At 42.6% G+C, this 244,822-nt stretch overlaps 1 protein-coding gene and 2 long non-coding RNA genes across 3 annotated transcripts; 2 read left to right on the forward strand and 1 right to left on the reverse strand.

Moving 5' to 3' along the window:
- Positions 1-100,032: 100,032 nt before the first annotated feature.
- LOC117047032 lies at positions 100,033-110,156 on the forward strand. Its single transcript, XR_004426650.1, has 3 exons — positions 100,033-100,044; positions 108,145-108,148; positions 109,742-110,156. It is a non-coding gene; the product is annotated as an uncharacterized LOC117047032 (long non-coding RNA).
- Positions 110,157-122,447: 12,291 nt separating this feature from the next.
- On the reverse strand, positions 122,448-143,219 carry LOC117047031. Its single transcript, XR_004426649.1, has 3 exons — positions 143,094-143,219; positions 131,191-131,267; positions 122,448-122,752 (listed from the first exon to the last, which is right to left on the reverse strand). It is a non-coding gene; the product is annotated as an uncharacterized LOC117047031 (long non-coding RNA).
- Positions 143,220-145,875: 2,656 nt separating this feature from the next.
- On the forward strand, positions 145,876-241,553 carry SH3PXD2A (SH3 and PX domains 2A). Its single transcript, XM_033149740.1, is given in 12 exon segments — positions 145,876-146,044; positions 174,589-174,720; positions 217,803-217,916; positions 219,499-219,582; positions 228,799-228,813; positions 228,816-228,942; positions 234,611-234,645; positions 234,648-234,875; positions 234,878-234,934; positions 236,542-236,591; positions 238,608-238,727; positions 238,876-241,553. Coding segments are annotated over 12 exon segments (3,012 nt in total). The 5' UTR covers positions 145,876-145,881; the 3' UTR covers positions 240,763-241,553.
- Positions 241,554-244,822: the final 3,269 nt, after the last annotated feature.

Raw genomic sequence — 244,822 nt, forward strand, 5'->3', positions numbered from 1 at the left:
ACAGATCTCAAATCCTCCCATTCACAGAAGGGGTCCTTCTGTGAATGGAACATGTATCCAGCCTGATGATGGCATTGAATGAAAACAATAATATACCTTGAAAAATAAAGTTAACACAGAATAGATGTTAACCTAAATACAAACACACGCAAGATTTATGCACGCATGCTGCTTTCATTTTTGCTGTGCATGTGTGAAAGGCTTGTATAAATATTGAGTTGTATCCAGGCATGCTTAGAAATATTGAGCTGTATCCAGTACTATTCCAGCAAGGTTCCTCTGGTGCAGCAGGATTTTCATTTTCTCACCTCCCTACACCAGTATGGGCCCCCCAACTGCTCTGGAGGGTCCAAAGAAAAAGAATAGGAAGTTCCATTGTACCCATGTAAGTTCCTTCTGCCAGTGGAGCTACAGTGTTGGATATGGCCCATTGAAATCAATGGGACTTAAATTAGTCATGACCTACTTGGGTCCCATTGGCTATCATAAGTCCCACTTGTTTCAGTGGGTCTCCTCTAATTATGACTTAGTCCGGATTCAGCTCACTGCCAGTAAATATGAAGCCTGTCTGAAGAAGATGTTGACGCATAGAGAGAACACAAGCTGCGTTCCCCAGCTCAGAACTGCTTCTTCATGTGAATATTATCATCCCTCCCAAGGCTACCTCTGCCTATTACAGAAAGAAATAAAACTTCTTTTTCTACAAACAAAATTTGAAGAAAATTTGGGGACACTCCTTCCCCCCACACTTTGTTTGGTAATGACATTAAATGTGTGTGCATAGTTCTTAATTAAGGCAAATTTAAATAACCCCTACAATGGTGCCCAACCTTTCTGTCTTTTGCTTGTATGAACGCATGTTAGTTGCAGATATATTGATTGGCCAGGACATGGGGTTTTTTGCCCTGGTGTTTTTAAACCTTCATTGTTTTGCGGCAACTGAAAACTAAAACCAACAATTTTATCTTTATTTTTCTTCCCTAGCTTAATGACTAAAAGAAATGATACATTTCAGTCTCATGTCACAACTCTTGAGTGATATCATTTGCAATCTAAAATTGTATTTCCTATTAGGTAATGATGAAACCGGCTTCAATAATGGCATTTGGTGCTCAGATGTATAGGCTGTCTTGGGAGGAAACAGCTGGCTTTTACACATTGCATAGGCTGTTTCTTTGTCAACAACCATTTTTATGTCGCTTCCTCTTCACGACCCAGTGTCCATTCAAAAGGAAACAGTTCACAGTTGGAAAGCAGGATTGCTGGAAAGCAGTTAGCAATGCTGTGTTGAATGTGTGTGTAATCAAGTGCTTTGATGTGTCTCCGCAGAGCTGACATCTTGTTTTTAGCCTCAGGCATCAATTATGTGTGAACATAGGAAGCTGCTTTATAGTGAGTCAGACCTTGTGTCCATCTAGCTCAATACTGTCAATTGTCAGCAGCATTTTTTCCATGGTAACAGAAACAGGTCTTTCCCAGCTCAACTGTTCATAGAATTATAGAGTTGGAAGGAACCCCAAGGGTAATCTAGCCCAACCCCCTGCAATACAGGAATCTCAACTGTAGCATCCATGACAGATGACCATCCAACCTCTGTATAAAAACCTCCAGGAAAGGAGAGTCCACCACCTTCTGAGAGAGTCCATTCCACTGTTGAACAGCTCTTACCATCAAAAAGTTCTTCCTGATGTTTAGTCAGAATCTCCTTTCTTAAACTTGAAGCCATTGGTTAAGTTCCTAGTCTCTGGAGCTAGAGAAAACTTCCCTTGATCTGGTCACTGTACTTCTGTTGATGCAGACTAGAATAGCATTAGCTTTTTTTGCTGCTGCATCACACTATTGATTCATGTTAAGCTTGTGGTCTACTAACACCTCTATATCCTTTTCACGTGTACAACTAGCAAGCCAGGTGTCCCCATTTTATATTTGTGCAGTTGGTCTTCCTGCCTAAGTGTAGAATCTGACATTTGTCCCTATTGAAATTCATTTTGTTTGCGCCTAGTTCTCCAATTCATTAAGGTCATTTTGAATCCTGATTATGTAAGCAGGGATGGAGATCTAAAGCAGAGATGAAGAACCTCTTGTTGTCCAAGCATTGTTGGACTACATCTCCCTTCATCTCCCCCACCCCTGGCCATGCTGGCTGGAGCTGTTGGGAAATGGAGTCCCAGCAACATCTTGAAAGCTATAGTAGGTTCTCCACCTCTGAACAAGAGGAGTAGAACAGAGTGCAGTAGGCTTATCAAGACAAGTGTAAGTTGTTACAAGACTGGAGCTAGGCTGTTCCCCAAAGGATAACAGTTCCTATTAAATGGAAAAAGGATCCTGAAAAAGACCTCGGAGAGTGACACTCACAGTTTCTACAGTCATAAGGCACAATACAGTGATAAAGGGAAAGTATGTTTAAATTTCATTTATTTGATTTCAGTTAAAGAGAATGAAGCCTTAAGGCTGCAGTTCTAACCCTACTTACCTGGGAGCAGGGGCGTCGCTAGGGAGGGGCGGTAGGGGCGGTACGCCCCCAGTGACAGGGTGAGCAGCGGCGGGTGGGGGTGTCAAGCGGCGGCCCCTCCCGTCACTCCCACGCGCCGCCGCTCCCTTCGTCACCCCGGGAGCAGCAGCGCTGCACGGACGGGGTGCTCGCTCGGCCGAGCGAGCACCCCGTCCGTGCAGCGCTGCTCCTCCCGGGGTGACCGGTGGTGCGTGGGGAGTGGTGGGAGGGGCCGCCGCTTGACACCCCCACCCGCCGCTGCTCACCCTGCTCACCGCCGCTCGCTCCGTCGCCGTGGGAGCAGCAGCGCACAGTGTGTGCGGTGCTGCTGCTCCTGGGGCGACGGAACGAACGGCGGCAAAAGGGAAAGGGGGGAGCAAACGGGCGCTTTTCTCCCCTTTCGGCTGCTTAAACGCGCCAGCTTTGCTTCTCCCCCCCCCTTTCGGCCGCCCCTTTCAGCGCTGGCTGGGCTGCGGAGCCGAAAGGGGCGGCCGAAAGGGGGGGGGGAGAAGCAAACAGGCGCGTTTAAGCAGCCGAAAGGGGAGAAAAGCACCCGTTTGCTTCCCCCCCCCCTTTTCATTTTCGGACGCTTCTTTCGGCGCTGGCTGGGCTGCGCCTCTGCAGCCCAGCCGGCACCGAAAGAAGCGTCCGAAAGGGGAGAAAAGCGCCCGTTTGCTTTCCCCCCCTTTTCACTTTCGGACGAAAGAAGCGTCCGAAAATGAAAAGGGGGGGGGGAAGCAAACGGGCGCTTTTCTCCCCTTTCGGACGCTTCTTTCAATGCTGGCTGGGCTGCAGAGGCGCAGCCCAGCCAGCGCCGAAAGAAGCGTCCAAAAGGGAAAGGGGGGGGGAGCAAACGGCCGCTTAAACGCGCCTGTTTGCTTCTCTCCCCCCCCTTTCGGCCGCCCCTTTGGGCACCAAAAGGGAGAGAAAAGGAAGCAAAGCTGGCGCGTTCAAGCGCCCGCTTTGCTTTCCTTTTTTTCCCCTGCGGGGGCATCCCCAGGGGCGTGGCATCGCGCTGTGCACGTGCGTCATGACGTCATGACGCATGCACATGCCGCAATGCCCCGCCCCCAGGGGTGCCTCTTGGCTTGCCGCCCCTGGCAGCCAGGGGGCTAGAAACGCCCCTGCCTGGGAGGAAGTCCAACTGAATTCAGAATGACTTACCAGGGTGGAAACAATTACACACCATTGCCCCCCAAAGCAGGTTGTGGAGGCGATATGTAGTAAACATTGTCACATAGTTGGATGAGTCAGGTTGGCCAGATGCAAAGGAAGAATGGGCTGCTGCGTCTTTAATGGTTTTGCAAAAGAGGGAGTTTCACCAAGCAGAGCTTGCATGACAACCCACACTTGATTAAATTCCCTCTTCTATGCACCTATTAAAGGTATAGGGCTCCTGTCCTCATCTGGTCACCCTAATATAAGATGACAAATTTGTTAAAATAACTTATTCTTTATTTCTAATGCAATGATGGCCCCCCAAAAAACCTCAACTAAAGTTCTGTTCAGATCTGAACTGTAGTTACCATGGTTTCCTGATCATCCATATTTTATAGAGCACACTTCCTTAGGCTTAAAATGGTGATCAGTTAGATAACCTATTTTTTAAATCATGAACACAGGAATACATCTGAGAGCAAAGATAGTGAAATAAAATCCTTTGTTTAGCTTGTGTCAAATGTTTTGTTCAGTGCTTCAGCTCTCGCTCTAGAAATCCGATACTTCAGAGAATGAATTTTTAAAGAAAAAGCCAAGAATACCCTAGAGGGATATTTCTTTTAAAAATTGGACCTTGAGTGTGTTTGACATGATACATCTCCATGCTTCTACCTGGAAAATGTATAAGGTGACTGTAGATTTTGAACTTGGAGATAAACTTTTTAAAATCATCTTTGCTGTATACAGAGTTAGAAAGTGGAATTGGTTACGATTACATTGTCTTTCTCTTGGTACATGGGAATCTTTTTTTTTTTTTGGAATGGCAATAATAAAAGAATGCATTTGTAGTTGCACTCTGCTTAGTGTAAATGTTTAGCTTTAATGTTAAACAAAGTTATAATAAGCCAGAACATTTTTTCCTAAGTGAGTGCTTCCTTCTAGACTGGCATGGAGAAATATTATGGTGAGGCACAAACAGCTTGGGAGTAGAGAATGAAACCACTTTTACATTACACACTTGTCTCCTGTCCCCCTTAAAAAAAAAAAAGTTCTGTTATCGAATTAATAATCAATGAAACAATTTCCCTGTTTGCCATTCTTCCACTTCGTGTTTATTCGTGAGTTGCAAACCTTACAATGTTAAAATTGTAGTTTTGATACCAGGTTCAGTTGTTCAGCTTTTCAAATGATAGTGTCACTTAAAGGCAATCTAAAAATCTCACAAATAAACAAATAGCAAGAGGAATATTATTATACCCATAATTTTGGAACTTTCACCACTAAGCCTAGGTTTACTGCCTGTGCAACTCTTTCTGAATGCTGTATGGAAAAGCACATGAATCTGACCTTTGGAGACTTCATAAGTAAACAGTTTTTAACTTGCCAAATGTGTGATCTTTTTCTATGCTAGGGGAAGTGGGAAACTTTGGAAGGAATGTGGAAGGGCATATTTTAAAGGTATAGTGTTTTACTTGCTGTATATTTTGTGATTTTAAATCTTTGCTGGGGGTTTTCTACCAAAGAGTACTTGCCCCAAAACTGGATCTTGGCATCCAGAGAATTCTCCCTTTTTATACCGTTATTTTTTCTTGCACCACACCAATTTTTCATAATAAATCCAAATCACCTCCAAGTTCCATTTACATCAGGATCACTATAAAACAGTTGAGCACCCTCTAGCCTGAACACAGTTCTGTTCAAGGTGCCTCAATACAGCATTTAGTTTTGGTTTGGCAAACTTTTCCCAGTAGGCTTTTGTTAAGCTTTCCCGTTGCTATAAATAAAGAAAACAGCCTTTAGTGCAAAATGTGGGCAATGTTTAGCACAAGAGGCCTGGGAACACAAAATGGATGACGTCACGCGAGTCTTCCTCTGACAATGACTACGAGCTGAGCTGTCTTCTAAGCCAGGCTTCTGGTAAAAGTAAGACATGCTGCTTTCGTACAAGCAAGGGAGTCTGAACATCTGGAAATGTGGCTGTGAAAATGTCGCATAACGTTTTCTGGCAAGCCAAAAGATTACGAGTTGTTATCACTGGGGTAGGGCCAGACCCTGCTGGAGACCATCCAGGAGTCTGATGTCACTATCAAAGACGTCAGCTACAGTACTTTCCCATGTCATCTCTGTCACTCTTGCCTTCATGCTACTCCTCAGAAGATCTTGAAATGTGTTGGTGACCGCCAGGCAAAAATAATTCATCAGGACCAGGCCTTTTTCACATTCTGTGCTCGAACCAAACCTCTGGATCTGCTTTTTAACCAAGCTCTAAAACTGCTGGTGTATCAGCACGTGCACACACATAAGTTTAACAAGTGATTGTATCTCTGCTTTCTTCTGCCCCTTTGCTAAGTTAGCTAAGAATTTCAGTATTGGCGATTTCAGCTACTATGCATAAAACAAATTTCTAGACGGGGATGGCGACTAAGTCATAGTCAACTTATTTATATACTGTACTGTGTTTCACACAAATGCTGCATTTTCTAAAAAAAACCCCAAAAAACCCACATCTGTGTTCAAAGTGGTTCATGAACAAAACAAAATAGTCTAAATAAAGTAGTACAATATGGATGCATGTTAAAAGCATATCACTGCAACACAATAGAACAAAACCCAGCAATTTAACAGTTCATTTACCATACAGCAAAATTTAGCAGAGCATAAAGCTCATTTATCTTCAAACATCCAAAAATAGCACCAAACCTGGTGACGTTAGCAACCGTCCCCCCTACCCAAACTCAGTCTTCAAGGCCAGAAACACTCCTATAAGGAAAGGTTGCATCCTTTGGGACTTTTTAGAGAGTAAGGAGAGTAAGAGGTGACATCATATAAGTTTATAAACTTATGCATGGCATAGAGAGAATGGATAGAGAAGAGTTTCCTTCCTCTCCCAGAGCAGCAAAGCTGAGTGTTGGAAGATTCGGAACAGATAAAAAGAAGTACTTCTTCATGCAGTGCATGGTATGCTTCTGATTACCAATTGCTAGGAACCACAGGAGGAGAGAAGGCTGTTGTGCTTAGGCCCTGCTTCAGGGGTTTCCTACAGGCATTTGGCTGGCCTCTGTGAGAACAGGATGCTGGACTAGATGACCTGATCCAGCAGGCGCTTTTTGTGCTCTTATGAATACCAAGCAGTTGCCCCAAGCCAGCAGCAGGGGCAAACACACTTATCTCCCTACTTAATTGTTGTAGCAAATATCTAGGTTATTCATTTATTTTAAATTGTATATCCCAGCTTATAGCCCAAGAGCAGCTTAGCTCTTTCTTTCTTTCTTTTTCTTTCTTTCTCTTTCTTTCTTTCTTTCTTTCTTTCATTACTCACCTTGTTAACATGCTTTATCCTCCCCTTTTCATCAATTACATTCATATTTTTGCATAATGAACACAGATTTTTAAATGTATCATGTGCACATCATTTTCTCGGACTACTATCCATCTGTTAAAGAAGGCCCTTGCTTACAGAATCAAGCTCAATGCAATAAATAATGCAGGTAGTCCAGGGAATGCGGCAGTACTTCTGTGCACCAGAGACGCATCCATAGTCACGTACATGTTTCTTTCTCTTAAAAGAAAGTGTCTTCCATATGAGATCTTGACGCAAAGAAGCAAGGCTGTGACTTACGGATGAATATGCTTTTATTTGTGCCTAGCAAGTGACGTACATACTGTCGCGGGCCTTCACCCTGTGCAGCCCACCCCCGGACGTTTTACGGTCTATGAGTGCTGCACCAACGACAAACGGTCTCCAGCTGCAGCCCTTCAGACTACTAGCTGGATCCTGCTTACTTCATTCACCACAGACGAGGATATTGTGAACTAAAAAGATGTTTATTGCGTACAAAGTTTGTGGTTGCTGATAAAATAAAGGTTGTTCAATAAGCTTATAACAGTTGTCCTATACCGGCCTAATACCTCTAAATGTTACCGGCCTAATACCTCTAATAGTTAACTAAATATCAATAACAACGCGTTTCACAATCTCTTTATCCTCTCTGCTAACATCCACCTAAGACTCTATACTCCCAGCTCTATCTCTTGACTCACACTTCAACTTCAACTCTCCTCAACTCACTGCCCACTGGGAGGGGTGTTTTATACCCAGGCTAAGCCCGCCCCTGAGGGTTCTAACTGTCAGAACACTTAACCCCTACCTGGCATGAGGCTAGTTCTCCACACATACAACCAGACTTTTCTCAGGATACCTGACCACTAGAGCCCCTTAGTATGTGGGAGTTTTGGGGGCAGGTGCCAGGGGTGTTAGAAAATATGAATGTGTCGATTTCCTAGGGTAAAATAAGAGGAGGGGTGGGGAGGGTAGGAAGTTAATGTAACACTAAATCATGGTTTGGCATTACAAGTCAACTGACAGTGTGAAATTTTGCAGTATGAATGCTGTATTAAACTTAAATGTGAATTTTGCTCCAGTTCTTCTAATGGCAAAGAACTGAAATAGACTGACAGAGCAAGCTTCTGTATATCACTGTAGAAATCATATGTTTGTGATTGTGAAGGTTTTCTGCAACTTTTGAATTTAATCCTGCACAGTTTACTTGTTTGCACAGGCTGTTTAATTGTACAACTTGTTAATTCATATTGATATGGCTGCCAATGATACTGAATCAGAGAGTCAGTGCTTATAGCTTTGTCCTTTTTGTGTCTGTGTTATACTGAGGCAGGCTATGAGTTCATCGAGTCTAGTGTACCGTTGCATACTCCTATCAGCAGCTCTCTAAGGTATCAAGCGGAGATTTTACCTCTTTCAGGGCTTGCATTTGTCCCATGCCTAGAAAGCAGAGGTTCAAGTAGTTTTCTGCTTGAGCCACTCTTTTCCCAGGGAAAATCTACTCTTTAATGCTAAATCAGAGCAAACCCAGATTGCTGTTTTCTCCAATTGAGCACTAAAGCACTGGGAAAAGAGGAAGTGTGGTAAGCCCTTACTTGATGCTCTTTATTAAATGTACCAGTAAATGCCAGATCTGGGAGATATATGCAGATCCAGATTCCAAAATCTGTACCTAGTCATCACAAAACAAATGTTTGACGGTATGAAAGCAACACAAAGTAACACCAGCAGAAGTTAACTTAGACCCAAATAAAATCGCAACATAAATTTCAAAAGCCAGATTTTCCTGGCAGATCACAACACACCTCTTAAAAAAGAATTTCCCCACTTTTAACTACCTTGAGTCCCTGTTGGGGGGAAAGGTGGAGTATAAATAAATATATAACAACAACAGCAACTAGTATTAAATATGTGTAAATATATATGTAATGTGCTTGGCCACTGGGCTATGGACTTCTTTGTTCTTCAACACTTTTGTTCCATCTCCCAGAAGCACCTAAGGAGTATCAGATTCTGGCTATTGCCTGGCTTCTAGTTAGCTGCAGCACCTTATCAGGTTTGGGATTACCCATCCAGCCCCTGGAAAGAACAATATAAACAATAACTCAGTGAAGTTCCTCTTGCCATTTCTTGAGACAACAGATGGGAATTAGCAGGAGGGGCAGAGGTGATTGCCAGGAGCTACTGTTTACTTTAGCAATTATGATTGCCAAGTTTCCCCAGGACCGTATAACTCCAAATGTAATAGTCTATTATGCCGGTTACTCTTCAAGTGCCTACATGGTACCACAGGGAGCATTAAAACATATGAGCAAGCAGTTGTTGTTAGAATATCCTGCATTTTGAAAGGCAGCCAGAGCCATCTTAACCAGGATCTCAATGTATTCCCACTTATCATTGTTTGTATAGCACTTTCAATATGCAAAATGTTTCATAATCTTGCTTGTGTTTGAACTACAATAGCTTTGTAAGGGAGGTGATGATGGGCAGAGCAATTCTATCCTCTTGTTGCCCTGAGACTGGAGATATGCTGCTGCTATGCTAACAGAACAGCTGCTGTATCCAATGTGTGCTCAGCTTGGGAGGTGAAAAACAAACAAGCAGTCAATCAGGAGGACCTCTGTCTGAATGATTAGTCTGGCTCCTCTATGGATCATCTAGACTCTGGCAACCCATTTGACTCATCCCACCACCTTCTGTTTTGCCTGCTAGGCCAGCATCCCAGCAGGACACATTGCTCCTCCTCCTCATTTATCCTCATCCCAGACAATTGCTTCATACACCAGGAGCAGCCACCACCACCACCCTGCTTTCACATCCCAAGAGGACTGTTCTTTGGCAGTGCAGCAGGGGTGCTAACCTGTGGCCCTCCAGATGGATAGGATAGCATAAAAGCTTTATTCGCATAGCCAACAGCCATAGCAACAACAGACATGCAATATACAAATAAAAACAACAGCCCTCCAGATTCTGCTGGACTAGAACTCCCATCAGCCCCAGCCAGCATAGCTAATAGTCAGGGGTGCTGGGAATTGTAGTTGAGCAACTGGTTCCCCACCACTGCAGTACACAGTGTCAGAGTGAGCAGAGAGAGGATGGGCCAACTCTAAACAGCACAGCAAGCTCCCTGCCTGTCCCCATCAAGAATCCTTTCCTGAGAAGTCAGATCCTGCTTGGGTGAAAGAGGACAGGGATCCCTATCTCCCAATCCCTAACAAGAAAGGAATAACACATACCAATCTTTAGTGGAGAGAAACTGGAGCTGGAGGAAATCCCGAAAGAGAAAGCCACATGTGTGGAGTTGCCAATCACTTTCACCAACGGGCCTCCTATGCCTTGAATTCACCAAGTAGCCGAGTGGCATGTGTAGTGTCCTTCATTATACCAGCTCCATGCTAGAAACACTTCATGTGTTGCATAGCTGTCCGTCATGAAGCTTGCAAGAGCACAGGGGCCTGCCTGGAACAAGTAGGTTAACAACCCTGTAGAGAAACAGCCAGAAAGCAACGTGGTTACTGAACTTGTTCTGCATGGAACAATATATGGAGCAGCTCCTGCAACTCTTGCAGCCAATGGAGAGCAAGAATCAGTATGCACACTAGGTGTTTGCAAGGAAGGGAGAAGTGTGAGTGATACTGCCTGGGTGTTTGTGCCTGGGGAGACTTCAGTGACGGCTTTCCTCTTTGAAGTTGCAATGGAACGCTGTGTGTACAGTTGCTGCATCCAGAATGTGATGCAAAGCAATAGAGAAAGTGAAAAGGTGTAAATGCTTTACAGCTTAATCAGACAATCAGGAATTTAGATAAATTGAATTGCTAGTTATATATATGGCTGCAGTCGCTTAGAGAGGTATGTGCTAGAATGGAAATACTCTGGCCCTGGGAGATTTTTGAAGAACAAATCCACTGTACTATTTGACCCTCATGTTTTCTGAGCCAATTTTCAACCAAGAGGACTGACTTTTTCATGTTTAATTTTAAGAGAGTCCAATGTTCCCAAGAGCCCCTAACACACTTATCTTTTCCATCTGTGAGTTTTATCTACTTCTCAGTAAAATTCTACTCCTAGGGTTTCAATTTTAAGAGCCAACCCAAAGCAATGCTCATAAAGCATCATAACTCTCCTGGCCCATGTTTCCTGTTGGTAGAGATGACAGGAGCCAAGTGCAGGGAAAGTAACTAAAACCGTTTTGTTTTGATTGAGCTTTTGTGGAGCAGAGAAGTTATTGTTCCAACTGTACTTTTGGATGACATCAATGGCGAGAATGCTGTTTCTAAAAGGCTGCAATTCCCTTAGTGGTTCTGTCGCCTTCAGAGGTGCGGGGGGGGGGGGGGACTTCATTTGCTTGTGTTTTCTAGGAGAGGGCATGGGGTTGTTGCAAAGTGCTAAGAAGACTGGGGCGGAGGGGGGGACATGGACCAACCTATGGGCACAAATATGCATAAAATTTCCATATACTAATTCATGTGTACAGATACAGATACAGAATTTAAATGTCCAATAAAGCAAGGCAACTAAATTGATATCCAAATCACAAACACCAATAAATTATTCAGTAAATTGGCACCTTGCCCCAGATTGCTTCCTCTTTGAGTCAATTAATTTCCTAAGAGATCCTGCTGTAAGTCAATTCAGTTCCTTTCAATTACCCCATCCTCCCCCCGCATTATATCTAGATAAATTCATATTTATCTTGTATGTAAATGGCCTTGAGATGGTGGTTTAGAAGGTGAGTAATAAATTGATGATGATAATATTAAATCAATTTATTTATTTAGCTCAATGGGATTTCCTTCTGGTTAGACATGCATAGGATTATTTCCCCAAATTATTGTCCTACCCAATAATCCATATCATTACCCCAGTTCTGTTTCCCCTGAATTCTTCACCTACACAGCAGCATGTGAGGCACTTAGAAAAAGATTCAGGATGCCTATGAGCATATCCCTGGCAATGACCCACCTAAGTGACTAACAGTGCAATTCTATATATGTCTACTCTAATATAAGCACCATTGAACTTGGAGGGAATTAGCCCCAGATAAATGCATACTGTATAGTACTGCATCTTAAACCAGCATTTTGGGGAGTAAGACCCACTAAATAAAGCAGGATTTCCTTCTGAGATAACATGTAACAGTGATAGCCAACGTGGCGCCCTTCAGAAGTTGTGAACTACAACTCCCATTATCCCTGGCTATGCATTGGCCATGCTGGAAAGGACTGGCAGGGGTTGTAGTTTACAACATCTGGAGGGCATGGCATTAGATACCCTTGATGTATAGGGTTGTGCTACAAGGATGCAAGCCAGAGCACACTTACCTGGGATTGAGCTCAATGGGATTTCCTTCTGAGTAGACATGCATAGGATTGCACTGCAAGTAATAAGGCCGCATCATTTTGGAAGGACCTGTTTCTCATGCACTTGGTTCTTGGACCTTGGAAGAGGATGACTGTAGAGCCAGGGGCTTAGATTCTGTTATTTGTTTCTGCAGTCTCTTGTGTTTTTGCAGCTCATGGGAAAGAAAATAGCTGGGGCACTAAAACGCTGGCTGAGTGCCTCAGCAAGCAAGGCTCATCTTTCACGCTCTGTGACAGGCACTTTTGCACCATGTTCCAGGGAACCAGGGGTTCCTCAGAAGCTTATCGGCGTTCCTCGGAGAGAATCCAAGGAATGGCAGACAAGCTTCGCTCAACGCTTCATGTGCAATTGTGTGAAAATGTTTGGTGTGATCTATGCCACGCTGTCAGTTCAAGCAGGACAGCAGTGAGGCCGATACCCTCCCCCCCCAATGAACTTGACTGTGTGCTCTAGGCCCCTAGAATATTGCCCAGAATGCTTTGCAGCAGAATGGGATTTCTCATCAAGTCACTTTCCCAAGGGCTGCCTGAAAAGTACAAAGTCCACAAAACTTTGGACAATGCTTTTTTGGGGGGAGGGGGAATTGCTTTCAGCAAGAACAACAGGTGCTTGGATATTCTGAGAACCATGGATTGGACATATCTGCAAGAGAGCTCACATTATGAGCCATAATGTGTCCACATTGGGTCTTTTTGTGAAGAATATGGTCCAAACTGGTTCCTCCTTTGCGCTGGGCAAATGGTTTGCAATATCTGCTCTGCAGAGGGTTATAATGGACTACTGTACAGTCAGCTGAGGAGGACTTGTGCAGATCAGATGAGTAGGGCAAACTAATCCATGACACAAGCCCTTTGAAGGTAGCTAGTGCAAATGCACCTGTTCCCAACACAGAGCCAAATGAGATATGACAGCATTAAATTCATGTTTCTACTTGGGCTTGTGTCACATACTGTTGAAAGAAGGGGTGGTGCCTGATTTCAAAAGCAAAAAGGGGCTTCCAGGTGAGGAGACAGAGCCCATCTGCTAGTAATGCACTTCTCTGCAGCCCCTCTCCCCAAACGCTTTTTCTCACAGCTGAGAGCCAACTCTGTAGTATAACGCCCAGTAATGAGCTCCAATCTTGCAGGTAGCCCTCTAGTGGATTTACTTAGTGGTAGTTCTCCTCCAGTTAGAGCCTAGTAGTTTGCCATTTTAGGTTTCCCACAGTGTTCCAGAGCAACTTTTACAAATCTGATGCTCTCCAGATGTTTTCTACTACAACTCCCATCAGCCCCAGCTGCCATGGTCAATGGTAAGGGATTATGGAAGTTGTAGTGTGAAACATCTAGAGGGCACCAGGCTGTGGACACTTTGTCAGGTACTCCAAGGCATTGTGGGAAATTGTAGGCCTATAAGCATCATTGAACACAGTGGAACATATATGCACAAGCAAATGGGATTGCACTGCGAGTTTGTTTCATCTAATGTTCTGCTGCTGCTGGGATGTTTATTGCTGATTGGTTTGCAGGGAGGTCCATGAATTGGAGAGGAAAGAGAGCCAGAGGGAAGTAACAAGATCCTCTGGCATGATTGAGCTGATTTCTCTACATGCCATGTAGGTCAACTGCCTTTTTATATCACTAAGTATTCAAGTGAACTACAAACTGGTTTGTACACGTTGAAGTGCTCTTTTAGAAACCTGATTTTGGCAAACTGCTCATTTGATAAGTTTTCACTTCTACCAGGTTTCAAAAAGGAATCTCACTGATGCATTTAAAGCATGTTTGTTGACTTTGGTTGAATGTACACAAGTCTATTATTAGTTATTTATATTTATTTAATTTGTATACAGCCCTTCATCTGAAAATCATGGGGCTGTTCACAACATAAAATTAAACATGAGAACACAAAATACATAAAACAAAACAAAACCAATAACACACACCCCCATATTTTTTTAAAGGCCATAGAATGTTAACCTGTCAAAGGCCTGGTTATAGAGGGGGGAAATGGCCTGGCACCTAAATATATGTATTGAAGGTGCCACGCGAGTCTCCCTGGGGAGAACATTGCAGAAACAGGTAGCCACCACGCCAACCCCGACCTCTCTCACCACTAAAGGAACACAAGCGAACAACAGAGAACCTGTACAGACAACGCTGACACCAAACCCTACACATATTAAGTAAAACAGAAACATTGTCACCCTACCCTACCCTGCCCATCCCACCCACCTCTCTCCCCCTTCTCTCCCTAATGTCTCAACAAAAACAACTGATTTGTAAAAATGTTATATGGAAAAATACAAGAGAGACATTGCATTACCGTTGTAAATCAAGAAAATCTTTAATAAAAATATTTTTTGAAAAGAAAAGAAAAGGCCCATTCTTGTGTCGCCACCTTCTGGACCTCTTGGAGGGGGCACACAAAGAAGGACCTTAGATGATGATTGCAGGGTCTGGGTCAGTTCATATGGTGAGAGGCGGTCCTTGAGATATTGCTCCCATGAACCATTTAAGGCTTTATCGGTCAAAACTAGCACTTTGAATTGGGCCCATAAACAAATTGGCAGCCAATGCAGTTGAGCCAGGATAGGTGTAATATGCTCAAACCCATCTTTCCCCGGTGCGCAACCTGGCTGTCGAATTCTGCACAAACCAGTTTCTGAACCATCTTCAGAGGCAGCCCTACCTATAGCACATTGCAGTAGTCTAACCTAGAGCTATTATTCTGCATTGGGAAGGCCTTGGTTTTGCTCCTAACCCCAGGTTTAGAATTGCAGCCTAAATTTTGCATGTTCAGCAGGCTGCGATTCTGAACCAAGTAGTAAGGCATTCCTTGAAAATATCATCAACCAGCCCTCCTTCAGGAGCACCAGGACTGTAGTTTAAAAAAAGAAAAGCATGGTTGAGGCAGAAATGCTGCAAACCTTCCCCCTTATGCACATAGACACTGGAACTGCAGATGGATTTCCCCTTTGCTCTGCATCCAAAGTCACACAGCAACAATTTTCTGAAACATTTGATTTTCATCTCTGTCAAAAAGATTAAAGGACACGTCCTTTCATTTCCAGATAAATAGTCTGCTGCTGCTCAGCCTCAAGTGAGCCATTAGAATGCAGCCTGCAATCTACAAGTTTTGTTGGAGTGCTTCAGTTGTTTTATGCAAGCGAGAGAACAGAGATCACAGACTTGATAGTCCATAACTGAGGAAGCCTGTTGTGACAGACACCAACTGAACAGACCTGTGATACTGTTTTTCAAAATATAACAAAACAGTGGTGAAGCTATGCATGGAAATGTCTCATACCTCATATCTGTCTTTTTAGTTATGCTTCTGTGTCTGACCTGTATTTGGAAATATGATATAAATGAATGCACTTACTTCATTCTCTGCATGGCTTAGAGAGGCTGCGTATTCTGGAGCAGGCATCCCCAACCTGTGGCCCTCCAGATGTTTTGGCCTACAACTCCCATGATCCCTAGCTAACAGGACCAGTGGTCAGGGATGATGGGAATTGTAGTCCAAAACATCTGGAGGGCCGAAGGTTGGGGATGCCTGTTCTGGAGCATACCATTTGAGAATTTGTTGATATTATATATAGGGGAAATTGCACATTCTTTTTCTCCTCCCTGCACAGAAGCCCTCAAGGTGGCCAACAGCCCCCCCCCAAACCTGCCTAATGACATTTGAACAGTTGTCACACAATCACTGAAGGACTATGAAGTTATTTTTCAGTCCTTGCACAAAACAGACAGGCACAGTGAACGCTTTCTTTCTTTTCCCTGCGTCCCTTGTGTATGCACATTTATGTAGCAGAACTATGCATTAAAATATGATAAATATGCACAACTCTGACTTAGTTGGAAACTGGACACTAACTGGAAATTCTGAAGATGTGTCCTAAGGTTGTCTGAGTCAATGTGATAAACATGTGAAGCTGCCTTGCACTGAGGAATGCCATTGTTCCAGCTAGCCCAGTGTCTACTACTGAGATTTCTAACCTTTTTAGACCCAGGCCCCCCATTCAGCAGAAACATGCATTTGAGGACTCATTCCTTAATTTTAATGTTTGTGTGGTTATAACCTATCTTAGGTTAGACTGTGGTTGCAATCAGGTCTGGGAAATACTGTGTTAGTTTCACTGGTTATAATGCTAGCTCTTCTGTCCCATTTTCTAACCTTACTTTCACACTCCAGTGCCTATTGTGTTTTGACTTGATAACACCAGCCTGTCTCTGTAAATTTCATTTACACCAGTGGGTGAGTTGTGACTTAGCAGCAAACACTGTCTCTACTCCTCCACCCTTCCACACATGCATGCTTCTGTTTCCCGTGACTTCCCCATAAAAACAGCAGGAAAGAATTGAATGCTGATATAATTCCCCAAAATTCATCTCTGTACTCTCATTATTTTCTGGGTTAAGGAGGTTGCAAATAGATTTTTTCCTGGAAGCAATTAATGTGGAAAGGTGTGCTATATATTCCGCTAGATTTCCAGAAGTGGCTTTTGCACCATGTGAAAGCTCAAATATAATGTGGAAATTAACAGTTAATGGAAACATCAGGCAAATGGAGTACGTCTCTGTGTGAATGCAGCCTGTAACTCACCCAGTAGTGGGTCTCAAGGCATCAGTTGAAGACCACTGGTCTGTTTTTTTGCTACTGCATGTCCTTTTGGCTGAGGATGCCAGGGGTTGATCCTTCTGCATGCAAGACATGTGCTCTAGCAGTTATGCCATTTACCCTGTACCTTAGTGATGGAGGACTACACTTTGCCAAGTTGAACAGAGTGATCCCAGGTTTTGATTACCACTTGACATATTTGTGTGTGGTGGTGGAACTATGATAGTATTAAATTGTGGTTGGTTGCATTTAAATGCTACACCTCATTTAAGTCTCTTTAAGTTGACAAACTGGGAAATTGATGCCCTTGGCTTCATTCCTGAGTTTCAGAACCCACTTCTAAATTGTGCTAGGCCCATGTTCTCAGTCAGATGAGAAGATTTGCAAGTCAATGATGTGTTTGAATAGGCATTCAAGTAAGAAAATAAAAGGAATTATGTTGGCTAAAGGATACACAGAGGAACTATACCAGAAAGATATAGAGGTCTCATACACCCCAGGTAGTGTGGTTGCTGACCTTGAGCCAGACATCCTGGAGAGTGAAGTCAAATGGGCCTTAGAAAGCCTTGCTAACAACAAGGCCAGTGGAAGTGATGATATTCCAGCTGAACTATTTAAAATCCTAAAAGATGATGCTGTTAAGGTGCTACACTCAATATGCCAACAAGTTTGGAAAACTCAGCAGTGGCCAGAGGATTGGAGAAGATCAGTTTACATCCCAATCCCAAAGAAGGGCAGTGCCAAAGAATGCTCTAACTACCGCACAATTGCACTCATTTCACACGCTAGCAAGGTTATGCTTAAAATTCTACAAGGCAGGCTTAAGCAGTACGTGGACCGAGAACTCCCAGAAGTGCAAGCTGGATTTCGAAGGGGCAGAGGAACCAGAGACCAAATTGCAAACATGCGCTGGATTATGGAGAAAGCTAGAGAGTTCCAGAAAAACATCTACTTCTGCTTCATTGACTACGCAAAAGCATTTGACTGTGTCGACCACAGCAAACTATGGCAAGTTCTTAAAGAAATGGGAGTGCCTGATCACCTCATCCGTCTCCTGAGAAATCTGTATGTGGGACAAGAAGCTACAGTTAGAACTGGATATGGAATAACTGATTGGTTCAAAATTGGGAAAGGAGTACGACAAGGCTGTATATTGTCCCCCTGCTTATTTAACTTATATGCAGAATTCATCATGCGAAAGGCTGGGCTGGATGAATCCCAAACCGGAATTAAGATTGCCGGAAAAAATATCAACAACCTCAGATATGCTGATGATACAACCTTGATGGCAGAAAGTGAGGAGGAATTGAAGAACCTTTTAATGAGGGTGAAAGAGGAAAGCGCAAAATATGGTCTGAAGCTCAACATCAAAAAAACTAAGATCATGGCCACTGGTCCCATCACCTCCTGGCAAATAGAAGGGGAAGAAATGGAGGCAGTGAGAGATTTCACTTTCTTGGGTTCCATGATCACTGCAGATGGTGACAGCAGTCACGAAATTAGAAGACGCCTGCTTCTTGGGAGAAAAGCAATGACAAACCTAGACAGCATCTTAAAAAGCAGAGACATCACCTTGCCGACAAAGGTCCGTATAGTTAAAGCTATGGTTTTTCCAGTAGTAATGTACGGAAGTGAGAGCTGGACCATCAAGAAGGCTGATCGCCGAAGAATTGATGCTTTTGAATTATGGTGCTGGAGGAGACTCTTGAGAGTCCCATGGACTGCAAGAAGATCAAACCTATCCATTCTCAAGGAAATCGGCCCTGAGTGCTCACTAGAAGGACAGATCCTGAAGTTGAGGCTCCAGTACTTTGGCCACCTCATGAGAAGAGAAGACTCCCTGGAAAAGACCCTGATGTTGGGAAAGATGGAGGGCACAAGGAGAAGGGGACGACAGAGGATGAGATGGTTGGACAGTATTCTCGAAGCTACTAACATGAGTTTGGCCAAACTGCGGGAGGCAGTGAAGGATAGGCGTGCCTGGCGTGCTCTGGTCCATGGGGTCACGAAGAGTCGGACACGACTGAACGACTGAACAACAACAAAGGATACAAAGGGCTCTGACAGGTATACCAGATGTTGCTTTATCAGAGAAAAAGTGTTTGTTTTGGTGTGCTCAGATAATAAGTAGCATTTGGTTTTATAGCTTGGAAACTGGTTTTCTGTAGTTAGTCAGTCATAGAAAATTTAGGATGGAGATTGCACCATTCACTGGCAGCTCATAATGTAGTGTGAAACGAACATAAATGTTTTAGATTCCTAACCCACCTCCTCCGAATGGCTTGGTGTTGGTGGCAATAACATTCCCACTAATGGATACTCTTTCAAATTACAGTTCTGGGCCAGAGTTTGCTTGCACTGGCTGGCTTAACATTAGCCACCGAAAGTCAAACAAAGCTTTGTAGCGCTTTTGGCAGACATGCTCCAATTTGGACTTTGTCAAGATGACACAACATTTCTGTAGCTGTCTGACAGTATATATTGGTTTTTTTGTGGGTTTTTTGTAAAGTGAATTGAACAGGGCCATTACAAGTTAAGATCATAAGAGCATTCCTGCTATAATCCAGGATTATTGTAAAAACTTGCAGTTTCTAAAATGTATAGGAAATAGATAAGAAAATAAATAAATAGAGTTAATTGGGATATGCAGGGAAAAAGAAAGAGAACAAATTTATGGAAACACAGAAAGAGGGGGAGGGAAGTTGAAGAAGACTGATATATAAGATTTCTTTCTTTCTTTCAGGTTTATTTGTTATAAATGAAAATAATCAATCAATCAAAAGAGCATTGACCTTAGAGAGCTCCAGGCAAGGGCCACATGTCTCTAAATCCACCTGGAATGTCAACACTTGATTTTTGTCCTTCCAAGTCCAGTTCTAGTCGCAAGACTCATCCTTCAGCAAGGCTATAAAAGGGCTTTTCCAAGGTGACGTGCCACCTCCTGTGTAAAAACATTTTGTTTCCCACAAAGTACTAATTGCAGCACCTATTCAAAACAAACCATGCAAACATGTCACCTACAGATCATCACTCTTTAGTCTCTTTGTTTACTATCAGCTTGATAGCAAATCTGTTGAAATTCTATGACTGGGGGGGAAAGAAATGCTCTTTCAGCTTGAGTAATCAGAACTTCTAGCTAATGTTTGCTCAAGTGATGGCTACCATATCTCCTATGGCTGCTATGTGACTACATTCAGCCCCCTACACCAAGGCCATTTATTTCCCCATCTCTATCTTCCTCTCTGAACTGCGTCTTCTTTCATTAGAAATCTCTTCTCCTGTATCTACCATTTAATGGAGGGGAGGTTAATGGAGTTTGCCCATTGCTGACCTTTCTGCCTACATGCAGTTCCCAGCAAATGACATTTCGCAGTGGAGGTAGAACATAACCATCATGACTCATAGCCAGTTAACCTCCATTAATTTGTCGTATCCTCTTATAAATCCATCCAAGTTGGTTGGCATCACTTCCTCCTGTGAGAGCGAGTTCCATAGTTTAACTGCACTGCACAAAGAAGTAGTTTTTATCTGTCCTGAAACTTCCAATGTTCTATTTGGCTGGATGTCCAAAAGTTCTATTGTTACCCACTTTCTCCGTTCTGCACCTAAGTTTATAAACTTATATCATGCCACCTCTTACTTGCCTTTTCTCTAAAAAGCCCGGAACATACACTTTCATTGTAACTTGTGCCTTTCTCTACTGGAAAGAGAAAGCTTGGGTAGGATGCAAAAGCTTGTTCAAAGAAACTTCCTTAAGAGAGAGAGGTGACCACAGAGGTTCTGGTACATAGGTGAGGGCCTTCTCCACCTATGTTACGAAGCTCCCTCCTGTGGAAGTTCCAGTCAGCCTCTTCTCTCTTAGCTTTTCAGCACCCAGCTAAGACATGTTTATTCCAATGGGCATTTAACCTATTGGGTTGAATTGTTGTAATAATTATCTCATTACTTGTACATTATTGTTTTACCTGCAAACCATTTCCTGTTTGCAGCATTTTGTTAGATTTTTTCTTTTTAAACACATGCTTTTGTATATTTTGTAAATGGTAAAAAGCCACCCTTAATATTGGCATATACATCTTCCAAACATATGGAGGTATGTTTAAAGCGCTCTGTGTGGCAGCTGTTCTCAGGTGGTAAGCTGTTCATGTAGAATGTCACACCATACAGATCTGGGAGGTGTCTATGTGCTCACTATATGAATGCCTGAAAGGAGAAGTTTGTGGTAAACAGTGACAGAAGCAGATATGATGACAAATCATCACAAATCATCTTCTGTTTTTATGTTTATGATCTGTGAGCAAGTCCCAAGAGTGATTCAACCTTTGGGTTTCAGTTTCAGAAGTAGATCTATGGATACTGGTTTGCATCCAGTACTATAGTTCCACTTGTGTGAGACTTCTGCTTGTGTAACAAAACATCTCCTTCCTCATTTCTGAAGTCCACTGTGTACCCTCAAAAGCTACACCAGAGGGTTGGGGTTCTTTGGATTAGATACTGGGAGAACATGGATAAGCCCTCTTTTTTAACCCTTTGCTTAGAGGTCCTCCAGAAGTTATTAGTGGACACCCAACTAAGCCACTTGCTTAGTTTCAGCAAGGCTGTGATCTCATGTGCCATAAGACCACAACCCAGGAATGAATATTTTCCTTCAACCTTGTATTATGTCATGCAGGATGTACATAGTATAGCAAATTCTAGCCTCCTTGTGCTGGAGGGAGCTGACAGCAAATCTCTGCTAATGGGATTTCAGTCTATATACTTTGAAATGAACTTTTCTAGTCAAGGGGCAATTTCAGTAAGTGATTGCCATACCTGGACAGCTATAGACATGTAAGGTGTGAATATATTTATATGTGTGAATTCCTGCTCTACTAATACTGTATGCCTCTAGATCCATAGTCTGTGAGTTGTTGATATTTGAGTTAAAAGTCTAACAGTTTAGCACTTGTTAGTCATCTAGATTTATGACCTGCATGGCAGATGATCAAAGACACACATAGTGATTTGCTGCTTGATTGAAGCTTTGTCTCTTTTATGGCCATGACAGATTTAAATCATTATAGTGAGAGCAAGAACAATCGGGTGCACTGCTATATTTTCCCTTTGCTATAAGCCAAAATTAGAAGTGTCACAGCCAACAGTTTTGAGTTTTGTGAAGCTTGGGGTCTTGGAGCTTACACGAACTTTCTTTTCCTTTCTGCTCAGAAAGGGGGGAAACAGTCCCTCACTCACCAAGGCACCCCTTGAAGAATTCTCACTCTTCTGAAGCAAGGAAGGCCCCAGAGATTTAGCATTGTTTGACAGAGGCCTGAGGGACTTTGGAGACTATACTGTTATTTTTTTCTTTCCCAGGCCCTGGGTCCACTTATAGGGCACTGCATCTGGAGGTCAGCTCCAAGGTTAAGAGTCAATGCTGCAAGATTTTCATGTTCATATAAACTACATTAAGTGTGTTGGTTTTAGGATGAGGCCGTACAATTTGGCTGGCTAGAGAACCAAGAAAAGCTTGTGAACACATCTTGATTTTTCAAAGATAAGAGCACACACTAAAAGTATTTAATGTGTGAGCATGAAATACAAACTGTACATTTGATAGCTATAACTAAGATTGATACAGTATATTCACCCTTCATATTTGCCCTGAGACCATTATTACTGAAATGAATTTCTGATACTACCTGACAAGCTACTGAGGACCCAAGGTTCAATGCTGTTCGAAAGAATCACACCTTTGTGAAATATAACAGTTCTGGGCTTATTTATAAGTAGGGTTAGCCACTGATGGAGTTGTTGAGCCAACAAATTGCTTATATGTGCTTATATATTGACTATTATTTTAGAGTCTCCCAATGGAGGAAGGAGGATTTGATGTTCTCTTGCCAGGGGAACAGATAACCCCTCCTAATGCAGTGCTTCCTTTTTAATGCAGAAAACAAGGTATCTTCTTCAAAAGAGCAGAAGTTGACATTAGGACATGATGTCACGTTACTCTCTGGATCTGTGTCAAAGAAAGCTGGATACTTTCCAGAGAAAACAATGCTTTTTATAATGAACTCCCACCCAATGGCCCTTTAAATGGATTCTTTATGATTTCGTATAGGATAATTTATTCATCTTGTTGCCCTCTGTAGACAGCAAAGAGGGGGACGCAGCATTATGTGGTGGTAGTAAAATCTTTTACAGTGTTTGATACATCACTCAGGGATTAGCAGAGCCGCTGTTAAACAAATACTTAGCAACTGACATCCTGGTTCCTAATATATTTCAACACTATCTTTCAGAATCCTTCTAAGGGCCTTTCTGCACAACCATTTTTTTAAAAAAGTCAATGAGTATTTGATTCCCAGTTGCAGTGCACAAGCTGCAAGCATTTTGCCAAGACAATACCTTTTCTGCATGGTAAAATGCAATAATCTTGCAGGCAGTGGGTTGTATTAGCCATACTCATTTAAATTAATGATCATGACCAATTTTGGTACATTAATGGTCATTAATGGCCATGACTAACTTTGGTACAGTCATTTCAATGGCTCTACTTCGGCCATGTTTACCTCATGGCTTCCCTCCCCTCTATCACCAGTTCTGAGAGTTGACAGGAGGCCTCTATTCCCCTCCTAGACCTGCAGTTCTCAGAGTTCCGTGTAAAGAGGGGTTGATTTTCTTTTTTTAAAATTAAATTTCATTAAATATATAGTTCGGTTACAAAAGTATCTGTTTTCTTTCTTTTTTGGGGGGTCGTAGCATCTTTTATTCAGATCAGTTACATTCAGTGTGAGACATTAGTGTTGAAGAGGGATTGATGGTTAAACCACAAGGACCATTTTAACTCTATGAAGTGAGCAGAGGTCGCCTCACAACTCTCAGCAACTCCCTTAACAGACTACAGTTCCCAGAATCCTTTGGGCGAAGCCATGACCGTTTAAAGTGGTCTCATGGTGATTTAAATGGTATGATGTGAATGTGGCCTCTGAGTAGAACGGAGTTGGATACAACCCAGTGAATATGAAGTCTTTGCAGTTACAGTTTGCACTGAAGTAGCAGGTTGTGAGGGGGTAAACTACAAGCCTATACTTATTAAGGATTAAGGACAATTTAACACAGTAGGACTTCATTCTCATCTTGGCTTTATTTATTGATGCAAGGGATTTTTACCCCACCCTTCAGTAAAATTCCTGAGGCAATTTCAGAGCCTGAGGTATTGCTGTGCAGTTTTGGTGTTTTGACAATGCTAGTGGCTTTCTAATCTTGGATTCTGCTTCTAATAATGGTGTATTCCTGATTGCTAGGGAGGGGGGGAGCGGATGTAGATCTGCATAAACTGAGCATACACTAATGTATAGATGCCCATTTAGAAATAACAATAATTCAAACAGAAGTACAGTTCATCTCACCGCAGTAGGGAAGACTGTGGCCAGGTGATATGCTTAGTCTGCTCTCCTGGTGCTAACTACTGATGGGAAACTTCAAGACTCCTGCTTTTATGGCTTCTTAGGACTAGACTGTCTCCTCCAAAGGTGGCCGCATGGTCACCCTATTACCGGTAACTCGGTGAGTCTGGTAAATGACAACTAGGCCCATGGCCTTCTGCTGTTGCCTTGAGACAAGAGCGATGTCTTGCAATTTGCACTTCAGGCATCTGCTTCTGCTACTTCATAGCCTAGTTCAGTTACAGGAATCTGTGGAAAAATAGGCACTGGGACATGGTAAGCTGTCTTATACCAAGTCATATCATTAGTCGATCTAGCTTGGCGTTGTCTATACTGACTGGCACTGGCATTTGCTGTGCTACTGAGCTCCACGAAGTGGCTTGTTTACAAATTGTTTCATATGAAATAGGCTGGAACAGTTAACAATAAAATCATTATTTTTAAAAAAAAAAACCACAGTAAAATATTGTGAGGTAAATGCTGGAGATATTGTGCACCAATGGCAGATTTCAAGTACTTGCGGTCTTGCAAGCACGTTTGGGACAGGAGAGGTGATAGTAATTGTGTGTGTGTGTGTGTGTGTGTGAGAGAGAGAGAGAGACAGAGAGAGAGAGAGAGAGAGAGACTATTACATAATGTACAGACGAGTTCTACACTCACTGTATTTTTCTACTCACCAGGCAAGCTGGTTAAAAGGCTTCCAGAAGGGATGTTTATGAACAGCAACTGTAGTTTTTTTATGATAGAAACACAGACTATTGGTTAAGGCAGTGCTGGGAAATATAGACTACCCAAATCACAGCAGGTTAAGGGAGACAAAGCCATAATGATTCTGCTGGGGAGATGTCATCCTTCCCCCTTGCTATTGGAACAGTATGTGGTTTTATTTATATAGAAACCAGAAGATGGTTATCACATACTGAATTAGAAAGTTCTTCATTTTTCCGCTTAACAGTTTAAGTGCAATGAAAAGCGATAAAGAAAAGAAGTGTGTTCTTGGTGTTTTCCCCTCCCTTAAGCTGCAGAGATTGAATGTACTGCCTTTTATCTTTCAAAGCCTGTAAGCAATTGCTTTGCCCAAGAGCTCAGAGAGACCAACTGGCGTGCAGGACAGGGAGGATAGGGAACCTCAGCCTATTTATCCAGAAAGACAATCTCATAAAAGCAGCCTGACATTTACATAGCCTGCAGAGGAGTGTGACTCTGCAGCTAAGCAGCACTTGAAGCTGAGAGATGAAGTTTGCCCCCTGCACTCCAGCCTTTTTGATTTCCTCCTTCCAGATCCTTATCTTTTGTTATCTCTGGGAAAGCCCAACAAGTCATTCTGAGGACACAGCAGTCAGTCAGTTTTCAGTAGCTCTGGCCTTAATCTGGAAGCACTCAAGTGACCTTTAACAGTGTGTAGAAAACTCATTAAATATCAACAACAACTAGAGTTGCATTGTTTAGTCAACTGATTGTTGATCTTAGATTAACTGATTGATTAATTTTGCTCTCCTTTTAATTGATGATAAGATTTCAATCAGGGTTTTTCACCTTTAAAATGTTTGTTGTTGTTGTTGTTGTTGTTTTACACAGAACATGTAGGTGGTATCTTAAAAGAGACTTGCTCTGCTTTCTGGCACAGAAGGTTATGGTAGCTATGTCTGCTTGTTTGTGACAGGTTTCCACACAGAGGCTGTAATGTCTGATATGATTAACTGTTTGATTATCAGTCTTTAGGTCCAACGGCGCTGCCTTGGGCCCCACACTCTGGGTGCCCAGCATGCTCCACCCACACCGTGACGGTACACACGCCGTGAAGTCATGACACACGCTGTGGCTTCATGACGTCATAGAAGGGTTGGGTGCAAGCTCCAGTGGCACAGAAGTGACTGGACCCCTCCTGCCCAAACTCTGGACTCTCTCCTCCCTCAACTCCACACTGTCTTCCACCCCCACTTGAACTCCACAATCTCTCCCCCCCCCCCGAACTCCGCACTCTTTCCACGGAGCGTGGTGCCTGTGCACCTGCTCCCATATTTTGTGGGAGGAGAGAGTGCCCAGCCCCCTATATGGGAAATTTTGTGGGTGCTGAGGTACCCAGGGCTCCATAGAGATGGCACCTATGATTAGATCACACATTTCTGGCGTATGTTGGCCTGGAGATCCCATGTGATCAAAGTTATATTTCAGAAATTGCAGTCACATGACTGGTGGTTTTTGTGTAGGGTTTAGAATGTGTGGATTGGTCTTAAGTCAGAGGGCCTGTCTGGTAGTGGTGCCCACCCTGTGGAACGCCATCCGATCAGATGTCAAGGAGATAAATAACTATCTGACTTTTAGAAGACATCTGAAGGCAGTAATGTTGGATGTTTTACTGTGTTCCAATTGGTTGGAAGCCACCCTGAGTGGCTGGGGAAACCCAGTCAGATGGGTGGCATATAAATAATAATCATCACCATCACCATCATTATGTTTTCAGGAGTCTTTTCACAGCACTGGTATGTACCTCCATTCCTTTCCCATCTAGCAAGTGAGTGGCTCTGCCTGATTACTCAGGAACTCTGTTTCTCCTTAATAAGCAAGTCATTTACAAGTGAGCAAGTAGTTACCAGGAAAATTATGAATTTGTCTTATGAAGAATTTCAGAACTTGAAATAATCCTTGCGTATACAAACACAATCATCATCCAATTAGCCTCTGAATCACATTGCCTTTAAAGCCACTGTTTTGCATACTAGAATGATGATTTGAATAACAGATTGTTTCCTTTCTCCCCTGCAGGTATATATCATAAATGTAACATGGTCTGACTCAAGTTGCCAGACAATCTACCGCAGATACAGCAAGTTCTTTGACCTACAGGTAATGGAATAATTTTCCTCATGGCTATAGAGATGGTATGCATGATATTGATTTCCTATGTTGTCTAATGGTGCCACCCAATAAAACAAGCCATATATACATTTATTGCCTTCTGAGGGTGTGGCAGATTTTACATTATGAGAGAAATCACAGTCAAAAATATTTAGAAGATGAAGTGGTTCTGGGCTTAAGAATAGATAAGTTGTGCTGGTGTTCATTGAAGAAGATCTTGGTTTATTGTGCTGCTCCATTGGTCTTCCCTGGTGGTCAGTACACGTAGGCCCCCCCTTGCAAACACAATGCATTCCCAAAAAATCGTTTGTTAGGTGAGTGTTTGCATAATGAGTTGTCAATTACCATTATTTCCTATGAAAACATATCTAATCCTTGCTCCCCTGCCTCCTGCCTTGAGTTCCTCCTAAAATGGTTGCATCCAACCAGCAAAAGAGAGACAAAGGAAATATGGTACTGATTTGCCCAATCTCTCTCACTCTCTGATTTGTCCAGTCACTCTCCCCCTTCCAACTCTCCATGGTTTCTGCCTGAAAATAGGTTCTGTTGACCAGCAAAGCACAAGTAAGGAAGTTGGCAAACTTTGGCTGTTCAGATATCAGAATCAGTTGCGCGTCTAGTGAGGCTTGGGCATAATTATTTGTGTTCAGATAAATGAATTGCGGATAACGAGTGGGTGGATAGCAGGAGCTAGCTGCCTGTATTTAGTTTCTTTCTGTACATTTGGACAAGCTGTCCAGAGTGTGCCTTCAGCTAATTTCTAGAAGTCGTTTCTCTTAGACTTTGCCTTCCTAGTTGTGATTCTGCTGACATTTTATCATTGTCTTGTTCTGCCTCTTCTCATTAACTTCCCCGCAGTTTCTCTTCCTTGAACAATGTGCACTGAAGTAATTTCTTAGTTATCTCCAACACACTCAAGGTCCTTGGCATTCATCAGCTTTAGGCCATTAGCTTATGCACTTTATATCTCCTAAACCAGAACCTTTTCATTTTGAGGGTCATCATTCCCTTCAAGGGTCATGTGCCAGTGGTGGGCAGGGCCAGAGGCAAAAGTGGGGGGGGGGCAAATTTTTACCTCTGTACAGTAGGCTACATTCTGCGCACATTCACACACACTTCTCTATCCTTCATTCAGATAAGCAAGAAGCACAATCAAATTTCAATAGTATATTCAGCCTGGCAAAATGCTTAGGTGCAAAGCAGGGTCAGTGAGGGGCATAGCCTGGGGAGAGTTCTGAGGGCCAAGCAGAGATGCCTGGAGGGCCACATCCAGCCCTGAGAGTCCCACCCCTGTCCTGACTATGCTAGCCAGAAACTGAAAGGCAACTCTGGAGAACTGAGCAGCCGCAACATGAGTCCCCAATTCCTTGTATTCTAATTTTTCAAAGATGATTGGAGTAATGCTGCTGTTTGTTCAGTGTTGTTGTTGTTTCTTACAACCCATTCCTTAAATTGTAGTTATATCAGGAAACAATTTCCTGCCATGAAGCAGAAATATTCAGTGGTCCCATTTCATATAGCTGAGAGAACAACCAGCCTGGGAAGGCCCTTAATAGATACAGGCACAGCATTCATGTGAAAGGGAACAATTGCCACTGGTGAAATCTGTAGCGATATGTCCTAATCAGGTCACGTGGCTATTTCTTTCTGTGGAAACAGGAAATAACTAAGATGTGACTCATGAGAAAGAAGTGATGGAGTACTGGTAGTATACAGTTGGTAAGATTACAGTTTGGAGGAAGCTTTGATCTGTGTCAAAAGCCTGTGGTAAAGGGATGTGCCTGTTCAGAATTCAGACTGCTGTAGTTTGCAAGTGTTTCTATAGTTAGATGAGCGCATCAAAGGCGTATCAAGATAGACAGTGTCAGATCTGTTCATCATACTGTGCTTGCAAGGAGTGAATTAATATGGGCTCAGATTTTGAAAACTGAGAGGGCTCTGTTCTTTCAAAGCCCATCTAGGGATGTCCATTTGGAAGCAGATGTCCAACATTGGGAACCAAGGAACTCCCAAGAACGTCTGAGCAGGAACAGCTCCATCCAGTATCTTCTCCCATAAATGTGTGCTGCCTTTCCCCTGGCCAGTTTTATGACCCCAGAATTATATCTTGTATGCCTTCTGTGAATTATAGAAGGGCTGAGAGGGCAAGTCCATCTCTGCATTTCTTCCTGTTGGCACTCATTGGCTGAAGTTGTCAGTTGAATATGGAGAATAAAAATCAAGGCTACAGATTGGGAATCCTTCTCAGTCTAAGTGCTGCATTCTCACCTGAGCAACTTTCCAGGGGCCACATGTCAGTGGTAGTTGGGGCCAGAGGCCTCCCCTCCACCTGCAGCCCAAGCGGGAAGGAACGAAGCAAAGCGCCGCTTGGCGCTTTGCTGCTTGGGCTGCGGGTGGAGGCGAGCTGCGGGCCAAGCCCCTCCCCTCCCCTCCGCCCGCAGCCCGAGCGGGAAGGAACGAAGCAAAGCGCCAAGTGGCGCTTTGCTTTGTTCCTTCCCGCTCGGGCTGCGGGGGAGGGGAGGGGAGGGGCGGGCTTCTCTTGGGCCGCGGAAGCCCCTCCCTGGCTCGCCTCCGCTTGGTAGTGCACATGTGCAGCGTCGCTACACAAGCGTCGAACGTAGCGACATTGCGCATGCGCGCTACGGAGTGACTCCACCCCCGGGTTTGCTGCCTCAGGTGGCGAAGCGGCTTCCTCCGCCCCTGGCCAGGGATGGGAGAGGGGCTGTAAGTGGGGAGGGGTGTCACCTGAGGAGAGTCCTGAGGATCAGATACAGAGGGCTAGTGGGCCACATGTTCCTCCCACCTGACCTGAGGCCATTGGATTCCTCTGCATCTTGTTGGTAGTACTTCTAAACTGATGACAGCAACGTTTAGAAAATAATTTGCCTCTGCAGTTCAATGCTTAGTTCCAAGCACTTTCTTTCCGTTTAAACAAAAACAAAAAACTTGTCTGTATTCTTGTAAGTCTCCCGGACTTTCCTGTTAGGTTTGAAAAGTTCCCATCAAGCTAAAGTTATCAATGGGGTTAGTGTGTTGGACAGGAAATGATGTCTCCAATCAGGGGAGAAGGAGTCTTGAAAGGTCCCATTGATAAGTGGGAGAGGAGGGGGACCCAACCACCAGTGGAAAGTGTCTGCCAAACAACATGCATCCTTCTCCCCATTTGGAAACAGCAGCCCACCAGCCCTTGCTTCATATTCACCCTTTTATTTTTATCCTTTTGTCCATGGGCACTTTTGTCCTCTAGGTTAATGAAAAAGACACTGGCACCCAGAGACCTGCAACATTCCCAAAAGAGCTTAGCGGGAGCTATCCACGTTTGACAACTATTAGAGACGCTTTCATTTAAAAGTGTCTATTTAAAGCATTTTTATACCAGCTTTCCACAATGGTTCAAGGCGGCTCACAACATTACTGAAAACGTATGTGCAAAAAGTACAATAGATTTAAGACCACTCCAAAAACTCAATGAACAGGCAAAATGTCTTCTTGGTGTTCAGGTAGTATCCAAAGGACATTGCATGGTCTGTAGTTTTCTTTACTACGTGGTGGGTATTGAGGGATAGGGTTAATGCCCAGGAGGAGTGTCGGCGGAAGGAGCACCATCTGGCTGCATCTTTTGAAATAAATTCTGTAGGGCCTTTTAAATTCAAGTCCCTGTAAAGCAATATTCCCAGAGGTACAAACATTAGTGTATATACTTACCTTTCCAATGTCTGCAGAATGATGGTATTACAAAGATAGGATTCTTTCTGCTCTGTGCTTCCCTTCTGCGGAGGAAAAAGGCAGGATCTGTGGCTTTCTGTTTATGGCTAGACTGTCTGCTTTCTTCTGCTTTCTTCTCCCCATCTGCTCCCTTAAAACTCTTTGTGACAGATGTGGTAGAATGGGCTTTCTCTGTTCATCCTGTATTTTGTTGAACTCATGTACCTGTAGAGTCTGCAGATACCCCAAACAGGTACTCTTTAGAAAAACTAGCTATCCAGACCCATTTCAGAGAGGTCTGGATGCTGGGATCCCTAATGTGATGCTCATGCCTGCCGAGACTCCCTGCGCTACTCAGTGTCTTTCTTTCTTTTCTTTTCTTTAAATGATTTTCGGGGGTGCCTGTTCTTTTGTGGGTAAGTGTGGTCTCCTTTTTTGTCTGTGTTTTATTTCCTTGGGGGTGTGTAGGTGTTTTGCCTGTTGCTTTGGGGGACGTTCGGAGTATTACTCCATTTTCACCTGTGAAATTGGTATTTGGGTGGTGCCCAAAGCAGTTTCTTAAATTTCCAGATGTTTAGCTGCTTCTGTTCTTATGACTGATTTTTAGATGAATGTTTATCAGTGTATTTTGTTGTAGCCTGCTATGTTTCTTATATGAAATATACTAAATAAATAGAATAATAGGTTGGACCCAAATGAGAAGACTGGGTCCAAATGTGTCTTTCTACTGCAGAGTCTTTGACAGTTAGAAGAACTACTGTCATTAGTGAAGGGGCAACCTTGGCTCCAACCCACTAAAGTAAGTGTACTTACGGCAATGTTATTTCTTCTTCACAGCCCCGTTGGCTTCTTCACTCAGCAAAATACAGAGTGAAATATTTAGGGAAGGGACCAGTGTGAAGAGGAGTTCTCTAGTTTTCAGGAGTATGGAAGTCACTTCTTGCACTTGTTAGTGGCGTTTCCATACTAGTGGTTCTGCTTGCATGGAAATTTAGCATGTAATGGGTTAATATGCATACTGGGCCTCTGCTGAATTTGACTCTCCCATGCAGTGTCTTTCTACTCCAGGCAGTGCAGGGTGTGGCCTTCTAAATAAGTTTTAGATGGACATTATACTCTGGATATTCAATCACTGCAAGACACTGAGACACGTGTGTTTGTTTTACTGTCAGTAGATTGCATCATTATTTCCCATGCTAGATTTGGCTGTGTCCCATTTCCGTGGGAGCTGCATCCGTTATGTTGGGTAGATTTCAAATGGCCTGGAGAGAGGGGTGGTTGGGAAAGCTAGCAGAAGAGATCAAATAGCAGTGTGAGAGGAAAAGCCTGGAAAGACAGCGTGTGTATTTGGATGCTTTGCTAGAGCTTTTCCACCAGTGCTTTGGTCCTTTGGACTTCGATTCTCATGGCTTCCTCTTGGGTGTACCTGTGTAGGTCAGGGGAATGGCACTGGAGTAGTTCCTGTAATCAACATTGGGGTGAAAGGGAGGCAACAGGAAGGGAGCCCCCTCTTCACTGGAGAAATGAATGCAGCAGCACTCCATTGGGGAAGCCCCACTGTGCATAGACAGCCTGTGGTTTGGCTGAGAGGCAGCACATGCCCGCCAATGACTATTGTGTGTGTGTGCTGTGTGGCATAGTGGTTAGAGAGTTGGGCTAGGGCTGGGGAAACATGGCTCAAATCCCCATTCAGCCATGAATCTCACCAGGTCAGCCCAGTCACTCTCTCAGCCTCATCTACCCCAAAGGGACTTCATGAGGCTAAGGATGTTGGGGGGAGAAAGAACTCTGTATGCCTCTTGGGCTTTTTGGAGAGAGAACAGGATGCACATGTCACAAATAAACTAGATGTGACAATAAATGCATATATGCCTCCAGTTTGTCAAACAGCAACTGCCAGGAAGGGAAAGGGTCAGGATTGGGAAAATGCCATGTGGGGAGTGGGGTTAAGCCTTTGCCCTTTTTTACAGTCCCAATTTGGGCGAGGGATGCCCTTGAAGCTGCATTTAGCCTTGGGAGGGAAGTTTTAGTCTGGGTATTGAAACAAAACATAGTAGAAGTATTCTACTACAATGCTATCTGTAGTAGGTAGTATATTTGGCACCTTGAGTTCCTCATAAGAGTTGTTCCAGCCCCATGGTCATTTTGTCTGCCCCTTTCGGAACACTTTAAAGTTCTACACCTTATCCTTTTTCAGATGTGGCAACCAGAATGGAACACAATCCTCCAAGTGTGACTGTACCATATATTTTGATATTAGTAGTTTGGTTTCAATCCCTTTCTTAATTATCTCTAACATGTAATTCAGCTCTCTCAGAAGTGCCACGCAGTATGTCAACATTTTTATTGAGCTATCCACCATGATTCCAGGATCTCTTTCCTGATCAGTCACTGCCACTTTAAACCCCATAAGCTTATGTTATGAAGCTAGGATTTATTTATTTTTTGCACCACTTCACATTTGCTTGCATTGAATCCCATGTGCTGTTTTACTGCCTGTTCATTGAGCTTTGATACAGCAGATTGAAGAATCATTTTAGGGGCATTTTAGTCAAAGGTTTCCGTCAGCCAGTAGGCAGCTGCTCTGTGTATGGAATGAAGTTGCCTCCTCTGCCAGCCTGACTTTCTAGAAGAATGTTATGTAGGCAGAAAATTGAAATGTAACCATGTAACACATTATCCCATATTGACATTTTGACCACAAAGAGCCATCTGAAGTATCAGAATATTGCAAAGGCAAATAAATGAACAGCTTTCTGTTGCACATTTTGTCTGTGTATCAGTTTGCGGAGAGCGGCCTTTTCGATTCCGCCTGCTGTTCCAAGTGGGTTTTCTTTAAAGTGGCAAAGAGAGTCATTCACTTACAGCCTCTTAGAATGTTTGGAAAATAAAGAATTTTACAGGGTGTCAGGAGGGGTTAAAGTGCTGCAGGGACTTTTGGAGGGTGAATATGAAACTTTGCAAACTTTGCATGTTGCTCCTAAAATTGTCTTGATTATTTATAGAGCTCCGATGAACAGCTGAGTGCTGAACGACATATTAAACAAAAAAATGTTACCATAAAACCTATAATTGCTTGCTATAATGCTGTACTTCCTTCCAAGTCAGCTTGAAGCATCGCTGTCATGGCACCAGACGCTTGGAGATCGTTGTTATGCAGTGCCCTCGTTATAAACATCCACATTCTAGTTACAGAACAACTTAACATTGCAATTAAAAGTTTACATAGCACTTTCAAAAGTGTTTTGCAGTGTTGATCTTCATTGATGTGGCAACCTTGCAAGACAGGGCAGTACAGTGGTACCTCTACTTACGTTCACCTCTGGTTATGTATCCTTCGGGATACGTACGCAGCAAACCCAGAAGTATTTTTCCGGATTTCGCCGTGTGCGGATGCGCAGAAGCCGTCCCTCCAGTTGCGGAAACCTCAGGATCCGACCAGAGCTCCGGAACAGATCCCATCCACAGGTGGAGGTACCACTGTATTCTCGTTTTACATAAGGGGGCCTGCCACTAAAAGATCCTGCAAAGTTGTTGATGTGGTGAGATTTGAGCCCAGGTGTCCTCTGTCCTCCCATTCTTCTGCCCTTTGACCACATTAGCTGCCTGGTATCCTACTCTTGACTCAAAGCCAGGGGTTGGGAACCTGTGGCCTTCCATATGTTATTATTATTTATTAAATTTGCATACTGCCCCTCATTCAAAGATTCCAGGGCGGTTTACAACAGAAAAATACAAAACGAGAATACAAAATACATCATCAAACAAAACAACCTGGCAAATCTTGTCACATAGATTTTGTTCTCAGGCTTTGCTTCCTTCCATCTTTTTCTTTAGAAGAGTTGGTGTCAGTTTTAATGTTCGTGTGCTAACCTCTTGACCCCATGTTGGCGACACCGTAAGCTTTTTCTCAGAATGTCTTCACTGGCCATGAGTAATAACCTTTTAAGTGTCTTTCTTTAAACCAGCAGTCCTAACATACTATTTATTTCTGCACTCCACTGCTATATACAGTTTCAAACTGTGTTCCAGAACACCCTGGGGCTTTTTGGAGATTTTAGTGCAGGTCTCCCAAGATTTGTCATGGAGAACAATCAACTCTGCAAGATAGCTTGCCTGCCACTTGCTACTCAGCTTCCACTGCAGGAGAATACTAGGGATGTTATTGAGAAGGGAGCATATGCCTACATTTGCAATCAATTCTGAGGATTGATTTAGACTGGCAAAGGTCTGAAATGGTACTATATGGTTGGCAGTATGTTTTTTTCCAGGAGGGAAAGGATTCACATTTCTGACACCCCAGCCCCACTCCCATTTGGGTCCTTCCACCATCCCTGAGTGGAAGGCAGATGATAAATGAATTGCATGGTATGAGATCCATTGCGGGGATGGGGGTGAATCTGGTTCAGTCAGGAAAGAACCACAGGCTTGTGGAACATCGCCTGCAGCTAGGACTGGTCCTGATATTAGGCAGAATGAGGCGGCTGCCTCAGGCAGCTTTGGGGCATATTAAAGAGCAGCAAATGGTTTATTTATTTATTATTATTGCATTTCCTGCCTCAGTTGCAAAAAATAACTTCACCGGCCTTGGGGACTGTGTCTATTGCCTTGGAGATTGGGGATGCTGTTTGCCACACTGCCTCTGATGGCAAAGTGCCTGGGGCCAGCCCTGCACACAACATTTGACTCTTCTTGTGGGCCTATGGCCTGATACTCCGAGGACCTGCGAAGACGCTGGGACCAGAAGTTGAACCACAGCATGCCTGGGGGTGCACACAGAGCCAGCTAATAGAAAAAAGCTGAGGGCCTGCCCTACTGCAATTCTCCTATCCTCCACAGGGAAAGATTGCTACATGCAGGCCAATAAGGGTTGCTTAAGCATATACATGGGACGCGGGTGGTACTGTGGTCTAAACCACTGAGCCTAGGGCTTGTCGATTGGAAGGTTGGCAGTCCGAATCCCCTTGACGGGGTGAGCTCCCGTTGCTCGGTCCCAGCTCCTGCCAACCTAGCATTTCGAAAGCACGTCAAAGTGCAAATAGAGAAATAGGTACCGCTCCAGCAGGAAGGTAAACGGCGTTTCCGTGCGCTGCTCTGGTTTCACCAGAAGCGGCTTGGTCATGCTGGCCACATGACCCAGAAAAACTGTCTGCGGACAAATGTTGGCTCCCTCAGCCAGTAAAGCGAGATGAGCGCTGCAACCCCAGAGTTGTTTGCGACTGGACTGTCAGGGGTCCTTTACCTTTACCTTTTTAAGCATACACATAGAACAGGGATGCCAGATGTCAAAGGACCTTTTAATATGTGTGTAGAAGAAGGAATTTTGCATGACAAACTATACCTTTTGAAACTGCTTAGAGGATGTAGTGGTCACTGGGATAGTTTGAGTAAGCAGTGTATAAATTTTGTTAGATAAATAAGTATTTTCTTTTGCACAGCTATTAAAGGTGCAGGAGCCCCGTCCTGATCTGCATCTGACCATTCTAACACAGAAGCAGGAGTAGGAACAAGCTTTGCTTTCACACACTTTCTACATTCACTCCTTAACTAATACATATACGTGGTTCCAGAGTGAAAGGTGATTGCCACTCCCCGCACCATTCTCTGGATGGACTGTTTGCTTTATTTTATGTTGGTTCTGCAAGTTTTTCTGCTTTAAAAATGGGTGCTTTATTTTTAAAGTTTAAAATTGGCTCTGAGAAGGGGGAGGCGACTTTGTGAGTGGCACAAAGGCCGATCAATCGCTGTGCACAGCCCTACTTTAAAATAATTCCTTCTGACTGATGCAAAGGCCAGCCAATCAGTTTCTGTGCATGTGGTCATGAGCCAATCCAGGCAAGATCATATATGTGGTGCAACTATGATGAATGTGCTTCTGCAGTGGCTTTAGCACTGAACTTTCCCAAGTGTATCATACTTGGGCTAAAGAAACTCCCTTTACTGCTAGGTCTATAGAAAGGGAGGACTAAGCATTTAATGGCAGAGGGGAAGAATGAGACAATTAATGCCAGAAGCAAAAAGGGGCTTATTTTAACTGGTTTAATTGTTTGTTTTAAATACTGGTTTTCCTTGAGATATTCTAGCAGTACCTTAGATCAGTGTTTCCCAACCTTGTGCCTCCAGATGTTTTCTGACTACAATTCCCACCATCCCTGACCACTGGTCTTGCTAGCTAGGGATGATGGGAATTGTAGTCCAAAAACAGCTGGAGGCACAAGGTTGGGAAACACTGCCTTAGATTACCACCCCACCCTGGGAACACATCATTATCTCCGATGCATAAAGCCCAACTGTTTATCATTCCTGTTTCCACCATTGTTTTAAACATTCTGCTTTGGAAAACAGTCTGTCTTGTTTCCAGTTTTTGTTTTTTTGAGCAAACTTACCAAACAAAAGCAAGGTCTGTAGGAGGAAATTGCCTACCATGCTACCACAGAACAGCAAAGATAACAGCAAAGATATTTGCCGGGAGTCTCACTGGTAGCTGTGGTTCTTGGTCTTTGTCAAAGGCTTCAGTGCAATACATAAGTCAGGTGCAATACATAAGTCAGGTTCTAAGGTTTGTCCCAACATTTGATATGACACCAAAGCTCCCTTTTTGAAGAGCGGGGTGGGTGTAATGCGTGTTTGGTGTCCTGAGCATCAGGACTGAGAAAGCAAGTGGGCACTCCTCTAGGTGAGCTGAGCTTGTTGAGTCTGTTTGTGCCAGTGCAGCGAATGAAGCAGTGTCAAAGGAGGAGCTGACTTACTGTCTGATCCAGTCCCAGGCTCCTCCTTGGGCAGGGGTGGCTCTTCTGTGGCCAGAGTTGTGCTGGAGTCTGCTGTGACATGACATTTGGGGTATTGGGTAGCATTGTGATAAGTTGTTCTGCTGAGCCCCTCCCCTGAATTTTGGTTGGCACTTCCCAACCTCTTGAGTTCCTCCCAATTCAACCCACCAAGACGCTTCCACAGAACTCCTGGCATAATGGAGAAAACCCTTGATTTTCCCCACTGGCCACTAATGAAATTCTCTCTGGCCTAGCAAGTTGCAAGCACTTCTGTTCTCTGCATTTATCTGTTACTCAAAACAGATGCTGAGTCCCACTAGTGGCTGAGCATCTGAGGAGGAATCCCCGGGCTTTGTACGTAGCATACATTCAAAACACATGATTTCCCCCAAAGAATCCTGGGAGTTGTAGTTTATACCTCATAGAGCTTAGTTCTTAGTACACTTAATAAACTACATTATTCTTGTTGGGGGGGGAGTCATGGTATGTATGCACCCTGGTTCCAACCTCCTTTCAGTCTTCCGTGTGCTACTCTGGTTCGCCAGAAGCGGCTTTGTCATGCTGGCCACATGACCCGGAAGCTGTACACCGGCTCCCTCGGCCAGTAACATGAGATGAGTGCCACAACCCCAGTGTCAGACACGACTGGACCTAATGGTCAGGGGTCCCTTTACCTTTACCTTTACCTTTACCTTTACCTTTACCTTACATTGTTGCAATAATGTATATGTATTGCTTTGAATATTAGATAAAAGCTAAGTATTTATATATTCATGGATGACCTGAAGCCCCAGTTGGATCCAGTGGGAACTTCTCTCCCAGGTCAAATAGCAGCTGGGAGAGAATCTTAAGCAGGACTGTGCGGGGAGAAATTGTTATCCACCACCACCCCATGCTTGACAGTTTGAAGCCTCATCAGGATAGCACAGAGAGAGGTGTTCCTTCAAATGTCTGGGTCCTAGCCAACATGGAGTTTGTAAATCAAATTCCAATTTTATTATGGGGCCAATCATATTGGTCTCTTTTTCTTCTGCTGTCAGACTCCTCTCTTGAATGGATAATCCTAGGCATGTTTACCTGGGATCAAGTCCCAGTGATGCTTGTTTCTGGGTATAAAATTACAACCTAAACACAGTTACCCCCATAACAAGAAGAAGGAAAGAACAATCGTAGCTATATTGGTATTGCAGAACAACTGGAAACATTATCAGATCCTAGAAGGTACCATTCCCCTTTTAGAAGGAGAGGATTTAAATCTTACCTTCTAGCAATTGTCAAGGGTTTTGAAATGTGTTTCACTCATCTGTTGCAAAAACAGCTACCCTTGTGACTTGTTATGCTGGAGAAGATGATTAGCAGGTTTCAAGGAATTCTATACTCTCCTCCACCTCCCGAAATTCTAGCTACTTGACAAGCCCATTAATAAAGCACTCTTAGGCTACCTGATGGCTATCCATTAAGCTTCAAGGTTAAGGTTGGTAGCAAAGGTGGCAATTGCCCTCGAGAGAGTGCCAAGGATGTAAAGATCAAGCACAAAAAGAGGTGTAGCAGAGAGATGAAACTGGAATTCACACCCACCTTGCTGCTACATACCAGGACTGGGAAGAGAGGCAGTAGCAAGGGCCGTGCAAACACAGTGAGAGAAGTGCCAGGTTGTGAGTTTGCATTGTGCTGTTGCTGCTGCTTGGTCCCTTCCCTTCTCCATGCAGCGACAACAACATGGGCATCTGGAGATCAAGTGAGCACTGCTGCCCCAGCCTACTATCTACTATGGCCAACCAGGCATACCTCCCCATGTCTAGTGAAAGAGTGCAACATGCTTACTTTTGCAAAACTTAAGAGTGCCTCCAGACTATCACTGTTTTAAGGGAAGGATTCAAGCACACACTGGAATTTTAGGTTTACGCAATGAAAGTGGGACAAAAGGCCCTGCTGCCCTAGCGCAACAAATCATCTTTTTAAAACCTGAATTTTTGCAATTTAGAAAGTGACAGGAAAATGCATTGAAAAATGTAGGCTGTAACCTAACTGCTGCATTAGCTTGTGCAAGCGTATGAGGATGAGTAAATGTGTGGTCTGGAGGGGGCTTTCATTCACCCTCCCTGCTTGTCTCATGACCATTGGGAGAACAGTGGGTAGCTGTCCCAAACAGTTATACATGATGCTGCTTCATTGTAAGGCTGACCCTAAATAAAATGTTGCCACTCCTCACTGACACCTGCAGATTTCTGGAGACAGATGAGCACTGGATATGTCTATTCCATCGAAACTTTAAAAGCTGAAATTCTCATGAGTTTTTGTAATGGTTTACTAGTCCTGGAAAAATTAAATTTGCAGGCCAGATGCTGCTTTCTATACATTGAAAAGAGAGGCCAAGACCCATCAACGGAGCAGTCTCCCAACAGCCCAGTAAAAAGTCTAAACCGTTGGCATTGGCTTTTGTCTAGTTCTTGGAGATACACAATCATGCTGAAGCTCAGGGGTGCAAATTATGCTTGATTGCTTGATTGCACTCTTGGGGTCTCTGGATTTACACTTTAGAATGTTGGTCTGGAAAACCCATCTTCTAGAGTGGTAGACTGTGTAGGGAAGCCAAGATCTGGTCCCGTAGGAAATGCAGGGGAGCTCTAGGAGGGGCTGAAATACAAACTGTAAATTGGTTCAGATTTCAAGCAAGAAAGCAGCACGTAAAGAACAAATCTGTCTGGGACGTGCAGTTTCTGCATAGGGGAGGGTGTAGCAAGTTCCATTATTAGATACTGCTATCTAAGGTTTTGAGATAAGGCAGCTTAATTTGGGTCCCTTGGCAGATAGAAGTTTGGGTAATCTTGTAGATAAGAGAATCAGGAAACATTCAAGCAGGATGTTGAAGTGATGCCCCCAATGCACAAGAGACCCTACACCTACAGAGATCCCTGGTTGTGCCCTGAAAGTTCACAGCTGTGCTCAGTATGACTCATTTCACGTTAAATGTTTCCACAGTTGCAATGGCCACCTGAAGATGGTTTCTTCAAAACTTAATGCCACACTGTGTGCACCATACAGAATCTCTTCCCAGCTCAGCAAACCCTCTTTATGATTTGAAAGTTATCACCAGCATATGGATGATAATGAAAGAGAGTTAAACAATGAGTACAATGACCGCTCCCCACATCAAATGCCTTTGGCATGGTCACGCGCAGCCCCCCAGATCCCAGTGCGGCTCCTGGTAGTTCAGGCTGGCTTCATCCTCCTCAGGCTGGATTCCTGGAGGTCTCTGCCTACCTCAGCCAATTGCCCAATCCTGCATGCGGAGGCGTTGTCAGGAGATTGGCCAGGTAATGGGAGGGACTGCCCTGCCCACACAACAGAAGGTGAATCTTAACTGCAAAATGGCAGTTGGCTCCAGAGCTTCTCCCACCCTGCCCTCCCTCAGTTAAGTCGTCTTTTGCAGGTTAACCTCTTCTCCACAGGTACACAGGCGCTGCTATGTCAGGGTTGCTGTTGAAGGGCCGGAAAGGAATTTTCCTGCATTGGCAGGTTTTGCCTTTCCCGTAGCAAAACGTCACAACTTTGGCGGTTTCAGGCCTTGGGCGGAATCCTTTATCTTCCTAAATGGGGGGGCATGAAGTAGTGACCCACAGCCCCCTTGCGGCGGTGATTGCTGGTTGTCCAGAGCCAGCCCAATCCCCACACATTCTGGAGAACCCTGAAGTCTCCCAGATCTCTGGCTAGGGACTGGGAAGGATAAATGTCCAATGCCTGATCCAAGGTCTCCCTACATCTGAAACTTAATAAAGTTGTGGCCAATTTTAATCCCATAGCACATTGTCTTGAGTCATCTTTCTGCTCAGGGGTTGCCTGGGGTTGGGGGGACTCTGCCTGTCCATGCAACATTTAAAATCCAATGCGTTAGTGAACATGAGTTCATCCTCTCCACACCGGCCCTGCACATTATTCTGGTGATGGAGATGCTGCTAGGTCAATGCACAGGCCACAACTCTATACCCCTCTACTCAGCAATACGTTTCATTGAGTTCAGTGGGGCTTCCAGGTAAATGGGTATAGGATCGATAATTTAAGGTTATGCTTGCTTTGATTAGATGTATTAGACTTGTATATCGCTTCATCCTGAAAGAGTCTCAAAGCAATTCCATATATGTGGAATGAGTAAATAAAACAAGCATAATAAAATACAAGAAACACAATAAAACATAACAAAAATATATTAAGCAATGCACAACATCAGTACAGCAACAATTATATGAGCACACACACTGGATTGAATAGTAAAAACAACAATATAATTAAAGCTATCCATATGCCTGGCAGAAGAAACAAGTTCTACCACACACTGAAATGAAAGTAAAGTTGGCTGCAGGCATACCTCCATAGAGAGAGCATTCCAAAGGCAAAGGGGGCCAATGCAGAGAAGGAGCACTCTGCCCTGTGGAGCACTCTTGAAGAGTACTGCTTTTTGGCAGCCTCTGTACAGGAGATGCAACATTCAAATCAGCACATTCCCCACCTCACATTTGAAAGATGGAAATCGCATGGGCGCAGCCAGGATTTATGTTGGGGGTGGGAGGTGTCATTTTAGGGGGAGCAGGTTTCATGTTATGGGGGCAGAACCTCAGTTGGTTAAGTATTTTTATTTACTTGATTTAGGGGGGCAGCTGCCCCCTGCTCTCCCCTTCGCTACGCCCATGGAAAATAGAGTGGTTTTGAACAGTAGTGCAACTTAGCCAGCCAAGAGAGAAGAGCTGGCAGCAACAACCAATGACTCAGTTACGAGGCTGGATGAGACGGAAAGGCAAGTAGATTATGCAATAGGAAGTGATGGGTGACTTTCAGCATTAGGCTGTTGGTTCCTTTAGACTTCGGAATGACGGAAAAACCAGTGCCACAATGTTTTCCTTCTACTTGAAGGTTATGGATTGATTATGCTGCCTTATACTGAGCCAACTCGTTGGTACATTTAGTTTATCACTGTCTACTCTCTGAGCGGTTGACTTCTGGGGCTTGGGCAGATGTTTTTTCAGCCCTGGTGCCTGTTATCCTTTAACTCCAGATGTTGTTGGACTACATTTCCTGCCATTGCCACGTTGGCTGGTGTTGATGGGAGTTGGAATCCAGTAAACAACATCTGGAGGGCCACAGATTCTCCACCCCTGCTTTAATTGGAGAATGAACCCAATGCTGTCTGCATGGATAGCATGTGCTTTACTACTGTAGCTCCCTGGACAGTGTTGGGTAGGGCACCACTGCACTCCCAGCTTCCAAACACAACTGGTCACCATTGCTTACTGGAGGGTGAGGAGTGAGGCACAGGGAACTCCTGGCTGTGCAGGTACATAATGGCAAGAGCTTGGAATTGGCTCTGCCACACTGCACAGCCCTAAGCTCCCTGTACCTCACTCTCTGCCTCCAGTAAATGCTAGTGGCGCACTGTGTTTGGAAGCCAGGAGATCAGTGGTACGCCACCCACATCACCACACGAGCCACTACTGCTCTACAGCTGAGCTGTAGCCCCATGCCTCAAGAATGTAGAAACTGTTTAGGGCTGTGTATACAGCATACATTTAAAGCAAACTTAAAGCACATGACTTGCCCCAAAGAATCCTGGGAACTGTAGTGCACCCCTAACAGCGCTATAGTTCCCAGCAACCTTGAGCACAAAGTTACAGTTCCCAGGATTCTTTGCAGTAAGTCATGTGTTTTAAATGTATGGTGTGTACACCACCCTAGTCATGATAAGTCAATCTAGTATTACCTTTCTTGTTTTTAAGATGGAAATTCAAGTGAATAACTTTTCTCTGCATGAAGATACATGGATGGAGAAAGCTTCATCAGTTAAATTTCTGCTTGTCAGGCAGGTGTCAAAGGCAGGTACAACAATAGTACCGTACTTTGTCAGTTCTCACTGGGCACAATGACATTACAATTACATTCAAGGTCAGAAAAATATCACAATTCAGGGTGTGTGTGTGTGTGTGTGTTTTAAAGATGACAACACAAATTGTCTTGGAATGCAAAAGTTTTGCAGTAACAAAGTTTTGCAGTCTGGATTCTCGTATATAAATGAGTGAAAGAATGATGTCAAATCCTGGATATAGCTATTAAGGGAACAGCCTTGGAGACAAGTGTTTTGCAGCATGAGACCTTGAAGAAGGATCCACATAAAAATAACTGCATATGAAGGTTGCTGGAAAGTGTAGCTTTTGGCTCATGCTCCATCTTCAGATCAGAGCAAGATGCTGTCACGGTAGGCTTCATTAGCAAATCTTTACATATTGATGAGGAAGTATTTTTAGCACTGGGCAAAAGCTCCATAGAATCTTCAGACTTTAAAATGTGATTGTGTTTACTGCTATGATTTTGAGGACTGTTCTGACTTCCAGTGTAATCACTGGCAGATGAGTTTTACCTAAACACCAAGTTTTGAGTAAGAATTAAAGGTTGTGCCTGGACTATTGCATTTTAAAATCTGGGTTGCTCTAGAGGCTTGTTGGTAGTCAAATAATAAACTCATTTCTATGTGGAGAACATTTGGTTCACTACACTAAAATATTCCACATTTTGCAACTAGATAAAGCAAAAGTGCTAAAGTTTTGAAGGTATATTCCTCTGTCTTGCATGATACAGTAACAGGTGGCTGTAATTTTAGTGATGTACCCTTAAATAGATCCTAAATCAGGGGTAGCCAATGTGGTAATCTCCAAGATGCTGCTTGGCTACAATTTCCATCAACCCTGACCATTAGACAGGGTGTCTGGGACTAGAGTCCAGCAACTTCTGGAGAGCACCACTTTGGCTTATTCCTGCTCTAAATACTGTGCATTGTATCAGACATATACTTCTAGAATGAACAGGACAAACTCCAGTATGGGGCTTAAACATAATGCAGGGGTGTGGAACCTGTGGTCCTCTGGAAGTTGCTGCATTTCAACTCCCATCACCTCTAGGGCTGATGAAGTTGAACAACATCTGGAGAGCCACAGGTTCCATCATCGCTGATATCTTGAGAATGGATTTGTCACTTTGTACTCAAAAGTTCTGCTTTCTGAAGTGATACTGTGAGGACCTACATGTGGAAATATTAGGTGGAAGCCAAAAATTTCCCCTAGTTGATATGTCAGTGCGGTCCTAGGTCTACACAATCCAAATTGTATAGACAACCGATTCCCATGAAACATTTGCACTTGTAGACTCTCATGCAGTCGCTTTTCAAAATCCAATCAGTGAACAACGCACAGGGTTATTTTGGAAGAGGCCCAAAGGCTAATTACATCAGATGGGAAATGAATGTATGTAGTTAGTGACCACAGGATGATGGTGCCAGCCAGGGAATTACGATGATGTATTAACTCCTTCACGTAGTAAAAGAGCAAAACACACACCCCAAGCCTCAATCGCAAGCCCCTCTGCTCAGCTAACTACTGTGTGCGCTCAGTTATTTATGGTACTAGAAAATGGCATGGTGCTCTCGCCCACTGCCCTAAAACACAATTCTGCTTTTGTACCGTGAATGCAGTCATTCACTTTTATGAAGGGTGCAGAGAACGAGATGAGAAGTGCCTGTTGTGCTCACATCCCTTGGCTTGCGATGAGAGACGCTCTTTGCTTTCAGAAATACCCAGCATAAGGTTATGGGGAGTTTATTTACATTTTTGTATATAAGTGCCGCTAGGAAATTGCCCCAATAAGACTGGAAAAGTTACAGATGGACCTGTCAGTTGCAGTTTGTCCCCACCTCTTTTAATTTTAAGGTCACATTTGCCAACAAGGCTTGCATGTGCCATGTTTCTTCAAGCTGCCGGGTAGCAACGTCTCGTCTTGAAGCCTTTTCCAGGGTTTTGTGAGTGCCTGCATGACTTGATGTAACTGTGGGTGGGGAATAAACATGCAGATGGGTGTGGGGTGTAAAAGGTTCTCAACTTCCAAACATTCCCAATTGAAAACATTTTCATCCATCGTAGGAACATATGAAACTGCCATAGACTGAGTCACACCATTGGTCCATCTAGCTCAGTATTGTCTACGCCAGCCTTGGGTCGTAGAATCATAGAACTGTAGTCCAACCCCCTGCCATTCAGGAATCTCAACTAAAGTATCCATGACAGAAAGCCATCCAACAACCTCTGGCTATGTTGGCTTAGTCATGAATACAGAATGGAAGATGACAGGATCCCCAAGGATGTGCTCTACGGGGAGCTGGCTTCAGGTATATGGCCCATTGGCAGACCAACTCTGTGTTACAAAGATGTCTGCAAACGTGACACGAAGACTGGCAACATCAACCCCACTGTGCTGGAATCCCTTGCAGACAATCACAGTGCCTGTAGATAGTCAGGTTGTGCATCCACAGCAGTGACCAGAGAAGGGATGACTGCTGGGAGGAGCACAGAGATAGGAACGCCATGGTGCACCTGTAGCAGCAAAACAGGACCCCTTCACCTGCCCCATCTACAATAAAACATGTCTCTCCTGTATCAGTCTCTACAGCCACAGCAGGCTCTACAGCCACTCTTCAGTGGTTTGACTTTACCCCTAAAGATGCACTCTTCCACTGTCTCCCAAGACAGACAGATGCCAACAAACAACAACAAAAACAACAGATAGGCCACTAGCTCAGTGACTCTTGGCTGTGCAAAGGTCATTTACAAAAATCTGAACTCTCTCTTGCACCCTAAATCTGTTCTGAGTTCCTCCTCAACTCTCCAAAACAGTAGGAGAGGAGAGGGTGGGGAAGTTAGGTTGCACAAGTGGAATCATTGCACTATTGGATCTACTTCATTGGATATTGTCTTTGTTGTCAGGATGGAATATTGGACTAACTGCAGTTTTTGTGCATGTGAGACATCAGGCAGTGTTTTTGTTGCAAGAAGAGGGTGACACTCCTCCTCTTAGCTCATTGTCCTCCAGGAGCTGGAGAAGGGAGAACTAATAGTGAAATAGCAGATGGCTACTCAACAGTGACAGTGTGGCTGGTAGGGCTGTACAGCATCCTGCCTGAAACAGAGCCTCCCCAACTCAGCAGATTTGCCTTGGCACTTAATCAGGAGCTGAATGTCAGGCTAGGTATGGAGCATTCTTCTTTATGCTGGAGCCTGGAGCCAACGAAAGATTAAATAATGCTAGTTTGAGGTGGGCAGGTGGCCTTGTCTCTCTCTTGCTTTTCTGCCAACTTTCTGACAAAAGTTCAGTGATACAGCATCTGCTTTGCATCTAGAACCAGGGGTCAGCAAACTTTTTCAGCAGGGGGCCAGTCCACTATCCCTCAGACCTTGTGGTGGGCCGCACTATATTTTGAAAAAAAATATGAACGAATTCCTATGCCCACAAATAACCCAGAGATGCATTTTAAATAAAAGCACACATTCTACTCATGTAAAAACACCAGGCAGGCCCCACAAATAACCCAGAGATGCATTTTAAATAAAAGGACACATTCTACTCATGTAAAAACACGCTGATTCCCGGACCGTTCATGGGTCAGATTTAGAAGGCGATTGGGCCGCATCCGGCCCCCGGGCCTTAGTTTGGGGACCCCTGATATAGAAGATCCCAGGTTCAAAACCTGGTTTCTCCAGGTAAGAGTTGGGAGGGACCCTCATCTGAAATCCTGGAGAACCATTCCCAGTCAGTGCAGACAACACTGAGCTAGATAGACCAATGGTCTGATTCAGAATAAGGCAGTTTTGAAAGCAAAAGAAAACTAATATTCAAATAATCCAGGATGGACTTCCACCCCCAACCCAGCTACCACCAGTCAGTAGATCCACCTGATATATAGTAGAAAAAAAATCCTCAGCTCTTTGGTCCCAGAGCTATACTTTTGAAAGTTTTCAAGGGCTGGCTAGTTTATTTGACATTTTATCTTTGCTATATTAAACTTTATTTTATTCGGTTTATCTGTCACTTAAATGAGGCTCTCCAAATGTCTGAGGCGATGAGCTATTGTATACTTTTGTGCCCCCTCCTTCCAGTGCCTGCAGATTTGTAGATCAGGCTGACACCCAATTCCTGTTTTCATTCTTGATGAGGGTGTGTAGGGAAAACCAGTGTGACCTGCACAGCTACTGTCTTTGAGCTTTCCTTCAGTATATGAAGCAGAAAGTTACATCAGGGTAAACAATGTGATGAGAAGTTTTTTTGCACGTGCAAAATAAATGAAGACAGGGAGAGATACCCTAGAAGCATCTTTATCTACTGGAAAAGGCTTCTAAATCATCCTCCATCTACTAAGAAAAAGAAAATGATGAAGGGAAAGAGATTGTTTCGCAGGGCAAAGGTGAGTCTAATAATGCCCATTCTCTCTCTGCAGTCTGTTTTTGTCTTATCCACTTGCTGAGACAGACAAGCTCATTTCTTTCTTTTCTCTAGAACCAAGAAGGGGTCTTAGCTACTGCTTGTTTAACTTAACATCTCAAGACAAATTGCTCTTCCTCCATACTCTTGTGGCTATTTAGCTTCTGTGGAGCTCCACTGTTTACATCCACCTTTGCCTCTCCAAAGAGTTGTGAGCAGCTGGGTAGAAATATCCACCCTGCTTGGATTCAGAACCAAACATTTCTTTTTTTTGGTTGGGATTATGAATGTTTCACATCCTTGACCAATGCAAACCTCGTTAGGCTGTGTCTAGTTTACAGCAATTTAATGATACCTGCTGTTGGTGCCCGACACTTCTGCGGTCTTTCTATCTGGCTGTTTATTCCTTTGCTGCCAAGTCCCAAAGTGAATGCCATGTTTTCTCCACAGGAAGTTGCTCCATGTCAAATGTGTGATTTTACAGCACAATCCTATATGTATCTGCTCAGAAGTAAGTCCCATTAAGTTCGATGGGGCTTCTCAGGAAAGTGGGTGTATGATTGCTGCCTTAGGGAGCTTGGATATGTTGTGATGCTGTCCTAGAAGTGCATAAAAAAGAGGGTTAGGTCTGTCTGCCACCAATATAGGTCAGTATAACAAAATTAACCTTATGAAGAAATGTGCAACACAGCACAATTGCATCTACCTCTTGAGCTTCCAGTGACAAGCTCTCTAGCCATTTCTACTTCTGAGATCCACCTATATCCAGGACATCTGGCTTGTCAGGATTCAGGTTCATTTTTGTTTGCTCTCATTCAACCCATTCTCCCCATGGGCATTAGTCCAGTATCTGTATAGCCTCACCTGATTCAGATAATACAGAATGATACAGCTGAGTTTCATTAGCCTCCTGATGACTTAACTCAGCAGTTTCATGTTATTACCCATTACCCTAATCTCTGCACAGCAGTAGCAAGATTCCAAGATCTTGACACTTAGAATCATACAATTGTAGAGTTGGAAGGGACCCTGAGGATCATGCAGTCCAACCCTCTGCAATGCAGGAATATACAGCTGTCCCAGAGGGGAATTGAACCTGCAACCTTGGCATTATCAGCACCATGCTCTAACCAACTGAGTTAACCAGGTTTGTGTTCCTTTGGAATGAGGCACGGTGTAGACTGTAGACTGTAGTGTATTTAATAAATAGGGTTTATTTATACATATTTGCACCAGAGTTTAGGTGGATGGTGTGCAAACCCCTAAAAATGTGCTTTTTTGCTCCCTCATAGCTTCAGCAAACTTGGGTCCAGAGCAGAAGCCGGCCATGCTCAATGGTCTCTGTGTGCTGTCTTTCCCAGCCAGTGTACATGGAGTTCTCCCTGCTTTCTCCAGATATTTATTTTAAAAGGACACTTTTTTCCTGTGGTGACATCATGCCCCCTGATATCCTAGCAACCTTCCCCTCACAGCTTACATCATTTGAACAATGACATCCTAAACCTGACCTTTGTCTCTGCTCACCATCCCCTCCTTGGAGGATCACATCCCATTTGTGTCGATCACCTATTTATTACCTTCCTTTGTAGTACATGATAGTTCTTTTCCCCAAGTGATTCCTGGCAAAGAAGCTGATTCAACCTGCATTTTTACATTGCTAAGCTGTCTCACACCTGGGTAAAGACTTCAAGCATTTAGTGATCTCCTACATTTACTAGCTCTAAAAATTATGGGAGGGAACCTGGAACCCAGGACTTTTAGAGGAATGCCTCCACCCCACAAATTCATAACAATATCAGTATTAAAAATTATGGGAGTCAACACGTTGTAGGCCCCCAAAACAAAATTGTCATAGGGCTGAACAGAAAATTGTAGTGTTTCACTTTGTATTTTTGTAAGCAGCTTAGAAGTTTTCTAACAATCACTAATGGTATATAAAATCTGATAAATAAAGACATGGCGTAACAACAACAACAGAAACAACAACACTAGTTCTGGGATCAAGTGGCTAATAAAACTAAGAACCACATGCTCAGCCCCCCTTGAATGTGTGAATTTTAGGTCAACAGATCATTCACTCAATTTCCTCAGCATAATTGGATACTGTAGTGAGTGTGAGGCACAGATGAGAAAATATAAGAAGGGGGACAGATGGGGGAGTGCCCCCCAGGGATCTTGTATGACACAGCCTATTTGTAAAGATGCAGCATGAGCTTTCTGCACTTGGTATCTTTTTCTGCTCTAAACAGTGGCAAGTTTCTTTGAAGTCAAGCTCTTTGAAATTCACTCTCCCTTGTCTCAGCTCTGATTAAAAAACAACACAAAGTGTAAGGCTGATCAGGTAAGCAAGGAGAGAGGATACATTGGGGTGGGATCCAGGTAAACAAAAAGTCCAGGTAAACAATTATCAAGTGCCTAAATTTGTAGTTTATTGGGCAGGAAGGGAGTGTCTTAGTGCAATTAGCACGCTCAACAGAGATACTGATGCAGGTGTCTTGCAGGAAAGAAAGGAGTTGGTTGTGGATGAAAGGAGAAACATAATAATAAGTGAAATTTTTCTTTAACATACATTGTGGGACCAAAGGGCAACTTAGTTTAGAGAGCCTAAATTTTTGATCTGCTGCAAGTTTGACATACTAAGATGGTGATTTGTAGCATATATTTATCATATCCTAGCCTTCCTTCAAGGAGTTAAGGACAGTGTACATAGCCTGATTTGTCCTTATAGCAAACCTGTAAAGGAGCGTAGGCTAAGGTTAGATAGAAAGCCACATTGGTCTCAGCAGTCAAAATCCAACACTCCGTCCATTGTTTTATAGTCAAGATGATTATAAAATAATTATACAGCACCAGCATATTTCAGCATTTGGCTCCACATGTCAACAGTATGACTGTGATGGTGACACAGTTGGAAGCCTCTCCCTGTTCTGGGCAAGTGTGAGCAATGCAAACACTGAGCTAATGATTAAAAGCGGCCAAGGTGAGGCAGGATGACACAGGCCTAACCTGAGAAGAGGACAGAGATGGAGGATGGATGCAGAAACAGCCCCAGCAGGAGAACCAGCAACTCAAGGAACTTAGTTTTAACAGGAGGCTTGTGGGAACATGCTGAGTTACTAATCTCAGCTGCCAAATGAGACAAAAGCAACATACCAGGAAGGTTTATGGGAAACACTTGTTTTCTAGCCAAAAGTGTATCGCTTAGATGGCTAACCTGTAGAATGGGCCTTCCAAATGGTGCAGAAACTGGAAGTTTGTGGTGCACCTGGAGTGGGGCAGGAGGGCCTTCTGACCTAAACGTAGAACAGATTGAGGTGAAGCTTCTGCCTGCATCTCCAGTGCTTGCTGCTTCCTGGCAATTAGCACATTAGAGCCAAAACCACACCATGGCATGGGCAGCTAATTATACATGTGCCAGGCTAATGCATGCGGTCTCATCCTGTGCAGTGAAAGGGTGGAGAACTGGAGGCTTGTCATGCTTCTCTGCCTGGCCCCTCCCCCCTAGGCCGCAGCCTCCCCATCTCTATGTGTAAACCCCTGACCTTTGCATGGCTAGAATGGAGCCTGTTGCACAATGGTAAGAGTTATACCTGTTGCTCAACTGGCTTCTGTTTCTGGTCCTGCCTGCTGCTGACATCCTCCCTCCAGGAGGTTGCTTGTGAAGGAATGCAGAGCTTGTGCCAAAAAAAGATTTTCCTGCTATTGGTATTAGTGTGCATGACTTGAATTGGATCCTTCTGCTTTAGAAGGTGCTGGTGGTGATTATGATGATGATGATAATCTGTTAGTGTTCCTTCTAGAACACGTGTTTTGAAAGGAGCATGACAAGAAAGTTGTGTTTGGAATCTCTAAAACAGGGGTCAGCAGCCTTTTTCAGCCATGGGCCGGTCAGTGGGCCAAACCATATTTTGAAAAAAATGAACAAAGGTTGCCTACCCCTTCTCTAAAAACACCAGCAGGGCTGGGTGGAATGGTGCAGTAGTATCACTTTTGATTGCCCTTTCCTGGAAGTCATAACATTCCAAGGCTTATCTGTTGCAATTTCTGTGCCTGTGTTGTGTTCTGAAGTTGTTGCAGCTCTTTTGACACCATGCTGTCCTGATTGAATTTTCAGAAAGGGATAGCCTGCAATTACTTTGTTCCTATGGCAGTTTAATTACTAGATCAATGAGTTTTCCCTGTTCTCATAGGGCTAAATGATAGACCAGGTACAAAAGCACTTTGAATTAGGGCGGAGCCTCTCTCTCTGTGAGATAGCAGTCCAGTAGGAGAGATGGCAGCTGGGCCTTACAGAGAAAGGTGTTTCCCTCACACACACATACCTTGTTGTTTTTATACTGCCCTGGACAAATTAGCACTGTCAACTTTTTATTTCTGGCAGGGGGCTGTAAATGAACCACTGTCCAACATGCATAAATTTAGCAGGTGAAGCTGCTAAATTGTGCTAAAGGTTTCAGCTTGTTACATTTTAGTTGTTTCAGTTGATTCCATCCTTCCACTAAGGCAGGAAAGGGAGGATGGTGGCAATGGTGCTGGGTGGGTAACTCCCATCATCCCTTGTTATTGCCCAGGCTGGCTGGGGTGGGAGTGGAAGTTCAGCAACTTCTGGAGGGCACAAGGTTCACCACATCTGCTCTTGAAGAGTTCATGACAACATGCATGAGTTGCTGATGATGAAAAGTGAGGTCCAAGGGACATAAAATGCAGAAAAGTACAGGCAGTGAAATTACTTACTTAACAGTGGTTGTTATTCACAAAACAGCTGCTGATGACACAGACATTAGGGCATTGGTAAGCCAATTAACACACATAAGATGTGCTAAAAACCTGTGTTGAGTCACTCCCCAACTGATAGTGCTGAAACTCTTGGTGTAATTCAGTGAATTACCAAACATCAACCATTTCATATCCTATGTTTATTTGCATTGTAAAGTAAAAGGTAAAGGACCCCTGGACAGTTAAGTCTAGTCAAAGGCAACTATGGGGTATGGCGCTTGTCTCATTTCAGGCAGAGGGAGCTGGCGTTTGTCCACAGCTATCTTTCCGGGTCATGCAGCCAGCATGTCTAAACAGTTTCTGGTGCAATGCAACACTGTGACAGAAGCCAGAGCGCATGGAAACCCTGTTTACCTTCCTGCTGCAGCAGTACCTATTTATCTACTTGCACTGGTGTGCTTTCGAAATGTTAGGCTGGCAGAAGCTGAGACAGAGCAATGGGAGCTCGCCCTGTCACGTGGATTCAAACTGCCCACCTTCTGATCAGCAGGCTCAGTGGTTTAGACCACAGTGCCACCCGCTCCCTACCCATTTGCATTGTAGCATTGGTTGGCAAGGGGTCACACCCACATCAGCACTTCCATGTTGCCTTCAAGAGAAGTACTCTTCTGTAATGTTTTATTCTGGATTGTTTTATTTGATATTTTGATGTAGATTGTGAACTGCTTTGAGATTTTTCCTTTAAAATATAAAGCAGTATAGATATTACTACTACTACTACTACTTCTACTGTTGTGGCCCCTCCCCCCAAGAATCCTGCGAACTGTTGTTTGTTAAAGGTGATGAGAGTCATTAGAAGACTCCCTTGCAGAGCTACAGTTATTAGCACCCTTAACAAACTATGGATCCTGGGATTCTTTTGGGGAAGCCATGACTATTCAAATGGTATAAGAATGCTTTAAATGTATGGTGTGGGTGTGGCCTTAGCAGCACTAGAAACCTGGGCCCAGTGCCATGGCAGCATAATCTGATACAGCCAATTCTCCTGATAAGAAGCTAGTTACTTTTTTCTATGAACAAAATCAGTAACATTTTTGGGCCAAAAATTAAGGTGAGCCAAGGTTTTGCTCTCTATAAATCTTATATTCATGCTTCCCGCCAGGGAAAATTTATTTGATATGTATTCTTGAATTCCCCTCGCCTATCAAAGTTTGCAATCAAAACTTTTCCAGCACCCACCACTTCACATCTGAGCTTCCTTTTCTGTTTGAGTTAGATCCCTGGAAAGCCACAATGCTCTAGGAAGGCACACTGGGTGTGTTAATCATTCCATTTGATCCCGGATGGCAGAGCTGGTTTTACTTTTCAGAGGAGAGCAGCTGCTCTTTTCTTTAATTAGCACAAATGATGGCTTGGACAGGAGAGGCACCTGGGCTTCAAATATACTGAATACATGATTCCTATCCTGAGTTTCCATCTGTTGCATATTGTTTGATAAAATCAGCTACACATTCTTCATTTACACTTTGTTGCTTCATACAATATTAGTTTCTATAAGCTTTCCATCACACTTCCCCCTTCATTTTTTTTAAAAATCAACAAATAACATTACTAAATTAGTCAACTTCACAGTGTTATTTCCTTCTGCTCTAATGAAATTCCACATTGATGTAACCTGATGCAAATAGCCCTTTCAAGTATACAAGTCCAATTTCCACAATTCTTCTGATTGCCTCATGTTTAAGGGATTGCATTCTAGTTTTGTCATGCTTTGAAGGCAACATGGGAGTGCTGTCATTATAGCCTGGTGATGTGGTCACATTATTTATTCATTTGCAGTATTTATTCTCTATCTACTAGGTGAACTTTTCAAGACAGCTTTTATACACGGGCTCCACTGTATGTGGAGATGGTGAAGCTCACACATTTCCTCTTATGTGCTATGTTAATGAAACTGTGATGCAGGTTTTAAAATGTTTGTTGATGGACCAGTGACGTTGAACTAACAAAGACTTTTAAAAATTAAGTGGCAGTAGCAGTGCAAAACATAGTTTGATTATCCATTGTTAGAGGGGGACATAATATATGCTTTGCATGCAGAAGGTGCCAAGTTGAATCCCCAGTATTTCTAGTGAAGCTGCTGACCTTTGTCCTGGACTCTGAAGGGTCACTGCCACCCGGTGGAGACAATGTTGAACTAGTTTTTGTTTTATCTTTTTGTGAACCGCTTTGAGGGTTGTTGTTTTTTTACAATCCAGCGGTGTATAAATTTTATGAAGAAAATAAAAATAACTTGCTAAATAGGCAGACCTAGTATAAGGCAGCTTCCTATGTTCCATTAATCCTGGTATGCTGCCAAATATCAACGGAGAAGTGACAAGCTTATCCTCTTCCTGCAAAATTGCAGCTAACCCATTTCCCTGTTGATCAGCAAAACTGTGTAGTTTGTGTTCTGTTGATCAGTAGTTCTAGTGTCCAATACAGGGACTTTCCACTTGTGTAAGATTTTTTGTTTCCCAAGTATGCGCCAATAATAGTCTTAGCCTTAGAGGGACCTGCTTCCCTGTCTGAAACCCTGGAGAGTTGCTGCCAGTCAGTGTAGACAGTACTGAGCTAAATGGACCAAGGAGTCTGATTCGGTATAAGGCAGCTTCCTATGTTTCTTCCAGTGCAGGACAGGCAAAGTACAAAGCTTGCCATATACTGAAGGAAGCATTGCTTACCTTAGTTGAACTACTAGAGCATGATTTGGTGGAATGGAAATGAGCCATTGGCTCCTCAGCTACCTCCATCTGTACATTTTGCACATGACTTCCTGATCGGTTTGCAGTTTAGTGCTAACCATAGTTTGCTGTGATATCTATATCTGCAAACTATGGTTAGAGCTTGCTCTCCAATTGCAGCTGGAAATAAAGTTTTTTTTTTAAAGCATTTTATTAAATTTTCCAATAATAAAAATAAAAATAGAAAAAATAACACTGCTCAATAACATTACAATACACATTATACATCACTATAAAAATAAAAATAAAAAGACAAAACGATGAGAATAAAAAAGAAGGAAAAAGAAAAAGAAAAAGAACAAAAAAAGAACAAAAAAGAAAAAATATCTCATCTATATCTTATCTTATTTTATATCTTATAAAGGACCTCCTCCCCCCTTTCTTCAGCGTTCCATTCTAATATACTGTAGCAACTTTGTAACTATTTCCTTACAATCACCTTAAATCTTCCTAATCTAAATGTTAACATCTCTTCATAAGCTTATCATAATAAACATAATAGACATAATTTCAAAACTCATTACCATTACTAATCAATCACCATTATGCCACGACAAATCTTCTTTATCTTATCTCTCTAAGCTTAATTCCATAATCTATCTTCTTACTTTAATACAATATCTTAATTTCTTCTTTACTATTTTACTCTAACAATTCAATGCTATCGCCTCTTATAATGTCTGATTTCACTTAAATATCTAACTTTTCACGTTGTTTCAGATAGTCTTTAAATTTCTTCCAGTCCTCTTGCACCTTCTCCTCCCTCTGGTCACGGAGCTTCGCGGTCAGTTCAGCAAGTTCCATAAAGTCTATCAGTTTCATTTGCCAGTCTTCGACTGTAGGTAGCTCTTCACCTTTCCACATTTTTGCAATCAGAATTCTAGCTGCTGTTGTGGCATACATAAAGAAAACTTTATCTTTCCTGGGTATCTCATGGTTGGTTATGCCCAAAAGGAAGGCCTCTGGTTTCTTAGAAAAGGTGTATTTAAACACTCTTTTAAGCTCATTATAAATTTTCTCCCAGAAGTCCTTTACTCTCGGGCACGTCCACCACATGTGATAGAAGGTACCTTCTACTTTCTTGCATTTCCAACATTCATTACTCATACCATGATACATTTTAGCAAGTTTTACTGGAGTTGGAAATAAAGTTTTGAAGTGTTAACAATAATTTGCCAGTTTAGACACTGCTCCAACCTACCGGTAATACTAAACTGAGGCCGAAAGTGAAGCGGTACATGAGAACAGAGCATTTGAACTTAACATTTCTTGTCTGACCTCACCCAGAGAATGTTGTCCCTGGGATAATCTGCACATAGACACAAATATATGAAGGCTGCTTAAACTGGCTATGACCAGATTGGCAGGTGTGTTTGCAGAGACTTGAGTGAGTTTCGTTACCAGGTCAAAGCTTTCTGACTATGTATTTGTATGGTTATCCAGCAAACCACTACCCACAAATGGGTTACCTTGTGAAAACAGCTGCTGTGTTGAATGATTTAAAGTGGTCTCAATCTGGTGGCTGTAATGTGCGTACTTGCCCTTGGTCACTCATGAGAGGAATCAAGCAATTTTTCCAATTTAAAGAGGCTTACTAAGAGATAGTATAAGAACCTTGCCTCAAGTCACACAGAAACCAAATCTGCCCAGCCTAGTATTTTGCCTCCATATGGAATGGAATGGAATGGCAATATCACTCTCATCTTCGGTTCCCTGGCTTGTCTGTCATGTTATTGATTTGTGTGTGTATTTAATAAGCAATCCCACAGGGAGATGTGGATTCTTCTTGCCTGAGAGTCAGGAGTGCCTCTGGGAAATCAATAGTTCCGCATGAAAAAAGTAGAGAGAACCACCTCTTCCCATACCCCAGTGCACACACTTTCTACCCTTCTGCTGCTTCTTCTCTTTCATGTTCTGTTTTCATACACCAGTGCTAATCCCCAAGGCTCCAAGCCAGGGTGAAATTTCAAAGACTCTCTCTCTCTTGGCCTGCTATCTTCGGCTTGCCACTCAACTTTGCAGAAAGCTCTAAGTGTAGAAATAAATGACGCTGTATTTCAGCACCTGTCAGAAAGGAGATTTGCTTTGAGCTTGGTGTGTGTGGGGGTCCCCCCTTCCTCCTCCTTCCACAAAGTTACACTCACAAGCCAGTGCTTCCCCCCCCCCCTAAAAAAACGTTTAGAGGTACTCACATTTTTCTACTCATGTTGAAATACTGCCCCTCAATGAGGCCAAACTTAGATTCACAAAATGTTTAGGGGTATGCGTACCCCTGCATCCCCCCAGAAAAAAGCACTGCTCACAGCTATAGTGAATACGAGTCCAGGGTTCATGTTTGTGCCTACTTAATAAAGTGTTATTTTCTTTCACCAGATATGGTCCTTGGCATTGTCCCCTAAACTCACCCTCACAAGCAACCCTGACAGCAACCATGTCTTTGTTACCTCCCCATATACAGGTCTCAGTGCATTCCCGTCCCATTGGTTTTCCCTATTTACATTTCTGAGTCTTTTATTTCTGATCTCTTCTTGTCCACTGCCCTCTCCACTCCCCTGGCAGCCTTTCTTTAGTCATCCTTATCACTCCTCGCTGAGTTTGGCAGTAGCAACATGCAATGCTTTCAACAGCGCACACATGACTTTCACTCCCCCAGCAACCCACATCAGTGAAAGAGTCGCAAGCACAGGTGGGCCATGGCCAGTGCCAGTTCAGCCACGTGCCTCTGAAACCAGGGAGGAGATCCTTTTCAAATGCCTGCTGGCTATATGTGGCTTTTTAATAGGGATAGCTATTGTGCTTAGCTTAGTTTGATGTACTTATGTGGAGTGTCTGTTTTAAGGCAGTAAAAGACTTGGGGGGGGGGACTGCCCTCTCAACGGCCAGATGGTGTACATGGTTCTCCGCATCTCCATTTTATTTTCACAGTGACCCTGCAAGGTAGGTTAGGCAGAGAGACTTGGGCTGGCGAGCAACACTGAGCTTCATGGTTGAGTGGGGATTCGAACCCTGGTCTCCCAAGTCCTAGTCCCAACACTCTTAACCATTACACCTCACTGACTCGATATTTATAACTAAAATAATATAAATCAAATACTGGTAGAATTGACTTCAGCAAGGCAACCTGATGATGAATTAATTAATTAGTAATTGAACACTAAAGTTAATTGTGTGATTTAAAAATGTGTGTAAGCTTCAGGAAAACGACTTCTTAGCTGCTTGTGTAGCACCAGTTGCACGTGGCTGTGTTCGTAGGTCCTTTTTAGGACCCTGAAGGTTGATTGCAAGGCTGTCCCCTGAAACTGGCTGAAAATAGGTTGGTTGGTTTTAGGTTTGTGCACCTTGTGTTTGTTTATCTTGTTCCCTAAGCCAAATCTTCCCACTCCCCTCTAATAAAACAAGATAGCTTTGCAGCAGCTGAGCTCTCAGCCCAACCCATGAAGTACAGTATATTTTTTTCTGTAGTGACACACCCAGCCACTGTCATGCTTTCCTAACAACTTGCTTTGTTTGGGTGGAAGGCAGCTGGCGTCCTGTTTCCAATTTCCTCCTTATTTCCAGGACCCACCTTTGCTTTGGGTGCAAAGTTTAAGATTGCATCAATATGCACCCTTGCTTGGGAGTACGCTCAGCTGGACATACTTCTGAGGGTTGCACTCTTCTGATCCTGCAGAGTGCTAGAGTTTTCTGTTGTGTATGTGTGTTTAAATCCCCTTTATTATGTGTAATAAAAAACAAGGAAATGCTGAATAATATATATTTTGGGGAATATTGTAAACATATTCAAAAAAGAGAGAGACTCATTTCTAGCAGATCTATAAAAGCTTTAGCCTGTTCTGTAAATGGAAAATGCAGCACCTGTATTGTAAATGGATATTTTGTGTGCACTATTACAAGTAAAATATATGTTTCTTTGAAACAGAACTAAGGGCAGGTCCTCTGAGCGTGGGGAGGTGGAAGAATGCATAGCTGTCAACCTTCCCTTTTTTGCGGGAAATTCCCCTATCAGTACTATGGTCTATATAGTATAGTACTGATAGGGGAATTTCCCGCAAAAAAAGGGAAGGTTGACAGCTATGAGAATGCCACTTTGCTTCACACATTAATTTTGTTCATATGCTGCTTTTCCCTCAAGGAGCTAAAGGCAGCATACCTGTTTTCTCTTCTCTCCCATTTATGATACAATTGTCGGCTGCCTCATGAAAGCAATGTTCAGTAAAAGTATAAAACAAATTTTAAAAAACCCCAATCCCAATTTAGTACATTTTTAAAAGCATTCACAATTCAGCGCAGCAGTAAAACAGCTGCAGCAAGTCAACTTTAGCCCTGGCACAGCCATACAAAGCCAACTGTGCAAGCAAAATCATAATTGCCTCACAGTTCGTCCCCACAGCCACCTTGTATGACAGTTAGGTTGAGAGATGGTGACTAATCCAGGATCACCAAGTGAACCTTGTTGCTGAGCAAGCATTTGAAACTAACTCCAGCCTGACCATTTGACAAATACACAGCCTTGGAGGGGTGTGTATGTGCGCAGTCAACACTGACAAACGGTGCCCTTCAGCTGAGAAAAATGATACTCACAGAAGGCAGCATTCTCACACAACCATGCACAGCAGATTGTTACTGGGGGCAGGCGCGGGGGGGGGAAATGTGGCATTTGGGACGCTGCTTTAAGGATAGTCTTACTCCTTGTTCTACACATTACACGCTTATGCTCTATAGTGAGCAACACATCAATAGGGCTAAGAGGTCTCTCCTGCATTAGAAAACGTATGTGTGCGTGTTTTACCAAAAAGTGGTGTTTTCTATGTGAATAGGCATGCCTATGTGAATAGGCATAGGAGAATACTTTGCAGGTTTACATCAGGGCTATACGTACTGAACTGGAACTTAAAGAAGTTCCGATACTTCTCCCTAATCCGCTAAACTAGTTTTAAGAAGCAGACCAAGTCAGAACATAAAACTGCAAAGATAAAAACTGGCCGCCAAGGCTTAAAAGGTCTGTTCTGTGAATCTTTCACCCTGTTGGCTGCAGTACTTGTGAAACTCCCACAAGGCAGGAGATCTGTTCGGCTTGCTGCTGCCCATCTCTCCACACGAAAGATAAGAGTCCTTATCTGGACTCCTACTTAATTTCCTTGACTTTGGGGGGAGTTTTGTGTGTTTGGAAGATTGAGGGGGATATGGGCAAAGCAGTTTAGGTTTTTATTAGGTTTAAAAAATGTGAGGCGGGGTGGGGGTGGGGAAGAGTGACTGACCAAGCTTGTTCCACCTTGTAAACAAAATTGGTAATTGTTTACTTTGGCAAGTTCTTTTTAGTTATACTTTGCCCAGCTAGTATAATCCTTTATAATCCTGGATCCTGTTTCAGTTGACAATGTCAAGCTCATGCGCCGTTGTGTTCGAAGCTATTGTTTTCTGTTTTTGATGGCCATTGTGTCCTTAGTGGGGAACAGATCAAACAAAAGTCTGCTTTGTTTGACACACATGACAGTGTGGATTGCACAAACCTACCAGGACATTGCTCTCTACTATTGATTTGTATCTGTATGGAAATACTGTTCAGCAATGCAGTTTGGAAAAGGCACTTTTCTGGAGAGATGTAAGAAGCCATTGATTTTTGTTCTGATCCATGGTCATCACATGCAGCACTGTTTTCCTTCCACTGCAGTCCGCCCTCACTGTCAGCTGCTGCTACATTACATGATGTAATTACTTATGTTGTCATTATGTTCTTCTACATCAGGCATGTCCAACAGGTCGAATGTGATCAACAGGTAGATTGCCTGAAGTTCGTGGTCGATCATGGTTGATCGCAGGGTAGTAGCTATTTCCTTTGGCGGCGCAGCAGCAGCATTCGTTTTATGACGCGGCAAGTGGAAGCAATGCTGTCTGTAGCACTGCGTTAAATTGAAAGCGCTGCATGTTTTAGCGATGGAAACACCTCCCCCCCAAAAAAAGGATCAAGAACATCGGCTTCTCTTGGCAATATGAGAAGTGCTGTTTTCGCTTAGTGGAGTTGCGCCTTGTAAGCTCTAAAGATACACAACATACTGTAAGGCCAGAAATGTATAGCCACAAGCACTATCGCCTTACTTAATGGTCTTCCTGTGTGGAGTTTATATATAGGCAGCAACCATTTTGCAGGGGGGTTCTGTTCCTGGCCCCTGTGTGTGGGTTGGTGGAGTGTGCATAAGTCCGTTCTGCCCCCATTACTCCATTTTCCCGGTCCACAAGGACCTGTGTGTTGGCAGTCACCCATCAGTTGGACATGCCTAAAATGGTTGCCACCTGTTCTGTTGGTAGTGGTGTGCTATGAACTGGTGGGGCTGTCGTGGGAGGGTGGAAAATGGTGATGCATATTTAATTCCCCCCTCCCATTGATTTGAATAGTCTGGATCCTATGTAAAGTTGCACTGTTGATGATGGTGTGGCTGTGGATTGAAAAAAGATGTCCCACTCAAATGTCCACCCCATTTTGGCCACTTCTCTCGTGTATTTTCACTAGTGGAATAGCTCCGTCAGTATTGCGAGAGTTCCAGCAATGAACACAATGTGCTATATCACAAGTTGTGCCACTGTTGCAGGGTTTCCACTGCATCCTAGGGACCTGTACGACCTCAGCCTGTAGTTCTCCAGCACAGAATTTCATACCTTTGATTTCATGGGAGAACAGGTCAATAATTTTTAATTGGAAAGTTGTGGCTTACTTGAACAAGTCTGCATTTTTTAATGCTCTGGGTGGTAGTGAAGTGTTTGCATATCCTAATTTAATAGGCAACCATGGCTACATGATTAAACACACAAACACACACTGTGCAAATAGCATGGTAAAGAAAAAAGTCTGATCACTCACTCAGATGACATCTTATTCCATAAAACAATTTGTTCCTAAGATGCTTTGAGGAGTAGTTTAAACTGGAACATCATATTGCAACTATCTGGTTTGAAGCACTCAATCTAAAGTTGGGTGTAGTTCATGTTTTGCAAATTTTATTTTGCTTACATAAATTTGAAGTCTTTAAAGACTATGGGTTGGATCAAATGCTGCTGTTCTGCTTGCACAGCGGAACTTTCTCCTCTTTTCCTCTCCTATGCATCCCCACAAGACTCTCAGAATCTGCTCCTGAGTGTCGAGGGACCCTCCAGAAGAGATTTTGAGGTTGCAATGGCAGAGAAGAGGAAGAAGTCCCATTGCACAAGCAGAACATTGCACTTGTGCAGCACTGAATACAACACTTCTAATGAATTAACATGTACAAGCTTTTGCAGTCATCTTTGTCAGGCTAAATTAAGAGTTTAGTGCACAGAGGGAAAGCTCTTGGACTCTTTAAAGCAGGATCTTTCTATGACTAATTAGCAGATTCAGCTGATAATTACATTTCCTCTGCAATAGCTATCTCGGTTGAGGCCATATGCTTCTAAATACCAGTTGCTGGAAACTGCAGGAGGGAAGAGTGCTCTTGTACTCAGGTCCTGCTTGCAGGTTTCCCCCAGGCATCTGGGTGGCCAATCTGAGAACAGGATGCTGGACAAGATGGGCCTACCTGATTCAGTAGGTTACTATTATGTTCATATGCATATGGAAACATAGGAGTGCTAAATTACCTCTTTTGCACTGATTTTCGCTTGGACAGCACAATTATTCTGTTATTTCATGAATGGTTCTTGAATGGTAGATCAGTACTTTATAACTATCAGTTGATCCTATTAAATAAGGGATGGGGAGCCTGTGACCTTCCAGGCTTTGTTAGAACTGAAGTTCCCATCATCCCTGACCTCTGGGCATGCTGGCTGCAGCTGATGGGAGTTGGAATCCAACAGCATCTGGAAGGCCAGAGACATCCCATCTCTGCATTAAAAGTACTAATACTATTGCTACTAATTATAATTTCTCCAACCCCCAGCAAATGGACCGTAACAGCTATTTGCAGTTGTTTCCTTTTTTATGAGACCCCGTTTGTTACTTAAAAAGGAAGAACAGACTGTCCCCCCTGATGTTCAGCAGAAAGTTCATCCATTCTTACGCGGTTGCTTGATACAAAGTTTGATGTTGCTACCATCTTCCATTTCCTTTCGGTAAAGTTTAAGGTAAAAAATAATTAGGCTGAAAAAGCCTTTTGACTAAGAGAATAAGGCAGCAGCCTTAGCTGATACCTGTTGTGGACTTGCAAACTTTCTGCATCCTTTAACTGAGCAAAGGTGTTTAGGCTCCATGTATTTGATTGGATATTTAGCTAACAGCACTGGTTAACCTTTTGGTGACTCCCTTCTCCCACACAGTTACTGCAGCAAATGTGATATCTCTTGTTAGTGAAGCTCACTATCCGCCACTCATACAATCACTTTAAAAGGTTAGATCAGCCTTCCCTAACCTGTTGCCTTTCACATGCTTTTGACTTCAAACCCCAATCACCCTTAGGTTGTGGAAGACTGGCTTACATCCTGCAGTCAGGTCGCTGTGGACTGCTGACATTTATGGCCAACCTCTTTTACTTGTATCTCTATTATCTGGTGATGGAAGATCTTGGAATTCTGCAGTTGCAGCTTGCTGCATCTGTTCCACTGATATCAACCCTGTGGATAAACAGTACTTAGTTATATACCACACAACCATCTTGATGTGGTTAGGAAAGGCCCGCATCAGCCAAACAAGATTACCTCCAAGAATAACCCTAGGAATGTGCCTGCCTCAGCTGTAGGCTCACTGAGTCAGTCACTCTTAAGAGTAAAATGAGACACTTCTCTTCCTGGATAAAAATGTCATGACAGCAAACTCTGGAGTTGAACTATACCTTCATTCTCCTTTGAACAAAAGTAATCTTACCCCTGACTGACCCCAGACAGCCTGAACTCTGTCTACAGGAAAACAAAACATCCTTTAACTCCCACCCTCCTCAAAAAGTCACCTTCAATTGGCAGAGAAACAATTTGTCTAAGAAGCATTAAAGCCACAATCTGTTTCTTCATCAGGGTGACTTGCAAATGAGGAAGCCTGATGGTTCCTTCCTCCTCCTTAACTCTCCATGCAGGTAGTTCTTTTTCCTTCCAGCCTGATGCTAGCAGATAGTGTCCAGTGTTCCATGATAGTTAGACTGCCGAGAGAGAACATTAGGCGTCTTTCTTTGAAGGGAAGTTTGCTCTCAAAATCTCTGTAGGTATTTTCCCCACATATCTATTAGGAGAAGCAAAATATAAGGTTCTCAACTGATGGAGATGGCTTAGGGTGTTTGCATACTTTATTTTAACCCCACTTTTGTGTTGACAGCCACCCACCCATTTGTTCTGGGAATTCAGTTGGAAGAAATGGTTATCCTGATGTTTTGTAGTTGGTTTGTAGTGGTTTGTAGTTGGTTTGTAGTTGGTTTGTAGTGATTTTTTTTAGAAGCCATTGTAATCACAGGGCAATTCTTTTACATGTGAACCTGCTTGGCAGGGGGTTGGACTGGATGGCCCTTGTGGTCTCTTCCAACTCTATGATTCTATGATTCTATGAACCGATGTAATGCTATTGTGCCTAATTTGAAGTGTGGCTTATGTTATGCTTGGTGGTGGGCATGCCCTCCATCCTTCCTTGTTCTGAAATGCTATCCCTTTACTATGGAGTTCCTGGAGTTGAAAATGTAGTGTTTGCCATTTTCAACATAGACTGCGTACACACCAGAGTATTAAGGTGCACAGATCTGATTTTCCTGTGTGCGCTTTATGCACATTTGTCCACTGTAAGCACTTTCAGCTGAATTCCATCTCAACGTTTCCTATCCACATTGGGATGTATTAGCACTGTGTGTTGCCCCCTTTGTGTTGTGCTGAGTTGATCACTGCAGATGGTGACAGCAGTCACAAAATTTAAAGACACCTGCTTCTTGGGAGAAAAGCAATGAGAAACCTAGACAGCATCTTAAAAAGCAGAGACATCTCCTTGCCAACAAAGGTCCGTATAGTTAAAGCTATGGTTTTCCCAGTAGTGATGTATGGAAGTGAGAGCTGGACCATAAAGAAGGCTGATTGCCGAAGAATTGATGTTTTTGAATTATGGTGCTGGAGGAGACTCTTGAGAGTCCCATGGACTGCAAGAAGATCAAACCTATCCATTCTGAAGGAAATCAGCCCTGAGTGCTCACTGGAAGGACAGATCCTGAAGCTGAGGCTCCAATACTTTGGCCACCTCATGAGAAGAGAAGACTCCCTGGAAAAGACCCTGATGCTGGGAAAGATTGAGGGCACTAGGAGAAGGGGATGGCAGAGGACAAGATGGTTGGACAGTGTTCTTGAAGCTACCAACATGAGTTTGACCAAACTGTGGGAGGCAGTGGAAGACAGGAGTGCCTGGCATACTCTGGTCCATGGGGTCACGAAGAGTTGGACATGACTAAACGACTAGACAACAACAACAACAACAACAACCTCAGTGTGCCAGCTTCTGAATGTTGAGTAAAAATTGTCCAGGTCTACGTATGCAATAAAGGCTAAAAATAGGGTTGCCATATGCCCTCTTTCTCTAGGACACGTCCTCTATTTCATGGGTATTTAAAATGAGAGTTGTTATAGCGAAGTCAGAAAATGTGTCCTATAGCGAAGTCAGAAAATGTGTCCTCTGTTTTGCTCTTCAAATGGCAAACCTAGAACCCAGATTTAAAGGATTCTGCATCGTTGCACATCATTCATTATCCATAGTACCATGCAGCCTTTCCAGTTTCAAGATGTCTGCCAATCAGGTGGTCCCATCATGTCTGCACATCCTTCAGGAACCTGTCCTCTGTTCCTACAGTGCTGGAGGAACATGGCCCCATATGTGAATGCACACACATGAGCATGGGAATATTCCTGTCAAAGAACCTGGCAGCAACCCAACTTTTTTTTTCAAAGCAAACTAACTAACTTCTGTGTTCATTATACTGTGATAGTTGAAACTGAAAGCAGACATTTAAAAAATCTCAAATTTAATATTTTTACAGATTAAATCTTTATCTGCCTTATTATTAAATCACTTTGCCAAATTTTCTATATATTATGAATGTAATCGATGCTATTTGCAATGACCGCACACTGAGTTAAACGTGCAGAAAGTGTGTGGTCAAGAGAGAAGGGAGGGTCTTTCCAGAAAGGTTGATACAACCTTCCACTTTGTGAGAACTCATTTTGTTCCAACAAAGTCCCAGGGATCACAATAAGAGAGTATTTCCAGATCCCCAGGAAACTCCTCTGCTCTATGTGTGCCTGTCCATCAAGATGCATGGAGAAGCGCAGCAATGTGTGGGAGATAGGTGCGGTCTGCCAACAACCACATTGGATGCTTCATTGAAATAACCTCTCTGGCGGTTCTGAGGCAGCAGTTCTCGTCAGGTGGGTGGTCTGTCTTAGAGAATAGGTGGACCCTGCAGGATTGCTACCCAGAACATGGATGAGGGTCAAACTGTGTGTTCATTTATTATGAAAGTACAAAATAGTTAATTTGGGAATTGCTGGAACTCCAGGCTTTGGTCCTGTCCCAACTCTGATGTAATTCTCCCTGCCCTCTCGGGAACCATGCCGCTCTTCAACCGAGTTCACTGAACTGTATTTGTAAAACAATAAAAAAAACCTGCCCTTGATCACAGCTGCTCCTGCAGCTTTCAAGATCTGTTACAGCCAAGAAAAAAGGCCATGTTGTTGTTGAGGTGGGAGTGGGTAAAGGGGGTGATGGACTTTTGTTCACACTAAATATTTCTTTTGCAGATGCAGCTTCTGGATAAATTCCCTATCGAAGGAGGCCAGAAAGATCCCAAGAAGAGAATCATCCCATTTCTTCCAGGTAACAAACCTTTTGATAAATTAGGACACCTTGTCTTTGAAGGGCCTCTGAGGGAATTAGTAGGCTCATCCACGGGTGTCCAGACCAATTTTTTTCAGGCAGAATCTTTGAAGAAATGCTAATGCCTTGGTTGTTTGCTGAAGCTACACGATTTGAGGACTCATCCACACATAACTTTTTCCCCACGCTTTTTAGGCACAGGTTCACACTTTCCTGGTCCATCTCCAAACACTTTACATTTTCTCTTTTTGCCCTGCTGTTTCCTCCAGGAAAACCCACTCTTGAATGCTGAAGTGGAACAAATGGCAATTCAGGTTTTCTGCATAATTGTTTTTAGCAGTACAGGGCGCATCTTTAGGGGGAAGTGTTGGGGCGGCGGCGGTGAGGAGCATGGAATGCAGACTTGTGCCTAGAAACATGCCACAAAAGCCTGGATGAGCCCTAAGAAATGGGTTGGGGGAAATGTGTTGTTTGTTTTGCTCAAATAGCAAAATTTATATTTTGGTTGGTTGTAGTAAAAAGTCTAAACAGTTAGCAAGAGATATTAAAATTATCAGTAAGGTAAAGGTAAATGTAAAGGACCCCTGACAGTTAAGTCCAGTCGCGAACGACTCTGGGGTTGCATCGCTTATCTCGCTTTACTGGCCAAGGGAGCCGACATTTGTCCGCAGACAGTTTTTCCAGGTCATGTGGCCAGCATGATTAAGCTGCTTCTGGCTAAACCAGAGCAGCGCACGAAACCGCAATTGACTTTGACGTGCTTTTGAACTGGGCTTTTGAGCTGGGACCGAGCAATGGGAGCTCACCCCGTCGTGGGGATTCGAACTGCCGACCTTCTGATTGGCAAGCCCTAGGCTCAGTGGTTTAGACCATAGTGCCATGCGCGTCCCTAAAATTATCAGTAAAAACAATTAAAATGTTTAGAATGTAAAGCTAGAGCCAGATCCAATGGCACTTATATGTAGAACCATGATATGGACCGGCATCAATTGGGCCAAAAATCCTAACTTCATTATACACTGATAGGGTCCAAAGTGGCAGTGACTAACTAGGAAAGATGTATTAAGGTTATAATGGGTAGCCCAATGAAAATCTCCACTTGGTGGTGAAAATGACAAATTCCACACCAAGGACTGTTAGAGAAGGGATTTTTAATAGGTCATTGTCATAATGCTTTTTAAAAATAAAACAGAGGGCAGTCAGGCGCTGACTGGGAATTTTTAGAAATCAGCTAACTATTGTGATTTTTAAGAGCAGCTTTGCACACCGTTTAGCACTTAATAAATATGCTAAAAGGCAGTACAACATGTTTCATGTGTGTTCTGCACATGACGTAAAATTTAAAAGGTTTTTTTTTTTAATGATGATGTAAAACTTGGAATTTGGGGTTGTATCCAAGTAAATTAGATTAGACCTGCTGAAATTAATGAGCCTAATAGTCATGCCCATTAACTTCACTGGGTCTACTCTCAGTAGCACTAGCACTGGAGACAACCCAATGTCTTTATGGGGGTGGGGGTGGTATATAGAGGCCTCTCATGATCTGAAGCCCTAATCCATGGCTCACTTAGCTTGTGCATAAATCCCACACTGGTAGAATCTGTCCAGAGAGTTCAGCTGCTTTTAGGTATGTTTCAAAGATATTTGAAAATGTATTCCAGGGGCTGAAATAACAATATCAATAAATTAAAACCGAAAGGCAAAGGTTTAGCTCCCTCTGGTCTGCCTTTCTTTTCTGCTTGCTTGTGCACTTCTGGGTCTTAGCAAATAATACCACTCTAATTGTTTAGGTACGAGGAAAAATTATGCGTGCAAGAGAGTTTTAGGGAGCCAGGCCAAAAAAATAAAAACAGCCTTTCAACTCCGACATGATTTGTGCAGCAGAGAGGTATATAAATATTGCCACGATTTCCTTTGCAGAGAGTATTTTCATCTGTCTCCACAAAACTGCTCCCAGCTGAACTCACAGAGGAAGAGTTTTGATGACGCTGGGAACTCCAGCTCATTGTTAATTACTGGTGCACATGATCGAGACCATCTTTCTCTTGTTTTATTAGTTGCTAGATGCTTTATGGCAGCTGCCTTGTAGGTTGGCTTATTGAACTTCTGCTCCAGAATAAATGGTGTGGTTCGAGGTGGAGGAGGCTTGAAGCCCATTATTAAAAGATTGCCCTTTGTCTTCAGGTGCAGAGTAAGAATAAGCCTTTTCTCCAAGAATAGACCACGAAGGCAAATTTACAGGGAGTGGGATAAGACTTGGGCCAATATGTTTCTTGAGCACTTTCTCTGATTGGTTTGCACACAGTTTGCAGGGAGGTTATGTGGCAGAATAATAGAATTGTAGAGTTGGAAGGGGACCCAAGGGTCATCTAGTGCAACCCCATGCAATGCAGGAATCCTGGCCACAGCTATCCCTGGGTGTGCTTGAACCACCAACCTTCTGGTTAACAGCCAGATGCACTGACCCACTGCGCCACTAGAGGTGCACATATGCCAATTTTCTGTGTAAGCAAATACTGATGATAAAGTTGTGATACTTGCTGGCAAAAGGCTGCCATTGTGTTTACCAGATTCTCTCCAGCCCTGCCGTGATGGTAGATGTCTACTGTATATTGAACAATAATTCTACTTTCTTTGTGGGAAAACTGTAAAAGGTTGTTTTACATTAGCCCACCTTTTCTAGCACATTTTCCTGTTGCTTTCTTTTCCACAAAACGTCCGTTTTCAGTTTATTTGGGGGTTTGTTGCACAAGAGCACCAAATCCACTCTAAATGTGTAACCTGAATTTGCCAGTATGTGATTGAATCCTGCCCACAAAACAGCGACAGTCTGGAAGTGGCCTTGTAAAAATAAATTCTTGCCCTTAGCCATCTTTTCTTTTAGAAAAGCAGTTACTGCACTTACACAGTGAGAATAGCTACTGTACGTATCATCCAGGATACATGGGGCTATGTAAAACAGTCAAGCCACCATGTGGTACCTGTCACATAAAAAGCTACAATATGTTCACTCCCTCTACACCCCGCCCCCCAAAAAACTTCTAAAGTGTTAGCTAGGAAATAATGCATTTTCAACTGGTTAGTATGCTGCCTTTGTATACCTGTGTGTGAAGGAGGGACAGGATCCTGTATTCAAATGCTCAGTTTGTTCAACACATAAATTTAAGCAGATTATAGAGACAAGCAGCTAGTAAAGTCTCCTGCAAAAGCTCTGTTGAAATACCAGCCTGCTCTTTTGGAACTTCACAGAGGGCAGCCCTGTCCATCTGTGTAACTGTTTCATTCTTTCTCACTTCTGGTAGATACAGGTACTTTTGAGAAGTGACCCTTGGTGCTTGTTTTGGCAAAACTTGTATCCAGTTTCTCATCTGCTTGAGCCCTGAATCATTTTCCCAATTTCCTCTTACTGAAAGCAAATTTTCATCTAAAAACGGGAAGGTTTCTAGACCTTATGGGTGATCAAATTTAGACACACGTGCCACAATGTGTGCCATGTCAATCACTGTCCCATCCTCCCTTCATCACCAGAGTTTTATTTTGCTTTTTAAAAAAGCAGGCTTTGAATCTGCCTACCCATTCACTCTAAACAACTTCAGACCACGAGTGTTGGGTTTATGAGCTGATGAAATTATCTCAGTGAGAATACATTTCAAAGTTCATATTTCATTTCCAGTCCCCTTAGTATCAGTCTGTTCTCTCCTTTCCCAACTGTTTAAGGTTTCTTTTCTAGCTGCAGAAGACAAAATTCTGCAGTGTAAAGCTTTGAAAAGGAACAGGCCACTCTGCGTGGGGTGGGGATATTACTTGGCTGAACGTCAGACATCACCAAACAATATTGAATTAACCTGCTCCTTTAATTAGAAAACACCCTGTAGTTTTTACAGTGAAAGCCTTTCTTTTGTTGAAACAAATGCTTGGCGATAAACCTTAATTGAAAATTGAGCAACAAGAAGCTTGTAATGAAATCCTCCTGCTAGGAGAGGCATCAGACTCCTGTGAAGGGATGTTGTTGACTGAGGGAAGCTTCATACTTGACTCTGCAATCTTCCTCATGGTAGCCTCACAGTTTACATGATAGCTATGTGTATACTGTATATTGTACTTTGTTTCCCGCAGGAATACATTACTCTGGGGCAATTGGGGTTGTCAGGCATTTGTTTGTTTGTTTGTTTTGGAACATTTTATTACTCTGCCTGTTAGCTCCCCAAGGCAGCTCCCAGATTAAAAACATAAAAACACAATAGAAATAATTCATGTAGATATGATATTGCCAGGAGATTCTGTCTGTACAGAGTAGGAATTGGGCTTTTAGTATGGTGGCTCCTACCCTTTGGAATTCACCCTCTCTTAAAATATCATATATTCTCTGACTCTGTTGTCTCTTTGGCACCTATTGAATACCTTAAAGAACATCACTTTTAAGTGGATATTTTAATTCTAATTATATCTGTATTGGATTTGAATTATTGTTTTATATGTGACATTTTATATATGTTTTGATTGCTGATGTCTTTAATTGCTTTGAGATGTTTCATAAATTGAACAATTCACAAATCGAACAAAATAAATAAGCAATGAGATAAAAACATTCAGAAAGCTGCACAAGAGGGAGGGAGATATAAAACCACTGGGGCTGTTTTTTTAAAGTGCATTTCCATAGCAGGATGTTAGAACAGAATTAATGGCATGGTGAAATAAAAAAATGTATTTTTAAATTAGTTAATTAATTTATCAAAAATTATATGCTGCTTGGTTGTAACAAAACCTTTAAGCAGTTTACAAGAAATATTAAAATTCTGAATTAAAACAGTTAAAAACAAATAATTAAAAATGTTTTTAAAAGCATTAAAATCAGCAGTAAACTAACAAACAGTAAACTAGCTTTTCACACTTCTGTGTGTCTGGATTGGCTTGCCTAAATAAAAATGTTTTAAGCTGGTGCCAAAAATAATACAGTGAAGATGCTTTCCTGATATTGATAGGCAATACAGTCTTACTTTGCCACCCAAATAAAACTCAGAGAGATAAGAGACCAACCAACCAAACCTGTTGGAATGTAGTTCCACTATCCGGATGCCACCACTGAGAAGACCTGCCCTCATGTCCCTAGCAGGCATACCTCTGAAGGTGGTAGAACATGAAGCAGGGCCTCAGGTGCTGAATGCTGTATGTGAGCAGCTTAATCATGGAACAGGTGATCCCATGCTGGAGGTGGTCATCCCAAGCCATTTAGGGCTTTGTATGGAATAAACTTTACTTTCAATTGTGCTCAGAAATGGATCAGAAGGCAGCTCCAAATAAAGAAGTTCTGGTGTGATAGCTTCTCAGAGACCATACTAGCAATTGCATCTGTCATTCTGGCATGTGTACAGGGGTGTTTAAACAACGGTGAATACATGTGGTGGTTATGCTTGCCAAAAAAAGTGTAGGACAACTCTAACAAAACCTTTCAGGATGCAGGTGATAATTGACTCTGGAGTCTGGCTGCAGCACAAACACCATATTTATTCAAATAAACATTCCAGTGTTTGTTTTTTTTCAACTTCGGCTGCCTGGAGCAATATTAATTTGGAATAAGACTCTAAACTGAAAGCCACACTAATTTCGTTCTGCTCTACTTATTGTGGTCCTTCCACAGGTTCCTTAGTCAGTGGTTAATTTGAATATTTCTTTTTAGGCTATTAGCTTTATGCTTTAAAGTTTAAGCAGTGCTCTTCCCATCTATGCAATTTAACGAGTTCTTCTGAAACTGTGTTTCAAAAAGAGCACAGGTTTTTTCTGGGTTTAAATTAGGTGAAGCCATTATTCCATCCCAGTAGAAAGGTATAATTACATGCCTTACTTAGTGTCCAATAAATGCAAAGATCAATATAATGTTTACATTTCAACAAATAGGATGTTTTCCAAGCAACCATACCGGCATGAATAAGAGGTGTAATGAACTAAAAATCATCATTGTTCTTTTCAAAAGCTGGTTTACCCGCACTATAAGAATGTTGGTATACACATCAGTTCCATTGTAAGAAGTTGGTTTGGTTTTCCTTAGACTAACAACAACAACAACAACGAATGTAATTACAACAGCAACAATGACAGTAGTATCAGGACTTGGCCTTAGTATGTGCTTGAAAACAAAAGAAAATACTTCCTCCTAGATGTTCCTGCCAGTTCACCTTTTCCTGTCCACCAAAGCATATGCTTAAAACCAAAATGGATGTGTTAAAATGTGCAAACAAAAATGTTTAATCTTAGCCTCCAAATGTTTTACTTACCGGAGGCTGCTCCGTTAGGGTTAATAGGCACTGTTGCATCATCCTCAGCCTGCCCTTGGCTAGCCTGCCCCTCTCCTAGCCCTCACCTGTCTACCTTCCCTCTGACAGGCCCAGTCTCTCATCTTCCTCCTCCTTAGGCTTAGTGTTGTCCTTCTGGAACTTGGCAGGGAGGAGAATGGGGACAAAACTAGAATTCACTGCCTCTGTCTCTCATTGGCTTTGGCTCCACTTACAGTTGAGGCTTGAGGTTTCCCTCTGATGATTCATAGAGTGGTTTAATGATCAATCTCTCCTCCCAGGGTACTCTGGAAATTGCAGTTCAGTGGGAGGAATAGGGGATCTCTTAACAATTCTTGGTGAGGGCCAGTGCAACAAGTCCTGCTAGCACAACAGAACTTCGCATCTCCTCCTCCCTCCACACACTCCTGTGTCTCCCCCCCCCCTCTCAAGAAAAGGCTCTGGAGGAGCTCTGGAGCAGCAGAAGGGATATTGTTCCATTTGACAAGCTGAAATGCTTGTGCTGACAGAACAGTTGTCATAGTGTGATGTTGAATCCCATCCAATGATGCAGGTGCCCTAACACACATACTTTGGGAACAACTGCTTTAAAGACAGGCAAAAAATTCAAAATGTTGAATTATTAGTGGTGGTTAATACGGAAAGTGTGTGAGAGAAGGTTGCCACAGAAAATCTCATCATTGAGCCTTCCTGTGTTTGGTCATGAGACAAGAAGCTCACTCCCTGTTTCAGTTCCCAGTCTAAAAGAGGAGGGTGTTAAGGAACTGCCTCAAAAGACTTGATCCTACGTGGAGTTACACACACCTACGACGACTGAAATGGCTGGAGTTAGGTATGCCTAGCATTGCATGGGACTGGGCTGATGATGAATTAAGAATCATAATGTGCTTTGGATGCTGAAAGCACTGCTGAAATTAATAATAGAAACAATAATATGGTATGCCTAAAGGTAGACAGCCAGTCTCATAAAGAATAGCCAGCCTTTCCCAAAATAATTATAAACTGGATAGTCAACATGAGTTGTCTTTAAAACAGAAGAATGCTGAGTCATGATAGATCACACCACACAATTATTCATGCAGTTGCTGCTTACGGTTGAAGTGAAATGCTAGGTATCATTTATGTAAATATGCTAGAGCCGCAGGCAAAAAGCTGGCTGTGGATTTAGAATAAATATGTGAAAATTAGTCCCACTTTCTGCCTCTGCTCTTCCACCAATAGTACACAACTCCTCTTGTGTCTAAGCGATGTGTAAACTGTTTTCACAGCTTTACCACCTCCCCTCTCCCTGATTTCTTAACTAGAAATTCCCTCAGCTGTCCTGAAGCATCTAGTTCTTTGCATCACAAAGGCCCTATGCATGGGCATAGCTAGGATTTATGTCAGGGGAAAGGCTTTATGTTGGGGGGGGGCAGAATCTCAGTTAGTTAAGAATTTTTATTGATTTACTTGATGGGGGGACAGCAGCCCCCCTGCCCATGGTCCCATGGAAGATTTAACCTTCCCCTAAAGGGCAAAGCTGCCCACAAGCTTCCATCACAACAGCTGCATTGAATTTCAGCTTTCACTGGGCTTACCATTCCATTTTATCTTCCCAAAGGCATGCAATGGGCAGTGGAGGATGATCTGTTAGGCCAAATGGGACATGACCTCACCAGCCTCAATTTGTCCTCAGCCAGCCCCCATCTGCCTGCCATCTTACTTCCAACCAGTTCAGAGGTGGCGCTGCCTCTCAGCTTCCTCCTCCTTAGCCTCAGTGTTGCCCTTGAAGAATTTAGTAGGGAGGAGGATGGGAACAAAAGGTCTTCCTGCCATCCACTCTACCGGTCCCAATGGATACCAGCCATCACTGGCCAGTGGCAATCTAAACCATGTGCTCTCCACTACACTCATCTCAAACGTCAAATAGTGAAAAATATTCATGGGGGGGGGGTAGAGCTTTGGTTAACATCTTTTAAAGAGAAAAGAAAAGTCCAGCTTAAGCTGTGTGATGTCACTGTGAGATAGAGAGGACTGGGGTGCTGTATATGGAAGGAGTTTTTCATGAGCAGCAGCTCCAAAGAGATTTCTCAAATGGGCAATGAAAGCGTAGAGAGAGTAACAGTGAAGGAAATGAGAGTAACAAGGTAGAATTGTGGTAGAGAAATGAAGGAGTGGTTTGTGACTGATACAGGTTGAATTAGTTTCTCTGTCTTGCATTCCAGCTTTCTTCTTACCGTCTCATTTTCCTGGTTCTGGTATGAATAGTAATCTTGGAAGCTCCCCATTCCCATGGAAACGAGGAAACACCTCTGTTCACTCCCCTCACAAACTAATTTTTTCCCCTGTGTGTTTGCCTCAGCTTTTGTCTAGGGCTCCACCCAGATTCTTCCATCTGGTGAGAGCAATAGGCGGGGAATGTTTAGTGACGCTGGGAACTGCCTTCTTTTCAGCAAGTTTGTAATAGCCTGAATCAGCACTATGTGCATTTCCCCCTAAGTTGTGCCTGGGCTTTGCTTCCATTTGCGTCTCCCCTGTGAGAAAAACAGACCTCCTGCCAATGAATTGCATCTCAGGTGGATATATATCATATATTTATTTATTTATTTGTTTATTTAAAGCAAGAGGGGTGGGGAGAGCTGTTCAGGTGAATAATGTGGGCTGGTCTGCAGCTACGTAACCGGCTCAGGGACCAAACAGACAAACACAGCTTTATCTTTTTCATATAGCTGAATTGAAGAGTTGTTAGAATTATTATCTAGAATTGAGACTTTGCTCTCTCTGTGTGCTGAAGCACTGAAGTGTGGTGGTTTGAGATTTGTGTGTTTGTGAGTTCAGTGTGTGCTTAAGCCGCAGAGATAGAATTGGGGAGAAAATCTGTTGCTGTGTGTTTTGAGGAACTCAGCCTACAAATTATCCTTTCTCCACTCCCTTGTCTGTACCTTAAAGAGGCAAAATGTCCAGTTGCGAGGAATCATAACTGCCAAAATCTGCAAAGAACCCTGATTTGGCTTCTGATAGGAAGCTTTCCAAAGTTCCTAAAATGGACTGGTTTTCAGGTTAACATATCAGATATCTAACATGATTTCTGTATTTCCATGGGCAGTGGAAAGAGTTTCACAGCACAAACCTCCTGCTCTACTTCTAAAGGAGTGTTCTCATAAATCCCTTTACATACAGTGGGGCTTGCTCCCAGCTAAGTGAGTATAGGAATGCAGCTGAAATTAGTTCAGTGTGCACTTTTTAGGTTTTCAGTTTTCACTTCCCAGCACCTGGCTTGGAGACTGGAGCCAGAGTAGAAACACAGTGAAGAAGGGCTGGAGACTAATGAACTCAAAAGTTAACCCAGCAAATGATTCAGAGGAGGCTGAGAGGCTTGTATAATCACTGCTGCCCCCTGCTCTATCTGGTCCACTGCTCTATCTGGTCCACTGCTGGTCATTGCTTCCATCTGGATCTACTTCCCCCTTCCAAGTAGACCACTGACAAGAAAGCCACCTAGAGTTCAGATGAGTGGTGCTCTGGCCACTCTGGGCTTCCCACTGTCTACTGCCACCTTTGTTCCTGACTGATGATGGTGGACAATTGGGGAACAAGCCAGGACTCAGGATGGGGTCCAAGGGATTCTGGAGGGAGGAGGTAAAGCCTCCTGAGTGTCTTAGTCCCCACCTTCAGACAAAAGACTTTGCATCAGCTCAGGATACAGGTTACAAAGCTTAACAGGCACCAGCAAATGCTAGATTTCATGGCTAGGCATTAGCACAGACGTTGACCCTACACTTGACACTCCCCTCCTGTTTGCTTTTAAAGGAGTAGGGCAGAGCCCGTTACTTATGTGGTTCACACCCTAAGCTAGAAGACTGAACCTGCAGTCCAGCGTTGCCCCTGCTGAAATGTTTTCATCTATGCAACTATTGAAGGTAGTGAAGCCCTGTTCTATTTTTTGGCATCTGGCCCTCCTACTCAGAGGGCAATTCTATACATGCCTGCCCCAAAGTAAGACCTACTGAGTTCATTGGGTAAAGGTAAAGGGACCCCTGACCATTAGGTCCAGTTGCAGATGACTCTGGGGTTGCGGTGCTCATCTCGCTTCATTGGCCGAGGGAGCCAGCATACAGCTTCTGGGTCATGTGGCCAGCATGACTAAGATGCTTCTGGCGAACCAGAGCAGCGCACTGAAACGCCGTTTACCTTCCCGCCGGAGCGGTACCTACCGGTATTTATCTACTTGCACTTTGATGTGCTTTCAAACTGCTAGGTTGGCAGGAGCTGGGACTGAGCAACGGGAGTTCACCCCATCGTGGTGATTCGAATTGCCAACCTACTAATCGGCAAGCCCTAGGCTCAGTGGTTTAGAAGCGCCACCTGCATCCCCTGAGTTCATTGGGACCTTTTCCCAAATAAGACTATATAGGATTTTAGTATCATTTACTTATTGACAGAGAGTGTAGAAGAGAGATTTTTTCTGCTATTGATACTAAATTTCACATAGTCTTGGATTCTGTTCTTGGAAGTACACTGTGCTGTCAGTAGCACAGCAATTATGCTTTTAAAAGAAAGAAAAATTATATACCAATTTAAGTGAATGATGACATTCAGCTGCAGCACACATCTTGTGTTTGCAATTGCATATATTAATACTTGTTCCCACATATTTTATATATATAATTCTTCCCCCTGCCCACAAAAAGAATTATAACTTGAGCTTAAAGGGTAAAGGGACCCCTGACCATTAGGTCCAGTCGCGGACGACTCTGGGCTTGCGGCGCTCATCTCGCTTTATTGGTTCACTTCTGGTGAACCAGAGCAGTGCACGAAAACACCATTTACCTTCCTGCTGGAGCAGTACCTATTTACCTACTTGCACTTTGACGTGCTTTTGAACTGCTAGGTGGTCAGGAGCAGGGACCGAGCAACGGGAGCTCACCCCATTGCGTGGATTTGAACCGCCAACCTTCTGATCGGCAAGCCCTAGGCTCTGTGGTTTAACCCACAGCGCCACCCACATCCCTTAAGCATAGTTTGCTTAAATACACGGTATTTCATATATTTTTGTGCAAAATGAGTATCACGTCCTAACTCTGTTATCAGAAGTTGGTTGAGATGCCCATTGGTGCATTCTTTGAATAAAATATCTGAAAATTGCCATCTTAGAAGATTCATGGTTTGTGTGTAGTGAGAAGTTAAGACTGAAGATGTCAGAGCTGGAAAATGTGCAGCTTTCAAATGATCCTCTTCAAAGAAATGTCCTCTTGTTTAATTTTAGTTAAGAAGTGTTTGTTGTGAGATAAAGTAGAGCTCTTGAGGAAGATGAAATCTCTTGCCCTGTATACTGTAACAGTAATGGGATTCCCTGGCTGCTCTAAGCATGAAGAGAATGCCTAGTATGCTGATGGGGTGGGGTGGGTGAGAATGGCTATTCTTTAGTGTTGACAAAATGTCTGAATGCAAAACCAAAAGAATGGCTAGGTAGAACAGTTCTCTGCAAAAGGCATTTTTAGATCCTGGACCTTTTATGTTTCAAAGACCAGATTATTGTTTGATGTGTCACATGACAAACTTATGGTTGGTATTGTCACGTGCAGCCTCCAGGCTACTTAAATGTGGAAGGAGATAGCTTTGGAACTTGTGGAACTGGAAGACATTTAAGATGCTTGATTCGTTCTACCTTGGAGAGTGGAATAAGCAAGGGAAGCAATTTTGCTCCCCTTTTAAGAGTTAAGCTTCCCCAAGGTGTTAATATTGCAAAGATGTGCCCTAGGCAGTGAAACCTAATGGAGAGACTGGATGGACTTTCCCCAAGAACTATATTTAAACATAGATTAGCTGAAGTGTTTTGTTGTCTTCCAGAAGCATTATGTTTCTCTCAGCACTCTATGTCAGTTCACCAACAGCTAGCATTCCTGAAAACCTTTATAAATCAATAAATCAATTTCCTTGGAGTTTGTTCCTTTTGGACTTATTTTTAGACTTGGCTTGCCTAGGACTGATTACCGCTGTGCCTTTCACTTCTTTCTCTCTTATCAAACATTGCATTAAAATGGATTGCAATATGATTTCTTTTTAATTTCAAGGCACTCTTGACAGTGGGCTGCATCAAATAGATTTGTGAAATGTCATAACAGCAATTAAAATAATAGCAAAAATACCAATGGTAGGATTCAACATTGCACTAATATGATCATTCTGCTAGCACAAGCATTTATGTTTACCAACCTTCCCCAGAACAAATGGGAGGGGGCAGGATTTGGGGTTGGAGGGGGGGGAGAAAGCCCCCTTGTGCTAAAGGGACTTGTTGCGCTAGCTCCCAATAGTGCAGTGATTTAGTTGAATATGACCCTAAGGGATCAATCCAACCCAAGTTCCATTGTGACAAGCAGAGTTTGGAACAGGGGGATTTCAGAGGTGAGTGGCTAAAAATAATGCTGAAATAAGCTAGGATCTTTAATAGAGGTTAGGTATTCTGATGATTTATTAATACTTCAGTTTATGAGAGATGAAGCAGGTTTTCTGATGGATTTCAGTGTGAAAGCTGCTTTTTTTTTTTTTTAAAGACTTGGTTGACAAACTTAAATCATTGGTGGTTTGGCCCATAAAGCTGATAAGAGTCAGTAGGTTTTCCCACCTCTGCCTTTGGCATACACATTAACTGTAGTTACAAGATTATATTCTTGAAAATGCAGCATGAATTGTAGAGGATCCTAATGTAGAGGTGCCCTTGTCCAGTGAATATGCCCTTCTGTTATAACTTCTGTTTAAAAATAAATCCAATCTAGGCCTGTAATCAAGACTGGGCTGTGCCTTTGCAAATTTGTAGGTGAATAGATGGGTATGTAAATGTTTCGCATTTTGTCCTTTCTGTGTGCCGTTTTCCACTCCAAAGTGCAGTCATTCAAATTTCAGTGTTTGGATCTTTAATAACAATGAGATCAGAGCTAAAATATATCCTCAGCCTTTTGCAAATTGGCAACATAGCAAAGCAAGTAGTGAAACTTGAATTATATATTACTTTGTGACTCCTCCCTTTTGCCAAGGATCAAAGGGCACATACCCTGTGCAGTTTCTTAAGAGTCTAAACCTTAGAAGGAGAAATAGTGTCTGCCCCAAGGTTGCCTAGTAAATCTAATGGCTGAGACTGGTTTAACAGCATCTGGTGTAAGTACATTTTTGAAGCTAAGCAAGTCTGAATCTGGTTAGTGCCTGGATGGGAGAGTGCTGGGGACCCCAGTGTATGCTGTCTAGAGCTGAATTACTGAGGAAGGGGTGGAAACATAATAACAACTTGAAAATGCTTCTTAAAGTGTTTTCCCAACTCTCTCATAGCCTAGTGCTGAGCAAAATGCATTTTTGCTGCCATATATATCCCAAATGCTAGCTTTTGCAAACTTTAGTTTGCAATTCAAGTTAGACCTTTCTTTTTCCTGCCTCCCCAGTTCGGATATCGCTGAGCTACCATCCTTCCGCTGTCCTAGAATGTGGGCTGTCCTGTACACCCATTCAGGATCTCCTGGGATCTGCGTATAGTATATCAGTGTTTTTCAACCTTTTTTGGGCAAAGGCACACTTGTTTCATGAAAAAAATCACGAGGCACACCACCATTAGAAAATGTTAAAAAATTTAACTCTGTGCCTATATTGACTATATATAAAGTAATTTTTCAATTTTTCCCACGGCACACCAGGCAACATCTCGCGGCACACTAGTGTGCCGCGGAACAGTGGTTGAAAAACACTAGTATATCACTGCCACTTCCATAGGCATGCTCTCAATCGGCATTAATGCTGGTGCTGTTCTGTTCAGAGGTGGAGCCAGCAGGGTACTCACTGTGTGATGCTAAATTGTGTGATGAGCCATTTCATATTTTTGCCCTTAATAACCTGCTAAGCCCTCCTCCCCTTTAAGAGGACAATAGGTGTGAGCACGAGAAAGGATGAATGCTCAGAGTGCAAGGCAGAACAAACTGGTGTTAAGCTGCCAACCATCAGCGGAACATTTGCTTCCTGTCCAATTATCAAAACAGCTGATCTGTGACATTTTAAGAAAGGGAAAGAGGCAGGGCAGAGAAAAGGGGGAAAGGAAGGAAAGCCCTGACTACATAAATATTTACTTTCCAACAGTGTCACCTCCTCCAGCTTTCCTGGGTTTTAACTCTAGAGCTGTCAGAGTTTGCTGGGAATAACCAGTCTCCAGTCTTCTCTGTGCTGTAAAAACTACTGAATCCTTCCCTGGTGTGGGGCCTCTGTTCAAAGAGAGAGAGAACTCTTACATGCAATACTCTGTGTTAACCAAATGCTTTTTTAAGTTTGGGAAGTGTTCTTAAAAATTAATAATATTTCTACACAGTCTGGGGGTATAGACTCCCTTGATAACTAGTGTGATACATGGGATAGGTTTACCTGCACAGGACCCCAATTATTGACCGCGATCACACATACAATAGATCACACAGCCTTAAGTGAGTCACATGGCTTGAGCCGATGTGTGTTTACTCTCAAGCACAACTCACTCCCAAGTCTAGTGTGTGTAAGGTAGCAGCTTACAGTGCTGAGTGCAGCTTTCTGGGTTGTTGGGATGAAAAATGGCACCATTGTGAAACGTTATGTACCCTGAGAAGTGTGGTGGAGATTAGAGATTTCTTATAGTTCTGCTATCTTTGGTGAGAGAAGGACATGTTGTTGTTTTTTTAATAAGGTTTTATTGGTTTTCCATATAAACAAAAGCACAAAAACAATACACAGATACAACATACAACTTTTTTCAAACAAACCTAAACATAAATACATCTATAACAAAACACCTACATCCCTTTACTTTTTACTTTTTACAGATAAGTAATCTGAGAGAAGGACATGTTAGTTAGCCTCAGGTTGGGAAACATATAGGATACAACAAATATTCCTCCCTTTAGTGCCTCTGACTCTTTTGTGGCTGACAGAAAATCTAGCCAATAGAATTATCAAAAATACAATGTGGTGATCACAAAAATGGGTTATAAGAGCAGGATGGCCACAGTGGTTGAACTGAACTTATTTAACCTCATTTGCATGTTTTATGATATTGAGATTTGCATAACATCAAGAAGAGGCAGAGTTTTTTTTTGGAATTGCTGAAATGCTTCTAGCCCCAGCCCCGACATTGCCATGCCTCATTGGCTCCACTCCAAACTTCTCTGTGGAGAGATGAAGATCTGATCATGGGCACCTATGCACATAGCAGTCACACAGCGCAGGTGCTTAGGAATCTCAATCATATATGTGTGGAGCATCTATGCACCTACAGTTATATACACTTATGGATCGCTCTTTAGATTTTTAGCTCCCTGTGGGGACAGGGGTCATTGGAGTTCAACAACATCCAGGGTGGAACTAGTGGGCACAGTCCTGCTCCCTCTTACATGTTTGCTGTACATTTTGGAAATGGGGCTCTAGCCAAAGTGAACACTGTACCATGTAACATTGATTATGTGAATATGCATGGTTGCCTAGCTGTGTGCTTGTTGAACTTCACATACAAGTTACAGAATTGATTCATCTGAAGTCAATCACAGTTTGACCTGATCAGCCTTCATTTAAAATCTCCAAATAACACCTCTTTCCATATCCACGCATCCTAGTTCATCTGAATGCATTACTTTCCCAGTAGGGATATAGGTGCTGGAAAAGAGTCTGCATTTCTGGTGGCAGGGTAGCCCAGCCTCCTGTTTCTGCTAGTCAGTAGTGATGCCAAGACCCTGGGTTTTCTCTCTGACACTGCAGAGGGAAGCTCTATACCCTTTCTTCTGTGCTCCTCCCTTGAAAGGTTTAAGCATGGATAAAAATCATACATGTTGTTTGCCCTCATCAGCCCAAAGAACTGGCATAATGCAGTGCAGATGGTTTGTAAATTTGGCAGTGCTCATTACAAAGTGGAGAGCAGGCTTTGGTAATTTAGGTTAGTCCTGCAATTTACTGTTTTGTACACACTCTTAAAACAGCATGTTCAAGACAATGTGTGTGTCAACATCTGGGTAGACCATATTCTTTCATATCATCTTTTTTATAAACAGTAGCAATGATGCCTAAATACAGGGCTTGTACAAACATGCATAAACCAAGAAAATTTATCATCATCTTTGGAAGCAGCTGGGAGGAGGGAAGAAGCACACATCTCCTTGTGACTTGGGCAAGTTTTTTTTTGCTGAGCTTAGAGAACCTGTAAGACTGCAGTTCTGTAACACTTACCCAGGAGCAGAAATGCATAGGACTGCTCTGCCAGTCAGCCTAGTTTTGCCTGCATCTAAAATAACAAAAAGTTGGGGGTGAAGTTAGGAAACACTTGTAACACCAGGTGTTGAATGTTTTGGTGTGCTGCTGCCATTTAGTCTCAACTTCATTAAAGTGGTTCTCTTAAGTTGTAGTTTTTTTATTCTCTGTCTGCCGGACATTGCATTGTATGGGCTAACTTAAAACCTTAAGCTGTTGTTACATAAGTCATGTGTTAGGTCCAAAATGATTCAGACAGTGGTATTATATAGTATTCTGGGACACTTCAGGAATATAGAACCAGGTAAAGAACTACACCAAATTTTCATGCTCTGTTGAAACAAGAGGTGCTTGATTTTCCAAGAATTTGTGCATACTTGGGACATATCTGACATGTTAAAAGTCATTTGCTCAGCATCACAAATGTTGTTTTTGATGCAAGTCCTGATTAGAATGCTTTAGAAATTTGTTCATTTGTTTAAAAAATAAGTGATTGATGCCTACCTAGCAGTTCAAAAGCACCTCAAAGTGCAAGTAGATAAATAGGTACCGCTCCGGTGGGAAGGTAAACGGCGTTTCCATGCGCTGCTCTGGTTCACCAGAAGCGGCTTAGTCATGCTGGCCACATGACCCAGAAGCTGTACGCTGGCTCCCTCAGCCAGTAATGCGAGATGAGCGCTGCAACCCAAGAGTCGGCCACAACTGGACCTAATGGTCAGGGGTCCCTTTTGTTGTTCAGTTGTTCAGTCGTGTCCGACTCTTCGTGACCCCATGGACCAGAGCACGCCAGGCACGCCTATCCTTCACTGCCTCTCGCAGTTTGGCCAAACTCATGTTAGTAGCTTCGAGAACACTGTCCAACCATCTCATCCTCTGTTGTCCCCTTCTCCTTGTGCCCTCCATCTTTCCCAACATCAGGGTCTTTTCTAGGGAGTCTTCTCTTCTCATGAGGTGGCCAAAGTACTGGAGCCTCAACTTCAGGATCTGTCCTTCTAGTGAGCACTCAGGGCTGATTTCTTTGAGAATGGATAGGTTTGATCTTCTTGCAGTCCATGGGACTCTCAAGAGTCTCCTCCAGCACCATAATTCAAAAGCATCAATTCTTCGGCCATCAGCCTTCTTTATGGTCCAGCTCTCACTTCCGTACATTACTACTGGGAAAACCATAGCTTTAACTATACGGACCTTTGTCGGCAAGGTGATGTCTTTGCTTTTTAAGATGCTGTCTAGGTTTGTCATTGCTTTTCTCCCAAGAAGCAGGCGTCTTCTAATTTTGTGACTGCTGTCACCATCTGCAGTGATCATGGAACCCAAGAAAGTGAAATCTCTCACTGCCTCCATTTCTTCCCCTTCTATTTGCCAGGAGGTGATGGGACCAGTGGCCATGATCTTAGTTTTTCTGATGTTGAGCTTCAGACCATATTTTGTGCTCTCCTCTTTCACCCTCATTAAAAGGTTCTTTACCTTTACCTTTATCTTTAACACGAAACCTTAGTCAGAGATTGCCACAGAAATGTGGAGCTTTAACATCAGTGTAACTTTGCTTCTGTTTTCTGGTCCTTCATAAAACACCACTTCATGGGAATTTCAGACTTTGTTGCTAGGTATGTAGAAGGAAGCCATGAATTTGCCTCAACTCCTGGTAATTTGAAACAGTGTTGGGCTTAATTACTTCTTCTGTTTCTGGTCTACCTCTTCTGCTTTATTATTAGATGTCTAAAATGCCATTCAGATAACAGGAGAAGAAATATTACATGCTATTCCTGGAGTTACTGGAATGCTACAGACACATACTTTCTGAGGCACTAAACTATTCCACGGAAGTTGAGAAGATGCTTTTGCTTTATGTGGTGAAATGTGAAATGAAGGCTGTGTTTGATAAATTGGACCCTAGTCCACAAATGTTTATACCATAATGCACGTGTTAGTCTTTAAGGTGTCATAAGACAATTTGTTTTTGACATACAGTAAATGGTTGCCTTTCCTTGGCATATGAAGAGATGTGGTGGGAGGGAGGTGTACTGCAACTGATCATCCCATTTTTGGCCATTGCAGCTATTAATCTCTGAGAGTTCCCCAAGTGTCACACGTGCTGGTGGCCACACCAGTAATGAGAAGCAATACACTCCAGCTAAGGAGAGGGAGAGGGAAATACATTGCCACTGGATGCAGTGAGGAGTAGGAGGGGCTCAAATGAATGAGTTTCTCAGAAGCTTGATCTACATGTAATGGAAAACAATGGTTTTCTTTTACAATAATGAGCCACACCAAGCCTGAGGCTCATGTACGGCCTTCTTTTTTTGCATCCACTAGAAGAGATGCTTTATTTGGAAGGTCTGTAGCTCTGTGGTGGAACATCTGCTTTCTTTGCAAAACATCCCAGGTTCCGTCCCCAACACATCCAGGTAGAATTTGAAGAGACCCTATATGAAATCCTGGAGAGCTGTAGCCAGCCAATGTAGACAATACTGAACTAGATGGACTAATGGCCTGATTTAGTAAACAGCAACTTCTTTTGTTTCTATGTTATGCTATGGTTCCTCATGACATCCAAATTCAGGGAACTGTGGTTTGTTTAATCCTATGTTGCTGGACTACAAGTTCCATCCTCCTGACCATTGATCATTCTGGCTGGGGTTCATGGGAATTGTTTAATCAGGAGAACAAACCAAGATTGAACTATGATTTCAAATCTTGCTTTCAATAAGCATAGTTTAAAACAAATTTCCCAAGTCTGGGCATCATAGAGAACTGCTGTTAGTTTATCTGAAAATGCAAGTTTTTATCTCCTACTTACAGATGTGAAAGTGAAGGAGAAAGTGGTGTGTGTGCAAGCCTAAGATTCACCACAGCTCATTCTTGCATCTGGAAACCATGTTTTTAACTAAGCTAGAGGCTTAAAAATGCTCTGGCCATTGATATTCTCCATGAATTTTAATCTTTTAAAAATGAATCTATACCAGTGACCCATTACAACATCCTATGACATTGAATTCCATAGGCCAGTTATTATATATTACTTGGTATGCAGCCCAACCCTATCCATATTTATCCAGAAGACCTGCTGAGTTCAATGTGGCTTACTGCAAATTAAGATTGCATAGAACTGCAGACATAATGCGACTTTTTGGCACTGGCTTTCTTTGGATAACTGACCTGAGTTTTAGCATCATGAAATAGAATGTTTTGTTTCTTTCCCCTCTGTCCAAGCTATTCACGACTCTATAAACCTTCATCCTCCTTGGTCATCATTCCACAAATAAAAGGTTCCCTAGCCACATAACAATGATCCATCTTCCTGATCTTTTTAGCCACTATTTTATGTACCATCAGCTCTAACAAGATTTTAAATTTTAAAGATTTAAGGATTACAATCTTGAGGAGCAGGTATAATTTACACTACCATAAATCCATCAAGGGCACTTCATTCCCTGGACAGTTGCAGCAGTTCATTTCCTGGAGAGTTGTTGTAGTGTCGGAAAGCAAGATTTAGCTGTAAATTAAAGGGTGCTCTTAGCAAATATTATATCTGCATTTTAGATCGAAACACTGTGGTATGCAAAGCACATATGCACGTAGAAAACTGCAGGACTGCTGTGATGCCCACAGCTCCCTTGCCATGTGAACTGGAAACACAGAAATGTTGGGGGATCTTGCAAGGAAAAAAAAGTTGTGGTTATTAGAAATAAAACTTAAAATGTACGTATGTGTGTTTTCCTCTCATTAAATAATTGAGAGAGTTTGATGCTTTTAAATGCAGAAGTGTAAATCCTTTGTCTGTTTATAGAAGAACTGCCTTTCCTTTCTGGTAAATGACTGTTGTTGCTCAATTTTATAAGCTTATGATTTATTTAATGTTTCTACATGTTCATGGATGCCCTTGTGGGAATCTTTTGCTTATAATGTACTTCCAGGTCATTCAGCTGACTCAGGAATGAATCCGATAGTCATTCTAGTTATCTGAATAATTCTTGTCTTATGTGAGCTTTTAAAAATATCATTAATATTCATATTTTTCAGCCTGCAGCACCCTGCTGTGTATTTAAAATGACTGTTTCCCCAGCTCCACCTTAAGGTGGAAGAGGAATGAAGGTACAAAATGCAAACAAGCAAACAAACAAACAAACCACCAAGAAAAGCCCAAAACCCACCACCACCACCAGGTAGCAGCTGTCCACTCAGTTGCCTTCCTCACCCATGATCCTCCATGGAAGAGCAGCCCAAATGCCAGTGCGGTACCCAGGCTTTATCTTTAGGGGCATAGAAATAGCAACCTATAGAGTAATGGGGTTGGAAGGATTCTCAAAGGTCATCTAGTCCAATCCCCTACCTACGAAGGAAACACACTATTACATTTCCCCATACTTTTCCATTCAGTCTTTGCATCTTAAAAAAAGAAACACTATTTATTTTTAGCATTTATAATCCAGTCTTCAACCAAAAAGGCACCTAGAATAGCTTCTAAAACAAAACAGTCCCATTCTGCAGGGTTGCAATGTAAAATAAATAAAAAAAAGACGCTGAAAGGAAAAGGGATGGGTAGGGAAGAGGAATAAAGGAAACACAATAAACAATTCTTAAATAGTAGGTCTGATGATGGCCAGGTGGCATAGAAACAGGTCATGGGAAGGAGGCTCCTGAGCTGGTCCTTTGGCAAAGCTGATGAAATGCGCCCTGCTTCCCAACTCTCCCACTGAGGCAGCCTGGTGGAATGGCTGCTGCCAGTTGAGGGAGAGGAGGCCTGATGGAACTGGTCATTTAGATCACATGCACACAAATGGACATGAATTTTCTTTTAACTTTCTATGCTCTATTTTGATAAATGACATTTTTGAGCATGAGGCACTCCGCATGAGACCATGCCAGTGATAGAACTATTCAAAAGTAACTCATAACAGTGGTAACAGCTGTTGTTCTTGCTTGGCATGCCAAACGTCCTGCTTCCATTCCTTGCCATTGCCAAGTGGGACTGGGCAAGGCCGAACATCAGGAGAGTCCTTGCCAGTCAGCACTGACCCAATTTTGCCAAATGAGGCAAGGCTCTGACTTGGTATAATGCAGTTTTCTGTGTTGCTAAGATCTATGTTGACAGTGAGGCAACCCTGAGAAAGGGGTGACTATATGGGCAACCAAAAGATTTTCACGACTCTAATTCTAATCACATTTACTACTAAGTAAGTCCCATTTCATTTAACAAGTAAGAAGTAAATATGCTTAGGATTGTGCTGCACGAAGCTTAGCATTAGAAATAGCATTCCTCTGGTTTCCAGCAGGCTCCCTTGTCACCATTCCCAGAAACATAAACATCCTTCTTTCCATGTCCGTATAAAATCACTACGGTGAGGGGAAGGGGATCAGGGCTGGGTTGGGGAAATGAACACAAATCCAGCCAGTGAATGACTCCAGAGTTCAGGAGGGCCTAGAACTGTGCCCAGCCCTGGGACCTTTATGCAGGTTGTTTGGTGGAGTTCTTTTCCACACAGACACACTGCCAAACTGACAGGGTGGCCATCAGTAAGCCCTTTGTGCCTGCAAAAGATCCCAGACGAGTTGACTCCAGTAATACACTGATTCTTGTTAAGATACCTGGCCAAAGGAGCAATTCTGAGCAACTCCCATTCTGTGAGACATTCCAGGGACAACATCAGCTTTGTAAGCAAAAGGAGGGGTGGGATTCAGACCCCCTAGAGCTTGACTGCATCAGGGGATTTTAGTGACACTGACACAGCTGAAAAGGAATACTCAAAACATACCTTATGTGCAAAGGTCCATGAGGAGGTCCAGTGAAATATTTTAGGAGCAAAAAATACCACAACTGTTATGAACCGCCCTAATGTTTGCAGCACATCAGGAGTCATAGAAAGGCTTTTAAAAGTGATTTAGGAGCGCTGTCCTCTATCTGCAAGCTGAAAACAAGGCTTTTAAAGTATTTTTTTTTTAAAAAGAACTTCTGCATATTTTATATCTAAAAGTAATTTAACTCCTCCAGATTCAGGTAGGTAGTCGTGTTGGTCTGACACAGTCAAAATAATAAAAAAAATTGAATTGTCCAGTAGCACCTTAGAGACCAACTAAGTTTTTTCTTGGTATAAGCATGCACACTTCTTCAGATACACTGAAACAGCAGTCACCAGACCCTTATACAGTGGTACCTCTGGTTACGTACTTAATTTGTTCCGGAAGTCCGTTCTTAACCTGAAACTGTTCTTAACCTGAAGCACCACTTTAGCTAATGGGACCTCCCAGTGCCAGAGCACGATTTCTGTTCTTATCCTGTAGCAAAGTTCTTAACCTGAAGCGTTATTTCTGGGTTAGCGGAGTCTGTAACCTGAAGCGTATGTAACCCGAGGTACCACTGTGTATAGTTGGAGGATGGGGTGGGTTTTTTTTTTTTTTTTTTACTACCCTTCTGAGAAAAACCCAGAACAAACTTAGTTGGTCTCTAAGGTGCTACTGGACAAATATTTATTTATTTTTGTTTATTTTAACTCCCCCAGTTTGCTTTGAAACCCTTGTATGAGGTTTTTAAAGTACTTGTTTTATAAAATATTTGTGCCTACCACCTGACTTATAGGGTACTTTTAGAGAACCATTTAGTACACCCATCCACACCCACAATGACATTCTTAAAAGTGTAAAGAGGAGTGTGAATATATATTTAAACTAAAGAACAACAGCTGTTTTGGCATTGTGTGTGTGTGTGTGTGTGTAAGTAATAATGGCATTCCCATCTCCCTACAATTTTAAAGACACTTGCAGCAGAAGTTCTAAATATTTCAGAGATAACAAAATTATTGAAAAGACTTTGTAGGGGGGAAATGAGAATGTGTGTCTATTTTGGCTTCAATACTACGTAGTAAGAATAGGATTTTCTTCTGAGGAAACATTCATAGGATTACTCCACATGACTTGCAAAATCCCTTTGCAACTGGCCACAAGGCTTTTCTCCAGTTGTCATAGGACTTGAGTGCATGATTCCCGCAAAGTCAGGCACAAAAGTATTGTTCCTGTGTCAGGTTTGGCTGTCAACTGCTGTTCGCTATTTAGTCTGGACCCAGGTGGCGCTGTGGGTTAAACCACAGAGTCTAGGGCTTGCTGATCAGAAGGTCGGCGGTTCGAATCCCTGCCACGGGGTGAGCTCCCGTTGCTCGGTCCCAGCTCCTGCCTACCTAGCAGTTCGAAAGCACATCAAAGTGCAAGTAGATAAATAGGGACCGCTCCAGCGGGAAGGTAAACGGCGTTTCCGTGCGCTGCTCTGGTTCACCAGAAGCGGCTTTGTCATGCTGGCCACATGACCCGGAAGCTGTCTGCGGACAAACGCTGGCTCCCTCGGCCTATAGAGTGAGATGAGCGCCACAACCCCAGAGTCGGACACGACTGGACCTGATGGTCAGGGGCCCCTTTACCTTTACCTATTTAGTCTGCACCGCTATTCTCAGACCTGCTACTTAGGGGCCATACGTTGCTTCTATTTATGATTGTGGAATTCAGTATATCCCAACCTAACTTTTCCATGGTGATCACTATACCATTCCACCCCACCCCTTTTTTGTGATTGCCATTTTTCTCCCATTGAGCCCAGGCAGGATGGAGAATGGGGCAGCTTCTTTGTTTTCATAAAGAGCCCCATACAACTAGGCATCAGAAAGGGGAACACACCAAGCACTGAAAGGCTGATTCATGATGACAACTATGCCAATCCCTGTTCTGATAGCTGCTGTTCCAAATGCTGTCAGGATGGGGCTCCCCGCAACCATGTGCAAAACAACTTCAAACCTTTGTGATAACTGATACCCCTTCAAAGAAGCAGTCTCTGTTTTGCTTCTGGGTTTCCAACTACTATTGCTGGAGAAGCCAAGAATTGGAAGCACTGAACAGGCTGATCTTATGCTTGTTGCATGAGGGTGGCAAGTTATGCAGTACCCCCCCCCCCCAAAAAAAAGAGGTGCAAAAAGTTTGCATGGGTTCAATTATATGTATGGATGCCGACTTAGAAATAATTACTGTATTTTTGAAATGTAGAAGTGCATTGCCTTCCAGTTGGTTTTAGCCTACAGTGGGTTTCTCACGATTGTGAATGCAGAATTACAGACACCAAAAGAAGCCAAGGTACATGACCAAAAGAAGCCAGGCTGAATATAATTTGTGTACATGACCATCTATATGATATTATTTAAAACAAGTTTTTAAAACATAAAATAGTACGCTAAATGTTAAAACGTTTGTGAATGAAAAACCCACCTAAATATGTGGGAAGGGACTTTGGGGGGATAGATTGCTTACTATTAGACAGGCTATATGGTGGCAGTCTTTGTTCTCCCCCACTCAATTTACAAAATCTAACTGCAGCACATATATTTTTCTGTGCAGTACACCTGGACACAATGATAAGACATCACTTAGTGTAGTTTCCAGGAGCATTTCAAGCTCCACAGTTTCAAAGCTGCAGGGCTGCCAAATTGGAACTTGGCTTTGTAATTTAAGTAACACATTTATAAATAAAAGCACTCTTGTCTAATAATAAGCCCAGGCAACTCTCAACTTACGCAGGAATTACGTTCCAGGGATAGTGCATAAAGCCAATATCACATAAAGTTAAAACACATTGGGTTCCATGGCAGGAGGGATTGCCGTAGTCTGAATGTGTGTACATTAAATCTGTATATGTTGAGAGTTTCCTGTACCTCAAAAGCGCTGCAATATTGCCTGTATGACTATTAAAATCAGATGTTGTTAAATGCTCAGTATTTCCCAGTGTCTGATTTTACCAGACGTATGTAGTAATAAGACTTGACCCCAGACAGTTCTTCTAATAGAGGACTCATTGGTGTAAAGCAGGATACAAATGTCCCTATGAGCTTATGCAGGTTTGAAAGTAAGTCCCATCCAGTTCAATGGGACTTGCTCCCAAATACACATATACAATTTCTGTCAAATGTTTTAAAGAAAGAAAATAGATGGAGGATAGGAATTTCAACTGGGTTACTTCTACACTTAGGATTCCAGTGAAGGATTCAAGACGAATACCATGTCTTATTTGCCATGCTAGTTCCAAATAAAGCCATGAGGGGATTTTCTTCAAAATGGACAGGATGCGATTGATATCCCTAGTGGAAAATTGTTCAAGACACATGTACTCATAAATTATGGAATAAGAGATCCTGTTACCAGCCCATCTGTGTCTCCTAAAATAGCAATAAGAAGATAATTGTATTAACAGCCTTTCTTGGTTGTGTTTTTTGTGCTGTATTATTGACAGAGGCTATAAGCTGGTTTTGTTCCAATTAAGGAGTGCAACATACGCCTTTTGATTATTTTTTACTGTGACATTTTTGGGTAGCAATCCCGTAAAAGGTTTTGTTTGAAATGAAAATGACAACATTGTTTCCTAGTATAGCCATTTTCTCCAAATAATGTATCCTCTGTATTTTAAAGCATGCATATCCTTTTTTAAACAAAAAAACAAAAAACACCTGCCCATATCTATGGGAAACCATATATTATTTTTTCTCCCAACTATATGAAATAATTGCTCCAATAGAGGGGTAAGGATGGTGACAGGTTCTTATGGGTGATCTGCAGATAGGGTTGCAAATGTGATTTTCGAAATATGTGGTCTGTTTAGGGGTCAGGGATGGTCAACATGCAGAGACAGGACAGGTTTTGACTTGGGTGATGCCTGTTTGGTTTCTCCATCCCTGCCACCTCCCCAACTGTTATTCAAGAGGCTAATATCTGTCATACATGTGTACTCAGTGGTTGTTTCAAATGTACACACTTAAGCTTAACTGCAAAGTGAATGTGGCTTAAGTTTGCCTTTCAGATTGAAGCTGGTTTGAGGGGAAACACACCAGACAGCAGTATTTCTCAGGTAACTACAAGATAGCTCTGCGTTGTGGGTAATGTTGTGCATACATGGATTCAAAAGCCAGAGTAAATGGTAGTGCGTACACAGCCTAAAATAGCTCCAACAATCTCAATGTGGAGTAAAGCATAGCTAATTATTAGAGGAAAGGATGACATGGGGGTGATTGTTGAATTTTAAGATTGGGAATAAGGTTTTTTCTTCATTCTTATGTGAAGAACAAGAGCAAATTGGTTTAAAAATCTAGGAAGAAAACTTAAGTTAATCATTGGGACTTTCAAGTAGAAAATCTGTTTGGGCAGTGAAACAATTGGCATTGGAGTCCTATGGACAGCCTATCTCTTGCTGTCTGCACCCTTCCTCTTTCAAATGGAAGAAACACCGGTGCAGGCCTATCCACATTGTTTGATGCTAAAATCTGAGCTGCTGGAACCTTAGACACACAGACAGATTTGTGCTGGACTTAAAGGATAGTTTTATCTAAAAAGATTTGCACTGACTTTGCATGGAAGCCACTTGAAAATCCTGCCTCTAAATTCAAAGGGCAAGCCTGCCTTTATTTGTGGGTTTAAAATGCTTTCATACAGCACATCCGGTCCATACAATCCACACACCCTTCAGATGTGGAAAGGTAGGAGAGTGCTCAGCTGAGCTCTCAGTGTGCTTTGTTCATAGGCCTGTGAAGAGGATGGCATCTATCCATCATCAGGATGGAAATGGAGACCTCAAGTCTACAAACCTGACCACCCTTTGAGGGTTATGTGAGGTTCTTGGTGTCAGGATTCTGTAAACGATGGCCAGCCTGCATAGCACAGCAGCACAAGGGAACAAAGGCAGGCAGTATTTGGGGAGTTGTTGCTTCTCTTTGGCTGTGCTTGGAAAGAAGGCTCAGCTTGTTTTGGCTAGTGTTTTTCTAGCAGCCTGTCCAGTGTGACTGGCTTATGCTCTGAAATTCAGATGCAATTATTCAAGATCCAAAAGAACATTTGTCAGTTCACAATCCTCCTTCTAAGTTTTACTAGTATTCATTTGTATTTATATATAAAAAAGCTGTCATATACCCTGTGCTTTCTTATATAGTGAAAAATTCCGTAACTGTGGAGTAAGCAGGAGGCAGATCCTGCTGTCATTTTTGCTTAGGACACTTTTCCTTTCAAGGGGGGAAGTAATTGGCTAGAACAACAATCCCTGAGTGAGCTTCTTAATGCTTTTGCTTTCATTGGGGGAAAGGCTGTTGAAATGTGACGGCTCTGTGTGGCCTGAATGGGTTCATTCTGACACAGGCACTTTGGTTAATAACAGCAGATTCTCTTACGTGAGCTGAAGTGTAGTTATTTTGCAGTTAAGCTTTTATTTTGATTTTTTTCCTCTTTTGGAGGCTGAAGTAAGAATAGCTTGCATAGCAATCTGTTAACAGGTTTCAGAAGGTGATAAGTTGCCTTATACCAAACCAGACCATTGCTCCACAGTGACTGGCAGCAGCACTGCAGAGACTCCAGCAGGGGTCTGTCACAGCCCCGGTTGGAAATGCTGACAATTGAACCTGGGACTTTTGGCATTCAAAGTATCCTTGGGTTCTATGGTAATGAATAATGCGGCAAGAATTCCATGCTAGTTGTGTTTAGGAAGATGTTTTCTCAGCAAAGGATTAGGGTCCTCTGGAGCCTCGAAAAGGCTATCAGCATAGCTGTCAACCTTTTGCGGGAAATTCCCCTATCAGTACTATACTATAGACTATAGTACTGATAGGGGAATTTCCCACAAAAAAGGGAAGGTTGACAGCTATGGCTATCAGGGTTTGACCTTCCAGTGGTTCTGCACCTCCCCAAGTATTAGTTGCCATACTTAAAGGGCCTGTAACCTATTTTGCAGTGTGGGAGAGAATCCAAGGGAAACATCTTCAGACTGCAAGGATGATGGAAGAGCCACATCAGGGGCGTTCTTAGCCCCTTGGCTGCCGGGGGCGGGAAGCCAAGAGGCACCCCTGGGGGCAGGGCATTGCGTGCGTGCGTGCGTCATGACGTCCCGCCCCCGGGGGTGCCGGGCGGCGGATTCGGGAGATTCCCGAAGCCTCTGCCCGGCGGCGACACCCCTTTGTGCCGCGGCTGCTCGTGCCTGCGTGAGCAGCCGCTGCACGAAGGGGTGCTGGGAGGCGGATTCGGGAGTCTTTGTGGGCTGCAAAGACTCCCGAATCCGCCGCCTGGGCTCCCTTGGCGGAGCGCAAGTCGGGGCAGGGAGAGGGACGGCCCCTCTCCATGCCCCGGCTCCGCAAGCCAGCCAGCAGCAGAGCTCGGCAAAGAGGCAAGGGGCGGGCCAGCCAGGAGGGGGTGGCACCCCACCTTGCTGCCCGCCCCTTGCCTCCATGCCGAGCTGCGCTGCTGGAAGGGGGGGCTATTTTAGGCGCTGCTGGGGCGGAGCCACAGGGGCGGCCAGCGAGGGGGGGTGACACCCCTCCTCGCTGGCCGCCCCTGCAGCTCCACCCTGGCAGTGCCGAAAATAGCCTAAAAAGAATTTTAAAAAAAAGTTTAAAAAGGTTTAAAAAAGACCAGTGGGCGGGGGCGCCCCCGGTGTGTCACCCCCAGCAGGGGCGCTGCCCGGGGCCCCCCACCCCCACCGCCCCTCCCCTGCGACGCCCCTGAGCCACATCCTCAGGCTGGGAATGCTGAAGTCTCCCCCTTGAACAGGGCAACTAGGGCAGCATCTGAAGCAGACTTCTCTACAGGCCAGCTCTACCACATGCTGCATACACACCATACATTTATGGTTCATCCCTCATGGAGCTACAATTACCATCACCATTAACAGTTCCCAGAATTGTTTTGGGAGGGTGTATGGTGCGATCATAGTCATGGACACTGTTCCTTCTTTCCTTCCTATTCTTAAAGAAAGAAGTATCAAGAAGGCATAGCAGGAGGCATGGGAGAGCAGCAGGTTCAGTGAGTGTCATTTAAGATACTACAATTGTGTATGTCACTAACATACTGTAAAAAAACATGTTGTGTGACTGCAAAAGTTATGATTCCCACCTGATTATAAGGCTTCATGTCAGGTTTCTGGTGAAGGCCTGTTGAGTAGCATCTCTTGACTTGCGTAACAGCAGCCCTCGGGGGGGGGGGGGTTGTTTTTTGTTTTTTACTTCAATGAGTTATCAGAGAGCTGATGCAATAAGTCTTTATTTTATCCTGCAAAACTATAAGAAGGGAATTTTTTGGATGCAATTTCAGTTGGTATATTTGTGCAGCTCCTTGGCCATTGGTTACACTGTGATGAGAAGGATGAAGTTGACATTCTGTCAACAAAATACTCTCTTGTGTCTCCCCACCCCTGCTTTTCTTTTGTTGATGTCCAAGTGGCTTCAGACAGCTTGCCTATAATGGCCATTTATGAATTTTATTGTATGTAACAGAGGCTTGAGTGTTTGTTCTCCTGAAGAGTGATGGAAAGAATTTCATGTGAGAAGCATAAAGAAAGTTTGTTTCCCAGTACCAATTGTATATCTTTGCTCCTCCAGTGCCTAAAAATGACAACTACAGATAAGAGGAGAAATATATTTCTTTAAAGCAGGGTGTTGTTAGTGGTTTTATAGCTTCCCTCCACCCATTCATCCAGCCCTATACAGACATGGTGCAACAATGTTAGGAGCAATTCTCCATTTAAAAAATCAGAGTAAATAATATAGCTCTAAGGAAGGGTTAAAGATGCATTCAACCAGCAAGTCAGTTAGAGTTGTGCCAGATGAACTCCCTTCCTGATGATGGACCAATACAGATCATCATAAATCTCTTGGCAATAAATGGGGATATTTGATCTTCCCAAGTCTTCAAGAAATCTTTAAACAGTAGCTTGAATTTCCCTGTGACGGAAATGATTGTACACAAGAGGCTAACATAAAAATGTATGCACTAAAAACTCAGAGCAGTTTCTTTGCTGGAATAAATCATTCGAATTAGGCACATTAAAAAAAAATTAAATTGGGATTTTGCAAGATGTGTGTGCATGTTTGTGGAAAGGAAGGGGTAGTACATGGGGAAAATTCTATAGCTGAAAATGCAATGCCTGGACCAAAATTACTTATTTCTCTCTCTCGGTGGTTTCTGGTTCCATTGGGGCTGATAGGGCAGAAGGCAGGGAGACCAACAGTAAGTGGAGACCAAGCCAATGAGAGGTAGAGCCAGTGCTATTTTTCTAGAAAAAGAGGTGCCGGAACTCACCCTTTTCTCTTATAATGGCAATGGCACATACCTGAGAGGTGCCAGAACTGAGTTCTGATGAGTTCTGGCTGAAAAAGCCCAGGGTAGAGCCAAATAGTTCTGGTTTTGTCCCCATCCCTCTCCTCCTCCTGCCTGCTGAGTTCTCCAGGGGCAATAGTGGTTAAATCATCATTATTATTAATCCCTGCCTTTCTCCCGGACTGGGTATGGTGTGGGGTCCTTTTGCCAACCTAGATGGTCTACAGCTGACTTCCCAATCTCTCTTCCATTAGAGAGCAGCAGCAGCAGCAGCAGCAGCAGCAGCAGCATTTAAGGAATGAATGCAGATATGGCATATCCTAGGACCTCACCCCATCCTTTTTTTATTCTATTTTGTTTTATTACTCTGTTCCACGCATAACATTACACTTGCCTTGTTTCTCATGTCCAAAACTTGTATCTATTATGGTACTTTGGAGCTGTTGGCAGGAATGAGCCTCCTTGTAAGCTGTCTGCTTAGCGAAGTTGAATTACAATTTCAGGAGGCCTTTCATGTGTTCCACATCTATGGCTGCTTTATATTTTGTGAAATATGGCTGCCACCAGTCTGGTTTTCACTTTGTGGCTTGGATTAGAAATTGAGGAATGGGAGTTGTTCACAATCCACACTATCTCCACATGATGCATTATTAAAACTTCTGCTTAGCTTGCCTAGATGAAAAGGTGGGTGCTGTTGTATTGTAAAAACAGTAATGACCACCACTTATGAGAAAACTTAATAAAAATTATGTAGAAGGGGAAAAAATGACCACCACAACCCCGCAAAATTAGGATGTTTTTATAGTGTCCTTCTGTGCAGCAGTTTGAAAGGAGGATGTTTGCTCTAAACTAAGCTTCACATTCCTGGTCCCACTTTGTGAGAAAAACCAAGGCATGTATCCCATGTTGCCTTGTGTTGGTGTAGTGGAATGAGAAGTGAAGCAAAACTTACACATGATTTATGCAGTTTAATCCCCCAGATTAATCCTCCCTTCATTTAGCCTGAAAGGTCTTCTTAATCACACCCAGACCCACTAAATTGATATTTTGCCAACTACTGAGGTGCTGGAATTCATTCTCTTATCTTTCAAAGAGACAGCAAGTATTGTTAGAGCAGACAGCACCAGCCAGCTGTTGATGAGAACCTGGTCCTGATCCTGCAAACATGTGCAACCCTTGAAATAGATTCAGGGTTACAGTATCCAAGCTGGATGTTACCAGCTCATGAACAACCGTGGTCAGGCTCTTTCCTGCTCCATTTCTCGGGCCCTACTAAGCTGTCTTTGTAGGATCTAGTCAGAATGGGTGGTTCTGTATGTATTATTCTCCAGCCATCTGGTGCAGCTGCTTCCAGACTGGGTGGTTCAGACAGTAGGGCACCAGGGTCCTGCATTCAGACTTCACTGTTCTGAGCCCTGATTCCTTACACCTTTGACTGGGTACCAATGCCTGCAGTACTAAAAATCTGACAGCCAGCCTCATTTCACACATTTTCTAGAGTGTGAAAAAGTGTAACAATTCATGAAGAGATCCTACTTTCTAACTTTTTTCTTCACACCTGGGCTTGAATAGTCAAAGTGTTGTCTGGGAGGCACCTGCTCAATCTCTACATCCTCTCCCCCCACCCTAGGTAAAATCCTATTCCGGAGAAGTCACATTCGAGATGTCGCTGTGAAGAGGCTACGGCCCATTGATGACTATTGCAGGGTAAGAATTCTTATCTTCTTAGGAGAGTGATAACTGACAGAACACAATGAGAGATGGTCACCCAAGCATATTTAGAGGGGAACAGGACTGTTTTAGCTTACTGGTATGTCTACAGAGTTTCTCTATCACACAAACAAAAGATGCATAGTTGAATGAACTGTAATCTGAATCTGAAAAATAAAGGAAGATGAAAATGGTGCTTACCCTTCAGAATGCGCCCTTTGAGTTCCAGAGGTGTGTAGTGGAAATGGCCATATATAATATAGTCCTCTCTCTTAAGTGATGTCAACATCCCTATGATATTCAATTATTTCTTAAATAGCTCCTGTGGCAATATGTCCCCAGCCCATCAATAATCTAGAACGTCCAATGTTACACAGTTCTACAGAGGACTCCCATGGTATTTTTCAAAGTATTTCCTTTCTTCTTAAAAGTAACTGTTTACATGATTGATCACCTTGACCCAGTGCCTGCAGGAGGGCATGTTCATTCAGTATTATTTCTAATGGACGAAGGAAAGGAGGACGCTTAATAGAGCTTTATAGGTCAAAGATCAGAGAGGAAGCCGCTGTAGATCCTGGAGCTGGAATCCTTGGAGGTTCACTCCTGTGAGGTTGCCAGCTGCTACATCTAGAAGCTGTGGTATTTCAAAGTACAGTGGTACCTCGGGTTAAGAACTTAATTTGTTCTTGAGGTCCGTTCTTAAACTGAAACTGTTCTTAACCTGAAGCACCATTTTAGCTAATGGGACCTCCCGCTCCCGCTGCACCGCCAGAGCACAATTTCTGTTCTTATCCTGAAGCAAAATTCTTAACCTGAAGCGTTATTTCTGGGTTAGCAGAGTATGTAACCTGAAGCGTATGTAACCTGAAGTACCACTGTAAGTTACAAAGGCCTGCTGCTCCTTAAAATCAAACTGTCTCTTGCTTTACACTGGCTGCAAATCCTATGTAGATTTATTTTTGAGTAAACACCGTAAAATTCAGTGGGGCTTACTTCTCAGTCACCATACACATAATTGGGCCCCTTTCACAATCAACGTGTTGTGTTTTCAAAATAATATTTATTTATTTATTTGATTTGATTTGATTTTTTTACTCCACTGTTGAGCCAAATATGCACACAATTAATATAAATGCTGTTTGTATTAGAATGGTGTGTGTGCGTGTATCCTCATTCTTTTGGATCCTGATCATATGAACAAAGACTCAGTTAAAGAGTTCCAGGAAGTAACCAGTCTACATTAATTGTTCTTATAAATGCACTCACTGAGCATGGTTAAACAGAGGTAAAGATATGATGCCCATGGTGTTAGCACTTGCTGACTAATAGAGGGTCAAATAGGGTCTCTAAAATTAGTTCAGCTTCTGCTCCCCTCCCCTGGTATAGTTTTAGGCAAAATAATGTGGTAGAAGCATATTGATAGCAACATGCATCAAAGTTCTAAGAGCTCGAGACCCAAAGAAAAGAGCATTAATTCTCAACCCTCTGGCTAGGGAAAACGGAACTAAAACCTTATCTTATGAGATCAAGCCTTTTGTGCAACAATTGATGCAGTGTCTGGCAAATGAAGGCATAATGGCTGTAACCACGTGTACTCACAATGTATTTTTCACATTAATCGTTCAGACAGGAACTGTGCAAAACATGTGCATATGAAATAATGTCATGGGTTCACTGAACAGACGTGCTGCTCAGAAAGCAGGAATTCACTCCAAGATTGTAGAGGTGGCCTTTGACCCCACCCAGAAAGCAGACATTGGTTACTTATCTAAGATGCATTGTTTGAGAAGCAGACAGTCCCTTACTGGCGCAAAGGACATGTCTGAGAAATACATGCTTGAGAAATTGTTATACTGTATCATTTATGGCTGTGATAACGAAGGCTACCTAACTGCTAGTCAGTATTCATCTTGGCCTTGTTTACTATCTGTGTCAGTGGAATCTACCAAAGCAGTCCCCTTGCAGCAAATTCAGGCTCCTTTTGTTCTTAAAAATTCTAATCAATACTGAACAAAGTACAAGCTGCAGCTTGAGATGAAGATTGTGTGTGCCTATATTGATTGAGTGTTAGTAGGGCTGTTCCATCAACAACACTGTAGTTATTAAATAGCAGCAGTCCCTTGTCTACTGAGATTCACAGTTGATTCTTTGAACTCACATGATATGGAACGTGATCATGCAAATGCCCACTAATTGGAGACATCATATTATGCCCAATGTCCAAGTCAGCTAGGGTGGCATGGTGAAAAAGAGAGAGGCCCTTGCACCTCTGATAGTTGTGGATTTCAGCAGGTGTAGCTTGCATGGCAATGTGGCTTATCACGACGTACAAACGCAGCCCTTTTTTCTATCACACACGATGCTGCTCCAGTTACAGTGGTGCTCTGTGGGCTGTAGTGCAACTAACATGCACTGGGACTTGTATGATTGGACCCAAAGTTAGGGAATAATAATGCCAGGAAATATTTGTGCCTCTTACAAAATAAATAAAAACAAACCAACCGGAACATAGACAGTGAAAAACAGAATTTGAAGGGGTGGCCGAAAGGTTTGCAGTGTAACTCCACTCTGGTTAGCCTCAGAACTCTTCAGCTGCCCCTTGGCTTGTACCAATGTGTGAGGGTATCTCTGTGAAAGTTTCCATCCAGCTAAAACCTGCCAAAATACGAGCAACATGCAGATAAGAAAAATAAAATTTAAAAAACACAAAAAACTTCACACTGGACAGTTTTGTGGTTACTCTCACAACAATCCTATGAAATACCGGTAGGTGCAAGATGATGATTGGACTTCGTGGCAGAGAAGGGATTTAACTGGTTTCTTTCTGGCCCTAGTTTAACACATAATGACTTGGTATAGTTGTTAGGACCTAACTTCTGTACTGTGTTATAGATGTGAATGGTCTAGAGCCAATTTCATGCCATGTGCATTTGGCAAATACATAGCAAACTTGTCTTAAGATGATGATTGGACAATTCCATAAAAGTCTAGTGCAATCCTTGATTGCTGCTGCCACAATGGTATCAGTCTGTCAGTAGATCACTACCTCACACAGTGTATATATACCGTATATGTAGCATGAAATTGGTACCAGGCCATATTTGGCCACATCAAATCATTTTTCCAAATTATGCCCTAGAAAAAGCAGATATGGAATTTATTATATTCAGCAGAAAGAAGCAATGCAAATCAAAGTGCACCAATCTCTGCATATAGAGAAACTCATGGCAAATACTACTTTCAAAATCAGATCTGCTGTATAGCTGACTGGAATATTTTAAAGTGAAGAACAGGAGATGCCCAAGCTACCTCTGCTCAGCAGACCTCCCAAGAACCCGTGTGATGTGCTTCATAGCCCCCATACAGCTGCTAAAGTAAATAACTCAACTTTGATAATTAGGCTCTTTCTGGCACTGTAATGGAAGTCTTTCCAGAGGCAAGTTTAGGATCAGGCACAGTAAGGGATCTATCTTTTCATGTATATAAACACAAACAACAGAACTCTGAATGTTTTGCCTGGTAATCAGCAAGACTGTGTGAGCTGTGCTTGTAAATATTTCTTGCCCACTGGAATTTATCTCCCTGGATCATTTTCCTGTTAGCAAACTTGGCATTATTTTTGTGTGAATTGAACTCTTCCAGGGCCCATCTGAAGCAGCTTTCTTCTTTCATCTTTGCAGTTTCCCCCAATCTGAAAATAATGAGCTACTTCATAGGCTTTCTGTACCAGACACATTTCATTCTGTAGTAGGGGTTCTCAATTGTTGTGGTCACATACAGCCTCTCTAAATGCATGTGCAATGTATCTTGCACTGTTAATGCATATAATGCATTTTCCATTCTTATTTGCCAAAACATTTAATTCCATTCGTTAACCCAGTGGCGTCTTTTCCTGCCTTGTCCATTCCCCTTCTCCATGCCCCCGTCCTCTGCTACTTAATTCCTTCTGGTGTCCTGCTGGATCATTCAGACCAAAGTCTCTTCAGCCCAGTATCCTGATCCAACAAAATAAATAAATAAGCATTAAAAAGCCTTTGCCCCCTAATAGAATTACACTTCCCAAGGGAACGACTCCAAAACCACTTGAGCCCAGAATGTAGAGGCACTTGCAGAATGTGGTTCCGTGAGTATCATTGACACCTTTCGATAGTGCCTATTAAATCAGTACTTGATGAGTGACAATTTTCCCACTCTGATGTTCCTGCTGTTTTGTGAGCTTTTAAAAAACATTTGAGATTTCAAAACAACAATATTCCCCAAACTCTTTAGAGTCTGTTTGGTTTCTCTCCCTCCACTCAAGTGCTACAGGGATCTTTTAGCCTTTTGAAAAATTGGCAAACGTGAGCAGGGCTACGTAGCCTTTACTCTCAGAGCAATGTCTTGACATTTCATTAACCTTTTCCTTAGGGAGAAAAAACCTCCTTTGTAATGGTGTGTTCATCTCCTCCAGTCGCAAAATACATGCATCTTCTGTTTTGAAGTAAAAGAAGCAAATTGATATAGCTGTCGCTTACAACACAGCTATTGCTTGCAGCCCAACCCCACTGGATTGTGTAAGGACAATTTGCACTACTGGTGCTGTGTGAGGCTAGCTCAATTGCAGAAACAATCTACACAGGTTCTATTCAGATGTCATGCTGTTCAGTCGTCCAACAAAGGAGTATGAACTCACTCTTCCCTCACCTTTTGTCCTATAAGCAAGCCCAGATTAATGGAACACTTGAATTTCCAAACCAAAATTGCAAAATCAAGTTTAAACTTTAGCTTGCTATCCTTATTTGGCTCATAAAATCAGGATGTGCTTCATTAAACCAAGCACTGAAGGGGATTATGCATGTACAGTGTCTGATCCTGCAAACCATGGATTGGATTAACACAGGCACGTGAATGCAAACACAGGGATCTCAGGGTGCCCTTGCATGGTTGTGGGCCATACCAGCTTTTATAATTTCAGCAATTCCTTCCTATCGGTTGCGTGGAAACAATACGAGTATTTCATACAATTAATGAAAAGTATTTACCTCTAATCACCATGCACAGAAGTAAAACAGCATAAAAGGTTCTGGGATTTTTCGACTCCCAGTGCAGACAGGAAGCCATGAAAAAGAAGGAAATATGGGGGTCTTCTAACAGTCGGGATGGACTTTCTTAACTCCTGTGCCAAGAAAATCATATCATAAATTGTGGATATAATCACAGTCAAGCCCACATTTTCAAATCACATCATGGCAATATAATTGTGGTCAAACTGATCTTCTGTTTTTATGATTAATTTTAATTGATCCTATCCACTGCATGGTTCCCCCTGTAATATGTATATGTACCAGTTAGACACTTGGGTGATTAAGCAGTATATAAACAGGTGACGTAAATAAACAAACCTTATCAAATTGCATTAAATAATGGAAAGGATTTTTTTCCAACATGAAAGGCAACCAACAAGATCAACAAACATAAAGAAACCACGAAATTGCTTTAAAAAAATGCACCATCACAGAACAAGGTATCAGAGCACTATAAATCAGGCACATAGTAAATGAGTTAAATATAAGTTCACTAGTCCTGATTGGTATGACATTCAATTGCCAAGACCAATCTAGAGAAAAAAAACCACTTTAAAAAATCTGCTTTTACATCCAGATAAGCTGGGCAACCTCATTCTGGTGAATGGGTTTATAACAAATCTAAGAAGATTTGGTTATACTGAACTCTTTGGTGACAACCTGTCTCAGGGCTTACACATACTTTCCCCCAGGGAAAACCACTCTTTATCGCTCAGTAGGAGCAAACAGCAATTGTGTTTTCAATGGATTTCCATTTGTTTCTATTTAGAGCTAAAGAGCAGGTTTTCCTTGGGAAAGGAGCAGGGTAAGGGGAAAACTTCTCAGACCCATACTTAGAAAGCATGGGTCAAACAGAAAACCTCTCAGATATGCGCTTTACAGGCATGTGAGAAACAGTAGTGTGGACGAGCCCTTAGAAAAAATAGTAAAAAAAAAAAAATCCTACCCATTATCCTTGCTGATTTGCAATCTGGGAAGTCATAATTGTTGTGTCTGATCCTGTGCATAAACACCAGCCATTGGAAATTGGAAGGCAGTATTCCTAGTACCTTTTTTGAAAAAAAGTAAAATAATAGAAGTGGATCGTCATGGCATCATTTTGCACAGAATAATGATCAAAGGATATCTGAACCTTTCATCAAGGCTCAGAACCATGATGCACAACAGTGCTCTTGGAACAGGATATAAATCTCAAGTAAATTGATTGGTTGGAGGCATTGGGAAGTATAAAATGGCACCTTGCCCATCTACAATAGGTCAAATGTTCAAAGTTGTAGTAAAGCATATTTAAGTGAATTATGGAAAGAGTGAGATTATAATGCCAAGAACTCTGTTTCTTTTAACAAAAAATGGAACAGGTATAGTATAGGTGTGTTTTGCCCCAGAACAGCTAGCTTTTGTGCTTATTTAAATATAGAGCATAAGATTGTTTCTTCCTTTTGTACCAACTAATGATACCATTACAAGAGATGGTGCCTTTCTCTTTAAAAATCTCCCATCACTAAGGGCTAGTCTACATTTCTGCTTGTCCCGTGCCTAGAAAGGGAAGACCGGCTAAAGCAGGCTTTTTCAATCTTTGGTCTCAAGGTGTTGCTGGACTACATCTACCATCACCCCTGACCTGTGGCCATGCTGCCTGGGGATGATGGGGATTGTAGTGTAACAACATCTGGGGCCCAAGGATGGGGAATATTGAACAAGGATCGGCAGCTGTGAATCTGCTTGAAGACCAAGTTTATAAGTCCAATTTGTGTTTTTATGTCATCCTGTTTTTATTCACTAACATTTCTGGGTTGATATGATCCAAAACTTTTTTTAAAAAATTATTGTTACTTGGCATATTTTTAAAAACTGACTTTCCCTTATATATATTTAAAAACAGGCATTGGTGAAGCTTCCCCCTCACATTTCACAGTGTGATGAAGTCTTTCAGTTCTTTGAGACCAGACCAGAGGACCTAAACCCTCCCAAAGAGTAAGTTCCATTGTTGCTTTTTGCTGCTGCACTTCTCCAATTTTGTTAGTGAGGAAGGAAGCTAAAGGTCATTGCATTTTATCGCATCCAGAGGATGGAAGAACACTTGGTTTTATTTTAAGCTTTTAATTCCCAGGGAAATGAGACTATAATTTGGCACATGTAAGCCTGTGTGTGTGTGTGTGTGTGCTTATGCAAGGGGAAAATTGAAACAAACTTGGCATCTGTTTAATCATAGGTCAGAGGACAGAACCTTTTTCGCTTTGTTAGTTTGCCTAATTGTGTTCTTCCAAGGAATCATTAAAGTCATAAAAGTATTGGCTTTATCAGCTGAAGGAAATCCTGCCAGTTAAAATATCAAGTTTTAATCACCGTCTACCTTACCAGATATACTCATGCTCAAAGATGATTTGCAAGGCTTTGATTATGATCCGTGACGGATACAATATCCGGAGAGCCTATTTTTTGGAAGCCGAAAGCAAAATCAATCACACCAAGAGAGCAGATTCTGCTGGATGCAAAAGAGAAATATACCTGCCATTCTGCTGAATTACCAATAACTATATTATTTGTGTTATATATCTCCTCCCAGCAGACTGTAATTAGCAGGGTTTTTGTTTTTGTTTTGCCCAATGTGGGGCTCAAACTCACAACTCTCAGATCAAGTGTCTCATGCTCCACCAAATGAGCTATCCTCTCTGGCCTCCTAGTACTCTGTCAACCCAGCAAAAGGGCATCAAGTGTACCTAGGAAGGAGTTGTGAATGTTCCTCTGTCTCATCTGTATTGCAGCTGCTTACTAGTGGGATGCAGATACCAGGTGATGTAAAGCCAAATTAGATATTATGTATGTCCAAATATTTTCATTTTAAAGCAGCAGTAAGTGGGGGTGGATGGATTGGAGCAGTAGTGCTGGAGTAAATTTGAACTATTTTCTTCATGCTGTTTTCCTAACCTAATTTCACCCACAAAGCTGTGGTTAACCCTACAGGATTTTTTCTCTCCTCATATATTTCCTGCAACTTTGGGAGTATTTCAGTTGGGAACAGGTATGTGGGCCCTGTTCTGATCAGATTTTAAATGATGAACCCTAAATCCTTGGAAGTGGTTGAGCACCTATGAAGCTAGCTAGCTAGCTAGCTAGCTAGCTAAACAAACAAACAAGGTAATCAAAATGTTATGCATCTAAAGGGATACCTAATTCAAAATATTGTGATTGGACAGGAAGCCAGTTGTGCATGAAATCTGACATTTCACCAGCAGATGCAATGAAATTGCCTTCCCTCCCCTTTTCCCTGCAGTCGCCGTGCCTCGCAATCTACTCCAGAGGGGTCCCCCAAGCCTTCAGAGTATATTTTAGGGGCACATGGGCTGATTCTTGGAGTAAGAGAGGAAGAATGAGCTCTGTTTACACAGATTGAAATCCATTGTGCAAATAGATCGCTACAGTTGGTTATCACACTGCATCATTAATTCCATAATGTTCTGCATAAGAAAGGTAGTTCTATTCATCTATCCACTCTGCTTTCAAGAAAAAGAAATATGCTGTTTCTGAAAATTGCTTTTGCACTTATTGATCTGCTCTCTGGTTTCCAGCAAAGTAATTGATATCTTTGGAGATCTGAACTGTTTTACCATGGTATATAATTGAATTTATATTGGCAGTCCAGCCAGATGTTCTCATCCTGACCTAGAGGTAGAAGGAGGTTATCAGACACCAACATTCCTCTTACATGCAAAGATTTATTTATGTGTTTAAAAATGGGAGGAAGTGGAGCCCTTTCTGCCCCAAGTGCATGCATGATCACACACCTTTTGAGTGACTAAATAAAAACTGATTTTCCAGGCAACACACATACAAACACACACAATATATTGTTTATAAAGACTGCAGGTGACTAGTGCCATCTCATGAGAAGCATTTCCCCTTTTGTCTGACGTGAGTTGGAGATGCCACTTCTGAGAAGGTGACTTCTGTGATACATAAACATACATAATCGTCAGTGGAAAAAAAAGATTGGGCTGTATCTGACTCACACTCAGAGCAAACCCACTGAAATCAATGCACTTGTTAGTTTTGAGTGATTTTAAGCCCACTAGATCAACTCCCAAGTGTGACCTACTTTGACATAACCCTATCCTTCAAAAAAGCTTTTTTATTATTCATATGTAAAGCTACACAGTTTTAATTGATTAATACGATTCATGATTAACTGATAACATTTATTGAATAGAAAAGATGCCCCTATTTTGTATCTGAGTTTATCTTTTAAACTCCTCGTATATTCTGTACATACTATTTGTAAGAAAAGCACTCAGTGGCCTGGTTCAGATGTAATATCAAACCATGATTAGTGCAATGTGTACAAGCTTTTAAAGACTCTTTAGCTCATGCTTTCTCTCTTCGCTGTACAGGCTGAAATTTCTTCCCTCCCTTCCTTGTTTGTGGCAAACCTATCTGCAAAACTTAACCCCACAAACTAGGATTTCAAATCATGTTTGATCCTAGTTTTCATACTGGTTTGTAGAACATGGCAAACCATGGTTTGCTGGTTTAGATGAAATCGCGAACAATGCCTGAAGCTGGGAGGGGATCCTGTCATGAAAGGAAGGGGAAGGGGGAAAGAGCCTGTGAGCCCGAGGTCTCATCCACACTTTGGCTTGACCTGTATTTTGATCATATTGTGTATTAATTCCTCTGGGTCCAAGAGCTTCTCTTGTTGTTCCATAGCTGTGCATTGGAAAAATCTGATCTTACCCACTCAGTTGAAGTTTGGTTAAGCAAAATTCCTCTTCAGATTTTCCACACATCTGAAAAGATCCAACTCAGTGAGTAAGATCGTATTTTTGTGAGGGACAGTCACATAACAATGCAAAAAGCTCTCAGACTAGGGTGAATTAATTGGTACACAATACAATCAAAATATGGGTAAAGCAAAACTGTGGATGAGCCCTGTGTGAGGCTCAGGTCTCTCTCATGTGACACTAAGCTGTGGTTTGGCATTATGTCTCAAACATCCCAGTATCTCTAAATTATTTAATCTTCAAAGAAAATATCCGAACAAGGCCACATTCTTTTTTTTTTTTTTAGTTTTAATTTCTTTTAAGATAAGTAGGTAGCTTTTAGGTGCTTTAAGGATACCGTATCCAAGAGATAAATGTCAAAAACTGCTTGGTAAAGTCACCACCACATCATCAGTCTCTCTGCCTGTCTGCACTGATGGTCTTTGATGCACTCTGGCCCCCAGAAACACAAACAGCAGATCAAATAACCCCATGTTTTGACTCAAAACGACAGGCAGCTTATCAAACTATCAGAGCTTCTGATTTAATTGAAATTTCACAGATAACCCTAGACCTGATTTTCAGAACGGGGCCTCAGCTACCAGAGGAAATGCCATTATGACTGTGATCATGTTAGAGAAAAGATTGTTCTAGCAGAACACAAGATTGAGATAATGGCCATGGCAGTGAGTGAGGAAGCTGGCCTAAAAGCATGGGGCAAAGGAGGAAGCTAGGGAGAGGAAAGCAAGAGGCAATGGGGTGAACAGGATGAGTGCTCAAGTTATCAAGGAGGGAAGGGAGAGACAAACAAACATGACTAGGATTCTATTAAACATCTTGAACACACCCAAAGCACCAAATAAATACTTCATGTTGCAATATAGGTCAGTTGGTGTACCCATGTTGAATTCATGTCATCTATTAAGCATGGGCAGCTGTGGAAGGGCTGATTAAGAAAGTTTACTTTGCAGAGGCACCTTCTTGGAATGTGAAAACCAGGGCTCAAGCCATTCAGTTTGTGACTCTCATATCCTTGGAAGTGGCACTAAGTATTCTAGCCTAAGCCAATGAAGGGCAACTGCAAGAGTCAACTGTGGTATATATCCCATATTCAAGAGATTTCAACACCCTGCTCAGAAGGCAGACATCAAAGCATTGTGGTGAACCTCAGGATATTTTATCTGTCCAATTGCATTTGCTTTTAATTAGAGTCTTGTGGGTTCTCTGAAAAATCGTCAGGAAACCACTGGAAACTACTTGCTGGTAATCCAACCTCCCTATTACTTTAAAAAAAGATTGTAGGCTCAAAGTTAGAACCAAAAGCAATTGCTTTGTTGAATTATGATGGGGAATCCAATGACTTGGAGTAGAGAAAGGCACATTGGGAAGCAGAATAACTTAACAGTTCTTAAAAGACAGCATGGTTATATTGACAATATGGTCCATCTGTTTCAAGAACGTTAAGTGAAAAGTGGGCACCTTTCATCATGAGAATTCTCATTACCAAGTTGGGGTATGTAAAGTTGGGGTCATTGTAAAATATGTTAATTAACCATGTGTGTGGGAAGTTGCCCCAGTTTAAGTAATATTAAACTCTATGACATCCTAATTATATGCTCCTAAGACAACAATACACCAAATGAATAAACATCATAATATGAGTACCGTCAGGGGAAAAAAGCATGGTAAGTTTCTCACTTCCACTTTTAAGATTCTTCAACTACTTGCGGTGGTGAGTGCGGGGATTCTTTGCTGGAGCTTCCCGCGTGTAGGTCTAGGCCACCTACACACAGGATTCCAGTTGCTGGGGATCTGCGGCCAGCACCTCGCATGCGTTTCCGCACGGGCGCCGGCCAAGCCTGCAAACGGAGCGGCCGATAATTCTGGAGCATAAACTCGCACCATGCCGCTGTCCGCCAGGCTAAATCTGAAGGTGCGTGAGTGGTTTGGATGAAAATGCCTCGTGAAAGTATCTACAAACACTTGCGACCTCCTGAGTTACTCTAAAGTTACATACCCAAGCATAAAGGCTAAATAGACCCCCAAAAAGTTTAAATTAAAATGAAATAAAGACAGACAACGTTACTTCTTTGAATGGCTTTGGCTGACCCGCATAGGCTTTTACACTTCCCTATACCTATCACTATTCTAGGCTTTTCCTAAGCTAACAGACCCTGCACCGCCAAATCTTCCTCAATGCTAAGGCTAACTAAATCTATACCGCCAAATCTTCCGCGATCTAAGCCTATGCTAAAACTAAAGCTATCTAAACCTTTACCGCCAAATCTTCCGCAAGCTAAGACCTAACTACCTCCTGCATGCGCTTCCAACCCATCCAACCCGCTCCCCAAAAACCCAGCTACCTAAGCGACGGATAAATCCTGACTATCTACATTTCTGAAACTGAACGCCCAAAGCGGGGAGCCGCAGCCTTTTATTGACAACCAAGTGCAACATCATGATCGATATATTTACCAATAGGAACGCTGTTGCTGCCCCCAAAAAAGGCGGGAAGCAGAATAAACGATCATTGACAAATTTAAACCTCTGGAACTAGAAATTTAGGCGGAGGGATCTCAGTGGCAAGATGCCTACTGAGCCCTGCTTTTGCTTTCGCTTTTGCATGGAAGGATACATAAAATAGTGCTTAAATAACATTAACGTAAACAAATAATCGCGGGTTCAAAGGAACCCACGAAGTGTATTCCCACAGGTGAGATCAAAAGAAGTGGAAGAGGGTTATTAATCTTCTTCAAATGATCCTGAGTTTGCAGTAGACCCTTAGATATGGTGCCTGAATATGTCTACACATGCACTTGTCTTGTTGGGTAAGGCCTTTAATCTGTTAATCTTTTTCCATCACTGAGTGGTGGAGGAAATATCACAGCCCAGCTGAGCTCCATTCTTGCAAACTTCCTTTAGGCTGCCCAGAAACATAATAGAAAAGCTTCCATTGTTCTCTTATTCCATCTCAATACACAGATCAAGCCCCTGTTGTTCAGATAGGGATGAGGCTAAAGTCATTAAAATGCATGTCTTCACAACAGGCTGTAAAAGGCTAGAGATGGATCATGAAATCTGGACATACAAGTGGCTCCATCTAAAGAGTTTTATTTCTCCCAGTCCTTCTTAAACAAAAAAAATCACTTGCATAGACTAGTGACTGGTCCTATTTGAAGGAATGGAATCACTTGAATTAAATTTGAGAGCCCCTTCTGAGAAAAGTTAGTGTTTTAAGGAGCACCAGAAACTAGACAGATGAGTGATCCTTGAATTCATTGGGGAGGTAGAACAAGTGGTGGTGGTGGGGAAGTAGATCAAGGAGAATAGGAGATTAAAAGGTAGTTTTCAGACTTCAGGGAGGCAGTGCTTGCCTCTTCCAGATGGAAATAACAAAGAGGCCCTGATAGTAAAGTGTGTGTTATGATGTTTGCAGCAGATGAGGAACAGACATTCTGCAAGTTTGTGTGTTGGTGTTTCTAGATGTAGGGGGAAATAAATATTTTTCAAACTTCAGCTTTAATTTTTATGAGTTGAATTCCCCCAGTCTATTACACCTAAAAGTGTTTTTCCCCATTTCATTGATGGATTTGCCACTTTCATTACTCTTCCTGCAACCTCGGTACTGTAGTTTGTTGAGGGTGCTAGGAATTGTAGCTCTGTGGGGGGGAAACTACAGTTCCCAAGATTCTTTGAGGAAGTCATGTGCTTTAAATGTGTATTAACTGTACTTTAAATGCATGGTGTGGTGTAACTGTTCGGAGACAGAGGGAAATGGATGGATATCCCAATGCATTCTGATCGTGAGAATATATAAATTGTTCCAATGGGATATTTAAGCAGAATTTGGGTTCATGATCCATCTTCTATGGGGAAATAACTACGAATGTATTTTAGTGCGTTTCTTTGTTCTCTTCACTATTGTACATATTGATCTTTTAGAAACTTTTACTGTGGGCCAACCCCACCAAAAGTGTCATTGAACACCACCAGGGCTTCAACTGTAAGCTTCCCATGTGCATTTAGATGTAGTTAGTACATAAAAAGGGAAAGGGAAAGGGACCCCTGACCGTTAAGTCCAGTCGCGGATGACTGGGGTTGCGGCACTCACTTCGCTTTATTGGCTGAGGGAGCCAGCATTTGCCCGCAGACAGCTTCTGGGTCATGTGGCCAGCATGACAAAGTCGCTTCTGGCGAAACAGAGCAGTGCACGGAAACATTGTTTACCTTCCCGCCAGAGCGGTACTTATGTATCTACTTGCACTTTGACGTCCTTTCGAACTGCTAGGTTGGCAGGAGCAGGGACCGAGCAACTGGAGCTCACACCGTCGTGGGGAGGATTCAAACCGCTGGCCTTCTGATTGGCAAGCCCTAGGCTCTGTGGTTTAGACCACAGCACCACCCGTGTCCACTTAGTACATAACCTGACCCATTTCCACATGCCCAGGCCAACAGCACCTGGTGTGCTAATACTGTACAGGAACTGGACATTGAATATGGCAAATATGTCTGGGTGCACATGCAAAGCTTATATGGGTAACTCTGCCAAGTTTATTAACACAGCCTCACTTTTATTTATTTGGCTCAGGTATTAGTCACCCTTCCAAAAAGAGCTCAGGGCAACTGGCAACCTGTTGTGCACAAAAAAACTTACTAAAGTTATGCGTAGTAAAATGTAACGCTAAAATCACCCTGCTTGCCTGTTTCTCTTTCCCACGACCTTAGCTGGGGGTTGGGCTTTTTTTGGGAGGGGGGTGGAACAGAGTTTTAATGCTGTGCTATATATGTTTAATGATGTCCATATGGATTTGTGGGCTCAGGAATTAAATACATAATAGCTCCCGATGACATAACATGGAAATACAACTCCTACAGTGCCAGTGTGTAGACATTAAAGGGTTATTAATAAAAATGAACACTTTAAATAGAAAAACAAGCTTACCGGCACAGACTTGGCTTCTAGCCCATCTCTGAGTGGCAGTGGGGGAAAGGAGGATTGAAAAATGTGCTCTTTACCTAGCCCAGTGTATGAAAATGAACATCTTTTGTACCATTTGGTGCTTAATTTTTCATAGGGGATGCCTGAGGCTTTTAAAGTTTTCAACCAGAGTACAAACAGAAGGATGATAAAGGGGGCTGAGGAATGATATTCAGCCAAGCACTGAACATTTCAGTTGCATGTTACAGGGGAGATTTTGACATTTCAATATTAAGCATTCATGTTTGGTTTGGCAGAACTGTCCAGAAGGTTAGATCTTAACTTGTCAGAAAGCAAAATGCACTTTGTTTCTAGGCGAGCCAGGAAAATAACAGTGTGCACCATTTGAACATGACCTATAAGAAAGTTGCAAGAAAACTAGTGCTTTTGTATCTGTCAGCCAAACAAAACCAAATTACAAAAACCCAACTGAAAATACAATATTTACCTTGATAATATAGGCTGACATAAACGCCTTTCAATTCAAGGTCAAACTTGAAAGTTAAGGGGTGAAATCCAACATTAGTCATACTCAGAGTAAAGGTAAAAGGTAAAGGGACCCCTGACCATCAGGTCCAGTCGTGTCCGACTCTGGGGTTGCGGTGCTCATCTCGCTCTATAGGCCAAGGGAGCCGGCGTTTGTCTGCAGACAGCTTCCGGGTCATGTGGCCAGCATGACAAAGCCGCTTCTGGCAAACCAGAGCAGCGCACGGAAACGCCGTTTACCTTCCCGCCGGAGCGGTCCCTATTTATCTACTTGCACTTTGACGTGCTTTCGAACTGCTAGGTGGGCAGGAGCTGGGACCGAGCAACGGGAGCTCACCCCGTGACAGGGATTCGAACCGCCGACCTTCTGATCAGCAAGCTCTGGACTCTGTGGTTTAACCCACAGCGCCACCTGAGTACACACCTTTAAATTAATAGACTTGAGTCCATTGCTTTCAGTGGGCGTACTCAAGAGTGTGGCTAATGTTGGCTTTCACTCTTTAACTTTCAAGCTTCACTTTGGATTGAAGATGCTTTTCATTTCCATCAGGACTGAATTCTGGACTAACATTCTTCCTTTTATGCAACAGAGCATTTGGTCGTATGCAGTGTTATTTATAAGTACCGGTAACATGATTAATATAGGCATATTCATTGTAATGAATTTTATCTGAGTAGAATTTAGTTGGATGCAGGCAAAGGCATATTAAGTTGATTTAAGACAAGAACAAATGCTTGTACTCTTCTCCAACCTCTGCTTCTTTGTGTCTACTTTTGGGTCTGGGAGTGTGAGTTTCTGGCCATGTTGCCCAGTCTGGAAAGAGTCATACTTCAGTGGGAGAAAATATATGAAGTACCCCATTGCACTGATGCATGTAACAGTCTTCCTCATCCTGGCATTGTGGATACAATGCCAACTAAACATGCCTCCTCTGCTTCGTTCCCCTTCCCTAGCCATGCACAGCTTTGCAGCACACAGCTATGCCTTTTCCATTCCTTCACAGGTGCAGCATGCATCTGTAGAGCTGATCCAGTACTGAGTGGAGACTTAATGAGGTTGCAGCAGCACAATCTCTCTCTCTCTCTCTCTCTCTCTCTACACACACACACACACACACACACACACACACACCACTCCCCCACACAGTATTTTCCAGGAAATAGGATAAGGCTGTAAAGTTGCTCTTTCATAGGTCCCCACATTTAACCGGTGGTGAAGGCCATTGCTGGCAGATTAAATGTTGAACAAGTTCATGCATCAGGGTGAAATGTCTCGCCTCAGGCAGCACCTGTGTGGGGCCCAAAGGCAGGAACAGTGTGTTAATGGTGCAGCAAGGCTTTTAAAAAGTGTTGGCCTTGGGGGTGGCGTAGCAGTTGGACTCCACTTCACCCAGCTATCGCTGAGTATTGCTATGATTGTGGTATGTTCACTTTTAAATAACTTATAGGTCCCTGTTATATTTACTTCTGGACTTCTGCTCTGTGGTAATGGCTGGGCAATGTGGACTTTGCACAGGTGTGCAGTCACTTTACTGGAATCCCCCTTTCGAGGACACAAGGTGGTCATGGCTAGCTATCCCTGTCAAGCAAGTTTTGGGATACTACCCAGAATTTATATGTGCCCAGCAGTAAGCCACAATATTGCCACCAACTGAAAAGGATTGCCAGAAAAACTTCCAAGACATTCATGGAACGGAATATGAGAAGTCATGGGTAAATTTAAAGAAAAGAGAAGAAACCTCTTCATTTTCTTTTACTAGGTCAAAGCCATTCTTGGGAGTTGGGCCTTCAAAACTAAAGGCAGTTAGTTTTCTTTTAAAAATCATGCAGAACATATGGGAATTGGGTTGTTTCTGCCAACTTTTCCCCTCTCTGGAACCAAAATCTTCCCAGGGATTGTTCCTAATAGAATAAGACTGGGGGTGGGGAGGGGAGAGAAAGCCTGATGTGACTCATACAGCTGCAGCAGAAACAACAGAAATAACATGCCTCTTTTCTTGAGAGCCATCCTCTTTCTAATAGTTTTGGTTCAACTGGGAACCATTAATGTTGTTGTTTCAAACAGCCATTCAAAGAGCACCGGCGGGCAGGGGATAGCAACAGGAGAGAAAGAGAGAGTTACCCCAGTTTTGATCATAGAAATTAATTAGCAAAGACAAGAATGGAACATGGTGAGTTGTGATTGTTTATTCTCTGCATGGTGAAGCTTAAGAGGGTCTTCTTTCTTCTTGGCAATCACTCGTATTCAAGTAAGATTGTCTTCCATGAACACAGTCTTAACAGTGTAAGTGACTGTGGAGGCCAATTCTGGATCCACATATCCTTCCACAGTGGGGACATAGGTTTCCGGATGGGAGTTGATCACAGTGAGGGTTTGCCAAACATGTCTTCCTCTTAGCTCGTTTCTCCTTTTTGCCCTGAGTTCGTGCTTCTTTAAAGTCCATGACACCTTTGGTAAAGGCTGTTCAGGTTCTTGTGATGCTTCTTTTCAAAGCAACAGATAGAATTTTGAAGTGTACCACTTGCAGGGGTAAAAATCATATTCTTGAATACTCCTCCATGTAAAAAAAGAGAAAAGTACAGAAAACAACAGCTCCTTTAATGTAGTAAAGTGGCATACCGAAGTGTGAACTTTAGTGCATAATTGGCCCATTCCTGTGCAACACCCTGCCACTAGAGATTCAGTGAGCACCCTCTGTGCCAACTTCTAAACACTGGCTGGAAACTTCTGTATTCCACCAGGCTTTGCAGGCAATTAAGAGTATTAAGAGTACATCCTCCACAATGGTCTGTTGATGGTCTGTTGATGTTTGTTTTTAATTTCGTTTTGCTTTCAACTTTTTACAAATTTATTGTTTGCTTTATATTTTTATATTGTTGCAAACTGCTGTGATATATTTTTATGATACAACGGTATATAAATAATATTTTATAAGTAAGTACATGAGTCTGACCAAACTGCAGGAGGCAGTGGAAGACAGGAGTGCCTGGCGTGCTCTGGTACATGGGGTCACGAAGAGTCAGACACGACTAAACAACAACAAAAACACATAAATGGGATTCCTTGTGATTTATTTATTATTTGCCCTGGGCAGGGCAAGTTAATACTCCAAATAAATAAATACACAAATACATACAGTTAACATACACACCCTCTCTACTGTGCTCTGAGGAAGGGTGGCCAGGAGAGTGCTGCTGGTACCATTATTCTATAGTGGCTAGAAGTTCTTTTTTTTACTGGTAATTTGAAGTTTAAATTTGCTTCAGGCAGCACAGGCATGGAGCAGGTGTTCTGTAGAGCTTTGAAAGACCTTGGGTGGTGGGCTAGCTGGCAAGGCAAGGAAGCAGGGACAAATCTGCCACCCTGTCAACTGAGACAATAGCTCTGAGAACTGGGTTTCCTTTGCAGGGCTGGTGTAACTCTTTTTCTCATAGCCGCTGCAATATGAGTATAATCTGTTCTCCACCAGGAAATACCAAAATAAAGGAGCCAGGAAGTTCCTTTAGTAGACTGTGGGTATGTCACTCTTGTCCTGTTTGTGGAGTTTGTAAGAACTGCTTTCCTTTATGTCAATCATTGTTACGCCTCCATTCATTGGCTAAAACCAGTGAAAGTTGGGTGCAGACTAATTTCTTATAGAACAAATGAAGGTAATGCATGAACATTTTCCTGCACAGCTAGTGATGGGGGGGGGAGCAAATGCCCCCTTACCCCCCCCTCCATGGATGCCCATAGTGTGGGGTAGTCCTCTTACCAGTGATCAGCTTCCCATTGGTCTGGTAGGTCACGGGTGTCTTCCAAATTTTCTCTTTCCTACATGCATTTCTCTCCCTCTGTTTTAGGAATTCTCTGGCACTGCCCTTTTTTTTCTTATTCACTGGCTGTGTGGTCTCACTCTTCGATCATCTATCACATATTAAAGCCCCTCTGTCCCACTCGCTCTTCAGCTGTTATCACTGGCTGCAGATGATGTCTTATGCAAATCTGTCCCTCATTCTGAGAAGTACCAGTGGGTGGGAGTAAGAGATATTGTATGCATGTAGGCTTTGTTCTCTGCCTGTATGTGCTGGGATGCACGGCCCACCTCCCATAACTCCGAGCAAACACAAATAGCAGCTTTGTGTATTTTGCATAAGCTAAACAGCAGAACACTTTCCAGCTGCTCCTTAAACGAAGGACAACTTCATGCTTTAACCCTCATGTAAGTAAATCTGTTGTCATGTTCAACTTCTGCTTTAGCATAGCTTTTAAGCATTGGCTTGTCTTAAAGATGTATAAACACTTCTACATAGAGGGTCTGAGTGGGAAGTGAGGGGGCTGTCCTCTGTCATCACACTTAATTAGATTCAGGCACTCCTTTATTCTGTTCTTGAGGCTTTTTCCTGTTGTACTTTTAAGTCACAATCTGTAGCAAATGTTCAGCTCCAGCTGCTTTAAACAAAGATAGTACTTAAAACATGGAAAGTGAAACGGCTTTGTAGGTTACATTTCCAGCAAAATGTGAGCAATTTTCAGGGTGAAAAACATTTACAAAAGTTTTAGCACTGCTTCAGTGATAGTTGACAGTGCAATCCTATATATGTCTACTTAGAAAGAAAGACTGAGTTCAATGTGGTTTACTCACAGGTAAGTGCACAGGATTGCAGCCTTGGGCTCCCAAATGTCTTGAGATGTTTGTCCCAATTGCCCTTGTTTTTGCCTGTTAATACATTTAGATGTTATTGAAAGTTTGGCATCCCCTTTCCCCCAGTATTGCACTTGGTTATTGCCCTAGGGAAAGCAACAGTTCCTTCAAGGCAAGTAGCTTGGTAAATCCATCCCTCCAGTTATGCTGTGGCAAATTAGTACTGGGCAGGGTGGGGACATGCTGGTAAAATGTTTAGTACAAGTGATTTAGCTGGTAAAATATTTGTATTTGCAAGATCTGCCCTTACCCTTTGCAACTTGTCCTTTTCAGAATAGGTATGACTGCGTATGATCAAACTGGAATGCCTGGCTGTGACACAAATTCTAATTATGCATTTTCTAGTTCAAGGTTCTAGATGTTGTTGAACTATGATTCCCATGATTATGGGAGTTGTAGTCCAGGAACATGGCAGGGGGAGGTTAGCCACCCCTGTTTTATCAGTGTCTCTTCTCCTCTTCTAACACACTTAGGTCCAATCCACAATTAGGGTTTTTCGCGCGCCTCAGCTTTTTTCTGGCTTGTGGGGCACATAATCCATTTCCAATCTGTTGTGATATCGCCTCTTCTACCCCTTTATTCTGTAATGTTTCAGACTGCCTTCATGACAACCTTTTTTACTTAACTGCATTGCTCATTTGATCTGGATTTCCATGTGAACCAGCCTCATGTTAACTGCTGGAAGTAGCATTGTTCTTACAGAACCAGTTTGCTACCCTTTGCCCTTCACCTTCATCTCCTGCCCCCCATCTTTAATCTTAGGTAGGTGGGAATGAATCTCTGGGCATGAAGTTTTATCCTCTATTTTACTCTACAACTCAAATGTTGATCATAACTAGGGTATGGGGGCTCACTGTTTCTTAAGGCACACCTTCAAAATCCCTTTCTCCCAAACCTTAAGATTTTCTCAGGGGGAGGAGAAGAACTGATTGTGGTGGTGACTGCATACACTCTGCAGTTACTTCTGGGGCTACAGATACTTCTTTCCCCTATGCAAATTAATTGAGAGCGATCCTTCCATTAACTTGCATGGCTAAAAGAAAAGGCTACCCAGAAACTGGGTTGGGGGAATCTTATCTGCCAAGGATAACAGAACCCTTGGGTTGAGATTCTCCATCACCACCACCATTTATAGAGATCCACTATCTTTTTTCCTCTTATGCAAGCTAATGGAGGGATCACTCCATTATCTTGCATCAACTATCTGCTCAGGTGTGGAGGTGTGCTTGCAAGAAATGACCTTTCAAGCATCACCCACTTCCAATGTTGTGTGATAAAGACAGGCAATTCTGTATGTGTGACTTCTTATTGAACTGCACAATGGCATGTAGCACAGAATTTGTGTTAAAAGCAAGGGAGAAGCAGTGTTGCATTTCATACAGGTACCCTCCACAAGTTTTGAAATATAATTCTCATCCACTCCAACCTGCATAGGTAGAGCTAAGGAGCAAGAGGCACATGTGTTCTTATAGTCAGGCCCTTGAATCACTCTGGATGAAGTCTTCAGAACAGGTATCAGTGCAGTGTGGTGTAGTGCTGGACTAGAACTGAGGAGAATACAGGTCAAATTCCCATTCAGCCACGAACCTCACCACCCCATAGCCTAACTTGCCACAAAGGGTTGTTGTGAGGATAATATGGAGGTGAATGGCACCTTGAGCTCTTCATTGTTTGTAATAAGGATATAAATGTAGGAAGTTATATGGAAATGGTAATCAATTTCTGTCAGGTATAGGTCAGCTCAGCTTAGAAACTAGGGGCTCATCCAGACTTCCTTTTGTGCCTTACTTCTAGGCATAGGTCCACTCTTTAAAGCTCCATGTCTGAGTGCTTCCCCTGCCACCCCGGCTGTTTCCCCATGAAAACCCACTCTTTATCACTACGTTGTGGTGGGTCATAAGAACTGCTTTCTGTGCAGAGAGGGGAGAGGAGAGGAGAGAGGATGGGGCAAAGTTTCATGAGTCTGACTTGCTCCTTTCTCATCCAGTGAAGAAAAATGCTCACATAAACAGGGTCATGTAATTATGGAACTGACAGTATCATGAATACTTGTAATTTAGAGTATAACAAGAATGTCATTCACAGTTAACCGTATTATTCCGTGTATAAGACGCACCCATGTATAAGACTATCTTGGCAAGGTGGGCAGCCATTCCCCCTAAGCCACTGCTCCCTAGAGTGTGTGCCTCCTGCAGCGGCATTGGGGGGGGGAGTTGCCCGCCCACCAACCAGTTGGCTGGCAGTGCCCAGCTCCCCCCCCCCCATGCCACTATCCATATATAGGACAACCCCAGTTTTTTGACATGATTTTTGAGTCAAAAAAATTCATCTAATAGATGGGAAAATATGGTAAGTTACCCAGTGGATTCAGTCTGAGTTCTATGATGAGGATTTTCTTTTTGCAAAATATTATTTCTTTAATACTTGTTTATAGTATTTTATATCCCACCGCATATCAAATCAGTCTTTGAGAGGAGTACAAATTTCATTTAAAACAGCAATCCCATTCATAAAGCAAGAAGAAAAAAACATAAATAGCACCCATAATCATAAGAATGCTTTTTCACCTGGAGAATATGTGAATTGGCCCTGGGACAGTTCGCTTTCTGGGATTAGCATCTTTATAGTGCCAAGGATAACCAATTTTCCCAGGATCAGGGAGGGGTGAGGACAGAGGATTGTGGGAAAGGACAGCATGTTAGTGCAGGGAATATATATCCTACCATAATATACATCCTATTTGAGACTTCCTTTTGGTTTCTTGCAACTTCAGCAAATGCTACACATTTTCTAGTTTTCATATGAGAGCTAGAGGGCTTTTTAATTAAAAGAATGGCAAGATTGTCAAGTAAAATCAAATTTATTTCAAATTTAAATAAAATTATGTTGATTTAATTATGCAGAAGAGTTGCATAAGAACAGCATATTATTGGCTTAGATTGCAGCAAGTTTAACAGAGCCAAACTTGCTAGAAACAGGAAAGATAATCTGATCAACCATATAGAAAATATGTACACAAGTGAGAAGCAGGATGTCTCTTGCACATCCTTCCATGGCAAAAGAGTCATGGAAGCATGATTTATAGTTTGAATGCCAAATACATTACCAGCTCTTGTCACAACACCCAAGGGATTTCCAGGCACTCTTGCCGGCTGACTTTGAAATCCTGCTAGATGAGAGAAAGAGGAAGTGAGTTGGAAATCTGTGTCATGCCTGCTCTTCCTTATGTGTCCACTACTCCCATAGGGTAACCATATTTTTTTCAGCGATGACTAGAAAGGTTGTGTATCAATCACTTGTGCAGAATTTTTTTCCTAGGAAGCACTGGTACCTATAGAGGGAGAAGTACCAGCAGTGCCATCAGGGCAAAACTTTGGAGCAGAGGTCTAGGGTCCCCTGCCAGGAGAATGTGCAGGAGGGACACTCCAACCTACAGTGCAGTTAGTGAAGTAAATACACATTATGTTCTAAAGAGGAGCTGTTTGTCAGACAATGAAGTCCAGAGTCTAAAATGACCTAACTATACCACTGGAGGTTATAGTGTCTCTCCATGCCTCTGAGAGGCTTCACCTTGACTTGGCCAGTGCTCAGGGACCAATGATTCACCAAGAAGGTTTTCAAAGCTCAGCTTGTCGGCTTTCCAGGCCTGTGAGCACACGCTCCTTCCCCTTGCCCAAGCATCCCAGACATCTTGGTGATGCTGTGGGGAAATGCCTTCTGAGGCATGTCAAGGGAGAGGCAAGTTCAGACTGCGTGTCTTGCATGGCTCCTGGAGTGTTAATAAAATCCAGAGGCATAGCTGTGATGAATCTGTCGTAGCAAAGCAGCAGCGACGCGTCCTGTGGAAGACTTAACCACTTTTGAGTGTTCATAATAAGTTGTCACTGGAATGGTTTGGGGAGCATTATTTCAGGAAGACTTGGGGCTTCTGTTTTGCTACGGGCGGATCTGTTCTGTTGCTGTAGCAGTGCATGTGGTGGGCTGGAGCTCACCTCCCAACACCAGAATCCTTGCTGCTTGCCTGGGCAGAGCAAACATATTAGCAAGTTGAGGCCATGCTAGTACACCAAGAAGAACACTGGAATGGCAGCAGCAGTCCAGCAGATGCACTCTCTTGGCCTCACTCTCGCCGCCACCCTGGCCCAGCCCTCTCTGCATAAACAACAGTGACACCCGTGTCAGAAATGTTACTTAGCCGTACCACGCATGTACTGCTGTTGCTTCCTTGTCCATGGTCACATCCACTCCATACATTTAAAGCATTCTTCTACTGCTGTAAAAGTCATGGTCCCCCCCCCCCAGAATTCTGGGAACTGTAGTTTGTTAAGGGCACTGGCAATTGTAGCTCTGTAAAGGGTCTCTTAACAACACTCAGCACTCTTAATAAACTACAGTTCCTGGGATTCTCTGGGGGAAGCCATGGCAGTTTGAAGTGGTAGAAGAGTGTTTAAAATGTATGATGTGGTTGTGGCTCACAGCTTTGTGCTCCAGATAACCCTCCACTGAGGGAAAGATCGTCAATCCAGGAAACATGATTAGAAGGAGGCGAGACAAGTGTTAATCGGCAGCATCACAGATACCAATCACTGTTAAGCACTAGAGTCTAGACTATAACATCAGATGTACTCACCTTTCTGTGCCGATGAATATCAGAAAACTTGGCTGAAAGAAAAGCCAAAGCAGAATGTTTACCTCTTAGAAATTTCCTCCTAGGCCTCTCTGGCACTTGGTAGGTCTATGGGTTTATGGAGATAGTACTGCATCACATTTCTCAGAACTAGAGTGCCTGTAAGTAATTATAATTAGTGCTTTTGAAAATGTTCTTTGACTTGTGCAAGAATAATAAGAGATCCAATTTGGGGAAATTCTGGTTGCAAAATCTGCCTTTCCTTGCACAATGCAGACTGTGAATCAGGGACTGCAGCGTGGCGATGATGGAAGAGACTGGTAAGTGTGGGAATTTCATAGTACATGTGCCCAGGGAGGGACAGAGGTTAGCAGTCATGGAAACAGATTAGGACAAGGAGCAGAATGAGGCCCTCTGCTAACAACTGGAAGGCCTTCCACATATGCATGGCACATCACAGTGTACAAGCATAGTATTGCCCCAAGGATTTTCTCATCCAAAATTGGACACAGGGAAGCAATATGGAAAGGGGAGGCAGGGGACTCCTCCAGACATTGAGCATTCTCCATGGATTCCTTTCACAAAGCTTACATGGAAGTTATATATATCTCCCCACCTCCTGCCGTTCTTTATGGAGCATTTGTTCTGATTTACTTGCAGGATAGTTATATGACAACCAGCGCACATTCTGATATCATTGAGGGGGGTTTATATATATTAATCATTCTACCATCCCACACTTTTCAGTGCATTTCCTCATCAGTTTCTTCCTAACTGCAAAAGCAGTTGTTGTTGTTGTGTGTGTGTGTGTGTGTGTGTGTATACACATATATATTTGTTTGTTGCAGTAGGGCAACAGAGCAACGTAATCCACTTGAATAGTGCAAACCTAAATTTACAGGATGCACTGGAATCCCTCCTGCAAAATACTGACATTCTGGAGGCATCCGTGGATAAACAAGGAAAGAATGTACAATTTCTTCAGTAGCATGTGGCTTCCTTACAGTAGGACAAGGTGGGGGTTGTGCCAAAGGCTTCATACAATGCGTGAGGTTTTGAGGAAGGATTTTAAGAAATGAAAGGGGAGATGGCATCCTTCTTTTAGGTAACCTTTACTGACTGCTGGCCATCTCATATCATGGCCAGGAAGATGTGAGTGGTGAAATGAAATTATTATTATTATTATTATTATTATTATTATTATTATTATTATTATTATAATATAATATTTTATTGGTTTCCACATTAAACAACAAATACACAATACATCACACAAATACAAATTTAAGAAAAAAACACAATAAAAACATTAAAAACATCAAAAGATAAAAGAAAACTTATACATACCTACACATAAACACTGGAACAATAAATTGTCATTGTTTAATTCTAGTTTCGATCTTCTTTAAGGGGACTTCCCCCGATCTCTCAACTGCGTTCAATATTAATATACTTTGGTAACTTTGTAGCTATTTTCTTCACATTCACCATTATTCTTAATAATCTTTAAAATACTAACTAATCATATATAATTCATTACTTAAAGAACGTATCCTTAAGCATTTTTTAATATTCTAAACCATTCATAACATTACTTCTCGTATACTATTTTCATCTAACATCAACTAGCAAAAGCCATTTAAACAAGCCAATTCTGCTTCAGATATCTAACTTTTCATGATTTTTTAAATAGTCCTTAAATTTCTTCCATTCCTGTTGCACTTTCTCCTCCCTCTGGTCTCGGAGTCTCGCGGTCAGTTCAGCAAGTTCCATAAAGTCCATCAACTTCATCTGCCATTCTTCCACTGTCGGGAGCTCTTCACCTTTCCAGTTTCTTGCAAGTAAAATTCTAGCAGCTGTTGTGGCATACATAAAAAACACTCTATCCTGACTGGGTATCTCACGATTGGTCATGCTCAAAAGGAAGGCCTCTGGTTTCTTGCTAAAGGTAATTTTCATTACTTTCTTAAGTTCATTATAAATCTTCTCCCAGAAAGCCTTAACCTTTGGGCATGTCCACCACATATGATAGAAGGTACCTTCCACAGTTTTACATTTCCAACACATGTTACTTGAAGCATGATATATCTTAGCTAACTTCACTGGTGTCAAATACCATCTATATATCATTTTCATAATATTTTCTCTTAATACATTGCAAGCAGTAAATTTGATACCTTCCTTCCACAACTTCTTCCAGTCATCCATCATAATATTATGTCCAACATCTTTTGCCCAGTCTATCATTGCAGATTTAACCAATTCATCTTTTGTATGCCACTCTAGCAACAAATTATACATCCTGGAAAGGTTCTTAGAGTTCAGTTCAATTAACTCTGTTTCCAGCTTTGATTTTTCTATTTGAAAACCAATTTTTTTTGTCTAATCTAAAAGTTTCATAAATTTGATGATACTGCAGCCAGTCGGTGACTTCTTCTTTCATTTGTTCATAGCTTTTCAACTGAAAAATCTCACCTTCTTGCTGCAGTATATCCACATATCTTGGCCATCTCGCAGACATATTAGGTCTTTTATACGCCTTGGCCTCTACAGGTGAAATCCATCTAGGAGTCTTTTTCTCCAGTAAATCTTTGTTTCTCATCCAAACCTGATAAAGGGCTTTTCTAACTATATGATTCTTAAAAGCTTTGTGGGCCTTTACCTTATCATACCAAAGATACGCATGCCATCCAAACACGTTGTCAAAACCTTCCAAGTCTAACACATCAGTATTGTCTAGTTTAAACCAGTCCTTCAACCAGCAAAAGGCCGCCGCTTCAAAATAAATCCTTAAATCTGGCGAAATGAAATTAACCTTTGTTGGCTTTTGTGGTGACAGCTGCAAGCATCCATTTTCCATCTAGCAGCATTGTTGCTCCAAAGGCCAGTGTAGGCTGACTTGAGTGTGTGGTTCAGTGCTACAAAGACCACTTACATATTGCCAAAAAAGAGGGAGGGAAAGGGCACAGATCTATATAAAATATGCACATGCTGATTTATATGTGCAGACACAAAATGTAATTACAAATAGAAATAGAGCACACCTCACCAGACTGCACAGCACTGTGACCAGCTGCTGTCCTGCAGCTAAATGTTGACAGGCAAGTCCAAGGCCTCCACTCTCCTTTCTTATGGTTATTTATCTTTAAACCAGATTTGGGACAGAGCAGCATTTCACATAGAGGATGCCTTCAAACAGAACAGTGAAATTGGGTACATGGCCACTCTAACATGCACATCTCTGTCTTGTTGTGGTCAGATGTAATTTGAAATCAACACAGATTTCAAAGGTTTGGCTGGCATTGATTGGGAGGGGTCGGTGAAAGAGCCCCTAATTATGCCCTGCTTGTCTGTCAGAAGTCTTAGAAGACTAGTTTGCATGTTGGGTTCTTCTAGGTCTCTATCTCCACCAGGAGGTCAAATGATGCATTACATGGTTTACCCTCTGCTTTTCATTTTAAGGGTGAAGTCATGGCTAGCAGCAACTGGTCCAGAAAAGCGCACTTTTAATCTGAGCATGGGGGTGTGTGGGTTGGGGTGGAGGATACTGTGCAGTAATTGCCTTGCAGCTTTGCTCTCTCTCTCTCTCTTATTCCTCCTACTGTTTGTCATTTGTGAGCAGCCCTTTAAAAAATCTGCATCGCAGAGAGGCAGACAGAAGATAAACAAGGGAAGCTGTGTTGGGTCCATGAAGGGGGTGGGCAGATCATCCACAGTTCAGCGAAGAACTTTATTTGGGCCAAGCAAAATGTCACAAAATTTTGAGCATTTTTAAAAAAAAGAAAATATTTTTATTCATTTTAGTATTGGTACACAATAATAAAATGAAGAGAAAATGTGAATCATAGGTTTGTATTGGGAACAGAGGGAAAGAACAGATAGAAATAATACACTGTGATAGAAAATTAGTTTATTAATTTAAGGAGCTGTATCCCCTGTACTTTTTCATTCTATAATTGTATAAACATGGACCATCTTTTGATACATTTTTTTTTAAAAAAAATAGTCATTTGTTTGCTTTATCTGCAAGACTGTTTCCTGCATTTCATAACTGTTGGGGGATTTTTACACTTCCAAAATTGGGCATACAAAATTTTGCTGTTATCGGTAGAGTTTGTATTATTTGAAGATCAACATTTATGTCCTCAGATTGGGGCATTCCAAGAAGTATTGTTTTGGGATTGTGAGAAAGTTTTTCAGTTCCCCAGAATATTCCATCAGTCTGGATGCTAAGCAAAACGGGTTTGTGGTGGGGGGTAGGGGGAGAAAAAGAGTAAATAGTTGTAGCCGAAATATCGCAGTTGTAATATGAAATATAGGAGGAAATAACAGACTTGAGTGCAGGTTTGCAACTTTAATTGAATCAGGCTGAACTAGAATCTGTGCAGGTGTCAGGTTGTACCTGCTGAGTCAAAACACAGCTCAGCTGTTCCGCTTCCCACTTTTAAAATATAAAATCCAGCCGTTACCTGGATCTGTCCCTGTCCTTAAGTGAAGCACAAACTTTCCTTGTTAGATTGAGAACTCAATTAAAGAGAAGCATGACAGTTTTCGTATTAGCAAAGCTGGAGGTTGATTTTAAGGTGTGTACAGTGGTACCTTGGGTTACATACGCTTCAGGTTACATACTCCACTAACCCAGAAATAACGCTTCAGGTTAAGAACTTTGCTTCAGGATAAGAACAGAAATCATGCTCTGGCAGCGCAGTGGCAGTGGGAGGTCCCATTAGCTAAAGTGGTGCTTCAGGTTAAGAACAGTTTCAGGTTAGGAGCGGACCTCCAGAACGAATTAAGTACGTAACCAGAGGTACCACTGTACAAGGATAAAGGAAAAATCAGTAGAAGTCAAATTGAGTAACATACTTGTCAAATGGAAGTATATCAAAATATTAAGGATGGGCAGACTTTACCCCATTTCTGTCCTGTGGGTTAGCTCTGCTCCCATGCTTCTGCTCTGGCTTTCTTCAGCTTGGAGAATTGCTAAATTTAGTTTCAGAACTGGTCCAAGCACAGTTTGCCTCAGCTTTTAGGATCCTTCTGTTCACATGTTTGCTGCTGCTGCTGCTCCGTATTATTAAGGTGTGCAAATACTTATGGGCATTGAGGAAACACAGCCCGCACCCACAAGGCCATTGTGTGCACCATCACATCAGGATGATTTTTTTGCACCCTGTTTCATTAACATGCATAACTGCTAGTGCACACTGGCAACCTGGATGCTGAGGCCGGGGCAGGGAAAGACTCAAAGAAACGGAAGAGGCTTATGGCTAGGGCAAATGGCTTCAATGCAGTCTACAAATAAAAAACGGAAGGATAGGCAACATAGGAAAGTGGTTAGAGGGATTGAAAACCACGATCGATTGGATGGAGTGTGGTTTTTATTTTTCTTCTTTATTAATAATAATTAGAACTCCCTGTGCTCCCCACAACTCAAGCCTTGTTCTAGAGAGGAATGAATGTGTTCATTCCATACAACAGAGATAAGGGTCCTTATATGCATGGTCTGGCTCTGAATCACATGAAGCGCAGTTCTTGTGTGTATCCTGCATGTATCATGCATGTACAGTATGTACTTTTGATAAAGTTTTTTTGCTGTATTGTTAAACAATTATTGAAGGGGGAGAAATGAAGGCTAGGTGATTGCTAAGGTATCAGTGGCATACACAAGTTAATTTGGAGCCCCCAAATCTGAGGTGAACTTAATATAGGGAGAACTTTAAAAGCTTCCTTTATTTTGGTCCACAGGAAAATAATTACAGGGATATAGCTGGAGTGGAAAGTCTGCTAACTCAGCCTCCTTTCCTGCTTAAAATTTTCTAGCCGTCCCTAATGGAAAGACCCCACAACTTTCCCTGAGTAATCCAATCTGCTGTTCAATTATCCTTGCATTTAGGAGGTTTTCCATTATATTGAACTTACATCTGCTGCATTTCAACCTCAACCCATTATTCCTCATCCTGCCTCAAGCTGTTATCCTTTAAGCAGTTATTCAGACTTGAAAATAGCTATCAACCCTTGTCCCTTTTCTCCCAACTTAAACATGTCGAGTTCCTTATATACCATACATTCCATTTTTCATTGTTCTCTTTTTAAGGCTTAAAAGCAGTGATATAAAGGCCAGTTTGCATTACCAGATTGACCTACTCACTCTACTTTTTCAACACAACAATCACATCAACTATATCAGCTTTCCTCAATCTGCCTTTCAGGTGTTTTGGGCTCTAATTCCAGTAATCAGAGATAACAAGAGTTGGAGTTCAGTGACATCTAGTGGGCACCAGATTTGAAAAGGTTAAACTATACCTGTAGTCTTCAAGCTTTTCAGACCCAGGACCCACTTTGCACCCAAACATACATTTGGGGATCCCTTTCTGAATCATTTACCATATATTTTCATAGTGGTAGTGCTCATGTTATGACCCATAGTGGGTTCAGACCCACCAGTTGAAGACCATTATTCAAGCCACTTTCAACATCCCTGGGGTGTGTGTGTGTGTGTTGAGAGTTCTACAAGTCAGTGCTACTCAGGTGTGCCCCAAAGGACTTCAAGCATAAGGATTGGCGAGTTTCTGCCTGCTGCACTGCATTCATGATCAAATAAGGTGTAGGCAGTTAGGAGGGGCACCAGGCTTAAAAAACAAACCATTCGTTTCGATGAAGAAAATTGAAAAAACGATAATGAGTAATTCAACCAAAATTCGGAATGGAAGACCCATAATGGTTTACTCAAAGGCTCTCATTTCCAGAACTCATTATAAGTGCATAACTCCTATGTGGTTCAGAGATCTGCTGCAACCCTGATACATACATCTGCAACTCAAAATGTCTGCATCAGACCCTGAAAATCTGGCAAACACAAATCTTTCCTCATAATATTTAGCAGATGCTTCTAAATATGTTTCCCACCTGTCATCTTATTAGGTGTTACAGCCCCACCTTTCCCCATTTATCTTACAATTGCAACCATCACTGTTAAATACCTTCACATTCAAAAGGTAATCGAGAGCTGTCTTGTGAGCCAAGTGTTGCCAGATGTGAGAGAGTTCAGTCGGAGAACCTGAAAGATAGATAAGGAATCCTGGACTGGTGTTTCTTCAGCCCCAGTGCATATATTTGACATGGGGTTCAAAGCTAGCCCACTTTATGCATATGGAATGCCTGCCTGAAATGTTTTTCCTCACCACTTGAATATAACAGCCACCTGATCCTCAAAAGGCCCAGTGTTAGGACTTGAGCCTGAAGCAGAGTGTGAACCTTGAGAATGTCAGGCGGGATTCCACCTGTGCATCATCACCAACCTCTGGCCAAAGAGGCAATTCCCATTAGCCTCAAGCAGCATGGCCGATGGTCAGGGATAATGGGAGTTGTAGTCCAGCAACATGTAAAAGGCCGCAGGTTCCTCATTCCTTCTATAGGATGACCTGCAATAAGCTTACTGAATATCACTACGAAGGAACTCTCCCAATGACAGTACCTAACTCCATATGAAATGTTGCCAGGCAGGCCTGTTCTCTTATCTGAGTATCATGGTCTTACCTGATGCAGACCTGCCTCCACCACAAGTACTAATGTCCAGTGCTTTGTGGTCTCTTGAACCCTGATCCACAGACTACACTGGAGCCAGATCTGGCATCTCATGCAATAAGACTGTACTAGTCACCTGCTAATTGGGCGAAGGAGCAGTCATGGAGATTAATAGATATGTGCTATGTATGAGCACTGCAGATTCCTCCTCTTAGAGGTAGGCGAGCCCTCATGTTTGGAGAGTGAACTCCTTCCACTCCTCTCTACGCAGAGAGAGGGAGAAGGAGGAAGCAGCCCAGCCACAATTCCTGCACTGGATAGAGAAACCGTGGTTATGGGGAGGTTCTGAGGCTGGGAGTGGGACTGTTCTGCCATCAGATGGGAAAGGGAGGGCAGTCAACCAGCCCCCAGAGGGCTTGCAATTATACTGCCCCCTGGAGTTTTGAAGGCTGTGCTTCACAATACATTGCTAGCTCAATTATTTTTGAAATGGTTCTTACAATGTGGTCTACAAACTGGTGTTGGACCAGTTGTATCAATACATCTCAAAGCCCTAGCCTGAAACAGGGAGGCCTGCTCCACCAGTATTTGCTCCCCGTGTTATTTAGAACCCTGCTCAAACACATGGAATAGAGTAGGCTCCCCGCTTCACAACCTCTGCCCCAATGTGTGGAAATTGGCATGGATGTTTTGAAAGGGAAGGGGCCAGTGAGCATTGCCCCATCTAACTGTGCAAGTAAGAATGCCTAGATTACCCATAGACTGATCCAAGTTCACCCAGTAATTTCGGGGCTCATTGAACCTGGGTCTTCGCAATCCTAGTCACAACGCACTAACCACTGTACCACACTGGCTCCAGTTGACTTGGGGAAACCCAACCTGGCTCCAGTTGACTTGGGGATGAAGAAGTAGACATACCAGCTTCACATGATAGATGCCTGGCTTGCTCCATGAAGCCTCCTGTTCCTCTTGACACAAACTGGGGTTCTAATAATTGGTTATAAACTTATAGTGCAAGGTCCTCTAGAAGTTGCTGAACTACAACTCCCATCAGCTCCTGCTAGCATGACCAATGACCAGGGATGATGGGAGTTGTAGTTCAGCAACATCTGGAGGACCAAAAACAAAACAAAAAGAAAACCCCACCCCACTCCTGCCATGGTGTCTTAGTGCCAGGCTATACCATCAAATGGTAAAACATTTGCTGGACTGTCTCACATCAGGCTGTGCTGGACTAGGGTGTAGGTTTGTGTGTTAGACTGTTCTCCCTATGGAAGGCAGGGGGTGTCAAAGAAAACTAGTATGTCAGGAAAAAAGGTTGCCTTCTCTGGATGTTATTTATACCATGTTGGCCTTAGGAAGGAAAAAATCATCTTGAACAGATAGGCTCTGGGTGAGCCTGCTGGAGAATTAGTGTCTGCAAAGTTCAGTCTGCCTCATGCTCATCACATACCCATAAATTTCTTTTTATCTGAAGCTCAGCAAACCCATCTGTTTTCTTTAATTTAATCCAGGAGGGGAAACATTGTTCTGTTCATAACTCAGTTTTTCTATTATTATTCATGTTAAAAGACATTTTAATAAGAAAACGTATTTGATATTCATAATGGTTTCTGACATTGTAAATTATATTCTATCTTGTCTTCTGTATTTAAAAATAACAAACATGAAAGTGTGGCTGAGTCATCAGTTGAGCCTAGAAATTAATGAGCAGCAAACATTAATATAGACAGACACAACATCTGGTTGTAACCTGTTATTTGTACAGTGAATGAAAAGTAAGAATCCTCTATACTAAGCAAACTCATTCTCTGTTGATCCTTATGTAGCCACAATGGCACCATCCATGCACAGGATAGAGGTAGCAACTGGATTGGGACAAGCCCAAGTTTTGCAGAAGTGCACAATAAAAAAGAAACATTTACCAAAAAAAAAAAATCTGAAGAGGAGGGGATTTGGAAGAGAGTCCAATGAAGATGGAGATGGGCACAGAGCCCTGGCTTGCTAGGGATGGGAGGGATGGAATGGGGTATCTTGGAAGAGGTGTTGTTGTTGTTCAGTCGTGTCCGACTCTTCGTGACCCCATGGACCAGAGCACGCCAGGCACCCCTATCCTCCACTGCCTCCTGCAGTTTGGCCAAACTCATGTTAGTAGCTTCGAGAACACTGTCCAACCATCTCATCCTCTGTCGTCCCCTTCTCCTTGTGCCCTCCATCTTTCCCAACATCAGGGTCTTTTCTAGGGAGTCTTCTCTTCTCATGAGGTGACCAAAGTACTGGAGCCTCAGCTTCAGGATCTGTCCTTCCAGTGAGCACTCAGGGCTGATTTCCTTCAGAATGGACCTTACCAATGTTTCTACACAATTTTTAGATCAACAAATAAGGGATCATCTAATTTCCTTGAAAAATCTGGTCATACACAGAACTGCTCAGTGTCATCATTGCAAGGCCTAGGAGGAAAATGAAGAGCTGATTCCTGAACCCCTGCAAAAGTTGCTGCCAAATTAATATAAAGCGGGGGGGGGGGGCATATAAAGCCCTGTGTAGATGGGCTACAGTGAGGATGGTCCCTTCTGATTCCCAAGAGAGTTGTTGTTGTTGTTGACAGGGGCGTAGCAAGGGGTGGGGGCGGGCCGCCCCAGGTTCCATAATGGAGGGGGTGACAAATCATCGATGAACTTTTTTTTTTGAAATTTTTTTTTAGTGCCTGCTCCGAAGGTCTTATCTTACTATACTAGGGATTATATAGCTATATATGAAATTTCATGCATATCGGTTAATATCTTGAACCCTCCTCCACCAAAATAGCTGTTCACTTGGCTGTTTTCCTATGTCATGAAGGCTGAAATTTCAGTTCAGAGAACACTTACTGTTCCCAACCCTAACCCTGTGGAAAGCCATCTAATTAGACTTTAATTTGATTTTGAGATGTTTTTAGGAGGTAATTTAATTATTGTTTGATTTTATACCAATGTTATGTATCTGATGTTAGCCAACCTGAGTCCGACTTTGGTCGGGGAGGGTGGGATATAAATAAAAGGTTTTTTTATTATTACTTGTTATTATTCCTTTGTAAGAAAATATGAAATAACGTAAAACCATTTTTGTGGGGGGGGGGATCAATGGGGGGTTGACAAGAAATTTTCCGCACCGGGTACCACCTGACCTTCCCATGCCTTGAGGGGGGGGCAAAAAATTTGCCCCCCGGGTTTCAATTTACCTTGCTTGCTACGCCCCTGGTTGTTGTTGGTTGTTGCTTTTTTCTGGGCTGCTTTTCTCCCATAGGGGCTCAAAGTCCCCATGGGAATAAAATTAGTATTGTAGAAACAGTTTTAGAGCAAATCACAGCTTGAGGGTTCAGGTCTAACATGCTTGTACCACATTTAAAATCGCTGACTTTACAGAAAGTCTGTGCAACATCCAAAGTTGCTTTAAAGATTGCTGGACTGTAGGAAGCGATTTTCTCCAATAGGTGGAGTATCTGCTTCAGGTTTGTTTTATGATGGCACATTCACAGCTGAGCTGGCCTCCCAACAGATGAAGTGGGAAGAGAGCAAGAGCGATTGCACTATGTTTATTGTGGAAACATGCCACGTTTTAGTAGATTTACAAGCAGCTCATTGGAGCGCCTGATTGCTCTGCAGTTTTGCTTTCAGTCCGTTATTCTTGCTGATACGTTGCTGGTATATATCTCACCGAGACTGCAAAAGATTCTTTCGGAGACATGACGTGGGCCAAAGCACGGAAGATAGAAACCAGCTGTTGGGCAGCATTTCTTCCAGCGGCTTGAGGAATTCCAGCAGGCTGCAAGAGTCTGATTGGGGATTGCCATATACTGGCTGCCTTTGCAGCTATGCTGGTCAATGCTGGCTGAAGTAAGGCTTTCATGGCAGTGATTTTTGTGCTGACATTAATTTGTGGTCGTTATGGTAATTCAGGATTCAGGATGGGGAAGTTAGCAGGATAGGATCTTGCTCATTTCCAGATAATTTACAGTCCTATTTTCAAGAGAAGGGATCCTTATATTTGTTCCACACAAGTACGCCTTTCTGTGCAGTATCCTGAAATACTTTTAATGACCCCCCCATCTTAAGAATCCAATTCCATCTTTAGATTTTACTCCCACAATTGGATCTTGCATCTCTAAACTTCCCTGCCTTGAATATGTCTTGTTTCTGGTCAAGTTTGATCCCCGCCCCCCTGGTTTTCAATGTCTTAGATATAAGACAATAGAAATTCACTGGCCACTGAGGCACCATGCTAAGCCATAGTTTATATCCTGCTGCAGCTGTGAGATTGGCCAGGAGTGATGCAGCATCCCAAGTGCCCTTTCTGAGCAGTGTGGGCGGAGCTGCCTGGTAAGCCTGGTCCTGATTTCTGAGGATTGGGCCCTCACTGTTGACTTTCCTTTTGCCGGCAGAACTTATGCTGGGCTGCCAGGTCACCTGACAAGCTGAATGGGCTTTGGATCTAGTGTAAGCCTCCCTCTCCCAGTGATCCCACGCTCACTACTGCCCCAGAATGTCCCCTTTTCGGGGCTTGCATCAGTTTAAGAACCACTGTGCATAGCTGAGCCAATTAAGCCTGGATGAGGGACTGAAGCCAGTGTGTCTCCAGCTGAGCTAAGGTTGGAGACTTATGCTGGTATAGCTCAACAGAACCAGGAACCAGCCAGCTGAGCTGAAGATCCACCACATCCTAAGTCAGGCTTCCTCAACCTCAGCCCTCCATATGTTTTTGGCCTACAACTCCCATGATCCCAAGCTAGCAGGACTAGTGGTCAGGGATGATGGGAATTGTAGTATTGAAACATCTGGAGGGCCGAGGTTGAGGAAGCTTGTCCTAAGTCATTCAGTGGATCTGGGCTCAGGGTTGTGCCCTTAGTGATGCTGATAATGTTGCAAAAATATATATAAATGAAATGGTTGAGCATTTTTAATGGTAGCTTTTTGTGTCATGGCAAAGAAAAACTTGACACAGAAACAGATAGATTTTGCATTATGATTAAAGAAACAAAATACATAAATTATGTGCATTGTCCACATGGCTGAAAAGCAGTCCAGGGCAGAGCAGACGCCTAGCTCATGTCATGGAAACATCATCCCTACATTGTGGTTAATGGGCAACCACAGCCAACTTCTTAGTCAGGAGTTGTGACTAGACATTTTTCTGGATGTGGTTCCTTACTTCAGGTTATAGGGACAGGAATCTGCCCTGTACTGAATCAGTTGTTGTTGTTGTTGTTCAGTCGTTCAGTCGTGTCCAACTCTTCGTGACCCCATGGACCAGAGCACGCCAGGCACGCCTATCCATTACTGCCTCTCGTAGTTTGGCCAAACTCATGTTAGTAGCTTCAAGAACACTGTCCAACCATCTCATCCTCTGTCGTCCCCTTCTCCTTGTGCCCTCCATCTTTCCCAACATCAGGGTCTTTTCTAGGGAGTCTTCTCTTCTCATGAGGTGGCCAAAGTACTGGAGCCTCAACTTCAGGATCTGTCCTTCTAGTGAGCACTCAGGGCTGATTTCTTTGAGAATGGATAGGTTTGATCTTCTTGCAGTCCATGGGACTCTCAAGAGTCTCCTCCAGCACCATAATTCAAAAGCATCAGACCATTGGTCAATTGAGCTCAGTATTGTCTCCACTGACTGGCAGTGGCTTTCTGAGATTTCAGGTCTCTCTTGAAGTTGAGACCTTGTGCAATCAAAACAGCTTCTCTAACCCCTGAGGTATGGACCTTATCTCAGCAGATATGTGAAAGACTTGTGAACAAGGCTTTTAGTTGTTTTTCTTTACACCTTCCACCTCCTGTTTTTGCAGGCCAACCAGTATAAAAGGTATAATTGTCTTCCCATCTCTATAAAATCTTTGGGCTGTATTGTTTTCCTTCCCCAGTAATTTACAAAGTGAGCTATTGTTATGTTCTTGAAGGGAGCATGGAAAATATGCCACTAAAAGCAACTCAGTCCGAGAGAAACTGTTTTTAGACCGTCAAGAATGAGAAACACAAGGGGAGAGCTGCACGATGAACATTATTTCTTCTATAACATAAAGACTCCAAACTCAGCTATTTCCCTGGAGGCAGCAGCTGCCCTTTTATTTCTTGCAGAGGAGAATCTATGCAAATATAGAATCAACACAAGCATGCAACAGATCCACAATGTGAAGTCATTCCAGGGTGCCAGATGTCCCTGACTTACACATCTTGCTTTGGGGCTCCTAAGTGGGTTGTGCAGACCTAGTGGATGGATTGCTAGGCTATAGCATTGTTATCAGTGTACCTAAGAGAAGCGGAATCTGATTCATCTTTTGTCAGGTCAAGTCCAAGCTCCATGAGAGCCTGCAGTTGTGGGGGGAGGGGGAGGGGGTAAGGATTCTGTCTCAAGCAGACCTGGTTCCACAGACCCAGAGGTAAACCAATTGCTTGAAAACAGGCTGGTGTTCGAATGCAAGGTTGTGTTTAGGTGAGGCAGTCTTTATAGCTACTTGATGAGAAGAGTTAATGCAGGAGAACACCACCAATGGCTACTAGCCAATGCTCTCCCTCCACTGTCAGAAGCAATATGCCTCTGAATACCAGGTGCTGAGAAACACAAGTGAGAAGGCTGTTGCTGTGCTCAGGTCCTGCAGATTGGCCACTGTGAGAACAGGATGCTGAACTAGATGGACCTTTGGCCTAATCCAGAAGGACTTTTCTTGCATTCTTCGGTTCTTAACTGGCTAGGATGTGAGAGTTTTGCATGGGGTAATCTTAATGTGACGGGGTGGGGATGGGGGATAGGCTAGATGGTGCCCTCATACCCACAGAGCCTAATTTGCATGGTTTACTGAGATATTAGAGAGCTGGTGGCACAAGAGGTAAGGTGCTGAAAGATGGTTGCTGGAAGTCCTCGTGGCCCAATTGGCTTTCTTTGGCTTGCTTCCTGTGTTTCTCTGCAGTGGAGTTGTTGCTTTGAGGGCAAAGCTTTTCATCTGTGAAACAACTCCTATGCGGTTTGGACTGATGTGAACCAAACCAGCAACTCTCATCTTTTTCAGGGGGTTTTCCCTGGGGTTACAAATGCCAAGAATATGATTGAGTGCTGATTGAACACACTTTGAAAACAGCTTTAACCACATGGGAGCTACTTGCCACAAATGACTGCCCATGATGTTTGCCTTTTAAGCAATACCAGTGTAAAATGTGTTGTGAGCCTCTTTGGCACACCCAGATCTCAAGATATGTTAGTTATGAGAGTATTTAAAAATGGATGTTTTTATTTCCAATATTTTGTATTGCTATTCATTTTAATAGTTCATCACTTCTCCTTTTTAAAAATTGTGGGGAGTAAGGCACAAGGGTGGTTACAGCTGGTAATTTTTCTAAAGATTATGCTTACCCTTTTCAGGCCATGCCGACAATGGGTTGGTTTAGATGGCATGGTAGGCCAAACTTTGGCTTAGCAAAACTGTGTGAACATGTGGACTGCTGGAGATGAGCTCACAGCCACTTGGCTCTTCCCTGGTCCTATTTACTGTCACGCTCCTTGAGCTAAACCAAGGCTTGGCTTAGCATCTTGGTGGAACAGGGAATCGTGGTTAAGCTCTCACATCTCTTACCACAAGCTGGAGCGAAGAACAAATCATCTCACGGTCCCACTAAGTTAGATCTACTGTGTAGAGCAAACTAGTTCAGTAAGTATGCCAAGATCCCTTTCATCCTTATGCACAAGGGTCTACCACTCTTCTGCACCCTTGAGTGACTCTCCATAAGAAACAGAAAAGTAAAATGATAGGAGGAACTGGGAGGATAAGACTTGTTGCCACAACAGCTGCACAACAACCACAGAGATTTGTGTCTTCAGGTAGGGCCATTTGGAAACTTGGAGTGCACACAGGATCTAATGTGGTCGTTGAAGAAGGAAATAAAGTGTTTTCCCATTTTAATAGAAAAATATCAATACCAGTTGGAAAAGAGGGACAGTACTTAACCAGAAGCACAAATGCAGCAGCATTATGTTGAGAAGAACCAATTACCCCCCCCCCCTTTTCTGGTTGTCAGTGACATCCATCTGTTGGCTCTGCTTTTCTACAAATTGCCTGTGTTGTTTATATTGCAAATAGATTGAAGCAAGAAGTGTTGTAAAGCATATGTGTGAAAATGCCCTGAATTGTCTTTGTGTCAGGCTGAACATAGATTGAAGTTAATCCTTACCTATCCAGACAATAAAACCACAGGCCTGTGTTTGATGTCTGGTTACAGTTACTACAGCCGGGGCTCTAATCCAGTGTTTTGCTCCAGGGACTCATTCAGAAGAGGAACCATGAAGGTGCTTTGAGTAACAAGTAAAGTGTGCACATGTATGCACTCCTCATTGTAAGCAATTGCCTGTCAAATTGAAAACCACTAAGGCCATTAAGTGAAGGCCATTTGCTACATGGTGAAAAGCAGAATCAGGGAGGTTGAATGGAGAAGTGTCCCCCTCCCCCATTTCACCAAACAGGAGGAAATAAAGCAATGACGAGGCAGCAGGCCCTGCTATATGTCTCATCCATTAGAGGTGTCTGGCAAGAATCCTGTTTCACAATTAGATAAAAGCTTTTCCGTTCTAAATCACTGTCCAGAAGACAGTTTGGAGCCTAAAACGCTGAATCAAATGCACAGGGGAAGCCAAGATCCCGCTCTGGATGCTGGTAATTTATATGCATTATAAGCATTTACACAGAAGAATGTAGGCTCCTACTCAATGATGTGTTGGTTTTTGTTTTTAATTTAGCTGGTTTTCCCTGCAGTTACTTTGTGATTTCTTTGACTCACTTGACATGATCATATGGTGGTGATGAAAACTAGCATGACAGGGAGAAGGGTTCTAGATTAGCTTTCTCCCTTTGGCACTAATTTTTTTTACATGCAGGAAATGTTCGGTGTGTGACTTATTTTGTGGCATTAAGGGTTTTTAATGTAAATTGTATATGTGTTAGAACTATCTGCTACCATTTTCATAGTTTGTTGTTATAGTCAACAAGACAGACTGAGGTTAGTTTCAACTATGGTTTATTGAGATAAGCCAGGATCAATGTGGACATAATGACAAATTCTGATTATTGTAAACCAGAAGGTGGAAGTTCCTGGTTGGTTATGCCAGAGGAGGAGAGAGAAGGGGGCGTTGTGTGCAAAGACTAGCCCAGCTCATTCCTTGAGTGCCAGCCTATGATTTAGTGTTAAATCTGAACCAAGACTCATGTCCCAGTCTTTTGATTTTCTGAACAAGGCAACTGTGTCTCCCAGTGGATATTGAGCGCTCTTCTGTAGTTAATTTCAGTTTTGGGGGAATTTAAGAGTCTGTTGTTTCTAATCCAAGAAGCAAAGGAGAGAATAAATCAATGCATGGATTTATCATTTACAGATAGGTAGCCGTGTTGGTCTGCCATAATCAAAACAAAATAAAAAAGAACAAATTCTTTCATTCATTCTAAGTGTATGTCTTTTGTACCAGGCTCAGTTGGTGGCTGTTTGGCTGCTAGTAAAAAAATAATAATCAAAAATCAAAGCAGCTCCTACAAATCTGAAGTCTACCACCACTTGGCAAGAGTACTCTACGGTATTCCTAACCAAGACACATATGGGAAATGGGGACTTTATATCTATGGAAATAACAGGTGAAATATATAGAATATAAAGTAGCTACTTAGTGCTAAGAGAGTCACATCTCCAGGAAAGCTGCTAGCAAAATGCACGTGGCATTTTTTGTTCAGAAAGTTAGAAAGATGTCCATTTGAAAAGGTGTTTTCTCAGATGGATATGCATAACTATACATAAAAAGTGCCTGATAGCCAACTCATAGGATTACTGCCAAACAGGTTATGGGAGCCCTTTGGTATAAGCTTAACACATACTGGATCATGCCAACATACATGCTGACATGCTTAATACTTCTGAGAACTGGTCTGGATTGCATCTTATAGCCTGACAGAACTATGAACATAAAGCCTTTTATGCAAAAGCTATATCAAAGCTGGTAGTGCCCGACCTCTAGGAAGTCTGTTCTGGTGTTTTCCCACAACAGTTTGTAGTTTTATAGGATCTATTTTGATGTGCATGAACTCTGCTTTTAGCCATGTTGGATAAGGAGTTGTCTTTGTGTTTCCTTTTGTAACTGCAAATAGAATCTGACCAGGAAGCACGTGTTAAATTAAATCAGGCAACAACTTATATAAAGAAAAGAAAGAGTGTCAGTACCTTTGACTACAGCTTCTTTCTGGAGTAGTATACTGTACTTGTAGCTCAGAAAAATGATCAGCAAATGCACAAGATCAAAGGGACATTGCTAATACTAACAGTACACCAAGAGAGAGCCTATGTGACTGCTGAGAAGAAAAATGGAGACTGTAAACCTTGACAATTGGCTTCATTTCTCTCTCACCCACGTCTTGTAGGATATAGGATAATCCCAGTAATTACGTATTGCAAAAAATCATTGTGCCATTTCAGAGGGAAATGGGAGCCTGGTGTTATAGTACTAAGAAACCTGATAAATCAAGCCTGCCTTTGAAATTATAAACAAGGAACCTTAACTAATCAAACACCACAAAAATATTAATCATCCCAGAGCATGTGTGTGAGTGGGTTTGGAACTCAGCACTAAAAAGGCAGCTATTTTAGAACCACAATTCTATTTTTTCATCATGAAAGTGATCTAAAAATCTACAGCTAGTGCTGGTCAAGGTTTTTGACCACTGCTGGCCCAAGACATTTTACTGCCTGAAGTGGTGCCCAAGTGTGCACACACATGTGTGAGCACACCCTCCTACCAGTGAGGACTAACGGTTTAAAAGGTCCGGCTACACCATTCAAACACTAATTCCTGCTTTGATCTAGGGATGGGTGAGAATTTTTTTTTCGATTCGTATTTGAAGCAAAGGCTACCAAATTCACACTTTCTGAAACAACACAAGGAATGAAACAGTGCCGTGCTTCCAAATTCTCACTTCTCCAAATTTTGCAATGCAGTTCTCCTGTCAAAAATCTTTACAAAAATGCATTTTTGAGGTAAAGTGATAAAAGAAATGCATATTAATGAAAATAACAGAAAAATGCATTATTTTGAAGAAAATTGCTTGTAAAAATGTGTATATTTTGGATCTCTTTTGGTCGAACTTTACCTTAGCTCTTCCCCTGAGTTCAGGGAGCTTGGGGGGGGGGCATTGGTTAGCGGCTATGGCAGTCAATGGGTGTGAAGCAAGCTTAAACTTGTAGTGTAATGTCATGAATCTATGAAACCCCAGCTATGTTAAAAGCATTTAAATGATTTATGCAATGAGCATTATTTTGAAACTTGAAGACATTTCTACTATGAATATTTCAAAATAATAATGACTCACCTTTGTATTGTTCCTCACTGTGCTTTTTAAAATTCTCCAGTTCTGTTTGTCATTATTTACATTCTATAAAAAGATACCCTCAACGAAAACTTCACAATGAGGGAGAATTAAATTTGGTTTGATGCAAGATTTATCTCAAAGACTGGACTGCAAGCAGTCCAGGCTGCTTTATGGGGCAGGTCCTTTGTGAGGTAAATATTCTGTCTCTTGTGCAAAAGTTCACAAATTGAAGGGATAAACAAGGCAAAGCAGAACCAGATGGGGGATATGATTCTTAAGCAATATCTATTTTGTCCTTTAACTTTCCAGGAAAAAGCCAGCAATAAACATCAGTGTTGCATATCCCAGTCTGGATGACCTTTTCTGGGGAAGGTCATGTGATTTTAATTGATTGTTCCTGCCCTCTGAAGCCTCCTGTTTTGTTATTCCATAGTCACTGCTTTCCCCATGAGGCATGGGTCTTTTCCTGGTGCTGCACTGCCATATATTATATCCCAATGCACTGATGAACTCATCAAACCCAAGGTTCATCTTTCATCAGGGAACGTTGAATAATTTCAAAGGCAAAACATTAAGGACAAAAAAGTAGCTTCACACACATATATTATCCCATTCAATGGATTTCCATGTCATCCTCCTGACTCCATCACCAATTATTCATTCTTTTTGTTCCTGTTTGGACCCTTCTTTATGTCCTGTATTCTCTTCACAGAGCTACAATTTCAGAGTGACTTGACTATCTATTTGCAGGGAACTGTAAATTGTTTAAAGTAGCATCATAGTGGTTTAAATGTGTGGTGTGAATGTGGCCATTCTCTGAAATGGGCCAACCAATAGTACTGATGGTCAGCGTGGTGAAAGAAAGAAAGAAAGGTCTCTGGAATTGAGGTGTGGCAAGTCCCTCATTGTGCAAATATACAATGGTACCTCAGAAATTGAACAGAATCTGTTCTGGAAGCCCGTCCGACTTCCAAAACGTTTGGTAACCAAGCTGCAGCTTCCAACTGGAAGCCGTGGAAGCTCCGTCGGACATTTGGGTTCCAGAGAAAGACTGGAATGCTCACTTCTGGGTTTGCGGTGTTTGGGAGCCAAAACGGACGAGTTCCAGGGCATTTGGGATCCAAGGTACGACTGTATTGGGATTTGCAAGCTGAGACACACTTATGCCATATATAATGGGTATAGGTATTTGTCCATTGAAGAATGGGAAGTCTTCCTGAGTAAACATGTGTAGAACTAGACTGTAGCTTCTTCTAATATCATCGCAGTATTGCTTTAAGTCTGTGCAGCCCCTTCTCCTCAACACAGGGCCCTTCTTTCTGTCTACTGTGCTTGAACAGAGAGAATTTCAGAAATTTTGGCCTTCCTCAAGCCCTGTTTTTGCTGGAGGCAAGGAATTTTGGGCTCTTGTACTTAATATACCATCACAATGAGAGGCATTCTAAGTCTATGGAAAAAGTTGACCCGGATTGTGAAGGAACAGATTCATGTTGAAGAGGGCTCCACAATGCAACGATTTAGCTTAGTAAATGAATAGGATACTAATTACTTTTATTTCATTGGTTTATTTGTCTCGCGAAAGAGGGAAAGGGGTCAGAATGCTAGAAACATTACATCCATCTCAATTTTAACAATTTCAGAGCTCCAGAAGGAAGGGGGTAAGCAGTCAGGGGTTGTGTCCCCAAAGAGAAGCATTGGTACCACTGGGTATTCTGCTCATAGTATTGTTTACACCCATACATTGTATTCTATTCTCTCTTCAGTTCCCCCCAATCACCTATGAATGGTCAGTAGTTTCAAGAGGTGGGGAACAGGTTCTTAATCATTATTTAAATGCTTTAACCAATTTCCTATTTGTATGTTTTCATGAAATGCCTTTATTGTCATTTATGACTTTGGAGAGCTGCTTCACTTAAAGTAGAGGTGGGGAACCTGTGACCTTCCAGATGTTGAACTCCAGCTTCCATAATCCTGACTGTTGGCCATTCTGGCTGGGGCTACTAGAAGCTGGGAGTCCAGCAGCATCTGGGGAACACCGGTTTGTTATTCATTTCTAGTAGGGAAGGGATTGTACTGATAGATGGGCAAATGTGCATTCCCTCATGTTTAAGGCTGAAATCCTATGCACACCTACTTGAGAGTTAGCTCCCATTGAACTTATTGGGATTTACTTCTAAGTAAGCATGCAATGATTGTGGTGATGGTGAGAAAATCCTGCTTTGGAACTGCAAGAGCTTCTCCTTTAACATCTATCTATGTGAATGTACAAATTAATAAAATATTTTCTAGAAATAAAGGAACCTTGTCAGCCCCATAATCAAAAGAACCAGCTTGCTATTGCGTGTATTCCAGTCAAAGTGAGAAAACAGCATTTATTCTCCTTATGTGAAAGAAGCCAGACATTTCTACTCTTCTTTTGCACAGACAAGTGTTAGGCAGAGATAACTAGAAGAAGCTGCAGGGGTATGCAGATGGCAAACTGCTTTTTTGAAACCATAGTACTGCAAGCGTCACACAGTATTGCTTAATGAAGCAAATGTGGTAACCTTGCAGGGAGTAGCCGGCATGCTTGTGCCTCTGTGCTGGATGAAAACGATAAAGGGTTAAGCCAGTAACAGCTCTATCTGAAGCTTGATTTAAAGAAGGGAGAATTGATATGCTCTCCCCCTCCCTTGAGTGGATGGTCGGCTCTTTCTAGTGGATCACATGGGCTTGTTAGGCTCTGCTGCAGAAGCACCAGCTGCTGCTGATCAAGGGAGGGTGCATCACCGGCTGGGTGTGTGTGTCAATGCCTTGTGGTCCCAGGCTCCAGTTTAAAAGAGGGGAAGCCCACAATGTGCCTCTGAGCAAGTGGGCTTTACCTTTTTTCTCCCCTGTGCTTCAAGACCTAACCATGTCTATCTGTTGTTGCCTTTTTTTCAGGGATTATGGATCCTCAAAAAGGAAATCAGGTAAGAAACCATGCTTGTTCCATATGTAGCACCATATCTACAAAGCTCAAAATGTTTCTTAACAATTGCTCTTTTATTGCCTGTTGTGTGAAATGTTGGGGGTGTTTAATGGATTTCATTTAGCAGGAAAGGGGGTATTTAAAATATTTTGTAACTGAGTAGGCAAAATGTTGCTTGCACATTTTTGCTGTTGTATATTTCAGCAGAAAATGCGCTTCTCCTTTCCCTCTCTAGTTGATGGGGAAATGTTTTACAAATACTAAATGCAGAAAAAGCAGGCTTTCTATGTTGCAATTTTGCATTGCATTGGAAGCTACCTGAAGACCATCTAGTTTCATGTTCTTGCTAAGGTCACTCTAACCTGACCCTGTCTCAATCCAGGGATTGTTCATGGTTATTTCTGGAGGAATGGTAATGGTATAACTGAACTTGCAAGCTTAGTTTGTGCATGCATTGCCCATTCCCTCATGTGTATCACCACATTTCTCCATCCCTCCCTGGTCTAGTGCTCCTGAAGGGGTTCCTGTACCTTTAGCTGTATCTAAGGGGTGTTGTTTTAGAGTAAATGCAGCTTATTGTGCTGGTATGAAAAAACATGCAGCTGCTAAAACTTTGTCTTGCATACTACTATAAAAAGGAGCAGGAACCCTGACTGTATGTGTTTCTGGCCCACCTGCCCACACATGGATTCAATCTTGACTCATCACTGGGTTTTCTTAATGGCTGCATCCTTACCAGCTGTTGGAGAAATTGCTGTATGAGTAAGAGATTCATCATGCACAGATACCCTAAGATTAGGTTCTCTATGATCTTTATTGGCCTAAATTTTTAACTAGTAAGTTTTCTCCTAATCAGCCAAAAGCATAAATACAAGTTATACTCTGTTGTGTGCACTGTACAGTGCAGACATGGCTCAGAAATGAAAGTCAGGGCCAGCTCTACCATTAGGCAGAGGAAGGCAGTCCCTTCAGGTGACGAATTCCTTCTGAACCTCTGGGCATTCCCTTCCATTGGAGATCAGAGCTGTGTGTGCTATGTAGCTTGTCATGTACTCCCTGAACTAGCCTGTTGCCCTCAGGTGCAGTGGATGATGTTATCCTGCTACAGCTATTGAAGCAAAATTCCAGCTGCCAATCGAGGTGGCTTCTGTACATGGAAAGTGGAAGTGCTGTCTTGTCCTTTGCCTCAGGCAGCAAAATGTATTGTGCAGGGCTGAATAAAAGTGCAGCTGTGGAGTCGGATGGGAGAATAGGTTCACAATGCAATCCCGTTAATGCCTACTCAGAAGGGAGCCTCATTAAGTTAAATGAGACTTAGTCCCAAGTAGCAATATCCAGATGCTTTGGATTGCAGCTGCCCTCAGCACCAGCTGGCAACATCAGTGGTCAGGGATGACTTTATATCTTATTTGTTTATTGTTTCTACTTATAGCCCACTCTTCACTGAATGGTCTTGGGGCAGGCCATATAAAAATAGTGCAATTAATTGAAAACCATATGTTAAAGCTGCAGAAATAAACAATATAATGAGAACAGCAAAACAGGTGTGCAGCAATACAGCACAAGGGGAAACATCCACTTTCATAAAATCTTGGGTAAAGAGGGGCATCTTGACCTGATGTTGAAAACTATACAAGATGCACCTCAGAGAAGATAGCATTTCACAACCTGGGGACCACCAGAGAAAAAGCCCCCATGCACCACCAGCCCACAAACCAGTCAAGGCAGGTGGACATGGGAGGAAGAGTCTTCAAATATTTGGGGCCCAAGTCACATAGGATTTTGTATGCCAAAATCAACACTTTAAAGTGGGCTTGGTAGTGAATTGGTACCAGAGCAGATGCTTTAAGACCAGTATATTCTGAGTCCAGCCAGAAATGCCCACCTCTGCTTTATTCCTGCATTCTGCACAAGTTGCAGCTTCCAAAATGTCTTCAAGGGCAGCCCTGTGTAGAGTGCATGGCAGTAGTCCAATCTGGAAGTTCCCAGAGCATGGATCATTGTGGTGAAGCTACATCTGTCAAAAGGGTAGTAGCTGCTGAACAGCTAGAAATAGGCACTCCTAGTCGACAAGGCCACCTGGACCTCAAGCAGCACTGATGGATCAAGGAGTAGCCCCACACTATGGAACAGTTCCCCCCCCTCCAGGGGAGTTAATTCAGAGTTGTAATCCAGCAGCATTGAGAGAGCACCATGTTGGCTATCCCAGGAAGAATTTGACCACAATACCAGAAGGTTCTTGGCTAGAATACTAGAAAAGACTATTCTCTGTCTTAGATGCTCATGCTAGTCAAAGTTACTGTGCTAGATGCATCAATGGTCTGACTTTTTACAAAATTCTCCCTTTCCCTCCCTCCCTCCCTCCGTGTGTGTGTGTGTGTGTGTGTGTGTGTGCGCACGTGCGTGCGTGCGTATTAAGCGGGGGTATAGAGACCTCAATTAGAGCCTGGGCGGTAGCTCTTATTTCTCTTTGGGAATGACTTGCCCTAATGCTGTTGTACTTATCTGGCATGTGACTCTTATTAATTCCATTGATGGGCTAGCTAAGCTGGAATGCTTGATTTTTGCAATTTAACTAAGTGGTATTCTAATGGATAGTTGGCATTTTGTCTATCTCCCCCTCCCCTTTCCTGAAAATCCTGATGATGTGACAAAAGGCTCCTAGCCTGTAGCGTGAAACCCAGAGGTAAATAGCATAAGAAACCATAACTGTTGTCATTTCATTCATCTTTTATTAACCCTGCTGGGTAGATCAGGCTGAGACTATGATTCGAATGAATGAGCTACATTTCATGCCTGAGTGTGTAGGTTTAAATCTGTCATTCACAGTCAGACGTCAAACTCAATGCCATATGAGTAAACCATAACAAGGTAATGCATAGTACTTTTAACATTTCCCATTAAGAACTATCACTAGATTAAGTCCAAAACATGTCCAAGTTCTCTTTCTCTCTCTCTAAATGTTCAATTTTCCCAATCCACTATTCTTTGTACTTCCCTAATCTTGCACAAATATTTTTGCTGCTATCAGTAAAACATACATTTCTTTTTCTATTTCTGATCTAGCACCTTCCATATATCCCAGTTAAATCCTAAGAGGGTACAGCACCATGTCTTAATATAAGTATTGAAAGCTTTTGTAGAACCAGATCTTTCCATCAAATATGCAACGTTACATTGCCAGCGTTCGGCTTTCTCCTCCAGATAAATCGTTTTAATTCTCTATGGCGTCATGTACTATCTTACTATTACTTTAAAATATTTCCACGTGGTGAATTATGTCTGTATTGCTCCCACATGGATTCTCATACTATCTCCAGAATATCTTCATTTAAATCTGCAACCCACTTATCACAATATTTATTCTTGGCTATTTATATCCATCAATATATTATATATATTCTAACTTTGAAGCAGCTTCCTTGTAATTTCTTAATCTTCCTGGTTTGCCTTAAAAAAAAAAGACTACCTGCTACATTTTTACAAAATCCACCAAATTATGCTTCATCTAGTTATAACATAATGGGATTTTGGACAGGCTCTCCCCCTGGGCAAATTATTTTTGCCCCAATTCCTTGACCATATACTCCACTTTGATAACAATATTATATCTTCTGGCAAGCCTTCTTCTCTTCTTAGGGCTGGGAAAACCCAAAGCAGAACAAGCCAGAGCTGCTTCTGTAGATCTGCTTCTTCAAAACGGGCCTTCAAAAAGTTGGCATAAAGAGAAAATGGACACGATCTGTTAATGCTTTCAGCTCATACCATTGGAATAATAGTGCCCCTTTCGTCCCCAGAACAGAGGTGGGGCATAGCATTCTGCTATTCATACTTTAAAGATGGTGATTCTGTACCCCCACCCCACAGATCAATGAGAATTAGAGTACAGTGGTACCTTGGTTCCTGAATGGCTTAGTCGTCGAGCAAATTGGCTTCCGAACACCGCAAACCCGGAAGTAAGTGTTCCGGTTTGCGAACATTTTTTGGGAGCCGAATGTCTGACGTGGCTTCTGCTTGAGTGCAGGAAGCTCCTGCAGCCAATTGGAAGCCATGCCTTGGTTTTCAAAAAGTTTTGGGAGTCGAACGGACCCCCAGACCGGATTCAATTAGAGAACCAAGGTACCACTGTACTGGAGTAAAACATTGATTGTTTAAATTCTACAGTTCTAGTATTGATAATTTTCACTGAGCTTTAAAGCATTGTTTAAAAATTGACTGTGATCTGGCTGCAGGTGTTTTATAAAGTAATTATTTTTAATACAAGTGCTTTATAAAAACTGTAGAAAGCGGTTACTGTATTAAATGTGGCATTCCTCCCTTTCTCTCATGTGAAATTATGATGGCTATGACATATGTATACAGTGCTGAGTTAATACTTCAGCTACTTAACCATGCAAACTATACACACATGTGAGCTGCATGTGTTGGATTTAATTGCACAATTCAAATTATTTTCAACTCAAAGTGGCACCCTCTTTTATTTCACTTGTAAAATGTTGTTATAAATCCTCTTAAAATTAATGGTTCTGTACAGACATCTCATAAATTAGGCCAATTCTTTATCTCTTCCACCTCCGCCCCCCAAACAAAAACCCTCTGCAAAATACCATCTGTGCTTTAGAAACATAGTCTGCTCTGGACATAATCCCAGAGCATTTCTAGTGCTGGAGCTTTGTAGCATGGTGACTCTGTGTGTCTGTACAGTGATAGCATCCTGTCCCACAGTTAGTGGCCAAGAGTTGTTTCCCGGTAAATACCTAGAAGTTCTCTAATAATTCTTTAACCAACAAAAATGGTTACTCTTGCTGTTACTGGCTCAATACGAGTCTCTTCTTTTCTCTTGCTCTCTGGCTGACATTGGCGCAGTTGGGGACAGCTGTGTGTACTCGGAAGCCATCTCATAATTATAGATTATTGCGTGAGACTTGCTTCTAATGTTTGCTCAGTAGGGTGATTGTGTGCAAAGGACAAAGGTCCTCTACTTTGAATTACATTGTAGACGAGAGAATTTGGCAGCTCCAATTTGTCATGCGTGGGTGGTTAAAAACTACCCACTGAAATTACCTTTCAAAGATAAAGTAGTCTTGTCCTTCCCTCTTACCTGGTTTCATTTGGCTAGTTCTGGGGTACCAATGTGGTGCCTTCAGGTGTTGTGGGCTACAGCTCCCATCATCCCTGACCATCGGTTGTGCTGGCTGGGCTTGAAGGAAGTTGTCATCCAAAACATCTGGAAGGCATCTTTTTGGCTGCCCGTCAGCTAAATGTTTCAAAGGGAGAACAAAATGAAGCCCCCCCCCAATGGGGGGCATAGTGTACCAGGGGGATGTAATCCAGCATGTCTCTCTCCTGCCCTAAGGAAGGTATGGAGCATCTGTAACCCTCCAGATGGACTCCAACTCCCATCCACACACTCTTAATGTTGATTTGACAAGTATTTTCTGGAGGAAAATACTCAGTGTACAGTGGTACCTTTGGTTAAGTACGCTTCAGGTTAAGAACTCCGCTTAAACAGAAATCCTGCTCTGGCGGCGCAGCGGCAGCAGGAAGTTCCATAACCTAAAGTGGTGCTTCAGGTTAAGTACGCTTCAGGATAAGAACGGACCTCCGGAACGAATTAAGTACTTAACCCGAGGTACCACTGTACTCTGAAGCAGGGGAGACAGTCCCCAAGATACAATTCCCATGGCTCCTGCCAGATCGGATTGTGTATGAACATAAATATGAGCAGCTATTGTGTGGAAAGACTTGCTTGTTAAATATGAAGCATGACACACTGTTTTCTGTATGCAGCTTAGTGACGTCTCTGGTTTAAATATGTCCATGCACTATGTGTTATGGCAACCATAGGACAGTAGTTTTCAACTTTCTTTAACTCATAACTTGCAGCATGAGATCCTTGTACCAGCTCAGACTATTATTTTTCCATCTAGCTCAGTACAGTGGTACCTCTTGTTACGTACTTAATTCGTTCCGGAGGTCCATTCTTAACATGAAACTGTTCTTAACCTGAAGCACCACTTTAGCTAATGGGACCTCCCACTGCCACTGCGCCGCCAGAGCACAATTTCTGTTCTTATCATGAAGCAAAGTTCTTAACCTGAAGCGTTATTTCTGGGTTAGTGGAGTATGTAACCTGAAGCGTATATAACCTGAGGTACCACTGTATTGTGTATTCTGACTGGCAGCAGCCCTCCAAGTTCTCAGTAAATATGTTTCTTATCACCTGTTACTAGTTTCTATTAACTGAATATGTCAGTGATTGAACCTGGGACCTTCTGTATACAAACCATGTGTTATGATCCATTCTCATTTGGGATTTCTCCTCCTCCTAAACAAAAAAGGAAAGAAAATAGTGGTTTCGCTAGTGTGACCTACTTGTTGGTCTCTTCTCGTTACATAAAAGCCGGTGCCATGGGGTGTAGTAAAATACTGGGGTTTTCTAAGAGAACAGTAACGTGTTAACATAGTACCTAATTTCTGCCAACATGCAAGATTCTAGCTTGCAGCAAAGAATGTGACAGCACTCTTTGAAGCAAGTGCACTCCCATATTATTGAGGATGTTCAGTGCATTAGCTCTGCCAGGCTGCCAAGCACAACTCTTTGCCACTTTGGAGGCATGGGCTGTGAGTATGAAAGGTACAACGTACACATGTGCATACAATAGTGCACTTGCCACAGCAGTCAGTCTCTAGTATTCAGAGTCCTACCATAGAACCTGAACTAACCCTTGAACTGGGAGAAGGCTAGGTAGGCTGGACATGCTAACTCAGAGATACTTTAATATGAGGACATCTCTGACATATTTGAGGTGGTGCAGGGCTATTAGAACTACACCTTGTGCTCAGTAGTTCAATCAGTTGCAGCTGGAAGAATAATGCGGAAAATACCCTGTCCTTTGACACCTGATAGGATAAGTCCTATCTTAACTAATTTGTTTTAACTGATTTTAATACTGTATTTTTGAATTGTTATCTTTCCTGGGAGTTCAAGGTGAAAGGTTGATGATGATGATACTGTAATGTGTTTTGCTTCTGGACAAAAGCATAGAATTTGCCACCCAGCAGCATATAACATTCTTGCTGCAGTCTGGTAGTGCATTCCCCCCCCCCCACACCACCAGAAACTGAAACCACTGTGATCATCACTAGAAAGAAGTCCCATGAAAAACACCAGGACAGATTAAGAAATAAAACAAATGGATGCTTATTGTTTTGTGAATCTTGCCAAGAAATCTAGATCTCACTTTTCTTTTAAGTTACTAGACTTGCTGGGAGAAGTGTTATGAGGATGGGTTTTGTGTTTTTGATATTGATTTGTCATTTGAAGCACCTACTGGAACTCCTTTCTTTGGAAATATTTTCCTTGCTTTGTGACTCGCTCTGGTCTAGCTTGCTGTGTTTGGAATTCCTAATTGTATAATATGCCTGGTTCATGACTTCTACAAGGTAACTGGCTGGCATCAGCAGGAGAATTGCCACTATTTACACTTCCTTAAATTTCCACTGGATAATCGACGCAAGCACCTGCTGTTGCTATGTTGTGCTTTTTTCCCATAAGGAAAGTTACTTGGAACGTTGTTTTCGGTGCATCCCATCTGCTGGTAGTTCTTGGATGCAAATGTTCAGCCTAATGCACAACAACTGAGGGTGCTTTCCGATGTGGGGAATATTGTGTTAGTTTTCCTGACTTATAATGTTTGCGGTCATTTTTTTTAAAAAAATGTTCCTTTTGCACTGCAGTATCTGTTGTGTTATGGAACTTTGGCTTTTGACTGATTTACCAGCATGTTGTGCTAAATTTCATTCACACCAGTGGGCGTGGTGTGACACAACACCAAACTTTATTGGACAATGTTGCTACTTCCTTCCACACATGCATTCTTCTGTTCCTCATCATTCATCCATGAGAATGGCAGAGAAAGAACTGCATGCTGGTACTTTAAACAGATTTATTTCTGGAATCGGCTGACAGGAAATAAGTGCTAAACTTACACTATATTCCGCTAGATCTCCATTAGTGCCTTTTATGTTGTGTGAAAGCTGAAATATAATGCAGAAATTAACAGTAAGAAGTGCTGTTTTTTCTAGAAAAAGAGATGTCTCAAGTCGCCATGAACATCTCCCTTGTTCTCTTACAATGGCAATGGCACCCACCGGAGAGGTGCTGGGAACTGAGTTCCAGCTGAAAAAAAAAAAGCCCTGACAGGAAATGTTGGGGGCGAGGGGAGAGAATAAACTGCTGTGTGGATGCAGCACCTTTCTCCTAGTGTTGATATATTTATATTTTTGGAACATCTGCATTGGGCTATTTTAACCCCATTCCCCGCCAGACTCACTAGAAATGTTGCAATCTCTTGTGCTTATGCAATATAGAAAACTTGTTTGGATAATAACCCTTCACCCAAACTCATGTCTACATACACCAGGAGCTTAGGACAACAGTATGGTCTGTTAAATGTTGAGGGCCATTTGGTGATGCTCATGATAAGCCGTGGTTTTATCATGACATGCACAAGCTGCAGTGAGTGTTGGGTTTGTGTGCTCTCCTCATGTGGCTGTCAGGAGGGCTTTGGAGGGCTTTTTATTTGGTTTTTAGTAAGCAACAGTTTCCTGTTTTAGTTTAAAGAGTACCTGTGCTCAGTTCTCAAAACGAACCAGCTTCATATCTTGTTTATCCATATTGTTGTAGAACAGGGTACCCAGTGTGGTGCTTCCCTAGATGTTATGGACTCCAGCCCCTCTCCCAGCATGGCCAATGGTCAAGGATGATGGGAGTTACAGGCCTCAACACCTGGAGGGTACCACACTGGTGTAAAGCCATGGCTTAATAAAGGTTTTTGAAATCTTCCTTCTAGTCAGGGTGTTGGGGAGGCACATACAAATCTGAGGTTTGTGCTTATCACAATAAATCATAGTGCCACAAGTGATCTAAGAAATAATATTGAATAATTAAAGCTTCCTGTGAAAGGACCCACTCACAGAAGAGGATGCCTCTTTGCATGATTCACTGCTCTGGCTTGAGTGGGGAGGTAATTCTGCCACATCTCTGGTTAAGGTGTGCTTCGATCTTTTGGTCACTCCTCATCAGCAATTGAGTTAAATAATTGCATTTCCCCAATTCACAGTTCTCTGTGAGCTGATTTTTGAAATACATAAAGTTTTTGAAACATTGCCTGGCAACAGTGTGCACTCCTGAAAATGGACATCAGTTTTTGGGAAAGCATTTTTCAGAAAAGCACCAGCAGGCACTCACTCCCCCCCCCCCTTCCCAGAGCAGGTCTGGGTTGTTTTTATTACTATGCAGGAGGTGCGAGCCAAGTTGGAATTCTTGAATAAAAAAATCAAGCTTTTTACTGGGTGTTCAGATGCTGGTTGCAAGTAGTGAGCTATTTATGATTTGAGCTGAGGGAGATTGGACCTTCACTGCTTCTGATGCAGCAGATTTACCTGCCCTTGGAAGAAGAGTGCCAAGCAGAGTGTGCAGAAACTGAAGGAATGGGCTCCTTCCTACACACCAAACGCAATCTTAAAGGACTTAGGTGTGCCAACGCCAGGTTTAATTTGGAAAATTGTGCTTCAGCTATTGGAAGTTTGGGAAACAATGCAGTACATGATTAGGTCTCTCACTGCAGCTGTTTGGATTGAAGGAAGCAAATGTGTGCCTATTTAAAAATAGGTTAAGAACCTGGGTTTTGTTGCAGTAATGATCGATACTTCTCCTTTGGGACACGATAGCCCTTGCAAATGCATCTAATCAGCTAAGTGATACTGTCTGGTTGGGAGCCAGAGCTGCCTCCCCATCTTTGGCAGTAACTCAACTCTTGCCCAAATTCCTGCCATTTCCTCCTTGCTTGCATAGCTGTAAATGTTATTGATGGCAATGAAGTTATCCAGACTCCCTTTAGAAGCCAGCTGCACTGCTTTGGACCCTAAAATAGCAGTATTATAACCTCCTTCGGATCTCCATGCATGCTGTCTTAATATAGCAACCATATGGGAAGGGGGTAGGAGGTGCAATCTGTCTGGACTCCCTGAAGTCAGAAGCTTCCCCCTGGACCTAAAGTGCCCAGACAAAACAAAATAATCCTGTAGATTCCTAATGTCTCAAATGAGATCAGGATTCTTTCTTGGGGATTAAGCACAAGGTATATCATGCTGGAAATGAAATGCAACGGTGCTAGTTTTTCAGCCTATATTTCCTTGGACTATTGGGCTCTGTTTTCCAGGGAGAGTTAACTTGTGATGTTGTTTGAAGCCCAATTGTGTAAATGTAGAATTATGCCTTGTTTATTTGGAGCATGTGTGATACCTCTGCTCAGGTTACAGTCTAGGAAAAAAAAAACAGCTTTTGGAGTAAGAGAAAGATAGGGCGTTACTGCGCTTTTTTTTCCTCCTTCCTTGCTTCTCCTCTCCCCCCCCCCCCTTGAGCTTTCTTGTGCCATATGATCAGTTCTGAAGCACCATTCGATCACATGAAGGCCAGATGTGAGTATTTCGAAACAGTTTGGTCTCTGCTGGCGTGGAGATGATAAATGAGGCAGTTCTGTTTACGTGGCAAATGGAAGCGGGCTCTGATTGGTCTGGAACGGAACAGGGGAGGAGCTGACAACTTATAACAGGCGAACAACAAGCGAAAGTCTCAAAGAAAGATTCATTGTGTGTAGAACAATGCAAATGAGGGTTCATTTTTAAAATGAGAAAGGGGCAAAAGGCTGCCATGGACTAGAGCTCACTTCCTTTGGAGTCACAGGTTTGTGCATTTGATAAAGTTGACTGTAGCCCATGAAAGCTTAGAAAACCTTTTGCCGTTGATAAAGTACCACAAGGCTTAAAACACTGGTATGCCCTGGATTTGTATTTAAAAGGGTAATGTGTTATGTTTGCAGAGAGAACAGCACATTATGTTTAGTCAATAGAGAGGGAGCAATATGCCCGTTGGCATAGCTCCAGAAGGAAAGGGGCATCCCAAAGATTAATACAAGGTGGATTTAACTACACAACATGTGGGATTCCCTGTTGCTGGTGGAAGTGATACAGATAAAACAAGAAGGATTTCCAGGCAGCCTGGTTTTGAAGATCAATAAATGTTCAGTTGCTTAATTTTGTTAATTTATATCCTGCCCTTAATAGCAAGCACTCTTGGGTAAGGTCATATTTAAATACAATAAAATCACTCAATAAAACCATCTCAACCTGAATTTCTTCATCTCCTCCTTATAACACAGAGGTGACCTTTAGGGGGAGAAGGATTTTCTGCTGGCACCAAAAACTGGACATTGTCTTCCAGGGGAAGAGCATTCCACAGAAAAGCCCCTTTCCTTACATGAAGTCACTGATGGAGTGACAAAAAGTCTCTACCTGGCAGATCCTGCAGGCTAGGTAGAACAATGCAAAGAGAGGCACTCTAGTGGCTTCAAAATGGTGTTAAGCATAGGGGACAATATGAAACCCTGCAGAACTCCGCAGCGTATTTGTCCCGGGACCAAAGAGCAGCCCTGCCCCTTACTGCCAGTCTCTGAACATGGCCCTGCAGTTAGACCAGGGGTTGGCAAGGTTTACCTCACCTGGGCTGGTTCACTCCAGCGGAGATCACTCCATGGGCTGGATTGCGCACACATGTGAGCCCACGATTTCCGACGTCTGTGTCAACGCAATTTCCGGTGCCCCAGAAGTGAGTCCCTGCGCTGCACTGGTTTAGCACAGCGCGTGGGGGACTCACGGAGTGGGCGGCTTGGTTTGGGGGTTGCTTGTGGCCCATGGGCCTTCGGTTGCTGACCCCTGAGATAGACACATTCTTCTGCTCCTAACTCCCAACCCACAGAACCAGTCCAAGAGGATACTGGGGTTAATGATATCAAAAGCTGCTGAGAGATCTAGGAGAACTAACAGGGTTGCACTCCTTCTTTGCCTCTCCCAGCACAGGTCACGTGGCTAAGGCTCCTTCAGTGCCAAACCCTAAAGCCAGATTGAAATGGAGCCAGATAAACAACTCCTTTCAAGCACTTCTGGACACTCACCACCTTCTTGAGCAATTTGCCCCAAAGGGGGATATTTCTATCTGGGCGGCAGTTGTATACCGCTAGTTTCATGGGTGGCTAATTGAGGGGCTGCACCCCTAACTGCTTCAGGGCAGCAGGAACTACTCCCTCAATTGATAAGCATTTTCTACCACCTGAACCCACTGCCGGCTTTCCTTAGCCATCTCTTGCAAGTCTGAGCGTACACATGATAAGTCGAACACCTTGAAGTGGCTTATCCATGTAATTAAACTCGCAAGCCAGGCAACTTATTCTAGAAATGCCTTGCAGAAAGTTTTTGTTAAATGTACATACATGCCCTGTGTTGGACTGTTCAAAGCAAAAATGCACTAGAGCAGTTTTATGGATCACGTCATATTTATTTAAACCATTTTTACCCTGCCTTTCAGTCAGAAAGGCACCCAGGGTGGCTTATATGAGATCCATAACAAGCAAGAATCCTGTAGCCTCCAGATGTTGTTGGATTTCAGCTTCCACCAGCCCAAGACAGCATGGCCAATGGTCAGGGAGGATGGTAGTTGAGTTCAACAATGCCTGGAGGGCCACAGGTTCCCAATCCCTACTGCAGTGTCTGCTCCTCCTTTGTCACGATGGGGCTCAATGGTTATATGCAATAGTATTGTTGGTGATGGGAGTGGGGAGGTTGTAGAGGCTGGGACCAATTAGAATATAAATGTCGTGCAGTTTTTAATCTTTTTAGAAAACCCTTAAAAGTAATGCTAAGCAGATGTTCAGAACAAAAAAAATGCTAGCTGTCTTCCCTTTCAGAAGCACTCTCATCTGTGTCTAGCTGCTGTCAGACACAAGGAGCTCTGGTGTTCTTCCTATATGTGCATATATCTTTTTTATTTGGAAATCTACAATGTAGCTTGCCAGTTGCTTGCATGCTTCTGCATTCCCTGCCGCCTGTGCTCTGCTTTGGCTCAACTGCTGTTGACAAGTATGTGTGTGTGTGTGTAGGGGGGAAATGCTTCTTTTAAAAATTTACAACCAATTAGCATTCAGGGCAATCTGATTAAATGGCAATTGTGTGAATAGCTTGGTTGCACTTCAGCTGCTCCTTCAAAAAACCAGTCATGGATAGAAATCTCACCACCCCACTCACCAAGTAGGTCAGTTGTATACTATTTTAAAAACTGTATCTTGTGCCACTGCGGGAGCATATGGTTCCAATAGAACCATAAGCTCTATGCATTTTCTTATTCCAGATATTTTTCATCATTGCCTGTTTTTTGGCTCTTTCAATATTGGTTTGGCATGGTCATTGCAAACTCTGTTTGGGGTAGTTGGGAAGTTCTGGAGTATTTTCCCTGGATGGAATTATTCTGTGGCTTTATTTCATTATACTGTCACCTCTGTTTCTCTTTATCCAGAGAAACCTCAATAGCTAGACACAGTATGTACGTATTTGGTTGAGTGTTTTTAAACTTGCCATGTGTGAGCTCCTTCTAATGCACGAACTCCTTTTAAAATAAAAGCTTCATGGCAAAGGGTTAGCCAGGCCTCATTTCCTGGAACATCTAAAATAACAATGTCTTTGAGCATACTGAACATGTGCAGAATGCTCCCCCCCCATGCCACTAAGTAACCAGAGTCAACCCTTGTAACACTTGGTGAAGATTTTCAGAATGGAACTATACCTTCTCTCACAGAGACAGAAGCTCATTCAAAAATGTGTAGCTTAATTTTCCATTTTACAGATGAATGAACTGAGGTACAGGGTTTTGCTACCAACCTAGTGTGATTTCCAAGTAATTTTTTTACTGTTTCCTGTGATGGCCTTGCAGGTGCATGCTGGATGTATTTGGGCACTGCCCTGGATCTGCACTAGCTTCCACTCGGGCACAACTCAAAGTCAGGCAGGTCAAATAATACTAGCGAGCCTATTTATTTTGGTCCCAAATGGTAGGTGTAAAGCTTAGCTTACAATTCAAATCTTTTAAACTTTAGTTCCCTCCAAAAGGTACTGAAAACAGAGGCTTTGGTGATATTAATGAATGTTTAGCTGATCACCTGCTTATTGACCAACTTAAAAAAAAAAAAAACATTTTAAAAATTGGTTAATAAACCAACAGCTCCAGCCTTGGCTTCGGATAGAGTGGGTTGAAATGAGGTGCTAAATTCACAGGGTGACCTCCAGTCTGAAGCACTCTAATCATGCCTTTGCTTTAAGAACGTCAGTGTCTGTCTGGATGGCTTCAGTCCATATAGGACCCTGCTTAGCTTTGCAAATGTGCTAACAGTTTTATTGCTGCACCACATACTCAGAGGGTCTTGTGGGCAATGGTACGGCTAAGTAATTTTGGATCCTGGACTCAGTGGTGTTGAGCCATTGGATGGGAGAGTTAGATTGTCATGACATCAGTTGTGAAGCACGCAATTAACATTTCTCTTCCTCCTCCTCACTTGCTGTTCCATGCTTTACAACTGCTTCTACATTACTGATAGAGCAATTATGGGGGACTTCCAGCTCTTTGGTCAGATTAGGTCCATCGGCACCCTGCCCTCACAGTGGCCAACTAGATTGGAGACCCACAAGCAGGGCCTGAGTGCAACAGTGCTCTTTCCTCCTGCAGTTTCCAGCAACTGGTGTTTGGGGACGTACTGCCAATGATGCTGTCATCATGGCCAATAGCTATTATCCTCCACAAATTTGTCAAATTCTCTTTTAAAGCTATCCAGGTTGGTGTCCATCATGGCCTTCCTCGAGAGTGAGTTCCATAGTTTTAACTATGCGCCATGTGAAGAAGTGCTTTTTAAAATCTGCCCTAAAACATTCAGCTTCATTGGATGTCCACAAGTTCTTGTGTTAAGAGAGAGGTTTTTCTCCTTCTCTCATATCTATTTTCTCCATGCCATATGTAATTTTATAAACTCCCATCATGTAACCGTTTTCTCTAAACTAGAAGTCCCAAATGCTGCAACCTTTCCTCGTAGGGGAGTTGCTCCGCCCCCTTGATCATTTTGGTTGCCCTTTTCTGAGCTTTTTCCAGTTCTGCAATATTCTTTCTCAGGAGAGGGGACCAGAATTGTGCACAGTATTCCAAACAAATGCAGTTGCAGAGTCTGCTGCCGATTGTTCCTCTGCAAGCAGGGCTTACGTTTGGCACCTTCAACATTTGGCACCAAATGCAAGCCGTACTGGGATTTGTTCCACTGATATACAACAACCACAGTCAGACTATATAAACATCATAGCATAATCATGACTACTGGAATAAAATGAAGTTTGCTTCCACTTCCCTGATTTACTTGGCTATATGCAACATTAGGTTGTATAAAAGAATAATGCATTTTTAAATAAATAATAATGAGTATTTGTGCCATGTACATGCCATGTAGACCATGATTACAGAATGTTTTTAAAATAAGAAAGCACCATTCCATGGCCAGGTGCTGATACAGAGCCTTTTTTTTTGCACAGCCCCTCGCCCAGGATGTTCATTTAGGACCCTCCTGTGCTGCGGGACTGTAAATGTAGGTCCTGAGGTGCCTTAGGTGAACCATTTCTGTGAACCATTCCTATGTCACCATCTTCATTTGTCTTAATTGTTTGTATTATGCTTGTTAAAATTACTAATAAGTTATTCAAAAACAAAGCAAAACCTTTCTGATTTAGACCAAAGTTACACAATTCCCTGCTTATATCTGTCACTAATGAAACTCTACCATAGGGATAACTTTGGGCCTTCTGATGCTTTTCTTTTAGCGAGAAAGAAAAGCATCAGAAGCATCCTTGGTTGTTTCCTTGCTATGAGGTTTATGGAAATAGTTTCTCTGTGCACACATAAAAGAAAAAGCTGTTCAGTATTTGCTGGGCTATAAAACTGCTTCTCTGTATTTCTAATGCCTCTTCTTCTGCTTTTCTTATTTCTCTGCTGCTTCTTTTCTTGGACTCTGAAGTCTGGATGTCCAGCTTATCTGGTTCTCCAAAGAAGGTTATTGCAGGTACTATATTGTTTTTATATACGAATTTGTGCTTGCTCTCTCTGGTTCCCTGGATGTCAATTAAGGCTCTCTAGAGTGGGGGGTGGGGAGAGAATGGCAGGCTATAGGCAGATAAGTGGCATGGGATCCCTACTCAGGGATAGATTGGGATAGATCTTTGACTAACTACATGGATCAACCATTTGGCCACTAACCTAGATGGCTTTAAAATAATTGGACAAGTTCATGGAGAGGGCTATTGAAGTCTATGAGCCATGATGGCTATGCTCTCCATCCACAGTTGGAGGCAGTAAAGCTTCTGAATACTAATTGCTGAAAACCACACAAGGGGAAAGTGCTCTTGTGCTCAAATTATGCTTGCAGGTTTCCCACAGGCATCTGATTCACCACTGTGAGAAAAGGATGTTGGACTAGATTGGCCATTGACAGTGCCCCCCCCCCCCCCCGGTGTATTCAAGGGTACGCAGTACCAGTACCTCTTTTTGTTGTTAAAAAGTGTGGCACTTACCCTAACAACTTCATGGTGAGTACCGGCACCTATTTTCCTAGAAAAGAAGCTGTCAGGTCTGCATTGGGTTGCTCACGAGTAAGCAGGCTTGAGTCCGAACTGTCTTTTAACAGTTTTATTGTGCAAACTATTTACAGTGCAGAGTGCTGAAAAACATGACCGTATCAGTCACTAGCAGAATCCGGGAGTGGCCCCTTCCGGCTGTGACCCCAACATAAGAGTTTCAGTATCTGAAATCTCCACCTCCTCTCCTTGTGTTTCACCCCTCTGCGCACTTGGGGTGACGGAAATGGCGTGTCTCCCTCCTCACCCGCTGAGCGAGGGGAGTGCAGGGTCTCTCCAACATCCCCAGAGCCTCTGCTCTCAAGCCTCTGAACTGCATGCCCCTCCCCACTAGAGACATTGCTGCTTCCTCCGCTGGAAGAGGAGGTGCTGCTGGTCAGGTGGGGCCGAGGCTCTCTGTAGCATCCCAAGAGCCCTTCCACCACCCTGCGCTGAGCCGAGGACAGTTCCCGGACAGAAGCACTGGCCATTGGCTTGATCTAGTAGGCTCCTCTTAACCCTGTATGTCTACTGACTGGCAGCAACTCTCCAGGGTTACATACAGGGGTCATTCCCAGCCTGCCCTTGAGGTGCCAGAGATTCAACATGGAACCTTCTGCAAACTCGACCACTGAGAAGTGGCCTTTGCCCAAGATATGAATAAGTTCCTATATGAAGTTCCTGGTCTTCTAAACTACTTAAACATATAACCTTAACTTCAAGATGATCAGTTCTACCTTTCAGCTCCAATATTGCAGATCCTCCACTGGCTTATTTACTTGCTTCAGTGTTCCAGAATTAATACTGTTTGCAGCCTCCTATACCAGTTGTACAGTTTTGCTGTATACCAAGAAAACCGACCAGCTATTCTTTGAGCCTTTCCAATTATTTCAGCAAGTTCCATTTTTAAGTTATGCCTAATTTCATGTTCTTTTCTTTTTAACTTGTCCCTTTGTTTTGCTCTCCGTTCAGTCCTCACAATTGTGTTTGTCTACAGGCTGGCTAGCACAAGCCTTGTCAATCCATTATTTTCTCAATCTGTATTTGGTATTTTACTTGCCTGTTGTATCCATTCATGCACTAAGCTTCCCATCTTGTCTCTTTGTCTCCTCTAACATATTCTCATATTTCTTTCTCTCCCTCCCTTTTTCTTCTTTCCCCATCATTCTCCCACCCCCTCTCCCTCTCAATTCTTTAGGTGAGAGGTGATTTCTATCTTCCATCATACTCTTGAGTATTCGGATTTTACTTTGTCAGTTGTTACTTAGTTTTTAAGAAATGGTATTGTGATCCACTGTAATGCTGTCTCTTGATATTCTTCTGTGTTTTGCAATCATTCTCCTCGAGAGACCTGTATGGAGACAAAGAAGCATTAGAAGCAATTATGTAAATATATAATCCAAAATTAAAGTGGACTAAGGGTATTAATCCTTCCTTGGGCCCTTAAGGGTCATTTTAAAGAGTACCCATCTAATGACAATTGCATTTGATGATGTCCCACATGGATACACCTGAGAAGTCAATTACAATAAATGTGATATTCAACTGTTTCTAAAAAAAATTACAAATGGGACCTAGTTTGCAAATTATTCTGCACAAATCCTAGCAGTGTTGACATAACCTATTTCATAATGTCCTGAACAAAATTTCCCTAATCCACTGCACATTTCCCAAGAAAAAGTGTTAAAGCGATTTCACAATCCTTAGGTTAGTTCTGCAGCATGGTGCAACTATATACGGTAAATAATATTCACCATATCCATAATATGATGACAAATCTCTTGAATCTCTCTCCCCCCTCCCCATTTAGTTATTCTGCTTCTTTTCCTCAATAAACATTAAGACAGTATCTTTCCCCCCCAAATTTATCATACAACTGCTTTTGGAATACAGTACTGCACACGGTTCTTGTATAATCTCCAAAAAAAGAGATTATAGAGCTTGAAAATGTGCAGAAGAAAGTGCTTGGGGCTGGGGGAAGGGACAAATCCCCTTTGAGGTAAACTTTCTGTAATGGGGAGGCTTCTTGGTTAAGGGGGGGGAGGGAGGTAAGGGTCTAGAGATTATCAAGATTTGTACAATTATGTGCTATGTGAAGAAAGTGGATAGACAGATGTTTGCCTCTCATATAATACTAGCAGTCAGGGTCCTCCAATGAAGTTACATGTTGGGAGGTTCAGAAGGAAAGACAAAAGCAAGTCCTTCATGCAGCAGATAGTCAATGGAATTTCCTACCACAAGATGTAGTAATGCCTACCAACTTGAATTTTTAAAAAAGGGGATTAGACAAATTCATGGAGGATATCAATGGCTCATGGTCATGTTAACTGTATAATGCCTGTATGCCTTTTAATATCTTGCAAAGGTAGGTACTCTCAGGTGACCAGCAAGCTCAGGAGCAACGGCATTTAGGGTGTGGCATTTGGTGCTTCCTTCCTGATGAACCCATTTTTAAAGGCCTGTGTGGAGCTGACTTTCCTACCGAGTGATTTTTTTTTTACTTATGAAAGTACTTATAAAGTGGCATCCTGTAAGAAAAATTTAATGGTGGTGTACAATGAGGGATGGGAGCTTGGGGTGGAATAAAATAGAAGCCTCAACCTGAAGCTTTCATGCTAGGTCCTGAGAAGCCAAGGAATGCAGCTATCTGGCCACCTGCCCACAGTTTCTTCTAATTTCAAGAAAACAGGCTACCTAGAGAATACAGAGAGGTTATGAGCATCAGGGTGGGTGGACTAGAGTGTGGACAGAACTGAGCATATTTTAATTTTAAAAGGGAACAGGGCCTTTTAAAAAAAGTTTGGAAACCACTGTCTATAAAAACTAGAGGGCTAATACAGAGGCTAAGACTTGCTCATTAGTACAGTATTATGACATACCGGTATCTGGCCTCCTGACCGTGGCCACTTTCAACTGTGTGTGTGTGATGTTTCTGATTCTCATTTTTGTTGACTTGACAGTGTGTGAGGGCTTTTGTTGGCTTAATCTTCCAGAAAACTTGCCGTTTTCTTGGAACTATTTCATAACCTCCCATTGCTAGCTGCTTTTTTTATTTGTATGTGTGTGTGGCCTATGAGGTTGTGGTGGTACTTAGAGATGGACTAAGAGTATAGTCATAGTCTGACTGAAAGTAGGGAAGCATCAACATCCCCTCATTTGGCTCGAAAATCAGCCATGTTTTGTGAGTTTTTCTTCATTGTACTTGCACAAGCTTGAGGGCTTTTGCAAGTACCGGGTTTGAAGGATGCTCACAAAATCCTGATGTGACTAACAAAAATCTATGGAGACATAATGTTCTTCACATGTGTCAAAAGAACAATTTTAAAATACTGAATGCCTGCCAGTGGCTTGGGTATTTGTGTGGTAAAAAGCGAGCTATGCTGAAGACCCTCTTGTCCCATCAGTCTACATAGGTGGGTTGCCCTTGGGCTTGCTTCAGCTGTTTCTGTAGCCACAGACCTTGCAGCTCAAGGTCATGGGTGCAAACAGCAATGTTTACACTAATTACTTTGAGCTACAAAAAAACCTAGTAAGCACAGCCTTGAGGAAATGGGATTTGGGTAGGTGAAGGTGCAAACAGAATTGAAGCAAGGGGCCTGCCAGAGGTGGATTGTACTTGAAGTCATTTGAGCAGGGGTGCTTGCATATTCTTCAAATACTCATTACTTCCCTAACTGAAGTTTATCCACCCATGCTTTTTCATTATTCACACATGTCAGGTGCCGGCACGACACAAAATAGAATTGCTTTTGCAGAAGTAGGATGTTCTGTGCCATCTGAACTATTGATTGCTTTCCATTATAAAAGAGAGCATTGCTACATGCTGACCACCTTGCTTATCGTTGATAACCTTCCTCTGCACCTGCTTTTACAATGTGGCATGTCCCAACACCACCTTTGATACTGTTTTGAATGGTGTCTCATTTGAAGGGTAAAAGTGACAACCTTCCTCACTCAACAGCTGCAGCTTCAAGCCAGCTGTTTTGATGAAGAGCCCTGATATTGCTGACACCCAGTGTTCATTGTGATGAGTGGAGCTTTCAGAAGCAGGAATGTTGATAACAAACTTACTTCAAATTGTCTTTGTGTGCTTGTGCTTTTAGACTTACCATGAAATATGGTTGACAAACTACTATAAGCACCTATCCAATTCTAACCTCTCCTTGGTGACGACATTCTTGACAGCATTTTTGCTACCCTCACTTCCTTATCATTGTTGGTTTGGCTGTTATGTAGATGGAAATTTTGATACTGTAGAAGAGTTGGAAGTGACTTTTATGTTTATTGAAGTGAAGTTACAGTTTGTGGAAAAAGCCATAGAATGAGCCAGTTTGGGATTGCTTGGTGTAGCTCACAAAATGAAAACAGCATATGCCAAGAAAAAGAATTCTTGATCAACTTCTTGCATTCATTTGGATACTCACAGATGAATGTTGGGAACTACTACAATTCACTCAACAGGTTGTTGCTAGGAATGACTTAGAATTACATACACACCTGCTCTCCTCTAAAGGGACATGTAGATAAGGAATAAATTAGGAATTAATTCTGGCACCATATGGTATATTAGTGTGGTTAACCTTTATTGGTTGATCAATAGTGTTTGCTGTAAACAATGTCTGCCATAACAATTGTTTTAGTTACATGACCTTTTTACCTCTCCAGCTTACCAGTATGAGACCTCTGGTTAGGTTAACATAGCATTACAGTGGTACCCCGGGTTAAGGACTTAATTCGTTCCGGAGGTTCGTTCTTAACCTGAAACTGTTCTTAACCTGAAGCACCACTTTAGCTAATGGGGCCTCCCACTGCCCCCGCGCCGCTGCTGCATGATTTCTGTTCTCATCCTGAGGTAAAGTTCTTAACCTGAGGTACTATTTCTGGGTTAGCAGAGTCTGTAACCTGAAGCGTCTGTAACCCAAGGTACCACTGTATATGCATCATTCTTACGGCACCCAGTTGATGACTAGAATGCCTATATGCCATTCATGCACATGCATCCCAGATTAATCTGGAAACATTTGAGTTCTAATAAATTAGAGCCTGGCTGATACTACCATGCGGTGTTCCAAAGCAATGAAGTGTTGATGGTTAGAATGGCTTCCTGGAGCATGTGCTAACCTTGCCCATTGCATAGCACATACTTTCTTGCCCTGAACATATTAAGTTAGGGATTTACAGTTGGCACTAGAGCCTGCCCCTGTGGGTGTACATCTTGCAGGGATCAAGACAGATGTGAGAAGTGTAGTATTGGGATTGCTCTGTAAGAGGCAAATTCTCTTCCCTTGTCTTAAGTTCTAAGAAACATGGGGGGGGGGTTTGCAGGGAACAAACAATCTGGATGGCAAGGAAAGGAAAAGACATTCTGAAAAATTAGAGACAAAGATTTGTCCTTGGATTTTGCATGGTTAACACTGAAGGCCATGTGTGCCTCATTAGGCATGGATTTGGTTTAGAGAACTCAGAGCTCTTTCAGGTATCAAATTATGTCTTTCAGCAGTTTAATAGAAAGCAAAGTTTGAAGCCCATCGGATACATTTTTGTGTATATGGCCATGGGAATACATACAACTGCCTAGGTGTGAGATGGAGGTTGAGAAAGGGAGACTTGCACCTCTAAAATGTTAAGACTCTGAGCCAAATTCTCTCTCTGTTTGGCACTATGCAGTATTACCTGGCTGGATTTGTTGTGATGGCAAGATGCAGGCAATTGGAGCTTCAGTAAAAGTCCATGTGTATGAGCAGCCTTTTGCAGGAAAATAAAAGTTAAATGGGAGGAAATTACTGTATGTAAGCTATTTGAGAAAGCAATCCCCCCACCCCCGGTCTCTTCTGTGTTTAATGCTCTCAGGCAAAAAAAATTTAAAAATGGTTCTTTTTACTTGTCTTTCCTCCACCTCCCCTAATTCTGCCTCTGCTTACCAATTCTCCCCTGCAAATACACCCTGGGCTGTTCTTATACCCTTCCTTTCCCCCTTCTGGCTAGGGGGAAAGATGCCTGTGGGGAGCTGTTTTCTGAAGAGAATCAGTAGATGGGACAGTGGGGTTAAGCATCTCTCCCTTCCAGCTTTCCCCACATTTATGTTACCTCAGCAAAAGTAATTTGGAAGAACTGTGGCTGCCAAGATGTAAAAGTTCTGCCCTGAGTGCACTTTGAGAACACTTGAACGGAGCATAGAGAGAACACCTGGTCTAATAGTTTCCTGCTCCTAAACTTCTCTAAACCAAACTGCCACCTTTAGGAATGTTCTTCCACTCTTCAATCCAGCCTTCTCTTTAAAATATGAGCTTCTATCCCTTTTCTATCTCGAAGCACAGCTAAAAGAATCCACACTTGCTTCGGCCAGTTGAAATGGGTCAAGTGCCAAAGTATTTAGGTGTTCTCCAACTGTTGGGGAACTTGTGTCTGGCAGCTTCTTGGATGCCCTCCAAGTGGTTTCACACATCTGTGTGTGGAATACCATTGCCTTAACTTTTTCTACCTGTAACCTAGTTGATTGGACTCCGTAGACTGTGAGCCAATTTTCCAAGAAGTTGAGGTGGCTGGGGAAAGGAATCTGACTTCACCCTTTCCTCTGTCTCAACTTTTTCTTGGCTGGATGTCATCTCTGAAACCAACAAATCTAAAGTGATTGGTGGTGGAGAGCCTGGAGAACTAATGAATTGCTCTGATTAGAGATTTTCAAAAGAAAAAGACATATAAGAAGGCAAGACCAGAGATACGACATGAGCACTGACTGGGTCAAATACCAGTGGGACAAGAGAATCACCACTTATTTTAAGTTACTGTACTAGTCTTGCTAACTGTGTATTGGACAGATCCCCATTAAAGCACCTGCGGCAATTTAAAATGGAGAATTGGCTAACCTTTGTAAAATTGGTTGTGAATAAAAACAAACAAACAAACAAACATTAGATTTGGCAGGGGGATCAGTAGTACCAGATGAAAAAGGGCAGGCAGACATGGATAAGGATAAAAATGTATGGAGTATAGATGGAACTAGAATCAAGAAATAAATCCCATTTGCAGCTTCCATGGATAATACTTGTTACCTTGTTTCTGTGTTGCTTATTATACCATGTTGAAGAAAACGCTGGATGAAAGTGAGCAATGCCACTTCCTCTTTAAAAATATTACATACTTTAGATAGGTTGTTTTTTTTTTTTTTGCATACCCTTAGAACACGGATGCGGGTGGCACTGTGGTCTAAACCACTGAGCCTCTTGGGCTTGCCGATCAGAAGGTCAGTGGTTTCTATCCCCGCGACGGGGTGAGCTCCCGTTGCTCTGTTCCAGCTCCTGTCCACCTAGCAGTTTGAAAGAACACCCAAAAGTGCAAGTAGATAAATAGGTACCACTCCGGCGGGAAAGTAAACAGCGTTTCTGTGCGTTGCTCTGGTTTCGGTGTTCCGTTGTGCCAGAAGTGGCTCAGTCATACTGGCCACATGACCCGGGAAAACTGCATGCGGACAAACACCGGCTCCTCAGCCTGTAAAGTGAGATGAGCGCCGCAACCCCAGAGTCATCTGCGACTGGACTTAACTGTCAGGGGTCCTTTACCTTTACCTTTTTTTAGTCAGAACATCCTAAAAACTAGCCAAGTTAAACTTTTATTCGCAGGATAGCTTGACACCAGCAATAGATGGAGGAGCAGCAAAAATCTGAGGTGTGTGTTGTAGCTAGGACTATGCTCAATGTTCCCCAGTTCCTAATTAGAGGAAGTGCCCCATATTCTAGATGTGGACTCTGGTGGGGATTTTTACATTTTTCAGAAGTTGTTCACTGCTGTTTTTCCCACATCGGTTGCTGCCCCAATACTCCCTCTTTCTCCTTTTTTATAATGACATAAGCCAAATCATCAATTGTTAAGAAGATGAACCAATTTGATTTGGCTGCATGTTGCTGACATCACTGAATGCAAATAAAGCCAATTCAGAGTAAGGGCATGCTTCCTACATAAGCAGCTGCTTTAGCTCTCTTTTGAAGAAATTGCCTGAAGGGGAAGTACCGGTACCTTTTTAATGTGTGTTGGGGGGGGGGGGTTCATAAAAACGTTTCTTCTCTCAACTCTCCAGCCAGCACAGCTCCATGTGTAGTTCATGCTCCTATTAACTTGACCATGAGGAAGGTAGCCATTTGAGTACAGAAGGATCATATTTTTTGTTTGTTATTTTGTTTAATTAGGTTAAGTGGATTGTGATTTCATGGTGTAATATAGGAAACAAAAACTGGATAAATTAAGAAAGCTCCCATTTATCCAGAAACCTAAATGACTGTTTAAGATGTAACAAAATATATTATCTGAGAAACTATTTGATTGCTGGCAATCATGTCTGTGTTACAGTCAGTCATGGCATTCATTCATGTATGTGTGTATGATTCTCTCTCTGATTACACACACACACACACACACACACACACACACACACACACCCCTAGCCAGCAGCCTCAGTGGCAAGCCAGATGTATATGAGAAGACAATAAGAAAAGTATGATTATTGCTTGTTTGATAATCTGCGTATTCCTTGCATTATATTTTCTATATGGAAATGACTTCTGTATAGAAAATCCCCCACCTTTTGAAGACATTATTTTAAGTATGCTCTCTCAAAACAACATTTAATAGAAACAATGAGAGAGGCTTGTTGGGCTTAATGTTTTGTTAGGAATCCAGTCTCCTAAATAGCTTATTTTTAATGAGCTTTGTGATGTTGAAGGGTGCCCCTGAACACATGCATACGTTTTCCATAGAGGAGTGGAGAGTGTAAATTCTCCTAGACCAGTGATGGCCAAACTTGGCCCTGCAGCTGTTTTGGGACTACAATTCCCTGACCACTGGTCCTGTTAGCTAGGGATTATGGGAGTTGTCCAAAAACAGCTGGAGGGCCAAGTTTGGCCATCACTGTCCTAGACTGATTTGAATCCTAAGCACACTCTTTAAAAAGAAACCAGTAGAAATTTCATCTCAAATAGCCTGGTCTTTTTTTCACGATTGACAATGGAACTTAATGATACCACAGTTATTCTCGTCCCCCTCCTCCACTGGTGCATTCACATTTGTATTTCCTCTTCTTTAATCGGGAGAGTCAAAGAAGGGAAAATGTCTCTTGGGAACTTTCCTGCTAAGTGTCCAAAGGAACTCAATCCATGTTAAATTAGCAGACAGTTTGGATGAGTCAAGTCTCTCTCTCTTTCTCTAGAAGCTGTCCATCCTATAAATAAAATCTTTTGATAGATGGAACCAATTAAACAAGTCTATGGAGAAGATTTTTTTTTTTACAAATGCTGCACGAAAGAAGAATACTTGCTCTGCTCTGAAACAATGAAGGCTTCTTTTTCCTCTTTTTCTGTAGAATTGTGGATTGTGATAGCTGGAAAGGGTTTTCTGATTCTAGCCTCTTTCTTCCCAGTCATAAAATAAATATTGCTTAAGATGGTGTGATAGATACATCTTTGCAGACTTTGGTCTCTAAATATGTACTATATTGAAGGTTTGCAACTAACTTTACCCTTATTTGACATTAATATACAGTGGTATCATCTCACCCCTTGCTTTTTCCTTTAGGACTAATTGCAGTCGTTAACAGTCATCAACAGGTTTTCCACACCCATCAGCCAATCACCCATTCCCACCACCCTTCTGAGTAATACCCTTCCTCACTCTCTCACTATATATAAGGGTCTGGTGACTTCTATTTCAGTGTATCTGAAGAAGTGTGCATGCACATGAAAGCTCATACCAAGAACAAACTTAGTTGGTCTCTAAGGTGCAACTGGAAGGATTTTTTTATTTTTTATTTTGTTTTTACTGTGGCAGACCAACACGGCTACCCACCTCTGGTTATGTACTTAATTCGTTCCGGAGGTCCATTCTTAACCTGAAACTGTTCTTAACCTGAAGCACCACTTTAGCTAATGGGACCTCCCACTGCCGCTGTGCTGCCAGAGCACGATTTCTGTTCTTAACCTGAAGCGTTATTTCTGGGTTAGCGGAGTATGTAACCTGTCCAGCCCAAGCTGACCAGATCTTGGGCTGGAGGTGAGAATTCTCTTTCATCACAGTACCATGCTGGATGTATCCCATAAATTACAGGTCTCTCTAGGGAACTTACTTGCACCAAGCTGCCCCTAACTAAATTCTTTTTCCAATATTTATATTTGTTTTTAATTTTATCCCAGTTTTTGGCATGCAAGGAGCATCCAAGCAGCTGAAAACCATCACCAGAACTTTAAAATATGTAATGCATTAAAAGCAGCTTCTCTCCCTCCTTATATCGTTTATTATCTTTTAAACTGGATGAGGACTGGACCCACCTTTAAATGGAGGTCTGTCTTCTGTGACCACCTTAACTGCTAGTTATGCACTGGTTTTCCTATTAAACATGCATAGGTTTCCACTGTTAGCCAGTGATATCACCCTAGCAAGGAGTAAGGAGGATTTTGACATCTATTGGCTGGTAAAGTGACTGGACCACTGATATGAGGTGTCTTGTGAGCTCAGGTGGGGATATTCAAGATGTATGCCATCCTGTGCTTAGAGGTAATGCCCCTTTTGATGCACACATCAAACTGAATGTAATCTTGTAAACATCCTCTCTTGAAGCTTAATGATTGCTAGCTCATTTGAGAATAAGCAGGGTTTCCTTTTGTTCTTGACTGTGTGTGTGTGTGTGTAAGTGAAAGGAGTCCTGGGTGGGGGGAAGAGCCCTGGCTTAAAAAATGCTTTTGTAGCACATATTTCTTCTTGCAGGCGCCGAGGAATAATGTACAGGGGCAGATTTTCCTGTGGGTGTTTAGAAGTGGGCGGGGAAGGGCCTTGTTTATCTTCTGAGTGACTTATGAGCGAAGGGGCAGGCATGCTTCTGCAGCAGCTTGTTGCTATAAGGCAGGAAGGGTGAGCCTTCATCCCTGGTGGCAGAACACACTTTTTTTTGTTCCTTTGCTTTTTTTTGGAGGGGGGGGGGAAACCACCCATATGATTAAGATTGAGAAAATGAACCAGAAAATATGGATGGGGTGGGTGGGATGGGAAAACTTTCACAGGAGGAAAGAAATAGGCCTGGGCATCGCTCAGCTGGGTGGCTGGGGAGTGGAGGCAGGGAGAAAGAATCCAATGCAAGCATTTTGTGTTGGTTTAGGGAACTTTGAAGAATGACTCTTACTATGCGAAATGTGGTGTTTTTTTTACGGCTGCACAAAAAAGGGACGACTCTCTGTACGTACATCTCGGTTTAACGGGGACACACTGGGGGGAGTTTTATTTGGAAAGAGCTTGAGCAGTGAAGCAGAGGGGAACTGTGTAAGCAGGAATCTGGTGCTGTAATTCTTCTTCTTCTTCTGTTTCAAGTAAACAGTCCTTTGCGCCCTCCCCTCTTCCCTTCCTCCACCCCCACCTCCCTTATTCAACACGGCTCATGTGTTTTCTATTTAAGGACTGCAGCGCGAGGCAAATATGATTGGCGTCCACAGCCCCCCTTTTGACTCTTAGCTTGAGCCTGTGAGAGCGAGGCAGGAGCTCAGCCTATGAGGGGGAGAAGTTGTGGACTTGGGTGTTTTTCTGCCCTCCCATTTAGCGAGGCAGCCCTGGATTTCTCTCCCCCCCACACACACTTTTTTTAATGCTGGTTGTGACCGAGATGGATTTTTCTCTCTGAATGGGAACAAGGATGGTGTGGCAACCATGTTGGAAAGAGGTTTATTTTCAAACTCCATCCTGCAGCTTGCTATCTAACAATATGCTGTTGTGTTAAACTCTTGGGTGGTTTTTTCCCCCTCCCCCGTCTCCCCTCTTCAACCAGTCTCCAATGTTCTTCTGTACTACTCAGCTGTGGGCCAGAGGAAACTTCTTCTATATGGCCAGCCATTTGGGGATATGCCGCGAGCCAAGGTTGTATTCTGATTGGCTTGGCATTGGTGACAAATCAGCCTATCATGAGTCGGATGGACAGAGGTCGCTCTCGAGGAGCCATGGCTGGAAGCTGGCTCACAGCTTGCTTTTTCCCTTCCCCAGGTGCTGACGCTAGTTCTGAACCTATGATCCTGGAGCAGTATGTGGTGGTGTCTAACTATGAGAAACAAGAAAACTCGGAGATCAGCCTGCAAGCTGGAGAGGTGGTGGATGTAATAGAGAAGAATGAAAGTGGTAAGACATACTTTGAAATAAATATATATGTACTTTTCTCCATTCCCCCTCCAGCCCTTCATGCATCTTATGTATTGCATCTGGTAGAGTGCCTGACTCAAGAGGTGGGATTTCTCTCTTCTCTCCCCCTGCGCCCCACCAGTTGGTTTGGGCTTGGGGCCAAAATATTGCCTTCTGCTGTAAGAATGTCTTCTAAGCCTGTACATTAATTACCCAATATACATTAATGGAAAGTCTTGGGTTGTGGAGGAGGGGGATGTACACAGCATATGCTATGTATTTACTAAGAATGATACCGTTTCTCTGCTGGAAAAGATCTCAGTATTTCCATTACTTGCCACTATTTTTGAAGGATTTATTGGATGGACTATTTAAAAATATTCCTCTGGGGATGAAAACCTGGCATGGCAGTTCAACCTTTCACCCAATCGCAAAGGATTGAGAGGTGTGGGATCTCTATAGATTATATGGCAGTGAAAGGTTTAAAGTGCTTTTAAAAGTGGTTGTGTGGGTAACATTTGCATTTAACTGATATGATTCATTTTTGAATAAGTATTATCGTCGCTCAGTGAAGTAATTCATTCTGAGTGTTTGTAACTGGCTAACAGCAATCTGTCTTCTATGTTGTAATGAGATGTATCTAGTTTGGACCATGAACAATGCAATTTGAACTGAAACCTTCTAGCAAGAGACCACTTGGATTTTAAAATACATGCTTCTAGTCTCCAATTAATAAAATGTATCAATCCAAGATTGTAGATGTAATAGATAGGAAGTACTGGTGTTTATGTGTGACCTTTTGGAACCAAAGACTGGGATCCTTTTTAAGGGAGAAAAGCATCAAAGCTCTTCAGGCAATTCCTAGATTTTGTTTCTTTACATAGCGCAGTTTTAAATAAGCTATCAGACAAAACAAAAATGCCCAAAGACTGGAAACATGTTACCTGGCAGTTAACCTTCAATAAAGTTTCTGTCTCTTCATCCACCTCCACACTAGCCATTCTTTCTGACCTTCCCCTGACTTTACCCCCCCTGACTTTACCCCACTGCTCACATTTCCCCTTGTTGGAGGACAAAGCTGTCCCTGCCAAGCAGCCTTCCCTGTGGCCCCTAAGCCAACAGGCTGCTCTTGGGTATGGTAGATGATGTTGTCCCATCACCACTGTTGCAGTAAGATTCAGTGGCCAGTGTGGCCAGCTTCTCCACATGAACTGGGTGTGTGTGCTGTTTTGTCATTTGCCACACACAATAAAATACCTTAGGGTCAGATCTGAGAAAGGTTGAAAGAGTACTGGGAAACTGGATCTAGGGCTTAAGCATTGTGGTAGGTTGAGGCACTGGCCAAGGGTTTTAAACAGGAGGCAGCAAACTTTTTCAGCAGGGGGCCAGTCCACTGTCCCTCAGACCTGGGACCTGTGGGGGCGGACTATTTTTTGGGGGGGTGAACGAATTCTTATGCCCCACAAATAACCCAGAGATGCGGTTTAAATAAAAGCACACATTCTACTCATGTAAAAACACCAGGCAGGTCCCACAAATAACCCAGAGATGCATTTTAAATAAAAGGGCACATTCTACTCATGTAAAAACACGCTGATTCCTGGATGATCCGCGGGCCGGATTTAGAAGGCGATTGGGCCAGATCCGGCCCCCAGGCCTTAGTTTGCCTACCCATCGTTTAAAACATGGCTTCCATTATCTTCTACAGAAGACTATAGTCCCAGTACTGTGGTGAAGGTGGGAGTGTAGCTCTACAACTTAATCAGAAACAATGACTTAATCTGCTGGAGTTCAAGGGTAGTTGATGGTCCATCCTTGCTCAGACAAGTGAATGGAGAAAAGCTTGTTTATAAGAGGCTAGCACAAAGGAAGCGAACATTTCGTACAAAGATTACCACAATTAAGGACAAAAGTGGAAAGGACCTAACAGAAGCAGAAGACATTAAGAAGAGGTGGCAAGAATACACAGAGGAATTATACCAGAAAGATATGGAGGTCTCATACACCCCAGGTAATGTGGTTGCTGACCTTGAGCCAGACATCCTAGAGAGTGAAGTCAAATGGGCCTTAGAAAGCCTTGCTAACAACAAGGCCAGTGGAAGTGATGATATTCCAGCTGAACTATTTAAAATTTTAAAAGAGGATGCTGTTAAGGTGCTACACTCAATATGCCAGCAAGTTTGGAAAACTCAGCAGTGGCCAGAGGATTGGAGAAGATCAGTCTACATCCCAATCCCAAAGAAGGGCAGTGCCAAAGAATGCTCCAACTACCGCACAATTGCACTCATTTCACACGCTAGTAAGGTTATGCTTAAAATTCTACAAGGCAGGCTTAAGCAGTATGTGGACCGAGAACTCCCAGAAGTGCAAGCTGGATTTCGAAGGGGCAGAGGAACCAGAGACCAAATTGCAAACATGCGCTGGATTATGGAGAAAGCCAGAGAGTTCCAGAAAAACATCTACTTCTGCTTCATTGACTATGCAAAAGCATTTGACTGTGTCGACCACAGCAAACTATGGCAAGTTCTTAAAGAAATGGGAGTGCCGGATCACCTCATTTGTCTCCTGAGAAATCTCTATGTGGGACAAGAAGCTACAGTTAGAACTGGATATGGAACAACTGATTGGTTCAAAATTGGGAAAGGAGTACGACAAGGCTGTATATTGTCTCCCTGCTTATTTAACTTATATGCAGAATTCATCATGCGAAAGGCTGGACTGGATGAATCCCCAACCGGAATTAAGATTGCCGGAAAAAATATCAACAACCTCAGATATGCTGATGATACTACCTTGATGGCAGAAAGTGAGGAAGAATTAAAGAACCTTTTAATGAGGGTGAAAGAAGAGAGCGCAAAATATGGTCTGAAGCTCAACATCAAAAAAACTAAGATCATGGCCACTGGTCCCATCACCTCCTGGCAAATAGAAGGGGAAGAAATGGAGGCAGTGAGAGATTTCACTTTCTTGGGTTCCATGATCACTGCAGATGGTGACAGCAGTCACGAAATTAGAAGACGCCTGCTTCTTGGGAGAAAAGCAATGACAAACCTAGACAGCATCTTAAAAAGCAAAGACATCACCTTGCCGACAAAGGTCCGTATAGTTAAAGCTATGGTTTTCCCAGTAGTAATGTACGGAAGTGAGAGCTGGACCATAAAGAAGGCTGATCGCCGTAGAATTGATGCTTTTGAATTATGGTGCTGGAGGAGACTCTTGAGAGTCCCATGGACTGCAAGAAGATCAAACCTATCCATTCTCAAAGAAATCAGCCCTGAGTACTCACTAGAAGGACAGATCCTGAAGTTGAGGCTCCAGTACTTTGGCCACCTCATGAGAAGAGAAGAATCCCTAGAAAAGACCCTGATGTTGGGAAAGATGGAGGGCACAAGGAGAAGGGGACGACAGAGGATGAGATGGTTGGACAGTGTTCTCAAAGCTACTAACATGAGTTTGGCCAAACTGCGGGAGGCAGTGAAGGATAGGCGTGCCTGGCGTGCTCTGGTCCATGGGGTCACGAAGAGTCGGACACGACTGAACGACTGAACAACAACAACAACAGCACAAAGGAAATAACAGAATAGGGGGGGAAATCAAGCAGAGGCTAGATGCTGTGTTTTTCTTTGATGAGGTTCCTGCTTCATGCTAGTAGTTTAAATGGTAACACTCAGTGCTTTTTTCTAAAGAAATGTTTAGGGGTACTCTAATGCCGGCTCCCTCGGCCAATAAAACGAGATGAGCGCCACAACCCCAGAGTCGTCTGCGACTGGCCCTAATGGTTAGGAGTCCCTTTACTTTTAAGAAGCAAACTATGGTTACCAGGATTCTTTGCTGGAAGCAGTGTGCTTTAGATGTGCTTTGTGTGGTGTGGATGTGACATTCTGCTCAGTTTCTGCACACGGAGCAGAGAGAGGGTGCTATCTTTTCCATTTGCCTCAGGAAGCACAATGTCTTAGTTTGCCCCTGCTAGGAAGCTGCATAGCAAAAAGCATGGAAGTAGTGATGTGGTTTTTCCAGAAAATTTTGAAATGGAAAATTTCAAAAAGTTTCCTATGCAAACATGGGTAATTTGCACAAGATAATTTCCTTGGAAATCTTTTAGTTTTGGGCAATCTGATGTGCTAGAGAGGGATTGCATTTAGCACGTTTATTTTACTTGTGTTTAGTAACCAAAGCTAAAACCTTTAGAATTGCCAAGGTAGCTTGATACTATGTTTGAAATGGGCGTGCATTTATTGTTATTAACGAAGTTACAAAACATTTTTTTCCTGAAAAAAACAAAACAAAACTAGATGAATTTCTGCTGTGAAACATTTTCAAACCCCATCATAGCAGAGAAGTGAAAGTGAGAGAAGGATGGACGAATTACGAATGCACATGTGTGAAATGAAGGGAACATTAGGGAAGAGGTATGGGGGGCAGGCACACAATGCTTTAAAATTTTACACTTGCTTTGAGCAACAGCGTGATAAAGGAAGACAAAAATGGAGACGGAGAAAGATGGAGGAAAGCCTGGTTATGGCAGCATCTGAAGGAGAAATCTTCCCAGTATAGTGAGGGGAACCCTTAAAAGAATGACCATCTGGCAGCCAACTGGGCATTTCCAGAGAGACTGTCTGACTCCCACTATTCTTCTGGTCTTGGCTATTGTTTCACGTATAACAAACACTGAGGATCCAGAATGTCCAAGTAATGGAAGAAGAGTCAGACTCCAGGCAAACAAGGGAATTTGGTCTGGCACTTCTTTAGAATGTAAAGTCTGTCTTTCAGGTTGTTTCTCTGCAGTGAAACTGCCAACCATTTGTCACATGATTCACACACACATCCCCAATGGTCCTAAGTGGAAACTCTAGTCAAGATGCCACCTTTGTCTTAAATTCTGTTTGTCTTTTTGTTGTGATCTATAATTTTACTGTGCAGCGTATTTCTTTTTCTTTTTCTGTACACTGCCTCTTTCTGCCGAGTAGCAGATAGCCACTGCACAGGCAGATGTGAATGAGTTTCTTGTGGCCATTGCATTGTTTCCATAGGCATGCAAGAGATAATTATTTTAAATATTTTTCCTCATGGCTGCAGAGGACTTGTACCTAAAAGTAAGGGAAAGAAATGCATTCTTTCCACTCAAGGCAGTTAATGCATCATACTCCCCATTTTAAGATATATAGAAATATAATCTCTGGATACAACCTTTCAGAAGGGGTGTGTGTATGTGTGTGTGTGTGTGTGTGTGTTTTCTGGTGCAGTGCTCTTGCTAAAGAAAGGAGCAAGCGGCAAGGTGGATGAGTTTTGGAGGTTGCCCACTGATGTTGTGCAGTATGGGGAGAGAGATTTGCCTCAAGGCCAAATCCATACTGGTGCATTAAGTTCTTTGAATGTCTCTGGCAGGTTTTACTTTTCAGCCTAATACTAAGCCAGAATGTTGGTCTAACTAATCTTATACTAGGCAAATTAATATAACAAAGCTTAGAGGACACATGATTATCATCTTGGAGATGATTGAGGACTAGTGAACTTTGGTATCTTAAAGAGTCAGACAAGGCAAGGCAAAGTCCTGCCAGAATGAATACAGAACAAGTGTGAATGTGTTAAGACTAACCAGAACCTTGGCTGCATTTGCCCTGTAGCAGTTGATAAATAGGTCTGTATACTTTACTCATATCAGAAGATGATTCTTAACTCGACCAACTGGTCAGTCACAGAAACAACTCTCATGCTGTAGGCTTCTGTAGAAGAAGAAGAAGAAGAAGAAGAAGAAGAAGAAGAGTTTGGATTTGATATCCTGCTTTATCACTACCCTAAGGAGTCTCAAAGCGGCTAACAATCTTCTTTCCCTTCCTCCCCCACAACAAACACTCTGTGAGGTGAGTGGGGCTGAGAGACTTCAAAGAAGTGTGACTAGCCCAAGGTCACCCAGCAGCTGCATGTGGAGGAGCAGGGACGCGAACCCGGTTCACCAGATTACGAGTCTACCGCTCTTAACCACTACACTACACTGGCTCTCTGTAACCTTTCTGGAACTTTCCTTTATTCAATAGGGAGCATCCCATTCCCATAAACTAACTGTTGAGTTAGGGGCATATTTCTATGCTCCTCGAAGCAGTCAAGAGAAGAATTCTGTGGCACAGACCCCTCCCCCGTCACTGTTTTCGACATGCACTGTGTCTTAGACTGCAACACTAAATAGATCTACTCAAAAGAAAGCCATGTTTCATTCAATGAGGCTTACTCCCATGTAAGTTTGGCAAGGATCGCTGCTTTACTAAATTTTGTTCCATTTGCCCTATCTACTTGTGTTGGAGGGGTACTTGACAATAATGGCTACAAAACATTTAGACTCCTGGAGTTAAGATGAGCACGGGCATGCTCTTCCTACTGCTACCTCGCTTCCAGAAGTAAGTGTTGGCTACTGGGTCTGTTATGTGCTCCTCTTCCAACTTGCCTGGTTGAGATAGTCTAGAAAGTGAGATAAATAGTAAGGTAGTCTTCAGTGGTCTTGTGTGAGCCTTGCTGACTTTTCCAGTTTGTTGCACAAGTCTTGTATACAGTTAAAACACTGTTGGTTAGTATATAAACAATTTGAGCTAACTTCTTGAGTAAGGGATTCAGACCACCCCAGTTCATTTTGGAAGAGTTTTCCTGTTTTGGTTGGTTATTGCCTGGCAGCAGGGAGTGCCATTATAGGATAAAGCAATACTCTTAATTGCAGCTGGAAGTGAAATGATTGGTACCAGTCGCTAGGTAACTGAGTTTTCATCACACCTCATTCCTTCTGAGATCAGATTGGAGAGGTTACACTTGATCTGCATGGAAAGTTGCCTTGTACTGTGCCAGAGGATTAGTTTTTAAAAGTGGTGAATGAGAAGTTAAATGAATCTTTATATGCCCACTGGGTATGGCCATGTAAAGTTAACTCTTCCCTTTCTTTCTCTCCTTGTCACTTTAACCTCCTGTCACACTCTCTCTTCGCTATCAGCTGGAAGTCTGGGAGGATGCTAGATGGGAAGAGATCTGCTCTAGTTGTGCCTTAGGCTATAACACAGTGGCTGGAAAGCTGATACATTTCAGATGATCAAGCTTCAGCGAACAGTTAATTCTGTTGACATTCCTTTGCGCCAGGAAAGTAGAGAAGGGATTGTGAGGTGTTTAAATATCTGATGGGTTATGTGGGGCAGCTGTCTGGCTGTCCCAGGGCTGCCTTGTCCCAGAGGAAGAAATGCTATCTGGCTACCGGGAAAGTGCCCGATCTGAGACTCTCTTAACAAAAAATATGAAGCTGCTTATTATATCGCTGCTCCAGGATGCTAGCTTTGCTTCCCCCCCCCCCCGTCCTCTTTTTGCAGACAAACTTCCTTGTCTGCCTGCCTTGTTGGCTTGGCACTGGCATGGAGTTATTGAACAAGGACAAGTAATTAATGGAAAATAATATATTTATGATGACAGAGGTATTAATGCTGGAGGTGTCATTGTACAGTTCTTTGCCCCTCACAAACTTTAAACCAAGTTTGAGACTAATTGGTGTGCTGACTTCAGCCTTGTGCAACAAAGGCAGGTGAACTTGGAAAGGTGGGAGCATAAATAAATTTTGAAAATCCTTCACTTTCCCTAAGTGTGCTTGTCATAAGGACTGGATTTTTATAACCTAAGGCACTTGCAATCTGTTGGTATTTTCAGGTGGTATTCAACCACATGATGGGAAATTCAGGTTACACAATTATAGTTGGGTGTTCCTGCACACAAAGCCTGCTTCCCCACCCACCTCAAATGTAATAAGGAAAATGATGGGGAAATGTACTGGAAGTGTGAGAACAACTGCTTGATGAACATTGTATAAGTTCCCCACAAACTATTCTAATCAATGCTTGATAAGCAGCTAATATTATTCAACCTCCATGAAAACTTTGTCCAAACAGATCAGAGTGAATTCTCAACGTACAGGTTGTCTAGAAGCAACCCTATTGTGAGAAGTGCAAATGGTATACGCCAAGGCAGTTTAGGTCTCATAAGGGCTGTATGTTGAATTGTTGGCAGAAGCTAGGACAGAGTAACTGGAGCTCACTCCATTACACAGATTCGAACCGCCGACCTTCTGATTGGCAAGCCCAAGAGGCAAGCCCACGTCCTGCCAACCTAGCAGTTCGAAAGCATACCAATGCAAGTAGATAAATAGATACCGCAGTGGTGGGAAAGTAAACTGCGTTTCCATGCACTCTGGCATTCGTCATGGTGCTCCGTGCAGCAGAAGTGGTTTAGTCATGCTGGCCACATGACCTGAAAAGCTGTCTGTGGACAAACATCGGCTCCCTCAGCCTGAAGCGAGATGAGTGCCACATCCCATAGTTGTCTTTAACTGGACTTAACCATCCAGGGGTCCTTTACCTTATGTTGAATTCTACAGTCATGGCCTTGAATGTAACCCCATGGAAATGGTTCCAACACACTTGACTTTTTGCTATCAGGTTTCCCTGGGTTTCAAATGCAGGCTTGTGCTCCCCAACAGAGCTCCATTTTCATGCTTGGTAGCATGCACCACTCCAAACAACTTTACTCTTGTGACTTCTCCAAAGGAAGCAGCCTCATTAGATGTTCTTGCATTATGTTCTACTCAAATCCTAATCATATGCAGCACAGATGGCAATGTCATGCCAAAATTACTCAAGATGGACATGCATATTTGACTGTGTCATACAATGGTCTTGTGATGTTTCAATTTTTACTGGAACACAGAAGAATGTGGAAGGATGTTAGAACCTATTTTAAACATACAAACACACAGGAGAAAGAGACTTGGCTGCAGACCAGAGCTCCCCAGTGCCACCCACAGAGTAGAGAATTTGTTTTTGTCTTTGGTTATTTTAGTAATGAAAATTATCTTGGATGAGTGTGAAAGTTACTAAGAATTATAGGAAAGGGACTCCTTTGTCCAAAAAGCAGGTATTTAGGAGCTAGGAGTAAACATTGGGTCATTCCAGTCATAATAGGTTATAGCTTATTTTTATGAGGAAATTATGCATAAAGTATAGGGCACTTTAATTATTCTAAAGAACAGGGATGGGGAACCTGGTGCCCTCCAGATGTCGTTGGACTACTGCTTCCATCAGCCCCAGTCAGCATAGCCAGTGGTCAGGGATGATGGTAGTTACAGCCAGACAATTTTCCCACCTCTGCTACACTTCCTGAAGAGCCCCCATCCACTGTTCTTTTGTAAACACATCCAATACAGTCGTACCTCATGTTGCGTTCGATGTGGGTTGCGAACACGCCGAACCCTGGAGTACCGGAACGGGTTACTTCCAGGTTCGGCGGTTCGCGCATGCGCAGAAGCATCAAATGACGTCATGTGCAGAAGCAGCACTGCGGGTTGCGGACTGCTCATGATGCAAACGGGGCTCCAGAATGGATCCCGTTTGCATCCAGAGGTACCACTGTACCTTCCTGCCTGAAGCTGGATCAAATGAAAGCCCTATTTTGAACGTGGAAACAATGTTACTTGGTTACATGTTAGATCAGTACCAGATCTGCTGAACATAGCACACCTACCACATACTTTGGCTTAACAGGTGCCAAACCATGTCTGTAGTGCCAAACCATGTCTGTGTCTTCAGTCCTTAGGTCCCTGGTGGGCTGCATTTGGCTTGGTCGGTCACAAGTGGTACTTGCTTGTTCTGCTCAAATAGTTGCTCCCAGCTAGCTAAAATAAGACATTCAGATTAATGAGACTATGTTCCATGCATAGTGCCCAAGTGGTGAATACATTTGATAATGTTTTTTTGGAAGCAGTTGATATTTTTCAGTTCTCATTTGGGGTGACTTTTGTTGATGAAGAGAAGCTGGGGAAATGGCAAAAGCATGGGTGATCTGTGCTTCGTATTTCTCCATAATGTCCAAAGCGGAACGCTTTCCTTATTGGTGATCTGTATATGCACTTCATGTGCAACTTTGTTTTTAGTTTCTGATACAAGAGTGGTCTTCTGGCATTGTTGAGCCACCCAAGCCAGGAAGTGAAGTGGAGATAGTGACCTCTAGGGCCATATAACCTATTGATAGTTGATGTGAAATCCAGGAGATGGAAGGAGATGTAACGCATGGTGGAGATTACAGGATAAGCTCTTTTGTGTTTTCGGTTAACAAGTTTGAGATCCCTGGTTTTTGGTTACTCACCAAAACATTTGTTCCTAAAACTAAACTTCCAATATAACTTTGGGAGGGGGGAGAAACCGCCAAAGTAATAATTGAATGAGCAGTTTTTCTGGATCTACTAGCATGTCCTCTTTTATAAGCTCACAATTATTTTACATAGGTTAGCACTTTATTGTCTTGTTCAGAATCCAAATAGTTGCTTCTCCATTTAGGCTAACTTCATCTTTCTGAGAGCTAACCTGCCCAAGAGCCTAAGAATTGCCTTGACTAAATGATCTCAGCTACAACTAGCCCAGCTTGTCTCTGGCAGCAGTCATCCAATTTCATCATTAGCAGGGTACAGAGGCAATAGCTATCTCCTATTGCTCCCAAGCATGGACTCCCATAACTGCCTGGAAGTCACTTATTTTCATGAATGAAGAGCTAGTGTCCTGGTGATGTGCATAATGTCTTAAAGTGAGGAAGCTTGGATTTAAACCTTACTCTACCATGAGGCCCACTGGATATCCTGGGCTTGCCTAGCCATCTCCAGAGCTCAACCTGTAGCCTAACCAAGGGTTGTTATGTCCTCCTTGAAGGACATAGGATATGCAAATATGACAAATGTTCAGGCTGCACATATAAAAAAGGATAATTGGCATAAAGTATTCTTGGATTTAAATGGTGAAATCTGAACAATTCAACTCCTGCGTACAGCAATGAAGATGGGTAGGTTCTGTACTAGGTTGACAAGCTCACAAAACATTGATGACGTTCCAAAAAGGAAAATATAATCCTTTTTTATAACTGCCTACTGAACTAACAGAAGTCATGGAAGACCCATAACTCAGTGGGAGAGTACAGTCTATTCTGTGCTTTACCAACAGGCTTATTCAGCTGTTTAAACTCAAAATGAACCAGATATTTTTGTAATTATTTTGTATTGAGGTATCTTATGCTTTATAGTGTCTGTATACATTAGGGTCAGTTACCTTGTGTCATGGACTGGTTGGATGGTGGTGCGAACCATTTGGGGAACCCCCAAGGGAACCCCCAGGAAAAGAAGGCTCAGAGCCAAGGGAGTGATGGTGGGGCAACAATGAGTGGTCAGAGGGAGAAGACTGGGAGGAGGAGGTGTTGGAAGGTGGGGAAGTAACAGGGCTTAGTGAACTGAGAGAAGTATCTGAAGAAGTGTGCATGCACACGAAAGCTCATACCAAGAACAAACTCAGCTGGTCTCTAAGGTGCTACTGGAAAGAATTTTCTATTTTGTTTCGACTATGGCAGACCAGCACGGCTACCCACCTGTAACTTGAACTGAGAGAGTCTGTGATGGAGAGAAGTCCAGAATCATAGGCAGAAGCTGAAGCATAAGGGTGGGAGGAGAGAGACAAAGAGCTGTGACAAGCTCCCGTCCCAGAACCAGAAGAGGCATGAAAAGGGTGGAGGAGAGATTGACAGCATGCAAACACAATCTCTGATTGCTTGGGGGGAAATCCTGTGGGGAGGCAGGGACCTTAAGTCTCAGAAACTGCTTCATGGGGGCAAGACATACCGGAGATGAGTTGCTGTGCTCATTAGGCCTGACATTACTGTGCAGAACGTGTTTTTGCTAATAAAGACTTAGATCCTACTTGAACGGTGTGATTTACTGCTCGCTTTCTCCTGACAACTTGATACTTCATATGAGTGAATGGTTTATAAATTATAAATCAATCAGTAAAATACATATTGCATGCAGAAGCTCCCAGACCCTATCCCCAGCATTTTTAGGTAGGATTCTGAAGATAGACTTCTACAGAAAACCTGACATCAACTATTCTGTGTATAGACAGTACTGAACTCGATCACTAAATGTTTTGAGCCTGTGGGCGCATTCTTGTCGCTTATTTCCTCTCAGTCATTTTCTGTCTCCCTTTTGGGGGGGGGAATGCTTTAATTTAGAAGCCTCATAAAAGCAATCTTCTTGAATTTGCATGATTTCACACAGGGCCGGCACAAAACCACCATCAAACTGAAGCTTAAAGGGGTAGACTTTGCAGCACCACAAAAACATTGGTCCACTTCACTTCCCCTGCTCCGGTGTCAATCTAAGCATTGAAAAGCATATAGAACTGGAAGAGGAAGCTGGAAAAGAGCATCACTCTTATAACTTCCTTCCTTAGCTTAGTACATAGTACCTTAGTACATAGGTACTGTCCAGGAAGTGGGGAGGAGGGTGTTAACCACCCTTACCATCTCATGACAAAGGGGGCAGCAAGCCGGGAGGAGAGCTCAGAAAATTCTCAAGACCATCATTGCTACCATGGGTGCCACACTGTTAATCCCAGATATAATCTATTTGTCTAAATCTGCCCAAGGATCATGTTCCCAAACCTCCCATTTCAATAAACAAACCATTCCACTTGTTAAATTGGAATAGGTAAAGGGAACCAAAGATGTGGTGTTGCACCTGATCCCTGTTTAAAGAAAAGGCTTATGTAGAAGCATTTCAAAGATGACTTTTGAAATCTGTTCAGAGAGGCATGAGACCTCCACTATGCAATGTGGCAGCATATAGATATTTCCACATTCTCATCTTCCAGCCCTTGGTTGGAAAAGTCTAACTGGAAACTTCATTACTTAATTTTAATTTCTCCCTTCATTTTCACTTCTAGCTCCTTCCAATTGTCAAGGGTTTTTTTGGCTCCTTCTTCCCACTTCTCATGGAGAAATCCACAACTGCTCAGGCTGGCAGCTCAAAAGGGGAAAAATTGTATGCTGGGCCTCTCTTCCCCCACCAGACTCCCTTACACATTTTCCCCTCTGTTTATGGAACTATTGCCAGCTTGGGGACCTTGAAACCTCCCCAGGAAAAATCTGCTTTCTATATTAAAACACTCTAATGTTATAATGATTGGGTTTATATATCCGCCAAATAGGTCACCAGCTCAGCAGTTTTGTTGAGAGAGCAAGACCCGGAAAGATCTAAGGGATATTACAAAGGATTCCCATTCCCTTTGGTAATTACCTTGTGGATTAGATTTCTAGAGTTACAGCATCTGAAAAACTATTGTCTCACAACAAATGTAACTGATCTGTAGAAAACACAACCTGAAGAAAGAGACAATGAGCTTTTGTAAATGAGGAAAACATAATCATCATCATCATCATCATCATCATCATCATCTATTGTTTTGGTGGGCTCTAGTTACATCATAAAGCTGCTTTTTTTTTGCAAGAGGGTTGTTCCCCCTTTCCCCTTCAAGTAAAGTTTTTTTAACCTTAAAATTTTCCTCACTGATTTAAAAGATATGTCAGCTGATTTCCAATCCTTTCTTCTGTTTAATCAGGGGAAATGATTAATAACTTATCTACATGCTTGTTTTGACAAATTGGTCTGCAAATATCAAATAAAAGACGGATGGTGCATTTTTATGTCAGACGAGGACAAGATTAATAAAGCGTGCTGTGTTGGTTTTATTTTCCCCTGGGCTGCACAGCAAATAAGCAGTTTCAATAATGCCTTGGCAGTCAAAGAACCTGCAATCATTAGCAGACTGGTTTCAATTGCAACCAGAAATATGTGTCCTTTCTCTCCAGTACTTTTCTCTCTCTCTCGGTTTATATGGTAGGTTTTTGTCTTCCCAGCAACACAATTACTTAGTTCTTTTTGACATAAACACATGCTTGTTAAACAGCCACAGCTTATTAACTTCATAGCTGGGGTGGGGTGGTCAGTAAGGAAATCTTCCTTGGATTTCTCTTCCTCTTCCCTTCCCACTACAGGGAATACTACTTCTATTAAATTAGTGCACAGATGGTTAATATCACTCACAGACAGACAAACCAGCGTAGCTGATGCATCACTATGCTCCACTCTTAGCGTACCTCCCAAATTTCTTATGCAGCAAAAGCCAGGGTGAGCATTAGGGAGGACAAGGAATCCAGGAAAGCCCTCTGGTTATGTCTAATGTCCTGCTCCCTCTGTGTTTATTTTCTTCTTCTGGTATCACAAGTTGCAACAGAACACAGGAGAAGGTGGGCTTTTAACAGTAGAGTGAACAAAGTGGGTAAAGTTTTATTAAGGTTTGCAGAGTTTATAAGATGAGCCCAAACTGATTTGTCGTCAGTCATGATAGAGCTAAAAATAAATAAATAAATAAATAAATAAATAAATAAATAAATAAATAAATAAATAAAATAAATTTAATTATTTGTAGCCCGCCCATCTGGCTGGGTCTCCCCAGCCACCCTGGGCGGCTTCCAACAAATATTAAAATACATTAGAATATCACAGATTAAAAACTTCCCTAAACAGGGCTGCCTTCAGGTATTTTCTAAATGTTAGGTAGTTTATCTCTTTGACCTCAGATTGGAGGGTGTTCCACAGGGCGGGTGCCACTACCGGAATATGCATGAAAAGCAAAGCCTCTCTGCCTTCCCTTCCCTTCCCTTTACAGAGTATAGTCCACTTGTTTGAACACCTGTCCATTCCACATGGTTTAAAGATATAGGAGAGCAAGGAAGTTAGCACCTGGAATCAGACTGAACAGGCACAAGAGTAACCTATTGTTAGGGCTTGTCCACACTTCCGCTTGTCCCATGCTTTCTACGCACAGCTCCGAGTGGGTTTTCATTTGTCCCGCTGCTTTCACTGTGAAAACCCGCTATTTATCACTGAATCAGAACAAATGTCAATCCGCAGAAAAATCAATTGACTTTTTTTCTGATACAGTGGTAAACAGTGGGGTTTTCCTGGGGGAAAGTGGCACATCCTGGCTTTCCTTGGTAAAATGCCAAAGACTTTATGTTTGCACATGAACATCTGAGGAAGGAGCCACCTAAACAGGCCAGGCAGAGTAGGTGGGAGATCTGGGAGCAGAGTGTTCGAAATCAGGGCAAAACTGGTTCTGCCCTCTCGTCACTGCTGAAATAAGATGGAAGCCAATGTGGTGTAGTGGTTAAGAGCGGTAGACTCGTAATCTGGTGAACCAGGTTCACGTCCCTGCTCCGCCACATGCAGCTTCTGGGTGACCTTGGGCCCTCAGCCCCACTCACCTCACAGAGTGTTTGTTGTGGGGGAGAAAGGGAAAGGAGAATGTTAGCCGCTTTGAGACTCCTTCGGGTAGTGATAAAGTGGGATATCAAATCCAAACTCCTCTTCTTCTTCTTCACCAACTATGCCATTCTCATCTGCCATCTATCTGATCTGCCATGCATCCCCTTTACTGGTTGTTTCTTGAAATATCTATTCTTAAACCATCTGTTCAATCCACCTAGACTTGTGCATTTTATTACGTGGCTGGGAACCCTATGAGAACAATTGAAGTCCCCCCTCCTCCGATCAGCTAAAGTTTTTTTTAAAATAATAATAATAATAATACATCATTTGTTGTTGTTGTTCAGTCGTTCAGTCGTGTCCGACTCTTCGTGACCCCATGGACCAGAGCACGCCAGGCACGCCTATCCTTCACTGCCTCTCGCAGTTTGGCCAGACTCATGTTAGTAGCTTCGAGAACACTGTCCAACCATCTCATCCTCTGTCGTCCCCTTCTCCTTGTGCCCTCCATCTTTCCCAACATCAGGGTCTTTTCTAGGGAGTCTTCTCTTCTCATGAGGTGGCCAAAGTACTGGAGCCTCAACTTCAGGATCTGTCCTTCTAGTGAGCACTCAGGGCTGATTTCTTTGAGAATGGATAGGTTTGATCTTCTTGCAGTCCATGGGACTCTCAAGAGTCTCCTCCAGCACCATAATTCAAAAGCATCAATTCTTCGGCGATCAGCCTTCTTTATGGTCCAGCTCTCACTTCCGTACATTACTACTGGGAAAACCATAGCTTTAACTATACGGACCTTTGTCGGCAAGGTGATGTCTCTGCTTTTTAAGATGCTGTCTAGGTTTGTCATTGCTTTTCTCCCAAGAAGCAGGCGTCTTCTAATTTCGTGACTGCTGTCACCATCTGCAGTGATCATGGAACCCAAGAAAGTGAAATCTCTCACTGCCTCCATTTCTTCCCCTTCTATTTGCCAGGAGGTGATGGGACCAGTGGCCATGATCTTAGTTTTTTTGATGTTGAGCTTCAGACCATATTTTGCGCTCTCCTCTTTCACCCTCATTAAAAGGTTCTTTAATTCCTCCTCACTTTCTGCCATCAAGGTAGTATCATCAGCATATCTGAGGTTGTTGATATTTTTTCCGGCAATCTTAATTCCGGTTTGGGATTCATCCAGTCCAGCCTTTCGCATAATGAATTCTGCATATAAGTTAAATAAGCAGGGAGACAATATACAGCCTTGTCGTACTCCTTTCCCAATTTTGAACCAATCAGTTGTTCCATATCCAGTTCTAACTGTAGCTTCTTGTCCCACATAGAGATTTCTCAGGAGACAAATGAGGTGATCCGGCACTCCCATTTCTTTAAGAACTTGCCATAGTTTGTTGTGGTCGACACAGTCAAATGCTTTTGCGTAGTCAATACATCATTGGATCATTTAATTCGGACTCTCTCCTTACTCTTGGCTTCCTTCAGAAATAGCTAGGGCTGTAACCCAAGATTGCAAATTGCATAGATAGGGATGGAATTTTGCCTTCCTCAGCACTAATGATGTGAAATTGCTGGCTTTTCTGGAGTGGCCATTCCAAAGCTGTGATACTATGTGAAGTCAATGTGTAGACTTTCCTTATGTGAAAAGAGTTCTAGAGACTGTTAGGGTTTGTATAAAGACTTTAGGCTAACAACCGTATTGAAGAAGACTGAAAACCTAGAGTTGTACAAAATAGCTAACAAACCAACTTGCATAATCCCAGTAGACTGTTTGGTGTGTGTGGCAGATAGAATAGTAAAAAAAAAAAAAAAAAATTATACATTGTGAATGTCTGAAATGTTTGAGAAACAGAGAATGAATTAACTAGCACCATGGATAATAACATCTGGAATTGAAGGATTTTCTTAATTGCTTTAATCTGTAGGGTTGTGTTTTTACAATTATCCTTTCCCATAAAGCAGTGGATCAGAATTAATGGTATTTGAGTACCATCCATCCATACCATTAACTTGATTTTCCTATAGTTTGCCCTTAAGGTGTTTGTTTTGACAATATAAGGAAAATGTCCCACAATAATCTCCTTGGATCCACTTTTTGCAGTAAATTTTGCAGTAAAAATTTGTAGTAAAATTTCTATACATTAAAACGGTTTTGTATGTGACCAACTTAAAGGTATGATAAATAGGCAATGATGGAACCTCAACAGTGTAAAAAGGTAGATTTGCAGAGGTTTGGTTTAATGTTATTACAAGTTCCAATAAAGAAGCACATGGTCTCACATCCCTCTGCTTATCAATGGATTTGGTTGATTCAATAATACATTATACTAGTATTCTTTAAGATTCATTCCGCCCATGGCAGTACTGGGTTTTATTATATTCTATGTATAAAAGTATACTCAGGGTGTTTTTATTGTACCAGCCTGTTGTGCATTTTTATTGTCATTGTTAGCCCAATTAAATATATAAAATTTCTATATAGGTTGAACAGGATAGGAGGCAAGATGCAACTTTCTTAACCCCTTTGGTAGATAGCACAGAATCTATAAGATATCCTCTATAATACATTATGCCTTCAGCCAGGTATTATTATACAAACTTTTAATTAGAAAAAGTAGCATTTTTGGCTATATTGGATTAGGCTAATTTCCTCCAAAGTCTTACACAGAAAATAGAATCAAATGCTGCCTTCAAATCCACACACCTCTGATCTATAGTAGATCTACCCTGTCTAAACCCAGCTTCTCATTTGACAAAATGGCATCTTCTGCTATCCAGTTCAGTCAGTTTCTTGTGCAGGTGCTTTGCCAATTACAGTGGTACCTCGGGTTACATACTCTTCAGGTTACATACGCTTCAGGTTACAAACTCCGCTAACCCAGAAATAATGCTTCAGGTTAAGAACTTTGCTTCAGGATAAGAACAGAAATTGTGCTCTGGCGGTGCAGTGGCAGCGGGAGGTCTCATTAGCTAAAGTGGTGCTTCAGGTTAAGAACAGTTTCAGGTTAAGAACGGACCTCCGGAACGGATTAAGTACTTAACCAGAGGTACCACTGTACACACAACAAGCTAATTGGGTGAAAGTTTGTGGGAGCAGCTTTAATAATAACAGGACTCTGGATGTTACCCCTTTTTTCTTTTTCAAATTTTCATTTCTAAAATTCTTCCACTAGGGGGCATTTCCTTGTGTTTGTGCTGGATCTTTTCATGCAGTGACATTTGAGCTAGGAAAATCTGGTGGAAACTGGAATGGTTCAGTAGAAAGGTTGGGGATTCCATGGCCCATTAAAACATCTTCAGCCGTTGTGGCTCTGGTGCCATGGAAAGAATGCTTGAGGTATCCAACAATCTAAGACTAAGGAGTCAAGAATAACACAGATGCCTAACGGGGAAAGACTCCCAGAAAGTGGAAATTGCTCAGTCCCATGTGTGGTCCCTTTTTTGCTTCTCTCTGCCACCCCACTCTCAAAAAATCCTTGTCCTTCTGAAATACAGTACAGTGATAACTCGGGTTACATACGCTTCAGGTTACTGACTCCGCTAACCCAGAAATAACGCTTCAGGTTAAGAACTTTGCTTCAGGATAAGAACAGAAATTATGCTCTGGCGGCGCACCGGCAGCAGGAGGCCCCATTAGCTAAAGTGGTGCTTCAGGTTAAGAACAGTTTCAGGTTAAGAACGGACCTCCGGAACGGATTAAGTACTTAACCCAGGCATAGGCAACCTTCGGCTCTCCAGATGTTTCGGACTACAATTCCCATCATCCCTGACCACTGGTCCTGTTAGCTAGGGATCATGGGAGTTGTAGGCCAAAACATCTGGAGAGCCGAAGGTTGCCTATGCCTGACTTAACCAGAGGTACCACTGTATGAGCTTCATTAAACATACCTGGGCTATTTTGATGTGCTGCAAATACTCTCCTATGCATGTTTACTACCTTGTGGCAGGGGAGGCGCCAAGAAGATAGGAGGTGCTCTTGGTAGACACCCAGTTTTACCCACCCCATGAATCTGGAGAGCATGTTTTCATCTGTATTGCTCTCTTGCTGGTTCATGTTTCTGGTGGAACTATTGTAGAATTAGTGTGGGCTATCAGGCTTGCACAGCTTGACTCTTCGCTTTCTCGAGTTTTCCCCATGGGGAGTAGGTCATAGAAAAGTCAGGACTGTTTCTCCTGGTACCCTGTTGCTGCTATTCTGAGTTTCCATCTGATGTAGATTTTAGAAGCTCCTGCTCTGTTGAGGGCCCCTGTACAGTCAAGTAGAGCATTCTGTGAGCATTACTGCTTGCCACCCATTGCAAAACCCTTTTTCATTTGATTGTGGGGAAGGTACAATTTTATTCAAGAATGGAACAATATCTGGGAACAGCTGTAAATCTGCAAGCTGTCAGGGGAAAAAATGTATAATGTTGTCGGAAAGAATGGAGGACAAATTCCAAAATTCAACTTGGAAGAGATTAAATTCTCTAGCAAGCTTTTGGCTCTGCATAATTTGGGCATTCATTTGTATTTCTACTTTAGGGGCTAGATTATTGCCAGCTGGTTGAGAACTGGGGAAAGAAATTGGTGCCAGAAAAGTGTGTTTTAATTGAAATCTTAAATAGAATTCTGCAATTTTGAAAGCCAGTGTTTTTGTTGTTGTTTTTTACCAGATTAATCTCAGCATTTCAAAAGCTTTTCAATGAACTCTTTCCTTTTTCAGCTATGGAACAGGCAATGACAAGTTGTGCTAGTGTGAGGTAAAGGTAAAGGGACCCCTGACCGTTAGGTCCAGTTGTGGACGACTCTGGGGTTGCGGCGCTCATCTCGCTTTACTGGCCGAGGGAGCCGGCCTACAGCTTCTGGGTCTTGTGGCCAGCATGACTAAGCCACTTCTGGAAAAGGATAAAAAAGGCATCCTATGGTACCTTACACTACAAGTTTTATTTATTTATTTTTATTGTTGTTGTTCCTTGGTCCCAACACCTAGTGTGCCCTTTCCAAATAATTTGGTTTCAGTTGGGATTGGTTTTGGTTGATTCAATCCAAGTGTGTTGGTTTCTGTTCGCCTGTTTTAGTTTCTGGGACAAGTTCCATAGATGGCCTGGGATGTTCCTGGTGTACAATAAAATTATTAAAATATAATAAATGTGTTTAGTGAAACACATTCGGGGTAGATGATGAAATATCAGTTTGATTTTAATAGGAACAATGTTCCTAAGTGCTGGTGCCACCATGCTGAAAGCCTTAGACTGCATAGAACCAAAATTAATATGTGGGACAGACAGGATGGCTTTGCCTGATGAGTGCAGTGATCTGGCTGCTGTATAGGACTTTATACACTAATAGTCAGGGGCAGCGCATCCTGTTTCACACCACTGGCAGAGAAGCAGTGCCAGCATTAGCGTCGATTTCAGATGAGAGCTCAACAGATTTGGGTGTGATTAATGCCGATACCAGTGCCACTTCTGTGCTGCCAGTGGAAGCAGCAGGGCACCTTTGGGGCTTCTGCCCCATGAGGCAGCTGCCTCAGTCTGCCTAATGGCAGAGCCAGCTCTGCTAATAGTAATTGTGAATTTAGCTTGGTAATGTAGTGGCAGCCAGTACAGAGCTTTCAGCACTGGTGTAATATGGTGATACTGAGCTACTTTGCGCATTTTGCAACAGGGAATTTCATTAGTGCAAGAAGTTTCTGAGCTCTGGGCTCAGTACTGTGCCTGCGATTTCAGATTAAAACTACTGAGTGGAAGGAAGGGAGGACCTTTTCCTGCCTCCCCACTTCCAGCTAATCTCTGAAGACTGGAGAAGAGACCCTCTTAAGAATATTAGGGGGGTGGATTGATTCAACAGCCCTTTTGAGTGCAAAAACCCTTTTGGAATTCAGAGACTCTGAGCATCAGAATGTCAACATTTTGGGGACACTCTCATTCATTCCCATTGTTTTCCAATCCTCTCTCCATTCTTGCCTAGTGTTTTGGGCAGAGTGAGAGATTTATCAAATAGTGTAAAATATCGCATTTACGCAAATCTAATGTGCCATTGAATCTAATGCACACTTCAATTTTCAAAACCTTGAAACCAAAAAAGTATTTGCCAGCAAATGTAAATGCACCTTCAAATCTAATGCGGATCCTAATATTCACAACATAATTTGGCCAAAAAGGGTGCCCATAACATTCAAGTAAATATGGTACTACCTGACTTAGGCAAGCAGTTTGAATAGGTAAGTGGATGGCTTGGGAACATTTCATGTATTTCTGTATAGAAGAGCAATTTGATCTTCTGGAGAGAGTGTCTCTTGAGCAGTGCCTGTGTTTTGTTTGGATCAAGTTACCCCCTGTGCTTGGAACTGGAGTGTGTCTTGGCAGCAGGAAACCATTGTGACAAAATAATTCTGAATGCAAAGACATCCAAAATTCGAAACAAAGCCCAGCTGGTTTCATTTCTTCTTAAAGTTGCAGCACTTTGTATTCTTTTGTTGTGTTTGAAAAACTGATATATACAGTAGTTAGAGTCGATCTCAAATTAGCTGAGACTTACATCGGAATCTGGGGTGGTCTAGGACAAAGAGTAGGCACAGTTGCCTGAGCATATGACATATTTTCTCTGAAATTTTGCTGTTTCTTCATGCAATCTCTGGGGTGCATGTTTGTGCACCTAAGAGGAGTGCTATTGACTTGGCCCAGCATGTTGTGGGTGAAATCATGATATAACCTTACTCTGTGTAATGGGAATTTCTAATTTTGATCTGCTTGATATGGCTTTGGACATCTTCCAGTTCTTGGAACCAGATAAACCCATAACTCTATTTATATGATACAGGGACTCACTTTCAGAAGAGAATTAGGCTTGCTTCAGAAATTCTCATTCAATTTTCTCCCCAGATTTGGGGGTTTTGATTACTTGGACTTGTCAGGAGGGCTCCCTCAATCAATCAAATGAGTTTCTTCCATTCCTGAATGCTTCAAAACTGAGCATTGGCTGTTCTCCCCAATACAGCCAATCCAAGCAGGGGCTTCTTGTTGGCACCAGTTAATTGATTCACACCCACTGGGAGCCCCACTTGCAAAGAAACAGTTGGGGGCTCAATTTAAGCTCCCAGTTCATTCCTTTGTGGCCACATCCATATCTGCCCCATAGCTGACATCATACATGGTGTGAGATATACTGTAGATGGGTGTCATTTGGAGGGAATGGCTTTATGGGCCAAATCGGTACTTGTGCTGGGCTTCATTCCCCACTGCTGCTATACATGTTTATTTTTAAATTAAAGCAGTTGTGGATCATTCTTAAACAAGGTTGAAATTATGCCAGTACTTTATGTTTAGATAATGTATGAAGAGCACTATGGAACACTTAAATTCTCTAACTATAAGTGTCCTCAAGTATTGAACAAACTTCTATTCAAATCTGTGTGAGTGTAGATCATATTTGCACTCCTTCCTTTGCTTGGAAACGTTCAAGGTCTTAAAGAAACACCCAGGCCATAACACCAACACACATTTCTACTTGTGGGCACTCATTGAATTCCCTGTTTAGGAGCTGAAGTCTAACCAGCATTTGACATTGTTATAACTGCTCCATGAACAAGATTCTCCCCTCCCAATCCAGCTCCTCTTTTCAGCATCTCCAGAGTTAACTTCAGAAGACATCATCTGGAGAAACAATTACACTTTTTGCTGGCTTGGTCTCAGAATATTTGAAAGCTGAGTTGGAGAACAAATAAGCGCTGGCAGACTGTAGCATAGTTAGGGAGAGTATGCAGGCGAGTCTGGCGGCAAGAACCAAAAACTGCAGTTGGGTCAAAGGACCCATTGTTGATTCATCAGTTCTCTGTTGAGCCTTTTGTAAATATCTCAAGCCCTGTGCCCACAGATAGTCTTGTCCTGTACGTTAGAAAGTTCTGAAGGAGCCTAACATGACCTTCTGGTTTATCTACCATGAAACATTGGGGAGGGGGATTTCCCCACCAGTGATTATTTTGGCTTCATCTCTCTACTAGAGAAGTACTTTTTAAAAAGTCACTATCAGATTGTGTGTTTTTTAAAAAATCTCAGTAATCTCTGCTGCTTGCTGGGAAGCAGGTGTTCTTAAGTTTTTTTAAAAAAAATTGCTGCCACCTTCATTGTTACATAGTGATTAAAAACATATTGGAGATCCTTACCCCTCATATGAGCATTTTTTTACACAATTTTGCCTATTATGCGCTTTTTTGCAAGCAGTGTTCTACAATAGAGTGAATTTTTGAACATTATTTCTACTAATATATGAATTTTGTGCTCATTTCCCCCACTAATCTCTATTTTTTGGTTGGAGAACTGCATTGCAACATTACAGCTGCAAAAGTAATGAGGTGGAGCAAAGGCTATGCCATATGACTGAATTAACATGGTAAGACATGCAGATTTGAGCAGAACTTGAAATTTACTCCAGATTTTCTGTGCTGTTGCAATGCTGTCAAAAGAGGATTGGGTGGTAAACGTGGGCTTGATTATGAACTGTGCTGGATGAAGGCATTGCTATAGCTACCGGGGGTGTGTGTGTGGCTAGCCAGGTTTTTTTTGCCCCAGGTGAAGCATGCAGAGGGGCATCATTGAGGTTCCCAGCCTGTGAGTGTGTACACAAATGTGTGTAGGGGGTGCCAAACCGAGTCTTTGACCCTGGTGAAATAAAGCCTAGTTTTGCCTCTGATTAAGGGGTCACATGGTCAATTCAATGTGGGCTCAGTATAGGTGACATGTTCAATCCAAGTGCTCACCACGATAGTTTGGCTCAGGTGATCTTTCTAAAATCCTCCAACGTGGAAATTGTATATTGGAGACTAGAATTTAGCAGTGTGCCTCAGTTAATAGTGAAGAGTGGCAGTTCTGAACCAGAGAACAGATGGGTATTTGTGTCTGGAAGCCTTTAGTGAATGCAAAGAAAATGTTGATGGTCTTTCTCTCCCACACTTGTCTTCCATGCCATTTGGCTACACTGTAGCTGGCCCAGAGAAATGCATTTTGCACCTCTCTAGCCCACCAAATGTAATGTGCTGACCTTGTTCCATTGACTAATCCTCTCCCCCACGCCCAGTGAAGTAAGCAAGTGGAGGCCACCCTTTAATTGACTTGGAGCCATTTTTCAGCCATACACTAATAATCTGGTTTCTCTTCGGTCCTATTAAAATGGTATTGTTAAACATATCCAAGAGTCTCGTGGCAACGGAGAACCTGGACTGCATAGCTGTTTTTCCCAAACATGCCAGTAACTATTGAGATGGGGATTTGAGCAAAGCCTTGCAGTGATTCCCCACTGTTTTTTGCCTCTGCTCCTTCAAAAGTGGACCCCTCCCTCCACATGGCTTTTTAACTTGTTGGTGTTTACAGCTATCTAGTTAAGGGATGGGGAACCAAAGGGATCAAATGTGGTCCTCATGCCTCTTTATCTGGCCTTCAGAACTCTCCCAAGCCACACACCCTACCAGCCCACCTTTTGCATCTCCTTGGTGTAGGATTGTAGAGTTGGAAAGGACCCTGAGGATCATCTAGTCCAAACTCCTGCAATGCAGAAATGGGCAGTTGTTCTGTTTAGGGATCAAACCTGCAACCTTGGTGCTATGAGCACCATGCTCTAACCAACTGAGCTAATGTGTCCTTTGAACTCTGATAAAACTTTTTGTTTGCCTGGATGAAGGATGAGTGTGAGGAAACTAGCCTACCCTACAAAGGTAAAACTCACATGTATTGTCCTGGCCACCTTTGCTTCCCCTTTTTTTGCGGGAAATTCTCTTACTATAGCAGTGGGGAACAGCAGGGAGGGTTGACAGCTATGGCTTCCGGTGCCACCCACCATTGACATTTGGCCTCTGAAAGTTTACCTAGAATGGAGCCTGGTCCTTTAGCTGAATTGAATTCATTTGGGGCTCCTAGTTTGTTTCGGAAACCAACCATAGAACTAAGAATCTTAAGCTATAATAGACTGTTTTAACACACAGGTCTAGTATTTTCCTGATTGTTTTCTGACTGGTTTAAGACCTTAGAATGTGTACAGAATGTTTTAGTCCTGAAGGCCAGCCATCTCCCACAGATCTGGAATTACAGGTGTTTGGTTCCCCAACTGGCTTCAACGTTGGAACTTAATCCTTTCCAATTATGCAACACCACCAGTTGCAAATGATGGAATTCAACCTGTAGGTGATTGTTTACCTGGCAAGCAGAAGTTATTATGCTGAAGGAACAATCTCCCTCTCCTCTCCCTGTACCCTGTTCTGGGTGCTCAGCTGACCACTCCAGGAAGATATGAGAAGGGTGCAGGAGTCATGTAAGGGGGGGGTAATTCCCATTGTAGTAGTGGAACTCATTGCGCCAGCTTCCATGAAAATGTAACAGCTTGTGATATACATCTGTCTGAATACACGAATGTAAAGGGGGGGGGGGTAATTCCCATTGTAGTAGTGGAACTTCCATGAAAATGTAACAGCTTGTGATATACATCTGTCTGAATACACAAATGTGTGTGTACTGTTGATATCAGATAAAACTGATGGGATTTGAAGCATTCTATAGAGTGCATCTTGTGCTTGTCATATGGACTAATGAGGAATTGGAAGCTCTTAAGCTATGTAAAAGAAACTATGTCTATGGTTTTAAATGAGATCCATGTTCTAGTTTAGGACTGTGTTGTATACTCTTTCTTCTGTATATTTGTAGATGCTCCATAATGGTGTGTTTTGGTTGTGTGTTCTACCAGCTATATAATCCATGGGCTAGAAAAATAGAATGTACTTGGAATAAGTTGCAGGAACTGTGGATTCAAATTTCTGAGTTGCTTTGGGAGTGGCCATCTCCTACTCCTTCAGTCTCTTCCTCCCCCCCCCCCCTCTCTCCAGTGCAATGTATTTGGTTAATTGGCAGTTTGCTCAATGTGCTGGCTGTTCTGCAGGCTTCTAGTTTATAGGAAACATGTTCCAGAGGGTTGACTGTTGTTTCCGTTCCTCGAGGCGTGGCTTCAAAGCCAGGGATGATGTTTGAATAGGACTGAGAAGAGGAGCCCGAAGGACATCTGGGAGGGAAAGCAAAAAAAACAAAAACAAAAAAACAGAAACCCAAAACCAAACCAGTGCCCGACCAGAGCAGGTTTAGTTTGTTCAGATTGAAAAGTGTTTCAGTTGCTTCCATCGCCTTGTTGGAGCTTACTGGCTAAGAATAGTTGTAGGATAGGAGCTGTATGTGGATGGGGGATGTTCAAGGAACACCTGGATGCTTCAGGAACTGGCGTCGGCAGTTTGGTAGGATTTTGTTCTACTTGCCTTCTTGTGAAACAGTGTTTTTGGTAGAACTGTTAGAGATTCAAAATGGTATTGAATGAATGCTGACAGCATTGTGTAGCTTTTATGATGAGCTTTCTTGTAAAGCTGCACATGAATAAACTGTTGTATTTTGTATGTGGTTGCTATGGCTTCTGTTAAAGCAGGCACCCCCAAACTTGGCCCTCCAGCTGTTTTGGGACTACTATTCCCATCATCCCTGACCACTGGTCCTGTTAGCTAGGGATGATGGGAGTTGTAGTCCCAAAACAGCTGGAGGGCCGAGTTTGGGGGTGCCTGTGTTAAAGAAACAAATATATTGGATTATAGCATAACATTGCCTGAATATCAGCTGCACAGTAGAAGTTTTGTGGTGCTGCTTCCTGTGCTCTCCTGACTCATTTAATACTAAGTAAGCTGACATGTCCAACTGGTTTTTTTTTCTAATTTAGGAAGCTGTTTGAAATGTTAGAATGAGATGCCTGTATTAATCCTCCCCCATACAAGCTTTTGTAAGTTGATAGCTTATATTGTACTTGCAGAATTCTTAATAATTAAATTCCATTTGTATTCAGTTTTCCCACACAAAAATTATGCCAAGGTGGTATAGATTGCTGGCTGTGTTTCATAGCTAGATACTGAGAAGAATAATGATTTATCAAATGCTTTACAATACAAGGCTGTGATTTTGAAAGGGTTTTCAACTTGAGTTCTCTGTATTTTGTTAAACTGTATACCTCCTAGCTAGCCCATAATGGTATTTTATAAGGAGCTGTGTTTATAAGCTGTTGTTATTTTGTGTGTTTTGCCCCTCTCATCTTGGGGGCAAAACCAAACTATGAAAGTATTCCTACAGTACTAGCTAAGAAGGACTCTCCTTTAGTTCAACCCTGGGATGGCTGCTTTTTCTTGAAGTGTACTTAGAAGTTCATTTTTACATGTGTGAAGGTTTTCTGATCCATTTCTCTTTTCTTTCCTTTTTCGATGCAGTTTCCATCTGTGAGCTCTTCTCATATAATGGAGTGTGTGAGCAGATAAATTCTTCTCTGCCTTTTATTTTGAAATGGTAGTATGGGTAGTGAAGTGGGAGGGGAATAGAATTTCTGCAAGAAGTGGATTACTATCATCATCATCTTTATTAGTAATTTGATGGCTGGTCAGCAGTAAAATTATCTAGGTGGCTTACAAATTACAATCGATACCATATATAAAAATACAAAATACAACTTAAAATTAACAAAATCAATAAAACCGTAATAAAACTTCCCTGGTGCAGAGACAAATAAAACAATTAGAAGCTCAGCTCAAAGCCACACTAAAATGATGTGCTCTTAGTGTTTTGGAAAAGTTCAGAAGTTAAAGTTGGATTACATTGTGGCTGCTTTCCCCTATGGCAGGTATGGGAAACCCTTGTTTCTCCAGGTGTTAGAGTACAACTCTCATAATTCCTGATTACTGACCATGCTGGCTCAAGCTAATGGGAGCCGTGCTCACCAGATACCATTGGACTACCATTTCCCTGTCTTGCAATTAACATTTGTGACTCTGTGTTTTGGGGCTTATTCACACTTACCTTTCACCCTGCTCTTTCCAGGCCTAGGTCCGTTATTAAAAGCTCTGTGTCTGAGAAAACCCTTCAGCACTCAGTCAGAACAAACATCAAACTGGGTGGTGGTTGTTTTTTGCAGATTGCCATTTGCTCCAATTGAACTTTTAAAAGTGGGGGGGGGGACTCCAAAGCAACCCCCCCCCCAAAAAAAACCCACACGCAGACATGGAGCTTTTATGTGCAGACAGTGCCTGGAAAGAGCAGAGAAAAGGATAAGCCCTATGTTTTGTTGGTAGTATGCTGGCAGTTCAGGACAAATAGTCTAGTATAAAGTGCATGAGGTACTGTATGTAGTTTTTGAAGAGCTGTGTCTGTAAGGAATGGATCCTCTCTTTCTGATCAGAACCCTTATTCCTTTCCTGGAAGCTTTTATTAGATATGCCTTGCATGTTTTTTGTGCTGCTTTTATAAAACATGAGACCAAAAAGGTTGCCTTTATTTTATTTAAAAATCTATATGAAGTTCTTTTTAGTGAAGCTGCTTAGTTCCATGATGGAAAGCCAGCCCCTGTGATTCATGCAGCTTTTTGAATCCTCTGTCTGTAGCAAGGCGGAAGACTTCTAGTTCCAGGCAGCTCTCCCATAAAATGATGAGGCGCTGTTGATGCAGCCATTCTTGAAAAAACGACGCCAAATTGAAGAACGCACTCCCACTTGAGCCCGGTTGATGGGAAATGTTTCCAGGAGGAACTGAAAAAGCATCTTTCAAAGTGGCATTATTGGTAGCAGTGCTGTGGGTTGCCTGTTACAAGCAAACTGGCAAGCGTACAAGGGTTTTCCTGCCAGTCACTTCCTATGAATGGCTCTGGTGTTATGAGGCATATTGTACAATACTTACAGCTCATAGGCTAATAGGCTGCCGGCCGTTTGTTTGCAAAGGTTAACATGCCTGGCTAATGATAGTTCTGTGATCTGTCAGGATTGAAGGAATATTTCCTTCATTACTAAAATACGCAGACCTCCTTCCCCCAATTTCTGTCTGAGTTTCTCTTATTCTGTTCTGCTGTTTTACTTGTATCTGGAATGCAGTTTATGTCAAGAGAACAGACTCATATTCTGCTTCTATTGAGAACGTTGGAAAACCTGGGATAAAAGACAGTGAATTCCTTATATGTTTGGGGTGGGATTTCTTAACATCTCTGAAGAATTGGGCATCTCTTGTGTCTTTGCTGGTCCAGGTTTGAAAAATAAGAGGCATTCTGAAGCAGCAGTGCCCTGTTCTGTTGTCATTTGAACTCTTGCATTGAAGAAAAAAATACCTCTTCAGTCTGCAGTATTCCACCACTACCCTTACTCTAACTCAGCTTGGCGAAGGGGGACCATACTTGGTGGCAGAGAAGTTGCACCTATGTGAGCAACTATTTGCATTGAGAAATGACGCAATTGTTTTCGTTCAGGCAGAATGGCTGTCACACCTCAGTGTGTGGAATGACTTATAACTTGTGTCAGAACCAGAATAAATACAATCCCCTGCATGTTGGTAACTCTGTCAGTATCTCTGGTATTATTATTGTAACAAAATGTTAATATACAATGTAAAAACCTTGTACAAAGCACTGCAGCAATTTGCATCAGTGAAGGGTGCTGACATGTATGTTTGCTGAGTAGTTGCTTAGAGAGGTTTGTGCGTTGCAGTGGTACCTTGGGTTACATACGCTTCAGGTTACATACTCCGCTAACCAAAAATAACGCTTCAGGTTAAGAACTTTTGCTTCAGGATAAGAACAGAAATCATGCTCTGGTGGCGCAGCGGGAGGTCTCATTAGCTAAAGTGGTGCTTCAGGTTAAGAACAGTTTCAGGTTAAGAACGGACCTCTGGAACGAATTAAGTACATAACCAGAGGTACCACTGTATTTGGGTCTTGCTCCTTCTGCAAAAAAGGCAAGGGGAACTCAGCAACCCTTTGTGACAAACAACTAGATGCTTGCTAACAGCACACCTGTGAAACCTGCCCAACCTGTGCAGTGTGATTTCTAACTAGAGAGACTGCCAGTTCCCTGCAATGTTCTACTATGACCAGGAAACAAAAGCCAGAATGAGGCCCATACTGTTGAAAGGGGAGAAGCAAAGTTGAGCAGGCTTGATTCCCAGTGTCCAGGAATCCACAAAGCACTTGCCATGGGCACTGTGGCAACTAACCCTTCCAACTCTATGAGTGTCTCTGATGGAAGGAAAAGAATTACATTTAGGCAGCCCAGAGTCTGAATGCAGGCCTCTCTGTCTGGCCCTTGTGACTCTCCCCAGGCCATGCTCCTCGTCAGCCATGCTCTTCACCCTCTTTGAGTGCTTCTGCTTGGCATGATGGTGCCCTTTGCTTGGCTATATGGAGAGAAGTGGGGAGATGTGAAGAAATACGATTCTTGCATGGCAGGAATGAGCATGGGTGAGAATTGCATATATTGCTCTACCCACTACTCACAAGTGCCCCTGCACTACCACCAAAGGTTGCATTCAACTTGGGCTGATCTTGTACTGTTCCTTGGTACAAATTACGAGTAGAATTCAGGAAGTGGACCAGTTGCTTTGGAGGAGTTGCTGCCGTTCAGACCCAGTGGTTTGTCTAATTACAAGACAGCGTTGTGTGATCTCAAACTTTCCCCCTCCCTTCAGGCTTGGCACCATTACCTCTCTCTTTGGCTCAAGTAGCTGCTTTCTGAAACATTGCCTGGAAGAGCTTTAAAAGGAGGGACATTTGAAATGCTGGACTGGGCTTCAGGATCTGGACGGAATGCCTGTCGCAGACGAGGGTTCCTTTTTAGCTTTTCCCAGAATTATACTCTTAACGGCCTCCATCTGGCCCTGTCTGATGTGGGAGAAATCTACCACAACTGGCATTGGTAAACATTGCATTGAATCAAGGTCCAAAACAGTAAATTCCTGATTGCCCCTGGGATTTGATCCCCAGTTCCATTGACTTAAAAAAGAAGAAGAAAGAAACTCTGAAAAGTGTTCTGTTTTGTCTTTTTTGCACTATGGGGAGGAGTTGTAGCTGAACGGTAGAGCCACTGTGCTGCCCGCTGGTTCAATCCCCCAACATCTCCAGGTAGGGCTGGGAAAAGTTTCTGCCTGAGCACTGCCAGTCATTGTAGAGCACTGATCCTCAGCTGGTGGGTCATGGCCAGATCCAAGGTGGGTCACAACAGGAGCACTACTGCCCTGCAAATATATAGTAAAAGGTTAAGAAATGGGTCCCCAAAGGCATGTTTGGGTTAAAAGTGGGCGTTGGACCTGAGAAGGTTGAAGATACCTGGTGCAGTCTCTTATGTTCTTGTATAGTGACACAAAGTCAGCAATGGCCAAAGTAGCTTTCACAGTGCCCAGCTCCACATTAGCACATAGTATGTATATTCAGATGACTGATTTGGCAAGAGAGCAAGAGGATGAAAGGAATATGTATTCCAGTATGAAATACTGGTGGGAACAAAGCTGGTTGTTCTTCCTTCAGTTTTGCTTCCTGTGGAATGGGAGTAAAAATGGTGTTCTCTGAAGGTCTCCATAAACAGGACTTGTCTGTTGTTTCTATGCGTTAGCTCACCATTTAGGATGGTTACTTTTCAGTGCTTCTAGAGAATGGAACATAGAAAACTGTCTTGTGCCAGGTCAGACTGTCCATCTAACACAGTATTGTCTACTCTGACTTCAAGGTCTAGGGCAGGGGTATTTCAGATCCCCTGATCATTTTTGGGTGGAACCTGGGACCTTCTGCATGCAAAGCAGTTGTGCTACCACTGAGCTGTTGCCCAGATGTGGTTGAATTCCATAAATATGAAATGTATTTATGGCATCACCAAACTTGGCCCTCCAGATGTTTTGGGACTACAACTCCCGTCATCCCTAGCTAACAGGACCAGTGGTCAGGGATGATGGGAATTGTAGTCCCAAAACATCTGGAGGCCCGAGTTTGGGGATGCCTGTATTACAGAGATCTGAAACACGAAGCATATGGAAGGTTGGGAAGTCTTGCTGTGATTGTAGAAATCCTTACCTGGTGCCATGAATAAAGACCCGTTTCTTTCTCACAGTTTTGTGTACAAGCGTGCAATACATTCAGGCTAGCACATTTCTCTGGAAACAAGTTCCATTTGAACTCGGTGAGCCTTACTTCTGAGAGCACATGCATAGCATTTCAGGGTTGAAAGTAGCTTTATTTCTCTGAGCTGAAAATTTCTAGTTCATTGTGGAGAAAGACGGAAACGCTTTCCCTCCTCCGCATGATGATTCATTGGCTGTATTGTCCTCGCCAAACTCTTGCAGCCGGTTAAAGTATTTTCCAAAAAGGGGGAGGCGTTGCTTCTGCTGGTACTGGTGTGGTCCACGGTTGCAATGTCCTTGCATAAAATAATGCTGCTAGGCCTATAGGTAGACTATAATAGGTAGCAACAGGGAAGGAAGGACAGATAATGGTTTTAGAAAGTGGCTATAATTCATTCAAGTTAAAGATGCAGAAATACAGCTTTTCCATGTATATATTGAAAACTCAGGCTAAATCTGAAATGCAACTGAATTAAAAATAAACAGGATTGAAGCAGAAAATAAATTACACTTCCTGTAGGGACAGTTCCTACTGGATATTCTCACGGGGCTAAGGTGTTGCCAGTAGGCAGATAACCTCTTGATTCCATCATCTGATGCCAGGGAGGCAGTGGAAGTAGTAAATTAGTGCCTGGCATGAATTCAGGAGCTGATAGGAGTTTACAAGCTGAAACTTAATTCAGGCAAGATGGAAGTACTGTTAGTCAAGAACGCTGCTGAGGTGATTCAGCCTGTTCTGGATAGATTCTCACTAACCTGTTAGAATTCTTTGAGGGTGTCAACAAGCTTATTGATAGAGGTGATCCAGTCCACATTCTGTCCTTAGACTGTTAAAATGACTTCGACAAGGGAAGCAGAGAGCATTGAGACTTCTCTCAATGGAAGATGTAGGAAGAAGAGCCCCCCAGGATTGGTATCGGGACCTGTGCTTTTTAACTTGTTCGTAAAGGATTAGAGTCAGGGGTGAGTAGTGAGGTAGCCATTTTTGCTGACAATGCCAAAATTTTTCAGGGTGGTTAAAGCAAAATGGGATTACGAAGAGCTTAAAAGGATCTCTCCAACCAAATGAGTGGGCAGTAACATGGTAAATGCAATTCAGTGTCCACAAATATGATTCACATTTGGACCAACCCTCCCACCCCTAAATTTCACAAATACACTTCTGGAGTCTGAATAGGAGTAACTTGGCTTTGGTCATCCATTCTTTGGAGCCTTTTATTTGATTGTACCACAGCATTCTCATTTAAAATCTGTCAGGCTTTTTGCGTCTCTCTCACTGGAAATGCTGATAGCGACCTAATTCTGCTGCCACTTTCTATGGGAAATCCCTTTTATGCTCCTGCTGCTGCTCTAGATTTTTGTGTTTAGGTTTTGGCTGGATTATGTTCTTTGTTGCCTTTGGAAAGTTTTTTTCGGTGTACTTTAATTGAACATACTGCAGTTTTATGGTTATACTGTACACCACTCTGGGTACTCAGTCCTGTTTTCAAAAAGCATTGAACTTTACAGCCAGAGAGAATTGAAGTTTGTTATGAGGAGGAAACTGATAGGTTTTGCAGATCTTTTTGCCACTGGCTAAAAAGATCACTTTACTCTATAGATAAATGAACCTGTGTGTGATATGTTAATAAAGTTAACATCTACTCTGCAAGCTTTTTTGTCTGTGGCCACACCATCTTTCTCCTGAATATTTCCCTCAAATCATACCTATAGCTAGCAACATACAGCTTTGTTCCTTCTGTGTCATTTGCAGACTTTGCTGGCAAAACACAGTGAATTCATTATATGAACTATTATTAGTAGCAGATTTTAGCAAAAACTCTGAAATGGGGAGTGGGGTAAAAACATTATGCATAGCTTCTTGGTCTATGTATCTATGTATGTAATACACAGAGAATGTCTGGCGCAAATCCCAGTGATCAGTTGTGTTGTGCATTCTGCACGGTTGAAGGGAAATTACTGACTAGCGGTATGAGGGATTGCCTCCTATTGAACAGATCTGACAGCTTCCAATCTATTACACAAGTTGTAATGTATGTGCTCACCCAATCAAACCTCCCAAAAATTCTGAACCAGTACTAAGTGTTCTTTAGGCAGTTATGGAGGAGAGGTGTTCTGAACAAGGAACATCCATTATGTTGTTTGAAGCTATTGTGTTCTGGAATTTGGTGCATCTTCTTAATTTCTCTAAAATGGAAAACATTACATTCATTCTTAATCAATGTAGAACTTTTCAAGTGCAAATAATGAATGTCAAGATATCCCAGATATTCAAGTGGGATGGACTTGAACTAAGAGAGCTTTCTCTTGGGTGAGGCTAGGCAGATGGGCTTTGTTTTCACGTTTTGTAACTGACTGATCACCATGTTTTTGGAAGGAATGTTTTTCCAGGCTAGATTGGCCAATGACCCTGAATTCTTTTTGTAGCTAGGGGCATGGTTCATCTGTGTGATTCTTAGTTCTGTTTTTCTAAACCTTTTCAGGCCATTGTACACACCACTGCTCTTCACTTGAGTTATGATGTAATCCTTCTGGATATGGGGGGAGGTCAGCTTTACACACACACACACACACACACACACACACCTATTCATGTTAGGAAGCCCTTGGCTGTCTCTCATTTTTCTGTATGAGGTTGGGTGGACCAGGTGGCTATCCCACTAGTTATCCAACAACACATATCTGATTCTACAATGAGAGATGATTCATACAGTGGTACCTTGGGTTACAGACGCTTCAGGTTACAGACTCTGCTAACCCAGAAATAGTACCTCGGGTTAAGAACTTTGCTTCAGGATGAGAACAGAAATCGTGCTCTGGTGATGTGGCGGCAGCAGGAGGCCCCATTAGCTAAAGTGGTACCTCAGGTTAAGAACAGTTTCAGGTTAAGAATGGACCTCCAGAATTAAGTTCTTAACCCAAGGTACCACTGTAATTATTATTTGTACATACATACATACATACATACATACCCTGACCATCTGGCTGGGTTCCCCCAGCCACTTTGGGCGGCTTACAGTGTATATAAAAATTGCAAAACATCAGGCATAAAAAACTTCCATAAACAGGGCTGCCTTCAGATGTCTTCTAAAACTCGGATAGTTGTTTATTTCCTTGACATCTGATGGGAGGGTGTTCCACATGGCGGGTGCTACTACTGAGACGACCCTCTGCCTGGTTCCCTGTAACCTCACTTCTCGCCTGGACCTCAGTGTCTGTGCTGAACAATGGGGGTGGAGACACTTCTTCAGGTATAGTGGACTGAGGCTGTTCAGGGCTTTAAAGGTCAGTACCAACACTTTGAATTGTGCTTGGAAATGTACTGGGAGCCAGTGTAGATATTTCAGGATGGGTGAATTAGTGTAAGCAGAAGGGCAAGCCAGTCAGCTTATCTCTTCTAATGTATACAGACAAACACACAAAATGGATAGGGCATTCCTCTAGAGCTTGCTTAAGCAAAGTGATTTTTACACGTTGAATGTATGTGAATTTGGACTTTGTTCTGCAGATTTGTTTTAAAATCCAGTTAATAAAGGGAAATGGTGGTGGCGGCAGGGGCATGAAGTTAGCCTGGTGCTGTGGCCCTCAAACTTTAATGCCTTTCGATGAAAGGAGTAAGATAGTCGTACGAAGTACAGCAAAGAATATTATTCTGCTCAGTCACAATCAATGATGCAGGAGCCAGAGTGAACCTCATACTATCTTGGCAGCATGCAAAGAGAACTTTACATAATACTCTGCAGATGTTATTGCAGAATAGTTGTAATAACGTATTGTGCTCAACTCCTGCACAGAGAAAGGAATAAATGCAGGGCGGGGGCAGCTCCATGGATACATTGCTTCATTCTGGTTTTTGAAAGTGAAGTCTCTTAAGACATGTATACAGTACAGGGTGTATGGCCGAGAGAGGGGTTTTTGCTTTATAGTACAACAATATTGGTTCCTTCTATGTAGCTCTTGGCTAAACATTTTTTCCCCTTCAGGTCTAGACAGTTTGCTTAAGATGGAGTCTAAGGCAACTGCCTCAATGTTTCTTCCTTGAGAGCCCTTTTTGAGCTGGAGGGAGTGCTCTTGTAGTCAGATATCTCAGAATGTGGCAAAGGCACAGCCGCCACTAGGTGTCTAATCTATGGCATGGGTGCCAAAGCGATACAGATAACTGGAGTTTGGGGCACACTTATGCAGGAGTTGGAGAGGATCGGCTACGTTTCTGGATATGACATAGTCCGTACTATATTTCTGTCTGCCACTCCCATGTGCATTGCTGGCTGTGCCCTATTTCGGTAGGATAGAACCAAAATAGTGCCAGTACAGAAGGAGCTGCTTATATATTGTAGTGTAGCAACACACACACACATACATCCTTAAATTTGACTTGTGGCATAACTGCCAAAAAGGCTAACTACCACTGCACAACATGTTCCAAAATGCAGCATCTCATAATACAAAAAACTTGAAGGTTGTGTCATCAGTGTCCCAGTACAGACAAATCCATGGCAGAAAGAAACCCAAAAGATGCAGCTTCAGCACATTCTTAAGCTCCTTGAAAATGGAAACCTTGTTTGTCCTGAAGTGTTTGTTAAAAATGGTGGGTGGAATTTCACAGCTTCAGTAAGGGTGCTCTTTGCTTGAATTATACAGCAGCAGGCCCTGGGTCCATAAATACTCAAGGCACATGTTTTGTATGCCTTTTGTACCTGGAAGACCTAACCTGTAAGAAAAATAAGTGCTGACCACAATGCGTATCTAGTTTGACTGGATTCTTGTGCTTTGCTATGTGCATAAGATCAGTTTGGGTTTCATGGGGCTTATTTTTTCCTAATGGTATACAGGATTTCAGCCATAAAGTTCAAATTATATTATCACCTACTGCCTTAAATACTTTATTTTTAACATAATTTGAAGGAAACTGGTGATGTGTGTTAATCAGTTTCACACACAGTTGCTCCCAGTTTCCCAACATCTTATTGCAAGTGTTTTGACTTTCACCCCCATTTCATAAAGGAAGGTTGGCTTACTTCTTGTATGTGGATATTTTATTGGTTACCTCCCAAGCCAAACCATAATTGACCCAATTTTTTTCAGCAGGTTATGTGTTGTTAAATCCAGCACTCTCCTTTCCTTGTTATTTCATACATTTAATAGTGTCTTTTTTGGTGCATTTGAGTAAGAAACCTGACTTCAGCATGGTATGTTTACAACCGTCCATGCTGCAGTTGTCATGCAAGCTAGACCTGCTGGATTTCCTTCTTTCAAACCACAATTAAATGTGCAGGAGCCTCATCCTCTTCACTTGGTCACTCCTGACAACTGAATAGGAGTGAACAAGCAGAGTGCCAGGTAGGATTGCATAGCATTTACTGCTCTGTGAAAGTAGCCTTGACATCCCAGGGTGATGAAAGTACTGATAATCACTTCACACCTTTAAGGTAACTTGCATCCTATCTACAGAATCACTTTGGCTCTAAGCAATGACTTGAGTGAGGCTGTGTACACACTCCCAATATATTCGGAATCCAGTGCACTCCCACTGCTGGTTTGTGAAGCCACATATACATGCCATTAGTCACAATCCACATCTATCCTGTAGTTCCTTGAGAAATACTGCATTTTGATGCATTTGCCCCCAAATCAGTGTTGATCTTATTTGAAAATGTAAGCCATATGAAAACATCCATGCCCCCTCTCTGCCCACTGGTGTGGACAGGCAGTGGATTTACTTGGAAGCACAAACAACTATGTACAACAACATGCAAGTGCTATTTTAAACGGAACAGGGGGGAAACAACCTCACTGCGTTTTAAGCTGGTAATTATACACAGCCAGACATTGAGCTTAATGGCTAGATATGCGTTGGCAAGGAAAACAAGTTATCTCTGACTTTTGATAAAGAAATTAAAGGAAGAGCTAATGGAGCCAGTGCCAGCCCAAGGTCATTCATTCATTCATTCACATGTGTATGTGCTGATATACAGTGGTACCTTGGTTTACAACCATAATCCGTTCCGGAGGTCTGGTTGTAAACCAAAACAGGTTGTAACCCAAGGCGCTCTTTCGCCAATGGGGCCTCCCCCCCAAAATTGGTTGAAATCCAAAAAAGGGACACGCACTTCTGGGTTTGATGTGGTTCTAATCCAAAACGGTTGTAATCCAAAGCGGTTGCAAACCAAGGTACCACTGAACTACCCCATCAACTCTGTCTCCTGGCTGCCATGTGGACCTTCAAACTGCTCAGACCAACACTTTTAAAACTTGGCACACCCATTTTAACATTAGTTCCTGCTTTCCATCTATTTGCAAACTGCACCTGAATTAAATCACTTCACCCAGCAGGGCTAACCCTAAGTGGAGCACAATGGAATATGATTGGGTGGGTTTCTGTTTGTTTATTTCTGTCAATGTGGAAGTTGGTATAGATGCTGAAGTAGATCGCTGCTTTGTTTTTGTTTTGTTTTTCCTAGACCACACCCCCCCACTGGACCACCACCAAATATAGACTGTATAGGAAGGCAGGATATTGGCGAAGAAAACCGTTGACAAGTGGATGTGAAAGGATCAGGGAAAAGGGATGAAAGAAACTGGCAGTTGGCAGTGGGAAGGGGGCATAAGGTACAATTTGATTGTGAAAGGAGAATGGGGAAAGAAATTACAGTAGATGGGTAACTTTGAGAAGTATGTGAGGTTAGGAAAGAAAAATACAAAAGACAAAGACTTCTCCACTTAGAGCTTCTGGATCAGAAAATTCTGCCTAAAATAGGAAGGCTGAGTCACCGTACCCCCAGAGCAAATATCTGTACTTAGCTTGAGGAAACCTGAGGTATGGAACTCCTTGCCACAATGCAAGCACTGTGGCAAAATATTTAGCAATTTCCAAAGATGGATTAGATATCTATAGGAAATGACAGCACTTGCCGGCTGGTTATGCTAAACTCTGCTTCCATATGCCACCATTTTTTGTGACTAGTGGGCCTCAGTAATTCTCAACCTTCTTAAGTGGGCCCTGGGGGTAGAAAGTTCAAGAACCCCCTGCTGTACTTGGGTATGGAATGGCTTGGTTTGGCTCAACTTTTTTAAGCTATATGCAGAGTTGAAAATAGTATTTAGGTCTTTTCCAACTTTTCTGTTTTGTGAAATAGTAGGGCGCAAAACCAAAGTTCAGGGTGAAATGAAATGCTTCAAAGGTTATGGTTTTTACTAGAGTGTTAACTTTATAGTGCAGCTCTTTTCACTCAGGCTAACGTTTGCTTCTGAAGAAGAATTCATAGGACCGTTTCCATCTAATTAGGATCAGATGTGTATCAGCTTCTGGTCTGTTTACTTCTGCGTCATAATTACAATTGCATGTTCAACTCCAATATGCCTCCTATCCTGCCCTGCCATTAACTATTCCTCATTTTCAGCAGTAGGCCTTTTTGAAATGAGTTTGTGGTGTTGGTTTTCTTTTAAAATAATAATATTATTATTTACAGCAGCTGGCTGCTGTGGGTAAACGTCATGTCGGGAGAATCTCCCTCTTGCCGTGTAAAAGTGTAACTAAATTCCCTGACCAGGAATACTGTGAAGCAAAGTTTTCCAAATCTCTCTTGGAAATGGAAATCTCTGCCTCTTGATGAAATGATGCTAGTAATGGCTCTGGTGTCATTGGTGCTGCTCTGTTTTGTATTTTTGATTCCCTTTCGGAACATTTAGGGGAAGGAGAGAGAGGTTCCTTCTCATTTGACCATTTAGCAATGTCTTTTGTTAGAATTGGCTTGGATTCTTTTAAGAGTATTTAACTTTGATAAGCATGCATGCCTCCACTTTTGGAGTAGGAGCACTTTCACATGCAGAATTAGATTATGGAGTATGAGCTTTGAATGTTATCCTCCTATAATTTGCACAGTAAAATAGGGGACCCTCCTGTGCATGGTTGGAGCAAATTTGGGAAGCCCAGTATTGTGCCCTGTTGAAAACTGGTGGGGCCATCACAATTGAGATTCAAATGAAATGCAAGTGGAGAATGGGAATTAAAGGTGCATGTAAGCAGATTAATCTAGATAACTAAAGCAGTGAGGCAAACCATAGATTACAAGGCATACTCACTAATGCACTATATTTATGCTATGCAGTAGGCTGTGGTCCACATTTATGCCTGAGGAATGCTGAACCAGAGCATATCAAATATCAGTTGGTGAATCCATGCCAGAGAATTCTTATGCTGAAGTAGCAGCTTTCCTCTGAGTAAATGCAGGGTGCTTTTTTGCTTGCTACTTCCCACAGCTACAGCCTCTCGTCTTCCTCCACAAGCTTTCAATTAATCCTATATATGTTTGCCCTACTGTCTCCAATGGGCCCCACTTCCTTGCCAGCAAACTACAAATGGTGAATATACCTGTAGTATGTTCCCTTACACAACAATTTACTTTCCCCATTCTCACTTTCCTTTTAGCAACACTGTCGCTGTAGCTATAAGCAACTGTTTTTGCCTGTTTCCCCTATCCGAGTTAACTTGTGTCAAGACTACGGGGTTCATCTTGAGTATTGTTTTCACTACCAGGTCTGAGTCCTGGAATATATGGGGAGTGAGCAAGTATAGAGCGTTCCTCTTTCTCCACTGTACAACTGTAGTCTCCTATCTTCATGCATATTTTAAATTCAAAGCAGGGTACCTGGTTTGGTGTTTAGCCCTGGGAGTTTAGTATAAATGCTCTTGCCCATGCTGCGCACGCACACACACACACACACACACAAAATCTGCTCCTGGTTTCCCTTCTCTACTTCCCTCATTTTGGGTGCCCAGCTCCAAAAACCAAGAGCTATTTCCCCCACCCTCTCATTAAAGGCATTTTTCAATGCTTCAAAATAACATTTTGTTGTTGTTGTTCAGTCGTTCAGTCGTGTCCGACTCTTCGTGACCCCATGGACCAGAGCACGCCAGGCACGCCTATCCTTCACTGCCTCTCGCAGTTTGGGCCAAACTCATGTTAGTAGCTTCGAGAACACTGTCCAACCATCTCATCCTCTGTCGTCCCTTCTCCTTGCGCCCTCCATCTTTCCCAACATCAGGGTCTTTCTAGGAGGTCTTCTCTTCTCATGAGGTGGCCAAAGTACTGGAGCCTCAACTTCAGGATTTTATCTAGTTCATAAACCAAGGGTATGGGTAGAAGGCTCAGGTCTTGCTCCAACTTATCCTCCTACCATCTCTCACTCTTGCAAACTTCAGCTGACTCTTCTCAGCATCTGTGCCTTGGGAGAGGCAGAGAGAAGTAGCCAATAGTAATTTGTGCTTACACCTGGGCTTTGTGAAGGACCATTAACCACTTCACTTAAAAGAATTCCTTCCAGTAGCACCTTAGAGACCAACTAAGTTTGTTATTGGTATAGTCTCTTTGCTTGCCTCAGTGAGAATTTATATATTTACAAGTTCATTAATTGTTGTGTTAACATCACCCATATGCTAAAGGATATCAATAGGAAGGAATTATCCAACTTTGCAGAGTGTTGATTTCCATCGAAAAGGGAGCTTATTATGAAGTAGAATTCACACAAGCATTTGTTTTTATTTAAAAGTGGAAAGCAAAGCGCACAGGCCTTAGCTAAGTTTGGTTAATAGTCTCTGTCCTTTGCCTGTGGTTCTGTATTGGCTTAGATCCTAACTAGTTATCCATGATCAGAAGGGCTATTTCATTTACAGGGGAACTGGAATCCATTGGAGATCTGCCCCTTCCCCCTGCACTGCCCCTCATGCTGCTCCAGGGGCCCACCTAACCATAGGAGCTGCAGGGAGAAGGGGAGAGAAGCAAAAACTTCCTCTGGCAGGAGCATCCTGTTAGTGGAACTTTGCCCACAGACACTTGCAGCAGCAGAACCTTAGTTATGATTTGACCCACACTGTGCTGGGGTAATGTCTTTTGTCAGCACTGTGAAAAGAAACCAATTCTAATTGCAACTTTAGTATTTGAAGTTCCAGTTTGACATTCCCACTTCCAATTGAATAGTCCAGGGGAGTTTCCACGGCATAATTGGACCACAATTATGTGGGGCTAAAAAAACTATTCAAAGTGTGTGGAGTCATTTTAATATAGGAAATTGTGCAACCTGTCTGATTTTACCAGGAATACAGAACATTTTTGCGCCTACATGGCAATTAGGTGATTTATTTCCACCAGCGATGTGCCGACTTCTATACAAAAATTGCAGTTCTTGCAGTTCCTACTTGGAAAAAGGAGAGCAAAAAAGTTTCCCCTCCCCCCCCTTTCCAGACTCATCCCCTCCTGCTGTATACTTATAAAATGTTTGGCATCAAGCCCCAACTCAGAACCCTTTATGCGGATAGCACAGCAAGGGAAGCCTTGGGCAGGGCAGGAGAAAGAGAGAAAATTTTAATTTCCTCTCCCCACCACCACATACACCTCTATTAGTCCTGCTGTGCTCCCCATCCTGCTATGGAGGTTCTTATTCAGGGTGGCTGGAGTCTTGAACGGAGTACAACTCTTAAACGGCATTCAGACAGCACTTTACTCTGTTTTCCTGGTGTTTCATTCCCTGATCATTTATATGCTCATTCACACTTCTGGAAATCTAGCATAAGTTTAGCACTCATTTCTGCGTTAATTGCTTCTGGGGAGAAAAAATGATTTTCCAATCCTGTTAACCCAGGTAAACGCAGGAGTTTTGTGCTGTAATTTTCCTGTAGTTTGCATGGATCACGCCATGTGACGAAATTTGGGTGGAATTCCAGCATACAGTTCTTTTCCTCCATTTTCGTGGGCGAATGACAGGGGAACAGAAACATGCATGTCTGCTATTGTGTCACACCACACGCAGGAGTGTGAATGAAATTTAGCATGACATAGTGTTTACATTGATCAAAAGCTACGATTCCATAATGATACAGTAAAAGGAATGCAGTGTAAAAGGAACTTTAGAAACGGGTTCAGAAGTGCTAGCATTATAACCAGGATGACTAACACACTGGTTTTGAAGAATTTGAAATTGTTAGGGGATTGTGATTCTGTAGTGAATTAACTCTTATTCTTTGCTTACCCTCACAGGCTGGTGGTTTGTAAGTACCTCGGAAGAGCAGGGCTGGGTCCCTGCCACTTACCTGGAATCCCAAAGTGGAGTTAGAGATGATTCTGAAATTAACATGTCCAAAGGAGGGGAAGGTAAGAAGCAGCTGTGATTGATCTGGGTGAGGAATTATAATTAAAACCCACCTTTACCCTATAGGAATTAGCATAGCTATGTCAAGACCAACACAAAGGCTAGTAGGTTAACTTTTATGCCATTTGAGGGGAAGAATAAAGCCTTTTAAATGCCTTCCTAGGCTACCTTGATCTGGTAGGAAACGAGGCTATAGAATTATTATTATTATTATTATTATTATTATTATTATTATTATTATTATTACCCTGCCCATCTGGCTGGGTTTTTCCAGCTACTCTGGACGGTTTACAGCATATCATAGAAGTAACACTTGTATGGGTTGTGGCATAAAGCATAATATTTTTTTTTTTTAATGCTGATTCTTTTGTGTTTATAATGATGCTGGGTTTCTAGAAATTGTGGTCTAGACACTTGTGGTTTGTATAGAATAATGCACCATGTTCTTCCATAAGAGATTTAACACAGCTATTTGAGTTGTTTTTTTCAGCTTATCTTGAATCTTTCATAGACCACAGTTTTCATAATATATATTTTTCCTGACGTATGAATGCGAATAGTATATTATATAGTTGATATTATTCTGGTTTTGTCCCAGTTTGCAAGTCTTTTTGTCTAAGATGCTATCAGAATCTGCGTACAGCAAAAGGTGTTGCCATTAACTGCCCTATTTTGCTTAGTGCTGACCAAGTCTATCCTTTCCCATCATAGTATTTGTTCCCCTTTTAGTGTTAACTTTTTGTCATATTCCATTATATGTACATCTTTATCCAACTCATAAATAACTGTGCACAGAGGATGCTGTCCCAAAACAGAGTTGTGCATGACATTAAGGCTCCCTTCAGCCTTAGTGCAGAGGAATGGTATAGTGTAGTTTGCATCAGAGGAAAAGTTCATATCCACAAACGGGAGATACAGTTGGGGTACACTTGTAGCATCTTTACTCAGAACAGACAGGAACCCATTGCCTTCCTGGTGTTTTTGGAACACAATTCCCATTATCCTTTATCATTGGCTATGCTGGCTGGGGCTGATGGGAGCAAGCCAATGGTTTAATTGGTGTACATTGGATTGTAGAGGCCTCTTTAAAGGTTCCATCCTGCATGGTACAGATTTGGACCTCCCCTCTGCTCATACAGAGTTATCTAAGGAACAGGCTGCAACTTTGGCAAAAGCCCTGAATGTCCCTATGCCACAAAGATGTCATAAAAACATGCTCCAAACATCCTGCATTATACACAAAGGTGCTGTGATATTATTGATGTCTATTTCTTCAGACGTCCCAAAATTCTGGATACATACCGGTACAACCCATTACTGTTATTATTTAGTATGATTATATATCCACTAAATGAAGAACCATGAGAAAGCCTGTTTGTGTCTGGGCCTCAGGTAGTTTCTTATTTTATCACTTATTGTAAACTAATCCCAATGTATTATTACATCTCATCCTCGCTAACATAAGACTAGTCCTTATTGTTACCATGTTTTATGTTGAGTTTGGTTCCCACCCCACCCACCCACCCATCACATTTTATTTTTCTTTCTTTCCTTTTTTATGTTCTCATCCATTTTCCAAAATAGTTTCTAAGAGACGCAAGGCACACCTGAGACGCCTGGACCGGCGATGGACACTGGGAGGGATGGTCAACAGGCAGCAGAGTCGAGGTGAATAACTTCTGGGACGTGGTCCCTTGAAGGATGCACATGCTGGTGGCTGCTGCTGCTTCTCTTGCCATTCAACATTGCTATGGATTGCTGGCGGGTGTATTGCATTTTACTGGTCTTGTCTTCTCTGCAGTAGAAACAAGCCTGCTTGCAGCAAAATTAGATGGCGTTTAGGTGTACTACCTGCTGAGCATGTTCAGATGGGAGCCAAAAGCAAAAACCAGCTCTGCAGACACTATGCTTTCACAAACAACTCTTCACATCTTTTAATCTGTGCACCACTTCTGAAGGTCCTTAAGGTGACCAAAAAAGGGAAGGCAGGAAAAGGCCAATTGGATCAGTTTTTGCATTTGATGTAAATATGGCTCTTTCATTCTTAATTATTTTCTGTGGGTAGTTCTTGTGACCATGGGGAGGGAAGGGAATGTACCTAAAACCTAAAGTAAGTAGGCTGATAGTATGAGCCAAGAAATTAAGTTTATAGTTGAGAATGGTTGTGCAAAGGAATGTTTTAGAAATCTGTTTAAAGAGGGTGTTGCCTGTAGCCCCTAATAGTGTCTTGAAGGTAAAGGATTAGGTTGGTGGATGAAGTTAAATCATGAAATTATATTCTCCCCCCCCCATGCCATATCCCACCCCCACTTCTGCCCCCCACTGCAGAGCTCAGAGTGGGTAGCCAGCCCTGATCCATTGACCGGTATGTAGCATAGTAGTAATAATAGTAATAGTAATAATATTTATTTGTACGCTTCTCATCTGACTGGCTTGCTGCAGCCACTCTGGGCAGCTTCCAACAGAATGTAAAAATACAATGCAACATCCAATATTAAAAGCTTCCCATGAAGCAGAGTGGGGGCAGAACCTGAGCACTGCAAATAATGCTACATGCTTCCTGTTGCTGACTACCAGAACAGCAGTATACTATACCAAATGGCGCAGGAGGCTGTCATGGCATGTGTCAGTGGTTTTGCTGCATATAAATGCAATGGGATGATAACACCAAGCTGGGCATTTCATGCATGTGAAAGTAGTTGTGTACGCTTCACATGGTATAGCACACATGCAGGGGAACATACTGTTTCCTACACAGAACAGAGATCCCTGTAATGACTTTTGCCTTTACTTACTCTAAGCCGCTTCTTACTGGAAACGTTTACAAAAACTGTAAACCTTCCTGGGAACATCTAATGCTCCTGATTTACAGCCTGTTGGGAAGAACGCTGCCCTGTTCATTTGCCAGAGCTGGGCTGCACATAAAGAGAGGCGAGTGAGGCCTAGGGATGTGGTGAAATCTCCTTAATTCTTTCTGAGAATCATGAAATTTGTAGGCCACTCCTTGGGTCTTACACTATCTCTTGGGAAGGTGGCCATCACAGAGACTACATATTTTTCAGGCTTGAAGTTACTGATTTACTATCATTTGGAGTGCCAGTTGCCATAAGAACTTCTCTGAACTGGTAGTAAACAAGCCTTCCCAAACGTGGTGGCGTCCAGACATCTTGGCCTACCAAGCTGATTGGAGTTGTAGTTCAAGACATTTGGAAGGCACCAGGTTGAGAGAGACTGTTAGTGGGGATTTGTCTTATGTGAATATGCTCTAAAACCTTAACATTATTAGATTATCTCAGTTCTCAGGCATGGAGTGACTTTGTCCTGACAGAGGTTATTTGAACAAAAGGGTTTGGAGGAGGCAAAGGGAGATGGCGTGAAAGAGACTGCTGACTGAAGGGAAAGTATTTTTATGGAGAATTCTTCCGTGGTTTGGAAGATTTTGAGCTATTGCATGTTGCTTAGGAGCCTTAATTAGATAATTCTCCAGACTGCATGCCTCTGCTCTCAGTGTTTCAAAGTTGGATCAGGTCACACAGTGATGTCCCACAGCTGATACACAGAGAGACATAAATTAAACATTGAGGATAGCTTTCCCTGCCTCAGCCCTTAGGAACGTAATAAGGCATCCTATGCTGAGCAGACCATGTACCATCTACCTCAGTGTTGTCTACACTGACTGGCAGCAGCTTTCCAGGATTTCAGGCAGGGTTCTATCCTAGCCTTCCTAGGGATTTCAGGGATTGAACCTGGGATCTTCTGTATGCAATGATGATGCTCTGTCACTGAGCTGTGGCCCTTCCTGTGTCACAGAAGGTGACTGAGTCAGTGGAAATTGTGTGACAGTTCTATTTGCATCTCACCTCAGTCTCAAGAAACTGAAAGGTGTACAGATATTAAAATTATTAGAATTTATATACTGCCCTATACACGGAGGCCTCAGGGTAGTTCCCAAAACAAAATATAAAACCACAAAATACATAATCAAAATAAAAACAACCCAACAACCCCTCTCCCCCCAAAAAACACATTTTAAAAGGGCACAGTATGTCAATCAAATCAACCAAAGGCCTGGCTAAAAAGGGATGTTTCTGCCTAGCGTGTAAATGTGTATAATGAAGGCGGCAGGCCTCCGAGACCAGCTCTGTCAGCTCAGCTAGGGAGACTGCTGGGCAGCAAGGCAGCCGGTAAACCTGCAGAATCCCTAATCTGTCCCATTGCCCAGTGCCAGGAACACACACTGTAGATTCCTGCCCCCTAACTGGACAGAGAGCCTGGAGAGAGAGAATCTCTATAGACCACCGCAACTCCCCCTCTCTGACCCTCAAGTCTTGCCTGATGCTGCACTGAGTACCCAGGTGGGCACAGCTAGGTGAGATTGATTCCACCCTGTTCACCCCCTCAGGTTTCAGTGATACATGCCACATCAGCCTCCTCATCCATAATCAGATCAGGGAAGAGGGGAGAGACTCATTTGCTTCCTTTCTAGCGCAATTCTAATCCACACTTCACAAATAAGTACGCAAAGCGGGAACACAACTGTCCTCTCATTTTTCATATGCGGATATCCAACAAAAATGTACACAGAAATATTTGTTAGAAGAAATGTGTACAAAAATGCATACGAACGCTTGTGTGGTTTTTAGAATTGAAAAAAAAATGAGAAAAGGAAAGAAACAGAAAAACATCCATCCTTCGAGCTTCTAATAACTATTTTCATTTGCCATTCAGTTCAGATATGTGGAAACACAAGGAGTTTCAACCAATTTTTACTAAAGAGTAGAACCACTGAAATAAATGAACATGACTTATTGTTGTTGTTTAGTCTTTTAGTCATGTCCGACTCTTCGTGACCCCATGGACCAGAGCACGCCGGGCACTCCTGTCTTCCACTGCCTCCCGCAGTTTCGTCAGACTCATGTTGGTAGCTTCAAGAACACTGTCCAACCATCTCATCCTCTGTCGCCCCCTCCTTGTGCCCTCAATATTTCCCAGCATCAGGGTCTTTTCCAGGGAGTCTTCTCTTCTCATGAGGTGGCCAAAGTATTGGAGCCTCAGCTTCAGGATCTGTCCTTCCAGTGAGCACTCAGGGCTGATTTCCTTCAGAATGGATAGGTTTGATCTTCTTGCAGTCCATGGGACTCTCAAGAGTTAATTTCGATGGGTCTACTCTGAGTAAAACTTAGCTGAATACCATGCAATATGTTTTTCTCAAAGAGTTACCTTTGCTGGTAAAACATCCGTCAAGAAAGGGCTGCTTTTAATTGCTTCTATTGCATGGAGAAAACCACCAAGCCATTTGTATCAAGCAACCACAAATTGATAGATCTTCTTCCATGTTTCTGGAAGGCTCAAAAGTTGTTAATCCTGTTCAATGAGAAATTGCTTGATCCTTGCATAAGAAGCTGTGTTGAAGCAGCTGCCACAAGGACCAACTTACAGAAGCCACATGGCAGCTGTTTTGTGAGTGCACCATGTCTCAGACATGCAGATTTAAGGAGAAAAATTGAAGTTTGCTAACTTTGGCACAATCCCTGGAACACCGTCTGGAGGGAGTAGTAATCTTGTAGGTTTCAAAGGTATTATACTGTGGTAGTGTGTCAGAGTAAGTACAGTAATCTGTAGGTGGCATAGTGTGCGTGTTTGTGGCTTCTGCTAACAAATGGAGATCTTTCTAACACAAAGGATGGTTGGACTTTAACATTAATTGAAGTGAGGAAACCGACCTCACTCACAATGGTTTGTACACTGTCTTGAAATAGCTTTATCTTCCACAGCTTCTTCTAAAAAAAAGATGATTAATCTAGAAATACAGTATGCAATGTTTAAAAACAGGTGCAAGAAATATAACATGATTGTGTTAGTCCACCAACTTATTTATTTCATTTGAAGGAAGTGATCTCTATTGCCTTCAAAGAAGGATCTAAAGTGACTTACAATCAATAAAACCGTAACACCAAAATATCAAACAAGAAATGGCTCACAAAATTTTAGAGACCACATATTGTCCCCTTTGGGTTATTCCGAAAACTGAATTGTATGCTACCTTACTTGGACCCCTTTTAAGCACTCCTTGGTCAGCTGGATACAACACTAGTCATTTTTCTGAATGATAACATTTCATTGCTGTTTCCCATAAATGCCGAGTTGCATACATTTGATATTGTAATTTTTTCTACGGTTAGCCTCAGCTGAAGACTGTCGCAAATTGCTTTTGGGGTTACAAGCGGACCTATGCTCAAAGGAGTGCCAGCTTAATTTATAAACTTTGTGTGTGTGTGTGTGTGTTTGTGGTCTCCCTTTTTCCACCACTGTAAGGAAACCAAATGAGTAATTTGGGAAATGCTATAATATTTTGCTGTGAAAGCACTCTGCAAAGGGAAACTTTAATGATAGCTTCCTGTTGCAGCACAGAAGGCTTAAAAATAGAACAGCAAAACAAATCTATAACCAGGGCTCTAATATCTGTAGGAGTTTAATCTGACAACACTCAGCTGCAAGCATGTCTTCTTTTTCCTTCATTCTTCTTCTGCTTTACTTTTCTCATCTTAAGTGAACAAATAAAATATTTCAGAAAGACCCATGTTCAACTTTGGATGGCTTTACACCAAACCCCCCCCCCCAAATAATAGCAACCCTTTGGAAAGTAGAGTCTGTAATGGGCAAAGCTCCAGCTGCTCGACATTTGCAAATTTGGTTTCAAAACTGAGCCTTAGTAGAAGTGTCTGAATCTTTTGCAGAACCTGTAAATGCAGCAGTCCCCCTTTGACATTTGTCAGCTGGGTGTGTGTTCATTACATACAATTAAACATCATAACTTGAGCATTTCCTGGGTGAAAGAGATGCACGGATTGTGTTTCATACATTCCAGGGACAGGAAGCACAAGGCATTAATACTTCTACTGCTTCTTCATTGGTGGTGTTTCCATAGTTTTCATTCATTTTATGCAATGCACCTCAATAAAAGCAGAGGTGCTATTTCTTGGAACTGTAGCAGCAGGAGCCTTTAAAAAAAGAAGGAAGAAAGAAACTTTAATGTGCAAGATGCACAAAGCAGAGCTTAGATTGCATAGTGATGTCATCCCCTTTATGACTCTTAAATCATAAATATGTGGGTTTAGATGTTAGTTTATTGTCTCATTATAATAGTCACATTGGGATACTTTTTCAGCATGTTTTAGCTATGAGGGGGTGTAGCTGAGGATTCTGAAGTCACTTGCTAGCCTGTGTTCATTGCATTATCTAAAGTCAAGTGCAAATCCTTTGCCTAGCAGTTTAATATTTTCACCTCCAAAGCCTTAAAATAATATGGCTGTTAACAAGTCCCCTTAGGTGGGCTCTGAGCAGTTGAAGACCTGTAGAAAGATAAGGAATTGTTGCATGATTCTGAAACATGCACTATACATAGCGTTTTGCTGCCAGCACTGCCTGAGCGCCGTACGGACAGCAGTGGGATCCCTCTGTCGCCACTACAGCCGCAAGCGGAGGATCCCTCTACTGCTGTGAGTAGAGGATCCTGCCACCATCCGTACGGCTCTTGAGTGGTGCTGACGGCAAACCACTTCGTACAACGCATGTGCGGCGTCACATGCATGTGCTGTACATAGTGGACGCCGCACATGCCCCTACATACGACGCCACACATGCGTCGTACGCTACGGCGCAACGCATGCTCCAGCCATTGTTTGCCCCCGCCCCGGTGTTAGTTAGGCTTCGTTCGCCCCTGCCTTTTCTAATGACATATTTTACCACTTTCACCATACACGCTTTTAACTGCCCAGCTTCCTCTGAGATACACGTGAATGGGCACTAGCACCCCCTGGTGCACCGTGCCAAGCCCCAAGGGCCCCATCCACTTTCGCTGATGATCGGCCATTCACCTTTCCAGCAGTCCCAAGTGATCAAGGGGGACGGGTTAAGAGAGAGGTGTATGTTATGTTTAAGAGTGAGATCGAAAAGGCAGTGCTATTTTCCTAAAAACGGTGCTGGACTTGCACAACGAACACCTCCGTGTTCTCCCTTAGAATGGCAATGGCACCCATCTGCTTTCTGGCTGGGAAAAAGCCCTGAGTAAAGGGAAAGCTGGTTCTGTCCCCCCAGGCTGATCCTTTCCTCTGCCACCTATTGCCCTTGTGGTTAAAAAGCTTTCTCACCACTGCACTGAAGAATCTAGGAAATATAATTTTTAGGGTGTGACAATGATCTTAAGACCGTTTCTATCCCCCTGCTGTTAACACAAAAGAGGGGCATAACTACACCAGTTCAGCTTTGTGGTTCAGCTGTCCCTTAAAAGTCTTCGTTCTTGGTGATGACTGCGTCTCCCCCACAAAGGAATGCAATTTCTCCTATTGTGTGATGTAGTTTGTTGCTTTTTGTTTTTGATGGCTCAGCATGTCCTAAGTGTGATAAGAGTCCAAAAGCAGTAATCCTAATGAAACAAGGCTGTGGTTTTGTTGGAGTGTTGCAGTCATGTCCCTGCCAACATCTCCAGAAACAAAAATGAAGTATGGATCTCTCTGCAGAGGCTTTCAGGTTTTCTCAGGGCCAGTTGAGCCACAAGCTAATGCAGATAACAGCATATTCAAATTGAATGTCATCAGCATCTGGAGCAGGGAGCAAAAATGGCCCTGTTGAATTGCTGTTATCTCCTCTGCCTGCCATCTTAAATGTGTGTGTAAAACTTCATAGCTGGCCAATAAGATTTTCAGAACTCCTCAAGTTATCCAGTCCTTATGTTGAACTGACAATGCCACACTATAATTCAGACCTTCTGCTGTGCAAGTTAGGGAGGAATTTCAACCATTCAGTGTACGATTGGAACATTATACACGTGGCAGTGTGTTTCCACACACACTGATGTTGATGCAACTGAGTTCCAACCCAGATAGTTACCATAATCTGTGAACTGGCCTGGGATCTGGGAACTCTGGCAAACAACCTTCTCTTACATTATATTCTGGACACCAGCCTTCAATTAACTGATAAGGTGAGATCAGTCTGCACCAGATAGCAGGGCCTTTTTCTTCTGTTTAAAAGTACTGCCCTTTCCTTTTGCTGTTGTTTCCACACCTTCTATCTGTACTGACTTCCTGGGGATCTGAAACTCTGCCTACATCTAGGATCCTTTCTCCCCTCCCCTCTTGTTTCTGCAATTCCAAGTGGTATACAGGGAGTTAGGTTGACAGCATAAATGGCTATCTTACCTGCCAATAAAATCCTTGCATTTGCATGAGAAGCATTTTCACCACTATCTTGGTTAAAGTGGTATGTCTGTGATGAGAATCCTGGACTAATATACTGCAGTCAACATATTGCTTTGGATAAACCCCCCTTGCTCCTGAACATCAAATATCAGGATATGGGTATCCAGACTCCCATGTGGGATGGGGTAGGGAGACTTCAACAGAATGGCACAAGCAACTACCCAATGATAAGCAATGCAACCCCATCTCTTCCATTCTGTGAACAATTTAAACATTTACTTACTTATTTTGAAACAAAATATTTTCCTACTGTAACCCTCAAGCACAAGAGAGTTCATGCATTGTGGAGAATAGCAACAAGACTCCCTATCACCTCCCCAAACACACATAAAGAAATAGCACATCATTTTGTGATCATTTCCCCTCTCTTTAGTCTCTGTATTCTGTATGCTGCTCACATGATAGCTCTCTGTGGGGCTGCCATTCAGATTAAAAAAAACGCCAACCTGCTATGTCCCAGTCTGGAAATAAACAAATGAAAGTTTATGAAACTGGTACTGGACAGGAGAGTAGTGTGAATGTTACACCAACTATAAAATTAGAGGAGGAGTTGGCTTTAGTGTGGAAAAGTCATTGATTGGTAAGTCTTTTACATGATCTGTTATCCCAAGAGGTCTTCCACATTCACTGGAATGTCAAGTTAAAACTTTGCTTATGTAATTAGATAGCATCTTAATATGCAGATGAGTGTCTGTGGGTAACTTGGAGGCATTTTCTTCTCCTGACTCTTGTTTTGGACAGAGGTGGTTATGGCTTGAGATGGGGAGCTTGCGGCTCTGCAGATGTTGTTGGACTACAATTCCCATCAGTGAGTGCTAGCTGGGGCTGACAGAGTTGGGAGTCTAGTCACATCTGGATGTGCCACAGGTCCCCCGACTGTGACCTAGTGTAGAGTTGGGTAGAGTTCGTAGCAAGTGCACAGTTAGCTAAAATGCTTTGTGATTCCACGGCTTTGCAAATACTTTATAACCTGTGGTGGGTGGGTAAAACAGGACTTCCAGCACTGAATTAACAACGTTGGTTGTTTTTGTTTTTTTTAGAAGAAGCTTAGAAAGTGACACTTGCCTTTCTCTTGGGAGCACTGATGTTTGGAGTGGGGTTAGGGAAGGTACACTATGATCTAATCATGAAAAAAACAAATACTGGCAGCTTGGTGCTGCAAACTTGTATTATTTCTAGGAGTGTGAAGATGATAGGTCAGTCCATTCCTTTGAGCTGGAGTAGTATTGGTCCCACTCCAGCTTCAGCATTCAGATTCCAGTAATGCAATGTTTAACATAACCATGTGTGTGCTAAATGGAGCCAGCTGGAGCAAGTTCCTCCAGTGATGCTTTGCTACTCTGGCAGCGAGCTTGATTTTTGTCAATACCATATGTAGGAGATGGGGGAGACCCCTCCTCAGGGACCTTGTCTCATTTGTTGGCATTGACAGCGCAGGGCGGTGGCGAGGAGCTGATACAGGCATGCTTAGCTAATAGGTACAGGGCCTCACAAGCAAGACTCCACCTCTGCAATGCTGCCACATTTTAATTGCTGCGAAATCATTTGGAATAGCAATCAGGAAAGAGCAACAGCTAGGGCCAGTTTTGATCTTAACTGATGTTGCCCTCTCTTTCTTTGCTAGAAGAGAAATATGTCACATCCAGTCATACACCAGCCAGGGGAAGGACGAAATTGGGTTTGACAAAGGAGTCACTGTGGAGGTCATTCAGAAGAACCTGGAAGGATGGTGGTACATCAGGTAAATGTTTAATTAAATCATTCTGGGGTTGGCTGCCCTTTTGCTTACTAGCCTTGTGAACACAGCATCTCACAAGTGCTTGTATCTAAGGAAGACCTCAGCATATTGAAAACAAAAATGCTGGTGAAGTTGTACAAAGCTACTTAAAATTATATTGAATATAATGAAATAATGGAAGTGCAATATGTAGAAATGGGTGCGGGGAGGAAAAAGGCTTATGGCAGAGATGTGTGTCCTTCAAACTGGAAAAAAAAATCCAAATCTTCTCTCGTGGGTGGTTGTTCTCTTCATTAATGATTGAGATGAGCAGCTGGGGTCTTCCAGTATGCAATCCTATGGACATTTTCCTTTTGAGTAAGACCCACTGGAGCACTGTGGGGACAACTTGCATGTTGGCAAGTGTGATGTTTGACAACTTTGGAAAAGTTGTTACCTTTGTGGTGCGTGCGTCAGTGCAATACAAGTTATATGACAGCAACAGCTCAAATATTTGTTAATATGTGTTGGTCAATGTTTTGCTTTTGTGTTTGTTTATTTACAAAAAATAGCTGATAGACTATTTTAGAAGAAACATTTTAGGGGAGTCATGAGGAAGCAGTGTTGTGTGTTAGGTCTCTGTGGTGCTAACACCTTGGCCTGTAAAGCAGGTATGCCTTTAACTGCTGGGGGGGGGGAGCAGTCTAATTTCTCTTCTGGTGCCCTTAAACGGTCTAATTTCAAACATAAACGGGATTTTCTTTTTTTTAAAAAAACTGGCGCAGCTCCAGATACATTAAATGCCACGTAAGCAGTATGTCTTTGCAGTGCTCAGCATAATAGACTCCTGTTGCTTGGTGATAGGAGAGGGATGAAAGATGCAATGTGTATAAAGCCATTCAAGTTTAACTGCAGCAGTCAGATAAATATTGGAAGCAAATCCTACTGAATTTAATGGGGCTCCCTTTCGTGTAAGAGGGCAAAGGATTGTCATAATTGAAAAAAATGGTTGGACAATGTACAGATTTCCTAAAGAAGATGTGGAATCCAGCTCCTTGTGTGGCTTTATAAACAACCGTCAAAGGGAGGGTACAAACCTGTGGGTGCTGCTACATTATAAGAAGTTCTTTTGGGTAACTCTGGCGATCCTACCTCACCCTGGGATACTATGAACCTACCCCTTATTGCTCACTTCCTTTTGCGTGTGGAACATATATTTTTCATAGGTTGTCATTTGCTTTGTAGTCTGGCCATCTTTAAGGCACTGGGGCTATGAATAATGGAACCACACTGAGTTCTATGTGTTCTATAAACACGTTCGCTGTGCATCTTCCTGATTAACTCTCCCATCAATAACAAATGAAAGCTGATAGAAGGGGAGAAGATTTCCAACATGATGAGCAGGGAATAGCTGGCCCATTGTCAGCTCTGCATTCTTCCCTTTTAAATCATTCATGGACTTTAATCCAAAGCCAAGGGTTCAGGAGCAGAGTGCACAGTTCTTTGCAGAAGGTGGAACAATATCACAAACTCCCCCTGATGTTATTACTGAACTCCCTTTTTGTTTTTAAAAGTTTTTTTTTTTTCTGGTCACTGCCAGCCTTCCTTTTATCTTAAGGTCTGCAGGGGCCTAGAATCTCTTGCAGTCTTCAGTATTTTCATTGAAGAGGGAGACCAAAGCATCTAAATTTTAGCAGTGTTTACATTTTGTGCAAATGGGGAAGGCATAAATGAAAGCAGGCTAGAGCCCCTGCCCTGGCTCAGTTTCCCTGCCTCCTGGTGTTGGCTGTTTGGGATTATTTCGTAGTTGGACGAAGGCACCTTGTATGCCGGAGACTCTTCTCATTCTGCACATGCAAAGAAAAACTATCTTTGCTGATGCATGGTCACGGAGATTCAGTCTAGGCTGAAGCCAAACTAGAAGGCCTTTAAAAAGCCCAGGAAGTGTTCATCCTTATGTAGCAGAGGAACCTTGGGGATTATCTGGTTCCACCCCTACTGTGCATGGCAAGACTATCTCTGTTGTGCATGTTTAGATGGGATCCAATACATTGCTATGGTTAATAAACCTGATTTTCCTAGACAGTGGATAGCTGACCAGAAGCTGCAGACTTCATCGCCAATATTTCTACCTAAGGCATGGCAGCCTTCCACGGAAGAGTGTGGTTTTGGTCCATAGCAACAAGTGTCCTTGCATATGAAACAGGGATTTCCTAATTTGCTTTCTCTTCCTCCTCTGTTATGAATCGAGTTGAAGGCAAGAAGGAATGAAAGATAAGATACAGTGCTTAGGCTGGTTCTGAACTATGGTTAAGAATCTCATGCTTGTAACAGCAGCATCAGAACAGCACATGCTGTCCACTTGAAAAATGCCTCCACCTGATTCCATATGATGTAGGTGTATGTTGGTGCATATACTTGGGCCCTCAGACTCTCAGGGGGCCCTAATACTGACGGTAATGGGGAAATGCACTGAAAAGGTGTAGGATGTCCAAATGATTAATGGAAAGATTTATAAACAACGCTGCAAACAAATCAGGATAAATGCTCAATAAGGCCAGACATGGTCTAACTCCCGTGTAATGTTTGTGCACGCAAATCAGAATAAATGCTCAATAAACCAAAGTGGGAATATTACAGCTAACAGAACTTTTGCCACAAAAAATGCTTGGAAGAATGCACAATCTTAATGACGTATGTCTCACAAGAATAAGATAAGCACTAATAATTAGGTAAAAAGTTCCACATTAAAGTCTTTAATGTTCACCTCCTTAATAATAGTTTCCAAAATACATGGTTCTGTACTGATTCTTACTTCCCCCTCCCCTGATTTTCCCTTCCTGGTTTCCTTCCCTCTGGAGTAATTCCAGTATTCTGGAGCTGGAAAGCAGATGTTAACGGGGAAGAAAACGCTCAGACAAATGGAGGCAATTCCCCCCCCCCTTTTCTCCCTCCCTCCCCCTTCAGTAGCCTATTGTTACAGTTTGTATGCTAACTTTTCATTCAGCATTTTTAAAACTGTTTTTTTGGAATTGCAGTGTAGCACTTCTATATATTACCACCTTCTTGTTGCATTCCACTCTCCTGTGCATCCGAATGTTGTCCTCCCTCCCCTGCTCCATCTTCCTATATTATGAATGTTGAGAAGGTTCACAAGTGTTCTAACCCTAAACTCTTAATTGAACTGTTGTCTTCCACAGCTATGGAAAACTGTGCAAGCAAATAGCCTGTCAGATAATGTGCTTAATGCAGGGGTACCAACTCATGGGGGACAAGAATCAGGGGGAGTCTGCTTCTCCTGCTGCTGCTGCTGCTGTGCAAGGGAAGGAGGTTTGAAGTACTCCCCCCCCCACTAGTGGTGGCAGGAGGAGGAGGAGTGGCCTGCCATTGAAGCTGCGCTTCCACTGTATTCAACTCTGCTCTTGGCTTCTCCTGACGTTTCTCTCCCCCCCCCCCCCAAATTGCCTTTGAAAGCTGGTGCCTGTGGCTTAAATGAAATGACTGCACCCTATTTAAAAGTGCGGGTTATAACTATTACTGTTATTGGGAGAAAGAGCAAGAAACTGCTTCAGTGGATGAACCTTGATACTTGCTACAAGATCTTGTTTGGCTTTCATTTTGGCTGCATTTTTTTTTCATCACGTAGAATGGAAAAAGTTCCAGGGGCCAGTCTTAGGGTTGTGCCATACAAGGGAACTAGTGCATCTATGAAATCTGAATGTAAGAGTGTAAGCACATAAGAACAACCCTCCTGAATCAGGCCAGTGGCCCTTTTAGTCCAGCATGCTGTTCTCACAGTGGCCAACTAGGCGCCCATGGGAAGCCCACAAGCAGGACCTAAGTGCAGTAGCATTCTTCCCTCCTGCAGTTTGCAGCAACTGGCGTTCAGAGGCATACTGCATCCAGCTATGCAGGCACAGTATAGACATCATGGCTCGCAGCACTGCTAAAACTTATCCCCTATGAATTTGATGCTACCCAATTTTGTCAAAGCCAGTGTCCTTTTATCTTGCTCTGAACACCTGTGCCTACTTGCATAGGCATATGAGAGTTAATCGTGGAGCTTGTACTTACCGGTAGATGCAACTAACTCGAAGCACTTCTCTGTTTTTTGTGCTGAGCTAGGCTTCTACGTTGTGATTACACATATGTAAAGCTCCTAGGAGCAGGATTGTTTGGGGGTAGCTGGATCTTTTGTGCCTGGCCCCAATCATCTGCCCCTATTGTTCCTAAGTGCAATGCTGTTTTAAAACTGGTTGGTATCAAGGCCGCTACTCTGATTGCTTAGTTTTTCTGCAAATTACATTTTTTCTTCCTTTAAAGCTGATGTGGGAAGATGCCTGCGGAGCTTCAGAATTAAATCTGAGCTGCTGCATTGGCTCTACATGGCTGTGATCCAGTGAGGCTCAGGGGATGAGCCTCAGGCCCATGGAGTATGCCTACCTTGATGACAAGGGGGGGAGTGGTCAAGAATATTTTATTAATAGTCACTTGCATTAATCAAATGCTTTGTTTTTCCTCCCCTGCTGTGCTCTTCAGACTCCCAAAGGGAGGGGAGAGAATTAAGAGTGCACTCATTTGACTAACCATCACATTGCTGTCCTACTCTCAAGAGTTGTTGAGCAGTAAAAGTATGAGCCATTTGAAGAAAAGAATCTCATGTTAAGCCTCGTTTCTTCCTGTATGCAGTTTCTCACTTCCACAAGTTCTATTTTCTCTCAGGCCCTAGTCCTGAAAGCTTTGCCCAGCGGCAGTGAAGTGATCCCATTGCTCACTGCTGCCATTGGAGGAGGGCTGCAAGAGAACTGCCCAGGACAGTTGTAGAGCTGCTGGCACTCACCTCCCAGAGTGTAGTGGAAGTGGCTTTCCCATGCTGCTGCCATGCTCAATTATCCAGAATGGAAGTGGCAAAAACCTGGACTGCATGCCATTACAGCCTCAAGACTTTTTCTCCCATGTTTTTGAGAAAGACATCTTTTGGATGTCTTCTGTGTTGTGAGAGCCTGGAATTGTGAGTACTCTTTAACTAAAGTTGCTAGAGCGACAAAAGGGGAAGGAAGAATATGGCAGAGGAGTAGGTTATATTTCTGCAACTAAGCCCATGGCATTTGTAACTGCATCTGGTGTTAAGTCCTTGTGAGCCCTGATTCAAAGTAAACTTTATTATTGGGTTAGCTCCCCCAATGCTGGGGGTGCTTCCAGGTGGGCCATCAGTCTTCCCCCTTGCATGCTCCCCCCCCCATTTCAATGTCCACATGGAATTGTTGACATAAAAGTGCCAAACCAACCCCCATTTTTCCCTTCCAGGGAATATCCCCAAGTTTAAAAACCCCATCTGTATCTACCCATTTAGTGATATCTCAATGACCTCTTTGCAAATTAAGGACTGCCTGGAAGCATCCAGGATCCAGTGACTGTTGGGTTTTGTATTTCCAAAGTAGGATTCTTGGAGCACACTTACCAGTTGCTATGCAGCTAGGGCTGATGGGATTTGGAGTTAACCATAGCTAGAGGACCACAGGCTTATCATCTCTGCTTCATTTCAGTATGGAAGCACTGACCGGCAACTGTGTGGTTATAGTCACTTTCCATTAGTGGTTTTTTATGCATGCATTTTAAGGTGTGCATGGGATTCTAATCCTATTCCTGTATATCACCATGTCAGATTTGAGCCATGGAAAACTGAATATATTTGCGTTTTCTATTTCTAGGTATTTAGGCAAGAGGGCTGGGCCCCAGCCTCGTACCTGAAAAAGCAAAAGATGACCTTCCATCAAGGAAAAAGAACTTGACAGGGCCAGTGGAAATTATAGGAAACATCATGGAGATCAGCAACCTGTTGAATAAGAAGTCCTCTAGTGACAAGGAAACCCAGTCAGAAATTGAAACAGCAGAATCCCACATCACCAAGAAGGAAATAAGCTTGCCCATCTTATGCAATGACTCTAATGGCAATGCCATGATGACTCAAGACAAACAGATTTCAAAATTGCACAGGGTTCTCCAGCCATAGCACGGATTGCACCACAAAGAGCTCAAATAAGTAAGGCCATAGTAGACTCCTAGCTGCTTATTTACTGCTGGGGCAGGTTGGAAGGGTCAACAACTTCTGATGGATTGAGGAAAATACTAGTTGAGAGCAGCTTCCTCAGCCCGGTTCTTCAGATGTTTAGGGGGCTACAACTCCCATCAGCCCCAGCCAGCATGGCCCAATGATCAAGGGTGATGGGTGGTGCTTTTACCTTGGGCCCCCCAAAAGTTGTGGGACTCCAACTCCCATCAACCACGGTCATCTTGCCAAATGGTCAGGGATGATGGGAAATTTCATCCAACAACATATGGGGACCCCAGCTCATTCTTAAATCTAAAAAATGGGTGGATTTAAAGTTATATGATTATACCAATGAAGCCATTAAAAACTATGATTGAAACGAGAGGTTTGTGAAAAATGGAGTTGGCACAAGAAATATACAAAGGAGTACAGAGTGGAATATTAATATGGAGTGCAGGCTACACCTGGCTAGGCCCCTTGGCTGATGTTTGTCTGCAAAAAGTCTAACAACCACCAGACTGTGATTGATTGCTATGATCCTGAATGTGACATGATTCCTGCATAGACTCATCTTTTGGGAAGACACCTGATGCCCCCTTCTGGTTAACTGCTCCTAAAAGTCTAGATTTCTATATTAGCACAAGGGCTTTTCAGTTTTTCACATCTAGAGTGATTGAACAGACATAAAGAGGGGGCACGGAATCATGGCAGCAAGCTCTGCTTCAGTACAGTCACTTGAAGGTCAGAACAGAGCCCACAGAAGTATAATCCTGTCAGGGTTCCAAAAGCCATGGAGAGAGTCATCTGTATTTACAGCTCAGTTTTTATAGGCTCCATATACAGTTCTTACTTGAAGGTGTGCAGAATGGAGACAGGGATCATATGGTGTTCTTGTTCCCCTCTCTGCATGCAAAGATCACATGAAAGGGGCTCCATTGTTGTGAATAGCCATGCCATCTTTCTGGGCATCATAACAAAACAAAATTCCCATACTATGTTGGCTTAACTCCAAAAACCCACTGGTTTTATTTTGACTTCTTTGAACCTTTCCCCCACCATCAGTTCCATCCAACATAATTTGGTAAGATTAAAATAATCATCTATTTTAATTATTCTTCTCCTGTTTCTCAGATGAAGCAGATCAGTTCTGGCTTCAGCACATAGTAACCCTTTTTGGGTGGGCGCAGGTGAAGACCTTTTCATTTGTCTAGACCTCTTAGAGCTTGTAGACAAGCCTTTGCCAACCTGGTGCCCTCCAGTTGTTTTGGACCCCAACTCCCATCAGCCCCAGCCAGCACAAGTTGTAATCTAAAACATCTGGAGCTTGTGGGAGTCTTGGAGAGTTGTCACTCCTGTTTTTATGCTGACTTTGCTGCTCTGTTGGTTTTAGTAAATATGTTATTTGTATTTTGTTTAAAAACATAAGATGCCCAGGAAGGCTTTGCACCTTAAAAATTGTTATTAAATTATTGTAACAAATAAATTACTTTATTTTTCTTGGGCAGGTTAATTTTTATTTTAATTGCTGGCAGAACATTGAAGCTTGGATGTGCATGTGCCTGTTCTGTTTAAATATGGAATATTTCTTCTCTCACTAGGTTCTCCAAATCTAAGAACCAGACCTCCCCCAAGAAGAGAATCTAGTTTGGTGAGTGCCAATTTCTTTTATACTTCCAATGGCACTTGCAAATATTTAACTTTGCACAAATGCAACACCTCTTAATCTGTTGCACTCAGGTCCCATTGGAACAGGAAGAAAGAAAGTGGGAAGAGTTACCCTCTTTTGTTTTCTCAGTTATGCACATATTACTTTTATATTGTATTTGGCCACATCCACACCATACATTTAAAGCACTATGATACCATTTTAAATGGTCATTGCTTCTCCCATAAAATCATGGGAAGTGTAGTTTAATAAGGGTACTGAGAATTAGTAAAGGTAAAGGGACCCCTGACCATTAGGTCCAGTCGTGTCTGACTCTGGGGTTGCGACGCTCATCTCGTGTTAATGGCCGAGGGAGCCAGCGTACAGCTTCCGGGTCATGTGGCTAGCATGACAAAGCCGCTTCTGGCGAACCAGAGCAGCGCACGGAAACCTTCCCACCGGAGCGGTATCTATTTATCTACTTGCACTGTGACATGCTTTTGAACTGCTAGGTGGGCAGGAGCTGGGACTGAGCAACAGGAGCTCACCCCATCGTGGGGATTCGAACCGCCGACCTTCTGATCAGCAAGCCCTAGGCTATCATTTTCCCCAGGAAACTGGAAACTGTAGCTCTGAGAGTTATTAGGAGGCCCCTATTCCCTCACAGAGCTACAGTTTCCAGAGTTTCCTGGGGAAAATGATAGATTGTTAAACCACTCTCAGAATTGTAGCTCTTTGAAGGGATCTCCAAAAACTCTTAGCGCCCTTAAAAATTCAGTTCCCAAGATTCTTGGGGGGAAAGCAGTGGCTTTTAAAAAGTGATATCCGAGTACCTTCAATATATGTTGTGGATGTAGCCTTTCTAACTTGTCAAAAGTTGTTTGGAGCTGTTAGTGATCCATGAGCTACAGCTGTATTACAGAACTGAGTTTTATTCCATCCCCTCCATACTCCCGTTTCTTCATTTTGAGTTGTACCATACATAGGTTACAGTGTGAATATGTACGTGCAAGCTTCCACTTCTTTAATGTACTAGACCAAGTTTGTCCTTAAAATATCTATTTTCCTGCCACACCCACCTCTATCAAATGCAGGCCTGGATTTGCTCATTCCAGTGGCATGCCATTTTGTAAAGCATTTAATCTAGACAAATATAAACTGTCTGATGAAGAAAGGCTCTTCGTCCTGTTTCTCTCATCTGCCCTTTTTCCCCTTCACAAAAAAGGTGGGAGAAGAAATATACACTGTCAAAAGCATGCATATTTATGGTTTAAGCAATACAGTAGTTAAAATATAGTTGGGTTGAATATAGATTCTTTCATTGTGTGTATTTGAATGTTTTCTCTGCGTTCTACCTCCCTCAAGTCTTATAATCTTGCTTGAGTGATTATAACAGTTACTGAGGTGAACCCTCAGTGTTGTCCTTAATGTAAAAAAACAACAACCCCAAAACCTAGACACCTCTGCTGTAGGATTTCTACTATGAAGCAATTTCCACTTAATATTTTTAAGTTGTTCAAGGCTTGTGAGTTTTAAGGCCTGTGCATCCATCCACATTATCTGGTCATTTAAAAACAGGAATGGAGATGGCAGCACAGCAGGTCTTCCTGCTTCAAGGGTTTTCGTCTTCCTCCCGTCCCATAGGAACTGGTAATCTCACTAATGTATTTGAATTCAGGAAGTTTAAAACTGACTGAGAGCTGCGTCACTGGACGTTCCCTTTGACTGGCCACCAGGTTTAAGGGATAGCTGGACTTCAGTTCCCATTATCCTTGGTGATTGGCCATGTTGGCTGGATCTGATGGAAATTGTAGTCTAGCAATATCTGGAGGGCCACATCCTAGCTACCCCCTGATGCAATGGCTTATGAGCTTTTAATATCTGGGCTTACATTTATTCATCTCACTTCCTTGCTTAAAATGCAAGCAGCTTTCTTAAAATAAAACAAAACCTTAATTTCCCCCCTTTCCCTCTGCACCCTATTTGCCACTTTTAACTAATCACTTCTTCTCACTGCAGGGCTTCCAGCTGCCTAAACCTCCTGAGCCACCATCAGTGGAAGTTGAATACTACACCATTGCAGAGTTCCAGTCTTGTATCTCTGATGGGATCAGCTTTCATGGGGGACAAAAGGCGGAGGTAAGCCTAGAAAGGGAAACAAGCTAATGAGTGATGGGTAGCTGCTAAACCTTAGGCAGAAATGTAACAGTAGCATAGATTTTTTAAAAAAATGTGCTATTGTTTTGTCTTTTCCCTCCCAAACTAATCTCTGTTAATCCCTCTCTAGGTTATTGACAAGAATTCTGGTGGCTGGTGGTATGTGCAGATTGGTGAAAAGGAAGGCTGGGCTCCAGCATCATACATTGACAAAAGGAAGAAGCCAAATTTAAACAGGCGAACAAGTACTTTAACCAGACCCAAAGTTCCTCCCCCAGCACCTCCCAATAAATCAAAAGACTCTGAAGAAGGAACAGTTGCTGGAACCATATCTTCAGGAGATGCCCAGGACAAGCAAAAGTATGAGGAGCCAGAGTATGATGTGCCTGCCTTTGGTGCTGACTCTGAATCTGAGCTGAGCCAAGGGGAAGATGGCAGCTTGGAGAGAGGCATGTTCCATCTACTCAAGCCTTCCCCTGTGTCATCCCTCCAACGGGCAAAATTCCGAGTTGGAGAGTCATCTGAAGATGTAGCACATGAAGAGGAGACCATCTATGAAAACGAAGGCTTCAGGCCATACATAGAAGATGCTCTGTCAAGCAAAGAATCTAGTGGGGACTCTGATTCTCAAAGAAGTTCATCACTGTCTCTGATCCAAAGAAATTCTCCGTGTTCTGTTTCTCCCAAGTCTTCCCTCCTGAAGCCCAAAAGTGACAAGAGCATTCAGCCAAACCTTGGGAAGCCGCACTACCCCCGGAATGAGGAGACAAAGCCAAGGTCTGCTTCAGACGTTGGTTTAAGTAGCATGCCCAAAACTGGCCTAAAGAGGGATACTGGGGAGACAGTGTCTAGCAGGGCAAAACCAATGGTGAGACCAAAACCTTTCCTGAACAAAGCAGACTCCCAAAGCCAAGAGAGGATGGACATCAGCACTTTACGTCACCAGCTGAGACCAACTGGACAGCTGAGAGGCGGACTTAAAGGTTCAAGAAGTGAAGAGTCTGAAAGTCCACCTCGGACAGCTTCTGGAAACCCAGAAGATTCATTCAGAAGAAGCTCTGCAGATCTCATTCCCACTCATTCCCATGCCATATTCTACTCCAGCCAGCCAAACAAGGCAGAGAATGAAAACAACTCCTCAAAATGTATCTATGTAACTACTGATTCTTACCAGAAAGTTCAAGATTCTGAGATCAGCTTCCCAGCGGGGATAACAGTGGAAGTTCTAGAAAAGCAAACAAGTGGGTGGTGGTATTTGAGATACGGAGACACAGAAGGCTGGGCTCCTTCTCACTATCTGGTACTGTCTGATAACCAGCAACGGGAAACCACTTCGAATGAGGCTAACATCTCAGTGGCCAAGAACAGAAGGAATGAAAACAAATCCAACAGCTTGGAGAAGATAGAGAAGAAGGTCCAAGCACTCAACACCATCAACCAGAGCAAGAGAGCAACACCTCCCATTCCCAGCAAACCACCTGGTGGCTTCTCTAAAACATCTGGGTCTGTCAAATTGCGGAATGGGGTTAGGCAACTAGCAGTGAGGCCACAGTCGGTGTTTGTCTCCCCACCACCCAAGGATAATAACTTGCCTTGCTCTCTGCGTAGGAATGAGTCTCTTACTGCCACAGACCACCTGAGGGCAGTACGCCGCAACTCTTCTTTCAACGCTGCCCAATCTCAGACTAGTGATTCTAAGATAAAGCACACTGATCGGCTGGGTTCTGAGGGGTCTGAGACAAGTTCCTACGTACCTTCTGAGCGCAATGGAATCCCAGTGTCCACAGTCAGACCCAAGCCCATTGAAAAATCCCAGTTCATTCACAATAACCTTAAGGATATCTACATCTCCATTGCAGATTATGATGGGGACGAAGAAACTGCTGGATTTCAGGAAGGTGTCTGCATGGAGGTCCTGGAAAGGAACCCAAATGGTTGGTGGTACTGTCAGATCATGGATGGAGGGAAACCTTTTAAAGGCTGGGTGCCCTCGAATTATTTGGAGAAAAAGAATTAGTCTTTAAATTCCATTATTTATACTTTTATAATGTGTACATACGGAAGGAAGGGGAAAATTCAATGATTTTATTCCCTTTTTATTCTATCTAATATACAAGGGACTGTTGATCTGACCTTTGCTATGACCAGCAAGTCTGCCGTCTTTGAGGGTGTTTGAAGGAATTGGCTTGTTCAGCAAATATCAAGGAAAAAGGCAGCTGGAACTAATGGCATTCTCTTTCTGTTTTGGTGAAGACTTTCATAATTTTGAGTGCAACACGGTTCATTATTCCACCATCCTGGTTGTCATAAAAGGAAACCAAATGTGTGCCTTTCACAGTATAGTTTGGACCTGTGCATCTACTTGCGAATGGTGGGGAGTTTGGTGCCAACCTGGACATGTTAAAAAAATCAGCTTGTTCATTTCTTCCACATGGAGTGTGCGAAAGTGTTTCCAAGCTGTGGATGAATCTCCACCACCAGCAAGATATCTGTAAGTCAGCAGAGCAAGTGGGGAAACTCAAGAAATCCAGTGCTGGCCCTTGGCTATCACATTCTTGTCTCCAGATTGAAGACTTGGAGCTTTTTCACTGTGCATTGCTCGTACCTGATATTAAGTGCATATTGTCAATTTCCCCCAATGGCATCCATCGGTCATGCTTCTGTCCTGTGGTGATCTCTGTGTCAACTGTTTGGGGAAGGGGTCAAGGTTTTTTTTTACTATTATTATTGGAATTAGATGTGTAGTCAAACTTTAATGTGGTTCCTAGGTGTTTGTATGCACACTAAAAATTATGTGTTTGCAACACACCTCTTGTGCAAACTTATTGGTCTCAAAATTTAATGTTTTGTTTTGAGGTTCTTCTTAACAACCAATACTGAAAGTACTTTGAAGGGTTTTCTCACATACTTTGCTATCCAGAGCCCCATATTGGACTATGAAGCAGCAAATTTTCATCTGAATGCAGGGAATACAGTTGCCTGTAGCTTAAAAGGGGAATCTGCTGTTCCACAAATCCCCATTTGCTGGCTCATGGGCCATCATGGGTTTGGCTCCCTGGCCATCTGGCTGGAACCATAAGCCTTTGCTAGAGGGAAAGGGATTTCTCAAGAACTCTTCCCTTCCTCTTCATTTTGCCCAGGTCAGAGTTACCAGGCTTGCTTCCACCAGTGTTTCTGCACAGCTCCTTAAGTTGTGCATGCACTCTGCTCCCATCCCAAAGCCCCACAAGGCTTCAGCTCTTGTGGCCACACGTTGGCCCCCTGTGGCTTGAAAATCAGGCCGATGAGTCATGAAACACAGTGGTGATGGCTTCTCCAGAGCCATCTGCATGGATCCACCTGCCAATCCCTTTGGGATGTATTACAAAGATGAAAACTTAAAGTAGGTGAGTTGGCCCTGAGTGGAGGGGGTTCGCTTCCACATAATGGGCCTTTGTTTTGCAGGGGCTTTCCATTATTTCCTATGAAGGGAAGCATTTATTCATGTTCACAGGGATTGGATCTCTCTATTGTGCATGATGTAAAAACATTTCCTTGCCAGTAGAAGAGAGTGAGGAGTTACTTTTCTGTAAGGAGTATCAGGGATACCTTGAAGCCACTGCCTCACAGCTGATTGCCCACTCCAGGTGCTACTTGAGGTGCAGGAGTGTCTATATGTAAACATGGAGCTTCTGCATGTACATGCTCTTCCGCATGCCCTTCATTGATAGAGGGGCGATACCCCGTGTGCATCCTCATTGCACATGGTCAGAGTCATCCTCATGTGGAAATGAGGCGGACAATGCCAGTGCAGGAATTGTGCGTGCATGTCAGAACACTCACAGTGCTTAAGATCAAGAATACTGGAAGTAACAAATTGCATGTGGCAATGCCTCAAATAAAAACAAAGCAAGGAGACCCATAGTTTGTATTTAAGTGTTGTTTCCAGATATGAATGCCCATTCTCAGCCAGCAGAGAAGCATCTGTGTTTACAAAGCTGGGGCAGGGGAGAGAGAGAAAAAGCCATGCATTTTACTGTCTGCACAATTGTTTTTAATTTGTATATTTGTGGGATGATTTTTATTTTTGAACCATCTGTGTCCTAAACTTCTTATTTCCCCCTTTATAAGAGCAAGCAGTAGGACTCACTCTTCTGTTGTATTCACTTGAACATTACTTCATGTTGGGAGAGAAGCACCTGATACTTTCAAAACCTGCAAAGCAATTGAATGAGAACACTATTGAGTGGAGAATGTACCTGTTCAAGCACCTGCTCACCTGCACACATGGGCAGTCTCTCCATTTCTGTGTCTACCCCCCACCCTTGATATTTATAATGAAATTTGTGGGAGAGCATGGAAAAAATGAAAAGCCACTGGGGGGGGGGGGCGGAAGGCTTGGGTGCAAAGTGTATCCCCCTCTCCGTGGCCTCAAACACCAGCCCTTAAATAAACTTTGTAATGGTAAAAAAGGAAACACCAGAAGGCCTTTGCTTAAGAATAGCGACTCTCAGATGAGAGTTTGATGTCTGTCCTGAGGCCCAGCATTTTGTGTGTCAAGAGAAGAAAACCAGCTGTGTTTGTGTTACTGTGCAAGAATAAATAATATAAATAACTCTTTCATCTTCCAGCAACACTTCATGCCTTCCACTAGGTGAAAGATAAAAGAATGGGAAGATTTGAACGAACTGAACGGATACATTTCTTCCAAAGGATTCAAAATCAAATATATAATGGGGAGATATTTGGTCTTTGGGAAACATTACATAATTCTCACTTGATTCTTCTCTCTTTCTCTCTCTAAACAAAAATATGGTGTTACGTGTCTTGAATCAATGAGAAATGTTGGGGGAGGGGTTGATTTCTGCAGCTCATGTGCCAATTGTCCTTTCAGTTTGATCTATTGAGACACCATTAAAGTTTGGCTGCCACCACCTTCCATACTATTGCTTTATATTGGATAAATAAGCATGGAAGAAGGGTTGGCTTGTGTGAAACAGGAAGGAATGGAGAGGCCTGTGACGCACTCAGTGGAAGAGCCCATGGGGAGAAGGTCATGATCTACACTGCAAAGTAAAATGGTGTAGATGTCTGTCCTGAGCTTTTCTTCCTAAGGCCTAGCAGCTCTGCCTCTTAGAAGTTTCTCTTCATTTTAAAAGTCTGCTGAAACAGCCAGAGCTGCTGTGAGATTATAAATAGAAGTATTATGTTCTTCTGCTGGACAGTATTAAATAGAGCAAAACCATAAAGTAATCTGCTAGATTGCAGTACTAATAGTAGTGATTTAGCAACTCATATTAATGTTTATGATTTATTTTTTAACAATAATGATAAGGAAGTGGTTCATTATTTTTTAATTAATGCACTTTAACAATTTAAACCAAAATGCAGAAAAACCAAGTGCATTATTTAAAGGTGCAGTATAAATTGTCATTTTTTAAAAGTTCACCTATTTATTAAAATAATTTATGATTATTTAAAAATTGTACTATACAGTTTTGTTCTAAATATGCCATCATCTCCTGGGAAAGCTAAATGTGTAGCTCCCAACTTTTCTACATTGAGCCATTGGACTCTCAAAATACAGTAGATTCAGTTAGCAAGTGTCAACTTTCTGCTAAGGAAAACTTTCAGATTTGGAGAGCAGTGGGTCAGCTAGTTATATTCCTTAAACGTATGCAGCCCTTAGTAAATGTGAGGAGCTGATCTGAAGTAGTAATTGAACAATCCCCTATCCCACCCCCAGATTCCCTAGATGTCTTCAATATATTCTGCTAGCACCCAGTGCTTAATGGATGACTGTTGACCATTCTCCAGTCCTATGTGCAGAAGACCGCTGTGTGCTAAATTGTTCTGAATATGCTTTTGCAAAGTCCTCCTGAGGACATACACCTTTCTTGCTGCATATTAAGCATGTGGCTTGTCTACTATCCTTTCAGTAAGGGAAACTGCTACCCACAAAAACAATATCTATTTGCCATCAATATGATACAGAGCAGGCATGGCACCTGTAAGCCGTTTTCTTGCAGAGGTCTCCTTTTTATGAGATCAGTTTGCTCATCAATAATTACTGAAAGATGTATACAAATACTTGAGGA

The sequence above is a fragment of the Lacerta agilis genome, chromosome 5 (assembly GCF_009819535.1).
Source record: "Lacerta agilis isolate rLacAgi1 chromosome 5, rLacAgi1.pri, whole genome shotgun sequence".
Lineage (NCBI taxonomy): Eukaryota > Metazoa > Chordata > Lepidosauria > Squamata > Lacertidae > Lacerta > Lacerta agilis.